Source organism: Schistocerca gregaria, chromosome 9 (assembly GCF_023897955.1).
Source record: "Schistocerca gregaria isolate iqSchGreg1 chromosome 9, iqSchGreg1.2, whole genome shotgun sequence".
Lineage (NCBI taxonomy): Eukaryota > Metazoa > Arthropoda > Insecta > Orthoptera > Acrididae > Schistocerca > Schistocerca gregaria.
Genome location: NC_064928.1, coordinates 195,844,612 through 196,132,969, shown reverse-complemented (window position 1 = coordinate 196,132,969; position 288,358 = coordinate 195,844,612). Strand labels below are relative to the sequence as shown.

The window sequence follows — 288,358 nt, the reverse complement described above, 5'->3', positions numbered from 1 at the left end:
CACTAAGCAGATTCAGAAAGATGTAGATTGCAATAGGTACTGGGAGATGAAGGAGCTTTCACAGGATAGATTAGCAAGGAGAGCTGCATCAAACCAGTCTTAGGACTGAAAACCACAACAACAACAACAACATGTTCATTTTATTTCTGTCTGACACTTTGTGAACACGTTTTCGTTTTCATGCTGTGACAGCTACATTGTGCAACCAAGTTTAATATACTTCGACGATAACTTCGTTTATAGAATTCTGATCATGCCCAATATTGTGATACTTGAAAATGGCCAAAGCTCGAAATCATGACTGTACAGTAGAATAAATGCTATAAGCTGAGAAATGGTCGAACTTTCATTCAATAGTATTACATGACTGTGGCCCGAAACCATGGTAAAATCACCAACATTTAGTTAACATTTTCTGTATTATTGAATACATCGTAAGGTTTGCACATGTACACATGTACAGCAGTTAGTAAACATTACAACAGTCGTCTCACAAAGCATCAACTGAAAAATACGAGTTTGTGATGCACTCACCTCCAGTTATTATCATACATATCACATTATAGCTAACTTCAATGCATGTGTGCAATATTGGGAGTACATGACGTGTTGTATGTTTGAGTGCCTCTGCAATTGCTCTGATCGGGCCAGCAGCGTCCTCGATGAGGCGTAGCAGTTCATCTCACGTATTCACTTTTGTATGTAAACCTCAAGCTTTGTCTAGTCCCACAGACAAGCGTCTAAACGCGTAAGGTCTGGCGATATCGACCGCTAGTTAATTGTACTTTTACAAGCGTTCCACCGATTAGGGTAAGTGCGCCTGAGACGTTCCTTCACGCGTCTGGTAAAATATGGAGGGACTCCGTCATGTTGGAGGCCCGCGCGGCCACAATAACGTCCTCGAGATGATCAGCAAACGAATTTTCCAAAAAAATGGAACCAATTCCTCATTTTTATTCTCTATGCTGAACCCTAAGAGATTTAGGTCGTATGTAAAATCAGTAAGTGGGTCAAAATCATCTATTCATTCTCTCAGCGACCACACCGACACCGAAATGGAAGGTAACAGAGAGGGGCCGAAATACTAAATTCGGTCCCCCGAAGTTGTTTCACCGCGAAAGATTGTAATCCTGTCCCTCCTTTCAATCGTCGTACGAAGGTCGAAATGGCAAACATTGAGATAACCGATCGCGGAACTGAAAAGCAGCTACAATGGCTTAGTAGTAGAAAGGCTTCACGACCAGATGAGATACCTTTAAGATTCTATAAAGATCATTCGAAAGAACTTGCTCCCCTTCTAGCAGCAATTTATCGCGGATCGCTTGAGCAACGAAAGGTACCTAACGACTGGAAAAAGCGCAGGTCGTTCCCGCCTATAAGAAAGGTCGTAAACAGATCCACACAGTTATAGACTTATATTGCTGAAGTCAGTGTGTTGTAGAATTATGGAACAGGTTTTATGCTCAAGAATTATGACGTTGTTGGAAAATAGACATCTCCTCTATAAAAAGCCAACATGGATTACGCAAATAGCTCGCTCTCTTCCTCCATGAGATCCACAGCGCAGTGGACAACAACGCTCTAATGCTGTGTTCCTTGACTTCAGTAAGGCATTTGACACCGTCCCGCATTGCCGTTTAATGAAAAAAATACGAGCTTACGGAGTGTCGGAGCAGACGTGCTATTGGATTCAAGACTTTCTTGCAGACAGAACTCAACACGTCACTCTTAACGGAACTAAATCGGCAGATGTAAGGTAGCATCAGGACTACCACAGGGAAGTGTCATAGGACTGTTGCTGTTCACAATATATATAAATGATCTAGTAGAAAGCGTCGGATGCCCTTTAACGCTATTCGCAGATGATGTTGTTTACACCAAAGTAACAACGCCAGAAGATAGTAAGAATCTGCAGAACGACCTCCAACTTTGACAGTTGACCTTGAACGTAAATAGATGTAACATATTGTGCATCCACTACTGTACAACTACGCTATTGACGATAAACAGCTGGAGGCAGCGTCTGAAGTAAAATATCTAGACGTAACTATCCAGAATGACCTTAAGTGGAATGACCACATAAAACAGATAGTGGGAAAAGTAGACACCAGATTCATCGGAAGAATCTTAAGGAAATGTAACTCATCCACGAAAGCAGTCGCTTATAAGGCGCTTGTTCGCCCGATTCTTGAGTACTGTTCATCTATCGGGGATCCCTCTCAGGTAGGACTGATAGAGGAGATAGAGAAGATTCAACGAAGAGTGGCACGTTTTGTCACGGGATCGTTTAGATGGAGAGAGAGCGTTACGGAGATGCTAAACAAACTCCACTGACAGATGATCAAGAGAGGCGTTGTGCATCACAGAGAGATTTAATATTGAAATTTCGGGACAGCACTTTTCAGGAGGAGTCAGACAACATATTACTTTCCCCCCCAAATACATCTCGCGTATTGACCACGAGGAGAAAATTTGAGAAATTAGAGCCAATATAGAGGCTTACCGACAATTATTCTTCCCACGCACTATTCGCGAGTGGGGTATGGTTGGAGGGGTCAGATAGTGGTAGCGAAAGTACCCTCCGGCACACACCATTAGGTGGCTTGCGGCCTATTCTGTAGATGTGAATGACTTGACCTCTCAATGTGTTACCGATCATGTCGCACCAAACATTGATCATCAAACGAACATGAAAATTACTTTCCTCTGTAGCGTGTGGATTTTCCTGAAACCAACGACAATTGTTGCGTGTACTGTTGATTCCATTCCTAACGAGCATGGTTTCATCAGTGAATAGTATTAGTGGAAGTAAATGGCGCTTCTCATTTAACCAGTTAGAAAATTTAAGGCGTGTGACATTGTCACTAATGTGAAGATGATGGACAGCTGCATGGCAATGGGTACAAACTTTCTGCATGTAATGTGCCTCGTACACGTGTTCGTGGGGCGTTGATAAGTGCAGAAGTCACTGGTAGTAAGACAACGCTGCAAAATTTCCACATCGTGTTGTTGTCCCTGCACAGGTTGTTGAAGTACATGTTAAGGAAAAAATGGGAACTTCGAAGAAAACCAGTTTCACACAGTATGCTGGAAAATCTGTTAAACGCTCTATGGTCAAGATTTCGACGTGTCTAAAAGACTACAACAGGAGCAGTGCCATTGCAGAAGCGGCAAACAGACGCTATGTTTGCATATTATTCATTAGTGTAGATGTGTGGCAATTTATCCAGCGTGTGTACAAATACTGTTAACCGGTATTTCTCTTTGATACACTCTCAACCTCTCTTACTACTTCACTCACAACACACCACAGATAAGTGACTAATATTTTGTTACAAAAAAAGAAACTTCCTGAAATATATAACCGCTGTTTGACTGTACAACAGGTTTTATTCACAATCTACATTTGGATGTAAGGCCATTATCAAGTTTTACAACTGACACAGATTAAACCACAACGAAAGTACAAGTAGCAGATAATGTCAAAAAATTGTATAATTTTTTTTGTATCCTTTGTCTGATACTTGTGCTTTTATTATGCTTTAATCTGTTGCAGTTGTAACACTTGGTAATGGTCTAAGGTCGAAAGCTAGATTGTGAAATAAAACTGATTGTACAGTCAAATGGAGGTTATATCTTTCAGAAAGTTTTATACAACTGGGGTTCCACACAAAAGCAAAATCATTACTTGAAAGGACATTCAATTATATAACAATGCATGGTGAAAACAGGTGTCAAAATTACAAAGCTGTAGTTGCGGCATTTCCAGAGACAAAGGCACATAAGGATAGCAAATTCGGAGTTGGTGAGGTAGGACAATTCGACTCCCATTAACTAAGCTTAGCAGAATAATAACAGATCTGAAGAGTGTTATGCTGTTAGATTCTCAACATTTTCATTTGGGTAAAAGGCGATGGTGGTGTTCACGGAGAAAATTCTTAGTAAGTCAGTGAAAGAGGCCATTACCATGAGCAATCAACAGCGCAAGATCGGAAAGTAACGCACAACAATTTTATTACCAAAAAGGTTAATAAGTAGCAGAACAAAGAAAAATCACAAATGAACTTATATCTTTTTATCAGCTTTTTTTAAACAGTCACCAGTTTTCTCAACACGTTTCTCCTCTTGTGGTACCAGTTTCAGTATGCCACGTTTATAGAAGTCCATTTTACTGAAGTAGAGCCACCTGTGGACTGCTGATTTCACTTCTGCATCTGTCATAAATCGTTGGCTAGCCAGGAATTTCTTCATGGGACCAAGCAGATGAAAGTCCGATGGTGTAAGGTTCGACTGTAGATAGGATGCACAGCCAAATTTGGCTTTTTCTCTCGAACAAGAGCAGAAACATGGGACCAGGCATTGTTGCGATGAAGTTTCACTCTGCCAACATTAATGTTGTAGTATCCGTCATGAAGGGCACGATGCAACTGAACTGAAGTTTTAATGTAGGCTGGAACTTTCACAGAGATCCTGTATTCAGCAAAGTTCGCCAATTACACGCCATGCATATCCCAGAACACAGTCACAAGCAGTTTCCTAGCAGACTGAGTCTCTCTGAATATTTATCATGCTGAGAAACCAGCATGTTTCCACTCCACAGAGGCCTGCTCAGATTTTGGGCACGTAGCGGTATGCCCATGACTCATCACCATTCCTTTCAGAAAGCCACACTTTTCTGCAGCGTAAGGCGTTAAGTGATCCAAAATAGTCATCATTTGCTCGCCCTTGTGATTATCTGTCAGTTTCTTAGGCAGCTAGCGAGTTCTTACTTTAAGAAATGTCAGTGCGCCATGAATAATGTCATACACCACACCATAGTAAGTGTTGAACAGCTGCAATGAGGTTCGCAGTTGCACACGCCAGTCGTTCAAAATTGCTGCCTGAATGATTCCGACAGCCTGTGGGGCTGCAGCTGTTACAGGCTGCACAAAGCATGGCTAATCACTGAGGTTCACACGGCCTAGTTGGAAGAGTGCACATCGTCTGGAGACATTGCCACGGTCCTTACAACTGTCCCAATATACGAGACTGATGGCCCTGTGAATTTCACTCGGTGTATGCCCTTTGGTTCATAAATATCGAACGACACTTCACGAGGTAATGGGCGACTTGTGGCGCCCTGGAAATTTTCTAAGTTCGGAGTTTGTACAGCCACACTGGCAACTCGGCAAGCTGGGGCCCAGCAGCAAACACATGGTGCCGAACGTTAGCTGGACAAGAGGGGTAGCCCCAGTGTACGGTCCAGGCCGAGTCCGTGGCTGGGAATTCCTTAGTAATGCTGTGTTGATGAAGGGGACACACTGGGAGAGCCAAAGATGGCATACTTTGTGAAACCATCATGGCAGACATTTCACAGTTCATATAGAAATTAATAGTAGCCAGAAGAATCACCATACATCAAAAAGAAACAAGAACATTACTATTCAGAATGAGATTTCCACTCTGCAGCAGAGATTGCGCTGATATAAAACCTTCTAGTAGATTAAAACTGTGTGCTGGACCAAGACTCGAACTTGGGACCTTTGCCTTTCATGGGCAAGTGCTCTACCAATGAAGCTACCCAAGCACGACTGACAGTGCGTCCTCACAGCTTTACTTCTACCAGTACCTCGCCTTCTACCTTCCAAACTTTACAGAAGCTCTCTTGCGAACATTGCAGAACTAGCGCTCCTGAAGAAAGGATATTGCAGAGACATGGCTTAGCCACAGCCTGAGGGATGTTTCGAGAATGACATTTTCATTCTGGAGCGGAGTGTGTGCTACAGGAGTGCAATTAGATCTTTTGAAACACAATAAACACAAACAAATTGAATGGAGGACTGCTCAGGATTAACAACAGTAACAAACATAGGTGATTGCTTGACACTTCATACAGCGAACAGTATTTTTCAAAATACAGGTGTTACAACCATCAAAATAAAACTGAATGAAATGTCGGTAGATATATTGTACCGGTTTTGACGCATTACGCAATTTTAAAATAAATTATGTATTTTATAAGTAAAACATATTTTTTAAGAATTCCGTATATTTAATTATCTAAACCGAGTTTATGATGTAAAATAATACCTATTTTTTACAATAATACAACTAATTACAATAACCAAGTGACATCTAACCACATTTAATCATTTACAACGTGATTGTAACACAAGAACATGTATTAAATAACAAAAATATGTTATTTTTTAAAATGTACCCTGTGAAAGTAAGTAAAGTAATTAAAATGTAATAAAGTATGTTATTTTAAAAAATCACATTGAGAACATAAGTAAAGAAATATAATTTAATAGTTCACAAAGTATAGGATTTTAAAAAATCACATTGTGAACATAGGAGAATTAATTAAAATGTATCAGTTAACAAAAATAGCTTCTTTAAAAAACTTTTCATTGTGAACATAAGTAAAAAATAATACATTGTGAATGTAAGTAAATAAATAAAATGAATTAGTTAACGAAATTATATTATTTTTAAAAAATCAACTTGTGAACATAACTAAGTTAATTAAAATGTATTAACAAGGTGCATTATTTTAAAAAATCAAATTGAGAGTTTAAGTAAATAACTGAAATGTATTAGTTAACAAAAGTAAATTATTTTAAAAAAATCAAAATGTAAAAGTAAGTAAATTAATTAAAATGTATTAGTTAACAAAAGTAAGTTATTTTTGAAAAAAAATTCATTTGAATGTAAGTAAATGAAAAAAAAAGTTAGTTAAAACAAAGGAACTTTATTTAAAAATTTGACATTGTAAATGTAAGTAAATAAATGAAAAGAATTGGTTAACAAAAGCATATTACTTAAAATATTCAGTATTTATTTTTATATCTTTTTTAAAATGTTTCAGAATTGTATATAAACATGATATAAACACTTTTATAAATTTTTTTAGTTTTTCATTCATTTATATAGAAACAAAAATAATTATTAAAAATTTTCAGCAAGTATTCTATGTTGTGCATCATATGTAAAATTCTTTATACCACACATAATTACACAAGCAAGTGGCACAAAGTTTCATAGTTTTTTTTTTTTAGGTGTATCATTCTGTCAACATGTCATATAGATTACATAAATGTGGTCATGAGTCATGAAACTAAATGAAATAATATCAGTATCTGACTTTAGTGAAGTAATTCGAAGTAATTCTTTTAAAATCAAGATATACGTCATATGCTTTTAGAAAATTATTTGGTGGATTAATATTCCACATTTCTTGAGGACAAACTTCATTTTTACCATTTTACTACATTCTGTAGTTTAACATGATCAAATAATGATAAATCAACAAATTCATTATTATTACGATTTGTCTGAAATACAACAAAAACAGAATATAGCATATCGAAATTGTTTTTACCAGATAATCTAGCAACTTCTTCTGTTTGAAGTTCATAAAAAGAAATTAAAATTGTCAGATCTTTATGAATTTTATGAATATTTTCATGTTGTTCAAGTTCGTAATTTGGTTCTTATTTAAGACCTGCTATACGTATTTCCATATATATTATACCTATTTTACCACCATTAGGAAGTGTACCTTTTATTTCAACACCAATATCGTTTTTTTTTTCAATCCAACATAGAATTCTGTCTCCAGAAAGTGAACTATTTGTAAAAAGTACAGTTAAGTTTCCTTCAACCATGATTTCTTTATAATCTTTAAAAAATCCACCAAGTCATGACAATGAATAAACTACCTCATCTGTTTTACTATTCATTTTTCCTGTATAAAGAATATGTCCTTCTAAACTTATTTTGTCAGTAACATATAAAGTTAGATGTAGTAAAGCGGCTGATGAAATAAAGGGATGTACGATTCTAGATAATATATTACTTCCTTTTTATTGTGATAAATTCAAATAATTTAGGCTGAAAATTATAAATTAATATTTTGTTTGATTTTCAATCATAAGTTGGATAATCTTACCATCATTACCAATAATACTAAAATTCATGTACAATTGTGCATTATTTTGATGAAGCCAACCACCACCAATATTTATTTCAATTTATATATCTCTGTTAGGAACGTTATAAATAATTTAATTGTAAATATAAATATTTTTTCATCAACAGGAAATGAACAAAACTGATAACTTTCAATTTTATTCACAATTGTTTAAGTAATTAGTTATTTATTAAGGAAAAAATTGTTAAAATATTCCTAAAATAACTATTACAGTAGCACCATTAACGTCAGTTAAATTTTCCTTTTAACAATTGTAGTCACTTCTAAATCTTGAATTATATTAAAAATAGGAACATTTACAGGATTATTTGTATCATAAATTATAGGTCCACCAAACTCTGCATTATGTTTAAATGAAACAATGATATTAGTTTCATTATGTAAGTCATCATTAAGTTTTACATACATTAGCAAGATTAAAATTTATATTAATTCAAATGGAATTATCCTAGGCTCATCTTAAGCTACAGCGTTTTCACCAGCTTGATCAACGTGACTACTAAAACCCAAAAACTTCCAATGAAATGAAAGTAAAAAGATAAATGAAACTAAAAAAGGAAGGAAACTAAAAACATAAATGTTAGTGAAGGAATATTAAGTATATAAATCATAGTGAAGATATAGTATTTGGTATAAAACCTGTTGGTATGTTTAAATATGTTGGTAATTTGCCTGTTGAATTTAATGGTGAAATTTTAACAATTGGTAAAGAAAACATATGAGGTATAGATGGATTAATGAGACTTAATTGGAAAACAAATTACTATAGAAGATGTAAATGAAATTTAATAGTGAAGATATACCATATACTGCAGATATATTACTAAATTCAGGAGCATTATATTCTGATAACAATCCAAATAAAATAAGGCCATGTAAAGGTAACAAATATAAATATTTAATAAAACCAATTGTTGATGGCTACTTTCCAAACTTAAGAAGAACATTTACAGATGATACACATAGTAGTTATCCTGAACAACAAAAAAGGTGCAGTTTTAGTTAATAAATAAATATAGAAATTAATTGACATATTAGCCATAATTCATCGTGAAGAAGTAGGTGGTAATAAAAATTATCATATTAAAATTGCATAAAATATTAACAAATAAATTTTATAGTTGATAATGCAAAAGAATTTCCATATGTAATTAGATTTTTGAATAATCTTTCACATACATTATGGAAAAGTGATAAATATGCAAAAGAATTAGTAAATTTTAATTAACAAATTACCATTTGAAATACATATTCCAGGTTATGATTTTTGTGGTCGAAGAACAAAATTAGAAGAAAGATTAGCTAAAGCTGATAAAGGTATATATCCATTAGATGAAGCCTGTAAAAAACATAATATTGCTTACAGTGATAATAAAGATTTAGAAAAAAGACATATAGCTAATAATGAACTTCAGTTATCTGCAAAAGAAAGAATGTATGCAAATGTTGCTTCATTTGGTGAAAAAACTGTATCAACAGCTGTTAGAAAAATAATGTAGGGAAAACGAAAATTACATATGGAAGTAAATGGTGATGAAAATGGTTGGGCATTATGAAAAATGTTTGTAAATTTTTAAAATTTTGTAACCATATAAAAACCTTTATAATTTTTAAACTATATAAAAAATCTTTTTAAATTTTATATATTCCCTTCTATATATATAAATTTGTAAATTTGTAACTATATAAAAAGTCTTTATAAATTTTTAATCTATATAAATTTCAAATCTATATAACTTTTTAATTATAAAAAAAAATCATTCATGGTTTTAACCATATAAAAAAATCTTAATAAAATTTTTTAACTATAGAAATTTTTAACTATATAGAAATCTTTATAAAATATTTAACTGTATAAAAAATCTTTATGAAATTTTTTACTATATGAAAAAATCTTTTACATTTTTAAACTATAAAATTTTTTATAACTATTAGTCTATACATAAAAAATCTTTATGTCTTCAATTATATAAAAAAAATCATGATTAATTTTTAACTACAGAAACGAACCATACAATTGATTGAACTTTGCTACCTAGTAGTAAAACCAAACCAAAGACAATTAAATTAAAGTTCTTTAATGAACAATTAAATGTAATTGAACAATTTTTAACTGAACCAGAAAAGTGTAAGAAAGAGCAAAATGTGTTGGAAATTTACTCATTATATTAGGTATTCCTGTTTTAAAAAATATTGAAAACTTAAGAAAAAAGAAAGATGGAAGAGGATTAACACAACAAGAGGTTGTTTTCTTCCATTATTATTATCTGCATTACCACAATTAGCAACAATTGGTTCATTAGCTGGAGGATCTGCAGCAACTGCAAATATAATATTAAACAAAAAGAAAAATGATAAACAACTAGAAGAACGTACACATTTGGAAATGGAGAAAAACGTTGGTAATATAATAAAGAAAAAGAAAAAAGTTTTGAAAAAGAAATTGTTAAATATCCTACTACATTAATTAATCTAGATATAGAAAAATTTACAAACAAGTAAAATTAAACAATACCTTGGTGTATAAATCATAGATGAAGTACCAAATAACCATTTGAAGTTGAATGTGGTATAGTAAATATCGATACATCTGATAAACCTGGTACTCATTGTATTTGTTACAATATAAATAATATAAAAAATCATAAAAAGTTGTTTTTTATTCATTTGATATTAATATCTCAAATCAATTAGTGACTAATTAGGAAAAATGAACATACAGAATCAATTCAAATATGTGATCATCTATGTTTATTTGTTTTAAAATTGCTATGTGAGAATTACAATTTCAGTGTTATTTTAGTATAAAAAACGGACTTTTTTCGAAAAAAGATACATCTAACTTTATACCTACATTCAGTTTAGAAGAAATTGAAAATATTATTAAACCACTTCAGTCATCAACACGTCGAAGGATAACTAATGAAATTAAACAAATTATTTTTGGTGAACAAAATAGTAAAAATAATTGGAATGCAAAGAAATATATTTAATACATTAGCAATAATTAATTCGCTAGAATGTAAGTTTAAAACAGTAGAATCACAAAATAATGAAGCCTTACAGAAGAAAGAAGGTGATGATATACATTAAATATGGCTGTTAGATTAATGTTCATTTTATTAAACTTTTTTCAATATAAACTTTTTATCTATATATGTTTTTAATCGATTTTAATTTTTTAAATTTTTTAATCTACATAAATTCTTTAATATACATTTTTTTATTGATAGATGGAAATCACACTCATAATTCACATTTACTTCTTAAGACGATGATATTTATTGTTTGATATGCAAAAATTTTTCAGAAACATTTAATCCACATAGAATAAAAACTAAAAATAGAAGACAAAGAATTGACGGTAAGTGTACAATTTGTAAAAAAAATCATTAAAAAATTGATAAGTGGTAAAGGTCAAAAATTTTCCATTAAAATATAAACAAATAGAAAACATTTTAACAGAAGAAATGTTGTTTCTTTTGGTGTAGATAATTAATTGCAAGCTGTTATATTTTAAATGGATTCAAGTAATTTAAATGGAATTTCAAATTAAATAAAGGTTATAAATATTTATAACAATTATTGATGTCATTACAAAACATGTGTTTGCTTTTCCTATTTAAGATCAAAAAGCTAAAAATACAGTTGATTCTATCCAAAAATTTAAATAGATAGAAAGCCAAATGATTTACAAACAGATAATGGTGAAGAAATCACGATCATCGAATTTAAAGAATTAATGAAGAAATATAACATTATGCATTATTGGCTTTTTCGAATTAAAGGCATCTGCAGTAGAACGATTTAACAGAACACACAAAAAAAATTGAAAAAAACTGCTTCTCGAAGAAATTATAAAAGGCTATTTTTAGAAAAAACTAAAATTAAAGAATACGTTAACAGAAACATTCTACAATAAGAATGAAATCAATCAGATCTAGTAAAAATAAATTAAAATTAGTTAAAATATATTTAATGAAAATGCCAAATTTAAGGGAGGAGATAAAGTTAGAATTAGTAAATGTAAGGTCTTTTTGAAAGAGGATGTACAGCTCATTGGTCAACAGAACTTAGATATTTTATTCATTCTAACCCAATTACATTTAAATTAATAGATGTATAAGAAAATTATTTTGAACAAGCACAACAGAAAACGAAATATCCCGTTGCATACTTATTTGAAAAAGTCTGTTGAATGGTTAGTTTATAATGTAATTTAACAATCAATTAACTTTAAAAATAATTACTTTTTAAAATAATTTGTTTACTATTGAGTTTAACAATCAATTAGTTTTTGAAGAATTCGTTTTTAAAAATTTTAATTTATGAATTGTTCAACAATCAATTACTTTTTAATCAATTAGTTTATAATAAATTAGTTTACAACTTAGCTTAACAATCATTCAGTTTTTAAACACTTAGTTTTTTAAAAGGATTTGTTTAACATTTAGTTTAGAGGCTAATTTGATCTTAAACAATTACTTTTTTAAAAGAATCAGTGTGCTATTTAGTTTAAAGATCATTTAGTACTTAAATAACTATCAAAAATTCAATCTAATTTTGAATATAAAAGTCTCTGTATTTAATTATTTAATCTTTTACTTTAGTTCTTTCATCTTTTACTATAATATTTTCAACTTACATTTAAATTCTATCATCATTTATTTTTATTTTTTATTCTTTATGTATTAAGTGTTTCTAGTTTTTTTATAGTTCATGTTATATTTTATCTTTGTAAAAAGTTTCCATTTGTAATAAGAAAAATTATATATAAATTTTTTCCTTAATTTATACAGAAATAATTTTTTATTTTATTAATTTTATATTTAAAAAATTATATTACATTTTTAGTAAATTATAAAGACCATATTGTAATAAAGGTTTTTTCCTATACATATCTTTTATTTTCAAAAGTTCTTTTTCGTTTATGTAAATTGTGTAAATTTCATGTTTTTTTCACTTTCAATTAAATTAATTGTTCTATATTGTCACCAACTTTAGAAGTATACAATTTTGCTCTTAAACCACAAAATTCTTGATTTACTTTTCTATTATATTCGTCTATCACTTTACCATCAATTTTTTGTTTACTTTTGGAACACTATGTATATTATTTATTGGTAAAGCATTTGTAACAAAGCGTTCATTTATTGATTTTTTATGTTAATGAAAATCTTCAGATATAATATTGTATATACAACTATCTGTATCTTGAAAACAAAATTAAATGTTTTCTCCATATTTAGGTTTCATAACTAACACGAATTCTTTACCGATGAATGGAAAAATGGGTAGAAGCCAACTTCGGTGAAGATCAGTTTGGTTTCCATAGAAATAGTGGAACATGTGAGGCAATACAGACCCTACGACTTAACTTAGAAAATAGATTAAGGAAAAGCAAACATACGTTTCTAGTATTTGTAGACTTAGAGTTTTTGACAATGATGACTGGAATACTCTGTTTCAAACTCTGAATGTGGCAGGGGTAAAATACAGGGAGCAAAAGGCTATTTACAATTTGTACAGAATCGAGATGGCAGTTATAAGAGTCGAGGGACACGAAAGGGAAGCAGTGGTTGGGAAGGGAGTGAGACAGGGCTGCAGCCTCTCTCCGATGTTATTCAATCTGTATATTGAGCAAGCAGTGAAGGAAACAAAAGAAAAATTCGGAGTAGGTATTAAAATCCAGGGGGGAGAAATAAAAACTTTGAGGTTTGCTGTTGACATTGTAAGTCACTGAAAGTAGTCAAGCAGTTATACTATTTGGGGAGCAAAATAACTTATGATGGTCGAAGTAGAGAGGATATGAAATGTAGACTGGCAATGGCAAGGAAAGCGTTTCTGAAGAAGAGAAATTTGTTAACGTCGAGTAAACATCTAAATGTTAGGAAGTCGTTTCTGGAAGTATTTGTATGGAGTGTAGCCATGTATGAAAGTGAAACGTGGACCATAAGTAGTTTGGTCAAGAAGAGAATAGAAGCTCTCGAAATGTGGTGCTACAGAAGAATGCTGAAGGTTAGATGGGTAGATCACATAACTAATGAGGAGGTATTGAACAGAATTGGGGAGAAGAGAAATTTGTGGCACAACTTGACTAGAAGAAGGGATCGGTTGGTTGGACATGTTCTGGCACATCAAGGGATCACCAATTTTTATACAGATGAATAAGAGCAAGATTTTCATTAAGTGTAGTTCTAGGTTTAGAGATGGGTCTAGTTACAACTTTATCACATACTTTACTTTTGGAACTAGTTTTATACCTTGTCTGTTTCTTATATTCTCCATTTTTTTACCCATTACAGAATTATTCATTAATTTATAGAAATCTTTTTCGAAATTATTTGTAGCTTTAGTTCTTAACTGTATGTCTAAATCTATAAACTTCTTTTACCAATTAGATTGTTTAAATATTAAAACTTTATCTACTTTTGTAACTGTAAAATGCATACCATGTAACAATTCCAGTTTTTAATTCAGTGATTTAGAACATTTCATAAAAAAAAACCTGGAGCTGTATAATACCAAGAAGGGTTTAGATTATATGATTATACACATGTTTTCATAATTTTTCAATATCATAACTTAACTATAGTACATCACTGTTATGATATAAATCATGATATTCACCAAGATTTTTTTAATTTGGCGTGTTTGTAATCTTCATCAGTTATGTTACAATCATTTAATTTATTGTAAAATTCTACTTTTCTTGGTAATTGTGTTTCTTCAAATTTTTCCCAAGAATTCATATGGATAAACACTTTTTATAATTACTAATTTAAAAACTTAACATATTTCGAAAGATGATTCTTTAAATTTGTTGATAGTTTATCAAGTGAAGAAGACATAAATATAACTGTATAGACATATCTCATTTTTAAATTTTTTGTACATTTTCCATTACAAATGTATATATTTTCGTTACATGGTATTAATTCTATTGCTTCTTTATCATAACCAAATTCTTTCGGAAAGAGATGTGATTCATAACCAGATAAACAATGTAATTAAAATTATTACACAATGGAGCAAGGTTTTCTCCAGTTATTTGATCATAATGATGAACCTTTTTTTTACTTTTTTATAATGATATGTACACAATCTACAAATTTTAGAATTTATTACGTATTTTTTTCTTCAAATGTAAGTGGTTTCATTTTCTCAATTTCTGAATAAAGTTTTCCAGTTTTTTCCTGTATTTAATATAGTAACAAAATCCACTTGGTTGATATTTTGGGTATTTCATTATATATGGTATTTCTGGAGTTGGTTCATAATTGTCCATACATAAAAGTAAACATTAAAAATCAGCTTAAATACTAAATGGAACCTTTTGTGTATATTGATAATTCTTGAAATATACACATTATCCTTCACTTGTCATATCAACTATTAATTGTTTTTAGTTAAACAATTTGCTGTATGCTTATCTAATTTTTACTTACTATTGAAATATCAATCACTTAAAAATTTCACATTTTCGTCTTTGGTGACTTGGCTTGATACAAGCCAAGATAAATTTTTTCATATAACTCTTGTGTGAATTATTTTACTTACTTGAAATATAGTTTATTTACATGTTTCTACTTTTTTCCTCTTTGTAATTTTTAATGGATATGTCTGATATTTTTCATCATAAAATGAATAAACATTAAGAGATACATAATTTATAATCCAATTTTTGGAATATGATCAAATACTACAGGAAAATATATACTTTCACTCATTTATAAGATCAAGACTAACATTTTTATGTTTCTTTATTCTTCCAGTATCTTTATCTACAGGAAACAAAGCTGTTTTTATACACCATAGAAAATATTCTATATAATTATTTTTAACATAAATACAGTTTTTTTACTTAAATCAAATCAATGTAAGACGATATTTTAGTGGAACATATTTATTAATTGCTAGTTGTAAGCCAATAATTCTATTTAATCTCCATCCTGATCCTTGTGCTTGAAAATTAGATATTTTAGTTAAAATCTTCCTTTTACCTTTTTTAAATTTTGTATTACAACCTTTTTCTGTAATAATAGTATAGTTTGTGTTGGTTGTCCAAATTCTTGAGTTTATTCTTTTTCTTACATATGTTTGTAGTTTATATTCAAAATATAAATACAAATTTATCTGTAAACCATGATGTACTTTCAAATGGTCTTTAACAATTTATAAAATTTTTGTTTTTATTGCAGTTAAGAACTGATTAGGTTCAACTATAGCTCCACTATTTTCAAAATTCACAGTTTGTAACATGTTTTCAAATGCTTTTTCAACTAAGTAATCATTAATTTTTTGATCTGTTGGCTTCGGTTTTACAAATATGTGTAAAAATGGAAATATCTTTTTAAATGGTTTATCATTGTTCACTAGAATAACATCATCAGTATTATAGTATGGTTACTTTTTCCAAGAATTTTCATTAACTTTATGTGTACAATTTCTAACAATATTTGTTTGATTTTCAATTACTTCAGGTATTATATTTATAACAATGTATGATTTTAACTAACTTCAGATGTATAATTTCTAGTAATATTTGTATGATTTTCACTTACTTAAGGTGAATAATTTCTAAAAATAATTGTACTATTTCCAATAATAAATTTAATAAATCAGCTATACATAAATTTCAATATTCTTGGAAATTATTTACTTTACAAAATTTACGAAGACCAACAACAGTAAATTGGTGCAGTTCAGTAGCAAAGTATGTTTCCATTTTGCTGTTTTATTTAATGATAAAAAATACATTAGAGATGATAATTTTTTTACCAATTTGATGATTATTAAATAGAAGGATAAAGATTATTATTTAATTGATGATTAATCATAAAAGAGAATTAGTTTAACAATCAATTAGTTAACAATTAGTTTTCTAAAAGAATTAGTTTACTATCTAGTTAATCATCAAATACTATACTATTAGTTTAACAATCAATTAGTTTATTATTTACTTTGACAATAAATTAGTTTTAATAATTTATATAATTAATCATAAATGATTATTATTTAATAAATAATAAATCATGAAGTTAAAGCTTTCTTATTCTGAATATAATCAAAAGAATACTTCTTACGTTTATTATTATGTTTATCTTCATGTGAAGGATTTATGTAATACCAATTTGAGTCATTAATCTCTTGACATTTTATACATTTGTTTTAGATGTAGATGTTTCTTCAGTTACATCTTCTTCATTATTCATTGTTGATGTAGATTTTTCTTGATGATTTATTGTTAATTATATTTCTGAATGTTCTTCTCTTTGATATCGATGAAAGTGTTCCTTAAAATAATGTTTAGCAACACTTTCTCCACATACAAAAGGAATTCCAATTTAATGAAATTTTTCACATGATATTTACTCATACATGGTGTATATTTAGTTCTATAACCATCATTTGTGTAGTTTTGTAAAATAAAATTATAAACCGATTTCTCTGTACTACAGTATTTACCAAATTTAGATTTCACAGGAAACTCTTGTTAAACTTGCTCCTTTTATATATAAAAAATTTATTAGATTTGTGAAAATGTAAATTTTTATAGTGTTTATAACGTATGTAATATTTATAACTTTTGCGTGCTGTTTCAACTTGAGCATCAATCAAATCATAAATATTAATTATTTTAAGTGTTTCTGGTACTTTATTTATAATCATAACTCTACAAAGTGGGCAATTTTCTTATCCTTTAATTTATTCATCAACAGATTTTTTATGAAAACTATGACTGGAATCTGAGTTAACAAATTGATTATTGTTTTCATTACTTAAACAAACTGTCAGTCAATATCTTTTACAGATTGCTTAATTAATTCTTAAGTTTCTTTTAATTTAGGTTGCATTTAAATTAGGTTCTCCATTTAGAAGAAATAATTTCTAATAGATTTATAAAAAAAGAATAATTTTCAATGTATCATTTAGCTATAAGTTCAAAATTACAATTTTTGATAAATATATTGAATACAAGCTACATATTTATTTTTCTATAACTAATATTGTTATATTGTTTCTATATAAATGGAAACTACTTTAATCAAGTAGCTCAACAATGTCAGTATTTGTAAATAAATTAAAAAAGTAAGTGAGCTAGAGATAAATGTTTTATATAATTTTACGAACAGTGAATATTTAAATACTAGATATGGAGAACAACTTTCTCTAGTACTCAATAAAGTTTTTTAAGTTATTGTAGCAAATAGGTTCTCTAAAACTATTTGTGATTTTGAAATAATTAAAAAAGGACAGGTGAAACTGAAATATAGGAATGAAGACACTTGAAAATGTAAATAATGAATTTCATTATATAGACTTTATAATATAAATTTTTTTGAATAATTTACTTTTGTTAACTAATACATTTTAATTATTTACTTACCTTCGCAATGTAAAATTTTTAAAATAAATTACTTTTATTAACTAATTTTTCATTTATTTACTTATGTTCGCAATGTGAAATTTTAAATATAGTTTACTTTAGTTAATTAAAATATTTTAATTTATCTACTTATGTCCACAATGTTATTTAAAAAAATTATGTACTTTATTAACTAATACATTTTATTTAATTTACTGACTTTCAGAGTGTAAATGTTTAAAAAATAACTTTTCAACTAATACATGTTATTTTGTTACAATCACATTGTAAATGTATTAATGAAGTTAGAAATCAGTTGGTTATTGTAATTAGTTGTATTATTGTAAAAAATAGGTACTTAGTTAATGTTATAGAATCGGTTTAGTTAACAAATATACCGAATTTAAAAAAAACTGTTGATTTACTTATAAAATACAGAATTTATTTTAAAATTGCATTCTGAGTCAAAACCGGTAAAATATATCTACTAATGTCCAATGGTCCACTGTAGATGTACTTTTTCATGTCACTATTAAACTCGTACAACTAGTTGATTTGGGTATGTGGGTGCAAATGTGAATACCTTGTAACACCTATAGAATGCCTCAGTGTAAGAACTGGTATGGCTGCGTAGCTCCTTATTAGCTAATACATTTTAATTAATATACTTTCTTTAAAAGTGTAAATGTTGAAGGATAAAAAAGAACATTATCAATTATGAAAGTCATGGCCAAATTAAGTCAAAAACTGTACATATTCCAACTAAAATATGCTCTTGATGATCTATGTCAAGCACCAAAATGCACCTCATATATGCTGGGTGGCCCTCTACTGACAAAAGCCGACATCTGCAACAAACACATGTTTGAAAGTTACATTAGTATTCATAAGAGACATAAAACGTTCTACCGACCACCCAGATTTAGGTTTGCCATGATTTCCCTTAACTGCTCCAGATAAATGCTGGGATGATTCCTTTGAAAGAGCTTTGCCCATTTCCTTCCTCACCCTTGATACAATACTTGTGCTCTATCTCTAACCATCTCAATGTCAACAGGACATTAAACCAAACCTTCCATCCTTTCTCCTTCTACTGACCTCTATGTCGACATCCTTTCTTTATTCTGGCTGAACGTCAAGTGAAAAGAGTTTCAGGCATAAAGAAGTTGATGAGAAACAGCAGAGGAAGTTTCACGAAAGAATATGATGCTTGAATTCCTGTAAAGTAGATTAGATGGTCAACAGTTTTATAACATTAGTTACTCTATTTGAAAACAGATTTAGGTGTAGTCGTAAATAGATCACAGAAGGTTGGTTAGATTTGAGCTGATTAGCTACTTTTCTCTCCAGTCTCAATGCCACACTTGCCCGAATAAGGAAAAAATTATGTGCGACATACCTGCATCTGTGCTATTCCGCAACTGAAGGGAATACATTCAAGGTTAGCATTCTTGTTCAATAACTTGAGTAAAGTAAATAGATGCCTCTCATGTAGAAAAAATAGCGAATGATTTTAGCAGGGAGGGTCACTCTGAGTGGAGTGGATTAGACCTATAAAAGTGAGTGTGATATTCAAGCCCCTGTCCAAGCAGCTCCAAACACAAAAAAGAGAAAAATGAAGACACTACCTTGGAGTCACTTTACTAGCGATTTTTCATTGATCTACATATATGACAGCTTTTGACCCAATAACTCTCATGAAGTAAATTTCAATATGTTCTGCAAATCGTGTGAAAGTTGTTAGTAAAGTAAGTAGTATTGTAAGCCAGCACACTCAATATTTCGCATCCTTACTCCAACTGTGCTGTTGATAGACATAGGCTCACCACAACATCTCCAGACATTGTAATTATTGTGAGTAATGCGAATGATTTAAATGGCATTAAGCATTTCAGTCATATTATAAACGTTTTTAAGACAGAAACATTCATTTAACGATGTATAAAGACACATCTCTTCCAAAGCTAGCCAGAAACAGCCATTGCTTGATTTCACCTGCGCATAAATGCGAATCGCAGATCCGGCTTCGGCTTGGAACACATTGTATTCCAGTAGAGGTAGCCAAAAATTCTAAATCACAGACGGCAAGGTTTGATTACCAATAAATACAAAATCAGATAGAATTCGTATCAACACAGCTAACATAACAAAGAAATAAGTTCAGTCCACATGATCGTATTTCAGACTTGTATTACTGCTATCTAGGTAGGTTACATTAAATGATACTCTAACAAGGGAAAGGCACGACCTGGGTAATCCATTGCGGTCAAGCTTAGTTAAATTAGTAGTGTAGCCGAAGGATACCCACTCATAGCAGTGTTAAAGGGCACTAGCCAACCAGTTCCAAGAAAAAATGAAGACTGTACGGATTTAATGCGATTGATATTTCAGAAACACTATTGTAAATTAAATAAATATTTATCTAGTAGTTGTGCATAAATCTGAGCAATTAACAAGTTTATGGATAATTTAAGGCGAATGAAAACACCAAATCAATTCTTGTCCATCTGTCTCACCTATTAAAAGAATTACTCGAAGCCATATTTACATTTCAATACTAACTTAGCTCCCGCCGATTCCCTCCCGTGGACTATATGCATTATGGAGTTTTTTTGTTTTTGTTTAATCGAATTTTTATGTAGTTAACAAATTGCGTACCTTCTAAGTTTTCCATGCTAGTTAAGACCATATAATCATGGTCTTTGCGACCAAAAAGCGATTCTGGCAGCTGGAGTTCAAAGTTTTTGTCACTCACACCCATTGCGTTCTTGTGGGGATATTTCCATAGCAATTTTCATCCCCTAACAAATATTTCTTTACATTTTACTGAGAAGTTAAATATCAACTTTCATCAATTTAGCTTCAAAATTTCTTTGATGTAACGAAATATTTCCTAAAAATCTTTAATTCCCTATTACACACCGTTAGGCATTGAATTTCCAGAAACACTGAAACAGGTATTTTTCTATTTCTAACTGAGAAGTGAAATACCACTCTTCATAGATGTCGCCTTAACAATACATTAGTAATTCTTCAGTAATTATTTATTTTTGAAAAAACTTTTACCCACTATTAGTGGTTGCATTTCCAGACACTGTAAAACCAAATACTTGCTTCCATAGTTCTAGCTTCAGAATTCGTTAATAGCGACATACTTTCAAAACGGCTTTCATTCCCTATTTCACCTCCTTAGGAGTGGAACTCCGGACAATCCCTTCTTAACCGATGCCTGCAGTATAAGATCCACACTCTCTCCGAACTTCAAGTTTCTGTCCTTAGAAATGTAGGCTGGGTGATAATGAGTCGGTAAATCAGTCTGACCCTATTTCACCCCCTTAGGGGCTGAATTTCCAACAACACTGAAACATGTATTTTTTCATCTGTAACAGAGAAGCTTTACATCAATTTTCAAAGAGTTAGCTTTAAAAATTCTTTGAGAGTGAAATATTTTCATAAAAGGGTCATCCCCTATCTCATCCGCTTAGGGATTGAATTTCCACAAGCAGTGACTTGCCTGTGTTTTATTTCTAACAGCGAAGCCAAATACAAACGTTCATACATTTAGCTTCAAAAATGCTTGCACAGTGAAAAATTTCCATGAAAATTTTCATCCTCCGTTTCACCCCCCTAGAGGTTGAATTTCGAGAAACAGTGAAACAGGCAATTTATTTTTTAATTGTAACTGAGAAGCGAAGTTTAAATTTTCAAAGATTTATCTTTAAAAATGCTTTCATAATAAAATATTTTCATGCAAAAGTCTCATCCTCTATTTTCCCCCTTAGGGATTCAATTTCCAAAACAACTGATACATGAATTTTTGTATTTGTAACTGAGATGCCAAACATCAATGTTCATAGATGTAGCTTTAAAAATACTTCACTAGTTCTTTAATAATGGTATACTTTCAAAAAAAATGCTCCTACTATTTCACCCCCATAGTATTAAATTTTCAAATTCGTAATTCTTTATTTTCGACTGAGAAACCAAAAAACAATTTTCTTATGTCTAGCTTCAAAATTATCTTAACAGAGACGTTTTATTATAAAAAATAGGTTCATGTCCTTCTTCAACCCATTAGAGTTGGGATTTGGAAAAATTCCCTCTTAAACGACGCCTGCAGTATAAGGTCCACACCTTCGCCAGATTTCAAGTTTCTATCCTTAGCGATTTGGGCTGGGTGGTGATGAATCAGGACATTACCTTTAACACTGGGGGAAAATAGAGTATATATTATACACTAAAGCGCAAAAGAAATTGGTATAGGCATGCGTGTTGAAATATAGAGATATGTGAACAGGCAGAATACGGCGCCACTGTCGGCAACGCCTATATAATACAAAAAGTGTCTGGGGCAGTTGTTAGATCGGGTTCTGCTGCTGCAGTGGCAGGTTATCAAGTTTTAAGTGAGTATGAATGGGGTGTTATACTCGGCGCAAGAGCGATGGGACACAGGATCTCCGAGGTATGGGTGAAGTGGGGATTTTCCCGTACGACCATTTCGCGAGTGTACCGTGAATATCAGGAATCCGATAAAACCTCAAATCTCTGACATCGCTGCGGACGGAAAAAGATAGTGCAAGAACGGGACCAACGGTGACTGAAAAGAATCGTTCACATGACAGAAGTGCAACCCCTCCGCAAAATGCTGCAGATTTCAATCCTGTGCCATCAACAAGTGTCAGCATGTGAATCATTCAACGAAACATGATCGATATGGATTTTCGGAGCTGAAGACCCACTCGTATACCCTATATGAATGCACAATGCTTTATGCCGCGCCTGGGTCTGTCAACACGGACAATGAACTGTTGAAGTCAACAGTCTGGACAAATGTTGCCTGGTCGAACGAGTCTCGTTTCAAATTGTATCGAGCGGATGGACATGTACAGGTATGGACCCGGCACGTCAGCAGGGACTGTTCAAGCTGTTGGAGGCTCTGTAATAGTGTGGGGCGCATGCAGTTGGAGGAATATAGGACCCCCGATACGTCTAGATACGACTCTGACAGGTAACACGTACGTAAGCATCCTGTCTGATCATCTGCATCCATTCGTGTCCATTGTACATTCCGACGGTCTTGGGAAATTCCAGCAGGACAATGCGACAACCCCCGCGTCCAGAGTTGCTGCAGAGTGGCTCCAGAAACACTCTTCCAAATTTAAACACTTCCGCTGGCCTCCAAAGTCTCCAGACATTAGCATTATTGAACACATGTGGGATGCCTTCCAACGTGCTGTTCAGAAGAAATCTGTACCCCATCGTACTGTTACAGATTTATGGACAGCCATGCAGGATTCGTGGTGTCAGTTCCCTTCAGTACTACTACAGACATAAGTTGCGTGTATACTACGTCGTGTTGCGGCACTTGTGCGTGATCGCGGGGGCCCTACACGATGTTAGGCACGTTTACTATTTTCTTAGGGATGCACCCGTCGTCTACGGGGAGGTTTTTTGATTAGTAATCAAGAGTCCTCGGTCCCGGTTTATTTTTAACAAAATCCTGACGTCTGCGAGAAAACTGTCTATTACGCACGATATGTAGACGATATCATACTACTGCACAAAGGTGACGAAAGTGAAATACGCGAGGTAACGGAAAGAATGGTTGAGACGCACGAGAAAATTAAATACACAGTGGAATTTGAAGAAGAAGGAAGTATAAGTTTTTTGGATCTTAGATTAACTAAAAGAGATGGAAGACATAAGATTAGCATATTTAGAAAGGCAACGGCCACAGATACTACTGTAATGGCGAAATCCTGTCATCCAAGGAAGCATAAATGGGCATACTTCAGAGCTACGATCGACAGGATGCTAAACTACCACTTGCTCCTAATGACGAGGTGGAAGAATTAAGCGGGATTAGACAAGTAGCTAAGGCAAGCGGATATAAAGATCATGACGTATTGAAACTTTATCACAAGCTTAAATCAAAAATATGTGACAGGAGGGCAAGAAGTTTGTTGCTATGATGTACAATGGTGCGTATTCCGACAGAACTACGCAAACCTTCAGAAGAACGAAAATAAAAATTGGGTTTCAAACTAAAGGTACAATTGGTTGTAAGCTACGGTATAAAGTTGGGAACGACAGCAATAAATATATGGGGTCTGGTGTTTATAATATCACTGCCAAGACTGTGACAGTTTTGATATTGGCCAGACAGGAAGGAATTTCCAGACTCGTCTTAAAGAACATACATATAATCCAAACAAGAGCGCTTTCGGTACACATTTGGACAGAGAAAGATATACAGAAGGAAGCATGGACAATAATATGAAAATGTTCCACAGGGCGCCAAAGGGACAGTTATTGAACCTACTCGAAGAAATGGAGATTTCTGTGCACAGAAAACAACCGGAGTTGCTGCCGAATGAAACAAATGAGTTCAATCTAAATGCTTACTCTGATATATTCAGAGACCTACTAGTCTGAGTCGCATTGAGCATCCCAGCGGATTATGTGCACCAGCCGCCGACGTCGAGGAGACTGGGCCTTCCTCCGTAAGCTCCACCACAGGAAAACAAGGATACCATGACATGTCGCCACTGAGACCACACGCTGGACAAAGTATCAGAAATACAAAGTTCTTAATTTACGTAAAATATTACGTTGAAACCAACAGGTCAAACACATATATAGTGGTAATTATACAATATATGTCACGATATAACAAGTCAAAATGTCATGAAACACATTACGTGTTATAAAGTTTTTTTAGGGTGCAGACAATTTTTATCGTATTTAACGATGTGATGACGCACACATCTCATTCGTCCTGTTGGGACATGTGAACACTGAGGCTTAATTACAAAAATCATCATAATTATGAAAGCACAATGTTTTAAAAACACATTGTGGATGCAGAACCGTTTAGCGCACTCGTGAGTAAAACTTAATGCTGCAAATTGCAAAGAATCAATTAATTAATTAATTATATGTTGCTAGAGACAAGTGTACGAAATACGCTAGCTTAGTAGATACCTCCACTATCACACCTATTATTAACAGAAAAATTTCTCATATGATACAAACAGAACTTGGATATAAGGAAACAATGTTCTCTTTAAAGTTTTAAAAGCTTTGGCCCAAAAAAATATATCGTACTCTAGTTATACACTTTTGCACAAGCACTGGGTCAGAACGCATCATAAATTTACAGCTGATACAAAAGAAATGAAAACTGTCAAGCAAACGGTTTTGGATACTCATGTGAAGAAGATAATTTTATTACATGTCTTATAGCAGCAGTGGAACCTCTTTTAACATAAAATCTGATTTTGAAATTACCATGTATCCAAAGTAGGCCATAACAATTAATCTAAGATGCAAGTTGTGGATAAGTAGTAATTGACATCGTACATCTTTCCTACCTTATGATTTTTTTTTCTGGATGAATCTTTTCTACCTTATGACGTTCTTTCTTCCTGTAATCTGGCACCATATAATTTTACTTAATGACTTTTATTCTTACATGTTTTTTAAGTTGCTTGAAAATAACACGCCAGTGTATGTTGGCAAGATGTGAATTTTCCCCTTTATGTTTTGATATGCGTTTTTTAACGTACAATTTTATATTTGAAAAATTCAATTAATGATTTGCAAGTGCACTTTGGTATTTGGTGGTAATCTCTTGCCAAATAAAGCATTGTTAAGTCTTCATGTGACACACGTCCCATGGAGGGTGTTCCAAGACCCTGTCACACCGAAGTCTGCTGTATAGGTGAATGTAAACAGCGGCTTCAGTTATTGTGATCGTTTCACAAGCTTTGGTTACCGATAATAACTTGACACCAGTGCCTATGAGTTTAATTTGTAAACCACAGGTATGTTCTTTCCAACAGTTGGTTTATACTCAGGGTATTTGTGGTCTTTTGTTTTTTATTCACTGATCGCTATGTGAAATTTTAAGCTTCCAGCACTGAAGATGATCACTATGCGATTGAAAATCGATTTTACTGTCAATAAACCATCAATATTACGGCCAACGCTTACTTTCTCTCTAATTTCACGTATATGGTCGTTGTGCACGCAGCACTCTATGGAGTCGCCAATTAATAAACTTTTTATACTAGCTTACACAAGTTGTATGTTTTACCTAGTCAGGCTAGTGGCTGTATTATATTAGTATTTGTACTTTTTATGGTATTTCAAGCATGAATCCAAGGTCACATCAGTTACGCTTTATTGCCAGACGCTCGTTTTGCTATGCAAAGTAATTAAAAAAAATTAACTAAGGATTGTCCATGCCGCAATTTAATCGTCACATTGGCGACACTAGTTTAATATGCGCTCTAGCTAAAACTGCCCTCTGCTGGCATTAGTCTCTTGTATAAATACCAGACGCAATCTGAGTATTACAGGGATTCGGTCTCTGACTGACGACAGGCCCAATACGACCAAGATTTTCTGCCCATTTCGTACAGTCACTAGCAATGGCCACTTCACATCCAGCCACTTTTCTCCTTGACCATAGAGTTGGCGCATTGCTGCACCCCTCCTCTGTCCTTCCACCGTCGGAGGGTGGCATGGAACTTAAAGTTCCACCGCCACTCTTTCAAAGTGCTATGCTTCGCTGTTGCTCAGCCGTTGCTTTGAATCTCCTCTCACTTATCCACCGAGACAGTTTAACGGGATCTGAACGGGTGACGCTGTGTAATAGTAACCTGCCGCAGTAAAAAAAAAAAAAAAAAAAATACCAGCACGTACCATGTACTCATATGTTTAACTTGATGATTTACATCAGAATATTTTAATCGTATGTATGACTGCTATGCGTGACTATAAACATTTTATAATTTTATGTATTACTTAGACTTGTTAGAGTTAGGGTTAACTTACTGAACCTGTCGATTACACAATATTTATCTTTGGAACAGTTCTGAGGATGACAGTATGCCGCAACCGGTAATAAAGTGTAAGAAATCTGTGTGATCAAGACGGATTTGTGTAAATAAAGTACCAAAAATGATTGCAGACTCATTTACAGACTTTAAGTCTTCAATGAAAACGAAAAAGAAATGATTGTTTGTAGGACAGACTCAGCATGCATGAAAGTCAAAAGAACCTTCTGTGACACAAAAAGTAAGTGTGGTAAAATAAGAGAGCGACGGGTATTCTACTGTTAAAAGTGGAGGAGAGAGCAGATAGGTTGAAAGAATACATTGAAAGCCTCTATGAGGGGGAAGATATGTATGATGTGATAGAAGAGGAAACAGGAGTCGATTTAGAACAGAGAGGGGACCCAGTATTAGAATAAGAATGTAAAAGAGCTTTGGAGGTCTTACGATCAAATAAGACAGAAGGGACAGATAACGTTCCATGGTTCAAATGGTTCAAATGGCTCTAAGCCCTATGGATCTTAACATCTGAGGTCATCAGTCCCCTAGAACATAGAACTACTTAAACCGAACTAACCTAAGGACAACACACACATCAGTGCCCGAGGCAGGATTCGAACCTGCCGCTGTAGCGGTCGCGCGGTTCCAGACTGAAGCGCCTAGAACCTCTCGGACACTCCGGCTGGCTAACGTTCCATCAGAAATTCTAATATCATTTGGGAAGCGGCAACAAAACGACTATTCACGTTGGTGTGTAGAATGTATGTCTGGAGACATACCATCTGACTTTCAGAAAAATATCATCCACACATTTCCGAAGACTGCAAGAGCTGACAAGTGCGAGAATTATCGCACAATCAGCTTAACAGCTCATGCATCCAAGTTGCTGACAAGAATAGTATGCAGAAGAATGGAAAAGAAAATTGAGGATGTGCTAGATGACGATCAGTTTGGGTTTAGAAAGGTAAAGGAACGAGAGAGGCAATTCTGACCTTGCGGGTTATAATGGAAGCAAGACTAAAGGAAAATCAAGAAACGTTCATAGGATTTGTCGACCTGGAAAAATCCTTAGACAATGTCAAATGGTGCAAGATGTTCGAAATTCTGAGAAAAATATGGGTAAGCTATAAGGACAGACGGGTAATATACAATATGTACAAGAGCCAAGATGGAATAATAAGAGTGGACGAGCAAGAACGAAGTGCTCGTATTAAAAAGATTGTAAGCCAGGGATGTAGTCTTTCCCTCATATTGTTCAATCTGCACACCGAAGAAGCAATGATGGAAATAAAAAAAAGGTTCAGGAGTGGAATTAAAATTCAAGGTGAAAGGATTTAATGATACGATGAGCCGATGACGTTGCTGTCCTGAGTGGAAGTGAAGAAGAATTACATGATCTATTGAATCGAACGAACAATCTAATGAGTACAGAATATGGACTGAGAGTAAATAGAAGAAAAACGAAAGTAATGAGATGCAGCAGAAATGAAAACAGAGAGAAACTTAGCATCAAGATTGATGGTCAAGAAGTAGAAGAAATTACGGAATTCTGCTACCAAGGTAGTAAAATAAACAACGACGGACGGAGCAAGTAGGGCATCAAAAGCAGACTAGCAATGGCAAAATGGGCATTCCTGGCCAAGAGAAGTCTACTAGTATTAAACACAGGTTTAATTTGAGGAAGAAATTTATAAGAACGTACTTCTGGAGTACAGCATTGTATGGTAGTGAAACATGGACTGTGGGAAAACCAGAACAGAAGATAATCGACGCATTTGAGTTGTGGTGCTACAGACGAATGTTGAAAATTAGGTGGACTGATAAGGTAAGGAATGAGGAGGTTCTACGCAGAATCGGAGATGAAAGGAATATGTGGAAAACACTGAAAAGGAGAAGATCTACATCTACATCTACATTTATACTCCGCAAGTCACCCAACGGTGCCTGGCGGAGGGCACTTTATGTGCCACTGTCATTACCTCCCTTTCCTGTTCCAGTCGCGTATGGTTCGCGGGAAGAACGATTGCCGGAAAGCCTCCGTGCGCGCTCGAATCTCTCTAATTTTACATTCGTGATCTCCTCGGGAGGTATAAGTAGGGGGAAGCAATATATTCGATATCTCATCCAGAAACGTACCCTCTCGAAAGCTGGACAGCAAGCTATATCGCGATGCAGAGCCTGTCTCTTTCAGAGTATGCCACTTGAATGAGATTTTCACTCTGCAGCGGAGTGTGCGCTGATATGAAACTTCCTGGCAGATTAAAACTGTGTGCCCGACCGAGACTCGAACTCGGGACCTTTGCCTTTCGCGGGCAAGTGCTCTACCAACTGAGCTACCGAAGCACGACTCACGTCCGGTACTCACAGCTTTACTTCTGCCAGTATCCGTCTCCTACTTTCCAAACTTTACAGAAGCTATTATGCCACTTGAGTTTGCTAAACATCTCCATAACGCTATCACGCTTACCAAATAACCCTGTGACGAAACGCGCCGCTCTTCTTTGGACTTTCTCTATCTCCTCCGTCAACTCTACCTGGTACGGATCCCACACTGATGAGCAATACTCATGTATATGTCAAACGAGTGTTTTGTAAGCCACCTCCTTTGTTGATGGACTACATTTTCTACGGACTCTGCCAATGAATCTCAGCCTGGAACCCGCATTACCAACAATTAATTTTATATGATCATTCCACTTCAAATCGTTCCGTACGCAGACTGCCAGATATTTTACAGAAGTAACAGCTACCAGTGTTTGTTCCGCTATCATATAATCATTCAATAAAGGATCCTTCTTTCTATGTATTCGCAATACATTACATTTGTCTACGTTAAGGGTCAGTTGCCACTCCCTGCACCAAGTGCCTATCCGCTGCAGATCTTCTTGCATTTCGCTGCAATTTTCTAATGCTGCAATTTCTCTGTATACTACAGAATCATTCGCGAAAAGCCGCATGGAGCTTCCGACACTATGTACTAGGTCATTTATATATATTGTGAAAAGCAGTAGTCCCATAACACTCCCCCGTGGCACGCCAGAGGTTACTTTAACGTGTGTAGACGTCTCTCCATTCATAACAACATGCTGTGTTCTGTTTGCTAAAAACTCTTCAATCCAGCCACACAGCTCGTCTGATATTCCGTACGCTCTTACTTTGATAATATTCTTCTCGGGTATGCAGCCGGATCATAACGTCGTGTCTTGAAGACGTTATGATCCGGCTGCATACCCGAGAAGAATATTATCAATTATTACGCCGGGAAAGCCTTCGTAGTCGCTCTTACTTTGTTTATCAGGCGACAATGCGGAACTGTATCGAACGCCTTCCGGAAGTCAAGAAAAATAGCATCTACCTGGGAGCCTGTATCTAACATTTTCTTGGCTTCATGAATAGATAGAGCGAGTTTGGTGTCACAGGATCGCTGTTTCCGGAATCTATGTTGATTCCAACTGACTAGATACTGGGTTTCCAGAAATGACATGATACGCGAACAAAAAACATGTTGTAAAATTCTACAACAGACCGATGTCAGAGATGCAGGCTTATAGTTTTGCTTCTCGACGACCCTTCTTGAAAACTGCCCTTTTCCAATTGTTGGGAACCTTCCGTTCCTCTAGAGACTTGCGGTACACGGCTTTTAGAAGGGGAAAAAGTTCTTTCGCGTGCTCTGGGTAGTATCGAATTGGTATCCCGTCAGGTCCAGTGGACTTTCCTCTGTTGAGTGATTCCAGTTGCTTTTCTATTCCTTGGACACTTATTTCGATTTGTTAAGATATGACGGAATGATTTCCGTGTTACTAAAGGGAACTAGTGTAGAGGAAGACAGATGTTGGAATACATGTAACAAATAATTGCGCACGTAGCTTTTGCAAGGGCTACTCTGAGATGAAGAGGTTGGCACAGGAGAGGAGTTCGTAGCGGGTCACATGAGAACATTCAGAAGAAGAAGGAAAAAAAAAAGTTGCTTTGGCTCTTGAGTGTATTACATAAGAAGGTCATGCTAGTTAAAATTAGCTTTCCGATTTGCACCCTCTGCGCACCACACCTCCCGCACCCTACCACCCTTCATGAGTATTATACCAAACGGTACTTGAAACCAGCGTCCATGAGAGGGACGTTCCCGAGAGGAAATGCGGCTACCGCAGCTCTGTCCTGGCGCAGGGCGCGGTCGGCTGGCTGCCCTGCGGTGCGTTCCCCGGGCCGGCGTTACGTGAGCGGTGACGTCACGCTTTCGTCGCCGCTCTCTCCGGAAGGCCGCTGCGGTGTCCGCGCTCCGTTGCGTCGCCGCCGACCGCCGCTCTCCGGCCGTCCGCTGCCTGAGCCACTCCAGGCGGACGAAGCTGGGTCAGGCGCCGTCCCCCCCCCCCCCCCTCCCCACCCCCCCCCCCCAAACCCGTCAGCGGCCATCTCACCGACCAATCAGTGCCGCCGACCCAGCCCATCTTCGAAAGAGCCTAGGCTACTTGACCGTAACTGTCCGGACACCGATTCCCGCTCACGCTGCGGTGAGGTACGCATAGCTGATTGTCGCTGTTGCCACTCGTGATGACGGGACGCGGAAGGGGACGCAAAGCTGCTGCCTTGGCGGAGTTGCTGCTCACGTTAGCAGGGACACCCGGCAAGAAGAAGAGGAAGACTGCAGCGCAGTGCTTTCGCTGCCAAAAGCTTGGCCACTTCGCCAAGCAGTGCAGTGGAGCAGTTGCGTGCTTGAAGTGTGCGCAAGCACACGACACACGCGACTGCAAAAAGCAGAAGGAAGCCCCCTGTACCTGCGCCAATTGCGGCGGCGCACATGCGGCCAGTGCACGCTCCTGCGGCTACAGAAGAAATTGGGCGGGCCGGGGAAGATGACGCAGAAGCAAGTGACCACCACACACGAAGAGGTGGTCACTTGCACTGAAGACGTAGTCACCAGGCGCCTTAACGACGCCGTACAAGAAGCGATGTCCGCCTTCAAATCTGCCATGGCGGAAGAGAGGGCGGCCATGCTGGCGGAACTGGGCGAGGCTCGACGTCAGATTGCTGTGCTGACGCAGGAGCTTCGCTCAGCCAAAGAAGTTCCCGCCACAACTGAAGACACCGGCACCCAGACGACTCCTTCACACGCAGACCGACGAGCCTGCCGAAGGGGAGGCGACACAGCACAAGGAGGTCACCGAAGTAGCAGCGCAAGAAGAAGAGTGGGAAGAAGATCCATTCCTCCCGCTCCCGGATATGTACAGCGCAAGCGCTGTAACAAAGAAGATCGCTGGGTCGCTTCGCGATGGCACATACCCCCACCACGACAACCCTTATCCCTTCGTTCCGCCCAACCATCCTAAACCTCCACTCCCACATCACCCACTTGGGTATCCAGAAGGCCTTATAGGTCTTACTAGGGAGGAATTCAACCTGATTGATTCCTGCCCTATATTCACAGAGCTGCAAATGCGCTGCATCGTCATCTCTCTGGTCAACGGAGAGTATGATAAACAGGGAATCCGTATGCACGGGACCCCAACCGAGGCAGAGCCCTCTGCAACCAGCAAGAAGAAGAAGAAAAGTCGTCATATCGACAAGACCAAGAAATAGCCCACCGGCACTCCTTGCCAGTCCAGATCCAATCCAACAAGTATAGACAGAAAATCCTACAATATTCCCAGGGGAGTAAAGGCCAAAAGGCCACAAACTTCCACCCGAACCTCCTCACAGTGAGGAAGTCATATTAGGAGAAGCAGCAGTCCGGACACCGCGTAAACCGCTGAGGTCTTTGTGAAGTCTACATCTATATCTACATGGTTACTCTGCAAATCACACTTAAGTGCCTGGCAGAGGGTTCATACTACTTCTCTACCATTCCACTCTCGAACGGCGCGTGGGAAAAAGGAACACCTAAACCTTTCTGTTCGAGCTCCGATTTCTCTTATTTTACACCACTGGCCATTAAAATTGCTACACCAAGAGGAAATGCAGATCATAAACGGGTATTCATTGGACAAATATATTATACTAGAACTGACATGTGATTACATTTTCGTCCGCAGCTAGTGGTCGTGCGGTAGCGTTCTCGCTTCCCACGCCCGGGTTCCCGGGTTCGATTCCCGGCTGGGTCAGGGACTTTCTCTGCCTCGTGATGACTGGGTGTTGTGTGCTGTCCTTAGGTTAGTTAGGTTTAAGTAGTTCTAAGTTCTGGGGGACTGATGACCATAGATGTTAAGTCCCATAGCGCTCAGAGCCATTTGAACCATTTGAAGGTAAGGTAGAGGGTGTGTTGTCATGCCGTACGTTGTTGCAGAGTAATTCTGAGTATTGATGAGATCCATAGAGCTTCGATGTTTGCTAAAACCCGCCTGCTCTCTCCTCAGTTGCGCTTCCACAGAATCCATAATGCGGTTTAAAATTATCGTCGAAAGTACCTTACTTGATACTGACAATAGGGTAATGCCCCGAAAGTTGATGCGGTTAGTAACATCTTTTTTCTCGGTATTTTCACGATAATACCTCGTTTCCAATCTGTTGGCAGTTTCTTCTCTCTCCATGTCTTCTCTAAGAGGATGTATAATGAAAAGCTTTATAGGGGAATGAAACTGAAATCACCAAAAAATTAATTCAAAATCACTGTGTTGTTCCTTACAAAATCTCGGTCTTCGAAGAATTGCGAAAATTTTTGTGTAACAAACGTACAAGAAACTTCTTGAGTGCGAGGTCGCAAGTTCAATCTTTAGCAAGGCTCATTTGAAAGTATTTCATCACATTAAAAATATTGTCTCAGAGGTCCTGAGAAATCACTACCCAGAACAACCACCTCTGGCCGTAATATCGGCCTTGTACGCTTGGGCATTGAGTCAAACAGAGCTTGGATCATACTGCTGCCGATGCAGCTACAACACGATACCACAGTTCATCAAGAGTAGTGACTGACGTATTGCGACGAGCCAGTTGCTCGGTCACCATTGAATAGACGTTTTCAGTTGGTGAGAGATCTGGATAATCTGCTGGCCAGGGCAGCAGTAGAACATTTTCTGTATCCAGAAAGGCCTGTACAGGACCTTCAACATGCGGTCGTGCATTATCCTGCTGAAATGTAGGGTTTCGCAGGGATCGAATGAAGGGTAGAGACGCGGGTCGTAACACATCTGAAATGCAACGTCCACTGTTCAGTGAGCAGTCAATGCGAACAAGAGGTGACCGAGACGTGTAACCAATGGTACCCAATACCATCACGCTGGGTGATACGCCAGTATGGCGATGATGAATACACGCTTCCAATGTGCGTTCACAACGATGTTGAGAAAAACGGATTCGACCTCATGATGCTGTAAACAGAACCTGGGTTCATCCGAAAAAAATGACGTTCTGCCATTCGTGCACCCATCTTCGTCCCTGAGTACACCATCGCCGGCATTCCTGTCAGTGATGCAGCGTCAACGGTAACCGCAGCCATGGTCTCCGAGCTGATAGTCAGTGCTGCTGCAAACGCCGTCGTACTCTTCGTGCAGATGGTTGTTGTCTCGCAAACGTCCCCATCTCTTGACTCAGGGATTGAGACGTGGCTGCACGATCCGTTACAGCCATGCAGATAAGATGCCTGTCATCTCGACTGCTAGTGATACGAGGCCGTTGGCATCCAGCACGGCGTCCTGTATTACCCTCCTGAACCCACCGATTCCATATTCTGCTAACAATCATTGGATCTCGACCAACGCCAGCAGCAATGTCGCGATACGGTAAACCGCAATCGCGATAGGCTACAATCTGACCTTTATCAAAGTCGGAAACGTGCTGCTGCTCATTTCTCCTCCTCACACGAGGCATCACAACAACGTTTCACCTGGCAACGTCGGTCAACTGCTGTTTGTGTATGAGAAGTCGGTTGGAAACCTTCCTCATGTCAGCACGTTGTGGGTATCGCCACCGGCGCCAACCTTGTGTGAATGCTCTGGAAAACTAATCATTTGCATATCACAGCATCTTCTCCCTGTCGGTTAAATTTCGTGTCATCGTAGTGGTTTAGCAATTTTATTGGACAATATTGTATATATACCTGTTATCACACACTGCAGGCAGAAATAAACCAAACGAATAAAACAGACTATTTTGTACTGGCAGGGGATTTAAACGTAATAGTAGGGAATATGGAAATAGAAAATGTAGCAGCAAGATACAGAGAAGGACGCCTTAACAAAAATGACACAAGACTTCAAGAATTCTGTAGCTAAAACAAATTAAAGACGATAAATATATTTTTCCAGGAAAAGAAATACATAATTACACCTGGACTGCCAGAGGACTAAGGTCAATAATAGACTATGTACCAATAAATAAATAAACCAAGAGAATGATAAAAGATACAGGAGTCTACTGGGAAGTGGCGTAACGACCGAACATTTTCTACAAGCTACTAAAATGTTCCTTTGGGCAAGGTGGAAGTGATACAGCAGAAAGGAGAAATAGGACAAAGTTAATGAGGAGAATAAAGACTGTGTGCTATAATTAGCACCGAGCACATTCACTTCCTCAGTATTTATTATACACGGAGTTCCGAAACTACTCGTTCAGATTAATGCAGGACATAGAGAACTGAAATGTATTTAGTTATGATACATATTATCCTTGACGGCAATATTTGGTTCTACGTACCGATTACACAGGAGGTAGTTTAGCATGCTAAGGCCTGCAGAGACATTCGCAGAAACTGCTCGAATTGGCGTATATGCACGCAGTACATCGTCGGACCGTTGATTGTTGTGCGTGTTCGATGATTCTTGGGTTGTCTGAAAAAAAAACTTTTCCTGATTTCCGTCCCAGCGGCTGAGGAATACGTCCAAACATAGTATGTCTGGTGTCTGACTTTTGCCTTTGCTTTTCAGCCTCTGTAACCAAGGCAACCCGCGTGTTTTCGTGCCAGTGGGGGCAAAACATTTTCCCCATATATGTGATATGTAATTTTTGAGGTCATTTTCTCCTGTGCTTTTAATATTTGGTCAGCTAAATGTGTAAAACAGTAGAGCTAGTCACAGATTTTACGTTTTTCCATCATACTCTGAATTTTCTGTTAGTCCCGTCGTAGATCCATTTCTTTCAATTAATTGTTTTCCTGCGACTAAAATTTTTCATAGCTAACAGTTTCCCCACATCGCACTTTTAAAGCTGTGTCGCAAGCTCCATCAATGATTTTCAAATCGATTTATGTGGAAACTACGTAGTACTCCTGCTCACGTGCACTCTGTAGGATAATGCGTAAAACGAATCCGTACATTTTTATGATTTTTACGTGTTTGTGTTCAATGTTCATTAATGACACAATTCATTCTTTTAAAGCTGGAAAAAAGAAGCAATCTCGCACGAGAATGTATTCGTACGTGTTGATAACAAATTGATGGTTTAACTGATTGATATCATTGCAGCGTCGCTCGTACCGGTGATACGTATGAAAACAAAAATATTGATATTCTTTGACGACATTGTACAAAAGATAACTACGTCCGTTTGTGAAATATCGATACTCATATGCCGATTTTTTAGATTCGTTTTTATAACAAAAGAAAATTATCGAAATAAGGAAAGTATTGAATTGAATTAGTCTCATGTTCCATGGATCATTTGTACGATTAATCGTAATGATGTAGAATGAGTCGTTTTACATTCACGTTACACATTCACTTGTTAAAATGCCTGCATACTGATCAGTTACGATTCTTTTGGCAACAGATATTCGCTCATTTTCGAGAACCTCAGCATGCTACCATACAGTTCAATAGCTCTAACAAAGAACCCCTTGAGTGGGACGTCGCGAAAGGCCAATGATACTTCTGGCATTCGACGCCCTACATTTTGTTTGCTACGTAGCCACAATATTGGCTGCTAATGGCAACAGGGGGCGAAACTCGAGGTATCCAACGGTGATCACAGCATGAGGCTACAGAGTGTAGTTGAACTGCTTAGTCAACGAGTAATTCAGAACAGTGCTACAGTGCTGGTGGCTAGTGCCGAAGTTGACATTTCATGAGAAAGGTACCCAAAGATTTTCGCAGGGTGAGAAAGACGTGGTAGATGAAATATTAGCGTTTCTGCAAGATGAGTCAGTGGAATGTGCGGTGTGGTAGAAGTTCGGCTGTGGCGGCAATGCACATGGCAAGTACACTGGTGACGATACGTGCTTAACAAGTGAAAGTTATACTGATACAGGTGTCTAGCTGTGTAGTCGGACAAGGAGCCACAAATAGTAAGGACAGTCGCCGTCCAAGGAGCAGGTGCTAAACATAATTGCGTACACGGGAGCTCATCCAAGCACACACAAAAAATAATAATAATAATTTCAAGGGAGGACAAGAATGACTTGTTACAGAAACTGATGTTTGCGGGTTTCAAGGACGCTGGGTAAAATTTAAAGGAAGCGTATGATAGTGACCCATTATGCCACGCACATCAAAGTGTGCGCAACATAGATTACAGAGATTTCGAGGGAAGCAGTAGATGGCTGCTTTACTTCAAACAGTCCTACAGAACTGGAAGACGTAAGATGACGAAATTTCAAACATAGCATCATAGAAGATGGCATACGTGCCATATGCCGGACCTATCTCTGCCAAAATGAGCAGGATTCTCCATAAATATGACATCAAGAGCATATTTTGCCCACCCACCAAAATTGGGGCTTTGCTGGGGGATGTAAAAGGTGACCTGGGGCTACGCAGGACAGGTATTTACAACGTACCATGCCGGTGTGGGACGTCATACGTTGGCCAGACCACCAGAACTCTGGACATCAGGTGTAAAGAACACCAGAGACATACCAGACTCAGACAGGGAACTAAATCAGCCGTGGCAGGGCATTGTCTGGAATTTGGTCATTCAATGGATTACAATAACACCAAGACTGTGACACAGACCTCAAGATTTTGGGACAGTGTCATTAAAGAAGCCATTGAGATTATGGTGACAGACAATCTAAGCAACCGTGACTCGGGATACCAAATCAGCACTGCCTGGAACCCAGCGCTTGAGCCTGTGAAATCTCAACGCAGGACACTCCGGGATTCTACAAGAAATAGAAGCGGAGACCGAGAGAACAGCCGTGAGACAAGGTGATGGACATTAGAGACCAGATCTGATACACCCCAGATCATGAACTCGAATTCAGAAGACGGCCAGGCCGGGCACGGACGGCCTTCGGAACACTGGCGAACAGAGAGGGCCAACGTAGCCGCGTCTGGCGGGCGCGGACCGCAGAGGGAACACTCGACTCGGCGAGGACCGATTGAGGGAACGTCCAGCTCCTCCCAGGCATAAATACTGGACTCTGTCGACCCAAGGACCAGTCTCAGGTAGCACCGAAGAAGACAGCGAGGCACGCTGTTGAAATATCGTGCCAGAACGACGGATTCCCGAATATCCAAGATGTCAACAGGTCGCCAGGAAAACATGAAGAATTATAGCAGCAACCTGACTAGCCACAACAAGCTGCGGAGTCGGCCCAAAAATTTTTAGATGAGATAAGCAAACTTATCCCATCGTTCAGTAAGAAATTTGTTTTCATCAGCTACCAGTCGAGGTTCAAAAAATGGTTCAAATGGTTCTGAGCACTATGGGACTCAACTGCTGTGGTCATTAGTCCCCTAGAACTTAGAACTACTTAAACCTAACTAACCTAAGGACATCACACACATCCATGCCCGAGGCAGGATTCGAACCTGCGACCAAAAAAAATGATTCAAATGGCTCTGAGCACTATGGGACTCAACTGCTGTGGTCATTAGTCCCCTAGAACTTAGAACTACTTAAACCTAACTAACCTAAGGACATCACACACATCCATGCCCGAGGCAGGATTCGAACCTGCGACCAAAAAAAATGATTCAAATGGCTCTGAGCACTATGGGACTCAACTGCTGTGGTCATTAGTCCCCTAGAACTTAGAACTACTTAAACCTAATTAACCTAGGGACATCACACACATCCATGCCCGAGGCAGGATTCGAATCTGCGACCAAAAAAATGGTTCAAATGGCTCTGAGCACTATGGGACTCAACTGCTGTGGTCATTAGTCCCCTAGAACTTAGAACTACTTAAACCTAATTAACCTAACGACATCACACACATCCATGCCCGAGGCAGGATTCGAACCTGCGACGGTAGCGGTCGCGCGGTTCCGGACTGCGCGCCTAGAACCGCGAGACCACCGCGGCCGGCTATGTTTGAGGTTTGAGGAGGAAATGCATATGAAAGGAACGATGGAAATTAGTGGTATGAAGAGAGTTGTATCGAGATGAGCTAACATCAGAGCCTGAACGCATTTGTATGCAATTATATCGAATGGTAATCTAGATGGTAAATTGACTCGAAAGTCATTTATTGTGTGCCTGATCTTGCAATGGCAGTAGGGAATGTCACAGCAAGCAAGAGTGGTCAAATGGGTCCAAGAGAACTACAATTACGGTATGAGCACTGTTTTCGGCCAACACCTGGTCAAAATATCTTGCTTTTGGTTGATCCCTGGTCTGTGTACAAAAATAATATTCCTTTAAATCAAACTATCGCTCATGAAAAGGGTGTGACGTTCCAGTTCATGCCACCTGGAAGCAGTGGACAAATTCAGCTACGCTAAAGGTCAGTTTGCAAAACAAAACTTTATTTATGAAAATATACAGTACAATCACCAACAAAGTTTACATATTCACAAACACTTTTGCCTTTCACTCAAATAAATACAGATTCGTTTACAGATATTTTCCTCCTGCTACGGGTATACAATGACAAAGAAGAAGGAGAAACATATGCTGATTTACCAAAATCCTTATTAGCCAATTCAGAAATATGATAAGTGCGAAAAGCAATAATGTCTCTTTCAAGTCCTGGCACATTTGGTACTCCTGTACAACCACGAACTATGGCTACGGTAAACCATCCGTTACCATGACCAAAGGAATCGTCTATATCTAAACTAAAATTAAGTCTGCAACTGACGAAAACAGCAGGGCCATCCATCCAGAGCTTGTGCAGCGACAGACTTAACTGGAATACGATTCTTCTTATCTCCAGCTGTTGTAGCAAATTCGATGTTCTCGATGGTCTTGTAGACTGTTTGTTTAGAACGGCGGCGATATCTTCTGTACGGCATCTTGGCAGCGTTCAATGCAGTTGCCTATCCGTGCCTATAAAACAAATTTTGTGGCACTACCTGCAGCTACGCGTTAAAGGATAGCCAATTTCACATTATGGTACGCTACAACTGTTTCGCATTCGATTGCATGCGACCACATTCCATCAGTTCCCATCACCCCATTACAGCAATATGATTCTGTTTGCGTTCTCTAAGAGTAGATACCTCGCTGAACATCCTGCACGTTTTGTAACCCCCAAGGAGTTCGCCTTCGATATTGATGGTGCGACCCATTGAAGGCTAATCTCGCACCTCCCGGACATGAATTTTGTGTCGCCCTCCTGATGCACCTGGTGAGTCAATAACAGCTAATAATGTCACGTAGAATAAGATGTAATTAGATGAATGACAAACACTAATTTCACTTAACTAAGGTTTATTCAGCACTTGCACATACAAGAGCGCCGAGCGAACTGCCTCCAGCCACAACACATACGGTATATACAGGGTGGTCCATTCATAGTGACCAGGCCAAATATATCAAGATATAAGCGTCAAACAAAGAAACTACAAAGAACGAAACTCGTCCAGCTTGAAGGGGGAAACCAGATGGCGATATGGTTGGCCCACTAGATGGCGGTGCCATAGGTCAAACGGATATCAACTACGTTATTTTTAAAAATAGGAACCCCCATCTTTTATTACATATTGGTGTAGTACGTAAAGATATATATGAATGTTTCAGTTGGACTACTTTTTTCACTTTCGCGCTGTAATAGTCACAAATATTTATGTGCGTGGTAGCACGTAACATTCCGCCAGTGCGGACGGTATTTGCTTCGTGATACATTACCCGTGTTAAAATGGACCGTTGACCAATTGCGGAAAAGGTCGATATCGTTTTAATGTATCAAAATGCTCATCGGGCGTGTGCTATGTATGCTGCTCGGTACCCTGGACGACATCATCCAAGTGTGCGGACCGTTCGCCGGATAGTTACGTTATTTAAGGAAACAGGAAGTCTTCAACCACATGTGAAACGTCAACCACGACCTGCAACAAATGATGATGTCCAAGTAGGTGTTTCGGTTGCTGTCGCGGCTAATCCGCACATCAGTAGCAGACAAACTGTGCGAGAATGGGGAATCTCAAAAACGCCAGTGTTGAGAATGCTACACCAACATCGATTGCACCCGTACCATATTTCTATGCACCAGGAATTGCATGGCGACGGCTTTGGACGTCGTGTACAGTTCTGCCAGTGGACACAAGAGAAATTACGGGACGATGACAGATTTTTTGCACGCGTTCTATTTAGCAACGAAGCGTCATTGACCAACAGCGGTAACGTAAACCAGCATAATATGCACTATTGGGCAACGGAAAATCCACAATGGCTGCGACAAGTGGAACATCAGCGACCTTGGCGGGGTAAAGTATGGTGCGACATTATGGGAGGAACGATAATTGCCCCCTCCCCCCCCCCCCTATTTTATCGATGGCAATCTAAATGGTCCAATAGATGCTAATTTCCTACGTAATGTTCTACCGATGTTACTACAAGATGTTTAACTGCATGACAGAGTGGCAATGTACTTCCAACATGATGGATGTCCGGCACATGGCTCGCGTGCGGTTGAAGTGTTGTATAGCATATTTCATGACAGGTGGATCGGTCGTCGAGGCACCGTACCATGGCCCGCACGTTCACAGGATCTGACGTCCCCGGATTGCATTCTGTGGGGAAAGTTGAAGGATATTTGCTATCGTGATCCACCGACAACGCCTCACAACATGTGTCAGCGCATTGTCAATGCATGCGCGAACATTACGGAAAGTGAACTACTCGCTGTTGAGAGGAATGTCGCTACACGTATTGCCAAATGCACTGAGGTTGACGGACATCATTTTGAGCATTTATTGCATAAATATGGTATTTATAGATAATCACGCTGTAACAGCATCCGTTCTCAGAAATGATAAGTTCACAAAGGTACATGTATCACATTCGAACAATCGAAAATAAAATGTTCAAACGTATCTACGTTCTCTATTTTAATTTAAAAAAACCTAGCTGTTACCAACTGTTCGTATAAAATTGTGAGCCATCTGTCTGTGACTATTACAGCGCCATCTATCACAAAGCGAAAAAGTGGTCCAACCACAACATTGATATTTCTTTACGTACTACACGAATACGTAATAAAAAATGGAGTTCCTATTTTTAAAAAAAAACGCTGTTGATATCCGTTTAACCTATGGCAACCCCATCTAGCGGGCTAACATCCCAGTACCTACTGCAACCTACATACTTCTGAATCTGCTTAGTGTATTCATCTCTTGGTCTCCCTCTACGATTCTTACCCTCCACGCTGCCCTCCAATACTAAATTGGTGATCCCTTGATGCCTCAGAACATGTCCTACCAACCGATCCCTTCTTCTGGTCAAGTTGTGCCACAAACGTCTCTTCTCCCCAATCCTATTCAATACTACCTCATTAGTTATGTGATCTACCCATCTAATTTTCAGCATTCTTCTGTTTCATCACATTTCGAAACCTTCTATTCTCGTCTTCTATTTATCGTCCATGTTTCACTTCCATACATGGCTACACTCCATACAAATACTTTCAGAAACAACTTCCTGACACTTAAATCTATACTCGATGTTAACAAATTTCTCTTCTTCAGAAACGCTTAACTTGCCATTGCCAGTCTACATTTTATATCCTCTCTACTTCGAACATCATTAGTTATTTTGCTCCCCAAATAGCAAAACTCCTTTACTACTTTAAGTGTCTCATTTCCTAATCTAATTCCCTCAGCATCACCTGACTTAACTCGACTACATTCCATTATCCTCGTTTTGCTTTTGTTGATGTACATCTTATATCCTCCTTTCAAGACACTGTCCATTCCATTCAACTGCTCTTCCAAGTCCTTTGATGTCTGTGACAGAATTACAATGTCATGGGCGAACCTCAAAGTTTTTATTTCTTCTGTACAAATTGTAAATAGATTTTCGCTCCCTGTATTTTACCCCTGCCACCTTTAGAATTTGAAAGAGAGTATTCCAGTCAACATTATCAAAAGCTTTCTCTACGTCTACAAATGCTAGAAACGTTGGTTTGCCTTTCCTTAATCTTTCTTCTAAGATAAGTCGTAAGGTCAGTATTGCCTCATGTGTTCCAGTATTTCTGCGGAGTCCAAACTGATCTTCCCCGAGGTCGGCTTCTACTAGTTTTTCCATTCGTCTGTAAAGAATTCGTGTTAGTATTTTGCAGCTGTGGCTTATTAAACTGATTGTTCGGTAATTTTCACATCTGTCAACACCTGTTTTCTTTGGGACTTGAATTATTATATTCTTCCTGAAGTTTGAGGGTATTTCGCCTGTCTCATACATCTTGCTCACCAGATAGTAGAGTTTTGTCAGGACTGGCTCTCCCAAAGCCGTCAGTAGTTCTAATGGAATGTTGTCTACTCCGGGGGCTTTGTTTCGCCTCAGGTCTTTCAGTGCCCTGTCAAATTCTTCACGCAGTATCGTATCTCCCATTTCATCTTCATCTACGTCCTCTTCCATTTCCATAATATTGTCCTCAAGTACATCGCCCTTGTATAAACCTTCTATATACTCCTTCCACCTTTCTGCTTTCCCTTCTTTGCTTAGAACTGGGTTTCCATCTGAGCTCTTGATGTTCATACAAGTGGTTCTCTTATCTCCAAAGGTCTCTTTAATTTTCCTGTAGGTTGTATCTATCTTACCCCTAGTGAGATAAGCCTCTACATCCTTATATTTGTCCTCTAGCCATCCCTGCTTAGCCATTTTGCATTTCCTGTCGATCTCATTTTTGAGACGTTTGTATTCCTTTTTGCCTGCTTCATTTACTGCATTTTTATGTTTTCTCTTTTCATCAATTAAATTCAATATTTCTTGTTACCCAAGGATTTCTACTAGCCCTCTTTTTTTTGCCAAATTGATCCTCTGCTGCCTTCACTGCTTGATCCCATTCTTCTTCTACTGTATTTCTTTCCCCCATTCCTGTTGAAACGTCCCCTTAGAAAAATTATACAAGACTGTGCTTAAACTGACACACAATATCTTTAGCGCAACGCAATCTGTCTTCCAAAAATCCCTACGAAAGAATGGCCCTGACTAGCATTAACCTATACGTTTCACAAATCACTTACCTCACACTGTCAATTGTTCCCTTATGCTCTCCCTGAAACTCTGTACAACCTCTGGTTTAGTCAGTTTATCCAGGTCCCATCTTCTTAAATTTCCACCTTTTTGCAGTTTCTTCAGTTTTAATCTACAGTTCATAACCAATAGATTGTGGTCAGAGTCTACATCTGCCCCTAGAAATGCCTTACAATTTAAAACCTGGTTCCTAAATCTCTGTCTTACCTTTATATAATCTGTCTGATACCTTTTAGTGTCTCCAGGGTTCTTCCATGTATACAACATTCTTTCATGATTCTTAAACCAAGTGTTAGCTATGATTAAGTTGTGCTCTGTGCAAAATTCTACCAGGCGGCTTCCTCTTTCATTTCTTAGCCCCAATTCATACTACTACGTTTCCTTCTCTGCCTTTTCCTACACTTGAATTCCAGTCACCCATGACTATTAAATTTTCGTCCCCCTTCACTATCTGAATAATTTCTTTTATTTCATCATACATTTCTTCAATTTCTTCGTCATCTGCAGAACTAGTTGGCATATAAACTTGTACTACTGCAGTAGGTGTTGGCTTCCTATCTATCTTGGCCACAATGGCGTGTTCGCTATGCTGTTTGTAGTAGCTTACCCGCATTCCTATTTTCCTATTCATTATTAAACCTACTCCTGCATTACCCCTATTTGATTTTGTGTTTGTAACCCTGCAGTCACCTGAGCAGAAGTCTTGCTCCTCCTGCCACCGAACTTCACTAATTCCCACTATATCTAACTTTAACCTATCCATTTCCCTTTTTAAATTTTCTAACCTATCTGCCCGATTAAGGGATCTGACATTCCACGCTCCGATCCGTAGAACGCCAGTTTTCTTTCTCCTGATAACGACATCCTCTTGAGTAGTCCCCGCCCGGAGTTCCAAATGGGGAACTATTTTACTTCCAGAATATTTTACCCAAGAGGATGCCACCATCATTTAGCCGTACAGTAAAGCTGCATGCCCTCGGGAAAAATTACGTCCGTAGTTTCCCCTTGCTTTCAGCCGTTCGCAGTACCAGCACAGCAAGGCCGTTTTGGTTAGCGATACAAGGCCAGATCAGTCAATCATCCAGACTGTTGTCCCTGCAACTACTGAAAAGGCTGATGCCCCTCTTCAGGAACCACACGTTTGTCTGACCTCTCAACAGATACCCCTCCGTTGTGGTTGTACCTACGGTACGGCAATCTGTATCGCTGAGGCACGCAAGCCTCCCCACCAACGGCATGGTCCATGGTTCTTGGGGGGGGGGGGGGGGGGGGGCAGGAAATGTATGAAGACTATGAATGCTAAGTATTACATAATGGAGAACTTAGAGCCTTTCGAAGTTAATTCGAGAGTACGATAAGGATGTATTCTTTCGCCAACACTATTTCTTTTGGTGTTGGACCACTTGAAGAGAATTATTGGGGGGGGGGGGGGGGGGAGAGGTGTACAATGGGGGATGCGGGATAGGCTCGAGGATCTAAATTTCGCAGACGACATTTGCTTAATGGCACAACGATATCGAGACATCGAAGAGAAACTGGCCAGGTTACAGAGAGAGGCGGAAGTTGCAGGCCTCAAGATAAATGGTCGCAAAACAAAAGAAATGCAGATTAATTCGACGATCACGAATAGGCTGGCCATTAATGGAGAGGACGTAGAACAGGTTGTAGTGTTTTGTGAGCCTCACTGCCCTTTTTTTAACTAATTTGTGTCTTATTTTATTCTGAGAGGATCAGTTGTTTATGTAAACACCGTAAATGTAAATGTGATTCAAAAAGAACTTGAAGTGCAGTAAAGCGCAGCTAGACAGTAAGAAACTCTTTTAGTTGTGAATCTTTGAGTATGGATTCTAAAAAAAAAAAGAAAAAAAAGACAAATGATTTATTAAAGGAAAAGAGAACTGTTAATCTGTAGCTTGTGGAAAGAGGACGTTTTGCTAGGTCGTCGCTCAGAACGTATTGTCACATTTAATGAAAATTAATATTTTCGTGATAAAACCTAGTAAAGTATGTGTACGCGTTGCCAAATATTTATGTAAACAAATTTTCTGGAAGTGAAGAATAGCAATATCTTGTTTTTGGAAAAGAAGGTGAACTTCATTGTCGTCGCTGTCTATCAATGGACAGAATTGTAAGTGTACAAAGTTCACTAAAATACAGTCAAAAGAAATGCATTCTCTATAGTTTTCATTCAGTACGTAACAACCTCTCATAATTTCTTAATTACAGTAGTTGGATTATGTTGTTGTACAATAGAATGGTGCTGAACTCCACTGACCAATTTTGATGTAGCAGGACGTGTAGTTTGAAGGAAGTTTGGGTGCCAAACAATCTCCTTTTGTCACGAAAAGCAGATTGCTATTTGATCTTATTTACGTACAACAGTGGTCCCTTAGGTATGAAAAGCTACGAAAACTTGGGCTCAAAGCTATCCGCAATACGGTCAAATAACTAACACAGTCGTATTTTAAACCTTAAAGAACACTATCTGCCTCCAAATTGTAATACATCACCAACTGGTGCAGAAGCTGGTCATTCAAGCAGGCAGCAAAATTCAGGTAACAGTTACGACTTAAGCAAAAATCTCAATCGAAAATCAATGTCTCTCTCTCTCTCTCTCTCTCTCTCTCTCCAGACACATATATAAATATTCATATTATTAAAAAAAATCATTTTATAAGGCCCAATCTTTCCTCTGTCTCGGAAGTACAGTCACGACTACAGGAGTCGCTGAGGAGGACGTCCGTAGTCACATCCGGAAAGCAAATGGTGTTTCTGTACAACGGTACCCTGTCTGGAGAAATAGAAACATCTCAAAGAAGACCAAACTCCGGATTTTCAATAGGAATGTGAAAGCTGTTCTGTTGTATGGTTGCGAAACTTGGAAGGTGACTAACCACATCATTAAAACCAGCTCCACGTTTTCATCAACCACTGTCTCCGGCGTATTTTAAATATGAGATGGCCAGATATAACGACAGATGAAGATCTTTGGAGGGAGAAAAATCAACAACCAATCAATATCCAAAACGAAGAAAGAAAATAGAACGGGATTGGGCATAGATTGAGGAAACCAGATGGAGCCATTGAAAGGGTGGCTTTGGATTGGAACCCTCAAGGAGTTAGAAAACGTGGTCGTCCCAAACAGACGTGGGAAAGGGCAATCGAGAGAGAAGCTGCAGAGGATGGGAAAACCTGGAGTGAAGCTGATAGAAAACTTTCAAAAATGGTTCAAATGGCTCTGTGCACTATGGGACTTAACATCTGAGGTCATCAGTCCCATAGAACAAAGAACAACGTAAACCTAACTAACCAAGGACAGCACACACATCCACGCACGAGGCAGGATACGAACCTGCGACGGTAGCGGTCGCGCGGTTCCTGACTGGAGCGCCTAGAACCGCTTGACTACAACACCCGGCTGCTAGAAATCGTACCAGAAATCGTCACGGCCCTATGTTCCAGAGGGAACGACAGGAACCAAGCAAGCAAGCAAGCTTGCTAAGAATTGAACTTGCGACCTCGCACTCAAGAGGTTTCTTGTACGTTAGTTACACAAAAATTTTCGTACTTCTTCGAAGACGAACAACATAGCGATTTTGATTTAATTACTCTTTTTGATGACATCAGATTCATTCCCCTATAAAGCTTTTCATTGTTCTACACTACTGGCCATTAAAATTACTACACCAAGAAGAAATGGAGATGATAAATGGGTATTCATCGGACAAATATATTATACTAGAACTGACATGTGATTACATTTTCACACAATTTGAGTGCATAGATCATGAGAAATCAGTACCTAGAACAACCACCTCTGGCCGTAATGACAGCCTTCATACGCCTGGGCATTGAGTCAAACAGAGCTTGGCTATTGTGTACAGGTACAGTTGCCCATGCAGCTTCAACACGATACTACAGTTCATCAAGAGTAGTGACTGACGTATTGTGACGAGCCAGTTGCTCGGCCACCATTGACCAGACGTTTTCAATTGGTCAGAGGTCTGGAGAATGTGCTGGCCAGGGCAGCAGTCGAACGTTTCCTGTATCCAGAAAGACCCGCACAGGACCTGCAACGTGCGGTCGTGCATTATCCTGCTGAAATGTAGGGCTTCGCAGGGAAAGAATGAACGTCGTTGAACTGTTCGTGCAGATGGTTGTTGTCTTGCAAACATCCCCATCTGTTGACTCAGGGATCGAGACGTGGCTGCACGATCCGTTACAGCCATGCGGATAAGATGCTTGTGATCTCGACTGTTAGTGATACGAAGCAGTTAGGATCCAGCTCGGTGTTCCGTATTACCCTCCTGAACCCACCGATTCCATATTCTGCTAACAGTCATTGGATCTCGACCAACGCGAGCAGCAATGTCGCGATACGACAAACCGCAATCCCGATAAGCTACAACCGGAACTTTATCGAAGTCGGAAACGTGATTGTAAGCATTTCTCCTCCTAACACGAGGCATCACAACAACGTTTCACCAGGCAACTCCGCTAACTGCTGTTTGTGTATGAGAAATCTGTTGGAAACTTTCCTCATGTCAGCACGTTGTAGGTGTCGCCACTGGGGCCAACCTTGTGTGAATGCTCTGAGAAGCTAATCATTTCCATATCACAGCATCTTCTTCCTGTCGGTTAAATTTCGCGTCTGTAGCACGTCATATTCGTGCTGTAGCAATTTTAATGGCCAGTAGTGTAACTCGTTTTGCAACTCTCTTTGTAGATATGTTTTATGTCAGTTGTATATGGATATTTTCAGATAATTTAAACGGTAATCATCCAGCTACTGTACGTTATAAAATTCTGGACCTTGGGATTACAAGTCCTTCCTCGTATTCGCAAACGAAATGAATACCAACCAGGGGCGGCTGTCCTCCACTGCCGCTCCCTCCCCCACCCCCCCACCCCCTTCTTCATCCATCTCATTCATCTCTGCGAGTGTGCCAGCCAGTGTGGTCGTGCGGTTCTAGGCGATTCGGTCTGGAACCGCGTGACCTCTACGGTCGCAGGTTCGAATCCTGCCTTGAGTATGGATGTGTTTGATGTCCTTAGGCTAGTTAGGTTTAAGTAGGTCTAAGTTCTAGGGGACTGATGACCACAGATATTAAGTCCCGTAGTGATCAGAGCCATTTATCTCTGCGAGTGCCCCTGTCTGTAATCGCTCTCCTCAGTGCTTCTGAAAGAGCTGTGCTCCTAACGCCCTTGACGTTGCAGTCTGCGGGACGCGTGACTGTAAACTGGCGGAAGCGAGCAGAGCGGGCGTCTCTGGAAAGCCGCGGGCCGGCTACAGAGCAGGGAGTAGCTAGGAAGCTGCCGTGAGTGTGTGAGTCAGTGAAGGCCGGCGTTTCGTTTCGCAACGAGCCCGCACGGCCGCCAGCTGAACACAGGAGTCGCGCCGATTGCCTGTGTGGCCTCAGTGCACCCGCCGAATAGTCGATGCGTTACGACAGAGCGGTTGCGGAAACTATTACCTGATTCAAATGGTTCACATGGCTCTGAGCACTGTGGGTCTTAACTGCTGTGGTCATCAGTCCTCCAGAACTTAGTACTACTTAAACCCAACTAACATAAGGATATCACACACACCCATGCACGAGGTAGGATTCGAACCTGCGACAGTAGCGGTCTCGCGGTTCCAGACTGTAGGGAAACTATTACCTGAAAACAAAAAGTATGAAGGTATAGGAAATTAAATTTTAAACGGAATTTCTTTTTCATGAAACTCGATCCAAGATGGCGACTACGGCCAAAAAAAATTTTTTTTCCCTTTATTGGATTTCCACTCTCCCTGAAAGGGGCGGGCTGGCAACAGCTGAGTACATTGCATTTCAGCGTACGGAATTTTTAAAACATAATAAGATAAGAAACAATAAAAGCACGCGATAAAAAGGTGACGTAAATTGTAAAACGGCGGAAAATTGTGGAAAGTTAAAACACAAAACAAATCGCAGGCGATGATAATAAAATACACAAGAAGCAAACAGGGAAAATAGTAGACAGACAATTAAAAAAACACGGCGACAGTCTGGTTTCTGATCGCAAGAGATATAAAAATCACACTCAGCGACAGTATGATGTCTGTTCGCAACTCTTCGGAAAAGACGCACAACACTTTACAATCACTGGAAACACCGCACTAAAAAGTCGGCATGAAGATGATACACCACAGGCAAAGGCAGATGAAGAGGGGAAAAGGGGGGAGGAGAGGAAAAACGGAAGGGGGGGAACCGACGGAAGGAGACGACTCAGAAGGGGGGAGCAGGGCAGACGCGAGAGGGAATGGGGGAAAGCAGAGGAAGGAAATGCAAAATGACTCAGGGGAAAGAAGGTAGGTAGAGAGAGGGTAGGAGGGGATAAACAGGATGGAACAGGGGGGGGGGCGAGAGGGAGACTGCGAAAAGGACAACGGAGGGGGAGGTGAGGATCAGAGTTGACAGGAGGGATAAATGGAGGGAGAGAGGGCATCATCCAGGAGGGGAGTTGATGGAAGCCACCTTTGGAAAGCAGATGAAGGGTGTAGAGATCGAGGATAGGGGGGACACAACAGTGAAGGTTCAGCAGAGGGCGGGGGTTGGAGAGGAGTGGAGCAACCAGGGGATCAAGGCAGCCAGAGGTGTAGAGTATGCGGATATGTTCGAGTAATAGGAGCAAATGGGGAAAAGGAATTAGGTCGTAGAGGTTCCGTGTGGGGGATGGAAGTCGTATACGGAAGGCGAGGTGGAGTGCATGGTGCTCTAGGATCTGGAGGGACTTATAGAATTTGGGGGGGGGGGGGGGGGCGTATATCCAGGCAGGACTAGCATAACAGAGAATGGGACGGATTAAGGATTTCTAGGTGTCGAGGATGGTACAGGGGTTCAACCACCACAAATGGCCAGAGAGGAGTTTGAGGAGTCGAAGGTGGTTGTTAACATTGGACTGGATAGAGCGGAGATGAGGGATCCAGGCGAGGTGACGAAAAATGGTGAGGCCGAGGTAGGTGAGGGTGGGGGAGAGGTGGACAGGACGGGCGCAGATGGTAAGAGAGAAATCATGGAGCCGGTGTGGCCGTGTGGTTCTAGGCGCTTCAGCCTGGAACCGCGTGACAGCTACTGTCGCAGGTTCGAATCCTGCCTCGGGCATGGATGTGTGTGATGTCCTTAGGTTAGTTAGGTTTAAGTAGTTCTAAGTTCTAGGCAACTAATGACCTCAGAAGTTAAGTCGCATAGAGCTCAAGTAATTTTTTTGCAATTTGACCTTGTTTTCATTGTAATCTATTTGTGCTGCAGGCCGTTGTTTAAGTCTGTTCGTTTCTTGGCGTCGGTGCGGTTATGGATTCTTCTCAGAACTGCTCTTTGTGATGCCGGTCGGACTATATATAAATATATACCGCCCGCTAGTGAACCTGTGCACAAACCATGGAGAGTGAATGCTCGTATTGCCTGCCGGTTGTAGCGTTATTACTTCCAAATACTGCTGTGGACCTTAACTCTGTTCTCTAAAAGTTAGTCAGGCCACTTTGTTAATATTAGCGTATCTGTAAGTTATTTTATTGGTTGTGTTATTACTAGTCATTCTTATTTAACACTTATGTTAATCATTTGTGTATCTTTAATGAATGTGCAACTTGTTATTTTCCTGTGCGCCACTTTTGCGAACTTGGTTGGCCCACTCTGTATTTTTAGTATAAGCATGTTTCACTGTGGACCTTTATGTGGGCAGTTCAGTTTCATTAAGCTTTAAGATCTTTGCTTTTTAATTAAGTTGTGATATTATATGGCTGTGTTGGCTGGGTTGGAAGTGTATAGTGTTACTAGTCTTTGGAGATATGGTTAAACAAGAACGGTTATTTGTGATTGATTATTCACAGTGTCTACTATCTATGAGTTAGGCTGCAGATGCAAATATTGTTCTTATTCGTGTTTATGTAATTCAAAAATGGTTCAAATGGCTCTGAGCACTATGGGACTTAACAGCTATGGTCAGCAGTCCCCTAGAACTTAGAACTAGTTAAACCTAACTAACCTAAGGACATCACACAACGCCCAGTCATCACGTATGTAATTCAATTAATATGAAAATTAGTATATTTAAGTGGGCAAATGTCCGAATTGAAGTTTATGATACAGTCTGTTTTGAGTAAAATTAAAATTGTAAAACAATCACAAACTTATCCGCCACCAGTGATCCCGGGCTTCCTATTTTCTTTAAATAACTGTGGTGAGATTGTAATTTTTGATTTTCTACAGAATTGAGTAGTACCACGATACACTTATCTTCGTGGTAAATTAACTGTTACTTCGTTAAAAAAAAAAAAAAAAAAAAAAAAAAAACCTGTTAACTTGACCTTTGACTTTGACACATATAAGATAGGTACTACATTTAAAACTCTCTTTTGATTTTTTGCGTAAATACATACATTTTAAAATCTCTTATCTGTCTAATAAAAACAATCTGCGAAAAAAATAGACTATAGACGAAAATGTTTTCTTCGTGGCTGCTGTAAGGAGAGAAATGGTTAGGTACAGGATGAGTTGGCGGTCGGAGGTTTCCGTTTCTTCGGTTCTCAGAGAATGCCAGACAAAGTTGGAGAAAATTGTTACAACTCTGCGATGAAGACTCCGTCTCTCTCGGCAGCTAAAGTACTCACAGTAGAAGGAAGATTTTCTGGAAACACTTTCAGAGTGAGACGGTTGAACAATAGTGGCAGTATGGTATCTTCCGATTACAAAAGTGGTCGCTTAGGTCACATCTTGAGCACACAAGCTGACGACGAAATACTGCGCGTCGTTCGGACCGTGATAGTAGCAGACCCACCAGTATTGTGAATTCGCGAAGAAATCACTATGCACTGTATTGCTAAACACGCGAATAGTTTTTATGAAGGTCCGCGGATCCAACATCGAATGAAAGTTCGTAGACGATATGTAACTTCTTTTCCATAAGAGAAATTCTTTTATTCTTGATAATTGCGATTACAAGTTGACCTCTGCGCTTCAAATAACGGCTATGTGCAGACTTATCTGACCTCAAATAAACACAATGTCCAATCGGCATTCGTTATCTCCAACAACTGCAAAACAAAGAACTAGATGCTCTTTTTTCACAGCCAAGAGCGTTGTCGTCCTTGCAAAGAGCGTTGTCATCTCAATTACGGTAGCGCATCATCGCTGGTTCTCGCAGCCGGAATATTCCAATATACTACATTATGTAGTGACATTACCTGGAGGTCGACGGATGTCGGTGCAAGTAAATAATGCAGTCACCTGCAAATGCCAGATCCCCATATCACCGCAATACGAGGAACGTCGACCTATCATTTGAGTTTCCGAATCATCTGCAGTAACGCTCACGTGTCAGTCGACCCATCATTTGAGTTTCCGAATCATCTGCAGTAACGCTTACGTGTCAGTCGACCTATCATTTGAGTTTCCGAATCATCTGCAGTAACGCTTACGTGTCAGTCGACCTATCATTTGAGTTTCCGAATCATCTGCAGTAACGCTCACGTGTCAATCAGAGCTACCGGTATTAAATCAAGCAGTTCGCCTCCGAATTGCCTCGATATCTTTCATCAATCCGACCTGGTACGGATCCCAAACACTCGACCAGTACTCAAGAATAGCTCGCACCAGCTTCCTAAATGCGGTCTCCTTTACAAGTGAACCACTCTTTCCAAAAATTCTCCTAATAAACTGAATTCAACCATTCGGCTTCCCTACCACAGTTCTCGCGTGCTCGTTCCGTCTCATACCGCTTTGCAGCATTCTATATCCGAATCCGAATCCCGCTCCAGCCACTGCTGGGTCTGGGTGCTGACGAGTCCTCTCCATTTGGCTCGGTCCTCCCACCACTTTTCTTCCTCCACTTGCTGCCAGGTCACACCTCTCCTTTCTACAGATATACTCACTCCCATTTTCCACCGTGTTCTTGGGCGCTCTCTAGGTCTTTTCCCATCCATCTTTAGACCTTCCATAATTTTGGGGAGTCTCTGCCCATGCATCCTCTTAACATGCCCATACCATCTTAATCTCTTTCTTTCAATTCCTTCTCTCATACTTTCTTGTTTGAGGTCCTTTCGAATCTCTACATTCCTTACTCTGTCCATTCTTGTTTGTCCCTTAACTGCTCTAAGAAATTTCATTTCCCCTGCTTGCAATCTGCTCCAGTCCCTTTCTGTCATTGTCCACGTTTCTCCACCATAGGTGACAATAGGGATGTAATAATTCTTATACATAAGGAGTTTTGCTCTTTCTGAAACCTCATTATTCCAAATCAGATGTTTTATTGTTTGGTAGAAATCGTCTCCCTTCTGTAACCTCCTACTAATTTCGTTAGTTATTCTTCCATCCCTAGATATTTCACTCCCTAAATAAGTGAAACTTTCTACCACTTTGAGGGGTTCTCCATTCAAGGTAATATTCCCATTGATTCCTTCCTCTCTTCTAAATACCATTACTTCACTCTTATCTTTATTTATTTTTAATCCATACCTTTTCATTATTTCCTTCCACGCATCAAGCTGTAACTGTACATCTACCTCTTTATCACCCCATATTACCATATCATCTGCAAAAATCATCTTTTTGTCTTTTTCTTTTACTATATCTTTAACTGCCCTATTCATTCCCTCCATCACAACATTAAAAAGTGCAGGAGATAGAATACTTCCTTGCTTAAGTGCTTGTCTTATATTACCATATCATCTGCAAAAATCATCTTTTTGTCTTTTTCTTTTACTATATCTTTAACTGCCCTATTCATTCCCTCCATCACAACATTAAAAAGTGCAGGAGATAGAATACTTCCTTGCTTAAGTGCTTGTCTTATTTAGAAGACTTAAGCAAGGAAGTATTCTATCTCCTGCGCTTTTTAATGTTGTGGTGGAGGGAATGAATAGGGCAGTTAAAGATATAGTAAAAGAAAAAGACAAAAAGATGATTTTTGCAGATGATATGGTAATATGGGGTGATAAAGAGGTAGCATTACGCCCAGATATTGAAACGACTTGACCGTTTCAAGCAGGACACTGGTAATGCTGTATCCCAACATAACAGGTTTGATCTTCTTCCTACTCATCCACATTAACTTACATTTTCTCACATTAAGAGTTAGCTGCCAGTCATCAGACCAACTGGAAATTCTGTCTAAGTCTTCTTGTGTGCCGGCCGCTGTGGCCCAGCGGTTCTAGGCGCTTCAGTCCGGAAGCGCGCTGCTGCTACGGTCGCAGGATCTAATCCTGCCTCGGGCATGGATGTGTGAGATGTCCTTAGGTTAGCTAGGTTTAAGTAGCTCTAAGTTCTATGGGACTGATGACCTCAGAAGTTAAGTCCCATAGTGCTCAGAGCCATTTGAACCATTTTTTCTTCTTGTGTCTTCCTACAATCACTTAACTTCGAGACCGTATACCACACATCATCAGCGAACAGCTGCAGTTTTCTGTCCACCGAATCATTTATGTATATAGAGAACAACAGCGTTCCAATCGCACAAGCCCGGGGCACCCCTGACGATACCCCTCCCTCTGATGAACACGCGCCGTCGAGGACAACATACTGGATTCTATTATTTAAGAAGTCTTCCAGCCACTCAAATATCTGCGAACTTATTCCATATGCTCGTACCTTCGTTAACAGCCTCCAATGGAACACAAATGATTTCCGGAAATCTAGAAATATGGAATCTGCCTGTTGTCCTTCATATGTAGTTCGCAGTATATCATGTGAGCAAAGGGCAAGCTCAGTTTCGCACGAGCGATGCTGATTCGTGGACAGAAACTGCTTAGTCTCAACATAGTTTATCATATTCGAACTGAGAATGTGTTCGAGGATTCTACAGTGAATAGAAGTTAGGTTCAAATGGCTTTGAGCACTATGGGACTTAACTTCTGAGGTCACCAGTCCCCTACAACTTAGAACTACTTGAACCTAACTAACCTAAGGACATCACACACATCCATGCCCGAGGCAGGATTCGAACCTGCGACCGTAGCTGTCGCGCCGTTCCAGACTGTAGCGCCTAGAACCGCTCGGCCACTCCGGCCGGCCAGAAGTTAGGGATACTGGTTTGCAATCCGCGGGTCCGTTCTTTTACCTTTCTTATATACTGGAGTCACCTCCACTTTTTTCTGTCGCTTGGGACTTTGTGGCCAACGGCCTTGCGCAGTGGTAACACCGGTTCCCGTCAGATCACCGAAGTTAAGCGCTGTCGGGCTGAGCTGGCACTTGGATGGGTGACCATCCAGTCTGCCGAGTGCTGTTTAGCAAGTGTGGTGCACTCAGCCCTTGTGAGGCAAACTGAGGAGCTACTTGACTGAGAAGTAGCGGCTCCGGTCTCGGAAACTGACATACGGCCAGGAGAGCGGTGTGCTGACCACATGACCCTCCATATCCGCATCCAAAGACGTCTGTGGGCCGAGGATGACACGGCGGCCGGTCGGTACCGTTGGGCCCTCATAGTCGGTTCGGACGGAGAGAATTTTGGGATTTTGTGCTGGGCGAGAGATTCACGATAAATACAGGGTGTTTATAATTGACTATTAGGGTTTTAACGCTTCATAATATTTATTACATTAAACTTAACAGTTGTAAATGATGTGTCAAATGAAAGAGCAACTCAGTTTTACCAAGAACCTTATAAATATTCACTAGCATTGTGAAGTACGCGATTGGTTGAACTTCACTGTACCCAAGCGTTGGACAGGCTGCAAGGGGCCCACTGACAGGGATTTCTTTGCACGGCCTCCACGTTCATCCGACCTAACGCCATGCGATTTTTTCCTTTGCGGCTTCATCATGGATCATATGTGGGTGCCTCTGCTACCAGCAGACCTCCCTGAATTAATAAACTGGATTGAAGCAGCTGTTGCTACAATCACTGAAAACAAACTTATCAACGTTTTGGGAAGAAATCGGCTATGGACTTGATGTGTGCCGTGTGACGAATGGTGCTCACGATGAACATTTATAAGGTTTTTGGTAAAACTGTTTGAGTTGCTCTTTCATTTGACGTATCATTTATAACTGTAATTTTAATATAATAAATATTATAAAGCTTTAAAACCCCGATATTCATTTATAAACACCCTGTAGAAGCTAGACAAGGGGCCAATGCCGTAGAATACTCTTTGTAAAATCGAACTGCGGCTCCACCTGGACCTGGTGATTTATTTGTTTTCAACTCCAGGTGTGCTTATTTCTATGTCTACGTACGAGAGTCTGTCCGATGGTCAAATGACGGTATGTTGGTACCGCTCTCTTGCTTCAACGATTTCTTGAACGTGAAATTTAAAACTTAATTATGTACAGAGTGTGGTTTAAAAAAAGTTCACACACTGGCATGGCATATTCGGCATATAACAAGGATCAGGAGTCACATAGGAACTGGAAGTTACAAAGCCCATCGGAGGCTGCTAAATGGTGTCGCACTCATTTGGTCACTTGCCTATGGACGCCCACTACAGGAGATGCTCAAAGTTTTGTCGAGACGCATCGACAGACGTCTGACATCGACGCTGCATTGAACGGCGCACCGTCTCAAAGATACCTGGTGTATCTCGGAATACCCTGCTGCCGCTACAATCCTGCCCACCAGGTCTTCTGTGGATGTAACAGGTGTTTCATACACAAGGCCCTTCAGATAGCCCCGCAGGAACACATTGATTGATTTACAGATCGCGTGATTGTGGTGGCCACGCGACAAGCCCACTGCGACCAATGCAGCGGCCGGGAAAGGTCGCCTGCAGATGTGCCCTCACTTGTCTGCTGAAACGCCCAGGGGTTCTGTCATTCTGAAATCGGATGTGACGACGATAGACAAGGGGCCATCATTCAGCATGTCGTGCAAAACACCTCACGCGAACACGCGATACTTGTGACCATAAAGTCGGTCCAGGAAATGTGTATGGAACACCTGTTAAACCTCTGGAGCACCTAGTGTGTAGGATTCTAGTGGTAGCAGGATATCTCGAGGTAGACCACGTATATCTTTGAGAAGCTGCGCCATTCAATGTAGTGTCGATGACAGACGTGTCTCGATGGATCTGGACAAAACTTTGACCATCTCCTGTAATGAGCATTCATTTTTTGCGTGTGACTACATAAATGCAACGCAATTTAGAAGCCCCTTTTGGCATTCCCTCCCCATGGTTCCTATGTGATTCCTGATACTTCCGAATGCCTGGTGTGTCCTGTCAGCTTGTAAACGTTTTTTCTGGATCACCCTGCATAGACAGTTCACCCGTTCTAGGAAACAAGATTCCCGACTATTTTCGCCCGTTATCGACATTGAATGACACAGTCAAGGCAGCCTGTAAAAGGAAAGGAAGGCGTATCAAAAATGGCTACATACTAGAACTCAGGTAGACAGAGAAAGTTATGTTGAAGAAAGGAACAAAGCCAAACAGATAATTGCAGCATCCAAGAAGAAATCTTCGGAAGACTTTGGAAACAGGTTGGAGACTTTGGGTCAAGCTGCTGGAAAACCATACTGGAGTGTAATTAGCAGTCTTCGAAAGGGAGGTAAGAAGGAAATTACAAGTATTTTGGACAGGTCAGGAAAACTGCTGGTAAACCCTGTTGATGCCCTGGGCAGATGGTGGGAATATTTTGAAGAGCTGCTCAATGTAGGTGAAAATACGATCAGTAATGTTTCAGATTTCGATGTAGAATGGGACAGGAGTGATGATGGAAATAGGATCACGTTTTAGGAAGTGGAGAAAATGGTCAATAGATTGCAGTGCAACAAAGCGGCTGGGGTGGACGAAATTAAATCGGAACTCATCAAATACAGTGGAATGTCAGGTCTTAAATGTCTACACAGGACAATTGAAATGGCCTGGGAGTGGGGACAGGTTCCATCACACCAATCTTTAAACATGGAAACAGAAAAGATTGTAACAATTACAGAGGTATCTCTTTAATCAGCGTTGTGGGTAAAATCTTCTCAGGCATTGTTGAAAGGAAAGTGTGAGTATTAGTTGAGGACAAATAGGATGAAAATCAATGTGGGTTTAGGCCTCTTAGAGGTTGTCAGGGTCAGATCTTTAGCTTACGGCAAATAATGGAGAAGTGTTACGAGTGGAACAGGGAATTGTATCTATGCTTTATAGATCTAGAAAAGGCATATCACCGGGTTCCTAGGAGGAAGTTATTGTCTGTTCTACGAGATTATGGAATAAGAGGCAAACGTTTGCAAGCAATTGAAGGTCTTTACATAGAAAGTCAGGCAGCAGTTAGAGTTTACGGTAAATTGAGTTCATGGTTCAGAGTAGTTTCAGGGGTAAGACAAGGCTGCAACCTGTCTCCACTGTTGTTCATATTATTTATGGATCATATGTTGAAAACAATAGACTGGCTGGGTGAGATTAAGATATGTGAACACAAAATAAGCAGTCTTGCATATGCGGATGACTTAGTTGTGATGGCAGATTCGATTGAAAGTTTGCAAAGTAATATTTCAGAGCTAGAGCACAAATGTAAGGACTGTGGTATGAAGATTAGCTTCTCCAAAACAAAAATAATGTCAGTGGGAAAGAGATATAAACGGATTGAGTGCCAAACAAGAGGAACAAAGTTAGAACAGGTGGATGATTTCAAGTATTTAGGATGCATATTCTCACAGGATGGCAACATAGTGAAAGAACTGGAAGCGAGGTGTAGCAAAGCTAATGCAATGAGCGCTCAGCTACGATCTACTCTCTTCTGCAAGAAGGAAGTCAGTACCAAGACTAAGTTATCTGTGCACCGTTCAATCTTTCGACCAACTTTGTAGTATGGGAGCGAAAGCTGGGTGGATTCAGGTTACCTTATCAACAAGGTTGAGGTTACGGATATGAAAGTAGCTAGGAGGATTGCATGTACTAGTAGATGGGAACAATGGCAGGAGGGTGTCCACAATGAGGAAGTCATAGAAAAACTGGGAATGAACTCTATAGATGTAGCAATCAGGGCGAACAGGCTTAGATGGTGGGGTCATGTTACGCGGATGGGAGAAGCAAGGTTACCCAAGAGACTCATGGGTTCAGCAGTAGAGGGTAGGAGGAGTCGGGGTAGACCAAGGAGAAGGTACCTGGATTCGGTTAAGAATGATTTTGAAGTAATAGGCTTAACATCAGAAGAGGCACCAATGTTAGCACGGTATAGGGGATCATGGAGGAATTTTATAAGGGGGACTATGCTCCAGACTGAACGCTGAAAGGCATAATTAGTCTTAAATGATGATGATGATGATGATGATGATGATGATGATGGTGATGATGATGATGATCGATATTGATACTGGCAAGAAATCGATCTCATACATTCCAAGACTTTCAAGAATGTTTTAATCTCAAGTTTGACATCGGATAACAAATGACAAAAGAAATATATTTTCCTGGATATAATTAGATGCCAGCAATTTCCTATTTTTTATTTATTTACTTGTACTGTGAAACATTACTTCGTGTCAAAGTTTATGATTCAAGGCCAACGGGAAGCGCCCTATAGGTTTTGATGAGTGTATTTCCGACTAGCAAAATATGTCAGATAAACAGCCGTATCTTTTGGTTGCAGTGACTTAGAACCTTATATTTATCACGCCGTCAAGGGACTATAAACCGTAGTATGGTACATGGATTTTAACTCGATAAATCTTCCCGTTCATGAGAAAAAGTAAACAGACGCACAGACACCGGTTTGACAACAAATGACATTCTTTTTCATGTAATATAATTATGGATTTACAATTTTCGGATATTTTTTCCTTTGTTTTTACCTTGAGACCATCCTTTCTGCCCTATATCATAATTCTAGCCCAGCAGGAGGTACCGCATAGGTTTTGATGAGTGAGTTTGCGAGTATCAAAATATGTGGCATAAATTGCCATATGGTATAATTGCTTCAATTACAAGAGACCGCAGGCCTCAGTATGTGAGACAGACTTCAGCTTGAAATGTCGACCCGTTCCTGAGAAAAAGGGTTTTCAACTGTCGGACAGATGGACAACAAAGTGATGCTATAAGGGTTCCGTTTTTACCTACTGAGATACGGAGCCCTAAAAAGTACTTGTCTCAAGAATAAAAATAAAATATTAATAATATTATGAAGGAAAGGCGCTGTCGAAAGGTGGCTACATTTCCTCAATGGATGGGCCTCCAGTAATGGTTTTAGGCGTATTTTCTTCCCAAAGATTTGTGCTACCGTGATATTAAATAACTGTAAAAATTATTATTTAATTAACTGTAAGAATCGAAAAACAACTTCGAAAAACGTAGACATTTGTCGAGAGTATTTTTTTACCAAGTGTCTCCGTTTTTATTTTATGAAAATAACTTTTAAAGAATGACCAAGTGTCTCCGTTTTTATTTTATGAAAATAACTTTTAAAGAATGAAATTTCTAACACTTTTTCAGTACTTAAAAAAACTGAAATTTTTTCTACTATCTTCTGGAGCAGGGACTTCCCTTTTTTTTCAATTTCTTGCGGACGTAATTTACATTTTACAGCGATAAACTTCTAGTTTATGTTTAGTTGATTTTTAGTATTCGTAATCCATGCAAATTATTGAAATGGGTGTAAGAACGTACAGTGATAAGCCAAAACATTATGGCCAGCACAGTGCCATCGGATAACAAATGACAAAAGAAATATATTTTGCTGGATATAATTAGATGCCCACCACGACCTTGGATATCACCCGGTGGCTTTGCGGGCACGTGACGCGGTAACAAAAGTATGTAAGCGGAAGCGGAACAGACACGGACGGGGGATCGCCGTACCGAAGATATTGGCTGCTTACTCACGTATCTCCACTAAAGTGATCACCCACCCATGTCTGCGCCGCTTACGTACTTTTGTTACCGCGTCACGTGCCCGGAAAACCACCAGGCGGTATCCAGTGGCCGTAATGTTTTCGCTTATCAGCGTAGACGTAGGCGCAGGGGAATCACGCAGTACCTAGCGCCGGACGGCCAGATGGTAGTTTGAGCCGTCCTGTGCAAGCTCTCACGGAGCGCCTGTGAGACTGACACACCTGTCGTCTTTTCCAGGCTAGGGCCGTCGTGAAGACTTCCGCTGTTGAGCAAGCGTCGACGTGCGCTCCACACCTACTGCAACAGGCAGAGGCAGGGCGGCGTAACTGGCTGGGGCCGGATACGGCAGCTGCAGTGTGCCGCGTGTGCATTTCGCCGGGACTCCTGCGTCGCGCTGCTTTCGTGTCGGCCGTGACTGTAGTGGACAGTTTGCCTAAGAAACTGCATTTGCGATACAAAATCGCGAAATAAGGTGTGAGCCCATATTGATACCTGACAGAGGTATGGGATAGCTATTATGGACGCTACGATAATAGTACACTACTGGCCATTAAAACTGCTACACCAAGAAGAAATGCAGATGATAAACGGGTATTCATTGGACAAATACACTCCTGGAAATTGAAATAAGAACACCGTGAATTCATTGTCCCAGGAAGGGGAAACTTTATCGACACATTCCTGGGGTCACATACATCACATGATCACACTGACAGAACCACAGGCACATAGACACAGGCAACAGAGCATGCACAATGTCGGCACTAGTACAGTGTATATCCACCTTTCGCAGCAATGCAGGCTGCTATTCTCCCATGGAGACGATCGTAGAGATGCTGGATGTAGTCCTGTGGAACGGCTTGCCATGCCATTTCCACCTGGCGCCTCACTTGAACCAGCGTTCGTGCTGGACGTGCAGACCGTGTGAGACGACGCTTCATCCAGTCTCAAACATGCTCAATGGGGGACAGATCCGGAGATCTTGCTGGCCAGGGTAGTAGACTTACACCTTCTAGAGCATGTTGGGTGGCACGGGATATATGCGGACGTGCATTGTCCTGTTGGAACAGCAAGTTCCCTTGCCGGTCTAGGAATGGTAGAACGATGGGTTCGATGACGGTTTGGATGTACCGTGCACTATTCAGTGTCCCCTCGACGATCACCAGAGGTGTACGGCCAGTGTAGGAAATCGGTCCCCACACCATGATGTCGGGTGTTGGCCCTGTGTGCCTCGGTCGTATGCAGTCCTGATTGTGGCGCTCACCTGCACGGCGCCAAACACGCATACGACCATCATTGGCACCAAGGCAGAAGCGACTCTCATCGCTGAAGACGACACGTCTCCATTCGTCCCTCCATTCACGCCTGTCGCGACACCACTTGAGGCGGGCTGCACGATGTTGGGGCGTGAGCGGAAGACGGCCTAACGGTGTGCGGGACCGTAGCCCAGCTTCATGGAGACGGTTGCGAATGGTCCTCGCCGATACCCCAGGAGCAACGGTGTACCTAATTTGCTGGTAAGTGGCGGTGCGGTCCCCTACGGCACTGCGTAGGATCCTACGGTCTTGGCGTGCATCCGTGCGTCGCTGCGGTCCGGTCCCAGGTCGACGGGCACGTGCACCTTCCGCCGACCACTGGCGACAACATCGATGTACTGTGGAGACCTCACGCCCCACGTGTTGAGCAATTCGGCGGGACGTCCACCCGGCCTCCCGCATGCCCACTATACGCCCTCGCTCAAAGTCCGGCAACTGCACATACGGTTCACGTCCACGCTGTCGCGGCATGCTACCAGTGTTAAAGACTGCGATGGAGCTCCGTATGCCACGGCAAACTGGCTGACACTGACGGCGGCGGTGCACAAATGCTGCGCAGCTAGCGCCATTCGACGGCCAACAGCGCGGTTGCTGGTGTGTCCGCTGTGCCGTGCGTGTGATCATTGCTTGTACAGCCCTCTCGCTGTGTCCGGAGCAAGTATGGGGGGTCTGACACACCGGTGTCAATGTGTTCTTTTTTCCATTTCCAGGAGTGTATATTATACTAGCTGTAGCATGTGATTACATTTTCACGCAATTTGGGTGCATAGATCCTGAGAAATCAGTACCCGGAACAACCACCTCTGGCTGTAATAACGGCTCGGCATTGAGTCAAACAGAGCTTGGAGTGCGTGTACAGGTACAGCTGCCCATGCAGCTTCAACACGATACCGCAGTTCACTGGCGTATTGTGACGAGCCAGTTGCTCGGCCACCATTGACGAGACGTTTTCAATTGGTGAGAGATCTGGAGAAAGTGCTGGTCAGGGCAGCAGTCGAACATTTTCTGTATCCAGAAAGGCTCGTATATGACCTGCAACATGCGGTCGTGCATTATCCTGCTGAAATGTAGGGTTTCGCAGGAATCGAATGAAAGGTAGAGCCACGGGTCGTAACACATCTGAAATGTAACGTCCACTGTTCAAAGTGTCGTCAATGCGAACAAAAGATGACCGACACGTGTAACCAATGGCACGCCATACCATCACGCCGGGAGATACGCCAGTATGGCGATGACGAATACACGCTTCCAATGCGCGTTCATCGCGATGTCGCCAAACATGATTACGACCATCATGATGCTGGCACAGCATCTTCTTCCTGGCGGTTAAATTTCGTGTCTGTACAACGCCATCTTCGTGGTGTGGCAATTTTAAAGGCCAGTAGTGTAAAATAGCACTAGTGTTTTTGTGACCACTCTTTTTAACGACGGGTCTCGAAAATATCATCAACAGATTCTGGAAAGAGATTGTTACAAAGCCAGTTACAAGTTGCGAGCACATTGTACGAATGTGGTATAGCCATATACTATACATACCAATTAAGGGAACAGACACCATACAATGTTCTGAGTCAGCTTAAAGTGTTCCATATTGAATAGGAACTGAACATCCGTGGCTGGAAACCCATGCAAGAAAATTAAAGTGACTGCAAGGTTGCAGCATATCATACACAAGTGAAGGCAACGAGTGCCAAACAACGCTTACAAAAGGGCTGTAATCATAAGTATAAATGCAAAAAAAGTCAAATACGTATAGCTTCATATCTTGTAGTAAAAATTATCGTGAACCTAATAAAGCCATAAAGTGCCTGGTTAGTGGTAATGCCTAGCAGAAAAGTTTATTTAGGACCGCCGACGAGGTCTTGGGAAGGCAGAAATATGACAGGAATATTATATGTACATATTATTATACAACCGTAAAATGACAGGAAACAATCATGCGTGTACTTTCGTATTCCTATCATTATGCAACTGTATGCAAACCATAGCAAAAATCAAGCATAAGAAACAAAGAGTACAATGCCTTTTTATTCCACTCTCTGATCACAAATGAATTCTTTAGACGATGACCGGTTTCAGTCTGTAATGACCATCCTCAGATCTAAAATATATACATCTAGCGAGCAGTGTGTCTTTTAACATAAAACAGCAATATGTATCATAATATATTGTAATACAACCAGGGAAATGTACAGATAAAATACGATATAACTACCTTTTTTTACACCATGTCCTAAAGTGACACGGCCATAATGGCATCATCAAAACATATAAATATAATCAGCATAGCATCGTCACATAGATTTAAAAAATGGTGCAGAAAAGGCCACATCGTCCACATAGTGGCAAACACTCTTACAAAATAGCAAACATTCTCAGACCACACGACATTAACATTGCCTTCACAACACACAACAAACTGCAACACACACCGAGACACAATATATACACACAGACGGATATACAATCACAATCAGGCATCTATAAAATAGTATGTAACACCTGCAGATCCATCTATATAGGCCAAACTGGGAGAGACTTCCAAACAAGATATAATGAACACATAAAAGCTTACCACACTAAGAATTACAATAGATCAGCAATAGCCATCCCACGTAAAAGACTCAGGCCACCCATTCCAGGATATTGTGAATGATCTTCATATATTACAAAAAAGAGTAAGGGACACCAAATGGACTTATATGAAGAACTGGAAATCTTCATTCATGGCACAGAACACGGAGATGTATTAGTAAATGATAAGCTTTAAAGTAATAATGTTAACTTCTTCAAAACCTTCTCCAACATTAAATGTTTATTTCATTGACAGAATAGTTTACATTAAGTATCCATGTAACATTGTCCATATTGCCAATACATCTAGATAAAAGTCCTCATCTTCACTACAGGTATATATCTCGCTGTTTTGAAATTGTAAATAGTTTAGCTTAGATTTGATAACTCTATGGAAAGATGTCAACAGTCTTTGAAATTATAAGTAGTTCACCTTAGTTTTTAAAACTCTTTGGAAAGACGTAAACAGATGTTTATGAAAACGCTAAGTTGTGATTTTTACCTGTTACTGTGCTCTGTGTGCCAGAAAATGAAGTCGCCAACAGAAATGTAAGTAAACATATTAATATATTACCTAATCATGCTATTCACATAAGGTACACACTGTAACAGATTTATCCTTACATACAGGGTTTACTTTTCGCTTCTTAACCCCACTGGCACACACAGATAAAATAGATAACCTATCAGCTGATGTATAAGTAACTGTATAATGCACTTGATGATGGCAGCATGCTGCCGAAATGCACTGTGCTGATAAAATATTAGTAAAAAGTGACTGCAGCAGTACAAATTGTTCCACATAACGTTTATTAGTAAATCTGCAGTACCAGTCGCCTATGCCAGCGGTTAATAAATACTAAAAATTCTCATCCCTCTTTTCTGTCGCATTCATTTTTAAAACTTGTGGCGAGAGATCCCTATACTCTCGCTTATTACGCAAATAGCCACTGGTTCTATGAGCGTCCTTCATACTAGGAACAAACACCAAAGAGTAAAAACAGCGCTGACACCACGATTCTGTCGTACTATGCCGACCGAAAAATACCACATCGCAGTAGTAAACGCAGTGTCGCGTTGTATTGGGTGCTGTGGGGAAGGAACGAGCAAAACCAAGACAGGCTGAGCCTCGGTCCAACGCCGCCCACACACCCATTAAGCTTGCAGTTTCACATCCTGTGGCTGGCCTTGTTTTACAAGATGACGCAGACTGCAAGTGTCTGTTTGTGTCTCACTCCGTCTTCAGGCCACGAGTGGCCTACGGGTACCATCCGACCGCCGTGTCATCCTCGGTGGAGGATGCGGATAGCAGGGGCGTGTGATCAGCACACCGCTTTCCCGCTCGTTATGATGGTATTCTTGACCGAAGCCGCTACTATTCGGTCGAGTAGCTCTTCAATTGGCATCACGAGGCTGGGTGCACCCCGAAAAAAGGCAACAGCGCATGGCGGTCTGGATGGTCACCCATCAAAGTGCCGACCACGCCCGACAGCGCTTAACTTCGGTGATCTCACGGGATCCGGTGTACCCACTGCGGCAAGGCCGTTGCCCTATGTGTGTCTCAGTTACTTTAATTCCATATGGGAATAATGGAAGTTTCATGTGGACAGTCAGTACGCTGGGGAGGGGGGTGGGGGGGGGGGGCGACTGACAGTACCTGCACCAAACGTCGATCCTTTACACGTCTCCATGCAATTTGTTGCAGTCTTCTGTCGATGCAACCACTCTGTAGAGTAGGTGTGGGCAACCTTTAGTGACCCGCACGCCAAATTCACATGCTTGTTTAAGGGACGATGTTGGTGGAGAGCACACACTGTTTAAAACATACACCATATCCACAATTTTGAAGATATGGCAGTTGCTATATCTCCCCTACGTTTCTACCATTTGTAGACTTAGAGAAAGCTTTTCACAATGTTGACTAGAATACTATCTTTCAAATTCTGAACGTGGCAGGGGTAAAATACAGGGAGCGAAAGGCTATTTACAATTTGTACAGAAAGCAGATGGCAGTCATACGAGTCGAGGGGTATGAAAGTGAAGCAGTGGTTGGAAAGGGAGTGAGACAGGGTTGTAGCCTATCCCCGATGTTATTCAATCTGTATATTGGGCAAGCAGTAAAGGAAACAAAAGAAAAGTTCGGAGTAGGTATTAAAATCCATGGAAAAGAAATAAAAACTTTGAGGTTTGCCGATGACATTGTAATTCTGTCAGAGACAGCAAAGGACTTGGAAGAGCAGTTGAACGGAATGGACAGTGTTTTGAAAGGAGGGTATAAGATGAACATCAACAAAAGCAAAACGAGGATAATGGAATGTAGTCGAATTAAGTCGGGCGATGCTGAGGGAATTAGATTAGGAAATGATACACTTAAAGTAGTAAAGGAGTTTTGCTATTTGGGGAGCAAGATAACTGATTATGGTCGAAGTAGAAAGCATATAAAATGTAGACTGGCAATGGCAAGGAAAGCGTTTCTGAAGAAGAGAAATTTGTTAACACTGAGTATAGATTTAAGTGCCAGGAAGTCGTTTCTGAAAGTTTTTGTATAGAGTGTAGCCATGTATGGAAGTGAAACGTGGACGATAAATAGTTTAGACAAGAAGAGAATAGAAGCTTTCGAAATGTGGTGCTACACAAGAATGCTGAAAATTAGATGGGTAGATCACATAACTAATGAGGAGGTATTGAATAGAATTGGGGAGAAGAGGAGCTTGTGGGATCGATTGGTAGGACATGCTCTGAGACATTGTAGGATCACCAATTTAGTATTGGAGGGCAGCGTGGAGGGTAAAAATCGTAGAGGGAGACCATGAGATGAATACACTAAGCAGATTCAGAAGGATGTAGGCTGAAGTAAGTACTGGGACATGAAGAAGCTTGCACAGGATAAAGCAGCATGGAGAGCTGCATCAAACCAGTCTCAGGACTGAAGGCCACAACAACAACATATCTCCCATGGGGAGAGGCTTGATATGCAACAGTAAACGACAGGTAAACAAAAACAAGGGTTTCTTACGACCACAGTAAAGAAAATTAATAACAGAGGAAAAACTCTTCTCAATAAAAATAATACAAGTTCTCAGACACTAATAGCGATACGTCTGTAACACATTGAATAAACGTAGTGGGAAGTGAAGACTATGTCACTGATAATCTCTAACGACGGCGGTTGAGCGTTCGGTGTAATTAGCTGACTGGTACATCTCGGGATATCGCAAGAAAGTCGTAGCTCTCGCTACGGTGGCTTCCGACCGGGCTCTGACTGATGAGCAGCGAAGAGCCGGCGCACAAATTGGCCCAGACCTCCGGTGGAGCAAACTGCCGACGTGTTGGCCTGTGTAGGAGGGGTGTGGAGGAATTCGTGCCGATCCAGTTCTACGCAGGTGACACAGTGGACAAAACTTGTGCCAAACACTGGGAATCTCTGTGGCGCTTATCTTGCCGTCTGTAGTCCTACGTTGTGATCGACATAGTTCCGGAGGCAACGCCTTATGTATATGCAACCCGGTGCCGCTTTAGTGTTTGAGGGGCTGCCGATCACTGTAGGATAGGGCCCTGAACATGCTAGCAGTAAAGTGTACAACACTTTACATGAAATTTATTTTATGTATGTACGGGGTGTAACTTTTAAGTAGACAAACCAGAATAACTCGAAAAACAAGCTTCACATCTGCTGGTGCTAAAACTAGCCTCCTGGGGGTGGGGCGGGAGACAACTTTAAAATTTCAAATGGGAATTGCAGAATCAGATTCTACATAAAAGATACGTACATTTTTGTCTTAAATACTTGTTTTGATTCTTGGTAGTTCGCTCTCTAATTCAAGAAGAAGGCTTCTAAAAACTTTTATCTGTGTAATCAGTCCGCATAATATAAGGTTATCTCACGAGTTTTTCTTAAATATATTAACTAGGAGAATTTTAATAATTTTTAATTTATAATTCCGTGAGTATAACAAAATTCACGCAAAATTCCAAGCACTTTGCTCAGTGTCTCAGCTTACACTCAGAATTTTAAGATTTACTTTTGAGACATTTGTTGCGTTTGTAGAAATAAGTATATAAAATTTCATAATTTTAGCTTTCATAGATGCTGAGAAAAAGATCCATAAACTTTAAAAAACAAATTTTTCAGAAAATGCAATTTTAAGTTTAACTTAATTTCTTTTCTTATATCACCTCTTCAGAAGGCCCATTTTTCCTCCAAGGCTTCTCTTCTGGTTTCTTGTTTTCCACCTTCTTTCCTTTAGAAGGCCTTCAACTAACTTTTCTGCTGCAGAGGGGCGCTGTAGATCTATTTTTCTCAAGATGTCTTGAGTGAAATTTATTGTCTTAAAGCCCATTCTCACTAATATCTTCATCCTTCCTACGTTCCTATAATTAAATACAATAACTGTATCATAAGTTGTAATTCTGACTCCTGTAGCAGATGAAAAGTCTTAGGGTACCGTTTCCGTGTGAGTGAATTTAGAGACACTTTTGGATTCTGGGTTTTGGCATGAACACTCATTTTTAGAAGTTACAGATGATCTATAAAACCAAACAGGATATATCACAGCCTTCTAGATGTATCCCATGCACATTTTCTTATACGTAATCCAAGTAATCGTAGTTCAGCGAGCTAGTATTGAAGTGTTGCTTCAAAAAGTGCGTTGGCAGGAAGGTCGTGTCGCGGATTTAATTACTTTTCAGGCAGCTCGGATTTGATTTTGAAACTTTCAGAATTCATTGCCCATGAGTTCTACTAATAAACAAAAATAAATGGAAAATTGACTTTTTCGTCAGTTTCATGACGTCTACCCTTAAGTTTGAGGGCCGCGTGAAAATTTGATGAGACAACATTTGTGCTAACCCATGATCGACACCATAGGGTCCTTGAAGTTGATGTTTGTGGATTAACTCTCTGATATGAATAGCATCCCTTTTCCGACAAGCCACGCCAGCAAATTATGCCTCAAAACACGCGTTTTTGGTACTACATTCGTTCTGTGTTCACCCCATCTTGCCGCCCGCTGTGACCGAGCGGTTCTAGGCTCTTCAGTCCGGAACCACGCGGCTGCTACGGTCGCTGGTTCGAATCCTGCCTCGGGCATGGATGTGTGTGATGTCATTAGGTTAGTTAGGTTTAAGTAGTTCTACGTTCTAGAGGACTGATGACCTCAAATGTTAAGTCTCATAGTGCTTCAAGTCATTTCAACCATCACCCCATCTTCAGATGTCTGCAACTTGTTTACGCGTCGTGAACATTGTAATTTTACTTACGGCGTTTTAAAACAGCTGTCTTAAAAACTTCGGAAGCAAAAATTCTGCAACACCGTTAGTAAATCAACAATCTTCGTGGCACATAGTGTAAACATCTGAAGCTGGGACGCCAGGCATCTTCAAATGCCATTATGGAAAAATGAACGCCTGTACACAGGAACTAACTGCAGCTAATATGTCCGCAACGGACTACTATTATTTACCAATGTTAATACAAAAAAGTATAGAAAAACAAATTGCGATATTGAAACAGGCAATCAAAGTCGTCAAACAATAGCAGTAACTTTGCGAATTTCTTCCGAGGACCGGATTGAGACCATTCGTGGGCCGGATACTGCCCCTGCACAGCTGGTTGCCCGCCCGCCCTTTGGAGCAGAGTTTCTCAATTTTTTTCCTTTGCCCCACCATTCTCAAACATAAATTATTTTGCCGAGCCCTCTTATTTTATTTCCTTCCTCATAACTTCTACATCTACATCTACATCCATACTCCGCAAGCCACTTGACGGTGTTCTATTCTAGTCTCGTATTGTTCGTGGAAAGAAGGAATGTCGGTATGCCTCTGTGTGGGCTCTAATCGCTCTGATTGTATCCTCATGGTCTCTTCGCGAGATATACGTAGGAGGGAGCAATATACTGCTTGATTTCTCGGTGAAGGTATGTTATCGAAACTTCAACAAAAGCCCGTTCCGAGCTACTGAGCGTCTCTTCTGCAGAGTGTTCCACTGGAGTTTATCTATTATCTCCGTAACTCTTTCGCGATTACTAAATGATCCTGTAACGAAGCGCACTGCTCTCCGTTGGATCTTCTCCATCTCTTCTATCAACCCTATCTAGTACGGATCCCACACTGCTGAGCAGTATTCAAGGAGTGGGCAAACTAGCGTACTGTAACCTACTTCCTTTGTTTTCGGATTGCATTTCCTTAGGATTCTTTCAATGAATTTCAGTCTGACATCTGCTTTACCGACGATCAACTTTATATGATCATTCCATTTTAAATCACTCCTAATGCGTACTACCACATAATTTATGGAATTAACTGCTTCCAGTTGCTGACCTGCTATTTTATAGCTAAATGATAAGGGATCTTTTTCTGTGTTTTCGCAGCACATTACACTTGTCTACATTGAGATTCAATTGCCATTCCCTGCACCATGCTTCAATTCGTTGCAGATCCTCCTGCACTTCAGTACAATTTTCCATTAATACAACCTCTCGATATACCACAGCATCATCCGCAAAAAGCTTCAGTGAACTTCCGATGTCATCCACAAGGTAATTTATGTATATTGTGAATAGCAACGGTCCTACGACACTCCCCTGCGGCTCACCTGAAATCACTCTTACTTCGGAAGACTTCTCTCCATTGAGAATGACATGCTACCTTCTGATATCTAGGAACTCTTCAATCCAATCACACAATTGGTCTGATAGTCCATATTCTCTTACTTTGTTCATTAAACGACTGTGGGGAACTGTATCGAACGCCCTGCGGAAGTCAAGAAACACGGCATCTACCTGGGAACCCGTGTCTATGGCCCTCTGAGCCTCATGGACGAATAGCGTGAGTTGGGTTTCACACAATCGTGTTTTGCGAACCCATGCTGATTCCTATAGAGTAGATTTCTAGTCTCCAGAAAAGTCATTATACACGAACATAATACGTGTTCCAAAATTCTACAACTGGTCTAGAGATATAGGTCTATAGTTCTGCACATCTGTTCGACGTCCCTCCTTGAAGACGGGGATGACCTGTACCCTTTTCGAATCCTTTGGAACGCTACGCTCTTCTAGAGACCTACGGTACACCGCTGCAAGAAGGGGGGCAAGTTCCTTCTCGTACTCTGTGTAAAATCGAACTGGTATCCCATCAGGTCCAGCGGCCTTTCCTCTTTTGATCGATTTTAATTGTTTCTCTATCCCTCTGTCGTCTATTTCGATATCTACCATTTTGTCATCTATGCGACAGTCTAAATAAGGAACTACAGTGCTGTCTTCCTCTGTGAAACAGCTTTGGAAAAAGACATTTAGTATTTCGGCCTTTAGTCTGTCATCCTCTGTTTCAGTACCACTTTGGTCACAGAGTGTCTGGACATTATCTCATACTTGACACAGAAACGGCCCACGATATGTGTTTAGTTGTGTGTAATTATTACAACTATCAGTTCCAATAATAATAATAATAATAATAATAATAATAATAATAATAATTAGAGAGTGACCTCCGAGCACATCAGAGTTAAACTTCTCATAAGATTATAACTAGTTTAAAAATGACCATGGGTGCGTGTGTAGTTACTGGAAAAGAGCAAATGCGTGTATTTCTCTACTAACTAGTTCACGAATTAGTTAGTTAAAGTTTAACTTTTTCCATGTACATTGCTTTTAGTTCATTTAGAACGTTTTAGTGTTTGAGAGGTCACAACGTACAAATGACGATACAACAAAAGTCAGCATTTATATACCGATTTAAAAATAATTATATTCACACTGGTCATCCAAAATGGAAATGAACAATAGTAAAAATCACAAGGTTCAACATTCGAAAATTTTCTGACGTTTTCTCATTTAGTTGCGATATGTGTGCTTGAATCTGTGAAGAGAACAGATCCAGTCTTGGTTTTATCTTTGAAACAGCAACTCTCAGATCCAGCTGTTGTCGAGACCATCACAGTTTGTCCAGATTGTTGTCAACATAAAAGAAATTCACATGAGCGAATATACCTTCGCCTTTAGTCCTCCCTTCCAGTGCTTTACAACATGAAGACCCGTCGTGCATTTCACTTTCATACCAGCAGCGTGCAAAAACAAGAAACTGGGAAACATTGCGCGTAAAGACCACGAAGATGAGATACGACATACGAGAAATTAGGGTTCATACGGAGGCATACAGACAGTTGTTTTTCCCTCATTCTATTTGCGAGTGTAACAGCAAAGGAAATTGCTATAGTGGTACGGGTTACCATCCGCCACGCGCCGTTAAATGGATTACCGAGTATCGATGTAGATGTACGAGGGTCACTCCAAAAGAAATGCACACTATTTTTGTAAAAATACAGTTTTCATTCTGGTGTGTAAAAGTTTTACAGTGTGTAGATAAATCCTTCCCGCTTGTTTTAAAACTTAGTTCAACCTGTTCCCGTGAGTGGCGCCGTCACACCATGTCTTCAAGATGGCTGCTACACTTGACGTTCGTCAGAAGCAACGTGCTGTCATAGAATTCCTGTGCTGTGAAAACGTGACAGTGGGAAACCTCCACAAGAAATTGAAAAAGGTGTATGGAGATGGTGCTGTCGATCGCAGTACAGTTAGTCGGTGGGCCAGCAGGTTACGTGATGAAAGCGGGCACGGCAATATTGAGGATTGTCCTCGCAGCGGCAGGCCTCGTACTGCACACACTCCAGACAATGTGCAGAGAGTTAACGAATTGGTGACTGCTGACAGACGCATCACAGTGAACGAATTTTCACGCTACGTTGGGATAGGGGAAGGAAGTGTTTGCAGAGTACTGAAAGTGTTGGCGTTAAAAAAGGTTTGTGCCAGGTGGATTCCCAGGATGTTGACAGTGGCTCGCAAAGAAACAAGAAAAACGGTATGCCGCGAACTTTTGGAACAGTACGAGAATGATGGAGATGAATTTCTTGGAAGAATTGTGACAGGTGATGAAAGATGGTTCCATCATTTTTCACCAGAGACGACATCATGCAAATTCACCCAAGAAAAAAATTCGAAACCACACCTTCTGCAGGGAAAGTTATGGCTACGGTGTTTTTCGATTCCAAAGGACTCTTGCTTCTGGACATCGAGCCAAGTGGAACCACCATAAATTCTGATGCATATGTGACGACACTGAAGAAACTTCAAGATCGACTGAGTCGTGTTCGAAAACATGGGCAAAAGCAGGATGTTTTGCTGTTGCACAACAATGCACTGCCACATGCCAGTCAAAAAACCATGGAAGCGATCACAAAACTCGGATGTACAACACTGAAACACCCGCCTTACAGTCCTGACCTGGCTCTATGTGACTATCATCTCTTTGGGAAACTGAAAGACTCTCTTCGTGGAACAAGACTCCGTTGTGCACGCTGCCAAGCAGTGGCTCCAACAGGTTGGTCCAGAATTTTACCGTCCGGGTATACAGGCGCTGGTTCCAAGATGGCTTAAGGCAGTTGAGAGGGATGGAAATTATGTGGAGAAATGAAAATATTGTTCCTAAAACTTTCAAACATGTAGAAGAAAATATGTATTTTAAAAAAGTAGTGTGCATTTCTTTTAGAGTTACCCTCATAGAAAGATTTCCGTCATGAGTACGCCTGCTGTCATCAAACTGCAGGGTGAATTTTGGGCTATCATGAAGATGTGGCAGCAACTGATTTTTCATGTGAATGACTATTTCATCAATACGACGAGCCACTGCACCATGAACTGCAGACTCGGGCTAAAATTTTCTTCGCGCGTGATTTTGCACATTCTGGACGGCTGCGGAGGAAAATAATTTCACACCAGAAGTTTGCTGATTTGAATTTTGCTGTTAAGTAAGATACTTCTGGGGATGTTCTTAGGGCCTTGAGGAATATCAGATTTCGTTTTAGTTGCTGCTTATACCGCTTAAAAATTCAGAGGTCTTGCTTACAGGGTCTGCATGTCCTGTCTGTATGAGTCTTTACTTTCATAGGCTTCAAGCTACCATTATTTAAAATCTTCAAAGACAGAATACATTGTGGTCGTCCTACATTATTCAAAAAAATCCTGGTAAAGCCTAACGTAGATAATCATAAGCAAGATGACCCGGCTTCGAGTCCCGGCCGCAGCACAAATGTTAATTCACTTCTTCAGCTTCCAACGTTATCGTATATAATCATGTTAATGTTTAGGCACTTTCGTTTTGCGTCTAGACATAACGTTGCTGATAAAAACAGAGGAAGATGAGAAAAGAGAATGTTCTTTGATTAAATTCGAATCTTCTTCCTAATTGGAACTTCATACTTCATACTTTCGAAGAAGAAGCGACACTCAGTGAATCACACCCATGGAATCTCTTGTTAGCCCTGCGAATGAGCCACTTATCGTTGGGAATGGTGGAACTTGTATCACTTTATTTAAATCCGATTAATTACTTCCCTTAACACGCACAAGACTTCATCTTCTAGCCAAGTCACTACCTTTATCCTTTAAGCTGACTCCGGAAGCCCGGTTGAAATCAAGTGGACGGTCGCAATGGCTGTGGTTTGCGATCTATTCTTGTAGTCAGTGTTGCAAACAAGTGGCGGGCACATTGTTAAGCGGCTTATTATCATTAGTGGCTGTTAAATGGTTGGAAACTAGGTAATCCGGCGGTGACAGGTGACAAAGTCTGTGTGGCGAAACTTTACTGGCGACTTTTCTCAGCATTCCTGGTGACCGCATCTACTGGGCAGTTATTATCCAATAACACAGTAACTTAACGATGGGGGAGCTCACTAACATGGTTTATGAAAATTAAAATCTGACATAAGCAATAGTTCACCGGAAATATTCTACTTAGACAATAGACAATAAAAAATACACAGAAGCGCCAAAGAAATAGCTATAGGCATGCATATTCAAGTACAGAGATATGTTTCTTATTTTCTTTCTTGGGGCCTTTTTCCCGCTTCCGCGCGGAGTCGACCGTGTTACGATTGATGTGGCAGTGTTAGCCATTCCTGCCACCATCCCGAACCCCAGGGACAGAATGCGTATACCCCAGCTGTCTGCGTCTAGTATAAGCCATGGCGTTGTGCGGACAGTTTCAAATGTCTGCGAGCCTCGTAACTGAGGCGGAACGTGGGAACCAGCACGGTATTCACATAGCAGGATGTGGAAAACCGCCTAAAAGCCACATCAAGGCTAGCCGGCATACTGGCCCTCGTAGTTAATCTACCGGCCGGTTAGATCCGGGTCCGGCGCGCCTACCTGAGTCCAGAAAGCAGCGCATTAGCTCTCGGCCACCCTGGCGGGTCTAATTCAGACATATGTAAACAGGTACAATATGGCGCTGCAGTCGGCAACGCCTATATAAGACAACAAGCGTCTCGCGCAGTTGTTGGATCGGTTACTGCTGCTAAAATGGCAAGTTATCAAGATGTAAGTGGGTTTGGATGCGGTGTTGTAGGCGGATCACGAGCGATGGGATACAGTATCTCCGAGATAGCGACGAAGTGACGAGTTTCCGTCACGAGCATTTCACGTGTGTTCCGTGAATATCAGGAAACTGGTAAAACATCAAATCTCCGACATTGCTGCAGCGGGAAAAAGATCCTGCAAGAGCGGGTCCAACAACGACTGAAGAGAATCGTTCAGTGTAACATAGGTGCAAACCTTTCGCTAATTGGCGCAGATTTCAGTGCTGGGCCATCAACAAGTGTCAGCGTGCGAACCATTTAACGAAACAACATCGACATGGATTTTCAGAGCTGAAGACCCATTCGTGTATCCTTGATGACTGCACGACACAAAGCTTTAAGCTTTACACTTCGCCTGGGCCCGTCAACATCGACATTGGGTGCTGATGACTGGAAACATGTTGCCTGATCGGATGAGTCTTGTTTCAAACTGTATCAACTGGATGGACGTGTACAGGTATGGAAACAATCTCATAAATCCATGGACCCTGCATGTCAGCAGGGCACTGTTCAAACTGGGGAAGGTTTCTGTAATTGTGTGGGGCGTGTGCAGTTGCAGTCATATGGAACCCCTGATACGTCCAGATACGACTCTGACAGGTGACACGTACTCAAGCATCCTGTCTGATCACTTGCATCCATTCATGTCCTTTGTGCATTCGGACGGGCCAGGGCAATTCCAGCAGGATAATGCGACGCCCCGCACGTCCAGAATTGCTGCAGAGTGGCTCCAGGAACACACTTCTGAGTGTAAACACTTCCGCTGGCCACCAAACTCCCCAGACATGAACGTTATTGAGCATAATAGTGGAACAAATAAGCCCTCGGTCACAAATATTAAGTCAAAATTGACCTGGTTTCGACGCTACTATAAGCGTCGTCTTCAGAATTAGACTAACTGTTCTAAAACATATTAGGTATATAGCACATTAATACGAGGGTCGGTCAAAAAGTAATGCCTCCCATTTTTTTCTACTTAAAAAAATTAAGTTAAGTGAAAAATTTGAATTTGGCGCCATTCCTCAAACCTTCTTCTGCAATCCACTGCAGTAGTAACTTTCTGTGTCAACAGGTGGCAGCACAGCAGAAGTTTGTAAGATGGCCGACATCGATGTTCGTTTGAGACAGCGTTGTGTGACTGAATTCTTGAATGCAGAAGGTGAAACGCCCATACGCATTCATGAAAGACTGAAGAAGGTGTATGGTGTTGTGACAGTGGATGTCAGCACTGTTAGACGATGGGTTCATCGTTGTAAGGAAGCTGAAGGGCAAACACCGTTGACTGACGAAAAGCGGAGCGGCAGGCCGGTGAGTGCAGTGACTCCACACAACATTCAGCAAGTTGATGACATCATTCGTGGTGACCGTCGGGTGACTGCAGATGAAGTGTGTCGCATTATTTCTCTTAGTAAAGGCAGTGTGATCACGATTATTAAACAATTGGGGTACTCAAAAGTTTGTGCACGGTGGGTTCCAAGAATGTTAACCGATCAGAATAAAGAGGCAAGGAAAACAATAGCCTCCCAACATTTGCAGCGCTTCCGTTTGGAGGGAGATGAGTTTCTGAAAAAAATTGTGACCGGGGACGAAACATGGGTGCATTTTTTTGAACCCGAATCAAAGAGGCAGTCAATGGAGTGGCGTCACACAAGCTCGCCGAGGAAGAAAAAATTCAAAACTGTGCGATCGGCAGGTAAAGTTATGGCAACAGTTTTCTGGGATACAGAGGGTGTGATTCTGGTTGATTTTTTGGAGCAGGGATGCACAATAAATTCTGTTCAATACGTCACAACCCTCAAAAAACTTAAAGCACGTCTTCAGCGAGTTCGCCCAACAAAATCAATGGCAGATGTTCTTCTTTTGCATGACAATGCAAGACCACACACCAGTCGTCACACCTCTGACGAGATTGTCAAAATTGGATGGGAAGTTTTGCCTCATCCCCCATACAGCCCTGACCTGGCACCATCAGACTTCCATCTGTTCAGGCCACTAAAAGAAGCTCATCGTGGGATTCATTTTGAAGATGAGGAGGCCGTCAAAACATCCGTGCGTCAATGGCTTAGGAAGCAGAGCTGTGATTTTTACCGTGCTGGGATACATGCCCTTGTTCAAAGATGGACCAAAACTGTAGAGATGGGCGGAGATTACATTGAAAAATGACAAAATGATCCTCAATGTTGTGGTTTTCAACCTATGTAATTGCATTTAAATTTCCTGACAATTAAACGTAGAAAAAAAATAGGAGGCATTACTTTTTGACTGACCCTCGTAAAATTAAAGTTTGTACTGGCTGGAAAGAAGCAGCCCTTAGCGGCTCGCCATCTCACAACTATTCATGAAGTCGCCTTTCCGGCTCAGATCTTTTTTTTAATATGTGACTTGTAAGTACAGCATCTTTTCCAGTCAGTACAAACTTTAATTTTATTAATGTACTGTATACCTAATATGTTTTAGAACAGTTAGTCTAATTCTGAAGCCGACCGGAGTGGCCGTGCGGTTCTAGGCGCTGCAGTCTGGAACCGAGCGACCGATGCGGTCGCAGGTTCGAATCCTGCCTGGGGCATAGATGTGTGTGCTGTCCTTAGGTTTAATTAGTTCTGCGTTCTAGGCGACTGATGACCTCAGAGCCATTTGAGCCATCTAGTTCTGAAGACGACGCTCATAGTAGCGTCGAAACCAGGTCAATTTTTACTTAATATTTGTGACAGAGGGCTTAATTTGTTCCAATATAATTCTTACACTGTCACTGAACCTTAGCAGCTATGTTCAAAGTTTTATTATTGAGCACATCTGGGTTGCCTTGCAAAGTGCTGTTCAGAAGAGATCTCCAGCCCCACGTACTCTTACGGATTTATGGACAGCCCTGCAGGATTCCTGGTGTCAATTCCGACCAGCACTACTTCAGACATTAGTCGAGACCGTCCCACGTCGTGTGCGACACTTGTGCCCGCTCGCGGGGTCCCTACATAATATTAAGCAGTGTTTGTTTGGCTCTTCAGTGTATAAGTATTTCAATGTAAGCCAGCTATCCTCTACTACTTTCCTAACAACCGCTCCCCCCACAAAAGAGGCGCCTGATCCTACTTTCAGCATGGCTGCGCTGCTATACAGGGTGTTACAAAAAGGTACGGCCAAACTTTCAGGAAACATTCCTCACACAAAAAGAAAGAAAATATGTTACATGGACATGTGTCCGGAAATGCTTACTTTCCATGATAGAGCTCATTTTATTACTCCTCTTCAAACGACATTAATCGTGGAATGGAAACACACAGCAACAGAACGTACCAGCGTGTCTTCAAACACTTTGTTACAGGAAATGTTCAAAATGTCCTCCGTTAGCGAGGATACAAGCATCCACCCCCCGTCCCATGGAATCCCTGATGCGCTGATGCAGCCCTGGAGAATGGCGTATTGTATCACAGCCGTCCACAATACGAGCACGAAGAGTCTTTTCATTTGGTACCGGGGTTGCGTAGACAAGAGCTTTCAAATGCCTCCATAAATGAAAGTCAAGAGGGTTGAGGTCAGGAGAGCGTGGAGGCCACGGAATTGGTCCGCCTCTACCAATCCATCGGTCACCGAATCTGTTGCTGAGAAGCGTACGAACACTTCGACTGAAATGTGCAGGAGATCCATCGTGCATGAACCACATGTTGTGTCGTACTTGTAAAGGCACAGGTAGAGTATCCCGTATGAAATCATGATAACGTGCTCCATTGAGCGTACGTGGAAGAACATGGGGCCCAATCACCAACAATGCTTGCCCAAACGTCACAGAAAATCTGTGTTGATGACATGATTGCACAACTGCGCAAGCACCAAAGTCAACATAACCTTCCTTCAATTGGGCGAACTGGCGGTGAATCGAGGAAGTACAGTACATACTGACGAAACTAAAATGAGCTCTAACATGGAAAGTAAGCGTTTCCGGACACATGTCCACATAACATCTTTTCATGATTTGTGTGTGAGGAATGTTTCCTGAAAGTTTGGCCGTACCTTTTTGTATCACCCTGTAGAGTGTTGACAATATCGTCCGCGAAAAGCCTGCCGGAGATCCCGACATTATCCACGATAATGTGATGCTGAGAACCACGTGTGTGCAGCTGAGGTGGAGAGGCACTCATTGCGGCTCCAGCCGGCGCGCCGCCGTGTCCTGCGTGGGAAGGCGGAGGTCGGCAAGTCGTCCATCTTTGTCGTCAGCCGGTTCTCTTCCCGCCGGCGCGAAGTGCGCTCATTGGCCGTCACCTTGACCGCCGACGGCCGCCGTACCGCCTCCTACGCCTCACTTGTTGGCAGCACGTCATTGCATGTACAACAACACAATAACTACCTCTAAGCAAAATAAATGCGACTCCTCAGAACATTATGGAACCTCGGAAGAACACGCGCGCATTTTTGCTACTGTCACATTTGTAGTTATTCGTGGCCGGGGCCTCTACAAGGGCGTAAAATCCTGTTACTGTATCAGCAATTTGGGGTGATTACGTCTTTTCTCAGACCATCAAGTAGTAGCTGTATGGGAGAGCCGTGCAGTATCGGCTGTGTTAATGTGGTGGTTAATCGGAATGTTAATACACTAATCTGTTACTTCAAGACCTGTTCTACGAATAGCACAGTGCACGTTATTTATATTTTCTGTTATCGTACTTAATAATATCGAAAGTAAAAGAACTACACTACTGACCATTAAAATTGCTGCACCACGAAGATGACGGGCTACAGACGAAATTTAACCGACAGGAAGAAGATGCTGTGATATGCAAATGATTAGCTTTTAAGAGCACTCACACAAGGCTGGCGCCGGTGGCGACACCTACAATGTGCCGACATGAGGAAAGTTTCCAACCGATTTCTCATACACAAACAACAGGTGACCCGCGTTGCCTGGTGAAACGTTGTTGTGATGCCTCGCGTAAGGAGGAGAAATGCGTACCATCACATTTCCGACTTTGATAAAGGTAGGATTGTAGCCTATCGCGACGTTGCTGCTCACGTTGCTCGAGATCCAATGACGAATGAATATGGAATCGGTGGGTTCTGGAGGGTAATGCAGAACGCCGTGCTGGATCCCAACGGCCTCGTATCACTAGCAGTCGAGATGACAGGCATCTTATCCGCATGGCTGTAACAGATCGTGGAGCCACGTTTCGATCCCCGAGTCAACAGATGCGGACGTTTGCAAGACAACAACCATCTGCACGAACAGTTCGACGACGTTTGCAGCAGCAGACAGGAGCGCCTGCGATGGTGTACTCAACGACGAACCTGGGTGCACGAATCCGGGTTTTGTTTACAGCATCATGATGGTCGCATCCGTGTTCGGCGACATCGCGGCGAACGCACATTGAAAGCGTGTATTCGTCATCGCCAAACTAGCCCATCACCCGGCGTGATGGTATGGGGAGCCGTTGGTTACACGTCTCGGTCACCTCTTGTTCGCGTTGACGGCTCTTTGAGCAGTAGACGTTACATTTCAGATTTGTTACGATCGGTCGCTCTACCCTTCATTCGATCCCTGCGAATCTCTACATTTTAGCAGGATAATGCACGACCGCATTTTGCAGGTCCTGGACGGGCCTTTCTGGATACAGAAAATGTTCGACTGCTTCCCTGGCCAGCACATTCTCCAGATCTCTCACCAACTGAAAACGTCTGGTCAATGGTGGCCGAGCAACTGGCTCGTCACAATACGCCAGTCACTACTCTTGATGAACTGTGGTATCTTGTTGAAGCTGCATGGGCAGCGAAGCGAATCAACGACGTTATTACAGCCAGAGGTGTTTCTTCTGGATACTGCTTTCTCGGGATCCATGCACCCAAATTGCGTGAAAATATAATCACATGTCAGTTCTAGTATAATGTATTTGTCCAAAGAATACCCGTTTATCATCTGCATTTCTTCTTGGTGTAGCAATTTTAATAGCCAGTAGTGTACAATTACAAGGCTTTTGGAAAGAGTTTTGCGGTACTGACCACTGACTCTTCTGTGATAATGTCGGTTGTTATTGACACGTTGCTGTAATACTTAGCTATTGAATAATAATAGAACACATAAGCTTTAGGATTTATTGTTACTGTTTCAGTCACCAATGTTCACCTCACTGTTTTACAGAGATCACAAATAAAATGCAAAATATACTCCTGATCCACACTTCCAATAAGTACCCTGCCTCTACACTTGGTACAGAACATCCAGTCGTCTTCAAATTACTCCAAAAACATAATCCCCTTTACGGTCTTTTCTGCTGACCCACTGAACCAGTAAATTTCAGCTTTCTTCGCCACTTTCTAATTGGGTTTCAGTGGCCGCCCTTTGCCGTTTATTTTCTTTTGGAACATCCGACTCAAGTCTAGCTTTCAACTCTCTTGCAGACTTTATTTTTTTCTGCTTTTAATCTCTTCTCTTCTGAGACGATCTTTTTCTTCTCTAATTGTTGAAAACACTTCAGCTGCCTCCCTCGCGGTCATTTTATTAACCGTAACCTCTCTCTCATTCATTTTCATGCATTCTTCATTCCATTTTCTTGTTATTTTTCTCTAGTTTTTGGGCATTTCTACCTGAAAAGAAGTAAGAAGAAGAAAATATAATTTACAAATTGAAATTAATTCTGGCTGATGCTGAAAGAGCCAACGGCCATGCCGCAGTGGTAACACTGGTTCCCGTCAGATCAGCGAAGCTAAACGCTCTCAGACTGGGCTACAATGTGTGACGATCCTGTCTGTCGAGCGCTATTGGCAAGAAGGGTCCACTCAGCCCTTGTGAGGCAAATTGAGGAGCTACTTGATTGAGAAGTAGCGTTCCGGTCTCGTAAACTGACATACGGCCGGGAGAGCGGTGTGCTGACCACATACCCCTCCGTATCCGCATCCAGTGACGCCTGTGGGCCGAGGATGACACGGCGGCTGGTCGGTACCGTTGGGCCTTCCAAGGCCTGTTCGGACGGAGTTTAGTTTAGATTACTTTGATGCTGAAAGACAGTCGTGTGGCCGGTACTTTCTTTGATATTTGCATTGTATAAATTATATTCTCATGAACTTGGTAGTAACAAATTATAGGGAACCGTTTTAAAAATTGATAAGCATTCAATTCGCTGTAACCTCAGAGAAGTCTTTATATATTATGTTTTTTATATTATTTAAAAAAAACATTAACAACTGTATACCAATAAGACTGTAACAATGAGAAGTCTTTGCTATTAGACTCAGAACCATCCGACCCACCTTACATTTCAAGGCGGTGGGTTACTCTATACTGTTAATGAAATAAATAAATAAATGGTACTGCACAATAAACCCGCAGTAGAATCAAGTCATATTGTACGTTCTTTCGCAGAAATTATCATGAAACATATGTTAGATATCACCTTTTACTAAACGTAGATACTCGAAATATAGCAACGAAATTAATCGCTTACCTTAAAAGCGGTACCACAGGCTACAAATTATCTTCCAAGCGCTAAGAGCTACAGCAAGACTATCAAGCACTCAGAGCAGACAAAGCACTGAAGAGAGAAACAAGATATCCGACTGCAGTTCTGTCATTTGGAGATGGAAAGGGAAAATACAGCAGCGGCTATAGAGACACAGTTAGGCGTCCAGTACTGCACAACCCTCCCCACTGCGTTGTCATATATTTGATTACGTATATATTTAATGAAGAGTAAGGGGTCTGTAGAATGACTTCAAAGAGATAACAAGTTTAAGCGTTACTTCTTTTCCTGTTTCCTGATAAATGGTAATTTACCTGAAGATCTGTCTCCTTGACCGAGGCGGTATCGAAGATCGAACCTAGAATAGGTGTTTCTGAGAGATAAAGTTGTAGAATAAAGGACAAGATGAAGGCCACAAACATGTAGCAGAAATGCAGAAGAATTTATACACACACACACACACTCTGCTAGGGAAAAAGAAACATTCTCAGGAACTGTGATCAGTGGAATCAGGGTATAACATGTGCATACTGACGGGTTGCAGTATTAATAATTCGTCTGTCACGGCCACCTGAGCTCAGTAGGATTGTCTGTGCACCGTTTCGCCAATGCAGGCAGTAGCTGTGCTGAGTTTTGAAGTCAACGGCGTTTGCAGCATTCACTCTAGGGTACAATCATAAGCCACCGACGAGTACGCACTCCTGTTGAATTGCTTCAGCCATTTGAACAGGGTCGCATTGTCGGCCTGTGGGAAGCTGGGTGGACCTATCGACGGATTGTTGTACATGTTGGACACAATGTATGATGAGTGTTGGTGCTTTTAATAGTGGTCTCTGGAACATTTCCACACCAGTAGACCAGGTTTTGGACGTCCAAGTAATACAGACACACGCCTCAATCAACGCATTGTGAGAGAAGTGGCGGCCGATCGAATACCATCCAGGGACGCAATCCAGGCACATGCTGTGTCATCAGGAACCATTGGGGGCCGTCTGGTTGCATCTCGCTACCCTTGACACCACGACACTGCCAAGCAAGGCTACTCTGGAGTCGTAAAAGAGCTGACTGGAGAGTAGAATGCAGAGAGGTTCCTGAAAACCAGTTATAACATTGCGGGCTGCATAAAACGACATCGGTAGGGACAACTGAATCACCCCAGACAGGGTGTCACAAGAGCGATGGTCGGTATTCAGGGATGTGACAGAACCGATCATTCGAACCTAAAGAGTCTAGCAAACATGGGCATACCTTAGGAGCTGTGGGCACCTATTCATCTTTGCTACTGTGAAACACTCTGTTTTACTGGACAATTGTTTGAAGCTCTTAAGGTATGCATTTTAGAGCCCTTGTGTACTAGACTAGTTTACTTCGAACGACCGTTTCAGTCATATTCCTGAATATTGACCATTTCTCCTTGGACAACCTGTATAAAGGAACCAAACTTGAGAACAATATTGAGAAGGGAAAACTGGTGAAGATGAGCTGCCCTATCACCAATCGTTTCTTTTAGTCAAGCTGTACCATAATACAATATTTTCGCCACTTCGATTCGCTATCTCCTCAATTGTTATTCGATCTGTCCATGTACTCTTCAGCATTCTTCTTTAGCACAACATTTCAAAAGCTTGTATACTGTACTCGCTGAAACTGTTTATTGTCCATTTGTCACATCTGTAGGAGGCTACACTCCAGATACATTCAGGAAATACTTTCTAACAAATTTACATCAGTTATTAACAAATTCCTCTTTTTCAGAAATGCTTTTCTTACTTTTGACGTTCTATAATTTGTATCCTCTCTACTACAACCATCAACAATTATCTTCCTGTCCAAATAGCAAAACACGTCTATTACTTTTAGCGTCTCATTTCCTTTTCTAAATCTATCAGCAGCATCTGATTTTAATGGATTACCACCTCTATCCAGAACGCTAACCATTTCGTTCAACTGCTCTTCCAAGTCCTTTGCAATCTCTGATAACATTACTACAACAATAAACTTCAGTTTTTTTTATCTTCTCTATGGATAATTTCTTCTTGGTTTTGTTTACTGCTTGCTCAATGTTCAGATCGAATAACATGGGATGTAGGCTACAACCTTTCTCACTCCATTCTGAACTTCTGCTTCACTTTCATTCCTCCAACTTTTATCACTGCATCCTAGTTTCTGTACAAGACGTACATAACCTGCGGCAGCGTGTATTTTATCCCTGCTAGTTTCAGAATTTCAAAGCGTGTGTAACAGTCAACAGTGTCAACATTTTCTCCAAATCTAGGAAAACTTCAAAAGCAAGTTTTCCTCACCTTAATCCATCTTCTACATATACCATGTCTGTATACATTCAGTATCCATTGTTAGTTCTATTTCGTATGGATCCCACTTATTTTAGGATGTTCGCACAAATGATTTGTAAGCAATCTCGTTTGTAGACTTCTCAACCGAGTGGCCTTGAGTGGCTCTCGGCATGGCTCCACATCCATGTGGGTACCTTCCAGAGCCTCTTTGACTCTTCCTGTACGTTTCGCAGTAGGTGCATTGCCGCCATTTTAATTTATACATAAGCAATGTGTAGATCCTGTATTTTATTCTTCTACCCTATTTTATCTTTGAGAGAACTAATTTGTATAATACACCTAAGCTCGTATTAACGATAACGAGTCGTGAATAAGTCAGCTCATCGATTACAGAACTTTCGTATTGTTGTTGGTTGAAAGTTAATATATATCCGCGAACCGGCACGTATCGCCTGCGCGAGCGAAATCTTTATTGCTTATGTTAACAGAATCTTATGTCGGCTCTTGGTAGAACAACATTATAATAAATGGAAAACACCAGTTTGCTTTTGTTCTGCAATTTTACTCAGTAAATCTTACTCAGTAAATATCTAAAGATGGCCTTGTAAGCAGAAAACCAAGTAATATTGTAGAACAAAAGCAAACTGGTGCTTTTCATTTATTATTTATTGCTTAACTTAGCGTTGCTCGATGGCGAGCGAAGAAATGTAAGAAAATTGGTATGTGATCGAACTTTGTGGCGAGACAGGATAACGAGAGGAAGTGTATAAAGTGTGTGCAATGCAACAGTCATTATTACACGCCATATTGTGTAATTGTGTTTTTTCAGGTTCACAAGCGATATGTAACGTTACTATGGAGTTTAGTAACTGCCGTGATACAGTCTGGTGCATTCCAAAGGTAAGTTCGCGTATTTAGTTTTGATCAAAAGATTCTGTGATGAACTGTCAAGTACGACAAGCTTGTATAGGACTTCGCACATTTGGTGGTCGATGTTTTTGCTGTGGAACCTGCTTCAATGGTCAAAAGTATAGAGAAAGTTTTCTCTGCTAAAGCGAACTTATTTCACTCGCAGACAATCATAGAATGACCAAAAGCGAATGGCAGTACCCCAATTCGAGAAGATGCTATAGAAGTTTTCTTTCTCTTACATTTCAAGAATTTTGGCGGCCGGAGTGGCTGAGCGGTTCTAGGCGCTACAGTCTGGAACCGTGCCACCGCTACGGTCGCAGGTTCGAATCCTGCCTCGGGCATGGATGTGTGTGATGTCCTTAGGTTAGGTTAGGTTTAAGTAGTTCTAAGTTCTAGGGGACTGATGACCTCAGTCCCATAGTGCTCACAGCCATTTGAACCATTTCAAGAATTTTACAGGCGACCGTCGGAGTCGGCAGCTGCTTCTACACCACGAGAGTAACTTGTTTACATGTACGAAATTACGTACGCTGTGGGGTAGTTGACGCCGCTCTGGAAGTTGATATTGTCCTTCACAGACATATAAACACAGACACTATACATACTAGATCTATAACAATGAGTTTAACATTACCAGCCAGCTTAAAAACATTAATTTCTTCTTTTGAGCCATAATATTGTATTTCACATATAAATATGGCTTTCACAAGATCGCGATGAAAGAGTTGGCTGCTGTTTATGAACAGCTGCAAATCCTACAGTTACAGATCCTACAATTTCGGAACACCTTCTGATGCGACGCCAGTTGACAGCCGATCAGAATTATCGTTACCGTCAGTCGACATTCGGCCATTTTCGAAACGCTTACACCACTCGTAAGTGTGTATCTGACCTAAAGCATTGTCTCAAAGAGCTTGTTTCGTCATTTGGTGCATTTCTGCGGTGATTTTCGTACATTTAGAACAAACCTTTGTATAGATCAGTTGTTTTTTCAAGTTGTCCATAAGAAAACCACAAACGCACGCAACACCAGAAAGGAAATACGCTCACTAACTACCAAACCACACAGCTGGCAGCCATTTGCTGCACTTATTCAAAAAGGATGTTGGGGAGAAAATGGTTCAAATGGCTCTAAGCACTATGGGACTTACCTGCTGTGGTCATCAGTCCCCTAGAACTTAGAACTACTTAAACCTAACTAACCTAAGGACATCACACACATCCATGCCCGAGGCAGATTCGAACCTGCGATTGTAGCGGTCACGCGGTTCCAGACTGTAGCGCCTAGAACCGCACGGCCACTCAGGCCGGCTGTTGGGGAGACACACAGTGGTATTTCAATGCACTTCTAGACATTTGAGCACAAAATTCATATGTTGAGGGAGTTTTTAACACCACGACGTAACCTAACAAAGGAAAAATTCAGCCACTTTCTCACGCACAGAAGAATCGTTCAGTCACGTGCTCAGCTGCACGCGCGCTGCCTCCACGTGAGCATAAGCAAGTAGCGATCAGTGATGTATTAATGTTTCAAGTGGACATTGTACGTAAATATGGCAAATGTGTGGGCATGACAGAGTGGCGAAAAGAGGCAATCGTGTTTGCCCATGCCCATGTCCATACCGTGTGTGAAGTTGCTGGATTTGTTGGTGTTTCGCGGCGAACTGTTCAGCGTGACTTCAAGCCGTGGTGTAACACACATGTCACGGAACACTAGCCGGCCGATGTGACCGAGCAGTTCTAGGCACTTCAGTCCTGAACCGCGCTGCTGCTACGGTCGCAGGTTCGAATCCTGCCTCGGGAATGGGTGTGTGTGATGTCCCTAGGTTAGTTAGGTTTACTTAGTTCTAAGTCTAGGGGACTGATGCCTTCACATGTTAAGTCCTTTAGTGCTTAGAGCCAGCTGAACCATTTTGAACGGAACACGACGTCAGAATCGTGATCGGGAAAAGATTCTGACTGAGAGGGACCGGAGAGGTGTTTCACGGCTTGTGAATCATAATCGCTTCCTAACCCAACAGGAAGCGAATGAAAGTTCATCCCAACCCGTTAGCGAGAGAAGATTACGAAGGGAACGGCACGCAGTGAACATTTGCGGTCGGTCATCTCGAAAGAATCCATTTCTCACACAGGTACATAAAGAACGCAACAGCAAAGTCCATCGGACTTGAAGAATACGTGACTGGTTTTCTGTACACCCCCGCCCCCCCCCCCCACCCTATTATATCTCGAGTGGCCTGCGAAATCACCTGGCTTGAACCCCACAGAAGAATCTGTGGGACATGATGGAGCAACGGGTAAAACACCAAAATCAGCATCCCCGCAGATTGGTGACATCAAATCCTCAGTAAGTGGCTTAAGCTGACCGGCACAACCATGTGGACTCACTTCGTAATCGTAACCCGGCGGTTATCAAGTCCAGGGTCGGAATTACGTCAAATGACGTGAGCAATGGTTTCTCTAGGGGTGATTACTTTTTTGGTCCGGTGGGCTTATTTAAACCAAAATTATGGCCGTACTTGTGTTACAAAATTGTTAAGGATTTCGTGGCCCCTTGTTGACAAACTGCCCATTGGGTTCTGTCTCGGGTTCTTCGGCCGATGTTCATCTAATAATTTTACTGGCGTTTCGCCAGCACGTGTGTCTGGCATTGTCCAAGCTTTGCCGGTGGTGAACTGGAGCCGAGCTCGCGACCGCAGACTATATGTACCTGGCGCGTCAACGTCAGAGGGCTTCTCCGCCATCATTTCCAGTGCGGTTCTCCTCTTACTACGTGCGACGGTCGTTCGCTGCAGTACGGGAAACCAGGATCCGTTTACCTTAAGGCTTTCCTCTTTATCGCTAAAGCTGTTCGCGTGATTTTGTATTTCTACAGTTTCTCTGAACAAGCGCGTGTGATAGTGCTTCTCTACAGCCAGAACTTCCACGTCGCCGAATTTTAATACGTTGTCAGTCTCACTCAGTGCGTGCTCTGCCACGGCCGATTTCTCCCCCTGCCACAGACTGCAATGTCGCTTATGTTCTTTGATCCTGGTGTTGATTGATCATCCAGTCATTCGAGCACAAACTTTTCCGCATGTACATGGTGTACGGTATATTCCCGACTTTGCAAGTGGGTCCCTTTTCTCTTTTGCCGATCTAAGACGATCTTTGATCTTCCTTGTCGGTTTGAAAATCATCTTTACGCCACGTCTGCGCAATATACGGCCGATTCTGTCCGTCACTCTGGGAATGTATGGCAGAAAGGCCGTACCCGACATTTCTTTTTCTGATTCCTTACTTCGCCGAGTGTTTGTTACACTTCTAATATAATTTGTGGAGTAGCCATTGTTCCTCAGAACACTTCCCAGGTGTTGCATTTCGCGTCTGAGGTGCTGCGGCTCACATATTCGTCCTGCTCGAATTAATCATGCCTCTTTTCTGGCTCGGGTGGTGGTTTGATAGTTTGTGCAGGTATCGGTCCGTGCGCGTCTATTTTCTATACACGCTGTGTTTCAGGTTTTCGCCATCCCTTGTGACCAGCACATCTAGAAATAGCAGTTTTTTGTCCTTTTTAACTTGTGTTACATTACTCCACTTGGTAACACATGTGCCATTTGGGGTGAAGTGTGGTTTTAATAGGCTGCCAGATTAATAAGGTAAAGGAATATATAATCTGAGATGAAGAAATGTGATTTATTTTCAGTGCCTTTCCTTGTAGTTTCTTCATTGCTTCGTAACTCCCGCCAAATTGCGACGCGGGCTGGAGATCCGGCTGGAACTGGAGTGGCCCACGCGGCTGGAGAATTCCAGGCCAGCTGGCTGGAGAATTCCCGCGTCCGCCGAGGCGTAGGTGTCGGCGAGAAGTGAACTTCCTTGGCTCATAAAGAGCATTCGACGCAGAACCACAGCAACGCTTATTAATGAGAGTGCTGTCATGTAGTGTAAAACAAAATTTGTGACTAGACTGAAGATATCTTGGTAGGGTTAGAAGCAGCGTGTTAACTTGGAGTGTCATCGACGTAAGTAGAAGTAACTTTAGGGAGACGTGTTGAGACCCTTGGTGTTCGTGTTGTATATTAATGACCTGACAGTATCAATCGCTCCTTTATAGTTTTTATATATGACGTAGTTATATGAGACAGCTGCAGTAATATCTAGTCACATCTTGATGAGGTTTCATAGTGGTGCAGAGAAAATGCCTATAACGAAGTGTCGTATAACTGCAATATCAATGAGTCCCACTTGAAATGACTCACGAATACAATCATGTGGATGAAACAGTTTGTAGGGATATAAAATGGAGTGATAACGTAGGCTTAGTTGTATCCAAACCGGATCATCTGCCTTGGATAGGAAGCTCATATTGTCTTGTTTTTCCGTGTCTGCAAATTAAATCTGAGTTGTTTTTTTTTTTAAACTTCGCCTTATGCAAATATGAAAACAATACATACAAAAAGTAGTAATGCAAAGAAAGCAAGTCTTGGATAGGAAAAAAAGAATTCTCTGTGGAACAGAACTCTGTAACAACATTAAATGAATCATACAAAAACACTTCCCCATATAAAACACAGTAATCAATCATCGTCAAATATCCAAAAACAACTACTTCTCGTTCCTTCTTCCCTCCTTTTTTCTTCTAACGCTCTCTCTTTCTCTCTCTCTCTCTCTCTCTCTCTCTCTCTCTCTCTCTCTGTCACACACACACACACACACACACACACACACACACACACACTCACTCACACACACACCACGGAAGGTATCACCAAAACATTAAAAATCAGCGCCACGCAGAATGGCAGGATGGAAGCAAAAAGACGAACAAGTGACCTATACCAATAGAGCAGCGCCGGCCGGTGACTATGGAGACATAAGTAAAAAAAAAAAAAGTGTGTGAAATCTTATGGGACTTAACTGCTAAGGTCATCAGTCCCTAAGCTTGCAGACTTCTTAACCTAAATTATCCTAAGGACAAACAGAAACACCCATGCCCGAGGGAGGACTCGAACCTCCGACGGGGTGACCCGCCCCGACCGTGACAAGACGCCCCAGACAGCGCGGCTGAGGCTTAAGTGTTTGCTAAAACAACGTATTGTGAAAATACATGTGAGGAAAAAAGGTGAGAGTGAAATATATGAAAAGGTATGGAACATAATCCACACAATAGCAGTAGAGAGAGAAACACACCAGGCCGGAAAATGTAAGTACAGTGACATACACAATCGTTACTCACGAAAAGTAAGAAGGTAATCCCAAAAGTAAGGTCTCCTATTTTTTTATAAGTTCATAGACCTGTTTATTTAGACAAAGGTTTACATCAGTTTACAGCTTGAACATTTAGCAATCTTTCGACATAATCACCATTTCTGTCGATGCACTTTTGCAGACGCTGTGGCAGTTTTTGTATGCCCATGTCATACCAGCTCGCCGCCATGCTGTTCAGGAAGTTCTGAACCTCTCCTTTCACTTCGTCATCGGAGCTGAATCGCTTTCCGGCCAAATGTTCTTTTAACCTAGGGAACAGGTGATAGTCGCTGGGCGCCAAGTCAGGACTATAGGGTGAGTGGGTGATTGTGTTCCGCTGAAACTGTTGCAGGAGAGCAACGGTTCGCCCAGCGATGTGTGGGCGAGCGTTGTCAGGAGAATGTTTACGCCCTTGCTCAAAATTCCTCTTCTCCGGTTCTGAATTGCCCGTTTGAGTTTTTTCAGTGTGTCACAGTACCTTTCAGCGTTAATTGTGGTTACAGCGATTCAGCTCCGACGACGAGGTGAAAGAGGTGAAAGAGGAAGCGTGGCGGCGAGCTGGTATGACATGGGCATACAAAAACTGCCACAGCGTCTGCAAAAGTGCATCGACAGAAATGGTGATTATGTCGAAAGATTGCTAAATGTTCAAGCTGTAAACTGATGTAAGTCTTTTCTAAATAAACAGGTCTACGAACTTATAAAAAAATAGGAGACCTTACTTTTGGGATTACCTTCTTACTTTTCGTGAATAACGATTGTGTATGTCACTGTACTTACATTTTCCGGCCTGGTGGGTTTCTCTCTCTATTGCTAATGTGTGGATTATGCAACAAAAACGCATAGACAGAAATGGTGATTATGTCGAAAAATAGCTAAATGTTCAAAAGTAAGATCTCCTATTTTTTATAAGTACATAGATCTGTTTATTTCTACAATGGTTTACATCAATACTTTCACAAATAAGCTGATTTCTTCAAGATTGCTTTCCACATGAGATGATGTAAAAATGATAAACACGTCTACATCTGGACATCTACGTCTGGAAACCATTGTGAAATGCATAGCATTGCACCAGTTGTTATGTTTCCTTTCCCTCCCATTTACATATGGAGCTCTGGAAGAATGAATGCTTAAATCCTCTGTGTGTGCTGTAATTAATCTAATCTTGTCCTTACGAGCTCTACATAGGGGAGTTGTTGTATATTCGTAGAGTCATTATTTAAGACTGGTTCCTGAAACTTCGTAAGTAGGTTTCCTCGGGAATGTTTACGTCTATCTTCAAAAGTCTGCCAGTTATGTCTTCAGCACCTCTGTGACACTTTCCCACGAGTCAAACAAAACTGACCATTCGTGCCTGCGCTCCCTTGTATACGTTTAGTATCCGCTGCTACTCCTGTTCGATATGGGTCCCACACACTTCAGCAGTACTCTACAATGGGTCGCATAGGTGATTTGTGAGCAATCTCCTATGCAGACTGATTGCATTTCCCCAGTATTCTACCAACAAACAGAAGCCTGCCACCTGCTTTACCCACGACTAAGCCTACGCTATCATTCCATTTACATCCCTTCAAAGTGTTACATCCAGGTATGACTCGGGTGATTCCGACTGCGACTCGTTGACATCATAGGATACTACGTTTTTTCGTTTTGTGAAGTGCACAGTTCGACATTTCTGAACATTTAAAGGAAATTACCACTCTTTGCACCACTTTCAGATCAAGACCTGACTTAATATTTATGTAGCTTGTTTCATTATACAAAGGGCGTGTGAAAAGTCCCTGCAAAGTCCGAGAGATGGCACCACCAGCGCGTATCGAGGTCATGTTTAGTTAGTAGCATCTTTACAAAGAACACACACCAAGTTTCAGCCATATTGGTATATTTCTTTGTGTTTGGGATTCGTGTGAATCAAGAAAGTCGAGTGATTGTCAAAAAATGGACGAAAAAGAATTTCGTGTGGTGATTAAACTTCACTAAATGAAAGGCAAAACGTATCAGGAGGCTAAAGAGAAGCTTGATAAACATTACGGTGACTCTGCATCTTCGATTAGAACAGTTTATAAGAGATTTCAAAATTTTTGGGGTGGCCATATGGGCACAAGCGATGCTGAACGTTCTGGACGCCCTGTGGAGGTTACGACTCCAGAAATCATTGATAAAATTCATGATATGGTGACGGATGACAGAAGAGTAAAGGTGTGTGAAACTGCTGGTGCTGTGGGCATCTCCAATGAACAGGTACATAATATTTTGTATAAACATTTGGACATGAGAAAGCTATCCGCAAGACGGGTTTCGCGATTGCTCACACTTGACCAAAAACGGAATCGTGTGGAGTGTTGCAAGGATTGTTTGCAGCAGTTCAGGAAGAGTCCGCAGGACTTTAAGCGTCATTTTGTCATTGTGGATGAAACATTGATACATTACTATCCTCCTGAGAGCAAATACCAATCTAAACAATGGGTTACCAAGGGAGAATCTGCACCAAAAAAGGCGAAGACCAGTCCGTTGGCTGGAAAGGTTATGGCGTCTGTCTTTTGGCACTCGCAAGGGATAATCCTCATCGACTATCTGGAAAAGGGTAAAACCGAACTGGAAGAAAAACGCCGGCGATTGGACTACAAAAAAGTCCTTTTCCATCACGCCAATACACCAGGACACACCTCAGCAGTTTTGGTCGCAAAGTTAATGGAAACTCGTTTCATATCCCCCCTATTCTTCAGACTTGGCTTCCTCAGACTACTATTTGTTCCCCAATTTGAAGAAATGGCTGGCGGCATAAAGATTTTATTGAAACGGGGAGGTGATTGCAGCAACTAATAGTTATTTTGCAGACTTGGACAATTCCAATTATTCGGAAGCGATCAACAAATTAGAACAGCGTTGGACTAAGTATATAAGTCTAAAAGGAGACTAAGGTTTACCGCAAACACGTAAGCAGTTTTTATTTTTGCAAGGATTTTTCAACGCCCCTCGTAGATAATTGCATCACCTACAAAAAAGTCTGACATTACTATTAACGTTGCCCACTTTGTCGGTAATATTTTTGTACACAGAGTTAAAGGATTATTTTTTTCGAAACCCCGAAATCCACAACCATCATGGCGCTTACGTTTGACATTTACCCAATACCACCGTGGAAGTGTCACGCAATGGGACGATCTTCACACCCCCTCTTACCCATATTTCACCCCTCCTTTTGACGCCTCTGCGGCTGAGTTCAGAACCGCGACACACAGTGCTGAAATCTCGCGATTTTCTTAGGAGTGGCCGAGGAAAACATTTCAGACGCAGAATCGATACGAGAAGGCTTCTGGGGGTAGCATAAAGGGCGCCAATGAAACCATCCCTTTCCCTGGGGCGTTGATTCCCACATATTTCGCTGTCGAAAGCAGCAGTTGACAGTGCGATGAGAGACTGGAAGACGTACTTCACAATTTGTGACATTGCTGACATCCTCCAGCGTTTCAACCGTTTTCTAACATTGCGGGGCCCGCATCCCCCACCGAAAGTGATTACAACCGTTTGGAGTGCAGCACGACCGGAATTTTTGCTCCCGTGCACGGCTTGGAACCATCAGGGACCGTTCAAAACCATGCGACGAAATTTGAACGCGGCCAAGCAGCAAAGGGTGCTTATGCTTTGCCAGCACTCCTATTTCATATCCTCGTATGGCGTGATCTGAGAAGATGCGACATTGGCTGATACGTGAATAAAACGGCAAAGGGCCGCTCTAAGACCGCCAGTTTGGCAAAACCATCGGTGGCGCCTGCACACCTTTATTGAGAATTTAAAAAATGTTGCTGTACAGAAATGAAATGAAATGATCGTATGGGCATTGTTGGCCGGGAGGCCCCATTCGGGGGAGTTCGGCCGCTGTCTTGCAAGTCCTTTTCAGGTGACGCCACATCGGCGACTTGCGAGTCAATGATGATGGACACACAACATCCAATCCCCTAGCGGGAATCGAACCCAGACCCCCTGCGTGGTACGCGGTAATGCTGCTGCTACACTACGGAGGCGGACTTCCTGTACAGACAGAAGCCACGATGAAATCCTAGGAGTTTGCAGACCACACAACCCTTCGACAGGCACAGCGTTTACTTCTCTCGTCACATGTTCTGTGCGTACGGGCATATTTTTAAAATTCTCAGTAAAAGTGGGCAGGTGCTGCCGAGGTTTTGTCGAACCAGGAGGGGGGGAAGGGGGGGGGGGAGGGAGAGGTGGTTATAGAGTGACTCTTTGCCGTATTATTCACACATCTCTCAATGTCGCATTCCTACTGATCACGCCATAGGAGTATACAAAACAAGAGGGCAGTAAAAGTATTGGCACCCTTTGCTGCTACAGGTCACGTTTAAATTTCGTCGAATGGTTTTGAATGGTTCCTAATGGCTCCAACCTGTGTGAGGTGGTACCCAAAAAGAAACGGCATTACTTTTTAAAAGCTATATGAAATTGTTTACAAAAAACCTTATCTCCTCAAAATACTCTTCATTAACATCTAATGCATTTGTCCCACTGGTGCTTCCACTTTTCGGAGCATTTTTTGCAGTCATCTCTGGAAATGGCTGACAGCTTATCCGTAATTTTTTTTCCTTGACTTCTTCAATCTTGTCAAATCGTTGTCCTTTCATGTGTGGAAATAAGAAAAAGTCGTACGAAGCCAGTTCAGGCGAGTAAGGTGCGTGGGGCAGCGGAACCGTGCCATTTTTAGCAAAAAACTGTCTAACAGAGACGACTCTGTGTGCGGGTGCATTGTTGTGCTGGAAGAACCAGTCTCCTGTCTGTCACAAACTCGCTGAACCGACCTCCAATATAACCCACTAATCTCCAAAATTTGATCAATTGCCTGTCGACGGTCTGTGAAGTACAAGCTCTCGAATTTTTTTAAATATTTTCGTCGATTCAGGCAGTTGATGGACGTCCAGAACGCGGTTTATCATCAATCGAAATTTTTAAATCGAACAAACCACTCGTACACTTGAGTTTTTCTCGTAGTGTCATCTTGGTAAGCTGTTTTCAACATTACAACAGTTTCAGTAACATTTTAGAAAACAGACTTTCACAGTTGCACATTGCTCACTTAGACTTGCCATCATAAAAACCAAACAAGAACAAAACAGAGCCAGCAAAAAAAAAAAAAAAAAAAAAAAAAAAGAAAGAAAGAAAGAAAAAAGAAAGAAAGAAAGAAAGAAAAACAATCACTGCAGATGAACAGAACAAGCCAGGTCGATAACACAAGCGGCACTGAACTGGTAATGAGTAGAGAGCCTGTATAGGGGGAGGGTGGCCAACCGGACAATATGGCGACCATTTTTCTGCCAAACTGCGGGCGGGACTTTTGAATGGCCAGTAGTGGAGTAGTGGAGTACACTGACAAAGTGTTGCGCCATCTGCTGCTTCTTCATGATGAGAAAGTGGACATTCTAGTCTTACAAGATAACAACTGTGATTAACAGAGTTGTATGCATACATTCCTGCTTTGATGAACACTCAGGCCACCTATTGCACTTCAACTAGCAGAATAAATCACTCAACTATAATCACATACAAAATTTTTGGGTCTGTGTGGAACAGTGGATTAACTGTAGCAATCAACACCCCCACAATATGGTAGCTCTACAGAATACAATCCTCAACGTGTGGCTTCTGCCAGATATTGCACATCTGGAGAAACCTGTGGTCTCTCTTCCTTGCTGACATAGCATTATCATGGCTACAAGCTATGTTACATAGTATTAGCATCATCTACATGTAAATCTACATCTATACTCTGTGAACCACTGTGAAGTGCATCAATGTACTTGTTATTAAGGCATTTTCTTGTTCCATTCACATATGGAGTGCAGGAATAATGAGCGTTTAAATGTCTCCAAACATGCTGAAATTAATCTAATCTTGCCCTCACAATTCCTATGTTAATGATATGTAGAAGGTTGTTGTGTATTTCTAAAGTCATAACTTAAACACAGTTCTTGAAACTTTGTTAGCAGACTTCCTTGGGAACCTTTCCATCTATCTTCAAGAGTCTGCTATTACATTTCTTTCATCAACTCCGTTACACTCTCCCACAGATCAAACAAACCTGTGAACTTTCTTGCTGTCCTTTTCATGTATACTTTCTATATCCCCAGCTAGTCCTATTTGGCATCAGCTCCACATACTTGAGCAATGCCCTAGGATGGGTTGCATGAGTGATTTGTAAGCAATCTCCTTTGCAGACTGGTTGTATTTCCTTTAGTGTTCTACCAACAAACCAAAGTGTGCTACCTGTTTTACCCACAACTGAGCCTAAGTAGTCATTCCATTTCATATCCCTACTAGGAGCTACACTCTGGTACCTGTATGAGTTTACAGATTCCAACTTTGTTATAGGATTCATAGAATGCTATGATATTCTGCTTTGTGAAGTGCACAGTTTTACATTTCTGAACATTTAAAGCAAGCTACCAATCTTTGCACCACTTTGAAATTTTATCAGGCTCTGACAGAATAATTGTACAGTTTTGTCCAGCTGTAGATAGCTGCACCATCTGCAGAAAATCTGAGGTTATCATTAATATCATCTACAAGATCATTAATATACAATGTTAATAGCAAGGGACTCAACATACTTCCATGGAGTATGCACGAAGTCATGTTTGCTTGGGGTATCTAATTTTTTGTCCGTTGTTCAAGCTCACTTTATGTGCATGTAGGTAGAGAAGACTACCAACAGACATATTGATGATGAGATATATTCATCTACCTCAGAAACTGACAATATTATGAAGCAAGTAAGCAAAGAAATTACTACAAAGCTATGCTGATTTCACGATATACACATCTGTCTGCTATAAATGGTGTAAATACAACTGGACTCTCAAGAATTCCATTTTGAAAAATGAATAAAAAAGGTGGAACATTATGCTTAGAACTATTTTCAGCTTACCAAAAGTGCTACAGACCATGTTTACTCTTCTCTTTTGCAGCCAATCTAATTATTGGATTTACCACTTTTGGGGCTAGAGTAGATGATATTGGGTGATAACATGGGGTGAAAATGATTGTTGGGGCAGGAATATTGATTTGTAGAGGACCTCTTGCCTTATATTGTGTTTCTACAAAGATATGGGAGTGGTGGCATCAAAATAGGAAAATGTTTCATATCACCATAGGAAAACAAAAATTTAAAAGTAGTTTCTAGATACATATCTTATGTAACTTCATTTGACATTAATAAAATTAAGCAGAAACACCTAGAGGGATACAATTTAGTAGAACATTGATGTAATAATAATATAAAGAAAGAGGAAGTTGCTTCACACAAAATGTGGAAGAAATTCCTAGGCTACAAATTTACAAGAGTACTGAATTGCCCATTATTGCTGTAAATGCCCAATCTTTATGATTTTTTACTTCTTATTTAACATTTATTTATTTAATTTAAAAAATAAATAAATGTTAAATAAGTTGTAAAAATCATAGATTGGGCATTTGCATCAATAATCTACAATTCAGTACTCATTTCAATTTGTAGCCTAGGACTCTCTTCCACAATTTGTGTGAAGTGGCTTCCAGTTTCTTTATACTGTTATTACACTAATGTTCTACCAAACTGTATCCCTCTAGGTATCACTGCTTAATTTTATCAACTTCAAATGATGTTATGTGATATGAAACATTCATCTATGTTATTTAACAGTATTATTATGTTTTTATGAAGTCCAAAATTAGTTTAATTTTTATGCTATCTAATATTAGCAACAATTATTTCCCTCAGTAATTGCTACATATGTCTACAATTATTTCTGAGCTCCTTTTTGATGTATTTATCCTACAAAAGATGTAGTGAGAAAGTTGGAAATTATGGGGATTGGATAGATAGAGCTCTGGTTATACTGTAAGCTCTGGAAAATGGTTATGCATGTAACTTCTTAAAAGAAAAATCCAGATATTAACCATGCTACATGTTATCCAAACAATTGAGACGTGTACAGCACTCACACACATATGTCATCACCATATCTGGTGAGCCATCCCTGAAGATCTGCATTTACATATTAAATAGATTATTTAATCTAAGTTTACCATGTTGCTCAGAGTTAAATGATCTTTATGTTAATGTGACAAAAATTTATCATGATCTACACATATAAAGTACTTAGAAAATAAATTAAACAACCTGACCTTTGAAATGAAGTTTCTGTCATATTCATCTAGCATGTAGATGAGAAAAGTAGTTTACCACATTTGTGTGTGTGTGTGTGTGTGTGTGTGTGTGTGTGTGTGTGTGTGTGTGTGTGTGTTGTCTATTTCTGATGAGGCCTTCTTGGCTAAAAGCTTACTTCTTTGACAGTAGTCTTGTTATGCCTATTTGCAACTCAGCATCTCTGCTATATGGTGGGCAGCAAGGATCCTGTTCATAATATTGTCACACTACCATTAAATTTCCATGTTATGGGACAATAAAAATTCTGATTCTAGCATTCTCAGTAAGGTACTTAATGTTTTACTTTATTGTGTAGCTGAGGATATGCATCAAACTGTACCCACTATTCTGAATAATCATCTTCATGACCTTGTTTACAAATATTTTTTCTCACAGATCATAAACCACAGATGACAGCCCTCAGTACTGCACTTTGCTTAATAATACTAGTTACCTAGCATCGACTAACCAGAGAGGTTTGCACTGTTTCTGATATATGCTCTTCATGCCTGCTTCCCTGCCTGAAGGCCCTTCTTTTACTTTTTAATTCTCTGACTACTATTACAATAAAGTGCTCTATTTTCCTTCCCATGCCACACTGTTCCTCAGCTCCTCTGGTTCCTGGACCAAAGAAAGCAGATTTGCAGCACTAGTTAAATTTTTGGCTAACTAGTAAGCTTCAGCTACAATCCAGTTGTCTACACTATTTAGAGCTGTACAGTTGCAAACTGCAACTCTCGATTATTCTATTTGTGCCTGTGGTACTGCCATAGCTGTGACTTTAAAGACCTCCTGCTCTTAATGATGCAGGGTTAAATCTGACTTTGGCACAGAAGGGGGTAAATTATGCTGCCAGAAAAGTCTTTGGTCACCTACCAAACAGCATCAAAAGCCTGACAGATAGTCAACCAACATTTAAAAATAAATTAAAAGAATTTCTAGATGACAACTCCTTCTACTCATTGACTGAATTTTTAGATATAAATCAAGGGAGGGAAAAAAACTAACTTAAGCATTAGTGTCATGCAATATTTTGTGTAATGTAATATCTTGTACAGACATCTTTCATTAACCTGACACGTTCCACATCATTACGAAGTGTCGTATTCATGATCTATGGAACAAGTATTAATCTAATCTAATCTAATCTACAGGTACAACTTCAACTGTGCCAAAGGCCACTCATGTTTCCCTCCAGGTAGATTACTTCACAGCATCCTACTCTAAGAAAAAAAATAGACAATCTTCACACAGTTCACCATATCTCACTTCTCAGTGCCAGTTCACTTGTCCATTACGAAAATATTTATTTTGGCTCGATTGGCCAACATGTATATGGAGAAGGCAAGAAATCAGACTGATGTCGTTGTGGTTGGCAGGAGAACCAACACCGTGTTACTAGAGGAGGCCGAAAGGGACACGTTTTAGCTCATGCAGGCTGGTGTGAGGTCTGGAACAGGACAAGGAAATAAGAATTTAGGAACAACGGATGTAGCTGGTGGAATACTTAACTTCAATCCATTAATGACGAATGTCGCTCTTGCGAATATGTGATTGACAATATCAATAGTAACTGATAATGGCGTCTTGCTAGGTCGTAGCAAATAACGTAGCTGAAGGCTATGCTAACTATTGTATCGGCAAATGAGAGTGTAGAAGTCAGTGAACCATCGCTAGCAAAGTCGGCTGTACAACTGGGGCGAGTGCTAGGAAGTCTCTCTAGACCTGCCGTGTGGCGGCGCTCAGTCTGCAATCACTGATAGTGCCGACACGCGGGTCCGACTTATACTACTGGACTGCGGCCAATTTAAAGGCTACCACCTAGCAAGTGCGGTGCCTGGCGGTGACACCACAGATGTACTGCAGCTTGTTATTGGAGAACAAAAATAGGCTGAAGTTATCTTCTGCTTGTCATGGAAAAAGTAGTAAGAGAAACCAAACAAGCAAGAAATGGTGGCATATGAGTCTCAACTTTATCCTCAATAAAGACAGAAGCTAAGGTAATGAATTAAAATTTGTGCCATGGTCATACAACAGTGGTGTACATATAAATGACAGCACGTCAGCAATTTGAAGTTGCAAGAAGTTATTGCCACAATTACACCACACCAATGTTTTCATTATAAAAATGCCTGTGTGATTTGATTTTCCACAGTCGTCTTATGTTAATAAGAAGATAGAGACTAACAATTCAACAATTAAGAAAAGGATAGCTTGTCACTCATAGTAAAGACAATATTATGCACATTGAAAAGGCTGTTGCACACTGAGCTTTTAGCCAAAGCCTTCTTCAGAAAAGAAAGAAGAACCCACACATTCATTCAAGCAAGTATCCCTCACGCACACATGACCACTATCTCTAGCCACTCAGGCCAGACTGACTGGTAAAATTAAAGTGCAAATAAATATGTAAAAGATGCACAATAATATGAGAAAAAAGAATGAAATGAATGATGTATGGGAATGTGCATGTGTTAGGATAATAAAAGAGAGAGTGGGAAAGGGGGCTGATTCGGATGAAGTCCCTGTGGCATTCATACTTGTGGAAAATGAATAACACATGAGAATACATGAGGATGATGGAGGAAATAGGATCAACAGGAATCATTATAATTGTCAGTGGGAAAAATATGGGGCATGAGAAGCTGCATAAACAATCCTTCGATCAGGTAGCCGTGTGTTTTGCATGGGTGAGACCATCGATACAGTGTGGCTCAGATGTCAGAGCATGTGCAGTTTAGAAGGTTATGAAAAAATGTAGGAAAGAAGAGAAAGAATGGGCAATGAGTAGAGTAATGCTTTAGGTAGTAGTAACTAAGGAAAACATTGCAGGGTTGTGGGATGGAAGGAAAGCTGTTAGGCAAATTCAGACAGTATAAAGTCCAGTTTGGAATATAAACATTCATAAAAAGGATACATTGATATGCATAAAGATGACAGTTGGAGCTGCAAACAGGCACAACAAAAGACTGAGCTTTAGCCAAAGCCTTTCTCAGAAAGGAATTTCAGCCAAAGCCTTTCTCAGAAAGGAAAGGAAAACATACATACACATTCATTCAAGCAGGCACCCTCATGCACACATGGCAGCTATCTCTGGCTACTCAGCCTTTGCATTGTTAGACTCTCAATTCTATGCTAGAGAAGCTATGTGAAAAATTCAGCAACATCAGCTTAATAGATGTTAGCAAAATGAACAGGGATGAACACACCCATCATGGGCTACAAATAAACAGGAAGTGCAAATTATTATTAGGGAATGAAATAAAAGGTCTATTCACCCACAGGAAGAAATCAGTAACTCTATGTTATGCTCATGAAGATTGTGTAGAGGAAAGAAACATTACAGCAGGGATCGATAAGACAAAGTAGATGTGCATGAACTCACTGTACTTAATGTGGACACCAGGGTCTCAGCTTGTAGTTCTAACAGAATATATTTTACAATAATTAATAAAATTCCTGAAGACTCTATTATTTATAGTAACATAGACTTTCATAACTCAGACAACTATGCACAACAGATAGCATATAGAAAATCAGCTCCTAAATATATTTTGGAGACAAACAAGCTTTGAAAAAAGTAGCACCAACTGTTAAAATTAAACTAGCTGAAGAGAGATGGGATACAATTTACCACGTGAAAGGATCAGATAACAAATGTGCTGAGTTTTACACTATCTATGACACACTTAAATTCCTGCTGCCCTGTCAACAAAATGCAGACTGGGGCAACACAGATTCAGAGTGGAAGAAATAACAAACTTGGGACTTCAGCCAACCTTGTTAAACTTAGGCAGAATATTCATGATCTAGATGTGCTGTACAAGACTGAGTTTTCAAAAAAAATATAATACAGCTAGAAAGCCTTTACAACAGCTTTCATACCTTAGGAAACAGATACTTCGTAATGAAATACCATAGTCTACTATCGTAGGCAAAGCATGCTGGAAACTGGCCAGTAAGTACTGAATAACCTCCGCAACTATGGACAGCAAACATTTGTGCATTAGAGGGGATGGTAATATTATAAAAGACCCAGAAGCATTATGTAACCTTTTTAGTATGCATTTCATATCACCAACAGGAAATCCAACACACTAAAGACATGCACAAAGAGATACCGAACTGAATCACTCAAACAGTGGATAATCCTCACATTAAAGAATAAATGCTGAGGTTGCTGGGATGGTACATTGAGCACATAGTTAAAAATAAATCAAAGAAATAGTTAGATCACCAACCTACCTCATAAGCTGTTTTATTATGAAAAACACATCATATTAGTCTAAAAACAAACATTGTTAACGCAAAGCATAATAATGGAACAACAAAAGAGGCTTCAAACTCCTGTCCAATACATTGATCTCTACCTTTAATAAGGTTTTTGAAAGGTTAGCCTTTCTCAGCTCTCTACTTATTTTAGAAAAAATAAATTGTTAACAGAAAGTCAGCATAGTTCTAGGAAAGACTTGCTGCATAACAACTGCAGTTACTCAATTTCTCCATAAAGTGTACACCTTCCTAGACAAAGAAATATAGACAACAGGCACATTCTTAAATATTTCCACAGCATTCCATCAACCCTGGCTGCTCATTAAGGAACTGAAGGCATACAGCATTGAAGACTCATCTGGCCAGTTACAGTCCACATACTTAACAAACAGTAAGCAGCATACTGAACTGCATGCAAAGTGGAAAATAATGTCAAGGAGTTTCAGTCTTCCAAAGAAACATTGCAGCAGAGTTGAATCCTTGGCCCCTTTCTCTTCTTGGCTTATGTCAACAACATGACACAACGCTTCAGTTCAAATTTAGTAAGCTATGCTTGTGATAAATACTTCACGGCATTACAGTCAGTTGCAACTAAGGACATAAAGGAAGTAACCACTTGTTTTCTACACCAGGGTCTGAGCACTAACATCAGGTAACCTAAGCTACTGAAATTTAAAGCAAATGTGTATTGTGAGGTTTAAGCAAACAACACATCTGATATTACATCAGTATAAACATGTAACACTGAATTTCTTGGTGTCCATCTGGGCAAAAATGTTCATTGGACAACCACTTTCATTTGGTATGTGATAAAATCAGTAGTAGCTTGTATCTGATAGCTCCAATTCAAACCTTAAAAATTGTATATTATGGAACAACTTATCAATATCAAGAACTGTGGGACAGTATGGCAGATCTACACCAGAATACAATATTAGTATTACAGAAGAAAGCAATCACGGCAATGAATGGACAAAGATCCAGAGAGTCATGTTGTGAAATCTATGTCAAACATAAATATTTAGCAATATATTTCTTATATTTGTTTGTAGTTACTATATTTTTGTGAATAGTTAAAACAAAGTAAATAAGTGCAGTGATACACATAATTACGATACAGTGGAGACTTGATTATTCAAACCTCAGTTATATGGATTCACAATTATCTGGAGTGTCAGTAGTGAGCAAACGTCTTTCTAGTCTAGTCCAAATCTGCACAGAAATCTGGTGCTGGCACTATCCACCCACACTTCATGCAACCTCTGCCCCTTGTGTTTGCATTAGACAGCAAATCTTCCATCATTTTTTGAGTTAGACAGTTGCCAGTTGCTACGCCTCTGCACCATGACATTTATGAGCTTAAAAATGTCAAAGCATCAGCTTAAAGATAAAATTATATGAAAGAGTGATCCAGTTGTGACAGTAATGATCAAGATTTTCATATCACAGAATTGTTGTAAACATATTGCAGGGAAATAAACATCAGGAAATGCAAGAAGATGACACAGAAGAAAATGCAGTTGCAGAAAATGAAAAGGATCATCTTATGTGGAAGCATTTCAAGTTCTGGAAAGAGCTATCAGATGGTTCAAAGACAAACAGAGTAGCTGTTTACTGTAATTAAAATGATTTCGTGATGTAGCAGTAATGAAGAGAAAAAATTGTTAATATCTAATAACTATTATCAAATATTCTAAACAAAATTAAACTGCAGTGACTGCCTATATGATTTTTATTAGGTATTTCTTGATTAGGGTTGTAGCAAGCCAGTAATTTTTTAAAAAAATATTTAAGTACAGACAAAATGTGTCTCTACTTTCTGAATAAACATAATTTTTTTTATTTCAAATACATGCCTAATATCATGTATTAGGTCTACAAAGATAACTGTATTGTAATGAAGCAAGCTGGGATCTTTTTATTTCCTCTCTTGTTTCATTATCGAACTGCATGGTTAGCTTCATACTGCGCATAGATGTGCAACGGTAAACTAATGTAGCAGCATGCTGATATTTTCCTGCAAACTGTGAATGAGACTTATCAAAAGTTAACCAATAGTGAACTGGCCAAATAACTGTGTAATATTAGGGGCTGTGAGCAGTGAAAGTAAAGAACTGTGAAACGCAACTGTGCAACTGTCGGCTAATCATTTACAGTAGTCAGTGTTGAACTTTCACCCCCCATTTTTCAGCCAGAATAACATTGCAGTATGTCAACAACAAGGACTAACAATGAAAAAACAGAGCAGGTAAACTTCACATAAAGTGCCCTTCTGGGTGAAGACTATTGTATTTGGTAACAATAAACTAGGACCTGCAGACTTTGAACAGTGAACTCAAGAACAGTTTACAGTACAGTGATTTTAACGAAGGAGGTGCAACAGCCAATTAGCACATGGGTTTCATGGCCACAGTATGACAGCAGCCAATCAGCGAATGGGTTGTATGGAAGAAACCATTGAGTACAGGAGCATCCATTCAGCATGCAGGTGGATGCAGCCGACCGGGTTAAACAATATGCACCAGTGAGAAAATTACAAATTGCAGTAGCTGTGTAGATGACAAACACAGCAGTACCAGCAGCAGATGGAGAAGAATGAATAAAAATAAGGTAATTCATAGCAAAAGCTATTTTGTATTAACTGATACATAATGAGTGGCCTTAACGAACAAGACGGTGTGGTGGGAGAGAATGGACAACAGGGGAGTGCTGTGATTGATAATGTGGCATAGAGTGCCATAAATATCGATATTTGTTCAGTGAGTAAGTGTGCTATCTTTGAGGAGAGGGCTTTGGGCAGGATGTTGGATGCTAACTGCAGTTAGCCTCCGGACTTGTATCTGAGAGAATTCTAGTTGTTTACGTACAACTAACCCATATTCCCTCACTGTCACTATTGCTCACCCACGTGTGGACGCCACATTGTTTATCACTACTGACGCTAGTGACAATGCTATCGGCACAGTACTGAGTCAGACATACAACGATGTTACGACCCCCGTGCAGTTTTTCTCATAAAAGCTAAACAACGCGCAGGAGAAATACTCAGCATTTGACAGAGAATTACTTGCAGTTTACGAGGCCATAAGACACTTCAGAACTGATGTTGAGGGACGAGATTTCTTTGTGCTCGCTGATCACAAGCTGTTGGTTCCTGCCATAAAAAATCCTGCGGCTGATCCGCCCCCACGATGCTTTCGTCACATCGATTACATCTTGCAATTTACAAATGACATTTACTACATCTGAGGAGCGGACAATGTGGTTGTTGATTTTCTCTCACGTGTTCATGCTGTCACAACCTTAATTGACTTGACGAACCTACCTCGATTGCAATCGGCAGACCCCGATACCATGCAGTTAATTTCGGACCACAGCTGCTCTCTCCAACCGGTACGCTCTACTTTCCCTGGTATATCTGACTTAGTGTGGTGTGATTAATCGACTGGTATGTTGTGGCCATTCATTCCTAAGCCCCTTCAATGCCAGGTCTTTGACAAACTACACACATTAGCACACCCCGGTGTCAAAGCTTCCACCCGTCTGGCAGCTGAACAGTTGGTCTGGAGAGACATGCGCTGCGGCTGTCAGTCTTGGGCAAGGGCATGCATGTTGTGTCAACAGAACAAAGTTTCCAGGCACACTTCCCACCCCTTGGCTGTTTTGCCCAACTGTGAGGCCGGATTCACCACGTTCGTGTCGACCTCGTAGGCCCTTTGCCCCCCTCTGAGGGTTTCCGTTGCTTGTTTACAGCTATTGACAGATGACTCGGTGGGCTGAGGCTGTGCCTATTCTGAACATTACCTCTGAGACAGTAAGTCGAGCATTCTTAGATTTGTGGATCTCTAGATTTGGCTCACCTGTTTACCTCACCACTGGCTAGGGGCGACAATTCGAGTCTTCAGTTTTCTCTGACTTATGTAAAATGTGTGGTATTGTCAAAATTCATACTTCTGCATACCGCCCCCAAAGCAATGGGCTTGTTGAGCGATGGCATCGCACCTTTAAGTCTGCCCTGCGTTGCCATGACTCACTATGGACAGAGGCACTGCCCTTCGTGGTTCTTGTCCTTATTGTGACTATCGAGGAAGACCTCAAGGGTTCCATAGCCGAGTTTGTGTATGGCCAACCTCTGGTTTTGCCTGGACAATTAGTCACTCCCACCCCACTTCCATGGCCCTCTGAACTCCCTTCACTTCTCGAGTGGGTGCGCTTGCACTACAGCAAAATTCAGCCCCCACCTCCGACTGCTCATACACCTCCGTGCGTGTACGTACCACGCACGCTAGACTCTTGTGAGTATGTGTTTCTCAGAGATGACTCAATCAAAGGCCCGCTTCAGTCGCCCTACACTGGTCCTTACAAGGTCATCAAACGCTCTGAGAATAACATGGATCTCCTCATAAAAGACTTTGTAACCACGGTCTCACTCAACCGAGTGAAACCAGCTTTCATTGAGCCTCTGGTGAACCTCCCTGGTTCTGCCCCTATTTCTCCCACTCCTGCTTCGAGTGGCCATCCATCTTCCCATACCATGCATTCTGGTATCAATTCTCCACAGCGTGCTTCTCTGCTGAGCACTGCTCCTTCTCCGCGTTCATCTAATTCGAGTGGCCAATCTTTTTGGGGCTTCACTCCTCACAGCCCTCACAGTCGAACTGCCAACCACTCGGATTCAACCATTGTGTTACCATCTTTGTGTGACAGCTCTTTGTCATGCCGTTCAGTCCACGCTGGCTCCTTGTTGCCTTCGGTCACACTCCCTTGTCTGTCAGCTGATCACCCGAGGTTGTCTCCTGTGCAGTCCAGTGCACCTGCCACCCCCCACTTAGCAGATGCTTCCCCCTGCCATGGCTTTTCCACACCTCCCTACCTCCCTACCATTGCTCGTACAGGTGCCACCCGAGAATTCACAACACATGTACACCCTGATGACATACATAAATTATCTGATGTTGTAGATGGCAATACTGTGTGTGTGGTAATTGCGTGTGACAATGTTGAGGGAGGAAGTGCAGAATGTCATGTGGTGCGCCGATTTAAATTGAGCAGAAGTGCTGTGTGTGGCAATTTGTGTGCCTTTGTTAGGCCTTCTGGCAAGGTGATTCTCTGCCTGCTGGCTGACGAAGTGCTAAGGGGGAGAGATCTAGTAGTCAAAGCCAGCAAGGGCAACAGTTTGTGGCAGACCGAAAACTGGAAGAAATGTTAAGGCAAATTATGAGTTTTATGTATATGAAAGAAGACATTTATAGGGTCGAAAAGAAAACTTATAGCATTTGAACTGACATGGTTAGCTTAAGGGATGAACTTAAGAAAGAAATTAGAAAGGAGATTAACGTGGTCAGCTCTAATGTTTCGGAATTGCGAGGGTAATCCCAAAAGTAAGGTCTCCTATAAGTACAGAACTCTGTTTGTGTGGCAGTTGGTCACACTGTTATGAAGAGTGCTTCAAGCACTGTGTGTAAACATGCCCATACCGTGCTGAGGTGCTCAGTCTTGGCTTGGCAGCGGTTGAGAATGTTACCACCAAGTACGAATTGTGTGCAATTATTCGGTTTTTGAACGCAAAGGGCACTGCGTTGATTGAAATCCATTGCCAATTGATGGAAGTGTATGGTGAGTCATGCATGGATGTCAAAAATGTTTGTAAGTGGTGAAGAGTGTTTGCAGCTGGTCGGACCGAAATTCACGACGAACAAAGGAGCGGGAGACCATCAATTTCTGAGGAGACAGTGTTGAAGGTTGAGCAAAGCATGTTTTAAGACTGGCGAATCACCCTGGATGAAATCTGCATGTTGGTTCCTGATGTTTCCTGAAGCACTGCTCACAGAATTTTAATAGAAACATTGATCTACCGGAAGGTGTGCGCAAGATGGGTGCCACGCATGCTGACTGAGAACCACATGCGGCAACAAGTTGATGTTTCCTGTGCAGTTCTTCACCACCTTGCAGCAGAACAGGTCAATTTTCTGCACTCAGTTATCATGGGTGACAAAAAATGTGCATACCACTTTACACCTGAGACCAAGCAACAACCACGCCAGTGGCGGCATCCTTCTCCGCAGCATGGCGGCGAGCTGGTATGACATGGGCATACAAAAACTGCCACAGCGTCTACAAAAATGCATTGACAGAAATGGTGATTAAGTCGAAAAATATCTAAATGTTCAAGCTGTAAACTGATGTAAACCATTGTAGAAATAAACAGGTCTATGTACTTATAAAAAAATACGAGACCTTCCTAATGGGATTACCCTCATAAATAAGAAGATTGAGGTGGCAGTTAAAAATTGTGATGAGAAGATAAAGAAAGTAGTACATAATACTAATGAGAAAGTAACATTAATGAGTAGTAAATGTGTAGAAGAGAGATAGAAACTTTGTGATGACTATAGTAGGAGGGTGGAGGCTTCTGAGAAACAGTGTAAAGATGAAGTCAAAGCAACCAGGAAATTTTCTGCTGAAAATAGTATTAAACTTGAGAACCAAATCAATCAGATTAAAATGATTTAGAAACAGAGGTAGACACCAAGTGTGCAGTAGTGGTAGAAGAAAAACTGGTAAAAGTAAATAAAAAAGTAGATTCAAAATTGGCTGAAATGGAGCAAAAGGTGGATGAAGTACAAGATCTAAAGCATAGAGTATGTAGTGTTCCAAATAGTCCTTCATTTGTTAGTTGTAAGAAATTTAATAATTTTGAACCATATGGGAAAGTACATCCACTGGATTTCATTAGGGCATTTAATGATTTGCCTGAAGCACGGAATGACGAAGAGAAAATGTCATTTGTCAGAGGTTTTTTGAAAGGAGATGCTTATGGATGGGCATCATAGGTAGCTGATAGTTTAACTTCATGGCAAAGCCTTAAGAAAGCATTTTCAATGAATATTGGTCCAAAGAAAAGCAGCAGAGAATTTTGAGTGAATTTTGGGAAGGAGCGAGATTTGACTCCAGGAAGGGTACTGTGAAAGGTTTCTGTCAGCTCTGGATAAACAAACTGAAATATTAGGACAAAGAGTTAGGTAGGGAATCAATAATTATGGTTTAAGAAACTAAGTTGCCTCCAAAAGTTAGATAATTGCTTGTACCTGCCCCTAGGGGTAATATAAGTGATTTTTTGAATTATGTGGATAAAGTGGAGAGGGTGAAGCCCACAGTGAAGATCGTAGGAGGAATTTTGATGACAATAATAAATCAAAGAGGTAAATAGAAAGAACAGAACTACTTATAGTATAAATTCAAGGAATGGTTGGGCAAAGGATAGCCAGAATGGAAACGGAAATGGTAGGAGAAATTCCAGTAACAGAAATGGAGGAGATGATTTTAATTCTAGATCAAACCATTTAAACTACATAATCCTCCAGTTTCAGCTTGCACTAGAGCAGGTAGTGATGAAGAGTCACATCTATATAAATGTGCTGTAATCACAGGCAAAGATAATGGAAATGATAGTAGTAAGATAAGTGTAAATTCTAAATCTAGTGAGATGGTGAATGATGGTGTGTGTATCAATGTTTATCCTGTAAAAAGAGAGGAGGGATTTACTATAATAGAAATATATGATGAAACCGTATGTGTTGCTGTTGCTCAGGATGTCCAAAGTGGCATAATGGATGGTAAATTTTTAAGATAACGTAAGTACTTGAGGACAAAGAATGTGACAGTGGGTCTGATTCTGACAGTAGTTGTGACAAATCCAGTAGTGATGAGGATCAGGTATTTGAATTTATAGTTGATAATGATGGCAATGTGTTAAGCAAAGAAAGAATAAAGGAGTATAATATTAGGCCTACTGAAGAGTTAGAGTTTGAGTTTGAGAGTGGTAATGAGGAAGAGAACTATGCTATCTGTCATTTGACTGTGTCTGATAATTATTTTGGTAATCAGGATGATGGTTTTTACAGGGAAAGAATTGATGATGAATTTTTGCATGAAGATCACATGGTAAGTAAAACGGAAGTGTTGCACCCTGTGATAACAGCAAATGTTCAAGGTATGCATGTTAAGTGTTTACTGGACAGTGGTAGAGATTTTAATGGTGTTTCATAGGCATTTTTAAATCTGTTAAAAACATAGAGCGAATAGCAGTGATGCATGTTTCTGGAATAAAAGTTATTGGTGCTACTGGTAAGCTAGAAAAGAGCGTGAAACAAGAGGTACTGTTAACTGTGGGATTGGCAGGACAGCTGTTGGAGTACAATTTCTTGGAGATTCATAATCTCAGCACTGATGTAATATTTGCAACTAATTTCTTGTGCAAATTGCAAGCAGGCTGTTCAACAAACTGTGTTGGATTCATTATGTTGCGATAATGCTTACCTCAGCTATCTGTCTCATTTTTCATGTTTCCTGAGGCAGTCAAACTCTTTTCCTACCCTATTTGCAGTTCATAAGTGAATGAGAGATTCTATCTTCGACTTCCATGAGATTTTGCACAGTAGGAATACTTTAGTATAGGAATATTTTAGAAAAGGTTTCTCCAGTGTTAGCTATATGTATTACGTTGTGTTAGTGGTAAGTAATGGAATGATAAGAGGATAAAGAAACAGCAATAGTATTTGGCAAAAATCTATGAGATACTGTGTTTTGGTTTTATATGATGAAAGTAAACTGATGTCATGGTTAAAAAATTTCTGTCAAAGAGGTAAGGTAAACAGAAAATGAAATGTGTCAGCATATGTGCAGGAGAAGATGCAGACTATCTGAAAACTGTAACATCTGAATTAATCAGCTCATGTCTGAAATTAGTATAATTTGGTGCAGTAGCAGATGCAACATACTGTAAAAACCATCTTGAATACTAGTCTTATTATTAATTGTGGTATAATAGAAGTGTTTGTGTTCAGTGCAGTCAGTGTATTGAGGTAACTATCTACCTATAGAAGTGTGTCATGGTACAGTCTCTTCTGACATTAAGGAAATAAAACATTAAAAATAGTTGCATGGAGTGTGGAAAGAATAAGGAAGATTTGTGTGTACATCACTCTTTAGGCTAGAATCTCAAACAATTTGATGGAATACAGTGAAATAATAGTTTTTGTAAGTGATAATTTTGTCTGGTCAGTAATGAGAGTAAAGTTTGTCTTAACATGATGATCTGCTACTGTAGAGTGTTTTTCAGTAGAATCAGTGTTGCATTGGATAGCAGAATAGGTGATTATTTATTAGATAATGAAGCAATAATGAAATAATAAAGTAATGAATAATGTTAGGGTCTTAGTGGTTAGGGAGGTCATCTCTGCAGTAGAGATATTTTTTGAGAATTCACTCCACTAGCTTACAAGGTAAGGAATGTAAGTAAAATAATGGAGCTGACAGACATGATTAACGAAAAACATAACTGTATACAAAGAAATGTGGTGTTACTATATTGAGGGTCTATTTGTGAACTAGGTAACATTAGGTACTGTGTAATTGAGCAATTCATGACACTGTAGCTGGGAATGAGAGCTTAGCAGAAAAAGCAAGACTTTAGTGGGATACAAGTCATGTAACACTGCATCATTGGATCTACAGGTTATCTGAAAACTTCTGTTTGTGTTCTGAAGAATTATGAACTTAGAGTGGTAAAATGTAACAAAGAAAAGTAATTTTGCTGATTAACTGGTAACAGTGGTAATAGAGCGATGTGAAATTTCTTGCAGGTCAACTACCTGATAACATTTTGTGATTATTTATGTTTCTGGTTGAATGAGAGTTGAACTCAGAGTTGAGTGGAGAAGTAGGAGAATAGTTTGGTACAGCTTCCACCCCCTTAATTTTGATTTGAGCAGTAATTAAGTTATGTGATGGTGGCTCTATTCTTTTTTTCATAATGTAGTGATCCGTAAATTTATGCCACTGCACACCTTAAGTTTTTGCTATTTTGCAAATGGAAAGGAAAGCCTAATCTTTCAAGTTTAACTAGTCTGAGACAGAGTTGTAACCTAGAGTAATGTTTGGTAGTGTAATGTGCACCTGATTTTAAATTTTTTACTAGTCTCCTCCTTTCATACTACAGTCAATTTTAGTGTTAATTATTGTGATGTTATGAGAACTATATAATGTCTTCATTTATAAAGTAATGACTATTATTTGTCAAGAGTGTGAGACATTTTTTCTGTATACTTAGTTGGAAGCAAAAGTGAGTGTAGTAAGGTAGGGTATTTTGTCTAATTTTCTCATGTATTGTGGTGGAGGAGAACCACCTCCAAGGGAACTGATGGCAGTGCATTTCCTTACTAACTGCCACTTGGACCTGTTGAAAGCATAGATGTCTTGCTGCGAAAATGTGTTAAAACTCACTAAAAGAGTGAAAGTGCTTGTGTGCAATACTAAACATTGAACAAGTGAAATTTTCTGTCTGAAAATGAGCTGCAAGGTGCAGTGTAATTTAACTTTTTACAACTCATGATGATTTTTTAAGCAAGACAGGACTTGTATAAAGTGATATGTATCTTATAATGTAATCTTCGTTTATCCTAAAAGGACAGCACTTATGACAAACATGCCTTATCTTTATTAAAAATATAACTTGTGGATATTTCGTGGCATTGTACTATACACTTTGCTGCATGTACTTATTTGGTGGACTTGTGGATATTTTGTGCCATTGTACAATACACTATGGAGTAGGTACTTACTTGTATGGAAATTTTCATATGGCCAGTTCATATAAGCATAAATTTGAAGAAACATGTGTACTGTAGTTTTGATAAGATTTCTTATGTAATATTATTTTGGGTGTAGAATGTTAAATCCACTTTTTGGGGTCCCTTGTGCTCATTTAATTGCCAATTTGCAATTCTATCTAATCAATCCAATGAGGAGGTAATGTGACAAAGCAAACTGGGATGTTTTTACTTCCTCTATTGTTTTGCTATCAACCTCCTTATATTAATTTTTTTCATTTATGACTAATTACTATTAACATACGTGAGTATTATCTGCATTTTCATGAAAGAGAAAGGTCGGCCCTCAGTCTTAAGGAACACACCACCATATCTAATTTTGTGCTTAGTTTTGTGTATGTAATTATTTTCCTAATTCATTTTGACCATTCCTAGCTAATACTTTTGATGTAGGGTGACATCAGTGATTGTTTTGTATCTTAGATTCTATTGCTGACTTCAAACAAATATAAATTCTGTAACAATTAAAAACATTTGGAAGAACTACTACTAGGATTCTTAACATTCTTATTTGGCTCTATTTGAAAACATATTAGAAAAGCTAGCCCTTAATTAATTCCAAAATGATTACCAGGTTTGTCAAAAGTATTGTTTGTATAATTATATCTGTTCATTTCATCATTTAAACAAATAATTTGGTCTAACCCTTGTAGTAGAAGAAAGTGCTAAGAAGAAGGATTTTTTCTAAATGTTCAGTTAATTGAAGGAGTTATGTTTTCATTGTAATTTCTGTAACTTAAACATCAAACAATGTATAGTTTCAGTGCCTACTATTGTGAGGATATATGAAGGCACAATTTTCGGTCCCAATAGAGTCAGTCCATGACTGATTTTCAGATGAGGAACCTGTATTGGTTAGGACAATCACAATACATCAACTTAATCATGATAAGTGAAACATAAATAGGCCGTGTGTTAAAATCACGACAGTGTCTGTTAATAGTGCCACACATACAATATTATTCTGCAAGAACTGTATGGTTAGATGTACAATGGTAATCTATTGTAGCAGTATGCTGACGTTTGCATGCAAACTATTAATGAGGCATATCAAAAGTTAACCAGTAGTGAACTGGCCATACAACTGTGTAATATGGGGGGTTGTGAACAGTGAAAGTAAAGAACTGTGAAATGCAACTGTGCAACCGTCAGCTTATCATTTATGGTAGTCAGTGTTAAGCTTACACCCAAACCCCCTTCATCCCCCATCCCCCTCCCCAATTTTTCAGCCAGTATAACATTGCAGTACGTCATGACTGAGGACTATCAATGAAAAAATAAAGCAGGTGAACATCACAGCATGACAGCATACTTAAAAGCTTACCACATGCAAGTACCATAGGTCATTTTTCTAGGGTTAATAATGAAACATTGGTTTTGTTTGCACATTCAGCTATCCAGATTTTCAGTTATCTGAATGACTTATGATAACAGTTTGTGCAGTTATTGAGTCTCCACTGTTCTCGAATAAGGGTAGCTACTTCAGCCAGAGGACAAAACTAAAAACAACTGACAATAGTCCCTATATTAATGGAAACATGTGGAATAGAATAGAATAGAATCTTTACTGTCACATGACGTGTTTATACAATCATTTGATTGAAAAATTCCTGACTTGTCAATGAATAATTCTGTGTCTACTGACATATATCTTAGAACAAGATATCTTAAAATAAATCATATGGATGCTCCCAGAAGCACATTACAACATAAAAAGATAATTATATGTTAGATTTCTTTCAGTTTCTTAAAATTTCCACAGTGTTGAAAATAATTCTTTCTAAGTATTTTCCACGTTTTTTCTCTAGTTTATAGATATCGACATCCTTCGAAGTGCACATACTTTCATAAAAGTATTATATATGTATACATCTAGATATATAGCTACATAGTTTACACAATACATAGTTTGTAAGTATGGACACATATAAAAAGAACATATACCCTCCATTATAATGGAACATAAGCATACACATAAAACATAATGCAGAAAAGACAGGAAAACAAAACAAATATGTTATCTCCTATTTTCGTCCTCATTTATAAAATCATCCACACTGTAGTAGCATTTGCTTTTTAAATATTTTTCAATGTTTGCACCTGTGGGTTCTAGCTTGCAGTCCTTCAAATTTGAACACATTTTACTGCTAAGCTTCAAAGCCATGTAGTATGGAACATGTTCAGATAATGTTAGTCTGTGGCAAGATAACATGTTATCTTGTTTGTGTCTTGTTTTATAATCATGTGTAAATGAATTTCCCTCAAAAAGATGTGGGTTTTTTAACTCAAAGAGAAGTGTTTCATATACAAACAAGGAAGGAATTGTCAGTAAGTCAAGGCTTGCAAATGAAGGTTTGCATGATTGTGTATTGTCTGCTCCAGTCATAGCTCTGATAATTTTTTCCTGTAGCTAGAACACTCTGAGGAGGCTTCCTTTTTCAACTCCCCAAAAACTTATGCCATATCTTACAACTGATATTAAATATGCATGTTACACAATTTTCCTAACAGCTAAGTCAATTACTTTATTTAGAACCTTCACTGCATCAACAAAACTATTTAAACACTTCAGTAAGCAATCCACATGAGCAGTCCATGACAAGTTTTTGTTTATGGTCGCTCCCAAGAATTTAACAGATTCTGCAGTTATCAGTTCTTTGCCTTCATAGCTTAACTGTGTTATATGTTCAACAGTTTGTTTGGTCCTGAAGTGCACAATTTGTGTTTTTGTGTGTCCCCAGAACTGAATGTGGCCCCTTAGTTCTGAGTGGAGTGGAAGGACTGAGTCAGTGACTTCAAAGGCTCAATGAAAAGCTAGGCTGTAAATTATTGGACGCCATAGGATTGAGAACTCTAGTGTCCCATCACATGGATCAGGCGTGCACTACACATCAGTACCTGCTACCCAGGTAGTGACAGTGTGGGGTGCACACAATGGTTCCTTAGATTAGGTGACTCTCTATCCAGTCCAGTTGATGATAGCTGCAGGAAACCCAAAAGTTTCTGTGTAAGATTGAAAGAAATGCCTCCCACAGATGAGAGTATTAAAATCCTAGTGGTTAACTGCTGAAGCATTCATCACAACAAAGTGCCAGAATTGTAAATGCACCTGAAAAGCTCTGGAGCTCACATAATACTAGGGGCAGAAAGCTGCCTGAAGCTGGTAGTAGTGAAATCTTTGGAGGAAACTGAAGCATATACAAAAAGGATAAGGAAATGAAGATGCTACATTTGTTGCAGTAAACAGGAAGCGCCAATCCACCAAGACCGAAGTTGAAACTGCGTGTGAGATTGCTCAGGCAAGGCTCAGTATCAAGTGTGGTCATAAAATTACAATAGGATCCTTCTATTGACAACCAGACTCACCTGTTTATGTAACAAAAAACATTAGAGAAAACTGTAGTTCCCACATATGAAAGTTTCCTAATCATTTTGCAATCACTGAAGAACACTTTAATCATCCAACAGTCAATTGGGATAATTACAGTTCTGTTAATGCTTGGAATAACAAGAATTAGTGTGAAACATTAGTAAATGTCTTCTCTGAAAACTATCTGGAGCAGACAGTTCAGAACCCCACTCATGATTGAAATATGTCAGATCTATTAGCAACAAACAGATCTGACATCTTTGAGGATTTCCACATCAAAACTGGTATCAGTGACAATGAGACAATTACAGCAACAACATATACCAAAGTACAATTGGCCATGCACTGAATAGGTAGAATAGTTCATGGTAAGAGAGATCCTCTGTGGTATGCAGTCATTGTAAAGGAGCATCTAAAGAAACAGAGACTACTGCATAATAAGTATAAAACAAAGCAAAGTGTTGCAGATAAAGAGATGCTAATGAATGATGTTTTTAATGACTGTCATAGTAGAATTTGAAAGATCGGTCATATGTAAAGGCTGTTAGTGGCACAATAGCTAGACTCCAGCCACTCATGGACAAGACAGGATGTGAAACTGAGAATAGTAAAGCAAAAGCAGAAATGCTTAACTCTGTTAGCAAATGTTCATATACAAAGGAAAACCCAGGAGTGTCACACAAGTTTATTCCTCTTAACACTGAAAAGATGAGTGAAATAGATATTAGTGCCAGTGGCATCAAGAAACAGCAGAAATCATGAAACTGAGTGAAGCCCCAGGTCCTGATGGGATCCCTATCAGATTCTATACTGAATTTCTAGCTGAGGTAGGTAGATAGGTAGGTTGGTTTAAAGGCGGGAAAAGGTGCCAAACTACGAGGTCATTGGTCCCGAGCTGAGGTAGGCCCTCTGTTAACTGTAATCTATTGTAGATTCCTCAAACAAAAAATGGTGCTCAGTTGTTGGAAGAAAGGGCAGGTCAGACCTGTCTACAAGAAGGGTAGCAGAAGTGATCCACATCCAATATCTTAGATATCCATTTGTTACACAATCTTAGAAGGAAATCATGATTCTGAGCTCTAATAAAATGAGGCATCTTGGACAGAATGACCTCTACGTCAACCAGCATGGATTCCAAAAACATAGATCATGCAAAACCCAACTTGCACTTTTCTTACATGACATACTGAAAGGTTTGGTTCAAGGCTACTGCGAAAGCGCACAGAGAGAATGTGCCAGCCAAAATAACGATGTGTAGTTATACACTCCTGGAAATTGAAATAAGAATACCGTGAATTCATTGTCCCAGGAAGGGGAAACTTTATTGACACATTCCTGGGGTCAGATACATCACATGATCACACTGACAGAACCACAGGCACATAGACACAGGCAACAGAGCATGCACAATGTCGGCACTAGTACAGTGTATATCCACCTTTCGCAGCAATGCAGGCTGCTATTCTCCCATGGAGACGATCGTAGAGATGCTCGATGTAGTCCTGTGGAACGGCTTGCCATGCCATTTCCACCTGGCGCCTCAGTTGGACCAGCGTTCGTGCTGGACGTGCAAACTGTGTGAGACGACGCTACATCCAGTCCCAAACATGCTCAATGGGGAACAGATCCGGAGATCTTGCTGGCCCGGGTAGTTGACTTACACCATCTAGAGCACGTTGGGTGGCACGGGATACATGCGGACGTGCATTGTCCTGTTGGAACAGCAAGTTCCGTTGCCGGTCTAGGAATGGTAGAACGATGGGTTCGATGACGGTTTGGATGTACCGTGCACTATTCAGTGTCCCCTCGACGATCACCAGTGGTGTACGGCCAGTGTAGGAGATCGCTCCCCACACCATGATGCCAGGTGTTGGCCCTGTGTGCCTCGGTCGTATGCAGTCCTGATTGTGGCACTCACCTGCACGGCGCCAAACACGCATACGACCATCATTGGCACCAAGACAGAAGCGACTCTCATCGCTGAAGACGACACGTCTCCATTCGTCCTTCCATTCACGCCTGTCGCGACACCACTGGAGGCGGGCTGCACGATGTTGGGGCGTGAGTGGAAGACGGCCTAACGGTGTGCGGGACTGTAGCCCAGCTTCATGGAGACGGTTGCGAATGGTCCTCGCCGATACCCCAGGAGCAACAGTGTCCCTAATTTGCTGGGAAGTGGCGGTTCGGTCCCCTACGGCACTGCGTAGGATCCTACGGTCTTGGCGTGCATCCGTGCGTCGCTGCGGTCCGGTCCCAGGTCGACGGGCACGTGCACCTTCCGCCGACCACTGGCGACAACATCGATGTACTGTGGAGACCTCACGCCCCACATGTTGAGCAATTCGGCGGTACGTCCACCCGGCCTCCCGCATGCCCACTATATGCCCTCGCTCTAAGTCCGTCAACTGCACATACGGTTCACGTCCACGCTGTCGCGGCATGCTACCAGTGTTAAAGACTGCGATGGAGCTCAGTATGCCACGGCAAACTGGCTGATACCGACGGCGGCGGTGCACAAATGCTGAACAGCTAGCGCCATTCTACGGCCAACACCGCGGTTCCTGGTGTGTCCGCTGTGCCGTGCGTGTGATCATTGCTTGTACAGCCCTCTCGCAGTGTCCGGAGCAAGTATGGTGGGTCTGACACACCGGTGTCAATGTGTTCTTTTTTCCATTTCCAGGAGTGTATCTCTGAAAGAATGGATCATTTCTTATACCAGGTTCGATTCTAACCAGTCTAAATGATACCTCCTACGAAACAGAGCAGAAACCAACTGCAGCTGATGAAGCTTGTTATTTTAAAGCCTCCTGACTAGAACCACAAAATTAATCATCAATAAAGCACTGGTAAAACCAGTGCTTACACACGCCTCTGGGACGTGGGATCTGGCAGCGAAGGATGCTGAATCGCTGGATGCATTCGAGAGAAGGCCGCTCAGGAGAATCATCGGCGCCACCTGCGAAAGGAGAAGATAGAGTAGGAGATGCAACAGTGAGTTGTACGTCATCTACAAAGATCAGCCTGTTAGAAGAATTCTGAAGTGACCTAGGCTGAGGTGGGCTGGACACGTGGTACAGTTGTAATACTCCTTTGTGATACTAACAAGTGGTAAATTGAGTCAATAATTAAATCACTGAAGACTAAGGACTCTCATGGTTATGATGGAGTGTCTAGCAGAATATTAAAATACTTTTCTGCACTTGTTAAACCTGTACTTAGCCGTATTTGGAAATTTTCCTTTAGGAATGCTCTGTTTTCTGAGCGATTAAAGTACTCAGTAGTAAAGCCGCTTCATAAAAAGGGAGACAGAGATAATGTAGATAATTTTACACCTATTTCTATGCCATCAGTGTTTGCAAAAGTTATTGAAAAGGGTGTGAATGTAAGGATAATTGATTATTTTACATCACACTATTTGCTATCAAATCTACAGTTCGGCTTTAGAAGTCGTTTAACAACTGAAAATGCTATATTCTCTTTTCTCTGTGAGGTACTGGGTGAGCTAAACAAAAGGTATCGAACGCTTGGCATATTTTTTGATTTGACTAAGGCATTTGATTATGTTGATCACAAAACATTGCTCCAGAAGTTGTACCATTACGGAATACGGGGACTAGCAATGTTGATAATGACTGTGATGTGGGGTCTGAGTGGGGTACTGTCAGGTGGGGGGTGCCCCAGGGATCAGTGTTGGGGCCACTCCTGTTCCTTATTTGTATCAATGATAGGCCCTCTGGTATTACGGGTAACTCCAAAATATTTCTGTTTGCTGCTGACAGTAGCTTGGTAGTAAAGGATGTTGTGTACAACATTGGCTCGGTTTCAGATAGTGCAGTACATGACGTAAGTTGATGGCTTGTATAAAATAAACCAACGCTAAATCACAGTAAGACTCAGTTTTTGCAGTTTCTAACATACAATTCAACAAAACTTGACATTTTAATTTCACAGGACGGGCATATGATTAGTGAAACTGAACAGTTAAAATTTCTAGGTATTCAGATAGATAGTAAGCTGTCGTGGAAAGCCCACGTTCAGGATCTTGTTCAAAGAGTTAATGCTGCCATTTTTACTATTCGAATGGTAGAAGAATTGAGTGATGGTTCGACACGAAAATTAGTCTACTTTGCCTATTTTTATTCGCTTATGTCGTAAGGTATTATCTTTTGGGGTAACTCTTCCCATTCTTAAGGGATATTTTTGGCTCAGAAAACGGGCAGTTCAGGCAATAATTGGTGTGAGTTCACGAACCTCTTGTCAATCTCTGTTCACGAACCTGGGTATTTTGAAATTGGCCTCTCAATATGTATATTCCCTATTGTCGTTCCTTGTTACCAGTATTAGTTTATTACAAAGAATAAGCAACTTTCACTCGGTTAATACTCGGCAGAAACCAAACCTGCATTTGGATCGGACTTCCCTAAATCTTGTGCAAAAAGGTGTGCAGTATTCTGCTGCACCCATTTTCAATAAGCTGCCACTCGAATTCAAAAATCTCAGCAATAATCCACGCGGTTTCAATCGAAACTGAAGTTTTTCCTCATGGGTCACTCCTTCTATTCTCTCGAGGAGTTCCTTGAAAAATTAAGCTAATTCTTATTGTATTGCTGCTTTACTCAAACTTATTGACTGACTTTTATCAGGTTCATGAACATTTATTTTTGTCTGTTATTACCTCTATGTTTTAATTTCATGTATTGACACGTTCCATGACCCTGGAGATTTGCTCCTCAATTTTGTCCTGCGGCACTTGGCGGGTAAATAAATAAATCCAGAAATACCATTAAAGATTATACAAGGAAAACCAGGTGTTCAGGAGAACGTGGTCAACCGAAAACTGGACGGCAAGACGGAATGATTGAAGACCTTCGGATGATGGGCTAGAGGAACTGTGAAATGCTAGCAAGGGACCAGGATAAACGGAAGGAGATTGCTGAATAGGTTAAGACTCCTCATGTGTTGTAGACCCCCACAAGAAGAAGAAAAAACACGCGTTCATAAATTTTAGTGTGTTAAATCATCCGTCACTTTTCTCGACTTTCGAAATGAAGTTGTTTCCAATTGTTAGGGAAACTGAATCCCCCCCAACGCGGTATTTTCTGTAAAGGCCGGACGATGTGGCCGAGCTGTTCTAGGCGCTTCAGCCCGGAACCGCACTGCTGCTGTGGTCGCAGGTTCAAGTCCAGCCTCGGCCAAGGATGTGTGTGATTTCCTTAGGTTAGTTAGGTTTAATTAGCTCTAGGGGACTGATGACCTCCGATGTTGAGTCCCATAGTGCTTAGAGCCATTGAACCATTTTTCTGTAGATATGTCCCTTGTAAGTATGGACAGAGCATCGAGAGATTATACTGAGTGCACTATCCGAAACTTACCTCGAGCAATTAAACAGAGAACCGACTCGTGGAGATAACATCTTGGACCTACTGATAACAAACAGACCCGAACTTTTCGACTCTGTAAGCGCAGAACAGGGAATCAGTGATCGTAAGGCCGTTGCAGCATCCCTGAATATGGAAGTAAATAGGAATATAAAAAAAGGGAGGAAGGTTTATCTGTTAAAGCAAGAGTAATAGAAAGCAGATTTCAGACTACCAACAGATCAAAACGAAAATTTCTGTTCCAACACTGACAATATTGAGTGCTTATGGAAAAAGTTCAAGGCGATCGTAAAATGCGTTTTAGACAGGAACGTCCCGAGTAAAATTGTGAGGGACGGGAAAAACTCACCGTGGTTCAACCACAAAGTTAGGAAACTACTGCGAAAGCAAAGAGAGCTTCACTGCAAGTTTAAATGCAGCCAAAACCTCTCAGACAAACAGAAACTAAACGATGTCAAAGTAAGCGTAAGGAGGGCTATGCGTGAAGCGTTCAATGACTTCGAAAGTAAAATTCTATGTATCGACTTGACAAAAAATCCTAGGAAGTTATGGTCCTACGTTAAATCAGTAAGTGGCTCGAAACAGCATATCCAGACACTCCGGGATGATGATGGCATTGAAATAGAGGACGACACGCGTAAAGCTGAAATACTAAACACCTTTTTTCAAAGCTGTTTCACAGAGGAAGAGGGCACTGCAGTCCCTTCTCTAAATCCACACACAAACGAAAAAATTTCTGACATCGAAATAAGTGTCCAAGGAATAGAAAAGCAACTGAAATCACTCAACAGAGGAAAGACCACTGGACCTAACGGGATACCAATTCGAAACTACACAGAGTCCGCGAAAGAACTTCCCCCCCCCCCCCCCCCTTCTAACAGGCGTGTGCCGCAAGTCTCTAGAGGAACGGAAGGTTCCAAGTGATTCGAAAAGAGCACAGGTAGTTCTAGTTTTCAAGAAAGGTCGTCGAGCAGATGCGCAAAACTATAGGCTTATATCTCTGACATCGATCTGTCGTAGAATTTTAGAACATGTTTTTTGCTCGCGTATCATGTCGTTTCTGGAAACGCAGACTCTACTCTGTAGGAATCAACATGGATTCCCGAAACAGCGATCTTGTGAGACCCAACTCGCTTTATTTGTTCATGAGACCCAGAAAATATTAGATACAGGTTCCCAGGTAGATGCCATTTTCCTTGACTTCCGGTAGGCATTCGATACAGTTCCGCACTGTCGCCTGATAAACAAAGTAAGAACCTACGTAATATCAGACCAGCTGTGTGGCTGGATTGAAGAGTTTTTAGCAAACAGAACACAGCATGTTGTTCTCAATGGAGAGACGTCTACAGACGTAAAAGTAACCTCTGGCGTGCCATAGGGGAGTGTTATGGGACCACTGCTTTTCACAATATATATAAATGACCTAGTAGATCGTGTCGGAAGTTCCATGCGGCTTTTCGCGGATGATGCTGTAGTATACAGAGAAGTTGCAGCTTTAGAAAATTGCAGCGAAATGCAGGACGATCTGTAGCGGATAGGCACTTGGTGCACGGAGTGGCAACTGACCCTTAACATAGACAAATGTAATGTATTGCGAATACATACAAAGACGGATCCTTTATTGTATGATTATATGATAGCGGAACAAACACTGGTAACAGTTACTCCTGTCAAATATCTGGGAGTATGCTTGCGGAACGATATGAAGCGGAATGACCATATAAAATTAATTGTTGGTAATGCGAGTGCCAGGTTGAAATTCATTGGGAGAGTCCTTAGAAAATGTACTCCATCAACAGAGGAGGTGGCTCACAGAACACTTGTTCGACCTATACTTGAGTATTGCTCATCAGTGTGGGATCCGTACCAGGTCGGGTTCACGGAGGAGATAAAGAAGATCCAAAGAAGGGCGGCGCGTTTCGTCACAGGGTTATTTGGTAAGCGAATAGCGTTACGGAGATGTTTAACAAACTCAAGTGGCAGACTCTGCAAGAGAGGCGCTCTGCATCGCGGTGTAGCTTGCTGTCCAGGTTTCGAGAGGGTGCGGTTCACGATGAGGTATCGAATATATTGCTTCCCCCTACTTATACCTCCGAGGAGATGACGAATGTAAAATCAGAGAGATTCGAGCGCACGCGGAGGCTTTCCGGCAGTCGTTCTTCCCGCGAACCATACGCGACCGGAACAGAAAAGGGAGATAATGACAGTGGCATGTAAAGTGGCCTCCGCCACACGCCTTTGGGTGGCTTGCGGAGTATAAATGTAGATGTAGATGAAGATGTAGTACCTCTTTGAGGGAGTCTACCATTCCTAAGAGTGCTATCAGGCCTATGGATTCTTTGGAACCTGAACCCAGGTGCTTTGAAGAACCGACCGCGCGTACAAAATTTAAGATGAAACAGAATTATATTTTGGAACTTTAAACGTCAATTCTCTGTAGAAAGTTAAAAAACACAAAGAGTAGACGATGATGATGAACAAACATGACATAACCATCTTGGCCAATCAAGAAATCAGAAACCTAGATGAAGACACAATGGACATTGAAAGTTGCAGGATTTATAATGCAAAAGGGCATTCAAAATAGGTAAGAACATGCTTGTACTTGGCACAGCTTTTGTTGTTCATAAGAAGGTTGTCGGTTCAATCGTGGAATTCTCCAGCCCTTCTGAGAGACTTTCTATACTAACTCTTAGCTGTGGAAAAAAGGATACACAACGATCAATCGACATGCAGCAGCCAATGAAGACAACAGAGGTAATCCCGAGAAAGTTTAACAGTTCTAGGACCTTCTTGAAGAACAGTTAGTGATAATACCATCTAAGAACATAAAGATCCTACTAGGTGACTTTATCGTTCAGCTGTGAATGGAACCGCAATTCAGATCAACTATTGGAAAGTATTCTGCTCACAAGATGACTAACAGAAATGGTATAAGACCCGTCAATCTGTGTCGATCCTTCAATCTTCAGACAATGCCAACATTTTACAAACCCAAGCCAAGTAAACAGAAGACTTGGCGATCACCAGGCAATGTGTGTGGAGAGGAACAGATTGATCATGTAGCAATCTCTAGGAGAGCAATTAAGGAAATAGTGAATGTTTAAGTACAGAGAGGATCATTACCTCTCCAAGATCAAAATGAATTCGTCCCTCTCAATAAGGCCGTGAAAATCGGAAATAAAATTCAGAAATATGCATTGCGAAACTCAAAATTAATCAAAACGTATTGGAACAGTACCACCAGCAACTGACATTTGAATCTCATAAATGGACGGACATTGCCTCCGAGATCCAACAAGCAGCTAATATTGCAATCCTGACAGGTAAAAAGAGAAAGTATAGATGGTGGAATGAGGTTTGTGATGAGGTGGTGGCCCAAAGAACAAATGCCTGGAAAAATTGGAACTCGACCAGGAGACCTGAAGATTTTGATGTATTCCGTGAAGTTCGAAAATATGTAGCCAGAACTCTACGAAGGGCTAAGCGATTGTATGAGAAACAGCAGTTAGAACAGATCGATCAGGATTTCCGGAGAAACAATGCCAGAGACATCTATCAGACGTTCAAGTTGAATTTGAAAGGATACCAAGCCCCTAGTCTTTGTTTTAGAGACGAAAATGGAAAGCTCGGACTGACCAAGAAAAGAAAAACTGCACGACCGTGTCTCGTTATTTTGAAAACCTACTTCATTGTGATGAGCCTAAAGAAAGATTCCCTGTACGTGCCCCGATCCACAAACTACCCAACTCATCTCAACCTAGTAAAAATATCAAAGAGATCATAATTAACCTTAAGAATAATAAGGCATCTGGAGAGAATTCAATAGTGGCGGAACTACTTAAGCTCGCAAATAATGAAACTTTAGATGTATTAGTCCAACTTTTTGAGGAGATCTGGAGAACTGGGATGATACCAACTGAATGGCGGTCAGCATTAATCCATCCTCTTCAGAAAAAAGGCGATAAAAAGAATGTCAATAACTACAGGGGCATCTCATTAGTATCTGTTCCATATAAGATTCTCTCCAAAGCAATACAGAACAGAATAGAAGGTCATCTTGACCAACTGATTGGGGAATATCAAGCTTGTTTCCTAAAGGGCTGTTCATGCCCAGAATAGATCTTTAACCTGAAGAACATCATCAGGTTCAAAACAAAGTGGAAGAAATAACTATGTGGTCATGCTTGTTGATTTTTAGAATGCATATGACTCCATCGACCGAGAGGCATTAATGAATATTTCGGAAGAGTTTGGGGTGGATAATACATCAAGAAAGCTGATCAAACAAACTCTCACTAACACAGCATCAAAAATAAAATTTATGTGTGAGATCTCAGAACCCTTTACAATCAGAACGGACGTAAGACAAGGAGATGGACTATCTCCACTCCTTTTCAATTGCGTCATCGAAAAGGTCATTCGAAGGTGGAGAAGGTTGTTATCCCAAGAAGAAACAGACTTGGTTCTAAGCGCAAAGAGGTGTACATTGATTGCTTGGCCTTTGCGAATGACCTAGCCATTTTTGCTAGCAACATAGAATCAGGAATCAACAAGATCAATAGGTTGTGGGAAATTGCTGAAAAAATTTGACTCCAAATCTCTATTCAAAAGACAAAATATATGACAAACATCTGTGATGGACCTGAATGATGATCACCAATCTGGCAAAAATCGGACGAGTTAAGAATTTCAGTTATCTCGGCGAAGTCATCCAGGAGAATGGATTAGAAGAAGAAGCAATTAATGTCAGGTTGAGGTAGTTAGACTAGGCATATCAGCTGACAAATAATACCTATAACAAGAAGTCTATGAGTATAGGGGCCAAGTTCCAACATTATAATACAGTTGTAAAACCTGAGGGCTTATATGCGTCAGAAACTTTGACCATGAATAGACAGCATCAAGATGAGCGGCCGGAAAAGACAGAGTGTAGGATATTAAGGAAAATCGTAGGTAATGGACAATGGCGAATGAGAGAAAATGGTAACTTGTACGGCAAGACAGAACCTTAATGCAATTTTGTCATATGATGACATGATGGAGACCGTGGCTGTTGTTTGAAGACATATGTTGATGGTGTTAGGACAGCAACCAGACACAAATTTACTTTCAGTTCCTTTATTCAAAGGCTAACTTACCGGTTTCGAATCGTTGTGATTCATCCTCAGATGCTTTACATGCTTTCTTTATGACATGTGGTGTGTTTTTATATAGTTATAAACACGCCACACACAGATGGTTGCCGTTGCATGTGACTTACGTGAAACGTCGGTTTCGAGTGTTTGTTTTCATAAAATTCGTCGAGCAGATGTAAATGCATTCGCACTGCATTCTTATTGTTGCACACGCAAATTGTTCTCACTGAACACTCCAGATTTGTCACTGAGATGATTTCTACCACGCAACAACAAAAAGTAATCCATGATGAAAATACCTCGAAGAGTCCCTACCTTAAATCAGGAATATACTAACTCAAATGTGATACATGCCCAAAATTCTACATTGGACGGACATATTGCTGAAGAAAACCATTCAGTGGGAAACATTGAGGAAAACATAAAAATTTTGCATCTAGCAGAAAAAGGAGCCACTATGAATATATTAGAAGAATTAGAAACACACACACAAAAACAGCACGCCAGACGATATCCTTAACGAACAAACAGTTAGCTAACACTCCTTTCCTGAAAAATTTCCAAAAATTACTTTCCAGCCTCCAAAGCAAATAATATTAGTACACCTATCTGCAGATCAAGTAGCAAATTTATATGTTACTATAATTCTCATGATGCTAAATATAATTAAATAATATACTATTTTACCTATATATATATATATATATATATATATATATATATATATATATATATATATATATATATATATATATATTAGCAATATCAACTCAAAAAAATTCAATGTCTCTGTACTAGTGTAGAAGGCATTACAGTTGTGTAAATGAATATATGATTCTTTCCAAACATAGGACATCATCGTCAAATGCTACGATATATCATAGCACCTGTGATACCTCATATGTCTTTAAGCTCTTTTTATGTATCAAAACAGCGTTATTTGTGGCGTGTTTATAATTATCTATTATTTATATTTTAGGACAATTAGTCTGTAAAAAACACACCACATGCCACAAAAGAAGCATGTAAACCGGCTGAGGATGAATCACAACGATTCGAAACCGGTAACGGCAGCCTTTGAATAAAGGAACTGAAAGTAAATTTGTGTCTGGTTGCTGTCCTAACACCATCAACAAGACATAACCTGTCACAGCATCCATTAAGAAGAGACGATTGTCACTTTACAGTAATCTCATGAGGATGGACGGTGACCGACTAACAAAAAGAATACGGAGTTTCATCTAATCTAAGAAAACAAGGCCGAGATAGTTCGAAGAATGTGAGAAAGATCTTAGGCGGATTGGTATCTCAGAGAGAGAAATTCCTGACAGGAACAAATTTAGAAGATTATTGAACAACTACCATTGTTTCAAAATGGCATCAACGTCCAAAAGAGGGAGAGGACCTTTATCCGAAGAGCATAGGCAGGCACTTCTTGGTGGGCTCAGAAGATATTGGCAGGAAGTAAAAGCTGGACCTAGACACTAAAATAAAAATGGTTGTTACCACGCAGTCCGTAGAGGTTCAACTCGTAGTTTGATGGAAATTCCTGCAAGCCGTTCAGCTTTTATACTTCGCAATCAGACCCTCATGCCTCTACTGCTGAAATCTAGCCACCATGCTGTGCAATTAACTATTTTGATCGATTACTATTTGAGTTTACCAGTGGAATTTTGTGTCTTGTGGCAGTTAGTGTTCTGATTATGTGGCCTGGCCACTAACGTAATTTCAGGCAGCGTCCTTTCCTCACCTGTTGTCGCTCTCCAACGTGGTTTGACAGCTAATACATACTCCATTGTGGATTGTCACGTTTGTAACATTTCCGGTTTCAGTTCTCATGTACTGATTGACGGCAAGCAACTCGTTGTGTCGGTCGGTCCATCCACCTTCACTTTGGGGAATAAATGGCATTTGGACTGTCATCAGTCAACTCAGATACCCTAAAAACTACAAATTCCGTACTAATACTCGTAGTTTGGGACTATTTTTAGAGCTTATCATCTTCTACACTTGCGCCTGGCCTCTAAGGATGGGGGGAATCTTACCCCACCGTTATTTGTTTCAACATAGCACGTCACACTCGCGTCAAGATTGGCTGAAATTGGAACAGACACTCCAGAGTAATACTTCGATATAACCGCATTCCAACCAACACTAAACTTATGTGCTGGGAGGAGGAGGAGAATATTGTTTAACGTCCCGTCGACAACGAGGTCATTAGAGACGGAGCGCAAGCTCGGGTGAGGGAAGGATGGGGAAGGAAATCGGCCGTGCCCTTTCAAAGGAACCACCCCGGCATTTGCCTGAAGCGATTTAGGGAAATCACGGAAAGCCTAAATCAGGATGGCCGGAGACGGGATTGAACCGTCGTCCTCCCGAATGCGAGTCCAGTGTTTATGTGCTGGGGCTACATTGTCCACGCTGTAACTTCCTCCTGGTGGTATGGTAAGTGTGTGGGAAATTCGATTGAAATCGCTCTGAACAGATCAAAATTTAATATACGAACATACAGATTTTATTGGTACTATGCATGAATGCTCTTGTTTTCTGCATTTTAGATAATTGATTGTACAATAACTTATTACATCAACGATGGCTAGATACATAAAGTATTCAGAGTACCGATTTCGGAAAATAGTTACCTTTTTTGGATGTGCTTAATCCACAGAAACCTTCGTACAGACAAATAAATTGAGCGCTTTGAATATCATAAACTTGTTTAACATTCCAATGAATGCACATATCGTTCTACTGCGTTAAATATGGATATGGAAGAGAAAGGGGGGGGGGGCGAGTGGGAAAAGGGAAAGACGTGTTCGAAGTGGGGGAACACGATCACAACCTGAAACCAATTACAGGACGTACATACAGCCACTTCGATTGCACAAAATTTTGTCAGTTGTCATCACAGTAAAAAGTTACATGGAGTACCTAAAAATATAATGACACGGATAGAAATGTCGTGTGACTAGGGCCTGGTAGACCGTTCGCCGGGTGCAAGCCTTTCGATTTGACGCCACTTTGGCGACTTGCGTGTCGATGGGGATGAAATGATGATGATTAGGACAACACAACACCCAGTCCCTGAGCGGAGAAAATCTCCAACCCAGCCGGTAATCGAACCCGGTCCCTAGGGTGGACATTCTGTTGCGCTGTCCGCTCAGCTACCGGGGGAGGACATGGATAGAAATAATATACACAATAAGATTATTTCCATAAATTACATCAAACAGATTGTACTTACATGTAATCACACCATGGTTTAAAACGTCTGAGCAAAAGTGCTCTCGTCAAACAGAAATGTCATAGGAATAAAAATTATAATGTAAAAGTATAGTAAGATCGTCAACCAGATAAAATACTCCGTCAAATACACTATTGGCCATTAAAATTACTACACCACGAACATGTGCTAAAGACACGAAACTTAACCGACAGCCGGCCGCGGTGGTCTCGCGGTTCTAGGCGTGCAGTCCGGAACCGTGCGACTGCTACGGTCGCAGGTTCGAATCCTGCCTCGGGCATGGATGTGTGTGATGTCCTTAGGTTAGTTAGGTTTAAGTAGTTCTAAGTTCTAGGGGACTGATGACCGCAGCAGTTGAGTCCCATAGTGCTCAAAGCCAGTTTTGAACTTAACCGACAGGAAGAAGATGCTGTGATATGCAAATGATTAGCTTTTCAAATCATTCACACAAGGTTGGCGCCGGTGGCGACACCTACAACGCGCTGACACGAGGAACGTTTCCAACAGATTTTTCATACAAAAACAGCAGTTGACCGGCGTTGCCTGGTGAAAAGTTGTTGTGATGCCTCGCGTAAGGAGGAGAAATGCGTACCATCACGTTTCCGACTTTGATAAAGGTCGGATTGTAGCCTATCGCGATTGCGGTTTATCGTATCGCGACATTGCTGCTCGTGTTGGACGAGATCCAATGACTGTTAGCAGAATATGGAATCGGTGGGTTCAGGAGGGTAATACGGAATGCAGTGCTGGATCCCAACGGGCTCGTATCACTAGCAGTCGAAATGACAGGCATCTTATCCGCATGGCTGTAACGGATCGTGCAGCCATGTCTCTATCCCTGAGTCAACAGATGGGGACGTTTCGAAGACAACAACCATCTGCACGAACAGTTCGACGACGTTTGCAGCAGCATGGACTATCAGCTCGGAGACTGTGGCTGCGGTTACCCTTGACGCTGCATCACAGACACGAGCACCTGCGATGATGTACTCAACGACGAACCTGGGTGCACGAATGGCACAACGTCATTTTTTCGTATGAATCCAGGTTCTGTTTACAGCATCAGGATAGTCGCATCCGTGTATGGCGACGTCGCGGTGGACGCACTTTGGAAACGTGTATTCGTCATCGTCACCCGGCGTGATGGTATGGGGTGCCATTGGTTACACGTCTCGGTCACCTCTTGTTCGCATTGACGGCACTTTGAACAGTGGACGTTACATTTCAGATGTGTTACGACCCGTGGCTCTACCCTTCATTCGATCGCTGCGAAACCCTACATTTCAGCAGAATAATGCACGACCGCATGTTGCAGGTCCTGTGCGGACCTTTCTGGCTACAGAACATTTTCGACTGCTGCCCTGGCCAGCATATTGTCCAGATCTCTCACCAACTGAAAATGTCTGGTCAATGGTGGGCGAGCAACTGGCTCGTCACAATACGTCAGTCACTGTGGTATCGTGTTGGAGCTGCATGGGCAGCTGTACCTGTGCACACCATCCAAGCTCTGTTCGGCTGAATGCCCAGGCGTATTAAGGCCGTTATTACGGACAGAGGAGGTTGTTCTGGATACTGATTTCTCAGGATCTATGCATCCAAATTGCGTGAAAATGTAATCACATGTCAGTTCTAGTATAATGTATTTGTCCAATGAATACCCGTTTATCCTCTGCATTTATTCTTGGTGTAGCAATTTTAATGGCCAGTAGTGTATAATGACAACCGCAAGATCAATTAGGACCAAGAGCGGCATAATAGAGCCGCTACCGTCAGAAACAGATTCGCGGCGTCTAACAGGTAGTAATCGAAATACAGTCACTTTAAAGAAAATGAGGCATTTGTCGGACAATTGTAAACATTACTGGTAACAAACAGGAAAGAGTGTATGAAAATTACAACATAACGTAACGTCTTTTTTTTTTTTCAAAAGGAAATGCAGTTCATGTAATATACAGAGAAAACATAAGATTGGAAAGAAAAACGATGTTTAGGAGACTACATTGATGAGAGTATCGCCATTCAGACAGCTTTACTTAGCGGCTCTATAGCTTGAAAAAAGCCTTTGTCGCGTAACTGCAACTGTTCTTTAAGAATGAGACAGTCCTTCAGAGAAAGGTATTTAAAAACTTCTAGCTCTTCTAAGATTTAAGTTCAAAGTCGTTTCCTGTCTGAGTGCAAGGTCTGGATGTCTTTTACATCTTTAGGATTATGCGAAAGACGAATTATGCCCTTTTTCCGTAGAAGGTGTTCCTTGACTTTTATCGAAATAGCTCGGCCTGTTTGTCCTAAGTAAGAGGCGGGACAACTGTCGCAAATAATTTTATAAACACCAGAATTTTGCAAAGGAGAAAGCATAGGTTTCAAACCCGCCAGGATAGCCGAGAGCGCTAACGCGCTGCTTCCTGGACTCGGGTAGGCGCGCCGGCCCCAGATCGAATCCGCCCGGCGGATTAACGACGTCGGCCCGTGTGCCGGCCAGCCTGGATGTGGTTTTTAGGCGGTTTTCCACATCCCCCTAGGTGAATAGCGGGCTGGTCCCTACATCACGGCTCGCAGACATATGAAGACTTTCGTACTGTTCCATGGATTACGCTAGTCGCAGACAGTTGGGGTACACTAATTCCGTCCCAGGGGTATGGGGTGGCAGCAAGAAGGGTATCCGGACACTCCTACCACTAAGATTGCCAAATCCGGTTAACCATGCCGAACCTGCCTAAGAAAGAAAGAAAGCATAGGTTTCAAGTCATGTGTGACGTTAGTTTTTAAAGAATTATTAGTTGAAAAGACTACTGTATAGCTATATTTATTTGAAGCATTTCGTAAGAAGAAACTGGTCCCAGAAATGGTACAGAGAATTTGTATTCTTTTCATTAGGTTCATTATTAGAAATTACTGGGATGGTGATTCTCTTTTCTGTTATCCTACTAAAAATGTTATCTACTATGGAAGGGTCATAGCCATTATTGACTGCAATAGTTTTAATCTGGCGGATTTCAGATTTGAGATTTTCACTAAAAATGGGGATGGAGGTGGCTTTTTGAATAGACTTTTTTATGAGAATGTGGGTGTGATTTTCTTGTCATACCAGGAATGCCACTGAAATCACACATGAATGATGTGTTTCATACAATTGTAAGATACACACTTTATGTTGTGAGGCAACAACCTTGATCACATCTTATATCAATTGGTGAATACATACTCCACACAATATTACAGCAGTGTTTTGTTTCTAGCTAACATAATCTGCGATTGCTTTCCTTCTGAAGTGCTCCACTGTGTATTGTGACTTGACTTTTACTATAGTTTCTGATTTATTGCACAGTATCAAAACTTTGTTATGACCCCACTGAGATCAACAACTTCCAAACCTGAGACAACTAATTTTTGTCATTCTAATATTCAGCACACTAAAATCCATGTAAATCAACAATTCTGGCCTTTGTAAAAAGAAAGTTAATATTTATTGTCTAGTGTAATTTGTGAACATGGTATAGAGTGGGATAACGAAGCACTATATGAAGAGAGAAGACAGAAAAGAGTTAACTGAAGAGTGAGACAATGAAAGAGAAGTATAGAGAGAAGAAGAGCTTAGTTCAACTTGCAAAATCGAAACACCTGTACGAAAGTGAATATCACTGAGGTAGTGGAGCCACTGGAGAGAAGTATCTGATTGCACTGAATGGTGAAGCCAGCAGCCGTATTCCTTCTGACATGCTACAGCCACCCGGCAAGTTTGCAACAGCTAGGGGCTAAAAAACTGTAATACTGAAATTTGGAATCAATTGCATTTTAAGAGTTGAACATTACAGGGTTTTGGAAAAGTTAAATGTTTGTTTGATAGGGGAGAATGAGGGCTATCAAATAAGCCGTGTCACTCTTGAAACAGTTATTAATCACTTCATTTGTGTGGCCATATTGTCCATAGATGCTTTACATTCTAGAGGGTATTTTCATTCTGTCATTTCAACTACAAGAAAATGCGTGTTTTTTTCACCTGACGTGTTTCACTTTATTAAAGTAAACCATCACCAGTAATTTATAATTTGATTTGTTTTCAAGATCGAAAAACAGGTCATTTGCAATGTGTTGCTTTTTACTTGTGATTTCCGCTTGTAGACAAGAAATCAAGCAGGAAGCACAATAAGTAAAATGCAACATACTTTTAATGAATTGTTTTTCGGTCTTACGCATAAAACAGGCATGCAGCCTATAGAATGCCGTTACTTGTCTCTCGCAATGCCAGCATCGTAGGTGTCACCATAGCCCTGCTCGGCCAGCAGAGACAGCAGTGTCAGCTTGTTGCTGTCTCGAATGAGGCCGGGGCACAGCAGCTTGTCAGGTTCCTGCAGCCCATCTCTCATGGGGAGCACCGACACTTTACTTCACTAAAAATGGGGATCGAGGTGGCTTTATGAGTAGACTTTTTTATGAGATTGTGGGTGTACTGTGGTGAAAGGTATAATTTGATCAGAACTGGTTTCTTTACGGAAGATATTGCAGCTAATTGGACCATTGAAATAACTCAAGTTTACAGAATCACAGAATTTATTGATTATATCACATAGTACCGCATAGTAAATAAATTTGATTGTACAGTTGTCCAAGTACCACCATTTTAACCTTCACATGTCTGCTGATTGACGTGGCCGGGAACACTGCACACCGGAGATGGTCCAGACTGGTGACCAGAACTGGTTTCTTTACGGAAGATATTGGAGCTAATTGGACCATTGAAATAACTCAAGTTTATAGAATCACAGAATTTATTTATTATATCACATAGTACCGTATATTAAATAAATTGGATTGTCCAGTTGTCCAAGTACCACCATTATAACCTTCTCACGTCTGCTGATTGACGTGGCCGGGAACACTGGACACCGGAGATGGTCCAGACTGGTGATCAGAACAGTTTTTTTATGGAAGATATTGGAGCTAAGTGGACCATTGAAATAACTCAAGTTTATAGAATCACAGAATTTATTGATTATATCATATAGTACCATATACTAAATAAATTTGATTGTCCAGTTGACCAAGTACCACGGTTTTAACCTTCTCGTGTCTGCTGACTGACGTGGCCGGGAACACTGGACACCGGAGATGGTCCAGACTGGTGACGACGCATGGCTGATGCTGACAGAGCAGGTGACGCAGACTGCAGATCCAATTGGTGCAGGCCACAGGCGATGCCGGCTGTAGACGTGGACGTTGAAGATTTGATGCCGCATGTAGGCTGGAGGTTTACCAGGCTGTCGGTTGTGACGTAATTAGATGGCGAGGCCAGCGCCGTCTCTGGCTGTAGAATGTGCTGGCCGTACGCTGATCCTATACGAGATGTTACCATACGTCCAAGCGTAGAATTTGCTCCATTGACAGCCATATCCAGTTAATTGTATTTGCGAAGTGCAGAATTCACCAGTGCAGCGTCACACCGTCGTTCTGGAGGTGGAATGAAAAAGTTCTTGAAATTTGAATAAAGCAACTTGACGACTGGAACTTTGGGCGGATCGGCAGCTGGAGCGTTCGATGGAGCGTACGGTATTAAATATCTGTCGCTCTTTTCTGCAGTGCCTGTATATTTCGTAGCGGCGGATGTTAAAAACCTGATCTGGTGCTTACTAGGTTGAGCCTCGAACAGGTCGTAGATTACTAACCACTCCGTAAATTCGGTCATTTTGAGCACTGGTGATCGACTATAGGGAGGTTGCCGCAGCAACGCCTACCGCTGCCAACAATCTAAGACTGAACTCTGATTCTTCTGTTTATTCCGTTGTTCCGAATTCTGTTATTTTTCTCCGAGTCTCCAGTAGTCCACCTGATAGCACGAAACAGCGCCGTTCAGTCTAACCGCGACGAAATAACCTGTTCAAGCTAGCAGTGGTAACACCGAATTCAGCGCTGTTTTCGAAATGTCTCCGTACAGCACAACATTTCTTATCAAATGGCTCTGAGCACTATGGGACTTAACTTCTGAGGTCTTCAGTCACCTGGAACTTAGAACTAATTAAACCTAACTAACCTAAGGACATCACACACATCCATGTCCGAGGCAGGATTCGAACCTGCGACCGTAGCGGTCGCTCGGCTCCAGACTGTAGCGCCTAGAACCGCACGGCCACTCGGGCCGGCCATTTATTATCATCGCCATGTGATGTAACAACATACAGGGTAGTCCATTAATCGTGACCGGGTCACATATCTCACGAAATAAGCGTCAAACGAAAAAACTACTAAGAACGAAACTTGTCTAACTTGAAGAGGGAAACCAGATGGCGCTGTGGTTGGCCCGCTATATGGCGCTGCCGTAGGTCAAACGGATGTCAAGTGCGCCCTTTTAAATAGGAACCACCATTTTTTATTACATATTCGTGTAGTACGTAAAGAAAGATGAATTTTTAGTAGGACTACTTTTTTCGCTTTGTGATAGATGGCGCGCTGTAATAGTCACAAATATATGGCTCACAATTTAAGCGAACAGTTGATAACAGGTAGGTTTTTTAAATTAAAATACAGAACGTAGGTATGTTTGAACACTTTATTTCGGTTGTTCCAATGTGATACATGTACCTTTGCGAACTTATCGTTTCTCAGAACGCATGCTGTTACAGAGGGATTACCTGTAAATACCACATTAATGAAATAAATGCTCAAAATGAAGTCCGTCAACCTCTATGTATTTGGCAATACGTGTAACGACATTCCTCTGAACAGCGAGTAGTTCGCCTTCCGTAATGTTCGCACATGCATTGACAATGCGCTGACGCGTGTTGTCAGCCGTTGTCGGTGGATCACAACAGCAAATATCCTTCAGTTTTCCCCATAGAAAGAAATCCGGGGACGTCACATCCGGTGAACGTGCGGGTCACGGTATGGTGCTTCGACGACCAATCCACTTGTCACGAAATACGCTACTCAACACAGCTTCAGCTATGTGCAGAACATCCATCATGTTGGAAGTACATCGCCATTTTGTCATGCAGTGAAACTTCTTGTAGTAACATCGGTAGAACATTACGTAGGAAATCAGCATACATTGCACCATTTAGATTGCCATCGATAAAATTGGGGCCAATTATCCTTCCTCCCATAACGCCGCACCATATGTTAACCCGCCAAGGTCGCAGCTATCGTGGATTTTCCGTTACCCAATGGTGTATATTATGCCGGTTTACGTCACCGCTGTTGATGAATGACGCTTCGTCGCTAAATAGAACGCGCGCAAAAATCTGTCATCGTCCCGTAATTTCTCTTGTGCCCAGTGGCAGAACTGTACACGACGTTCAAAGTCGTCGCCATGCAATTCCTGGTGCACAGAAATATGGTACGGGGCAATCGATGTTGATGTAGCATTCTCAACACCGACGTTTTTTGAGATTCCCGATTTTCGCGCGATTTGTCTGCTACCTATGTGCGGATTAGCCGCGACAGCAGCTAAAATACCTACTTGGGCATCATCATTTGTTGCAGATCGTATTTGACGTTTCACGTGTGGCTGAACCCTTCCTGTTTCTTTAAATAACGGCGAACCGTCTGGAAACTTGGATGATGTCGTCCAGGATACCGAGCAGCATACATAGCACACGCCCGTTGGGCATTTTGATCACAATAGCCATACATCAACACGATATCGACCTTTTATGCAATTGGTAAACTGTCCATTTTAACACGGGTGTTGTATCACGAAGGAAATACCATCCGCACTGGCGTAAAGTTACGTGATACCACATACTTATACGTTTGTGACTATTACAGCGCATTCTGTCACAAAGCGAAAGAAGTGGTCCAACTAAAACATTCATATTTCTTTACGTACTTCACGAATATGTAATAAAAAATTGGGGTTCCTATTTGAAAAAAAAAAACGCAGTTGATATCCGTTTGACCTATGGCAGCGACATCCAGCGAGACAACCATAGCGGTATCTGGTTTCCCCCTTCAACCTAGAAGAGTTTTGTTCTTAGTAGTTTTTTTCGTTTGATGCTTATTTCGTGAGATATTTGGCCCGGCCACTATCAATGGACCACCCTGTATATCATTATTGGGTCTAATGCAATGAGCCTTACGCAAGAGATGGGACCCCTCCACGCCCGCACCAACGTGGTGACCAAACCATAAGTTCTACTGTCACCTCCGCAAACATGTTAGTTATCTAGTAAATGGATCACAGGATGCTGGGCCGTGATGTTATCCGTGCGTTTGGGTAAGACTAGGCATTAACACGGTCCATCAGGTGATAGATAGTGGACGAAACGTGAGTGAGGGTAGCGATTTGAAGAGCAGAGGGAAAAAAGTGCCAAGGCTCGTGCCGTGGGAAAAAAACCTCTGCGACAGTGGGATGGGTAGTAAGAGCAGTTATCTGGTTACTAGCTGCGATAGTTCATGCAAGGTTGGATTTGTTAGTATAGGTATCTTGCATCATTACCGGGGCAAGCGATGGCGATGTATCCCAGTTGCTGCAGCTGCTACATTCCTGGAACAATCGAGATCGTTATACAGTAGTGGGAGATCGGCCATAGATGATCTCACTGTGTAGGGGATGTGTGGAGCTTCTCTGAATGCAGTGTACGGTACGGCTTCCCTGCGTGGTACCAGTTATGCGGCAGTGTGTTCCAGCTGGATATCCAGTAATGGCGTATGATTAACAGGGACTCACCTGTGCCGTTGTGTCTGCGTGTGCTTGGCCATAGATGTTACGTCCTCACAAGTATGTCTTCTGGTCTTTTATGTTTCCATCTACGGTTGTGGTCGCAGTTCCCCAGATTCAGAATAAACGGGTTCTGCGAGTGTCTGGAGTTTCTGTATAGTCTTGTGGTGAGTTTGTGGATTACCTCCGTGAGAGTCTCAAGTCGGTATTCCCGGTGAAGGTCCGCGATGCATGTGTATCGTGGAGCATTGCTTATGATTTTGAGTACTTTGTTTTGTATGAGCTGCAGACGGCGCAGGCGTGTAGGCGCAGCGTATCCCCACACAGGAGCTGCGTACGTCATCAGGGGTCGAATAAGTGTCATGTACATGGACCTAGACACCCTCCTGTTCAGTGTGCTACGCCTGTTGAGCATAGGGTAGAGCTGTTCGAGCCTCGCGCTAGCTCGGTTGGTCATGTGTTGTATGTGGTCCCCCCAGAGTAGTTTCCGGTCCAGCCAGACACCGAAGTATTTGACTTTCTCGCGGAAACGTATTGGGCGTGCACGTAGAGTTATCGGTCTGCAGTAGCGGTGTTTGCGCAGTTGCTTCGGTCTTCTAGTGAACAGAACGGCTTCGCACTTGTCGACGTTTACTCTAACACGCCATTTCTCCAACCAAGGCTCAGCCACTCTGAGTGCAGTCTGTAGGCGTGACGTAATGTTTGATGGTCTCCAATCTTGCGCAAGGATGGCTGTGTCATCTACGTAGATTGCCATCGTTGTGTTGTGTGTGGTTGGGAGATCGTTTATGTAGAGGTTAAAGAGTAGGGACCCTAGGATGGTTCCCTGGGGTATTCCCGCGTGTATACCGTGTCGTGTTGATTGTTTTCCCTGCACGTCAGTGTTGAAACTCCTGTCTGTGAGGTATGAGTGTATCAGACGCACCAGCCCGTCGCGGAATTCCGCGTCGCGGAGTTTGCGGATGAGGCCGTTGTGCCATAGACGGTCGAAAGCCTTCTCGATGTCAAGGAACACCGCCCCTGTAGCTTTGTTTATGTTGAAGCCATATGTTATGTGTTCAACGACCCGTAGGAGTTGTTGTGTTGTGGAGTGGTGATTCCTGAAGCCGAATTGCTCCGGTCTCAGGATGTCATTTGTTATGCAGTGCCTAGTGATGCGTTTGAGAATCACCTTCTCAACAATCTTACTGAGAGAGCTCAGAAGGCTGATGGGTCTGCAATGAGCGTTCCATAGTCGGAAGACATAGGCGGTTTAATCTGATTTACCATTTCGCTTATGCACATTCGGGATTTCTTATCTGATAGAACCCAACAGGTTGCTCTTAACGGGACGAAATCCACAGATGTAAAGGTGCTTTCTGGAGCACTCCTATTGTGTATTAAAGGGCGCATACTACACGGTGATAAGATAAGGAATGAGGAGGTTCTACGCAGAATCGGAGAGGAAAGGAATATGTGGAAAACACTGATAAGGAGAAGGGACAGGATGATAGGACATCTGCTAAGACATGAGGGAATGACTTCCATGGTACTAGAGGGAGCTGTAGAGGGCAAAAACTGTAGAGGAAGACAGAGATTGGAATACGTCAAGCAAATAATTGAGGACGTAGGTTGCAAGTGCTACTCTGAGATGAAGAGGTTAGCACAGGAAAGAAATTCGTGGCGGGCTGCATCAAACCAGTCAGTTGACTGATGACCAAAAAAAAAAAAAAAACTACATGGTCCAGTCACATTAATATGACCACCGCCTACATTTGACGTCAACGTCCAGTACCTACTCACAGACAGCAGATGGCAGCACTGGCAGTGAACGGTATGTCGAGCATGTCTGGGAGAAGCGGGAACAGAATAGACTTTCTCGCCGGCCGCGGTGGTCTCGCGGTTAAGGCGTTCAGTCCGGAACCGCGTGACTGCTACGGTCGCAAGTTCGAATCCTGCCTCGGGCATGGATGTGTGTGATGTCCTTAGGTTAGTTAGGTTTAAGTAGTTCTAAGTTCTGGGGGACTGATGACCGCTGATGTTAAGTCCCATAGTGCTCAGAGCCAATAGACTTTCTCGTAATGCGGAAATGAAGTGACTTATCTGACGTCCAAACGGGCATGATCATTGGTTTCTCGAGCCAAGGATGGAAGCATTTTCAAAACAGCCAACATTATAAACTGTTAGATTATCGCCACGGTTAAAGCATATCGTGCAAGGGAAAATAACACTTTCCAAGAGAGCCAATGAGGGGGCTCAGGTGCATCACAGACCATAGATGACATGGGTGAAACACAGCTGTGGAGAAGTGTATGCGCGAATAGACGTGCAGCTGTTGATCGAATGACTGTCAGATGAACCAAGGGGCTACCAACAGTGTCTTCCCAATGACCGTTGACAGGCTTGGGCCTCCGTAGCAGATACCTGGATCATGCACCCACTGTATAGTATTCTATGTTAACCGGGAACCTAGAAACGGCGGAGAGGCTCCGTCCCCGCCGCAGCCGCAGTGACCCACAACCTCACGACGATTACCACAGTCCATCCACTTCACCCTTCCGCCGCCTGTGACGTCACTTGTGATAAGTTATCCGTTATATTCAAAGAACGTCCGTTGGGATTCGTTACGTCACATACATAGGAAATTTTATATATATATATATATATATATATATATATATATATATATATATATATATACCTTTTTGTAACACCCCATATATATATATATATATATATATATATATATATATATATATATATATATATAGGGTGTTACAAAAAGAAAGAAAATATGTTATGTGAACATGTGTCCGGAAACGCTTACTTTCCATGTTAGAGCTCATTTTATTAATTCTCTTCAAATCACATTAATCATGGAATGGAAACACACAGCAACAGAACGTACCAGCGTGACTTCAAACACTTTGTTCAAAATGTCCTCCGTCAGCGAGGATACACGCATCCACCCTCCGTCGCACGGAATCCCTGATGCGCTGATGCAGCCCTGGAGAATGGCGTATTGTATCACAGCCGTCCACAATGCGAGCACGAAGAGTCTCTACATCTAGTACCGGGGTTGCGTAGACAAGAGCTTTCAAATGCCTCCATAAATGAAAGTCAAGATGGTTGAGATCAGGAGAGCGTGGAGGCCATGGAATTAGTCCGCCTCCACCAATCCATCGGTCACCGAATCTGTTGTTGAGAAGCGTACGAACACTTCGACTGAAATGTGCAGGAGCTCCATCGTGCATGAACCACATGTTGTGTCGTACTTGTAAAGGCACATGTTCTAGCAGCACAGGTAGAGTATCCTGTATGAAATCATGGCAGTGAATCGAGGAAGTACAGTACATACTGACGAAACTAAAATGAACTCTAACATGGAAATTAATCGTTTCCGGACACATGTCCACATAACATCTTTTCTTTATTTGTGTGTGAGGAATGTTTCCTGAAAGTCTGGCCGCAAATTTTTTGTAACACCATATATATATGATTTTTAATTTATCGGCATGATTCGTTCTCTCAGGGATATTGTCTTGTCTTATCACTTTTACTTACGTACATAAGTAAATATGAAACGGGTTCTTGAAGGGCCTCAGTTGTTCATGTACCAACTTTAGATTTTGAACGTGATGACTAAAATATAGTTGCCGTTAACCGAATTGAATGTAATTTTGTTAATTTCTATTTATTGAATGCAAAGCAAGGCTTGAGAGAATTTCGATTGTTGCCGTGGAGCGGCCAAGATAAAAGTTACTGAACTCATGGAATCTCTATAGTTTAAAAACATGAACTTTAACGTAAATTAATTATCCGTTGTCCGCCCCCGGTAGCTGAGTGGTCAGCGCGACAGACTATCAATCGAAAGGGCCCGGGTTCGATTCCCGGCTGGGTCGGATATTTTCTCCGCTGAGAGACTGGGTGTTGTGTTGTCCTAATCATCATCATTTCATCCCCATCGACGCGCAAGTCGCCGAAGTGGCGTCAAATAGAAAGACCCGAACCCGGCGAACGGTCAACCCGACGGGAGGTCCTCGTCACACGACATTTCATTTCAATTATCCGTTGCAATTTAAAAAGGTTCTTATAACGAAATCTCTCGCATTTACATTTACTGTTAACACTGAAAAATAAATTAATTCTGCGGCGCGTAATGGCCGACCAGATGCTGCATAGGAAGATGAGCTTCTCGCAGCGCAAAATTACTGAAAAAATGCATATTAAAAATAGTTAGCCACTGCGAGCATTTGAGGTGACAACTATTACAAAGAAATTCATTTTGTAATAATAATAGTAATAATTTTATTTTAGCAACAAATATAAATAACTTACATAAAATACGTGTAGCCGCTCAATGGCTGCCTTCCGTATAGCGAAACAAAACAGTGTGTGTACCATAAAGTACGTCCTTCCTCCTCGGCCGTACAATCGCGTCTCTTTCGATCCTTTTTTATTTTCATAGACATCAAGTAAAGATACTATCGCTGCATATCGGTTGTTTCAAGAAAATTAACTATATCTTTTACACTAATTATATTCATAAAACACGTAAACTACGATTTACAACCGCTAAAAATGTCAATATTTATGTGACGTGCCGTCACACGCCCCACACCGAAACCAGGGTTATTGTGCGGTTCGGCCCCCGGTGGACCCCCCAGGGAACGTCTCACACCAGACGTGGTAGAGTAACGGTTGTGTACGCGTACGTGGAGAACTTGTTTGCGCAGCAATCGCCGGCATAGCGTAACTGATGCGGAATAAGGGGAACCAGCCCTCATTCGCCGAGGCGGATGGAAAAACGCCTAAAAACCATCCACAGTCTGGTCGGCTCACCAGACCTCGACACAAATCCGCCGGGCGGATTCATGCCGGGGACCAGGCGCTCCTTCCCGCCCGGAATCATGCACCCATACTGACTGTTGTTCATCAGTGATGAAGGCTAGAATTTGCACGCCAGGCTCGCAACTGTACATCCAATGAAAGGCGAAAGACGGCCTTTTAGATGAATGACGTTTCATGCACAATCGCACAGTTGGCTTGCATGTTGTGAAACGTCTGGAGGCGAACATCCTGCGACAATGGTCGGGATGTTCCAGGCTGGAGAGTATTCCCTGGTTGATCTCGTCATTCTGCACCAGCCAGGGTAGCCGAGAGTGCCAATGCGCTGCTTCCTGGACTCGGGCAGGCGCGCCGGCCCTGGATCGAATCCACCTGACAGATTAAGGACGAGTGCTGATGTGCCGGCCAGCCTGGATGTGGTTTTTAGGCGGTTTTCCACATCCAGCTAGGTGAATACTGGGCTGGTCCCCAAGTTCCGCCTCAGTTCCATGGCTCGCAGACATCTGAACACATTCGCACTATTCCATGGATTACACTAGATGCAGACAGTTGTGCCGGTCGGGTGGCCAAGCGGTTCTAGGCGCTTCAGTCCGGAACCGCGTGACCGCTACTGTCGCAGGTTCGAATCCCGCCTCGGGCATGGATGTGTGTGATGTCCTTAGGTTAGCTAGGTTTAAGTAGTTCCTCAGTGGTGAGTGTTCATCGGAGGTGAGGGTATCATCTGGAGTGCCCCAGGGAAGTGTTGTAGGTCCGCTGTTGTTTTCTATCTACATAAATTATCTTTTGGATAGGGTGGATATCAATGTGCGGCTGTTTGCTGATGGTGCTGTGGTGTACGGGAAGGTGTTGAGTGACTGCAGGAGGATACAAGATGGCTTGGACAGGATTTGTGATTGGTGTAAGGAATGGCAGCTAACTCTAAATATAGATAAATGTAAATTAATGCAGATGAATACGAAAAAGAATCCCGTAATGTTTGAATACTCCATTAGTAGTGTAGCGCTTGACACAGTCACGTCTATTAAATATTTGGGCGTAACATTGCACAGCGATATGGAATGGGACAAGCATGTAATGGCAGTTGTGGGGAAGGCGGATAGTCGTCTTCGGTTCATTGGTAGAATTTTGGGAAGATGTGGTTCATCAAGAGAGTACTGCTCGAGCGTTTGGGATCCCTACCAGGTCGGATTGAGGGAGGACATAGAAGCAATTCAGAGTCGGGCTGCTAGATTTGTATCTGGTAGGTTTGATCATGACGCGAGTGTTACGGAAATGCTTCAGGAACTCGGGTGGGAGTCTCTAGAGGAAAGGAGGCGTTCTTTTCGTGAATCGCTACTGAGGAAATTTAGAGCACCAGCATTTGAGGCTGACTGCAGTACAATTCTACTCCCGCCAGCTCTTATTTCGCGGAAAGACTACAAAGATAAGATAAGAGAGATTAGGATTCGTACAGAGGCATATAGGCAGTAATTTTTCCCTAGTTCTGTTTGGGAGTGGAACAGGGAGAGAAGATGCTAGTTGTGGTACGAGGTACCCTCCGCCACGCGCCGTATGGTGGATTGCGGAGTATGTATGTAGCTGTAGATGTAGTTCTAAGTTCTAGGGGACTGATGACCTCAGATGTTAAGTCCCATAGTGCTCAGAGCCAGTTTGAGCGGACAGTTGTGGTACACTATTTCCTTCTCGGGGGGTACGGGGTGGCGGCAGGAAGGGCATCCAGCCACCCCTTCAAATTAATATTCCACGTCCGGTTAGCCAGCAGACCCCGCAAGTCGGGATTAATGCATGGAGGAGAGAGAGAGAGATCTCGTCTTTCTGGAAGGCGCGTTATGTCGCCATAAGAATGTCTCTCTCCTTGAGGACCATGTCCAACCCTTTTCTTAGGTATTAAATCTTGGGCTGTGTAGACATTATTGCAGATTATGTTCATCCCTTCATGCATGATATCTCCCATGATGCCAATGGGTGCTCCGACCAGGGTACAAAGCCAGACTAGAGCTACAGTGGTTTAAGGAACGTGATAAAGAAATTACATTGACTTATTGGCCTCCAAATTCACCTGATCTAAACCTGATGTACCACATTTGGTGGCTCGAAGAGCATCAGGTTGAGCTAACGTATTTCGCTGGTCATCACAGTCCACTGATTAAAACGCAGTCGACAGTCTGTGGAAGCACCTTGACTAGGCTGTCCGTGGCATGGATTCTCAACCGAGAAACCTCGAACAGATAGTCACCACAACACTGGAATCAGCATGAGTCCATATCCCTGTGGGTCCCATCCAGAACCTCACTGATTCACTTTCCGCGCGTCTCATACTGAAAAAGATGGTTATTCTGGCTTTTGACAGGTGGTCGCATTATCGGTTCAGGACAGTATATTGGCAACATTACGCAGTACATTGGAGAGCCAAAACATTGTGCACACTTGCTTAATAGCGTGTTGCTCTACCCTTCGAAGCAGTAGAGCAATGTAGCATTGGCCCAGCAAATCCTTTTTAGGTTTCCAGAATTATTTGTCTACAGCCATGTTACTCAACTCCTCTAAATAATGGGTTGGTGTTTTGTGGATTCTGAACGACCCCCCCCCCCCCTCATGCCCCCAAAGGCGTGCGCCTGTGGTGTAATGCTTATTTCACGCATTACATCTACATCTACATGACTACTCTGCAATTCACATTTAAGTGCTTGGCAGAGGGTTCATCGAACCACAATCATACTATCTCTCTACTATTCCACTCTCGAACAGCGAGCGGGAAAAACGAACACCTAAACCTTTCTGTTCGAGCTCTGATTTCTCTTATTTTATTTTGATGATCATTCCTACCTATGTAGGTTGGGCTCAACAAAATATTTTCGCATTCGGAAGAGAAAGTTGGTGACTGAAATTTCGTAAAAAGGTCTCGCCGCGACGAAAAACGTCTATGCTGTAATGACTTCCATCCCAACTCGTGTATCATATCTGCCACACTCTCTCCCCTATAACGTGATAATACAAAACGAGCTGCCCTTTTTTGCACCCTTTCGATGTCCTCCGTCAATACCACCTGGTAAGGATCCCACACCGCGCAGCAATATTCTAACAGAGGACGAACGAGTGTAGTGTAAGCTGTCTCTTTAGTGGACTTGTTGCATCTTCTAAGTGTCCTGCCAATGAAACGCAACCTTTGGCTCGCCTTCCCGACAATATTATCTATGTGGTCCTTCCAACTGAAGTTGTTCGTAATTTTAACACCCAGGTACTTAGTTGAATTGACAGCCTTGAGAATTGTACTATTTATCGAGTAATCGAATTCCAACGGATTTCTTTTGGAACTCATGTGGATCATCTCACACTTTTCGTTATTTAGCGTCAACTGCCACCTGACACACCATACAGCAATCTTTTCTAAATCGCTTTGCAACTGATACTGGTCTTCGGATGACCTTACTAGACGGTAAATTACAGCATCATCTGCGAACAGTCTAAGAGAACTGCTCAGATTGTCACCCAGGTCATTTATATAGATCAGGAACAGCAGAGGTCCCAGGACGCTTCCCTGGGGAACACCTGATATCACTTCAGTTTTACTCGATGATTTGCCGTCTATTACTACGAACTGCGACCTTCCTGATAGGAAATCACGAATCCAGTCGCACAACTGAGACGATACCCCATAGCTCCGCAGCTTGATTTGAAGTCGCTTATGAGGAACGGTGTCAAAAGCTTTCCGGAAATCTAGAAATACGGAATCAACTTGAGATCCCCTGTCGATAGCGGCCATTACTTCGTGCGAATAAAGAGCTAGCTGCGTTGCACAAGAGCGATGTTTTCTGAAGCCATGCTGATTACGTGTCAATAGATCGTTCCCTTCGAGGTGATTCATAATGTTTGAATACAGTATATGCTCCAAAACCCTACTGCAAACCGACGTCAATGATATAGGTCTGTAGTTAAATGGATTACTCCTACTACCCTTCTTGAACACTGGTGCGACCTGCGCAATTTTCCAATCTGTAGGTACAGATCTATCGGTGAGCGAGCGGTTGTATATGAGTGCTAAGTAGGGAGCTATAGTATCAGCGTAATCTGAAAGGAACCTAATCGGTATACAATCTGGACCTGAAGACTTGCCCGTATCAAGCGATTTAAGTTGCTTTGCAACCCCTAAGGTATCTACTTCTAAGAAACTCATGCTAGCAGATGTTCATGTTTCAAATTCTGGAATATTCCATTCGTCTTCCCTGGTGAAGGAATTTCGGAAAACTGCATTCAATAACTCCACTTTAGTGGCACAGTCATCGATAACAGTACCATCGGCACTGCGCAGCGAAGGTATTGACTGCGTCTTGCCGCTTGTGTATTTTACATACGACCAGAATTTCTTCGGATTTTCTACCAAATTTCGAGACAATGTTTCGTTGTGGAACCTATTAAAGGCATCTCGCATCGAAGTACGTGCCAAATTTCGCGCGTCTGTAAATTTTAGCCCATCTTCGGGATTTCGCGTTCTTCTGAACATCGCATGCTTTTTCCGTTGCCTCTGCAACAGCGTTCGGACCTTTTTTGTGTACCACGATTACGAAATAGTTTCGCATTCTGTAGCTATGCATTAATGTCAGCTGTTGCCTACACATGAAAATTTGTGACAGAGTGGGATTCGAACCCGATTTTCCTGCTTATCGCGAGTTGTCGCAGTAACCACTTCGACTATCCGTGCACTCCTCCAGGACCGATTCCAACTTCCATATACCACATAGTGACATCTACATCTACAGCTACATCATACTCCGCAAGCCAGCTAATGGTGTGTAGCGCAGGGTACTTTTGGTACCACTATCTGATACCTCCAACTCTGTTGCACTCGCGAATAGTGCGATTGTCGGTAACAGCCCTTATACTTACACAATTCGTGATTTCCGCACAGGACGACAAATATTATATCTTCATTTTAACCCAGTGAGGCATGGATACGTCATCGATGGCTACAATGTCTGTCTTTATACAGTGTCTTTATGTCCACAATACAGTGCCCTTCGTATAGGCATGCTTGTGTATAACAACAGAAATTGTAACCCTCATGCCCTCCCAAATTAAATATAGCAACTGGAGCATTTCGCCACTCTGCATATTTCTATCTAAGAGCGAGTGTGTTCGTTTCGCACAGATTTTATCTGCCCACAACAATTTCAAGTAGACTTGCCACATAGCTGACGTAGTACAGGGAGACAGTTTCTGGCCAGGTAAGTGAACCGCTAGTAGCATGCGCCGCAGGTATTGATCAGCAACGTTTGGAGAAATTTAATATCAACCGTTAGGTAGATATACGCGTACGTAGAGTAATAAGATACTCACAGCACCATTAGGAGTCTCGCATTCGGAAGGACGACGGTTCAATCCCGTCTCCAGCCATCATGATTTAGGTTTTCCGTGATTTCCCTAAATCGTTTCAGGCAAATGCCGGGATGGTTCCTTTGAAAGGGCACGGCCGATTTCCTTCACAATCCTTCCCTAACCCGAGCTTGCGCTCCGTCTCTAATGACCTCGTTGTCGACGGGACGTTAAACGCTAATCACCACCACCATTAGGAGTCGGGGTATGCATGGAGGGCGGTTATCGTAAATTAGTCCAAAACTAACTACATTACTATCGAAAAAATGCCGTTTGGGGTGGCTAGGGTGACTGGTGACAGCTCTGGTATCACTTAACCCGTAGATGTAGTGGTTGACCTATGAAGTTCGTATTAGAAAAGCAAAGCATTTTGATTCCGCTCGATGCAATTTGTAGCAAAGTAGGTAAACATGACGTTAACATCGGGATTAGTTAGAAGATGATTAGCTAGGAGCTGATCCTCATTGGTACACAAAACGGGTCAGAACAAACATGCCAAATGAAACAGACTCAAAATCCAAAAGATTGGCAATCTTTTACAGAAGCTCGAAATTAGCGCGAGATGCTTATAACAGTTTCCACTACGAGACTTTGTCTCGAAACCTGCCAGAAAATCCAAAGAGATTCTGCTCGTATGTGAAGTATGTTAGCGGCAAGAAACAGTGCATGACTTCTCTGCACGATAACAATCGAGATACTATCGAAGACAGTATTGCCAAAGCACCGCCACTAAACACAGCCGTCCGAAATGCCTTCACAAAAGAAGACGAAGTAAATGTTCCAGAATTCGAATCAAGAACAGCTGCCAACGTGAGTAACGTAGAAGTAAATATCCCCGGAGTAGTGAAGCAACTTAAATCCCTTAATAGAAACAAGTCTTCTGGTCCAGACTGTACACCAGTTAGGTTCATTTCAGAGTATTCTGATGCATTAGGTTCCTACTTGACAATCATATACAACAGTTCGCTCTTCGCAAGATCCGTACCCAAAGACCGTAAAGTTCCACTGGTCACACCAATATTCAAGAAAGGTAGGAGGAGTAATCCACTTAATTACAGGCCCATATCATTAACGTCGATATGCAGCAGGATTCTGGGACATATATTGTGTTCGAACATTAACAATTACCTCGAAGAAAACGGTCTATTGACACACAGTCAACATGGGTTTAGAAAACATCGTTCTTATGAAACACAGCTAGCTCTATATTCGCATGAAGTGTTGAGTGCTATTGACAAGGGATTTCAGATCGATTCAGTATTCCTTGATTTCCAGAAGACTTTCGACACTGTACCACACAAGCAGCTTATAGTGAAATTGCGATCTTATGGAATATCGTCTCAGTTATGTGACTGGATCTGTCGTTTCCTCTCAGAGAGGTCACAGTTCATAGTAAGTGACGGAAAGTCACCGAGTAAAACACAAGTGATTTCTGGCGTTCCCCAAGGTAGTGTTATAGGCCCTTTGCTGTTTCTTATCTATATAAACGATTTGGGAGACAATCTGAGCAGCCGTCTTCGTTGCAGATGACGCTGTCGTTTATCGACTAATAAGTGTCATCAGAAGATAAAAGAAATTGCAAAACGATTTAGAAAAGATATCTGAGCGGTGCGAAAATTGGCAGTTGACCTTAAATACCGAAAAGTGTGAGCTCATCCACATGAGTGCTAAAAGCAATTCGTTAAACTTCGGTTACATGATAAATCAGTGAAATTACGAGCAACTGAAATTGGAAGGAACACATAGAAAATGTTGTGGGGAAGGCTAACCAAAGACTTCGTTTTATTAGCAGGACACTTAGAAAATGTAACAGACCTACTAAGGAGACTGCCTACACTAAGCTTGTCCGTCTTCTTTTAGATCAGTGCGCGGTGTGGGGTCCTTACCAGATAGGTCTGACGGAGTACATCGAAAAAGTTCAAAGAAGGGCAGCAAGTTTTGTACTATCGAGAAATATGGGAGAGAGTGTCAGAGAAATGATACAGGATTTGGGGTGGACATCATTAAAAGAAAGGCGTTTTTCGTTACGATGGAATTTTCTCACGAAATTCCCATCACCAACTTTCTCCTCCCAATGCGAAAATATTTTGTTGATCCATACCTACATAGGGAGAAACTAATCACCAAGATAAAATAAGGGAAATCAGAGCTATTACGGAAAGATATAGGTGTTCGTTCTTTCCGCGCGCTATACGAGATTGGAATAATAGAGAAATGTGAAGGTGGTTCGATGAAGCCTCTGACAGACACTTAAATGTGATTTGCAGAGTATCCATGTAGACGTAGAAACTCGACAACGCTGGTTAATCTGATGGTATGATGTCTACGAGGAGACCGTGAAATGTCTCCGAATTTTTTACATGAAAACTGTTAAAGCTTTTTAAATAAAACAAACGTTATTAACACTCTACTTGTTTATTCTTCATGTCGACATATTTGCAGCCCTCTGCCTCTAGAGGGCCCAGAATCGTACCGTGTTACGCGGTGGCGTGTACCGTAATTATGCCTGTGCAAGAGAAACGGCGTGCTGTAATAGAGTTCCGAATGCGAAGAACTCGTCTCCTCACATGGAGCACCCTCTTCTCCAGTATGGCAGTACCTGGCCACACACGAATGACGAGACATCTGCAACAATCCGTCGCCTTAGGTTCCCTTGTCATCGATCATCCTCTACACAGTCCCGAGTTGGCGCTATCCGATTTTCGTCAGTTTCCAAAACTTAAATCAGACCTCCGAGGCCTTCACTTTGATAGCGATGAAGCGGTGTAAGCAGAAGCGAGGTTGTGCCTCCGTCAGGAAAGTCAAACATTCTGCAGTGGCGGTATCAAGAAATGATTGATGAAATCCATGATATGGTGATGGATGACAAAAGAGTTAAGGTGCGTGAAATTGCTAGTACTGTGGGCATCTCGAATGAATGGGTACGTAATATTTTGCATATACATTTGGACATGAGAAAACTCTCCGCAAGATGGGTTCCGCGATTGCTCGCGCTTGACCAAAAACGGAATGGTGTTAAGTGTTGCAAGGATGGTTTGCAGCTGTTCAGGAAGAATCTGCAGGATTTTAAGCGTCGTCTCGTCACGCCTGAGACCAAACAACAATCTAAACAATGGGTTACCAAGGGAGAATCAGCACCAAAAACGGCGAAGACCATTCCTTCGGCGGGAAAGATTATGGCGACTATCTTTTGGTATTCGCAAGGGATAATCGTCATCGAGTATCTGAAAAAGGGTAAAACTATAACAGGTGTACATGATTCATCGTTATTGGACCGTTTGAAAACCGAGCAGCAAGAAAAACGCTGGCGATTGGACCCCAAAAAAGTGCTTTTCCATTACGGCAGTGCACCAGCACACACTTCAGCAGTTGTGGTCGCAAAATTAATGGAAGTAGGATTCCAACTCGTTTCACATCCCCCCCCCCCCCCCCTATTCTCCAGTCTTGGCTCCCTCGGACTACTGTTTTTCCCCAATTAGAAGGACTAGCTGGCGGACAAAGATTTTGTTCAGACGAGAAGGTGGTTGCAGCAACTAATAACTATTTTGAAGATTTGGACAATTCCTATTATTCGGAAGAGATCAACAAATTAGAACTGCGTTGGACGAAGTTTATAAGGAGACTATGTCGAAATATAAGAAAAGGTTTACCCCAAACACGTAAGTAGCTTTTCTTTTTGCACGGACTTTTCAAACGCCCCTCGTGAATATGTAGCCATGAAGAATAAAGATGTAAAATGTTAATAAATTTAATTTTATTCAGGAAGTTTTAAGAGTTTTCACATAAAAATGCTGAGGCATTGCTTTTCGGCACGCCATCGTACTTAAATAGATGCTCTGCAAGGCGGATTAGAGTGCGTGGCAAAGGGTACTTTGTACTGATCGCGAGAGATAGACGCTGGAGGTATCATACATTAATTGTTGCGTAGTATGTCGGCAATGAAAATATTTCTTCCAGCCTCGTATTTCTACGAAAGCGCACGAAGAATTAGCTAGGTCAGAACACAAGTCACGAAGACAAAATGGTAGATATCGAAATAGATGACAGAGGAATAGAAAAACAATTAAAATCTCTCAAAAGAGGAAAGGCCGCAGGAACTGATGAGATACCAGTTCGATTTTAATCAGAGTACGCCAAGGAACTTGCACCCCTTCTTGCAGCGGCGTACCGTAGGTCTCTAGAAGAGCGTACGTTCCAAAGGATTGGAAAAGGTCATCCCCGTTTTCAAGAAGGGACGTCGAACACACGTGCAAAACTATAGACCTATATCTCTAACGTCGATCAGTTGTAGAATTTTGGAACACGTACTATATTCAAGTATAATGACTTTTCTGGAGACTAGAAATCTACTCTGTAGGACTCAGCATGGGTTTCGAAAAAGACGATCGTGTGAAACCCAGCTCGCGCTATATATATATATATACTCCTGGAAATTGAAATAAGAACACCGTGAATTCATTGTCCCAGGAAGGGGAAACTTTATTGACACATTCCTGGGGTCACATACATCACATGATCACACTGACAGAACCACAGGCACATAGACACAGGCAACAGAGCATGCACAATGTCGGCACTAGTACAGTATATATCCACCTTTCGCAGCAATGCAGGCTGCTATTCTCCCATGGAGACGATCGTAGAGATGCTGGATGTAGTCCTGTGGAACGGCTTGCCATGCCATTTCCACCTGGCGCCTCAGTTGGACCAGCGTTCGTGCTGGACGTGCAGACCGCGTGAGATGACGCTTCGTCCAGTCCCAAAAATGCTCAATGGGGGACAGATCCGGAGATCTTGCTGGCCAGGGTAGTTGACTTACACCTTCTAGAGCACGTTGGGTGGCACGGGATACATGCGGACGTGCATTCTCCTGTTGGAACAGCAAGTTCCCTTGCCGGTCTAGGAATGGTAGAACGATGGGTTCGATGACGGTTTGGATGTACCGTGCACTATTCAGTGTCCCCTCGACGATCACCAGAGGTGTACGGCCAGTGAGTGTAGGAGATCGCTCCCCACACCATGATGCCGGGTGTTGGCCCTGTGTGCCTCGGTCGTATACAGTCCTGATTGTGGCGCTCACCTGCACGGCGCCAAACACGCATACGACCATCATTGGCAACAAGGCAGAAGCGACTCGCATCGCTGAAGACGACACGTCTCCATTCGTCCCTCCATTCACGCCTGTCGCGACACCACTGGAGGCGGGCTGCACGATGTTGGAGCGTGAGCGGAAGACGGCCTAACGGTGTGCGGGACCGTAGCCCAGCTTCATGGAGACGGTTGCGAATGGTCCTCGCCGATACCCCAGGAGCAACGGTGTCCCTAATTTGCTGGGAAGTGGCGGTGCGGTCCCCTACGGCACTGCGTAGGATCCTACGGTCTTGGCGTGCATCCGTGCGTCGCTGCGGTCCGGTCCCAGGTCGACGGGCACGTGCGCCTTCCGCCGACCACTGGCGACAACATCGATGTACTGTGGAGACCTCATGCCCCACGTGTTGAGCAATTCGGCGATACGTCCACCCGGCCTCCCGCATGCCCACTATACGCCCTCGCTCAAAATCAGTCAACTGCACATACGGTTCACGTCCACGCTGTCGCGGCATGCTACCAGTGTTAAAGATTGCGATGGAGCTCCGTATGCCACGGCAAACTGGCTGACACTGACGGCGGCGGTGCACAAATGCTGCGCAGCTAGCGCCATTCGACGGCCAACACCGCGGTTCTTGGTGTGTCCGCTGTGCCGTGCGTGTGATCATTGCTTGTACAGCCCTCTCGCAGTGTCCGGAGCAAGTATGGTGGGTCTGACACACCGGTGTCAATGTGTTCTTTTTTCCATTTCCAGGAGTGTATATATGACCTTGTGGATAACATCGGAAGTTCACTGAGGCTTTTTGCGGATGATGCTGTAGTATATCGAGAGGTTGTAACAATGGAAAATTGTACTGAAATGTAGGAGGACCTGAAAAGAATTGACGCATGGTGCAGGGAATGGCAATTTAATCAGAATGTAGACAAGTGCAACGTGCTGCGAATACATAGAAAGAAAGATCCTTTATCATTTAGCTGTAATATAGCAAGTCAGCAACTGGAAGCAGTTAATTCCATAAATTATCTGGGAGTAGGCATTAGGAGTGATATAAAATGGAATGACCATATAAAATTCAAAAAAAGGGTTCAAATGGCTCTGAGCACTATGGGACTTAACATTTATGGTCATCAGTCCCCTAGAACGTAGGACTACTTAAACCTAACCAACCTAAAGGACATCACACAACACCCATTCATCACGAGGCAGAGAAAATCCCTGACCCCGCCGGGAATCGAACCCGGGAACCCGAGCGCGGGCAGCGAGAACGTTACCGCACGATCACGAGCTGCTGACATATAAAATTAATCGTCGGTAAAGCAGATACCAGACTGAGATTCATTGGAAGAATCCTAAGGAAATGCAATCCGAAAACAAAGGAAGTAGGTTACAGTACACTTGTTCGCCCACTGCTTGAATACTGCACAGCAGTGTGGGATCCGTACCAAATAGGGTTGATAGAAGAGATAGAGAAGCTCCAACGGAGAGCAGCGCGCTTGGTTACAGGATCATTTAGTAATCGCGAAAGCGTTACGAAGATGATAGATAAACTCTAATGGAAGATTCTGCGAGCGGGTTTTTGTTGAAGTTCCGAGAATATATCTTCACCGAGGAGTCAACAGTATATTGCTGCCTCCTACGTATATCTCGCGAAGAGACCATGAGGATAAAATCAGAGGGATAAGAGTCCACACAGAGGCATACCGACAATCTATCTTTCCACGAACATTACGAGACTGGAATAGAAGGGAGAACTGATAGAGGTACTCGAAGTACCCTCCACCACAAACCGCCAGGTGGCTTGCGGAGTATGGATGTAGATGTAGATGTAGAAGAACCGCAATACAAAACACCACATACACTGAAACAAAAACCTGGTGTCCAAACGCATGGAAACAAATGCTATACAAAAGTCCAGACTAGAGAGATATGAATTTACAGATCGTAACACATGAAAATGATACGGCAAAAACAGTAGTAATTCAGCTTCTCCAAGAAAATGCATATTCTATTAGGTACCATACAGAAAAATTCGACATCCTGCAACTGAGTCAGGAAATCTGTTTCGGCGTAAAAGACAAGCGCCGGCACGACGTACAGGAACGGCAGAGCCGAAAATGCTGTGAAGAAGACGTTGACCAAATAGTACGCTGAGCGACCCCTGTCCGCCCCCGGCAGCTGATTGGTCAGCGCGACAGGATGTCAACCCTAAGGGCTCGGGTTCGATTCCCGCCTGGGTCGGAGATTTCCTTCGCTCAGTGGAGAAGCAGTAATGGCAGAATGGGCCGGTCAGGAGAACTAAAAACAATGGTTCAAATGGCTGTGAGCACTATGTGGCTTAACCTCTGTGGTCATCTTTCCCCTAGAACTTAGAACTACTTAAACCTAACTAACCTAAGGACATCACACACATCCATGCCCGAGGCAGGATTCGAACCTGCGACCGTAGCGGTCTCGCGGTTCCGGACTGAGCGCCTAGAACCGCTAGACCACCGCGGCCGGCGACTGAGTGTTGTGTTGTCCCAAACATCATCATTTCATCCCAATCGACGAGCAAGTCGCGGAAGTGGCATCAGTTCGAAAGACTTGCACCCGTCGTACGGTCTACCCAACGGGAGGCCCTAGTCACACGACCGACCCCTGCCTAGCACGACACGGAGACAGCTGCGGCCTCTAGCCGAAGACAACATAAGCCGCGCCCCCTGGTACCGGCCATGTTGAAATCTAAGCCGTTCTCTGAGCTCTAAGGCAGCGACTTAGGAATTGTATAATTTCACTTGTATTAGACACCGTATACATTGGTGAGACTCCATATTTGTCTGTCGCCATTTGCTTACGATACAACACAAAATTTTCAAAGTTAAGTATTGTCATTTATCTTACTGTAATAAAAATTCACTAATACGATTTGTTTGAAAGGTTGTCTGGCGACGCGAGAAAGCAGGTTTTCTAGGCACCCCATATTCGGCAAGAGACAACAAAATCAATCCTGAAGTCTGCATGAACTGTGCAATAGCACATCAAATGGCTCTGAGCACCATGGGACTTGTGAAGTCATCAGTCAGCTAGAACTTAGAACTACTTAAACCTAACTAACCTAAGGACACCACACACATCCATGGCCGATGCAGGATTCGAACCTGCGACAGCAGCAGCAGCGCGGTTCCAGACTGTAGCGCCTAGAACCGCTCGGCCACCCCGGCCGGCGCAGTAGCATATCATGAAGTAACCATACTACCGTGTATGTGTGTCACAATTAACTAGATAGCTCGGTATTTACCAGAATTTCCCTCCGTTACGTTTTCCAGCTGAACTGCATAAGGAACATTCTGATCGCTGGAATTCTGGAGCGAGTGGTTGAGTTGTTGGAAGCGCAAAACGATGGAGAAGACAAGACAGAACGCTCATGGCAAATGAATCACAAAGTGAAGAACCGAAACAAAGTCTTCATATTAGAAAATCGCTATATGTCATACAACTGTTTTCCTGCAATAGTGTCTGTTTTATGAAAGTCTTCTCGTTGGTTTGATCTTCAGTCCAGAGACTGGTTTGATGCAGCTCTCCATGCTACTCTATGCTGTGCAAGCTTCTTCATCTCCCAGTATCTACTGCAACGTATATCCTTCTTAATCCGTTTAGTGTATTCATCTCTTAGTTTCCCTCTACGATTTTTACCCTCCACACTGCCCTCCAATATTAAATTGGTGATCCCTTGATGCCTCAGAACATGTCCTAACAATCGAACCCTTCTTCTAGTCGAGTTCAGCCACAGAGTTCTCTTCTCCCCAATTTTATCCAATACCTCCTCATTAGTTATGTGTTCTACCCATCAAATCTTCAGCGTTCTTCTGTAGCACCACATTTTGCAAGCTTCTATTCTCTTCTTGTCCAAACTAGTTATCGGCCACGTTTCTATTCCATACATACACTGCATACAAATACTTTCAGAAACAACTTCCTTACACTTAAATCTATACTCGATGTTAACAAATTTCTCTTCTTCAGAAACGCTTTCCTTTCCATTGCCAGTCAACATTTTATATCCTCTCTACTTCGACCATTGTCAGTTATTTTCCTCCCCAAATAGCAAAATTCCTTTACTACTTTAAGTGTCTCATTTCCTAATCTAATTCCCTCAGCATCACCCAAGTTATCTCGACTACATTCCATTATCCTCGGTTTGCTTTTGTTGATGTTCATCTTATATCCTCCTTTCGAGACGCTGTCCATTCCATTCAACTGCTCTTCCAGGTCCTTTGCTGTCTCTGACAGAATTACAGTGTAGTCGGCAGGCCTCATAGTTTTCTCTTTTCTCCATGGATTTTAATACCTACTCCAAATTTTTCTTTTGTTTTCTTTACTGATTGCTCAACATACAGATTCAGTAACATAGGGGATATACTACAACCCTGTCTCACCCCCTTCTCAACCACTGCTTCTCTTTCGTACCCTTCGGCCCTTATAACTGCCATCTGGTTTCTGTACTAATTGTAAATAGCCTTTCGCTCCCTGTATTTTACCCCTGCCACCTCTAAAATATGTCAACATTGTCACAAGTTTTTCTAAGTCTACAAATGCTAGAAACTTAACCTATCTTCTAAGATTCGTCGTAGGGTCAGTATTACCTTACCTGTTCCAGTATTTCTACGGAATACAAACTGATCTTCCCTATTAGTTTTTCCATTAGTCTGTGAAGTATTAGTATTAGTATTTTGCAGCCGTGACTTATTAAACTGACAGTTCGGTAATTTTCGCACCTGTTAGCACTTGCTTTATTTAGGATTGGAATTATTACATTCTTCTTGATGTGTGAGGGTATTTCGCCTCTCTCATACATCTTCCTCACCAGATGGTAGAGTTTTGTCAGAACTGGCTCTCTCAAGGCTATCAGTAGTTCTAATGGAATGTTGTCTACTCCCGGGGCCTTGTTTCGACTCAGGTCTTTCAGTGCTCTGCCAAACAATTCACGCAGTATCATATCTCCCATTTCATCTTCATCTACATCCTCTTCCATTTCCATAATATTACCCTCAAGTACATCGCCCTTATATTGACCCTCTATATTCTCCTTCCACCTTTCTGCTTTCCCTTCTTTGCTTAGAACTGGGTTACCATCTGAGCTCTTGATATTCATATATGTGGTTCTCTTTTCTCCAAAGGTCTCTTTAATTTTCCTGTAATGACCAAAAAAGAGAAAGCAATTAAACAAAAATGTTTCACTTCACAACCGAATAAAACACGACGTAGCATGGGCCCAGAACACAGAAAAAAATGTAAAAACTGCGCTCGCAAACAACTCAAAAAGTCAGTGAAATGAAGGTTTTAAGAACACTCAAGAAACGATGAAAGGAGGAAAACGCAAATATCTCAAGTAAATAAAGGATTTCGTCATCTGCAAGTGTTTAAGGAAAGTGGTATTTTCGTCCTGTTGGAAATCGAAACCAAAATTTTGTTTTCCTATGGGAGATCTTCGTGACATTGAGGATGATACTGAACCACTTGGAAAATGTGACACAGGAGAAGAGAAAAAATGGCACCAATGGGACAGCAAGGAAAAAGCGTATATTCTGTAATGAGAACAATCAACTAAAAGGTAAAAAGCACGTGTGTTGCGTTGTGAATCTTCCGAGACTATACGAGAAACATAACAGTGATGTACGGAAGAGACGCTTGTTATACTGTAAAAGAATATGTATCACAGATGTAGATTATTAGCAATATATGACATTATCACCAAAATATTATGTAATTATAAATGTGTGTATGAGTAGTTATAAAAACTACACAAAATATGAGAAACCTGTTTCATTGTAAATGTAAATGTGTGCTCATGTGTTGTAAACTGACGACATCCATACAATATTTATTGTTCCACGGATGAATAAATAAATAAATAAATAAATGAAATAAAAACCTCAGCAGTTACTTCTGACGTCACTTCATCTATGTGTGCTAATACCTAACGTCACTTCATCTATCTCTTCTAATACCTTTTTGGGTATGACCAAATTCCAGTACTCATCGTCTACCCTAAGTTATTTAAATTTAGTGTAATATGTCGCTAATGCCGGAACTATAAACGTTCTCAACAGCATTTCGCGAAAAGACGTTTTCTTCCAGCCACGGATTACTGAGAAAGCACTCGGAAAATTAGCTAATGAGGAAGGCATAGCTGAATTAATTTGCACTTAGCCTTTTGATGGTGAAGTGCTGGTGATGTCTGCCAGGGTGCTGTTGCTGCTTCTTGTGCAAGTTTATAAAAATAGGTTGTAGAAAGAGGTCTGACGTTTGTCTTTAAATAAAAAGTCTTGGCCATTATGTCATTTTCCACCATACGGTTTACTTCCAAGTTCTCATACACTTTTCCCACTGGTTACAATATTCACATGTATTGGAATGACAACAGTTTTTAGAGCGACCTTCAAAACACGTCCACTTCCTACCATCCTACAATCCCTGACAACCATGTGCGTCGTCTGCATCGAGACGTCATGGACTTCGTGAAGTCTCCAGACTCAGGTTGAAGTTGTTATTTTGATTTTTGTTTAGAAGCTTTTGAGACAGGTTAATATTCTTACAAAAACTAGAAAAATGTGAAACTTTTAGGTTGAGAATAATGCTTACAGTAACTATTGACAATTATTTATGGAGAATATAATGTTTATATTATGTTGACAGTGGTAGACTTAACTTGACTTCGGCGTGTTTTTCTAAAAATGGGTTACGTATGTTTTATGTTCCATACCAGGCTACAAATAATAAAAGTAATTTTGTTGTGAGCACTTTTGTGAATCAATGATGCTTTTTAATTCAAAATTACGACACAATTTTGTGATTTAGCTATTTTCTATTTGGGATAGAACTGACAGACACTAGGTAGCACTTCAGTGCCTTTGTCTCCTAAGCTTTCAGATGAGAAAAAGTTTCAAAAGATGATTTAATTAATAATTTAGTAATATTGCACAATTTGTAATTTTCCTATTTTGGCTCGTTATTGAAATTATCATGGTTTTTTCTAAAATGTCAGTGCTCAGAGGTTTGTTTTCATGTAATATGCGTTTCGTTGATTCAAAAATTTATGTTTTCTTGATAACTGTGTGGTTGCAAGTTTGCTTGAAGATAATGTTAGAAAAACTGTAACATCCATCATATATTTCTTGTATATAGAACTTTTATAGGGTGTCTACAAATGTTATCTGTCGAAATAGTTAGTGAACACGTTGAACAGATCCTGAAGATAAACTAGAAAGTTTTACTGAATCTGCCGATACCATCTTCATAATGTTACATAGTTCAAGATTTTTATAGTTTCAAATACAATAGAACTAGAGCCTTAGCAACTAAAGCAATTACTCTATAGAACATAGCATTTGAATTAAATCAGTTCCAATCAGAAAATATGACAGATTCTGTTTTCCAGACGAATTCAAAAAATTTCTCAGGTATAGGATTCATTATCCGATAGAGAGAAGTCTACCGCAAATCTAAATGCAAGGCTCGTAAGAGAAGGCTAACGACCGAATCGTAATTGTCAAGGAGGTAGTCTTGCCTTTGAAGTATGTTTTAACAAAAATAAAAGAAAAGATCCGTGAGTGATGGATTTGCACATTTTGTAGTAGAATGTACTAAGCCTAACAAAAGAAGAAGTTGCTGTATTTGTAAGAAACATAATCACAGAGAAGAGAAATGCTACTTCAAAAACAAAAAATCAGAGCAAGAAACAAATATGAGACCTTTCATTCACTCTCCTCACAAGAAGACAAACAACCATCGTTTTGTTAAGAACAGAGACAACTTCACAAAACCAGCATTTTTAGGCTTTGCGGTAATCAGAGATCAAGCTATTGAAGAGAAACAGGAAATAAGACATCACTGAAGAAGAGAAAAGTCATCACTGAAGTGACAAAGGAAGAAGACATGAATAAAGGAAAACAGCAAAAGAGACAGCAAAGAGACTCTGCATTTCATGCATATGAGTGCAACAAAGAAAAGACTTCCGGAGAAGCTAACAAGAAAGAAGAAATGGTCATGGTCGGTGATAGTGCTCCTGCAGGAGATACGTGTTATGAAGTGGGCTAGTTAAAAGTGTGAAAGACTATGACAGAGTTGTAAAAGCTGCCAAAGAAGGTGGATCAATTAAGATAATAGCACCAGGGAACTTTGTGGGTGAAACCTGTATCCTCAAGGACGTTGTATACGTTCTTTGACTGTACATAAGTAATCTGATATCTGTGAATGCCGGGCTTATAACTGAAAATGATTTCAGATGATATGGCATTAGTTACTGAGTCACTTGATAGTGTCAAAGAATAAATCACAGAACTACAGAAACAAGGAGACAAAAAAGGATTAAAAATATCATTTGAAAAAATTTGTGACAAATATCAGTGATGCTGTTGCAGATCTAAAAAAAATTGATATTCATACCAACACAATATCTAAAACAGTTTTAAATAAGTAGGTAAATGGATAACAAGCAAAGCAAGGGGAAAGATAGCCATGTAAAATAGAGTATGTAAAAGGGAAATGGCACTCCAAATGACAAAAGACATATATAAATTTGTTCTGGAACACAAAATTAAGACATTATCAAACAATGGTAAGGCCTGGAACACCGTATACAGAAGAAACATTTAAACTAACAAGATTTTTGGATCTCGAAAAACTGGAAAAAGTTGAAAGAATTCTAAGGAAAATACTGAGACCTAGAAGTAATACTAATATTGGATACAAATTAAGATGAGAGAGCTCTATTTGAAAATGGAAAGTCGAATTGATATGATGAGGAAAAGAAGATTACAGTTTTATAGCCACATACACCAAATGGATAGTAACAGACTGACCAAGCAGATCTTCAAATTACTAAACAGATCCAAACCCACATGGTTCACCGATATTGACAAAGACATGAAAAACACAGGAAGTGGAATGGACATAGTAGGTAACATGAAACTTATTAGAGAAAGAAACACAAAATGTAGGATATCAGGAAAGAAAGAGGTCTGAAAAAGGAAGAAAGTGGACCCAGGAAGAAAAGGGACGACAGTTTCAAAAGATGAAGGAAGTGTGGGAGCAGAGCAACTAAAATTAAATACAAAGAAGCAAAATCAAAATCGATTTCTCGTACCCTCCAAAAGAGTTGTTCGAATAAATAAAAAAAAAAATTTCAGTTATGTTTGGCAAACATTTAGTTGGAATTTATAAAGAGAATATGCACATTTTAGAAGCGCCAAAACCAACGAATCGATTTATGAAATATCAATTAAACCAGAAATGCAGCCATTTCTTGCAGAAGGATGGCAGCACTAATGGCGCAAGAAGCTAGGTCATTCAGGCACAATTCGCACTTCAAAGACTGAGAAAATGTCTGATGGGGTTCCAAATAGTTCATGCTCAGCACATTGTGTGAAGCTTGTGTGAGAGCTGAGCTAACAAGAAAGCCATTTTATATTGTAAGAGAAAAAGTGACAATACCACCTGAAACAATACATACTGTGTTTGTGTAGATAGATACATCCCCTGTATTTAATGGATACAGATACTACATGATAATGTTAGATGATTTCATTCTGTTTCTGTAACTTCTTTGTTAAAATATAAGCGAGTGGCTGTAAGATTCATAAGAAAGTATATGCCGGACAGAGAAAATGAGTACAAGAATAATATGTGATAAAGAAGGTGAGTACACTAGTTGTTATTTTAAGAATTGATGTGAAGGAAAACGAATTGTGCTGGACTGTAGTAGTCATTATAGTCCTCCATGAGAAATCAGTGAGACTTTATCTGAATAAGAAATGAGCAAGAAAAGAGCTATGGTCTTTGACTTCTAACTGAAGAATGGGAGAAGCAGTGATCTCAGAGACACATTTCTACATCTACATGATTACTCTGCTATTCACAATAAAGTGCCTGGCAGAGGGTTCAATGAACCATCTTCTAGCTGTCTCTCTACTGTTCCACTCTCGACCAGCACGCGGGAAAAACGAGCACTTAGATTTTCTATCGAGCCCTGACTTCTCTTATTTTACTGTGATGATCATTTCTCCCTATGAAGGTTGGTGCCAACAGAATGTTTTCGCAATTGGAGGAGAAAACTGGTGATCGAAATTTCATGAGAACGAAAAACGCCTTTCTTTTAATGATTGCCACTCCAATTCACATGTCATATCTGTGACACTATCTCCCCTATTTCGCGATAATACAAAACGAGCTGCCCTTCTTTTTACTTTATTGATGTTATCCGACAGTCCCATCTGATACGGATCCCACACCCCACAGCAGTACTCCAGAATAGGGCGGACAAGCGTGGTGTAAGCAGTCTCTTTAGTAGACCTGTTGCACCTTCTAAGTGTTCTGCCAATGAATCGCAGTCTTTGGTTTGCTCTACCCTCAATATTATCTACGTGATCGTTCCAATTGAGGTTATTTTTAATTGTAATCCCTTAGTATATAGTTGAATTTATAGCCTTCAGATTTGTGAGACTTATCGCGTAATCGAAATTTAGCTGATTTCTTTTAGTACTCATGTGAATAACTTCACACTATTCCTTATTCAGGGTCAATTGCCACTTTTCACACTTTAATCAATAGAAGTTCAACTATTAATCCAAGTGTTACAACTGCAGAAAAGTCTTTTGGGAGACCAGATCTATCACGACTTTAAACTTTTGGATCAAGATTTTTTACGAAAACATTAAGGCCACTTGAAGAAACTAGATGAAAGACGTAATCCTTAATTCCAATTGCATATGCTTCAAATAGCTGCAGATGGTTCGATGTAGAAGGAAGAAATATTGCTGTGTTAAGAAATCTAGAGCCTGTAAACGACAAAAGAAACCACAGAGAAATGTTGTTACGGTATTGGTTGTCAGCGGGTTTTAACGAGAAAAGGATGCAGACTTAAATATATAATTCAGCTCAGTAGTAGATGTCTATTCACTAAGATACGTACTTGTTTGTTACCGCAGTAGAGAAAACTTTTGACATGAGAGTGTATGATGGAAAAGGAAACTTGATGAGGACATTTTCATGAAGATACTCGCAGAATGTCCGCTTCCGTAGCTGAGTGGTCAGTGCCGTAGCTGAGTGGTCGGTGCACCTGACTGCCATGTAGGGGATTGAGGTTCGACTCCTAGTATTGCGAGGGACTTTCCCTTGCTGAGAGGGCTAGAATGGGACGCTGATTGCGAATTCTTTGACATCAGCCGTATTAGGTATAGATATACCGCCTATTAGTAAGACATAAAAATTTCTGGCGAAACGTATCTCGGAAACCAGATTACCCGCTTTTCAAGAGCAGTTTCCTTAAAAACTTCGACTATCCGTGCACGTTCCCCAGGTCGATCCAAAGCTCCATTCGCCACACCATCTATACCTCCATAAAAAAAATGAAAAAAAATCCATACTCCAGTCCAGTGAAGTAACCACCACTTTATGGACTCAACACTGAATTTATTGTGTACATCACATAACATCACATTTTAAAAAAGTAGGCAGCGTTAAGTACATGGACACCAGATGACATGCAGTCTGGGCTGCGGTTTACTGCTGATGTTGGCAGAAGCAGAGCAGGCGACGCAGAGAGCAGCTGCAGACCTGATGCTGACTGGAGATGTTTAACATCACTGTGGCCACTTCCTGGCTTACTGGGCACATTTTTGCATAGTTGGTTTCTTCTCCAGCACCGCATTCAAATTTTCCGTGCTGATAGTAGCGAAGACGTCATCGCATGTAGGCAAATGGAATTGTCTTGTGTGACGATTATACGTCCGTCGTGCGTAATCCGCTTGGTATCCGACCCCCTCATGTTCTGGCGGGAGGATCAGAAAATATTTTAAACCTGAGTGAAACTTGACAAATGGAAATTTAGACAAAGGAGTCGGCCGAGCTTCCGGTGTTAACCATTGAACACTCTTTTGCCGAGTAGTTTTAGATTTTCTAACAGGCGATATAAAAGCGTCGATTTTGTCCTTATTTGATACAGATTCGAAGAATTTAGAATAAACTGTAGACTGCATGACTCGCCCTGGAAATTCTGCCATTTTGTAGATCAACTGCCTATTGGTTACTGTAGTAACACACTCATTGTCAACAATAGCAGCCTGTTTGCTGGTCCAGTGGCCATTCCGTTATTGCTGCAACCTCGGATAAATTCTAGTGACCGATACCACCCGTCGGCTTTGACCAATCTCGTCACACGTAAGGCAAAGATGCTGCAATGGACAATCTATGAATGTAACGGATAATACTCGTAAACAAACGAATGGAGCATGTCGTAAAATAATACATTTAACGCGACTATTATTTAAGCGCGAATTTCATTTAAACGAGTTGAAAATGACTGAAATAAATAAGAACACGAGAGCAATTACGAGTGCATATATTATATTACATTTTTTACACGTACTGCGTAAACGGTGTAAATAATGAACCGTCAAATAGCTGGAATCGGTAACTAGAAGCAACCTATGTAGGAGGTCATTTCTAGTTACGGATTCCAGTATTACTGTTTGTTGCGCAAAAATCTTATAACATATCAGAAACTTGCTTAAAATATGGAAATTTTTACACACATTACTGCACACGCAAAGAAATAAAACGCAAAAATGACCAAAACCTGGAAGCGACAACTATACTACACGAATGTCACACCAGGTACAGTAATTGCAAAACAACACTCAGTAACACTGATACATGAGGAATGAAAGTAAAATCAAGAGCAGTATGCCAAAAATACGGAAAAGGAAAACATAAAAGTGGCTACATAAAAAAGCGCATATGAATTTCCAAAGTAGTCAGATTGAAACTGACAAGAAAGTAATAAGGACAAAAGACAGAAGAACTAATGAAAAAATAATAAGAAAGAGAAACTGCCAGGCACGAATAAGGTACAGCCCAAATCAGTTCCTCCATACCACCCGCCCTCAATCAGACCCAAAATTTTAAAATAAAAAGAAGAAAATGAAACCACGAGTGAATCATTTAAACACTCCGGCAGAGACACAGCGATACCCCTTGGCGCACCATTGTAAAATATTAAAACGACAGAAAATCCTCCCTACAGAGAAACCAAAAAAGTAGCACTCGCACAATACAGAAACATAAAAAAACGCAACGTAAAACAAGAAAAAAGTATCAGACCCATCAACAAGTAACTAACAAAACGAGGCTTGTACATTCTGCTGACTACTTTCATAAAGGCAAGAAGTAAACAGTAGCCTTTAGAAATACTCTTCCTCCAACAGTAGTAATCTAAATGGCCTTGCAACACTGAAATCTCTCTCTGTCCACGTCCGGCAACAGATTTTACAGCCCTCCAATACCCCTCGATAATGTTAGTACATGCATCTGTCTTATAATCTTTAAACTGAATATTTTGGTTCACGACTAAATGAGGATAACCCCTTTCACCCAACCCCGTGTACGAAGCAAACCTTCTTCAACATATTCTTCTGTTAAAGATGTCAAGACTTCCTTTGTCCGATTTGGTACAACCCTAAATACAACATCAGCACAATCTTTCAGAAACGACTACTCCAAAAACCCAAAGCCCAACAACCTCGTGCCCCCTTTCGTACTTTCTCTTTCCAAAATGTGACTCATCTATTTCAACTATAACCCTCGCCCCCTCCCCTCCCCCAGTGACCCCCTATACTTTATAAAATCCCCGCAGACTTCTCTACAAAACGAGAACCTGTCGACTACAGTGCCACACGAAACCCCTGCTTCGTGCATGACAGATTTGCAAGAATATCGATCTTTCGAAGCACATTCTCCTGCGTATGGATCTCCATAAGTTATTTTTCTGCTCCTCCACATGTATTCATCGGAAGTTCGCGATGGCCCAACCTTCGCTAAAACCATATAATTTCCACAGACACTGCACTTGCAAAATTCAGCAATGACGCCCAATGATTGCAAAAATTTTATTTTTGATTTACTGTCACTCATTTTCTGCAGCAGAATTTTCGCAGTAAAAACAACTGACTCATCCATAACGAACAGCGTGAGAAATCAAGACCTTATAAATCACGACTACTTTCAGTAACAAAAGATGTCGAAAACAAATTACTAGATGAAAACAAAACAATCTACATAGAATTTTTAAAATACTCGCGTAACGAGGAAATCATTTAACGTTCATCGACAGCAATCTGCGGCACATACAAAATAACATCACACATTACGTCATTGGTCAAAGCCGACGGGTGGTATCGGACGCTAGAATTGACCCGCTACCTCTGTTAGTCACTATAGCTGCAGCAACCCGCTCTTTAGGAGTAACTAATACCGAGTTATCTTCGGACATGAAATAAATTAGTTCACCGACCAGTGCTGAAACTGAACTGTCAGGAAGCTTTCTGATCATTGTAGACAGAGCAGCCAAAATTTCCCTGACTACAAGACGCCTCTGCATTGTGATGCCACGTGACGGAAGAAAGCGCTGTTGGTTGTGATTTCCCTAGCAGACTGAGTCGCAGGTGAGCGGACATGCAACTGCCGTGTGGTATAAGCTGGTGGATTCACTTCACGACATCCCTTTCACACATTCATTGGACTGACCATTACGTTAGTTGAAATAAGTATTGATATCTTCTTGTACGAAAATTTCGTTTACCATTCTTTTTGTTGGGTTAACAGGACTGGAATGACGTGTACTGTAATTCATTTAAACCATTCGAGGTTATGACAAACTTACGTCACTTATAAACCCACACAACCGGTTCCGCAACTTTGAAGTTGCTTCTTCTGGTGCACATATCTTGAAACGGCCCATTAGAAAAATTATAAATGACTGCTTAAACTGACGCACAATATTTTTAGCGCAACGCAGTCTGACTTTCAATAATACCTACAAAAGAATGGCCCTGACTAACAATAACCTATACCTTTCATGAATCACTTACCTCACAAAAATCTTCGTTACTCAAACTACTGCAATACAGCGAGCGCCACTACTGCCAGCTAAATAAAAGATTCAAACTACGGAAGGCACTAACTACTGATAGGCATAGTTAGCAAATGAGAGATTTTGATAGAGAACAAGCAATGTATTTACCTTAATAGTGTTCAAAAGTCATGATATATATATCACTCCATGATATCCAATATTACAAATTTACTCTTTCTGATGGACACACGTCCAGATCCTCCGCTCCCAAAATTCCACCATCTCTCTCCCCACATCCACCACTGCTCGCGGCTCACCTCCAACTGTGCAGCGTTATGCGCTGTTCACATCCAACTGCCCAACACTACAATGGCGAATATTACAACAACAATGCCAACCAGTCACGGACTGCACACAGCACAGCCAGTGATTTTCATACAGAGCGCTACGTGGCTTTACCAATATAAAACCTAAACAGCCTACTTACAATCTGTACAAAATAATGTTTTTTTAAATTAATGCATTTGTAAGTGACCTGAAGAAATACAGCTACAGCGGAGCATCGCGTATTTCATTCAGTGTCATTTTAATAGTTTTAACAAATGTATTTAAAAAAACTGTTCGCTGTATGAATTGACAAGCAATCGGGTATAACAGAGGAATGATTTAGAATATGACACGGCAAAGGAATTTGTTCGTGATTCTGTACAAGTTATTAGTGGCTAAGATTCAGGGATCGTCGATGTTCATGAAAATTTTAGCTGAATGCTGAAGGAGAAAAAAATACACTTCAGTAAAATAATGTGGAGTGTAGTCGTGGATCAACATCTACATCAACATCCATACTCCGCAAGCCACCTGATGGTGTGTGGCGGAGGGTACCCTGAGTACCTCTATCGGTTCTCCCTTCTGTTCCAGTCTCGTATTGTTCGTGGAAAGAAGGATTGTCAGTATGCTTCTGTGTGGGCTCTAATCTCTCTGATTTTATCCTCATGGTCTCTTCGCGAGATATACGTAGGAGGGAGCAATATACTGCTTGACTCTTCGGTGAAGATACACTCCTGGAAATTGAAATAAGAACACCGTGAATTCATTGTCCCAGGAAGGGGAAACTTTATTGACACATTCCTGGGGTCAGATACATCACATGATCACACTGACAGAACCACAGGCACATAGACACAGGCAACAGAGCATGCACAATGTCGGCACTAGTACAGTGTATATCCACCTTTCGCAGCAATGCAGGCTGCTATTCTCCCATGGAGACGATCGTAGAGATGCTGGATGTAGTCCTGTGGAACGGCTTGACATGCCATTTCCACCTGGCGCCTCAGTTGGACCAGCGTTCGTGCTGGACGTGCAGACCGCGTGAGACGACGCTTCATCCAGTCCCAAACATGCTCAATGGGGGACACATCCGGAGATCTTGCTGGCCAGGGTAGTTGACTTACACCTTCTAGAGCACGTTGGGTGGCACGGGATACATGCGGACGTGCATTGTCCTGTTGGAACAGCAAGTTCCCTTGCCGGTCTAGGAATGGTAGAACGATGGGTTCGATGACGGTTTGGATGTACCGTGCACTATTCAGTGTCCCCTCGACGATCACCAGAGGTGTACGGCCAGTGTAGGAGATCGCTCCCCACACCATGATGCCGGGTGTTGGCCATGTGTGCCTCGGTCGTATGCAATCCTGATTGTGGCGCTCACCTGCACGGCGCCAAACACGCATACGACCATCATTGGCACCAAGGCAGAAGCGACTCTCATCGCTGAAGACGACACGTCTCCATTCGTCCCTCCATTCACGCCTGTCACGACACCACTGGAGGCGGGCTGCACGATGTTGGGGCGTGAGCGGAAGACGGCCTAACGGTGTGCGGGACCGTAGCCCAGCTTCATGGAGACGGTTGCGAATGGTCCTCGCCGATACCCCAGGAGCAACAGTGTCCCTAATTTGCTGGGAAGTGGCGGTGCGGTCCCCTGCGGCACTGCGTAGGATCCTACGGTCTTGGCGTGCATCCGTGCGTCACTGCGGTCCGGTCCCAGGGTGCACCTTCCGCCGACCACTGGCGACAACATAGATGTACTGTGGAGACCTCACGCCCCACGTGTTAAGCAATTCGGCGGTACGTCCACCCGGCCTCCCGCATACCCACTATACGCCCTCGCTCAAAGTCCGTCAACTGCACATACGGTTCACGTCCACGCTGTCGCGGCATGCTACCAGTGTTAAAGACTGCGATGGAGCTCCGTATGCCACGGCAAACTGGCTGACACTGACGGCGGCGGGGCACAAATGCTGCGCAGCTAGCGCCATTCGACGGCCAACACCGCGGTTCCTGGTGTGTCCGCTGTGCCGTGCGTGTGATCATTGCTTGTACAGCCCTCTCGCAGTGTCCGGAGCAAGTATGGTGGGTCTGACACACCTGTGTCAATGTGTTCTTTTTTCGATTTCCAGGAGTGTATGTTCTCGAAACTTCAACAAAAGCCCGTACCGAGCTACTGAGCGTCTCTCCTGCAGAGTCTTCCACTGGAGTTTATCTATCATCTCCGTAACGCTTTTGCGATTACTAAATGATCCTGTAACGAAGTGCGCTGCTCTCCTTCGGGTCTTCTCTATCTCTTCTATCAACCTTATCTGGTGCGTATCCCACACTGCTGTGCAGTATTCAAGCAGTGGCAAACAAGCGTACTGTAGCCTACTTCCTTTGTTTTCGGATTTTATTTCCTTAGGATTCTTCCAATGAATCTCAGTCTGGCATCTGCTTTACCGACGATCAACTTTATATGATCATTCCATTTTAAATCACTCCTAATGCCTACTACCAGATAATTTATGGAATTAGCTGCTTCGAGTTGCTGACCTGCTATTTTGTAGCTAAATGATAAGGGATATATCTTTCTATGTGTTCGCAGCACATTACACTTGTCTACATTGAGATTCAATTGCCATTCCCTGCACCATGCGTCAATTCGCTGCAGATCCTCCTCCATTTCAGTACAATTTTTCATTGTTGCAACCTCTCGATACACTACACCATCATTTGCAAAAAGCCTTAGTGAACTTCCGATGTCATCCACCAGGTCATTTATGTATATTGTGAATAGCAACGGTCCTATTACACTCCCCTGCGGCACACCTGAAATCACTCTTACTTCGGAAGACTTCCCTCCATTGAGAATGACATGCTGCGTTCTGTTATCTAGGAACTCCTCAATCCAATCACACAATTGGTCTGATAGTCCATATGCTCTTACTTTGTTCATTAAACGACTGTGGGGAACTGTATCGAATGCCTTGCGGAAGTCACGAAACACGGCATCTACCTATGAACACGTGTCTATGGGCCTCTGAGTCTCGTGGACGAATAGCGCTAGCTGGGTTTCACACGACCGTCTTTATAGAAACCCATGCTGATTCCTACAGAGTAGATTTCTAGTCTCCAGAAAAGACATTATACTCGAACACAATACGTGTTCCAAAATTCTACAACTAAGAATGAGTTAGAGACAATAAAGTGAAGAGAGATTTTAGGGTGATAGTGATTGCAACATGAACACTTCATTTTGTTTCTCAAAGTTAGTAATACAAAAAGTCTTACATAAGTTTATTCAACAGCTCTCCCAATATTTCAGATTCAAAAAAGTTATCCTCTCGGAAGCGTTTTATAAAGAATGTCTGCTTTTTCCAAGCACCATCAAAGTAAACGTTGTCCTTCACAGTTTGTGAAGATTATTCGACTTTTTTAGTTTGTTGTTAAGGGGTTTATGATTATTTCGTACGATTGTTTCGTATGATGAATGAAGAAGCAGCGCACTTCTTATGGAACAGGGCACCAGCATATACAAGCAGTGCGTCCGGAGCACGGCAGCTACACCAGGCGCGGGAAGTCCACCTGACGAACGACTCCTTCGTTGGCCAACCACACTGAGCCAGAGCGACCCTCCCGGATGACTCGAGTCAGCGCTTCCGCGATGAACTCAGGCCTGCAAACAAACGGCACACACCATCAAAGTCTCATATGTATGCCGCTACAGTCTACAACCTACTACCTACATCCATGTACACTGGTTTCCAAAATTAAAGCAACAAACGGATGGCAGTTATAAAAGTCGAGGGACATGAAAGGGAAGGGGTGGTTTGGAAGGGAGTGAGACAGGGTTGTAGCCTCTCCACGATGTTGTTCAATCTGTATATTGAGCAAGCAGTAAAGCAAACAAAAGAAAAGTTCGGAGTAGGTATTAAAAGCCATGGAGAAGAAATAAAAACTTTGAGGTTCGATGACACTGTAATTCTGTCACAGACAGCAATGGAGTTGGAAGAGCAGTTGAACGGAATGGACAGTGTCTTGAAAGGAGGATATTTTGAGGGTATAAGATGAACATCAACAAAAGCCAAACGAGGATAATGGCATGTCGTCGAATTAAGTCTGGTGATGCTGAGGGAATTAGATTAGGAAATGAGACACTTAAAGCAGTAAAGGAGTTTTGTTATTTGGGGAGCAAAATAACTGATGATGGTCGAAGTAGAGAGGATATAAAATGTAGACTGGCAATGGCAAGGAAAGCGTTTCTGAAGAAGAGAAATTTGTTAACATCGAGCATTGATTTAAGTGTCAGGAAGTCGTTTCTGAAAGTATTTGTATGGAGTGTAGCCATGTATGGAAGTGAAACAGGGACGACAAATGGTTTAGACAAGAAGAGAATAGGAGGTTTCGAAATGTGGTGCTACAGAAGAATGCTGAAGATTAGATGGGTAGATCACATAGCTAATGAGGAGGTATTGAATACAATTGGGGAGAAGTTTGTGGCACAACTTGACTAGAAGAAGGGATCGGTTGGTAGGACATGTTCTGAGGCATCAAGGAACCACCAATTTAGTACTGGAGGGCATCAGGGAGGGTAAAAATCGTAGAGGGAAACCAAGAGATGAATACATTAAGCAGATTCAGAAGGATGTAGGCTGCAGTAAGTACTAGGAGATGAAGAGGCTTGCACAGGATAGAGTAGCATGGAGAGCTGCATCAAACCAGGCCACACCAACGACCACAATAACTGCTTTGTGCACAACGGTAGACAAAAATGTTCTGCATTTTCTCCAACTTAACGGATTTTAACACACTTTCCGACAACTCGTTAATGCGCTCAGTATGGAGTGTGACCACCTCTGACAGCAATACAATCCCGACAGCGACTCGACCTGCTGTGAATGATGTCATCAAACTTATGTTGAGGCAATAACGCCCATTATTCTTGCAGAGCTGCTCGCAAGCTTTGGAGAGTGGGTAGTGGATGCTGATGTGATGCAGCCTCTCTCCCTAGTGCATTCCAGACATACTGTGTGGGATGCGTGCAACATTTTCCTTTTCCGAAAAAACATCAACCACCCGTTCTCTAAGAGGTCACCGAGCGAGGTGACGCAGTGGCTAGCGCACTGGATTCGCATTCGGGAGGACGACGGTTCAAACCTGCGTCCGGCCATCCTGATTTAGGTTTTCCGTGACTTCCCTAAATCGCTCCAGGCAAATGCCGGGATGGTTCCTTTGAAATGGCACGGCCGACGTCCTTCCCAGTCCTTCCCTAATCCGATTAAACCGATGACCTCGCTGTCAGGTCTACTTCCCCGAACAACCCAACCCTCTAAGAGGTCGAGCATTATCATTCATCAATATCTACATCTACATACATACTCCGCAATTCACCATACGGTGCGTGGCGGAGGGTACCTCGTACCACAACTAGCATCTTCTCTCTTTGTTCCACTCCCAAACAGAACGAGGGAAAAATGACTGTCTATATGAACCTGTACGAGCCCTAAACTCTCTTATCTTATCTTTGTGGTCTTTCCGAGAAATACAAGTTGGCGGCAGTAAAATTGTACTGCAGTCAGCCTCAAATGCTGGTTCTCTAAATTTCCTCAGTAGCGATTCACGAAAAGAACGCCTCCTTTCCTCTATAGACTCCCACCCGAATTCCTGAAACATTTCCATAATACTCGTGTGATGATCAAACCTACCAGTAACAAATCTAGCAGCCCGCCTCTGAATTGCTTCTATGTCTTCCCTCAATCCGACCTGATAAGGATCCCAAACGCTGGAGCAATACTCAAGAATAGGTCGTATTAGTGTTTTATAATCGCTCTCCTTTACAGATGAACCACATCTTCCCAAAATTCTACCAATGAACCGAAGACGACTATCCGCCTTCCCCACAACTGCCGTTACATGCTTGTCCATATTCATATCGCTCTGCCACGTTACGCCCAAATATTTAATCGACGTGACTGTGTCAAGCGCTACACTACTAATGGAGTATTCAAACATTACGGGATTCTTTTTCCTATTCATTTGCATTAATTTACATTTATCTATATTGAGAGTTAGCTGCCATTCTGTACACCAATCACAAATCCTGTCCATCTCATCTTGTACCCTCCTACAGTCACTCAACGACGACACCTTCCCATACACCACAGCATCATCAGCAAACAGCCGGACATTGATATCCACCCTATCCAAAACATCATTTATGTAGATAGAAAACAACAGAGGACCTACCACACTTCCCTGGGGCACTCCAGATGATACCTCCGATCAACACTCACCATCGAGGACAACGTACTGGGTTCTGTTACTTAAGAAGTCTTCGAGCCACTCACATACTTGGGAACCAATCCCATATGCTCGAACCTTAGTTAGGAGTCTGCAGTGGGACACAGAGTCAAACGCTTTCCGGAAGTTAAGGAATATGGCATCCACCTGATACTCTTCATCCATGGTTCGCAAGATAGCTTGTGAAAAAAGGGGGAGTTGCGTTTCGCAGGAGCGATGCTTTCTAAAGCCGTGCTGATGCATGGACAGCAACTTCTCTGTCTCAAGGAAATTCATTATATTCGAACTGAGAACATGTTCGAGAATCCTACAACAAACCGATGTTAAGGATATTGGTCTGTAATTTTGAGTATCCGTCCTTCTACCCTTCTTATATACAGGCGTCACCTGCGCTTTTTTCCAGTCTCTCGGGACTTTACATTGGGCGAGAGATTCGTGGTAAATGCAAGCTAAATAAGGAGCCAATGCAGTAGAATACTCTCTCTAAAACCGAACTGGAATCCTATCAGGAGCTGGCGATTTACTTATTTCAACCCATTCAGCTGCTTCACAACCCCAGGGTGCCTATCACTATGTCCTCCATACGGGAATCTGTACGACACTCAAACGGCGGTATGTTTGTACGATCCTCCTGCGTGACAGATTTCTCAAATGCTAAATTTAAAATTTCAGCGTTCGTTTTGCTGTCTTCTGTTGCCAGGCCAGACTGATCAGTGAGTGGATGGAAGCCTTCGACCCGCTTACCGATTTTACGTAAGACCAGAATTTCCTTGGGTTTTCAGCAAGATCTTTTGCTAAGGTATGACGGTGGTAGTGGTTGAACGCTTAATGAAGTCTGGGTCCACACCACCTCGCAACAACCGCACGTGAGGTCCCAAGATTTCGTCGCGATACCTGACAACAGTTAAACCTTGCCGATTCACCTGTACAATTTTATTAAAAGTGGTTTGAGTGGTCAACATAATCCCTGCCCACACCATTAGGGACCTCCTCGGTACCAGTGTCTTTCCACAGCGTTTGGGTCCCGAAATCGTGTTCCACATTCCTTCCAGATACAAATGCTTCGAGAATAATTCTCCAGACCAAATCAGGACTCATCTTCGAAAAGAACATTTGCCCACTGTTTCACCATCCAGTTGGCATGTTGACGACTCCACTCTAGACGTTCCCTTGTGTGAAGACGCGTCACAGGTAGACATACAGCAGGTCGCCAACAATAAAGGCCAGTGTGCCAAAGCCTTCTGTACACCGTTTGCCTCGCTACCACACGTCTAGTGGAAAAATGTTCAAATGTGTGTGAAATCTTATGGGACTTAACTGCTAAGGTCATCAGTCCCTACGTCCAGCGGATGCTGCGAGGACAGATGGCAGTTGCCATACAGTACTACGGCGGTACCTTCGTGCCCTTACAACCAAATAACAGTCCTCTCTTTCTGATATCAAACAAGGACGGACCTGCACTGGTCTCCAGGGCACTCTTCCAGTCTCTATAAATTGGCGCCAAATCAGAAAAACAAGAGAACGATTTACATTAAGCCATCAGGCCACATTAGTTTGCAACTGTCCTGCTTCCATTCTTCTTATTACCCTCCACCGCAGAAAGTTTGCCAGGAGTCTTCTTTGTGCCACATCGCCCTGTCTGTGGCAGAATACACAGCGATTGTGGATGTGGGGCTACCCAGCACACACTACCCCGTTTGATAGGTGCCCTAACGTCATCGCTGGTCGTGGTTGTCCGTTAACGGGAATGCCACTTTCCTTGCTTAACAAGATTGTATAGACATCTCATGACGCTCTGATGATTATACCCTTAATTAGACATAAGACGACCAAATAGCGGTTTGTTGCTTTAATTTTGGACACCAGTGTATATAACATAGGGATTACCAGCACTGTTACAGTAAAATGTACGTGTTACAGTACTGTTGAAGTGGACAAATGTTTCAATTACGCTGAAGTCCTAAATCTGTCTTATTGAAAAAAGATCAAAACAAACGGAGGAAGTTCTGCCACTGGATCTTATCAGCAAATGGTCGGGGAGCCTACTGTATGATTACTTGCACTTATTTGGTTGTTGAGCTTCACAGGTGGTCTGTACCTTCAGCAAGAGAATTCATCATCCCATTGCCTACTTGCACAGAATCTGCTGAGATCTGACACCGAGAAATTTTGCTGTATGGTCACCATCACTGTCGATGTTCCATCGCCACATTATCATCATCACCATCACCGTATCATCTCGTGTCATATTAAATAATGTTCTGCGGTAATTCATCTTTACGAAAGAAAGTCTTCATTGTACAAAAAGGTGCTGGGAGAATAATGTGTGATGCTCACCCACGATCATCTTGTAGTCATCTGTTTAAGGAGCTGGGCATTCTGACTACTACTTCACAGTACGGTTATTCCTCCATGTAGTTTGTTGTAAGTAGTCCATTACAGTTCAAGAGGAGCGATGAGGTACACAATTACAATATCAGAAGGAGAAATGACATTCATTACTCTACATTAAGGTTGTCTTCAGCAGAAAAATGGGTCCACAATGCAGCAACAAAAATTTTTCATCACTTACCAAGTATATATTAAAAAAACTTCTAAATTTTCAGAATGTAATGATATGTACAAATTAATTTGTATAGTGACTTGTTACATGTCATTATGGTCTATTGTGCTAAATGATCTATGGAACATGTTACTCACTAATTAACTCTCCATCAACATCACCATGCCATAACTGTCACAATCATTGTCACCATACTGTGACGATACTGTCACCATCACTGTCACTATTGCCATCACCTTGGCATGAGCATGCTATAACTATGTCCATGATCGTCAGATTGTCACTATCTCCATCACCCTACCATCAGTGTACCACCACTACAGTCAGAATCATTGTCACTGTCAGCACACTTTTGTCATTATCACCATCAATGTCACTGTCACCACTACACTGTATCATCAGTATCAACATCATCATCACTATCATCTTCTTCATCACTGCCACCACCATGATCACTGTCATCATGTGTCACCATACCATCACTGTCACCATCACCATAATGTGACCATATTGTTACTGTCACCATCACCATGCCATCACTGTATCATCATCAACATGATCATTGTCACTGTACCATCATCAATCACTGTGACTGCTGTCATGGAATAACTATAACATCACCACCTACATGACCTTCACTGTCAACATCTTTGTCACCATCATTATCACTCTCATTGTCACCATCACCATCGCTGCATCATCACAGTACCATCACTGTCACCATCACCAACACCGTCACTGTCACCTTCACTATGACCACCACCTACCATCAGTGTACTGTCCTCATCAACATCGCCATCACCATCATTGTCACTGACACTGCACCATCATCATCACTCTCATTGTCATTGTTACTATCACCACACAATCACAATACCACCATCACCACCACTGGCAATGTCACCTTCATCTTCATCATTACTTTCATCATCATTACTGTCACCAGCACCAATAGTATACCAGCACCTTTGTCACTATCATCAACACTTTGACTGTCACTGTCACCATAACTGTCACCATCACCATCACCCTAACATCAGGGTACTGTCACTGTCAGCATCACCATTACTGGCATTGTTACTGCACCACCATCATCAGTCTCACTACACCATCATTTTACTGTCACCATCACTATTAATGTCACCTTCACCATCACTATCACCACCACAAACACTCTCACTGTCACAATCACCATTGCCATTCCATCACCGTACCATTACCATAATCATACCATGACCACACTACCACTATCATTGTCGCCATCAGTGCCATCACCACCATATGGTTACTGTACTCTGACCATCACCATCATTGTTGTCATCCAAATTACCAAAGGAAATAATTTTTATTGTATTTTATGCTGTTATTTTTATCTTTAAACCGTAAAAACACAATCAAAATTTATTTTTTCTATTTGTCTCAAAACAAAATGGCCTTGCTGTTGTGGTACTGCAAACGGCTGAAAGCAAGGGGAAACCCACAGCTGTAATTTTTCCCGAAGGCATGCAGCTTTACTGTATGATTAAATGATGATGGCATCCACTTGGGTAAAATATTCCAGAGGTAAAATAGTCCCCCCTTCGGATCTCCGCGCGGGGACTACTCAAGAGGATGCTGTTATCAGGAGAAAGAAAACTGGCGTTCTACGGATCGGAGCGTGGAATGTCAGATCCCTTAACCGGGCAGGTAGGTTAGAAAATTTAAAAAGTGAAATGGATAGGTTAATGTTAGATTTAGTGGGAATTAGTGAAGTTCGGTGGCAGGAGGAACAAGACTTCTGGTCAGGTGACTACAGAGTTATAAACACAAAATCAAATAGGGGTAATGAAGGAATCGGTTTAATAATGGATAGGAAAATAGGAATGCGGGTAAGCTACTACAAACAGCATAGTGAACGCATTATTGTGGCCAAGATAGATACGAAGCCCACACCTACTACAGCAGTACAAGTTTATATGCCAACTAGCTCTGCAGATGACGAATAAATCGATGAAATGTATGATGAGATTAAAGAAGTTATTCAGGTAGTGAAGGGAGACGAAAATTTAATAGTCATGGGTGACTGGAATTCAACAGTAGGAAAAGGGAGAGAAGAAAACATAGTAGGCGAATATGGATTGGGGCTAAGAAATGAAACAGGAAGCCACCTGGTAGAATTTTGCGCACAGCATAATTTAATGATAGCTAAAACTTGGTTTAAGAATCATCAAAGAACGCTGCATACATGGGAGAACCCTGGAGATACTAAAAGGTATCAGACAGATTATATAATGCTAAGACAGAGATTTAGCAACCAGGTTTTAAATTGTAAGACATTTCCCAGGGCAGATGTGGACTCTGACCACAATCTATTGGTTATGAACTGTAGATTTAAACTGAAGAAACTGCAAAAAGGTGGGAATTTAAGGACATGGGACCTGGATAAACTGAAAGAACCAGAGGTTGTACAGAGTTTCATGGAGGGAACAATTGTCAGGATGGGGGAAACGAAGACAGTAGAAGAAGAATGGGTAGCTTTGATGGATGAAATAGTGAAGGCAGCAATCGAGTAGGTAAAAAGATGAGGGCTAGTATATACCCTTGGGTAACAGAAGAAATATTGAATTTAATTGATGAAAGGAGAAAATTTAAAAATGCACTAAATGGAGCAGGCAAAAAGGAATAGAAACATCTTATAAATGAGATCGACAAGAAGTGCAAAATGGCTAAGCAGGGATGGCTAGAGGACAAATGTAAGGATGTAGAGACCTTTGGAGAAAAGAGAACCACTTCTATTAAAATATCAAGAGCTGAGATGGAAACCCAGTTCTAAGCAACACACGTGGTTTTACCTTTTAGTTGATTGTTCTCGTTACAGAATATACGCTTTTTCCTTGCTGTCCCATTGGTGCCATTTTTTCTCTTTTCCTGTGTGACGTTTTCCAGGTGGTTCAGTATCATCCTCAATGTCTCGAAGATCTCCCGTAGGAAAACAAAATTTTGGTTTCGATTTCCAATAGGACGAAAATACCACTTTCCTTAAACACTTGCAGATGACGAAATCCTTTATTTACTCGAGATATTTGCGTTTTCCTCCTTTCATCGTTTCGTGAGTGTTCTTAAAACCTTCATTTCACTGACTTTTTGCGTTGTTTGCGAGCGCCGTTTTTACATTCTTTCTGTGTTCTGGGCCCATGCAAAGTCGTGTTTTATTCGGTTGTGAAGTGAAACATTTTTGTTTAATTGCTTTCTCTTTTTTGGTCATTACAGGAAAATTAAAGAGACCTTTGGAGAAAAGAGAACCACATATATGAATATCAAGAGCTCAAATGGAAACCCAGTTCTAAGCAAAGAAGGGAAACCAGAAAGGTGGAAGGAGTATATAGAGGGTCTACACAGGGGCGATGTACTTGACGACAATATTATGGAAATGGAAGAGGATGTAGATGAAGATGAAATGGGAGATATAATACTGTGTGAAGAGTTTGACAGAGCACTGAAAGACCGGAGTCGAAACATTGCCCCCGGAGTAGACAACATTCCATTAGAACTACTGACATCCTTGGGAGAGCCAGACCTGACAAAACCCTTCCATCTGGTGAGCAGGATGTATGAGACAGGCAAAATACCCTCAGACTTCAAGAACAATATAATAATTCCAATCCCAAAGAAGGCAGGTGTTGACAAATGTGAAATTATCGAACTATCAGTTTAATAAGTCACAGTTGTATAACACTAACGCGAATTCTTTACAGACGAATGGAAAAACTGATAGGAGCCGACCTCGGGGAAGATAAGTTTGGATTCCGTAGAAATGTTGGAACACATGAGGCAATACTTATCTTAGACGAAAGATTAAGGAAAGGCAAACCTACGTTTCTAGCATCTGTAGACTTATGGAAAGCTTTTCACAATGCTGATTGTAATACTCTCTTTCAAATTTTGGAGGTGGGAGGGGTAAAATACAGAGAGCGAAAGGCCATTTACAATTTGTACAGAAAGCAGATGGCAGTTATAAGAGTCGAGGGGTATGAAAGGGAAGCGGTGAGACAGGGTTGTAGGCGCTCCACCATGTTATTCAAACTGTATAATGAGCAAGCAATAAAGGAAACAACAGAAAAGTTCGGAATAGGTATTATAATCCATGGAGAAGAAATAAAAACGTTGAGGTTCGGCGATGACATTGTAATTCTGTCAGAGACAGCAAAGGACTTGGAGGAGAGGTTGAATGGAAAGAAGGGTATAAGACGAACATCAAGAAAAGCAAAACGAGGATAATGAAATGCAATCGAATTAAGTCGGGTGATGTTGCGGGAATTAGATTAGGAAATGAGACACTGAAAGCGGTAAAGGAGTTTTGCTATTTGGGGAGCAAAATAACTGACGATGGTCGAAGTAGTGAGGATATAAAATGTAGACTGGCAATGGCAAGGAAAGCGTTTCTGAAAAAGAAAAATTTGTTAACATCGAGTGTAGATTTAAAGGTCAGGAAGTCGTTTCTGAAAGTATTTGTATGGAGTGTAGCCATATATGGAAGTGAAACGTGGACGATAAATAATTTAGACAAGAAGAGAATAGAAGCTTTCGAAATGTGGTGCTGCAGAAGAATGCTGAAGATTAGATGGGTAGATCAGATGACTAATGAGGAGGTATTGAATAGGATTGGGTAAAAGAGAAGTTTGTGGCACAACTTGACCAGAGGAAGGGAACGGTTGGTAGGACATGTTCTGAGGCATCAAGGGATCACCGATTTAGTGTTGGAGGGCAGCGTGGAGGATAAAAATCATAGAGGGAGACCAAGAGATGAATACACTAAGCAGATTCAGAAGGATATAGGGTGCAGTAGGTTGTGAGAGATGAAGAAGATTGCAAAGGATAGAGTAGCATGGAGAGCTGCATCAAACCAGTCTCTGGACTGAAGACGACAACAACAACAACAACAATTTGCCTCAAAAGCAGCAACTTGGATGCAGTTAATCTGCTTACCCAACATGCAGGAGCATGGGTGGATGTGTGTGTAGGGATGGGGGGGGGGGGAGGATACCACGACACCCATACACATTCTATCAGTTGCAACAGACGGTTTTAACTTCAAATTATGAAGATATTGTTAACAGTAGCTGAGGACTGACAGATAAAAACACTAAAAATGCTGTCAATGTCACCTACCCATAGTCAATACTCTACTTCATCACGGACTTCTGCTTTGCATTGCAATGTGAACTTGTTTTGCCACCCATTGAGAACCTTGTTTATTACCATGCATTCATTCACTCTCATAGTGGGACTAATGGGTCTTCAGTATTGGTCAATTCTGCCCGTGTGTTTCGAGATTGGGCAGTGCTAATGCATACCATACAGCCTGGCTGTAAGGCTGCCTTTGCAACAGCTGTTTGCCCACCCCTTTCCGCCTGCGCTAACAAGTGTCCAGCTGCACACAGGCAGATCATCTTTGTCTCAGCCACCGTTGTATCCTCTTGACACATGTCTCTGAGTTTCCATGGTGTTTCGAACCTTTGACTGGGAAACTTTAACATACTTCTATAGGGTATGAGGGACAGTAGACATTTTTTTTTTAAGTTTTAAAGTTGGCCAGTCTGGGGAGGGAGGGGCGGGGTGGCCAGACACCCCAAGCTTATGTATAGTCTCCATTATTCTCTCTTTTTCATTTCCACTGTCTCCTTTTTTGCTCCCACTGCCATAATCTCCAGCCATATCTCTTTCTCTTCTACTGCCACTGGCTCTCACTGACCATCACTATCTCCTCTCTCTTTGACTCCCACTGTTATTATCTGCATCGAACTCTCCTTCTCTTTCACTTCCACTATCTTTCTCACCATCAATCCTTTTTTTTTCTCTTCCACTGCCACTGTCTCTCTTCCAACATCACTGTGTCTCTGCTACTCTCATTTAGCACCTAAAAGCGATTGAGTCATCTGGTTCCTCACTTTTGTGCCAGAGTCTTCTAAAAAGAAACATATCCGTCTTTCTTGTTCTCCAACAGTAGTATTTTTAATTGGTTCCCTCTTTTACCTCTTAAAGCAGGGTGTGCTGTTTATATAAAACGGTCTGTAGGTCAGTAAAGTTTTGAAAGTTTCAACAAAGATGAAGAGTCATTCGTCAGCTGCAGGTAATATTGCAGGCCTTGTATCTCGAAAACCTTTTGTTGCATTAAGTAGATCTTTCACTGGGTGAACGACATGAGGCGCTGCCCATCTTGCATGAAAACAGTGGTTGTAAGTTTTTGGGTGTACACACAGATGAGAATCTTAATTGGAAAATTCATGTCTTGGATCTTCCAAAGAGACTAGGTTCAGCAACTTTTGCAATCAGAATAATTACCAATTTTGAGGATATAGAAATTAGCAAGCTAACATACTTTGCATGCTTTCAATCTCTGATGTCATACAGAATAATATTTTGGGGGTAACTCAACATGCAGAAAAGAAAGTGGTTAGAATAATGTATGGGGTTCATAGTCGCACATCTTGTAGGCATCTTTTTAAAAGATTGAGAATTCTTACCAGCCTCACAGTACATTTACTCACTAATGAAATTTGTTCTCAACAACATGGACCAGTTTAAAAACAACAGTCACATTCATGATTATAATGCCAGAAAAAAGAAAGACATGCTGCTATAAAAATTTTCGACAAATTACCAGATGAAATAAAATGTCTGATAGACAGCACTAACAGCTTCAAAAATAAATTGAAATCATATCTCCTTGACAACTCCTTCTACACCATAGAGGAATTCTTGAATAGGAATAAATAAATCTATAAATATAGTATATGCATTTTGTGCCATTTGAGGGAATGGGGTAAATAATAGAAATATTAATCTTTAACTCTGTATTGTAATATTAATAAATCTAGTTCCATATGTGCATTTCTTGTGCACTTGACACGTTCCACATCATAACGGCTACCGTTCCGTGCGATTGGTCAATGTAACACGTAACCAACTAACTAACTAGCCGCTTAGCTGTGCTCTTCCATGCAGGAGTCACAAGCTGTACAAGGAGCTCTCGATGATGTGTCATGACATGTCCTCTGGGCGATTTTCTTCAAAGAAGAGCTGGCTGAGGATGAAGGAGTCTGTGAATCGACACCATACAATCACATACGACGAGTGCAATGGCTCTTCATGCACGACACGCAGTTGGACAGTGTCCCAAATTCGGCAGTTCTGTGTATTCATCACCCCCTGTGGATCATGAGGTTTCAGTTGCTGTACCATATGGTTCTTGTATGGGTACTAGTGTAAAATAGAGCACAAAAATTCCCGTGCTGTTGACCAGGAGACATAGAATTCTTGTGGCACTGCACGGGCACTTGCATTACCCAGGGCACATGCCGCATGGTCAGTTACAGCATCAGTAGACTCATCAAAAACTTTCACTGAGACAGAACGTCTTCCTCTTCCAGGTGCCACACCAAGCTCACCATGACTTCGGTTTCCATTGTCATCTTCTTTAAACCATTTAATGATATCAACCCTGTTCTCAGACATTTCAGCCAGCGATACTCTCCCAATGCAGCACAGTAATTGCTCCTGTTCACATAAAACGCAGCACAGGTGCACAGCTTCTCTTCTCGACAGTTACAGCTTATCATATGACAGCGTGGGTGTCATACAGTCATACAAACTGTCTACAGCGCCAGATCTGCACCTCGTGTCCAAAATTGGAACTAATTTTTCCAGTGTAAATCGATTCCGCATTCTCGTATTAGCATATCTGCCCCGTTTTGCAGTCTTACCATAATTACAGCCCACACTGGACCTGTGTGAGTAGCTGCACTTTGATTATATCCACCCGGTACGAATGGAGCTTGCGACAAAGTGACTTCATTTCGCACTGAATGAAATGGAAGTAGGTTAGGCGCAAGCAGGAATAATGGAAGAAACGTGTGCATTCGGAGCAACAGAGGTACAATGCCACACAGTACCTGTTGATGTGAGTGGCAGACAGGAGTTGGGCCAGAGGTTGCTTGATGTACTCGTGCATCAGGTGCTCTGGAGAGTCCAGCAGCAATGGTGACTCAGAAGGGCCCGGACACAGCGCCACCACAGACACGCCCGTCTTATCCGCGTACGTGGCATCCTGTAACAGGGCGACTTTAACGTTCTATGCACAGTGCAGAACGGACGTCTGAGGTCGTTTCTGCTATACGCTCCCAGTAGAAGGCAGAGCTGCCATAGCTGTGTCATTCTCCCCCCCCCCCCCCCCCCTCCCTACCCGTTCATCCCTTCCATGAAATAATCTTTCTGGAATTTTTTACCCCACAGCCCCACAGATTTAGCGGATTTTATAATTTATGTAAGTTGGTTTGACAGAAGTCAAGCATTATTGAAACTTGTGTGAGGTATAACAAATATTATTACGAAGTGCATTTGAAAGTGAATACAGATGTATAGAAAAGGAGAGTGACAAGAGCTGCAGAATGGCTGAACAAAAATGGCTAGTGGACAAATTGAAGGCTGTCTGTAAATGTGTGCTTGACTTGGGTAAAGATCTATGCTGCCTATGGGAAAATTAAAGAGACTTTCGGGGAAAAAAGAGAGGCAGCTTTATCAATATCGAGGGCTCAGACAGAAAACTAGCCCTTAACAAAGGAAGGAAGGCTGAAAGATGAAAGAAATATACATAGTGTAAGGGGTATAAGTGCAGATATTTATCTTGGTGACTGAGAACAGTGTACCGAACAACAGTACATCAATATTCACTTAATTCACAGAGTAATACTTGTAATTATTAGGAGTACTGTGTTGTTAGGTTGGTTAGTACCTCCAGGTGCATGTGGCAAGACCAAGTGATAAGTGGTTGTTTTTCCCCTAGTAACAGGTCAGGTGCTGAACTGTGGAAGCGTGGATGTAAAATGGTTAGACTATACTGACAGGCGTAGTCCACCTGGTGGTGCAGTGACAACCATACAGAAAACATCAGGTAGTAAATTATGTGTCGTGTCTGTGGAAAAACAGCTAGACACAGAGGAAAAACAACTATCACCCTGAAGTGGGTATATATCAAAGTACCAGTGATCATAATATTAGTACTTATATCCCCAATATGTTGTATAAAGGGGATATACAATGGTAAACTTGAGAGCAATATTATAGAAGGAGAAGAGGAAGCACGTGAAGGTGTGATGGGAGATAAGATACTATGATAAGAATATGACTGAGCATTGATGGACCTAAGTCGAAATAAGTCCCGTGGCGTACATTACATTCCACTAGAATTATTGAGATCCATGTGAGAGCCAAAAAAAATCTATTCCACCTCTTACATAAGATACGCTATGTGATCAAAAGAATCCAGACACCTGTCTCAAAATGATTTACAAGTTCGTGGTACCCTCCATCGGTAATGCTGGAATTCAGTATGGTGTTGGCCCGCACTTAGCCCTGATGGAGCTTCCACTCTCGCAGATCAACCAGGTCCTGGACGGTTTCTTGGGGAATGGCAGCCCATACTTCACGGAATGTGCACTGAGGAGGGTATCGCTGTCAATCAGAGAGGTCTGGTATGAACTCGGCGTTCCAACACATCCCAAAGGTGTTCTGTAGGATTCAGGTCAGGATTCTGTGTAGACCAGTCCATTACAGGAATGTTATTTCGTGTAACCACTCCGCCACAGGCCGTGCATCATGAACAGGAGCTCGATCGTGTTGAAAGATGCAATGGTCATCCCCAAATTGCTCTTCAACAGTGGGAAGCAAGAACGTGCTTAAAACATCAATGTAGGCCTGTGCTGTGATAGTGCAACGCAAAACAACAAGGGGTGCAAGTCCCCTCCACGAAGAACATGACCAGACCATAAAGACACCGCCTCTGGATTTTACTGTTGGCAGTACACACGCTAACAGATTATGTTAACCGGGCATTCGCCATACCCACACGCTGCCATCCGATCGCTACATTGTGTACCGTGATTCGTCACTCCACAAAACGTTTCTCCACTGTTCAATCGTCCAATGTTTACGCTCCTTATTCCAAGCCAGGCGTCGTTTGGCATTTATCGGCGTCATGTGTGGCTTATGAGCAGCCGCTCGAACATGAAATCCAAGTTTTCTCACCTCCCGCCTAACTGACATAGTGCTTCCAGTGGATCCTGATGCAGTTTGGAATTACTGTGTGATGATCTGGATAGATGTCTGTCTATTACACATTATGACCCTCTTCAACTGTCGGCGGTCTCTGTCAGTCAACAGACGAGGTCGGCCTCTACGCTTTTGTGCTGTACATGTCTTTTCACGTTTTCACTTCACTATCACATCAGAAACAGTGGAGCTAGGGATGTTTAGGAGTGTGGAGATCCCGCATACAGACGTATGACACAAGTGACACTCAATCACCTGACCACGTTCGAAGTCCGTGAGTTCCGCGGAGCGCCCCATTCTGCTCTCTCACGATGTATAATTGACTACTGAGGTCGCTGATATGGAGTACCTAGCAGCAGCTGGCAGCTCAATGCACCTAGTATGAAAAACGTATGTTTTTGGGGGTATCCGGATACTTTTGATCACATAGTATATATGAGACGGGAAAGATACTCTCAGGAAGAATGTGATGATTCCAGTTTTAAAGGAGGCAGATGCTCACAGGTTTGAACACTGTCAAACCATCAGTTAAATACATTATCGTTACAAAATACTGCCACGAATTATTCACTAAAGAATAAAAAAACTGACAGAAACCAACCTCGGGGAAGGTCACTTTGTGTTTTAGGGAAATTTAGGAACACATGAGGCAGTACTCAACCAAAGATTTGTCCTGTAAGATAGATTGAAGAGAGGCTGTTCTATGTTTATAACATTTCTAGAGTAACAGAAAGCTTTTCACAATGATGACTGGACTACACTCTTTGAAATTCTAAAGATAGCAGAGTTAAAACACAGGGAGAGAAATGTTATTCACAAGTTGTACAGAAACCATACTACTGTTGTACGAGACGAAGGGCATGAAGGATAGGGCATAGTTGGGAAGCGAAAAAGACAGGTTTGTAGCCTATCTCAATGTTACCAACATGTATTTTGAGCAGGCAATGAAGGAAACGAAGAACACACTGTGAAAGGGAGGCAAAGCACAGGGAGATGAAATAAAATTGTGAGGTCTGTCAGTGTCAATGTAATTCTGTCAGAGGCAACAAAGGACTTGGAAGAGCAGGTGAATGAAATGGATAATGGCTTGAAGAGAGGTAAGACGAACATCAACAGAAGTAAAACAAGGGTAATGGCTGGCTCAAATGGTTCTGAGCACTAAGCGACTTAACTTCTGAGGTCATCAGTCGCCTAGAACTTTGAACTAATTAAACCTAACTAACCTAAGGACATCACACACATCCATGCCCGAGGCAGGATTCGAACCTGCGACCGTAGCGGTCGCTCAGCTCCAGACTGTAGCGCCCAGAACCGCACGGCCACTCCGGCCGGCACAAAGGTAATAAAACGTAACTGAATTACATCAGGTGATACTGAGAGAATTAGATTAGGGAATGAGAAACTAAAAGAAACAGATGTGTTTTGTTACTTGGGTAGCAGAATAACTGACAACGAGGGAAGTAGAGAGGATAGAAAATGAAGACTGACAACAGCACGAAAAGCATGTCTCAAAAACAGAAGTTTATTAAAATCTAATATGAATGTGTTAGGAAATCTTTTATGAAGCCTTGTATGTCGGTGAGACGTGACTATAAGGAGAGGGAAGAAAAACAGACTAGAAGCTTGTAAAACAATTAACTGGTAGCCAAGATCGCAGGAATTCTTTTTATTCCATGATTACCGGTTTCGGCGAAACTAAAGCCGCCATCATCGGATCTTAGGACACATACAGGTTATAACATCAAGGCAAACAATGGTCATGTTGTAATCTGTATGTGTCCTAGAACAAATGCTAGAAACATAGGTTTGTCTTTCCTTAACCTATCTTCTAAGGAAAGGCATAGGGACAGTATTGCCTCACGTTTCCAACATTTCTACGGAATCCGAACTGATATTCCCCAAGGTCGGCTTCTACCAGTTTTTCCATTCGTCTGTAAAGAATTAGTGTCAGTATTTTACAGCTGTGACTTATTAAGCAGATAGTTCGGTAATTTTCACACCTGCCAACACCCGATCTCTTCGGGATTGGAATTATTATACTCTTCTTGAAATCTGAGGTGCCTATTACAATAACAACTATCTTTGATACAAAAATTTGACATACCAACTTTGACAAAGAAATGTTATAGTGTAATACCGGCCTAACAGTTTTGGATGGACCTTCATTCACTGCCTACAGCAGTTCCTGTCTTGTTTGGAAGCTATTTCGATTTAAAAGCCTTTCACGGCCAGACACGATCGCCCATTTTTGCCACTCTGTTAAACCCTTACATTTACGTATTTTTACATACAATATCCGCTTTGAATTTAATTGATGAAAGGAGAAAATATAAAAATACAATAAATGAAACAGGCAAAAATGAACACAAACGTCTCAAAAATGAGATCGACAGGAAGTGCAAAATGGCTAGAGGACAAATGGAAGGATGTAGAGGCATATCTCACCATGGGTATAATAGATACTGCCTACAGGAAAATTAAAGGGACTTTTTGAGAAAAGAGAACCACTTGTATGAATATGAAGAACTCAGATGGAAACCTAATTCTAAGCAAAGAAGAGGAAGCAGAAAGTGGGAAGGAGTATATAGAGGATCTCTACAAGGGTGATGTACTTGAGGACAATATTCTGGAAATGGAAGAGGATGTACATGAAGATGAAATGGGAGATACGATACTGCGTGAAGAGTTTGACAGAGCACTGAAAGACCTAAGCCGCAACAAGGCCTCGGGAGTAGCCAACATTCCATTAGAACTACTGATAGCCTTGGGAGAGCCGGCCCTGACAAAACTCTACCATCTGGTGAGCAAGAAGTATGAGACAGGCGAAACACCCTCAGACTTCAAGAAGAATATAATAATTCCAAGTCCAAAGAAAGCCGGTGTTGACAGATGTGAAAATTATCGAACTATCAGTTTACTAAGCCACGGCAGCAAAATACTAACACGAATTCTTTACAGACGAATGGAAAAACTGTTAGAAGTCGACCTAGGGAAAGATCAGTTTTGATTCCGTAGAAATGTTGGAACACGTGACGCAGTACTGACCCTACGACTTATCTTAGAAAATAGATTAAGGAAGGTAAAACCTACGTTTCTAGGATTTGTAGACTTAGAGAAAGCTTTTCACAGTGTTGACTGGAATACTCTCTTTCAAATTCTGAAGATGGCAGGGGTAAATTATAGGGAGCGAAAGGCTATTTACAATTTGTACAGAAAACAGATGGCAGTTATAAGAGTCGAGGGGCATGAAAGGGAAGCAGTGTTTGGGAAGGGAGTGAGACAGGGTTGTAGCCTCTCCGCAATGTTATTCAATCTGTATATTGAGCAAGCAGTAAAGGAAACAAAAGAAAAATTCGGAGTAGGTATTAAAATTCATGGAGAAGAAGTAAAAACTTTGAGGTTCGCCGATGACATTGTAATTCTGTCAGAGACGGCAAACGACTTGGAAGAGCAGTTGAACGGCATGGACAGTGTCTTGAAAGGAGGATATAAGATGAACATCAACAAAAGCAAAACGAGGATAATGGAATGTAGTCAAATTAAATCGGGTGATGCTGAGGGAATTAGATTAAGAAATGAGACACTTAAAGTAGTAAAGGAGTTTTGCTATTTAGGTAGTAAACTAACTGATGATGGTCGAAGTAGAGAGGATATAAAATGTACACTGGCAATGGCAAGGAAAGCGTTTCTGAAGAAGAGAAATTTGTTAACATCGAATATAGATTTATGTATCAGGAAGTCGTTTCTGAAAGTATTTGTTTGGTGTGTAGCCATGTATGGAAGTGAAACATGGACGATAAGTAGTTTGGACAAGAAGAGAATAGAAGCTTTCGAAATGTGGTGCTACAGAAGAATGCTGAAGATAAGGTGGATAGATCACGTAACTAATGAGGAGGTATTGAATAGGATTGGGGAGAAGAGAAGTTTGTGGCACAACTTGACTAGAAGAAGGGATCTGTTGGTAGGGCTTTTTTTTTAGGAATGAAGGGATCACAAATTTAGCACTGGCTGGCAGCGTTGAGGGTAAAAATCGTAGAGGGAGACCAAGAGATGAATACACTAAGCAGATTCGGAAGGATGTAGGTTGCAGTAGGTACTGGGAGACGAAGAAGCTTCCACAGGATAGAGTTGCATGGAGAGCTGCATCAAACCAGTCTCAAGACTGAAGACCACAACAACAACAACATTTAGGGGGTGGCGTTGCAGCATGTCGTGATATAGGCGTCGAGTTGTGGCCATTCGCGGTGTCGTGAGCGCTACGCTGCAATAACTTTGTTCTAAATATAAACGTCCTATATAAAAGAGGGGCCCTGGGATGTCCTGTAATGGCACGGGCGCTCTTAGTGAAGCAGGTCGTAGAGCCGTCAGAAGCAGACTCGTGAGGCTCGCAGGACAACGGCGCAGCAGACATAAATGTGAGCTAACATAGAGGGCAATGGCCCTATCATGGACGTTAACTAGGCCGAGACCACCTTTTTCCTTGGGGAGGGTAAGAGATACGTATCTGATCTTCAGTAACATACCAGCGGTGACGAAGTATCCCAGCGCTGCCATAATGCTACGAGCCAAGGCGACATGCGGTATGCGGGACGCAAGGTATACATTGGCATAATACGCCCGCTGAACGATGTTGAGGGATCGCAAGCTCTGATTTGCAATTCCGGTCCTAATTTGGTGAAGAAGGCGTCGATAATTGAGCGTCGTCGCGCGTCGCACGTCGTCCATGAAATCTAAGCCGAAGCAGCGAGCTGAGCTACCCAAGCACGCCTCACGCCCCGTCCTCACAGCTTTACTTCTGCCAGAAGAGGCAAAGGTCCCGAGTTCGAGTCTCGGTCCGGCACACACTTTTAATCTGCCAGGAAGTTTCATATCAGCGCACACTCCGCTGCAAAGTGAAAATCTCATTTTGATTGGAAAAAGCTGGTTAGGATCACTTCAACCGTACGTTAGTGTACTACTGTGTCGAAGCGAGAATCATTTTTAATGATTTTTAATCTTATATTTTGTGGAAGTTGCTTTTGTCTTTGTGTGTCGATTTTGTGCCATGTGTTTGGTAATTAATGACCCTTCTGGTCCATCACGGCACAGCAATGGGCTTTATTTTAACAGTTTGCTTGTTTAATGACTTATAACTTCGGCAAGAATATCTGTTCTTTCGTGCACTTTCTACAAAGCAGCACAACAATTTGATTCGGAATGCACCAAGTGCTCTAGTTCCTCCGTTTGCAAGCAGCAGACGCACTTAGTATGTCCAATAATAATCGCACAACCTCGTGCATTGGTTAAACCTCTGTTCAGAATAGCGCATGCGTAGAATCGTAATATTTTTATCGTATGAATATTTTTATCGTATGAATGCAAAGGCGATGATAGTATTATTGTCTCCCACCCCCGTTTTCTGTGTTTCTTCTTGCTGTAGTTAAATTGTGCTCTGTTACACTCTCACGTAATTCATACTTAAATATTTCTAGTCAGGCATCAGTTATGTGTAGTTAGGTTGTGCAACCACTTACATACTTACATACAATAAATAATCTACGTGAAAGATAAATACTGTGGTGTTGATCTTACCCACTTACTCCGGTTTCCAATCCTGAATTAAACAAGTTGCATCATGCACGACATGGAGTGCTGTTTATCTGGCTACTTAAAGAAATTTGCATACTTATAACTAAATTATTTAAGTAATTAAGCTAATAATTTTCCAGCACCGTTTTTTTCTAAATGGTTAGGAAGGGCTTGGGCTGGTGGCGACCCTGAAGTTCTGAATTTTCATCATTATTTGTGTGAGAGAAGCAGCGAGAAATGCGAGATAACTTATATGGCTCGATGAGAAACTTCGTAAAGATAGTAATACGGTAGAAATGTTAAAGAACTGTAAAAACTTTAGCAGACTTCTCATAAAAAATTAGGAGACATTACTTTTTAGCTAGCTCTCCTAGCCTTTTTTTTATCAACTTCATCGTACTACAACCGCATTGTCAAAATTTTGCAGCGATTGGCTTTGCCATAGATACCCTCTAAGCTATTCCGATATTTCGATAAGCAACTCTTAACCCACAGTTTGAAAAAAAAACTTTGAAAATAGGAAAACGAGAAGTTCTGTCTGCGCTTTTCACTAACTCTTTCACGTTGAACTTGAAAGCAACTATTTCGTTATCTGACTCCACCGTGTCAACATCTGTGCTATATTTGGCATGAGAAGAAGCTGCGAAGATTTCAAGATAAGATACACAGCTTTCAGTTAAGGCAGTGCTCGTCAAACTTTTCTGCGGAGGAGGAAAGAGTTAATAGTTAATATGACACCTCGAGCCACATGGAAATGTTCGTGGAGGGGGGGGGGGGGGGGGGGGGTAGGAGGAAGAGGCTGAATTGACCACTCAAAGAATAATCCAATTCTTATCAAAGCCTGGTTACTGACAGAAGCCACTTTAACATTTTGAAAGTTCATATTATAGGGTGTCACACGAGACGTTTTCAACTGAAAAGAAAAATAACATATTGGAACTATATGTACTTTTATGGAGGCTGACATAGTGAGCAATTTTCCGTACCTAAGCGGGTACTGTGGCAATTGCCATCACTACAGGATCCATGTTTCTTTTTCTTATTTCCGGGCACATTTTCTACGCATATTCACGGTATATGAAAGCATGTCAATAGGCTGTAGGAGACTGTTCTCCACCGGAATTTTGTATTAGGCCATATATAATTACAGAGAAGGTTTTAAGTAATGTAACTTATTTAACTCAAAATTATCACAAAGAGATTGAATGACTGATGATGGCTTTGTATGGGACCAAACTACTGAGGTCATCGGTCCCTAAGCTTACACACTACTTTATCTAACTTAAAGTGACTTACGCTAAGGACGGCACTCACACCCGTGCTCGAGGGAGGATTCGAACCTCCGACGGGGGGAGCCGCACGAACCGTGACAAGACGCATAGTAACCGCGCGGCTACCCCGCTCGGCCACTGATGTTTTCAGCACCTTCTTGCTTCCCACTGTTGATGAGCAATTCGGGGATGGCGATTGCATCTTTCAACACGATCGAGCACCTACTCATAATGCACGGCTTGTGGTGGAGTGGTTACACGGAAATAACATCCCTGTAATGGACTGGCGTGCACAAAGTCCTGACCTGAATCCTATAGAACACCTTTGGCATGTTTTGGAACGCCGAGTTCGTGCCAGACCTCACCGACCGACGTCGATACCTCACCTCAGTGAAACACTCCGTGGAGAATGGGCTGCCATTGCCCAAGAAACCTTTCAGCACCTGATTGAACGTATGCCTGCGAGAGTGAAAGCTGTCATCAAGGCTAAGGGTGGGCCAACACCATTTGAATTCCAGCATTACCGATGGAGCGCGCCACGAAGTTGTAAGTCATTTTCAGCCAGGTGTCCGCATACGTTTGATCACATAGTGTATGTTGATAAAGAGGTGTGGCAGATTTCCTGTTCCGTGCTGTTGAATCTGTTGAAAGTTGCCGTGTTTATTTGCAGGGTCGTCCGCTAATCTCCACAGTATCTCTCCAACTCCATGTCGACGTAGTATAGCTGAAACTTTCTGTAGTAAATAAAATTACTAGAAAGAGTAATATTTACGTTCGAGTCTCATCTAGTTATGCCGGGTGATCAAAAAGTCAGTATAAATTTGAAAACTGAATAAATCACAGAATAATGTAGATAGAGAGGTACAAATTGACACTCATGCTTGGAATGAGATGGGGTTTTATTAGAACAAAAAAAAAATGCAAAAGTTCAAAAAATGTCCGACAGATGGCGCTTCATCTGATCAGAATATCAATAATTAGCATAACAAAGTAAGACAAAGCAAAGATGATGTTCTTTACAGGAAACGCTCTTTATGTCCACCATCATTCCTCAACAATAGCTGTAGTCGAGGAATAATGTTGTGACCAGCACTGTAAAGCATGTCCGGAGTTATGGTGAGGCATTGGCGTCGGATGTTGTCTTTCAGCATCCCTAGAGATGTCAGTCGATCGCGATACACATGCAACTTCAGATAACCCCAAAGCCAATAATCGCACCGACTGAGGTCTGGGGACCTGGGAGGCCAAGCATGACGAAAGTGGCGGCTGAGCACACGATCATCACCAAACGACGCGCGCAAGAGTTCTTTCACGCGTCTAGCGATACTTTTTTTATTCTAACAAAACCACATGTCATTCAAAGCCTGTGGGTCAATTTTTACCCCTCTATCTACATTATTCCGTGGTTTATTTAGTTTTCGAATTTATACTGACTTTTTGATCACCCGGTACATCAGAGATGAGCACTCTATTTCTTCCTTGAATACAACTTTTACTTTTACTATCGAGTTGTAATATGTAATATTCACAATTATAAGTCCCCTTCGTCTTTATCGGAACAAGAACAAAATCGGGGTCATTAACATTACATTCAACAAAAGAGATAATAAAAATCAGAGATAATGAAATGATAGTGTTCGCTTTTCTAATGCAAATTGTAACGTTTTAGGTTCCTAAACACAGCGCAGTATACGGCACCGTTATTTCCGTAATAAAAAGTGATATTACACAACGCACGATATCTTCGCAGTGGTAGAACCTGTTCTTGAACGACCTCTCCTACTGTACAGACATGCTGCACTGTTATTCTTAATACAACGCCAACACAAAACACTTGTCCACAACATCTGATTACTGCAGCACACTTCAACGCCAAATAATACCTCTTCACAACAAGACACAAAAAAAAAAAAAGATGCATCTAATGCGGGACACCATCTTGTACGTTTGTCCACCGTGTAGCAACAGGGGCGCTTTACCACCTGAACAGCTGGTGGCGCGGTAGGGGAAGCCGGCTCGCCATTGGCGTTACCTGGCTATGGTGTCACGTCTATCCAGTGAGCTAAACGTCTCAAGTCGTAACTAATTTTAAACACACGACAGCTTTTGTTGTGGTTTATGAGTCTACGCAGCCATGAATGGGCCTGTGCGCCATAGAAATGTTCACTGGAAGGTTTTCAAACTTGTTTCGCCCGTTCTGCATAACTTCTGCTTGAATTTTGCTACACAACAAAATTGCAAGACATGTATTATTGTGTTCGTGTAAGGACTCCTTAACAATACTGATCCATGACACTGTAAGCTGGTGATCTCTTTAGTCCAGAGATTACCAAAGTGGGTGTATCAACACCCTGGGGTATCGAGTAGTGACATCAAGGGTATCACAAAACTAGTGAACTCTAAATGTAATACAAAAGAAAAGCTTGTGATAAAATTTAAAAGTATATCCGTCTCTTCCTTCAGTGTAACCGTAGATCGCGTATTAAATGACTTATTGATATACTGAAGTGCACTATTTTGTGTATACAACTTCGAATTGTGGCACTACATATCTCCCTCCTGCTGTCTATTGGCACTCTCTATCGGCCCATGTCTTAATAAGCTCTTCAAGCGGCGACACTGGGAGATTATACACTTATCCTTCAGTCTGTTTCTTTTTCCATCTACGACATGTATCTGTCTATTCAGAAGTAGAATACTTAGTCGCATGTATGAATTTAAGGATGCAATGATACAGTTATCTGAGCAAGAAAACAAAACTAAGCCTGTGGATGGATTGAAAAATGAGGTTTGGACCACAAAAGTAGCTCTGCTTTCTGATTTACGTGAAACTAGCCTTGCGTTCGTCATATATATCGAACACACCTCCCCCCCCCCCCCCTCTGTTTGTCCACCTCATCCTTCCACCTATATTCGTTACCTCCCCCCTCTCTCTTTCTCGCTCTCTCTCTCTCTCTGTCTCTTTGTCCATCTTCTTTGACCCCTCTCTCTCACCATATCTTCCTCCCCTCACCCTCTCACTATATACTCCTCCATACCTGTCTTCCGCTCTTCCTTTTCCACTGCCCACCACCCCTCTACACCTTCCACCTGCTTCATGTATCAGTCTTGTTTCTGTCCATTCCCTCCTACCCCTCACTCCATCCATATTCAGCATTACAACCTGCCCCAGCCATGGTCAATGGCACATGTAGCCCATGCTAACCATTCAGGAAAGCAGGCCAACATTTTTCCTACATTACATCTATTATACAGGACAGGCTCCACATCAGTGGCTTGAAAATCATTTTTGCTACAAATGTATGGATCGCAATGCAAAGAAGGGCGATAAAGCAGGGCAATACTACTCCAACATAATAGAGCTGCCATGCAGGGCAACCTACTGTTCGTGTCCTGGAAAACTGTTTCTTGCCTCTGCCCTGCAAATCAGACTGATTTGGTAGGCCGATATAGTTCTCGCAAAACATGGCTGTTGTGAAAGCAGTCTATATTCCAGGGACTGGAAAAAGCACATTTTTGCTGATACCTCCATTCCTACTGGTGCTAGGAAGTTATAAAACCTGCAGTACTGGTATTTGTGAGTCCTGCTGTTTCTGTAACAAATATAATTAAAATCCATCTAGGGGTTTGGGAGGTGATCTCATATATACTGTAAGTAGGCTGTTTAGGTTTTCTTATTGGTAACGCCTTGTAGCGCTCTGTATAAAAATCACTGGCTGTGCCGTGTGCAGTCTGTGGCTGGTTTGCATTGTTGTCTGCCATTGTAGTGTTGGGCAGCGGCAACTGGATGCTAACAGCGCGTAGCGTTGCGCAGTTGGAGGTGAGCCGCCAGCAATGGTGGATGTGGGGAGAGAGATGGCGGAGTTTTGAAATTTGTAAGAATGGATGTCATGAACTGCTATATATATATATATATATATATATATATATATATATATATATATATATATATATATATATTATGACTACTAAGGTAAATACATTGTTTGTTCTCTATTAAAACCTTTCATTTGCTAACTGTGCCTATCAGTAGTTAGTGCCTTCCGTAGTTTGAATCTTTTAGTTAGCTGGCAGTAGTGGCGCTCGCTGTACTGTAGTAGTTCGAGTAACGAAGATTTTTGTGAGGTAAGTAATTTGTGAAACGTATAGGTTAATGTTAGTCAGGGCCATTCTCTTGTAGGGATTACTGAAAGTCAGATTGCGTTGCGCTAAAAAAATATTGTGAGTCAGTTTAAGCACAGTCTTGTATAATTGTTCAAAGGGGACGTTTCATATGGCGACCCTTATCCGAGGATACCTCACTGGAATCTCCTGATTTTTTTCTTGTAGTTTGTGTAATTACTGTAGATTTTGTTTATTGCTAGCGCGTAATTGTAGAGAGAATCTCCTTTGTAGTTGTAGTCTTTCGTTGTTGTACAGTAAAAAAGATGTGGCACACATGTAAATTTGCACCAAGTATTTCGCAGCTGCGCTTGCAGTTAACTAGATATTATTTTCAGTGCTATGTTAATGTTTTCTCTTATTTTTGCTCTTCAGATTGTGTTTTTCTGTGTTGTCGTGTGAAATATTGTGACAATAATGGCGTGTGAAAAACGTAATACTAGGCTCCAAAGTAAACTGACAAATGACAGTGAAGATGAAAGCAGTGTGTTAGCGCCACCATGTAATGAATTAACTAATGTTCAAAGTAGTAATTTGGTAATAGTGCATAGGGAAATGGAGCGGGCTGCAAATAATGGTGTAGGCAGTGAAACAATTAGTGAACAGGGAAGCATTATCGATCGATCGGTCGGCCGCAGCTCGCGTCAGGAATCCGAAATGACAGGACACAATCTAGGAAATACTGTACATTCAGGTTTTGCGACCTCACCGCTTTCTCAAATAAGTCAAGACACATTTTCTGCTTGTCAAAATGTGAATGTTGCCGGTGCAAATGCACTGCCGAAAAGCATAGAGGAACAGATTCCAGACACTAATACATTATTATTGCAATTAATGCAACAATTGAATCAAAATCAGAGGTAAACACAGCAAAAGCTTCAAAAGTTAGACACAATGGAACAACACCAGAGACAAACACAGCAACAGTTGGACACAATGGAACAAAATCTTCAAACGTTAGACACAATGGAACAAAATCTTCAAACGTTAGACACAATGAAACAAAGTCAGAGACAAACACAGCAAAAGCTTCAAAAGTTAGATACAATGGAACAACACCAGAGACAAACACAGCAACAGTTGGACACAATGGAACAAAATCTTCAAACGTTAGACACAATGGAACAAAATCTTCAAACGTTAGACACAATGAAACAAAGTCAGAGACAAACACAGCAAAAGCTTCAAAAGTTAGATACAATGGGACAAAATATTCGGAAGTTAGACACCACACTTGAACAAACACGTGATGATTTAACTACTGAGTTACATAACATTGAATCGAAATGTCAAAAAATCTGTAATGACGTAAAAACACAAATTTGTGAGCTTTGTCAACCTATTTATTCACGGGACGAAACTGCATTACAGAATCACGAAGCAGCCATAAAAGAACTGCAAACTATTGTTCGTGAAAATCAAGACACCTTGCAAGCTAAAATGGACTCAATTGCATCCACCGATTCAGTTACGAAACTTGCAAGAACTCAGGAAAACTTAAAGTACACAGTAGATTCGATTTCAACACAAATGGACACTCTGAAACTTGGTTCAGAAAAACAAACTGAGGAAATATGTTCACTATTGGAGAAAGTAACCGAACTTTCGGATCAGTTCACTAATTTATCTCCAAAGGTAGATGATGATCTGAATGACACAAGACCTGTAGCCATCACTGACACAGAAGAGTATGAACAAATTAAGAAATTCAAACAAAATCAGAATCAAATTAATACGCAATACAAAAGTGAAATCCAGGAAGTACAAGATCAGTTGACGCAGGTAATACAAAAATTACATATTTCAGAGGACACTTGCGCTCCAACACGGGAAGAGGAACTTAAAAATACGGAAAAGCCACAAAATAATAACACAAGGCATTTCGGAAATTATGAAAGAAATTGGCAAGGTGCACCGAATTTTGAGATGGAACCGCAGACACGACGTAACAATGACCGATATGCTACTCGCCGACACGATAATTTTGACTATAAGCTGTTCATTACTACTACACGTAAATTCAAAACGTTTAAGAATTCTGGCAACGACAATCATCCACAAGCGTGGCTCCATCAATTCTCTCATTGTTTTCCTCCCAACTGGTCATTACAGCACAGATTAGAATTTATGTGTGGCTGCTTGGCGAATGAACCAGCTGTAAGAATGCGATCGGTCATTCACGATTGTCACAGTGAAGGAGAATTTTATCATGCCTTCCTCTCAGCACATTGGTCTCAAGCTACACAAGACCGAGTAAAACATAGCATCATAATGAAGAAACATTTCGAACAATCTGAATTTTCCAGTCTTGTGAAATATTTCGAAGACATGTTGCACAAGAATCTGTACCTGTCAAACCCACACAGCCCCTCAGAACTCATCCGCATTTGCTTAATCAATCTGCCTGAACATTTCCGAAATATTATTTTAGCAGGACGTTGCAAAGACGACATTGAAGCTTTCCAGGGACTGTTACAAGAACTGGAAATTGACACTGACAATCGCGGAACGCGAAAACAGGAGCACAACAATTTTAGGTCACATCTGTCACAATTCCGCGATGACAGAAATAATACAAGACAAGGCTATTCTAACAACGTAAATCGTGACCAAAACAGACACCAACCGTATGACAACCGTTGGCAGAGTAGTAATAATTACAGGGAAAGATCACCTCTCCGCGGTAATGACTATCACAGAGACAATCAGAGACACAGACAGTATGGAAACCAAAATAATTATTATCAAGGGAGACAGAATAACTTGAGGCGCAACGGTACAGCGCGCAGTTACGATTCAGGGAGAAATTCTCCACCACGTGGCCGACAAGAAATTAATTACAGAAATTACCGACATGACGACAGACGATATGATCGTAAAGACAGACCTGAATTGCATCAGAACTGGCGGGATTCAAACAGAGCAGGGCCCTCTCGACAAGATGAATTTGTAGAAGTTAGGTCTCTTAATCCCAATAACGACGCGCGCCAACAAAGAGACAGACAATGACTCGCACAGCAGGTAGCCACGTGCGCCGGCTGGCTCAGGGAAAAATAACATAGACGCTAACCTTGAGAAAATTTGTTGCATTCTTTACCAACGTATACCTCTTTATAATGGCATTCAAGTTGGGGGAAGAGTAAAGGCTTACACCACACTTCACATGTAAAACCGTTTATTGAAAGATAATCTGCTTTTTAACTTTGTCTTTGCCATAAAACTTTTCACTTTACATTAGTAGTATGCTTTGTCAGACTCATAATCTGTTAACATGCAACAATGTTTGAAGTTAAATATCCAATCAAGAACCAAGAGAACTTATTTAAACAGAAATTACGAATGCATTGTTATAGTGAACAGACGACACAGTGTTATTGTGTGTGTACATTTTTGCTTGTTAGTGGCACAATTACGTAACGACTATAAGGCTCACATACTTAGAACATTTACCAGTACTGCTAATGAGATTTTAATGCAACATTTTGGTTTACTTGAAAATACATTCTGGATTTGAAGTACTTTCTGTGAGATACCAGATGACACGGTGGTTAGTTTATGTGACAACTACACGACTTTATCACGACGCTACTAATGAGTGACAATTTACAATGTTGCTTTTGCGGTGTATCTGTTTTATATCTGCACAGTTTTTCTGAATTATTCTGGAAAGTAAAGCATGTTTTAGCAGTAACCTTTGTGGGATAGCTACAATGAGACAGCCTCTTCTGCAGCACAACAATACGTTACAGTACAGCACTTCCTTCATCATGGCAATAAGCGTAGTAACTAAGATATCTATACGCAAAGCAATTCACTTCGTTTATTACAAGGTAAGTACATTGACTTCAACAGAACTTTGCTTACAGAGGACGATAACTACGACACTACCACAGAGATTATCTTACAACAAGACGCACATTTAGCGCTACAGGAGACGTATTTGAGTGACTAATTTTGTACTTCCAACATTTATTTTTAAAGATTTTTGAATTACAATGATACAAAGGTTTTCCGTGATACATTTCATTCCATTCTGTAATCTGTAACACCTGAGGGTATAATTACATTAATCCTCAGGGGGGGGTACACGCTTACTTTGTGTACCACGTGTTTGGCAAGCACAAGGAGCCGTAGCTAGTATGGTATTTGCTTATACAACTTTACACATCGGTACCATATTTCTCCAACACATAATTACACAGCTATCTGATCATTTAACTGAGAGACAAACATTTTTTTATTACGTCAGTGACATATGTTTACGCAATTACACAGCTGGATAATTTCACACTTATGAAATTTCAATTTTGTCTGTACTTTGTAAAATGTTCACATTTCTTTCGGAACCATTGTGATACTACGAGGGCTTTGAATGATGTATTTGGTATGGGATCATGATTTTTAAGGTACGTTTGAGGCAGATGACACTTTTGACATCAGCAGAGAATTTTTTTTAGGTTTTGAAATTATTGGAGGAAGCTACGACGATTTTGAGATTTGGCTGAGGTTTTATGATGTTATGATGACGATGTGTATTACGCTGTTGCGGTATGTTTATGATCAATAAGCTGATGCTATATGAGTTATTTGATTATGCTACGTATATGTTGTTGTTGTTGTTGTTGTCTTCAGTCCTGAGACTGGTTTGATGCAGCTCTCCATGCTACTCTATCCTGTGCAAGCTTCTTCATCTCCCAGCACCTACTGCAACCTACATCCTTCTGAATCTGCTTAGTGTACTCATCTCTCGGTCTCCCTCTACGATTTTTACCCTCCACGCTGCCCTCCAATGCTAAATTTGTGATCCCTTGATGCCTCAAAACATGTCCTACCAACCGATCCCTTCTTCTAGTCAAGTTGTGCCACAAACTTCTCTTCTCCCCAATCTTATTCAATACCTCCTCATTAGTTACGTGATCTATCCACCTTATCTTCAGTATTCTTCTGTAGCACCACATTTCGAAAGCTTCTATTCTCTTCTTGTCCAAACTAGTAATCGTCCATGTTTCACTTCCATACATGGCTACACTCCATACAAATACTTTCAGAAACGACTTCCTGATACATAAATCTATATTCGATGTTAACAAATTTCTCTTCTTCAGAAACGCTTTCCTTGCCATTGCCAGTCTACATTTTATATCCTCTCTACTTCGACCATCATCAGTTATTTTACTTCCTAAATAGCAAAACTCCTTTACTACTTTAAGTGTCTCATTTCCTAATCTAATTCCCTCAGCATCACCCGATTTAATTTGACTACATTCCATTATCCTCGTTTTGCTTTTGTTGATGTTCATCTTATATCCTCCTTTCAAGACACTGTCCATGCCGTTCAACTGCTCTTCCAAGTCCTTTGCCGTCTCTGACAGAATTACAATGTCATCGGCGAACCTCAAAGTTTTTACTTCGTCTCCATGAATTTTAATACCTACTCCAAATTTTTCTTTTGTTTCCTTTACTGCTTGCTCAATATACAGATTGAATAACATCAGGGAGAGGCTACAACCCTGTCTCACTCCTTTCCCAACCACTGCTTCCCTTTCATGCCCCTCGACTCTTATTACTGCCATCTGGTTTCTGTACAAATTATAAATAGCCTTTCGCTCCCTGTATTTTACCCCTGCCACCTTTAGAATTTGAAAAAGAGTATTCCAGTCAACATTGTCAAAAGCTTTCTCTAAGTCTACAAATGCTAGAAACGTAGGTTTGCCTTTTCTTAATCTTTCTTCTAAGATAAGTCGTAAGGTCAGTATTGCCTCACGTGTTCCAACATTTCGACGGAATCCAAACTGATCCTCCCCGAGGTCTGCATCTACCAGTTTTTCCATTCGTCTGTAAAGAATTTGCGTTAGTATTTTGCAGCCGTGGCTTATTAAACTGATAGTTCGGTAATTTTCACATCTGTCAGCACCTGCTTTCTTTGGGATTGGAATAATTATATTCTTCTTGAAGTCTGAGGGTATTTCGCCTGTCTCATACATCTTGCTCACCAGCTGGTAGAGTTTTGTCATGACTGGCTCTCCCAAGGCCGTCAGTAGTTCTAATGGAATGTTGTCTACTCCGGGGGCCTTGTTTCGACTCAGGTCTTTCAGTGCTCTGTCAAACTCTTCACGCAGTATCGTATCTCCCATTTCGTCTTCATCTACATCCTCTTCTATTTCCATAATATTGTCCTCAAGTACATCGCCCTTGTATAAACCTTCTATATGATGAAATATTGAAGAAGTGTCGACGAATAAGGTAAGGAATAATGAGTAGCGGTTAGGGACTCTGGTTTGTGAAAAAGGTTGTTGGAAACCAAGAATCGTACTTTAAGAGTTATGAAATGTATGTAAATGCTTGAATGTATTACAATGCCGACTAACATTTTTTGGACACTGTTATATCAATAGGATTTGGTTTCTACAGATGAATAACGCAAATTCTTGACCTGTGAAATTTTTTATATGAGACTGCCACTGTAGCAGAAACTGCTGTCATAAATATTTCAGTAAGAAATACGTTGTGGGCACCCAGCTACGCGACAGACGCCTTGAAAAAGGCCATTAGTGTGTGCCTGTCAGAGGCACAGGTGGAGAACAAAAGGAGGGCCTTATCCTCGCTATTGACATTCCTTTGTAGAAAGCATCGCAAAAACGACACGCTCATTACTTGGAAAGATACTTACTTACATCTGCACACCTGATAATGACAAGTGTCATTCTATGAGAGTTGAGAGAATTTGTGCTAACTTATGAAATGTCACATGACTATTAAATGATATTTTTATGCTTTGCCTTTCATAGTTGCTTATTTCATTTGATATCTAGTTTCCAGCTGTGTTGCAGCATTGGTTTTATAAAATAAAATTAAATGCATTTGCTAATGTGAACACATTCTGTCAAAAGATCTATTAAATAATCATTTTATGATCCACGTTCTTGGAAAAAGGAGCACTTGGAAAGGAAAGAACAATAAGAAGGGATTAATAACAGTTACTGCATACTTAATTTTCTTTCCAAGTACTTGGTAATATCTTTTGTAGAATTATTTTTGTGGTGCACCACTTTAATGACATAGATATTAATATGTGAACAGACATTTCCCTTTTCTGCATTGCTCTCCTTACTGTAATATTTTTTCTGCTTGAGCTTTGTCATGTTTAGATATAAGTTATTGCATTTGCTACTGCTGTTTGCCAGGCATAGTGTTACTGAATTTCACTTTGTATTACTCTGTTAAGCCAGTTTTACTACTGATTTATTTTTCTTGTTGCTGTTCATTGCTTCATATTAGTTGTAATGTAGCATTTGCTTTGCTAAGTCCTATATTGCTGCATATTTTTGCCAATTTGCATTTTTTTGTCATTGCTGTTTGCGTTAATTGCTTTGTGCTGCTGCATTGCCTCGTCTCGTAGTTTAGCATCTGCGCTCAGTAGATTTAAGTTCTCTTAAGAGGGGTAGCCTATATAAGAGAATGAGTTGCGATGAATTGGAAGAAATGCACTGAGAGGTTATACGAGAAAAGTACAGAAAGCCGGTATAGATAGGACTTTTTGGAAATAATAAAGAATGAAGGGAGATCTTCGAGAAGTAAAGAAAGTTTTGTTTGCAAAATACTGCAGTAAAACAAACCCTGTCCTTTCCTTGTATTATCCCACTATGTGTTTGTGTACCCTTGTGTATTTATCTTCTTCCTGTCTTTATATGTTTATCTGATAAGACTTATGTTGTAGAATTTTTCTAATACTCAGCTACATGAACTAATATGAGGAATACTGTTATCCTCAAATATAATTTGCATTAATAATATGTTATTTACTTTGTAAAGATGTTAGACATTATTAATCCCGTTCTGTTTCAATGCTCATGTGTGAAATTAATGTTCTGAAAACTATTCTCATTATTTTATGTTTTTACTTATGTCATAATTTCTGTAACACTGATGTATATGTTTATTTCTATTCTTTTGTAAAGCCTGTATTACTCCAAATGTTGTCTGTACTATTATGTTCTTTAATGATATATTTTTTACCTTTGTAATTGTATTCTTGTGTTGTAAATTTATTACTGTATAGACACCAGCTCTTCAAATTAAGTTTCATTTCACTGCACACATTTCTGTTGGTCATAGTATATGGACAATATGTGAGAAGTAGGGACTGACAGTGTTAGCACGTGCGTTAATAATTCAGCAAGGGACTGGATAACAGCATTTCTGGTTCTAGAGACAATCCAACAAAAAATTTGTGAGTGCACAAGTGGTGGTTCATGGACTTGCTATATTCTCCGCAAGACTCTTCGATGGTGATTGTGCACCTGCACAGTTGCAACGGATGGCTGCTGGCCGTCTCTACAAGAACTACAGTGGGTCTGCAGCTTTGATGGCCCTCAATACCATTATTTCTACAAGTACTACAGTGGGTCTGCACGTTTGATGGCCCACCAATACCATTATCTCTACAAGGAGTATAGTGGGTCTGCATCTTTGATGGCCCACCAACACCATACTCTCTACCAGGACTACAGTGGGTCTGCTCTGTGATGACCTACCTACCAATATTCTTCAAAACTTCGACTGACTCTGCTGTGGGTTTGCTCTGTTGTGGCCCATTACCTGTCTGCATGTCAAGAGTCAGCACTGTCTTTCCGTTGGAAGGACAACACTACTTCAAGACTGCATGGAAATCCACTATTTCCATGTGCATTTTCTTTTACTGCTCAGACTTTGAGAAAAACACTGCTATTTTACTGTGATGAATGATCAGGACTGTCTTTATGGACTGTGAGAAAATTTTAGCTTTTGACTAACATTGTATCAATAAGTGTGTGCATTTCATATCTTTGTTACTGTAACTATGAAAAATTTTGTCAAATCATTATTGGACACTGCCCAAAACAATTTGGAAAATTTTTTGTGGGGCGCATGGGGGCTATGTAAGTAGGCTGTTTAGGTTTTCTTGTTGGTAACGCCATGTAGCGCTCTGTATAAAAATCACTGGCTGTGCCGTGTGCAGTCTGTGGTTGGTTTGCATTGTTGTCTGCCATTGTAGTGTTGGGCAGCGGCAGCTGGATGCTAACAGCGCGTAGTGTTGCGCAGTTGGAGGTGAGCCGCCAGCAGTGGTGGATGTGGGGAGAGAGATGGCGGAGTTTTGAAATTTGTAAGAATAGATGTCATGAACTGCTATATATATATATATATATATATATATATATATATATATATATATATATATATATATATATATATATTATGACTACTAAGGTAAATAATTTTTTTTCCTCTATTAAAATCTTTCATTTGCTAACTATGCCTATCAGTAGTTTTTGCCTTCCGTAGTTTGAATCTTTTAGTTAGCTGGCAGTAGTGGCGCTCGCTGTACTGTAGTAGTTCGAGTAACGAAGATTTTTGTGAGGTAAGTGATTTGTGAAACGTATAGGTTAATGTTAGTCTGGGCCATTCTCTTGTAGGGATTACTGAAAGTCAGATTGCGTTGCGCTAAAAAAATATTGTGTGTCAGTTTAAGCACAGTCTTGTACAATTGTTCAAAGGGGACGTTTCAATACACACATACACTCTGCTTCACATAACAAACAACAGATATTCAATAAGAGAAATGCTGGTCTACAAGGTAAGGAAGCAAATCAATTTACTGGCACAGACAAAACTGCAACCTTAAGAAACAAAGTGGAGACACAGTAGAAAAAAACTAAATAAACTAATTTTGAAACGAACTTAGTAACAACATACAACCACTTATTCATGACCATTCAGTGGAATTGAAAGAAAGATTGAATGGATATTTCCAAACACTAGATATAAATCACAATGACTGGAAAAGAAATCATTTCTCATATTTCATTACTCTGAATTCATTGAGGAGGAGTAACTGACATACCTGAAGACAAACTGCACTTTAAAACTTGTAGACTGGCATTTGGCTTGTTGAGTATTTTAAATAAACCAGAATGGAAAGCTAGTTTGGTACTCCAGAATCATATCTGTGCTACTTCTCGATTTCTATTCAGCAAGAATACCCTCGCATATGTACCGTTTTGCTACAGTTTTCCACAACAAGTTCGTGTGAAAGCTCTTTTTCTATAATGGCTAATATAGAAACTATTAAACATGAGTTTGAGAAAGATAAGGAATTGCATGTGAATTTGTTCTAGATTCGAGCTGAAATGCCTTGCAATGGTCATCAGGCCCATATGAGTCATTTAATTCATGATAAAACTACAAAATCTGTATCTGTGGGAAGGAGCGTAATTTATATGGTCGAGTCACATTAATGTGGTTAAATATCAAAAACGTGTATAACCACCCTTTGCAGCGTGCACATGCAGGATGAGAGTCAATGAGGTTCTTGAAGATACAAACACAGATGTGGCCCCTTGACGACTCCATCGCTCTGGCCACCTGTGCTAGCTTTCTCAGTTTAGGATTCATGGTGCAAACAATCCGATCGAGGTGGTCGCGTATATTCACGATTCAATTTCAACCAAGAGAGTTTGGGGGCCAGGGGAGTACGATAACCTCATTCTGGTGACTTTCAAACCATGCGTATATCCTGGGAGCTGCGTGACACGTTGCACTGTGTGGCTGATAGGTGTCATCATGCTGAGGAAAAACAGACTGCCTGTAAGGGTGGATATGGTTCTGAACGAGATATGTATATTTATATTGTTCAACTATGCCTTCCAGAATGACGAGATCACCCAGAGAATGCCATAAAAAACATTCCCCAGACCACAAAGCTCCCTCCTCCCACCTAGAACCTTCTGACAATTGTTGCAGTGTCTTTGCTTTCAGATGTTTCACGCCATACACGCCAATGGCCATCTGTCCAATGGAGCATGAGACACAGTGGATGTCCAGCTGTGGTGCTGGCGTGCAAATTAAAGCCTTTGACGTCGAAGAACAACAGTCAGCACGGGTGCATGAATCAGGCACGTGTTTTGAGGAGCAAATGCAGAAAAATGTTGTTGATTCTTGTGGGCCACACGGAGTGGCCACGTGGTTGCAGGCGCAATGTGACTGGCTGTGCGGCCCCTCCTGCCAGAGGTTTGAGTCCTCCCTCGGATATGGATGTGTGTATTGTTCTTAGCATAGGTTAGTTTAAGTTGTGTGTAAGTCTAGGAATTGATGACCTCTGCAGTTTTGTCCCTTAAGAACTCACAAAAATTTGAACATTTTGAATTTGATTCATTTGGGCCGTCAGTTGGTCAACACTTGCAGCTCTCTTCACCCATACACATCTCTGCAGCTTTCGTTCACACCTATCATCTATGTCTTGTCGCTCACCACAGCTGCCTTAGTGCTGGTTTTGGATAGCACCATTTTGCCAAGCACAGAATACTTTAACCACAAGAGTACCCGAACAGTTAACCAACTTAGCCTTTTCGGAAATGCCTCCACCCTGGACTCAAAGTCAAGGACCATGCCTTTTGGATGTCTGATACATTGATCCGTTTCCACTTTACCTCAATGACTCCACTGTTTTCTGTGTCTGCCCCTCTTCCCCCTGACACGCTTTACGTGCTCTCCACTGCTGCTACTGCCATGTGCCATCTGTGACTGGTTATTGTACGTTGGCATCGAACATAGGTGGTGGACACCTTAATGTGACTGGACGATGTATAATTACACTGTACTTCAAAATAAAATATTAAAATTAATTTCTTTAAAATACCGTTTTTCACAATAAAATCTCTTTTATTAATAAACTGTCGGAAAAAATACTACTTCTGGGAAGACAATATCGACATTAATTCGGTGATGGCATACCAGGTGCGACAATAAAGTAATGAGACCGAGGTGAAAAAATATGTTGCTTACCGTTTTAAAGTCTCCTTCAAAGTAGTTCCCTTCTGATTGCACACACGTTTTCCAGCGCTTCTGCCATTGGTGGTAACATTTCTGGAACTCATCTTCTGTAATATCTTCCAAGACCCTCGTCACAGCTTTTTGGAAATCTTGTGTTGTTTGAAAATTGTGTCCCTTGACCGCAAGTATTGACTATTGGATATAAGTCGCTCGGAGCGATATCTGGTGAATAACGTGGCTGTGGTAGTATTGAAATTTGTTTTGACGTTAAAAATTGCTGTACGGACAGAGCAGTATGGGATGGCGCATTATCGTGATGCAGAACCCAATTATCAGCAATGTTGCCACAGACACGAAGAACTCTTTTACGAAGTGTTTCAAAAATTTCTTTGTAATAATATTCGTTAACTGTTTGTCCAGGAGCACCCACTCTTTATGAACAATTCCCTTGGAATTAAAGAAGCACACAAGCATTCATTTTAGTTTTGACTTTGACATGCGAGCTTTTTTTGGTCTGGGTGATCCCTTTGAGCACCATTGCGAACTTTAGCGTTTTGTCTCTGGATCGCATGTAAAAACCAACTTTCGTTATCAGTTATAACACGGCTCAGCAATTCTGGATTGATTTCCGTTTACTTTAACAGATCTGCTGACACATTTTTCCGTGTTTCTCGCTGTTGTGGTGTGAGATTTTTGAAGATCATTTTTGCACAAATCTTTCTCATACCAAGATCTTCAGTTATTAATAGACGAACCGTTTCTCGACTGATGTTCAGGTCTTCATGGATAATCTTCGATCAGATCATACGAGTTCACGCACCCTGGCATAGTTTGCATCCGTCCGTGAGGTTGATGGTCATCCACTGCAGTCTTCATAACATTCGTTCTGCCTTCACTCAACATTTTATGCCAACGAAAAACTTGAGCTCTTGACATAACCTCCTCTCCAAAAGCCTTCTCAAGCTTACCGTAAGTTGTCTTAGCGTTTTCACCCAATATAATGCAAAAAAAGAATGGCATACCGCTGCACAATATAATGCGGTTCCATTTCCGTGACAAGAGAAACAAACACGTGTTAACGTATTACAGCACAACTCACGACAGAGCAGTTGCATTGATGTCCCGCTTGTACTAGAAGCAGCTTATAGACCAAGGTGAAAAGATATTGTGCCTATACAAGCCTGCTGGGTTGCCACATCTTGCAAAGAAAATCAGTCATTACTTTATTGTCGCACCTCGTGTGCTACCTCAGGGTGGTAGATGTACAGATAATGGTTTCAGCACCATGCGCAAACAGAGAGCATAGTGGCATAGCTATCAGAGCGCCATCTGTGTCTACCTTTTAATTGGAAATACTCACAGCCAGAAGGCTCAGTGTGATGCAAATGTATGAAGCAAGCAGCCAGCTATGAGATGCAACCTGCAGCCAACTGAGCGCTTGGCGCCCACACAGCACAGATGCCCGCCAGAATCGTCATATTGTAAGGGTAGCAGGGGCAGATTGTACAGCTAGCACAACGCAGATATGAGGGTTCGTGAGTCCCGACGTGTCAACACGAACTGTTGTGAACCGGTTATTGGCAGTGGGATTATAGACGTACACACCTCTAGCCTGTCTACCACTCGCTCCATGCCACGGTATGAGGAGTGCTTGGAGGATGGAATGGCGCGCCATGGTTTTCAGTGTTGAAAGTAGATTCTGCCTGCATGGAAGTGACGGTCATTTGCGCGTACGACGTAGGCCTGGTCAGCGTTGTATCGTAGAGTGCATTCGTGCAAGACTCATTGGGTGAACCCTAGGCCTTTGGTATTTCTGAAGGGCACGCTAACCAGTACACGATAGGACCAAAATATTGTTAGATCCGTTCCTTTGCCGTTTTCGCAACACGAAGGTGATGTGTTTTTCCAGCAGGATGATGCTCGCCCATACATTGCCGTGGAACTCAACGAGCTCTGCTGGCCAGGGAGGTCTGGACAGCCAGTACTCGCCCCACCGCTGGGAACACACATCCACTGTCCGACGGAAGAAGACTTGAGCGTGGACGACCGTTGGTTGGTCGTTCCGTCAGCCATCTCATTGCGCGACGTGTATTTGGTCTTCCGATCGATTCTGGGCCTCTTCAATTGATCATCTTGCGGGACTTTGCTCGATACCTTCCTTGTGCAGAGATGCTGGGTGGCCAATGGGCCGGTTTTCCCTCTGCATGACTGGGTCGGAGCCAGTGTCTCTGGGACGTCGTCCATTCAAACGGAGTTGGGATGGAGCTTCAGTGAGGCCTGCACAGCCAGTACTCGCCCGACCGCTGGCGACACACATGTACTGTCCGACAGTTGGTCGTTGGTCGTTCACTCGGCCGCCTCATTGGGCGACGTATATCTGTTCTTTTGGCCGTTTCTGCGCTTCGTCAGTTGGTCATCTTGCCGGACGTGGGTCAGTTTCTTCCTTGTGCAGAAATGTCGGGTCGCCAAGGGCCAAGTGTTACCTCTGCATGGTTGGGTCCGAACTAGCGCGCCCGGGTCGTCGTGTCTCCGAGTTCTGAATGGACATCGAGTTGAGTCGGGATCGAGCTGCAGTGAGCTCCGGACAGCCAAGACTCGCCCGACTGTTGCCAACATACATCTACATCTACATCTACATGATTACTCTGCAATTCACATTTAAGTGCTTAGCAGAGGGTTCATCAAACCACAACCATATTATCTCTCTACTATTCCACTCCCGAACAGCGCGTGGGGAAAAACGAACGCCTAAACCTTTCTGTTCGAGCTCTGATTTCTCTTATTTTATTCTGATGATCATTCCTACCTATGTAGAATGGGCTTAACAAAATATTTTCGCATTCGGAAGAGAAAGTTGGTGACTGAAATTTCGTAAATAGATCTCGTCGCGACGAAAAACGTCTTTGCTTTAATGACTTCCATTCCAACTCGCGTATCATATCTGCCACACTCTCTCCCCTATTACGTGATAATACAAAACGAGCTGCCCTTTTTTGCCCCCTTTCGATGTCCTCCATCAATCCCATCTGGTAAGGATCCCACACCGCGCACCAATATTCTAACAGAGGACGAACGAGTGTAGTGTAAGCTGTCTCTTTAGTGGACTTGTTGCATCTTCTAAGTGTCCTGCCAATGAAACGCAACCTTTGGCTCGCCTTTCCCACAATATTTTCTATGTGGTCTTTCCAACTGAGCCGGCTGGGGTGGTCGAGTGGTTCTAGGCACTACAATCTGGAACTGCGCGACTGCTACAGTCGCAGGTTCGAATCCTGCCTGGGGCATGGATGTGTGTGATGTCCTTAGGTTAGTTAGGTTTAAGTCGTTCTAAGTTCTAGGGGACTGATGACCTCAGCTGACAAGTCCCATAGTGATCAGAGCCATTTGAACCATCTGAATCAGAAATGTAATGATTTCATATACTCCATGTGCACTGTTGCAACAGTATATCACGAGTTAATTGGAAACCACTAAAACCGGGTGCTACACAAAAGAGCCAAAGAAACAAGTACACCTGCATAAGGTCGTGTAGGGGCCCCCCGGGAGCATGCAGAAGTGAGGCAAAATGAAGTGACATGGACTCGACCAATGCCTGAAGTAGTGCTGGAGAGAATTGACACTATGAATCCTGCAGGGACGTTCATCAATACGTAAGAGTACGAGGATGTGGAGGTCTGAATAGCACGTTGCAAGGCATTCCAGATATGGTCAATAATGTTCTTTTCTCGGGACTTTGGTGGCCATCGGAAGTGTTTAAAGTCAGAAGAGTGTCCCCGGAGCCACCCTGTAGCAATTCTGGACGTGTGGGGTGTCGCATTGTCCTTCTGGAACTGCCCACGTCGTCGGATTGCACAATGGGCATGAATGGACGCAGGTGATCAGACAGGAGGCCACCTAGACTATCAAGGATCCCATATCACTCCAACTGCACAGGCCCCACACCATTACAGGGCCTCCAAAAGCTTGAACAGTCCCTTGCTGACATGCAGGGTTCATTAATTCATGAGATTGTCTCCATACCCGTACAAGCCCATCCGCTCGATACAATTTGAAAAGAAACTCGTACGACCATGCAACATGTTTCCAGTCATCAACAGTCCAATGTTGGTGTTGAAGGGACCAGGCGATGCCTAAAGCTTTGTGTCATGCAGCCATCAAGATACACGGGTGGGCCTTTGGCTCCGAAAGCCCATATCGATGATGTTTCGATGAATGTTTCGCACTCTGACACTTGTTGATGGCCGGGTATTGAAATCTGCAGGAATATGCGGAGGCGTTGCACTTCTGTCACGTTGAATGATTCTCTTCAGTCGTCGTTGGTTGCGTTCTTGCAGGATCTTTCTCCGCCCGCAGCGATGTCGGAGATTTGATGTTTTACGGGATTCTTGATATTCACAGTACGAGGATTGTCCGGAAAATACGTATAAAAGTTGAATAATAACTTTATTTTACAATTATCATGTATTACAACATGGTCTCCTTTAAAGTACTCGCCCTGAGACGCGATACACTTCTGCCAACGCCGTTTCCACTGTTGATAACATTGCTGAAAGTCTTCAGTTGTGATGTTGTTCAGTTGCCATGTAGTTTCCGCCTCGATGGCTTCCACATCTCCCAAGTGCCACCTCCGAAGCACCGTTTCGCATTTCGGAAACATGAAGAAGTCACACGTGGCTAAATCGGGTGCATAAAGCGGGTGGTCCGTCACGGTGATTGAGCTTCGGGCCAAAAAGTCGCGCACAACGAGCGACGTGTGAGCGGGCGCATTGTCGTGATGAAGGATCCACCTGCCCCGTTTTGCCAACTTCGGTCGAACTCGGCACACAAGAGCTCTGAGACGTGTCAGAACTTCAACGTAAAAATTTCCGTTCACTCTCTGGCCGGGAGGGACAAATTCCTTGTGAACAATGCCCTTAGAATCAAAGAAAACAATCAACATTGGCGTCACATTGGACCTTGATTTTCACGACTTTTTTGTTCTCGGTTCTCCTACTAGTTTCCATTCCTTGCTTTGAGATTTGAGCTCCCCATCTAATTCGTAAAACCAGGACTCGTCTCCAGTGATGACTCGATTGAGAAAGTCCCCTCTTTCCTCTGCTTCCAACCAATCCTCACAGCACTCAACTCTCTTTGCTTTCTGTTCTGGCGTCGAAAGCTTCGGTACGATTTTCTCTCACAAAATCTTCATTTCAAGTTTTTGTGTCAGGATTTCGTGAACGATTGTTTTGGGGATTGACAGCTCGTCAGCAATCATTCTGACTGTCAATCTACTGTCTTTAAGAACACAAGCCCGAGTTCGTTCGACATTTGCATCGGAACTCGATGTCGACGGCCGTCCTGGGCGAGGGTCATCGTTCACTTCTTCTCGGCCACCCCTGAAGCGTTTTAACCACTTGTTCACGGTTGGTTCCTTGAGAGAATTGTCTCCGTAACCCTGTTTCAAACTCTCAAAAATCACACGGCTATTCTTGCCTAGCTTTGCAAGAAACTTGATGTTGACGCGCTGTTCCTCAATCAGAGAGAGAGCTCCATGCCGACGGCAGGTGGAAAAGGGTAACTGTCAACAAGCTGCCGCACACTCCCACCTTCACGCAGAGTGCTCTGACTCGAACTGAGAGTTGATGCGATTGATTACAGCAGTAGTCCCACCTGGCGGTGACTGCAACTAGTAACATAAAGACATTTTCAACTTTTATACGTATTTTCCGGACAAACCTCATACAGTCGTGAAATGGTCGTACAGAAAAATACCCACTTCATCGCTACCTCGGAGATGTTGTGTCCCATCGCTCGTGGACCGATTATAACACCACGTTCAAACTCACTTAAATCTTGATAACCTGCCATCGTAGCAGCAGTAACCGATCTAACAACTGCTCCAGACACTTGTGACGCAGCGTCATGTTGGGCCTGTTTACATATCTCTGTATTTGAATACACATGCCTATGCCAGTTTCTTTGGCGCTTCAGTGTATTTTGTTTGTGGCAGTGTATAAGTGGAAAATTGTCTCTTGAAACTGTGTGTATTGTGAGAGTGTCTGCCATAAAGATAAGTTTGGAAAGCTCTGCTCCAGAAGTACGATTTTGCGACTGGCGGTTACTTACTCCGTAGGCGCGGGTGAGGGCGGCGACGGCGGCCTTGGTGGAGCTGTAGACTGGCGCCAGGAAACTCGGCTCCAGGCCTGCGGTCGAGGAGACGTTTACCACCAGCCCTCCCCTGCCGCCGCTGTCTCTGCCCATGTACTGGAAGGCCAGCAGCACGCTGCCGATGGTGCCCTTCTGCAAACGACAGAACCGCTGATGACAATTCTTGAATGATGAAATACTCTTCTCAACCAAAACATTTTGACTACAACCCACCTTGAGATTGGATGCCACCTGGTGGCAATGTGGACACAAAACAAGGGCAGAAAAGTGACAGGTGCCAAAGTGAAACAGGTGATTTTAAACCTCCAACAGCGATACAGATTTATTTACAGCCATATAGCAGAAAATACAACATGAATTTCCAACGCTTGCAATTTTTAATGCCCATCATTCGAGGGAGAAGTGTTATGAGTGGAACAGAGAATAGTATCTATCTAGAAAAGGCATATGACCGGGTTCCTAGTAGGAAGTTATTGTCTGTTCTACAAGATTATGGAATAGGAGGCATACTTTTGCAAGCAATTAAAGGTCTTTGCATGGGTAGTCAGGCAGCAGTTAGAGTTGGCGGTTCAGAGTAGTCTCAGGGGCAAGACAAGGCTGCAACCTGTCTCCACTGTTTTTCACATTATTTATGGATCATATGTTGAAAACAATAGACTGGCTGGGTGAGATTAAGATATGTGAACACAAAATAAGCAGTCTTGCATATGCGGATGACTTAGCTGTGATGGCAGATTCGATTGAAAGTTTGCAAAGTAATATTTCAGAGCTAGATCAGAAATGTAAGGACTATGGTATGAAGATTAGCATCTCCAAAACGAAAGTAATGTCAGTGGGAAAGAAATATAAACGGATTGAGTGCCAAATAGGAGGAACAAAGTTAGAACAGGTGGACGGTTTCAAGTACTTAGGATGCATATTCTCACAGGATGGCAACATAGTGAAAGAACTGGAAGCGAGGTGTAGCAAAGATAATGCAGTGAGCGCTCAGCTACGATCTACTCTCTTCTGCAAGAAGGAAGTCAGTACCAAGACAAAGTTATCTGTGCACCGTTCAATCTTTCGACCAACTTTGTTGTATGGGAGCGAAAGAGGGGGGGATTCAGGTTACCTTATCAACAAGGTTGAGGCTACGGATATGAAAGTAGCTAGGATGATTGTAGGTACTAGTAGATGGGAACAATGGCAGGAGGGTGTCCACAATGAGGAAATCAAAGAAAAACTGGGAATGAACTCTATAGATGTAGCAGTGAGGGCGAACAGGCTTAGATGGGGGGGGGGGGGGGGGGGTCATGTTACACGCATGGGAGAAGCAAGGTTACCCAAGAGCTTCATGGGTTCAGCAGTAGAGGGTAGGAGGAGTCGGGGCAGACCAAGGAGAAGGTACCTGGATTCGGTTAAGAATGATTTTGAAGTAATAGGTTTAACATCAGAAGAGGCACCAATGGTAGCACTGAATAGGGGATCATGGAGGAATTTTATAAGGGGGCTATGCTCCAGACTGAACGCTGAAAGGCACAATCAGTCTTAAATGATGATGATGATGATCATTCGAGGTACGCCCAAAGTTACTTTTACGTCTGAAGATTTGTCTCCGTTAAGAATGAGATGCCGTGTTCTTTTTGCTGAACACTCTTCCATCCAATAATAAAATTGGTGTGTAATTGCGTATCATCGTGTTTTGTTCGTGAGGCGGCAGTGGGGAACTGTACCGAACGTCATCTGGAAGTGAAGGACCACTTTCGACCTTTCATTTATGTTCTCTAGCAAGTCGAGTTACACCTCTTATTACAATTTTTTAGTGATTATACATGTACTATGCTAACCAATGGGTCGTTAGTGTCTAACTGTCTTACTAATGTGTACGAAAAATATAACTACGTCTAATGTTTAATGTAGCTTTATGTAATATATTTCCAGTTAATTGTATTTAATGTAAATTGTGCAAAAGTAGAAAACTATATTAATCGTGTAAACGCTGATTCAAATACCAGCGAAACGCTAATTTTATTCTTTGAATCATACCTCCATTTATATCCTACACCTTCTTTAAACTATATAAACGAGAATCTGGTTGACAAAATAATATGAATAATATAACGTTTCTGTGTACTCTTTTTCGTACTGCCATTCCATACATGAGGCCGACTAATTCACATTACACCGACAGAAGTCCTAATTTCTGTGAAAAGTTTAACGTATTGCGTTGGCCAATAAGCCCCGGCATTTTTCTTCATCAAAAATTTAGCGTAAAAAAAAACATTCTGGCAATGTATTTTATGTTATTCGATAGAGAATCATATGTCTACAAAACTGTGTAGTTTTTTATGCTGGTATGCGTTTGTCTTTTTAAGATTATTAAAATGGAGCATCAGTGGATACAAAAGAGCATTTTCAACGCCTTCTGCTTTTTGCATTCAATCGAGGTGCCAAAGCCACAGAAGGTCTTGATGGATTTCTGAAGTGTCTGACGAAGAAGCAATGCCTACTAGGACGGCTCAAAATTGGTTTAAGCAATTCAGAGACGGCAGTTTCAACCTCTACGACATGCACGATCCACCACGAATTGCTTGATCAGTGCCAAACAGTGAATGCGGAAGTTTACGTCCAACAACTGCAACGACTCAACAATGCTGTCCAGCTAAAACGACCTGATCGGCAACATGGCGCTCTTCTGCAACAAGGCAAAGCCATTCAGACGTTTGGCTGGGATGTGCTACAACATCCGCCGTATTCTTCCGACTTGACGCTTTCCGATTTACATTTGCTCGGATTCTTTTCTAATGGACGTTTTGCCCAATAACAGTGACGTGGAACTGAGGCTTGGCTGGACGATTTGTTCGAGTGGAAACAAGATAATTTCTATCGTCCAGGCAGTGAACAGTTTGTTGCATATCGGGAGCCAGGGTGTGAATCGGACATTCAAGAAAGCTGTGATCCCCCCTGAAAATGTTCTCCGCGGGTGGGTACGAAACGTCGGGCTTTAACGTGAAATCCATTCGACCACGGCACATTGATTGTGTACGAGATCTGTTCAAAAAATTCCGTAACATTTGTAATTTCGCGCCATTGGTTTGGTGGAGCGAAATGCGCTATGCGGGCACACCGCTGTGTTTATGTGTAACTGCCGGAAGTTTCGTTATTGTATGTAAGTTATTGTACAACGCTGTATTGAGTAGGATGTTGTGTCGCACCGTCGCATGGTCGAAACAGAGAGGATATAAATTATGGACTGGCAATGCGTTTCTGAAGAAGAGAAATTTGTTAACATCGAGTATAGATTTAAGTGTCAGGAAGTCGTTTCTGAAAGTATTTGTATGGAGTGTAGCCATGTACGGAAGTGAAACATGGACGATAACTAGTTTGGACAAGAAGAGAATAGAAGCTTTCGAAATGTGGTGCTACAGAAGAACGCTGAAGATTAGATGGGTAGATCATATAATTAATGAGGAGGTATTGAATAGGATTGGGGAGAAGAAAAGTTTGTGGCACAACTTGACTAGAAGAAGGGATCGGTTGGTAGGACATGTTCTGAGGCATCAAGGGATCACCAATTTAGTATTGGAGGGCAGCGTGGAGGGTAAAAATTATAGAGGGAGACCAAGAGATGAATACACTAAGCAGATTTAGATGGATGTAGGTTGCAGTAGGCACTGGGAGATGAAGAAGCTTGTACAGGACAGGGTAGCATGGAAAGCTGCAAGAAACCAGTCTCAGAACTGAAGACCACAACAAAAACATACGAGATGAAAGAAAATTCACAGACTGCACTCCGTGGTATCCATGAAGAGGCGTACAAAGACTGCTTCCGAAGTAGAAACGGTCTTGGGAGCGTAGTATCAATTGTGGAGGAGAGTACTTCGAAAGAGACAGTGCACAATAAGTAAAAGGCAAGAGTAGAAAAATTGTGTGGACAAACTTCCGGATTTTTTTGAACAGACCTCGCACTTTTTCCTCATGTACGCCATTACAGCAGTAAACTAGGCCCTGACATCACTTTTGTGAATATAGTACGTGACGTCAGGCAGAGTATGAAAGCTGTGTACGGTGATCACTGCATCGACATCAGTAATGTATGAGACTGGGTTGTTCGTACTCGTAATGATAAGTGGTGGGGCAACCCTCAACGTGTGTGACAGAGCTCGGAGTGAACAACAGCGTCCGACGACCGATGACACTCATCAGAATCGGGTTGACGAACTCATGAGAGAACATCGTCGGATAACACAGACACAGCGCTAGGTAAGTGTGGCATATGGCGAGAGCGTGTACAGGCCACCAGTACAGAAATCTGTGTGCACAGTGGGTGCCTCCAGTATTCATTACTGGAGTGCAACAGAGGAGACTGTACATCTGTCAACAGTTTCTTTTGGGTTTTGGGCGTGAGGGTGATAGGTTCCTTATCAACATTGTGACGAAACCAACAGAGCATCAGTTGAGTTCCGCCACAGTTGATTGCCAATGCCAAAAAAGATGAAGGCCATGCCATCAACAGGCAAAGCTGTGCTCACAGTGTTCTGGGATCTTGAAGGTGAGGTGCATTTGGAATTCATGCCTGAAGGCAGCACCGAAAACTCTACAAGATATACAATTTGAAAGGTTCGTCCACATCTGGAGCATCTTGTCCATCAGCATTACAATGACAGATCCACAGGTTAAATTACTGGGCAGCACGACTCAGAAGACAGGATAAAGACCACAAGGGGGTCCAAACGGGACATTCTCTTGAAAATACGTGGGCTATCCACAAAGTACATTACGTTTTCGTTTGTGTCCGTTAGGGGCGGGGCTAGCGCGGCCATCTTGGTGTCATGGCATTCCGCCGCTCAGTCGGCGTCCGGCCGTGCTAGTGAGAGGTTCGCGCTATACTCCGTTGAGTTACTGTGACAATTTGAAATGTCAGCGTTAATTGAAAATGCCGCGAAGTGTGAAGTGCGTGTTGTAATAAGGATTCTGACAGCAAAAAACTGTACACCGATAGAAATCTTTCGGCAGCTTTGTGAAGTGTATGAGGACAACATAATCACTGAAGGTGGAGTGCGTCAGTGGGTCATAAAATTTCAAGTGGAAGACCAAGCACAGTGACTGCCGAACTTGTCGAAAAAGTCAATGCCGCGGTCCGTGAAGACCGTAATTTCACAATAACGGAACTCTCTATGAGTTTTCCATAAATTTCACGAAGTTTGTTGCACGAAATCATTACCGAACATCTTGGTTACCACAAGTTGATACTTGGATACCAAAAATCTTGACAGAGATTCACCAAAATCAGCGAATGGCTGCAGCGTTAACGTTTTTGGACGCTTACGAGAAAGATGGCGACTCATTATTCGATCGCATCGTTACTGGTGACGAAACATGGGTTAAGCACGTGAACTGCGAGACAAAATTGCAGTCAATGCAGTGGGGGCTGGGTGCCCCCAAAAACCCAAGAAATGCATGCAGACAATGCCGGCAAGGAAGGTGATGGCGACTGTCTTTTGGGACAGAAAAGGCGTGATTTTTGTGGATTTCTTGGAAAGAGGCACTACAATAAACTGTGCACAACCTCAGAAGAGCAATACAAAACAAGCGCAGGGGAAAGTTGGGCTCAAAGATCTTGCTGATTCACGACAACGGCCGGGCCCACACGGCAAATGCCACTCGTGAAGTTCTCGAATCTTTTAAGTGGCAGTTGTTTCCTCAACCGCCGTACAGTCCCGACCTGACACCGAGCGACTCCCACTTATTCCCAGCAATGAAGAAGTGGTTGGCTATGCAGCGTTTTGATGACGACACACGGATTCAAGAAGAGGTAACCACGTGGTTGAAGGCGCAGGCGGCCGAATTTTACGACGAAGGAATTTCCAAGCTCGTCCTTCGCTACGATAAGTGCCTTAATTTAAATGGCAACTACGGAGAATAGTAGTATTTAAGTGTGTCTTTCATCTGCATATAATAAAAAAATTTCCATATTTTATTTATTTTTAATTCCAAAACGTAATGTACTTTGTGGATATCCCTCGTAGTTTGAAAAAATTAGAACCTAAACTAGTTTTTGGAACATTCTGGATTCCTCAGACACCACACACTTTGAGGCACTTAAAACTACTACAACGTAACAATGTAAGACAGAATTAAACGTGTTTCGCAATTGCCGAGTTAATAAAGTTATATAATGTTAACATTTAAATTTATCAACAATGTAAGAGTCTGTGTTGGATTATCATGTATTGTGTTCTAAACCTTTATGTAGTGAAGAAAAAAGGAAAAAGAATATGTATAGAATATAATACGCTGTACATGACAATCAGTTTAAAAACCAACTGATAAATTCCTATAACCTAGGTGTTACTACATTGTAGTAGTAAAGTTGAGTAAACTGGAATTAATTTGGTAATAAACATTTACTTACCATCATTCCTATGACCTTTCATAAACAAGACTATTGATAAATTGCCTTAAACTCTCCTTATATCAATTCCTCTTGAGTCAAGAGGGTTACCAGATTTCGGAATGCCAAAAAGAGGACATTTTCCATATTTTAGGATGAAAAGGAGGACACTTTCTATTTCTTAAATTTATTACATAAGAAAAAAAATAAAAAACATTACACACATCTCACACACCTACTTTTTTTTAATTAGACTGAATCTTTTTTAAAATTTCCTTTTCTTGACACAAATATTTAAAAAAGTTCTTGCCATTCAAATTTCTAAAATTAAATTTCACCATTGCAATTCCCTTTACAGTGTCAATAGTGAGTCTATTTTTCTCCTTTGTCCACTGTGCCTCTATTAAGGAGAACAACCTCTCCACAGAAAAATTATGGGCTGGCAATGCGAAGAAGAATTGTGCAATTTTAATTAACTCACTAAACTGTTCCTCACTGCTACACGACTCAACATACTTGCAACACTTCTTATGGGCCAGTTCTGATTTTCCAACCTATGTGGCTATGAATTTTTTAAACTGGAAAACTGATCAGAGCACTTTTCATCGTCAGTTTTAATATATTTATTCAACAAATATTTGACTGATTTTTCCACGTAAGACCACGATATATCTGAAAAATCGAGCCTCTTAAAACAAGAAAATTCACAAAATGGTTCCATCCACATATTCAGGTACTCCTAACATCCTTCATAGAGGGTATCAATATGGCACTTAAAATCCTTCACCTTCAAAGCATAACCATCATTTTCCATTTGAAACAATCTTTCTTTGACACTCAAAGATATAACATTTTCATCTTTTCTGTGCTGAAGAACACCACGAAGGGAATACAGTACATCGATATGGGAGTTTTCTTCCTTTTCTAAGATACTAATATACTTATGAAAAATGCCAACTAAAAATTAGATTTGCCATAGATATAGCTCATTGATAGCGTCCATAAAAACATTCTTTAGGACTGTTGGAGGTTTGTTTTGTGACAGAAAGAAGGATTTCAGAGCGGGAAACATATCTGTAAGTCTCTGATGGCTGGAAATAGTGACAGCTATCGAGTCTTGCTATGGCTGAGAAGTTGTTGGTACTCTATTTCGACAAAATCACAAAATTTCTTTAGTGACTCTACACGGACAGAGTATATCGAAAAATGATTATATATTTTCATTATTAATCCTTGTAAGTCAATTTCAAGGAGGTCAGTTGCGTGCTGAATGCAGTTATTAAGAACATGAGCAGGACATCCCAGTCCAACCAAAACCTTGTTAAGTACCCTCTTTAGATTAGCAAATACATTATTTCCATCACCTCTTTTAATACCACCAAACATTGTGTTGCAATTATTAACACCAAACGTCCCACATTTGTCCTTCATTTTAAACTTGTTAAGGGTATCAGTGATATATGTTGAAATAGTTTCTGCCGTTTCATTTGGTCTACTTTCTATATTTCGAAGTTTAATTTGTAGTCCTCCATACCTGTGATCAAAGTACAGAACTATAATGGGGATCTTTTAGTATTCCCATAGTTGTTAGCATCTGTCGAGACACCAACAAAAGGAATGCACTCCAGATCGTTCATGATGCATTCTAGTGAATGAGGTGCTAGAACTGAATTGACTATGGTTTCAGTTTTGGTACGTCCACACGAGATTTTTGATGATATGGACGAGTCGTCGAAAATTTCTCTCAACAGTCCGCTGGTACAGTCCATAGATTTGTGGTGAAACACAGTATGGTGAGCAAGGGTTCCTTCAGCAGCACTTACTTTGGTGTTCAGTTCAGCACAGGGTTTTGTAAAAAAAAATTACTGATTTTACCTGATGAACCTGTACCTCTAAGACACTTCATATGTTTTTCTGTTTTCATATCAATTCCAGATCGCTGGTACCGTGATTTGCTATAGATACATAAGTCCCTGGGCAACAAACCACACATTCTGCTTCCCATTGAACTCTTTCAGAACGAAAGCTCGGATATTTTTCTCGGAGTTTATCCGTAAATGCACACTTCCTCTGTGGCATGATGAGAAATTATCTTAAACAATAGTTAAACAAAAAATTATCAAAACGTATTGTTCAGCTAAACCATGAAAAAGTCTTCACTTACAAAACTTAACTATAATTCTGTGCCATAAGCTACATTTTGAAATTCACGAAACTTACCCAATAAGATGAATACGGATAGTAAAGATGCAGCTGAATGATCAACAAGTTCGCTAAAAACACGCGTGTCACACAAAAACAAACAGCACGTAGACAATCACAGATATGCTTTGACCATAGATACTACATATGGTCGATGCAGCTACCTTGAAGGTAAAAGATACATAATTTGTATGCAATACAAATCGATATTTTCGATTTTGTGAGTGTAACAGATCGAATTTAAGCTAATAACAAATGATGCAATTCCATGACCGAAGTAAAAAGTACATAAATTGTTGACGATACGACATGAAAAGAAAAATCAAAAGATCTTCATTCCCAAAACCAATGCGGACGTTAACAGAAATCGCAAAAATGTGAACGTTACATTTCACGTCGAAAATGATGACATGTCTGCGTAAGTGCGGACGTGTGGTAACCCTACTCTTGACACGTACACTGATTATAACTTTATTATTACACCAACACCGGACTGTAAGTGATTGTCGCGTGGCGTTAGATTGTTAGCAGTATGCCTCTTGGCTCTCAGCCACCCCTCCTACAAACCAGATTCATGCTTATCTACCCCGCTCCTTCATCACACGTAATCGTACCAACAAATTCATTAAAACTTTGAATATTGTCTTTTTAGTGAAAATATAAGTGGATTTGATTTACTGACACGTTAGTAAACCCAGCAAAAAAAATATTAGCGGGGCGGGACGTTCCTCCTCTCACTCTGTGTGCCGCACCGAGACTCGAACTCGGGACCTTTATCTTTCGCGGAAAAGTACTCTACAAACTGAGCTACCCAAGTGCGACTCACGCCCAGTCCTCACAGATTCACTTCTGCCAGTACCTCGTCTCCTACTTTCCAAACTTTACAGAATTTCTCCTGCGAACCTTACAGAACTAGCACTCCTGGAAGAAAGGATATTGCGGAGACATGGCTTACCCACAGACTGGGGGATATTTCCAAAGTGAGATTTTCACTCTGCAGCAGAGGTCGCGCTGATGTGAAACTTCTTGGCAGATTAAAACTGTGTGCCGGACAGAGACTCAAACTCGGGACCTTTGCCTTACGCTGCAGACTGAAAATCTCATTCTGGAAACTTACCCCAGGCTGTGGCTAAGCCACGTCTCCGCAATATCCTTTCTTTCAGGAGTGCTAGTTCTGCAAGGTTCGCAGGACAGCTTCTGTAAAGTTTGGAAGATAGGAGACGAGGTACTGGCAGAAGTGAAGCTGTACTTCGGTAGCTCAATTGGTAGGGCACGTACCCGCGGAAGGCAAAGGTGCCGAGTTCGAGTCTCGGTTTGGCACACAGTTTTAATCTGCCAGGGAGTTTGAAGAAGGCACGTGTTCGTGCAGCAACATGTCGTCGAGCATTGTCTTGCTGAGAAATGGAGAGTGGTGTGTTGTGCAGAAAGGGTACGGCTACAGGTCGCAGGATGTCATTCATGTAGTTCACACTGGTCACAGTGTCCTGGACACACACCAACTGTTATTTGTTGTTGTACCCAACAGCATCCCACACTGTAAGGCCTTGAGTTGGCAGCATACGTCATGTGCGAATGTAGTCACTGTCTGCAGCGAACCAAAATTCGGCCATCATTTTCAAACAAACAGAATCTGGATTGATACGAAAACGCCGTCTGATGCCATTCCTGTCCCCAGCGACGTTGTTCCAGACACCATTGCCCTCTAGCATGTTTCTGCACATTCGTCAAAGGTAGGCGGAGAAGTGGACGTAAGCCGTGCTGTAATAAACAGCGACGGATGTCACCGCCGATAGTGTACAGTGTGTTCCACTGTTGTGCCAGAGACGAATAGGACGCAGATCTGTGCTGTAGTGCCATTCGGATGACGTGTCGATCTTCTCGATGGAGGGGGGAGTGATGAGGGGGATCTAGTGTTCTAAGGCCTTCCGTGAACCATTCCGCGCACACCGATGCACTGCCAAAACACTTTGTCGCACACGAGCAGCAACTTCCCGGGCGGATGCGTCACATTCTCTCATGCCAATAACGCGTCCTCTTTCAATCTCAGTGATTAGAAGGCGCGCTTCGCGTAAAAATCTGAAGTGCATCCTGCACATCTACTCAAGTCACACTGTTCCATTATTTTCAGTTAATAGCGACAACGACAGCAGCAGGCACATTTCACCGTTAGGTGGTGTTGCTCCGCGATATCGATGTTGACCTTGTACCCGCGAGCCGACATTATTCAAATGTTAATCATTTCTGCAGAACATGCTAATGTAAACGTCCTGCAAAATATAAAAGGCCTATCGCTAGTCGTTAAAGGCGTTCCGTTTCCCTGAATATGAGTGTAGTATGCACAGCCTTTTTCAGAAACGTTTTTCTTGCTGTTGCTATCTCTCTTACTCTGGCTTTAGTCAGTTACCTTGCTGTCTACACAGTACAATTGTTCTACAACATTAAGTGTCTTCGGGACAAATACGAGGGCAATCCACAAAGTACATTACGTTTTGGAATTAAAAATAAATAAAATATTGGATTTTTTTTAATTAAATACAGATGAAAGCCACACCTATTTTACTTTTCTACATAGTTGCCATTTAAATTAAGGCACTTATCGTAGCGATGGACGAGCTTGGAAATTCCTTCGTGATAAAATTCGGCTGCCTGCGCCTTCAACCACGTGGTTACCTCCCCTTGAAGCTGTGCGTCGTCATCAAAACGCTGCACAGCCAACCACTTCTTCATTGCTGCGAATAAGTGCCAGGTCGGGACTGTACGGCGGATGAGGAAACAACTCCCACTTGAAAGATTCGAGAACTTCACGACTGGCATTTGCCGTGTGGGCCCGGGCGTTGTCGTGAATGAGCAAGATCTTTGAGCCCAACTTTCCACTGCGCTTGTTTTGTATTGCTCTTCTGAGGTTGTGCAAAGTTTGGCAATACCTCTGAGAGTTTATTGAAGTGCCTCTTTCCAGGAAATCCACAAAAATCACACCTTTTCTGTCCCAAAAGGCAGTCGCCATGACTTACCTTGCCGACATTGTCTGCATGCATTTCTTGGGTTTTTGGGGGCACACAGCCCCCACTGCATTGACTGCAATTTTGTCTCGCAGTTCACGTGCTTAACGCATGTTTCGTCACCAGTAAAGATGCGATCGAGTAATGAGTCGCCATCGTTTTCGTAAGCGTCGAAAAACGTTAACGCTGCAGCCATTCGCTGATTTTTGTGAATCCCTGTCAAGATTTTTGGTATCCATCTTGCACAAAACTTGTGGTAACCAAGCTTTTCGGTAACGATTTCGTGCAACAAACTTCGTGAAATTTGTGTAAAACTCATAGAGAGGTTCGTTATTTTGAAATTACGGTTTTCACGGACCGCGGCATCGACTTTTTCGACAAGTTCGGCAGTCACTGTGCTGGGTCTTCCACTTCGCTATTCGTCGTGAACGTTAGTTCGGCCATTTTGAAATTTTATTACCCATTGACGTACTCCACCTTCAGTGATTATGTTGACCCCATACACTTCACAAAGCTGCCGACAGATTTCTATCGGTGTACAGTTTTTTGCAGCCAGAAATCTTATTACAACACGCACTTCACACTTCGCGGCATTTTCGATTAACGCTGACATTTGAAATTGTCACAGTAACTCAACGGAGTACAGCACGAACCCCTCACTAGCACGGCACGATGCCGACTGAGCGGCGGAATGCCATGACACCAAGATGGCCGCTCTAGCCCCGCCCCTCACGGACACAAACGAAAACGTAATGTACTTTCTGGATAGCCCTCGTATATGAGGCAAACAATGGTGTCAGACTTTAGTACGAGGAAGGCCTGCCGACTGGCCGGGGTAGCCGAGCGGTTCTAGGCACTACAGTCTGGAACCGCGAGACCGCTACGCTCGCAGGTTCGAATCCTGCCACAGGCATTGCTGTGTGTGATGTCCTTAGGTTGGTTAGGTTTAAGTAGTTGTACGTTCTAGGGGACTGATGACCTCAGAAGTTAAGTCCCACAGCGCTCAGAGCCACTTGAACCATTTGAAGGCCCGCCAAACAGTTCTGGAGACTTACCAGGTTGATGTCGACCTCCTGCCGCCACACGCTCTCCCGCAGGATGCCCGCGCTGTTCACGACTATGTCCACCCGGCCGAACGTGGACACCGCAGTCCGGAAGACCTCTGCAACAGGGAGGCAGGCTCAACGCTACAAAGAAGCTCCGAAAGACACACAATCGTTACAGTTGCAGCGAGAAATTAGATACATCCTGGCTGGATGCCATTTCTGTAGTGATGAGCTTGTTAAGGTTTAACGTTTCAGATTCATGAATGTTGATTATATTGAGCCTTGTAGCTGTGCCTAAATATTGATGAAACTACACTACTGGCCATTAAAACTGCTACACCAAGAAGAAATGCAGATGATAAACGGGTATTCAATGGACAAATATATTATACTGGAACTGACATGAGATTATATTTTCACGCAATTTGGATGCATAGATCATGAGAAATCAGTACCCAGAACAACCACCTCTGGCCGTAATAACGCCCTTGTTACGCCTGGGCATTGAGTCAAACAGAGCTTGGATGCCGTGTACAGGTACAGCCGCCCATGCAGCTTCAATACCATGCCACAGTTCATCAAGAGAAGTGACTGGCGTATTGTGACGAGCGAGTTGCTCTGCCACCATTGACCAGATGTTTTCAATTGGTGAGAGATCTGGGGAATATACTGGCCAGGGCAGCAGTCGAACATTTCCTGTATCCAGAAAGGCCCGTACAAGACCTGTAACATGCGGTCGTGCATTATCCTGCTGAAAAGTAGGGTTTCGTAGGGATCGAATGAAGGGTAGAGCCACGGGTCGTAACACATCTTAAATGTAAAGTCCACTGTTCAAAGTGCCGTCAATGTGAAGAAGAAGTGACCGAGACGTGTAACCAATGGCACCCTATAGCATCACGCTGGGCGATACGCCAGTATGGCGATGACAAATACACGCTTCCAATGTGCGTCCACCGCGATATCGCCAAACACGGATGCGACCATCATGATGCTGTAAACACAACCTGGATTCATCCGAAAAAATGACGGTATGCCACTCGTGCACCGATGTTCGTCGTTGAGTACACCATTACAGGCGCTCCTGTGTGTGATGCAGCGTCAAGGGAAACCGCAGCCATGGTCTCCGAGCTGACAGACCATACTGCTGCAAACATTGTCGAACTGTTCGTGCAGATGGTTGTTGTCTTGCAAACGTCCCCGACTCAGGGATCGAGACGTGGCTGCATGATCCGTTACTGCCATGCGGATAAGATGCCTGTCATCTCGACTGTTAGTGAAACGAGACCGTTGGGATCCAGAACGGCGTTCCGTATTACTCTCCCGACCCACCGATTCCATATTCTGCCATCAGTCCATGGATCTCGACCAACGGGAGCAGCAATGTCGCGATACGATAAACCGCAGTGGCGATAGGCTACAATCCGACCTTTATCCAAGTCTTAAACGTGATGGTACGCATTTCTCCTCCTTACACGAGGCATCACAACAACGTTTCGCCAGGCAACGCCGGTCAACTGCTGTTTGTGTATGAAAAATCGGTTTGGAAACTTTCCTCATGTCAGCACGTTGTAGGTGTCGCCACCGGCGCCAACCTTATGTGAATGCTCTGAAAAGCTAATCATTTGCATATCACAGCATCTTCTTCCTGTCGGTTAAATTTCGCGTCTGTAGCACGTCATCTTCGTGATGTAGCAATTTTAATGGTCAGTAGTGTATTAAGTCTACCTGGGTAAGATTATGCAAAATGTTGTGGTCAACGTTTCAGGTGTGAAAATGACACATACACTTTCCGCTCGAAGGCATACAGTCCAGAATCGGTATGATAGGCAGGCAAAATCACCGTGAGCTTTGAGACAATCATTGCACTGACGCACCAGTTTGAAGACACCCGTTTAGTAAAGCACCGTGTCCTCATGCGTGAAGAAGTCCGTAACAGCCTGCTGCACATCCTCATCACACAGGAATCCTAGGCCACTTCAAGGCCCTTTTCTAAGGGACTGAATGCGTCATACTCGAATTTTGGGAGGGGGGGAGGGGGGGGAGGAAGATCAGGACTATAGGGTGGATGCTCGAGTGTCTCCCACTTTGAGAGGTTCCATGCCCTCTTTTACATGTCACTTCTCATTTTCATCAATTTTATGCACGTCCTATGTCATTGAACGTTGGTAACGGACCAGATAAGGTTATTGTAATGAGAGTATTTTTTTCTGAGAGCTTAAAAAAACTTTTCACTCGATTCCTATGCACGTTAGGCTACTTTCTTGTGTGGCCTGTGCGAGGCGAGCATCGGAGGACGCGGCATACTGCATTTCTGGTTGGGGGCTGCAGTTCCCCGAATTCTGACGGGTTCGTACAATAGGCTTAAGTGCCTGGTGGAACGGTTGACGGCGGTCGAGTTTCGCCTACTGTATGTAGGGCGAAACGACGTGCTAGACGTCTGAGTGTCGCCGCAGTTTTTGTGATTACCGTTCCGGCGCACCTGGAATGAAGACTTCTGGCACCGACTGACTGCATCGTCCTCTTGATTCTGATACTACTTGGGGACTGTGCCCTGCTGGGTACGACTTTCTGGCGCCGGATGGCCGGTGGTCTAGGCAGGTTGTTTTCATAGCCGGTCAAACGGCAAGTTCAGTGCCCTCAGCTGAATAGCAGAGCCATGATGGGTCAAATTAAACTATGGCTAGTTGGCGTCATAATGCCCTGCTCGAAATTGGAAGGAACGGTTGCTATTGGTGTGAATGATGTTCTGAGAGAGTGTGGGGGAATTTTGGAATCAGCACTGAATGCTGGTTCGCAGTTTTCGAGGGAGTTCGGCAATGTTGGCTTCGCTCTTGCGTCGCGCGGCTTCTGGGACTCGGGATCTGGTCTTCGTGGGACTCGAATGGTCTTGCGACTTAGTCGCACTTTTTCGGCAGAATTCTCTGACAGCGTTCGAGGCCAGGGGTTGAAACATAGTTGCTGCACAGCAGAAGCCGGTGCCTACATCATCAGAACACTGCCTACCGACGACCTGCGACACATTTCAGGATTGGTAAGGTATTTTGCGGCTCCAGCACTGTAGGACCTATCATTTGTATACTGAAGCCCTCAGCAGCACGCGCGCTCGCTTTGCTACAACTCCGCCCTGCTTGTTTCTCCATGTGATCCCATTTGAGCTCTCACTACTAATCAGGATACTGCAATATTGTCAGGTGGGTAATATTTGACTAATTAGGACCTCCAGTCATTATCGTCAAGCTATTGCACCACAGAGAGTAGGAGCCCCTTGTTCTCGAGCCAACTCATATTCTCAGTTCAGTACACCCTAACCTTTAACCCACGGTTTGTGTCGATAATCATGTGCCTTTATGTTCCGATGTATAATAAATCTCATTGTAATATTTAATCCGCCTACCATTTCGTATAAATATGCAGAATCCCATTTCCTGTTATTTATTATGATAAAGTTCTCTTTTTTTATCTGAGTAGATTACGATTTTTATTAAATTATTGTGAGTGAGCACTCCTTATTTTACCAACTAGCAGGGGCCACCATCATTTCCTTCCGTTACCATTGTGCACATAATTAATTAGGTGGTAGGTAAGGAGGGACTCGAGTACATGTCTCATTCTCATGGAAAATTCGTCAGAATTAAAGAGGTTCAAAAACTCTTCTCCAACCCGGCATCTCGCAACTCGAGTTATCGTAACTTTCGCGTTGCAATATTTTCGATATTGGAACATCGACCAGCGTATTCTGACGAATAGCACCATTGCAAAACAGTGGGTTTTGGCAGACCTGCTGTCCCATACACATCCTTCATTCACCGATGGATGTCTACTGGTGTTTGTCCTTCGGTAGCCAAGAAAAGAATAACAACTCTGCTGTGTCCTATCTTGCATTCCTTCCCCACCTCCCACCCCCTCACGTCTCCTCAACCCAGTCCCTAGGGGTGGAATGTCATCTACCATCTATGAGCCTAGCAGCCACGAAAACTATCGATTCGATGGTAACATCGATCGTTATCGAATAGCTCCCCACGTAACCACCACCCCTAGCGATGGTACGAGGACAATATGGTAAGGGTGCGGTTTGTTTTTGCTTATTCTACAATTGAGAACAACTGTGTAAGGTGAAATGACAAGTTTAATGTCGCAATTTTTCTCACAAAATTACACGCTTTTACACAGTTTTCAACCCGACAACATAAAAACAGCGCAATGGATAACGCATCTTGCCAACATCAAAAAGTGTAATAATTTTATACACAACGATGTTAAATTTTAACTCTGAAAAAACATTAATCCTAAGCACAATAGCATGAAAGTTTAATTGAAAGTTTCTTTACATTAATGCTAATCACAATAACATGACAGTTTAATTGGACGTTTCTTTACAAAATTACTCCTACACATACGTTATGATGTTGGTCAGTACTACGAAAATCGTCCAGTTCCGGTTCAAAGTTCGGTACTATTTAGGATGACAATTAAGTCTACGTTGGACGGTTAGTCAAGTGACAAATTTGAGCGCAAGATTACCCAAGGCTGCTCGAGTTTACAGTGGATGCAAGCTGGTGAACCAACAATGTTTATGCCTCTGCACGCGGTATTTACCTTAAGCTGTGACGTGCTGCTGTCTGCAAGGTCACTCTCTCCCACTGGAATTCCTACAAAACTAATCTGGCCTTTGCTGAACTTTCCAGCAGAAACTTTCCCTGTTTCCCGTTATGCAAGAAAACATGTACTCAGCCCTAGTCATATTATGTGGCGATATAAATTCGAATGGTTGGAGCAGCGTGCATATTATAGTGCCCTCTCAGTTCTCGCAAGAACAATTAAATGATATGGCTGACTCGTTTCTCCACAGTTGGAGCTAAACATTGCTACTGATAATTCTTTAGCTGAAGTGCAGCCACTGTGATCGCAGTGTCCACACAAATGCATCACTCTTTTGTTCGTATCCCGCTGGAATTCCGAAACGTAGTTTTCTAAAGCTTCTTCTCTGCCCTTGAGCAGATGCCCTCGCCACAGGTGGCCCTCCAGCTTGAATCACATGGCCCGGGGTCGCTGTCCTCCTTCCTGCCAGCCCTTCAAGTGGTTTCTGGCACAACGCCCGCAACATGGCTTTGCTACACTGTTGTCGAGCTGGCTTTTCAAAACTAAAAGCGACTCGACTCGCGTTAGCTGTTCTACCTTCCGCTCAAAGACATGCATTGTATAGGAATGGTGTGTTAATTACCGTCGATTGACTGTCATCCGTTTTTGCATTACATATTGATAATCAAATGTTCTCATAACTGTCGATTTGTGTTAGGTGTCATCTTCACCTTCTCATTGTGGTTTGTAAAGGTTTCATGTAAGGTGTGAATCTGATCATTTATTCTGCCACCTTACAATATTTTCTGGCAAACTACTAATATACCGGCATGACACAAGTGCAAATGAAATAGTTTTTTGATAATTGATTAAGGTGTAAATAGAGATCCACATATGTAGGCTTAAAATCTCACTTATCATGGAAAAGTATTAGTCTTTCCTTTGTATTTTCTTTCCATTTTCTTCAACAAAAACATTTTATTCAGGAATATATATATATATATATATATATATATATATATATATATATATATATATATATATATATATATATATTGAAACGGTAAACTTTATACGCTAATACACACAGAAAACAAGATACTTAAAGTTCAAAATTTTTAAATAAATGATTTTCAATACAGGTTTTTGTTGATATTTAAAGACTCCATAAATGCAAGGAAACAATAATCATAGATTAATTTTTGCGAAGTAATAATTTTAGTGCCAGTAAATAAGCCCTTACGTTCTATAACAATCTTCAAGACTATTATTTTTCACAATACATAAATACATTCCGCTTTTGATGGACATGTCTCTTATCTTGGCATTGCAGACAGATTTCCTGCATTTTGAGGTATTCCTGACTCAATAAATTTTGGTAATTGGGTTACATTGCAAAACCTAACTTCTAAAACTAGTTGCAACACAGCTCTTCTTGGCTTCTTTATCGTATTTCACACATAATTTACATCTCCACTGTCAGAGGAATTCACTGTATGAGGACGTCCGCTTCTCTTATCTACTGACCCACCATCTCAGCATTGTCATTAATTACCAGTCAGTTTCACCAAACTCAGCAGGACAGCCTTCAGTCACAAATGAGAATTCATCTTCTCAGTCAGATAAATCCGGATTGCTGTCATTAAGGAAAACTTCTAATTGCTCACCAATTAACATTTCATGCACTGCTATAGAGCGTAGAAATATCGGGTATTTCAGTATTTCATTATCGAAGACGAAATTGAAATGAGCAGGTATGCATTATCACCCAAGGTCCACATGTGAGGACATTCAGAAATTGTGTTATTTCAAAGTAAAAAAACAAAATTAATGCAAATTGAATCCAGAATAGTTGGCCAAAGATGGGTAGAAACAGGGATTTTCGGTCGGTTTAGGCATAATAGTTATTTTCAAACATTTTTGATTTGTACATGTAACCGTTTCCTGTGTAACATTGTTGCATTAATTTGATGTGTAAGCGGTGCTGATAGACAATAAAAGCGGGTTAAAAACTGTGAGCTGTCTGGGGTTAGTTAACCTTGCATTACTGCGCAACTGTTTCACCAGGTATCCGGTCTAGCTTACCAAATTCTCAACCAGATTAACATTAATTATAATCTTTTAATAGTCATACGACAACCGGTAATATATATATATATATATATATATATATATATATATATATATATATATATATAAGAGAATTTAAATAAAAAGAAATAAATCAGTTTACGTTTGGAAATTTATTTTAACATTGATCATTGAAATTTCAGCATATTAAACTTGATTGATAACTAAACTGGTGCCTTATTTAGAATTGTGAAAATGTGAGATTGTAATCTTACGGAACACATCAAATATGGAGCCAAGATTAGGAGACTGCATACAACACTGCAACACATGAAGAACGTTGAAACATATGCAAGAGGAAATTAACCACAACCGAACGATTCAATTTTCACCCAAAGAAGTTACGTTCGTAGCGCAATCCTGTCCGTCATGTAATTACCACATACTGGTATACTAAATTCATACTAACTCTCTGTGAAATCTTCCCGAAAAGAATAGCTGAGAGATACTTTGATGATTACATCAAATGCTTCACGTGGTCAACTTGGCTTACACAAAAAATTTAACTCTACAATAATTCTGATAATTAAAATAAATTAGATCGAAAAGCAATTTACAAAAGAAAAATCTCGAACAGGTTACTATCGTCTTACTATTAACCTGATGGATCAAACAATTGTATAAGCACGTGGTACTGGTCTCACAAAGCACATCCCACGTGGCTTGAACATAAAGAAAAGTTGCTATATTGAAAAATATTCTCAAGACGAGACGTTATAATCTCACGCACATTCGCATTTAAGATTGATGATCTTAGTTAGAGTTACTGATCAACACGTGGTTCCACTTTACTCACAAAGTAGTGACAAAGCAACTACCGGAATATATTCCGAACTTCACAATCGAATTACACTGCGTTGCAATTTAAGATAACATTGGATATTTTAGAGCTAAACCTGAAATAAAGGTGATTAAATTTTCAGTTAGGCTGATCTTAAGAAATGCATTGTCCTACGGACTTAGCAGACACGCGCTTAGCCGGAGATCTTACCACTTCAGACGCTCGCCGCGGACAAACTGCCCTGCGCTCCTACCGAGCATGCTTCCCAAATACAAACGGAAGTGACCAGAGAGGCAGCTCCCTATACCAACATGACAAGGGACGGACAGGACCATAATAAGGATAGAAACCTCTTTGCTTTTAGAAAGCGTAGCTACCTGTTTCGACGTTGGTCCTACTGTTCTCTAGCAGACAGGCTTGTCTGCTACCCTCAAGCATGCAACTAGAAATACATTTGCTCATTCATCCTCTCACACAGAAGAGAAGGGGGATGATAGTATCTTATCATATACAGTATATAAAAGAAAGCGGATGTAGGTTCTGTATAAGACTGTGTGACACGAATTACACATAAACTGTGTTTTAAAGTGTAGTAGTGTGACAGATAGTTCTTGTTTATGTGTAAAAGTAACACGTTTCACTGCTCAGTCTCCTCCCAGATAGTCAGAAACACCAAAGTAAATTTAGAAGAGGAATTTATGCTGTAAATGACAACATATTTAAGAAATTAACATGAAAGGAATCCAACAGAGACCTTTCACCTGAATGCCCCTAAGTGCAAACTAACATATGAATCGTTCCTTGCAACATGCTGCGCCCTGGTTTTAAACCTAAGAACTGAAAGGTGTATACTCGCAGATCATCGGTCTATTAGTGGAAAGGACCCCTATTTATGAACAAAAGAAAATAATGAGCAAAGGTTCACATGTGTGGACTGAGGGAACGAAGAGGATGGGAATGGAATATCTTGTAAGCCTGTATGACATGTAAGCAGAGGAGTCACATACTTGAGCTTTGCAATTTCACAGCTGCTCACCTTCCAGTGACTCGGAGTCCGCCACGTCGGCTTTGACGAAGATGGCGCTTCCCCTCCCGAACTGCTCCTGCAGCCCTTCAGCGGCCTTCGTACCGGCCGCCTCGTTGATATCCGTAAGCACCACCTGCAAGACAGGACAAAGCAAGGCAAGAGAGCAAGTCAGTGGAGTTGCACTCCGATTAAAATCACTTTTGGAGTGGCGTTTCAGCGTGTCGGGTGGTAGGGGGCAGTCGTCAGCCAATCCTAGTTCCTCCTCGAGCGCCAGATGCTTGCTGTGCTGCCGTTTCCTAGGTACGTCCAGCGCCTCGCCACACACTGGCAACACTGCCATCCCCCTCCTCACTGCAACCTGCCACTCACAAGGTAATTGTCTGCCCCTGGTAGCTGAGTGGCCAGCACTACAGAATGTCATACCCAACGGCCCGGATTCGATTCCCGGCTGGGTAAGAGATTTTCTCCGCTCAGGGATTGGGTGTTGTTTTTAGTTCTAGCTGTGTCATGTTCAGTAGATGATTTTTCCCATTTTTCCGATTATTTTATCGATATGATGTGGAACAAGTCAGATTACAAAATATATATACACAAACATGAATAGTGCTAATATTAATATTAATGAAATTTTTAGTTCTAGACCTGCAACTACATTTAGAGGTACTATTTTGTTTTTTGTACTATTTCTGAAACAGAAACTCATTCCTGGAATAGAAGGAGTTGTCCAAAAGAAGTGATTTTAAGCTATATTTAAAACTTGCTTTGCTATCTGCCAGACACTTATGTTGTTCGGCAAATGATCAAAGATTTTTGTTGCTGAAGAATTTACTCCTTTTTGAGCAACTGACAGCTTCAATAATGGATAGGAAAAGTAATTATTCTCTCTAGTGTTGTACGTATGAACATCACTGTCCATCGCAAACTGAGATTGATTATTTATAACGAATTTCATTAGTGAATATATGTACTCTGATGGTGCAGTTAAAATACCTAGCTCCTTGAAAAGGTGCCGACATGATGTCCTCGGGTGAACACCACTAATTATTCTCACTTCTCTCCTTTGTGCAATCAATGCTTTATCTCTAAGTGGTGAGCTACCCCAGAAAACTATTCCATAAGACATTATTGAGAGGAAATATGTAAAGTGCGTTAGGAGCCTGATCTGTTTATTACCAAGACTAGCGATTATACAAAAAGTGAAAAAAGCTGTACTTAACTGTTTGAAAAGCTCAGTAATATGCTTCATCCAGTTTAAGTTGTCGTCAATGTGAACACCCAAAAATTTCGAGAACTCTTCCCTGTTAACTGAGCCCTGTTCATATGCTACATCAGTTGCCAGTATTACTCTATTTGGTGTACAGAACTGCATATAGTGAGTTTTTTCGAAATTAAGGAAGAGTCCACTTTCTGAGAACCACTTAATAATTCTTTGAAAGACATCCTTAACAATATCTTCAGCTGCTTTTTCTGGAATATGATTTATTATAACACTCGTTCATCTGCAAAAAGTACTAGTTCTGCTTGCTGAACGTGAAGTGAGATGTCATTCAAATGAATAAAGAACAGCAGAGGATCCAAAATTGAACCCTAAGGGTCTCCCTTTAAGGTAATTCCCCATTCACTAGAATTTACCACCCTCCCAACATTATTTCTCTTATTCAGCAAACCTTTTCGCTTTCTGTTCATTAAGTGTGATTCAGACCAGTTGTGCGTATAGCCGTCAGTTCCATAAAACTTGAGTTTTTCTGAGAGTGCGACATGATCCACACAGTCAAATGCCTTGGAGAGATCACAAAAAATACCAACTGACGATAATTTGTTATTTAGGGCTTGTACTATTTGATGGATAAATGTGTAGATAGCATTCTCAGTCTAGTAACCCTTCCAGAATCCGAACAGTGACATGCTGAGTAACTTATTTTCACTTAAATGTGAGACTACTCTTGAATACATAACTTTTTCGAATATTTTAGAAAAAGAAGTCAGCAATGACATTGGTCTATAATTATTTAAGCCACTCTTGTCCCCTTTATTATGAAGAGGTTCGACAATTGCGTTTTTCAATCAATCTAGAAAAATTCCCTGTCCCAGCGAAGCATATCATATATTGATAAGGACTCGACTTATTAAATTGTCCTTATCATCATCATTTCATCCCCATCCACATGCAAGTCGCTGAAGTGGCGTCAACTCGAAAGACTTGCACCAGGTGAACGGTCTACCCGCCGGGAGCCCTAGTCACACGGCATTGCCGTTTTTTTACAAAGTGATTTTAATCACATTATAGGTCACAATGTCCTACACCCCAGTTGTGCTCCAGATTGTTTGTTCTCATCCACATGAAGCGTTCAGGATCCAATTTGCACAGTACACGAGCTACTAAAACACTTGTGGGCACACAGGTATGTGAGCGTTACCAAAAGCTGTCAGCACACAGGCTATGCTGTCGCACATCAACGTTGAACGTGCTGAGTTCAACATGTTGCTCAACGTTCAGGAACGATGAGACTTGTGTGTGTGGTACGTGTACCAAAACGTGGTACACGCAATCGCAACACACTCCAGCGGCAGTTGTGGGATGTTTCTAGTTCGTAAATCATACTGTCTACGAATCGGCCGCGTGTAACATTCCCACGTTAGCTCTATTAAAACCCCCATTAACCATGGACCTTGCCATTGGTGGGGAGGCTTGCGTGCCGTATGTGCAACCACAACGGAGGGGTATCTGTTGAGAGGCCAGACAAACGTGTGGTTCCTGAAGAGAGGCAGCAGCCTTTTCAGTAGTTGCAGGGGCAACAGTCTGGATGATTGACTGATCTGGCCTTGCAACACTAATCAAAACGGCCTTGCTCTGCTGGTACTGCGAACAGCTGAAAGTAAGGGGAAACTACAGCCGTAATTTTTGCCGAGGGCATGCAGCTTTACTGTATGGTTAAATGATGATGGAGTCCTCTTGGGTAAAATATTCCGGAGGTAAAATAGTCCCCCATTCGGATCTCCGGGTGGGGACTACTCAAGAGGATGTCGTTATCTGGAGAAAGAAAACTAGCGTTCTACGGATCGGAGCGTGGAATGTCAGACCCCTTAATCGGGCAGGTAGGTTAGAAAATTTAAAAAGGGAAATTTATAGGTTGAAATTAGATATAGTGGGAATTAGTAATGTTCGGTGGCAGGAGGATCAAGACTTTTGGTCAGGTAATTACAGGGTTATAAATACAAAATCAAACAGGGGTAATGCAGGAGTAGGTTTAATAATGAATAAAAAATAGGAGTCCGGGTAAGCTACTACCAACAGCATAGTGAACGCATTATTGTGGCCAAGATAGACATGAAGCCCATGTCTACTACAGTAGTACAAGTTTATATGCCAACTAGCTCTGCAGATGATGAAGAAATTGATGAAATGTATGATGAGTTAAAAGAAATTATTCAGGTAGTGAAGGGAGACGAAAATTTAATAGTCATGGGTGACTGGAATTCGAGAGTAGGAAAAGGGAGAGAAGCAAACATAGTGGGTGAATATGTATTGGGGGAGAGAAATGAAAGAGGAAGCCATCTGGTAGAATTTTGCACAGAGCATAACTTAATCATAGCTAACACTTGGTTCAAGAATCATAAAAGAAGGTTGTATACATGGAAGAATCCTGGAAATACTAGAAGGTATCAGATAGATTATATAATGGTAAGACAGAGATTTAGGAATCAGGTTTTAAATTGTAAGACATTTCCCAGGGCAGATGTGGACTCTGACCACAATCTATTGGTTATGAACTGTAGATTAAAACTGAAGAAACTACAAAAAGGGGGGAATTTAAGGAGATGATACCTGGATAAACTGACTAAACCAGAGGTTGTACAGAGTTTCAGGGAGAGCATAAGCCAACAATTGACAGGGATGGGGGAAAGAAATACAGTAGAAGAAGAATGGGTAACTTTTAGGAATGAAATAGTGAAGGCAGCAGAGGATCAAGTAGGAAAAGACAAGGGCTAGTAGAAATCTTTGAGTAATAGAAGAAATATTGAATTTAATTGATGAAAGGAGAAAGTATAAAAACGCAATAAATGAATCAGTCAAAAGGGAATACAAATGTCTCAAAAATGAGATCGACAGGAAGTGCAAAATTGCTAAGCAGAGATGGCTATAGGACAAATGTAAGAATGTAGAGGCTTATCTCACTAGGGGTAAGATAGATATTGCCTACAGGAAAATTAAAGAGACTTTTGGAGAAAAGAGCACCACATGTATGAATATCACAAGCTCAGATGAAAGCCCAGTTCTAAGCAAAGAAGAGAAAGCAGAAAGGTGGAAGGGGTATATAGAGTATCTGTACAATGATGATGTACTTGAGGACAATATTATGGAAATGGAAGAGGATGTAGATGAAGATGAAATAGGAGATACGATGCTGTGTGAAGAGTTTGACAGAGCACTGAAAGACCTGAGTCGAAACAAGGCCCTGGGAGTAGACAACATTCCAGTGGAACTACTGACGGCCTTGGGAGAGGAGTCCTGACAAAACACTACCATCTGCTGAGCAAGATGTATGAGACAGGCGAAATACCCTCACTTCAAGGAGAATATAATAATTCCAATCCCAAATAAAGGAGGTGTTGACAGGTGTGAAAATTACCGAACTATCAGTTTAATAAGTCACAGCTGCAAAATACTAACATGAATTCTTTACAGACGAATGGAAAAACTGGTAGAAGCCGACCTCGGGGAAGATCAGTTTGGATTTCGTAGAAATGTTAGAACACGTGAGGCAATACTGACCCTACGACTTATCTTAGAAAATAGATTAAGGAAAGCCAAACCTACATTTCTAGCATTTTACAGCTTAGAGAAAGCTTTTGACAATGTTGGCTGGAATACTCTCTTTCAAATTCTGAAAGTGGCAGGGGTGAAATACAGGGAGCGAAAGGCTATTTATTATTTGTACAGAAACCAGATGGCAGTTATAAGAGTCGAGGGGTATGAAAGGGAAGCATCGGTTAAGAAGGGAGTGAGACAGAGTTGTAGCCTGTTCCCAATGTTATTCAATCTGTATATTGAGCAAGCAGTAAAGGAAACAAAAGGCAAATTCGGTGTAGGTATTAAAGTAAATGGAGAAGAAATAAAAACGTTGAGGTTCGCCGATGGGATTGTAATTCTGTCAGAGACAGCAAAGGACTTGGAAGAGCAGTTGAACGGAATGAACAGTGTCTTGAAAGGAGGATTTAAGATGAACATCAACAAAAGCAAAACGAGGATAATGGAATATAGTCGAATTAAGTCGGGTGATGCTGAGGGAATTAGATTAGGAAATGAGACACTTAAAGTAGTAAAGGAGTTTTGCTGTTTGGGGAGCAAAATAACTGATGATGGTCGAAGTAGACAGGATATAAAATGTAGACTGACAATGGCAAGGAAAGCGTTTCTGAAGAAGAGAAATTTGTTAACATTAGTATAGATTTAATTGTCAGGAAGTCGTTTCTGAAAGTATTTGTATGGAGTGTAGGCATGTATAGAAGTGGAACATGGACGATAAATAGTTTGGACAAGAGGAGAGTAGCAGCTTTCGAAATGTGGTGCTACAGAAGAATGATGAAGATTAGATGGGTAGATCACGTAACTAACGAGGAGGTACTGAATAGAACTGGGGAGAAGAGGAGTTTGTGCACAACTTGACAAGAAGAAGGGACCAGTTGGTAGGACATGTCTGAGCCATCAAGGGATCACAAATTTAGCATTGGAGGGCAGCGTGGAGGGTAAGAATCGTAGAGGGAGACCAAGAGAGGAATACACTAATCAGATTCAGAAGGGTGTAGAGAGCAGTAAGTACTGGGAGATGAAGAAGCTTGCACAGGATAGAGTAGCATGGAGAGCTGCATCAAACCAGTCTCAGACTGAAGACAACAACAACATTTTTCCAGTGACTATATGCTAGTCACTTTGTTCTATCTGCAGTATACAAGAATAAGAACTTCAATATCAGAGTACATGTTTTAAAGGAAAAAGAAAAGTACCATGTGCAATCCATAATGACATAGGCTTATAAAATTTCCATTACAAATATTGCGATACAAATTTGCAATAGTTCTCCACATAAGATAAATATTTTTTTATCATTCCCACATTTTAGTGAAACCCTAATGTCATTCTTACTTGACCACTGTTGCTATCCAGTAGCAGAATCTTTACAATATGTGAATTACGAAATTTAAAAGAAAAATGGGCAAAATATCTCACTACAAGTAGTGCAAGTAGATTAAGCCAATCGGACAAACTCACTTCTCAAAAAAGGGTGCACATACATTTACATAACATCGAATATTACAGTATATACTTATATTAAACTAATAAGAAAGTATCAGATCCCATTAAAACGCGAACGCCAGAAAAAAAAGTGAGATGATGGGACGAGAACCATCACATCACTACCTTCGTTATTTACCGCTAACGCTAACGTTAGGGCTAGCGCTACTCTGGGCACTAAATGAACAACAACTGTTTGCTGGACAATCCCAGAATGTTGCCATTTGCTAGAAGCTTTAGTCTTAGTTTTGTTACTAGCTGAAATTTAATTATAACAAATTGTACCAAGAGTAGTGCATTTTTGAGGGCTCCTCAATGTGTCATTGCCTGCAAATAGCATACTCTTCTAATATGTAAATCTTGGAACCTAACTGTTGCCTTTGTGAGTTGCTTGCAGTTGCATCTGAATCTTCGGAGGTTGCTTAGAATAACACAGTGTGGCAGGAGAGTGATGATTTGCATACTATCGTGCTGAAATAAATGTTTTGGCCACACACACAGACTGATAACCATTGGTCTGGTTCGATGGCTAACATGGGTGCGGTTTTTAGGTGCTTTTCCATGTTCATTTAAGCAAATGATAGGCTCGTCACCTATATCCGCCAAAGAAAATATGATACACGAATATCTAAAGTACAATAACACAAAGAACTAAGTTTACAAAATTTGCAGAGTGTGGCAAGCATGACTTCCCTCTCTTGGGTTAAATGGCGATTGTGGATACAGGAATGGCATCCGGTGACACATTTAAGTAAAATAAATTTGACTAGCATGAAAAACAGTGGACCCTGCACAGTGGAACTAAAGGTGTTACCACTGGTCTCTGTTATGAAGACCACTAGCCACGAGTTTTAGGGAAACAAATGTGCTTGAGAGAGAGGTACAAAAACTTCTGGGCGAGGCAAAAGTGTGGATACACACCTACAAAAGCCGAAATGTGTGAGGAATCCTAATGGCTTCTGGTATGGTGCATCTGTAAGTGGGGGCGTAACGTATAGAATCTACGGCGACAGAGGCGGCCATCTTGAAATCCGCCATCATGGATTTGGATTACATGTTTCAAATGGGAAGCGCGTCTTGTGGCACATTACTTTGAATTGTCTGTTTATCAGGAATACACATGTGAAATCAGTTTTCAGATATCATTATTTGCGTAGTAGTTAAGGCTTGTTAAAGTTTAGGACGTTTGTCAGAGTCGGCATTATAACATATCCTCAGTATGGCGTCCCTTGCATGGAGAGACCATCAGAGTCTTTTTTACCAGCCCTACTGAACACGTTGCAGGATCTGTCGGTCAACAGATGCACACGTTTCTGTAATACACTGGAAAAGGTGGGCTACATCGTTAATTTTTACCTCATAGATAATTTATTTCAAATGTCCCAACAAGATAAAAGTAAGGATGTGTTAGATCAGGTGACCATGGTGGCCATTCGATAGGATCCCTCCTACCTATCAGGTGACCTCCATAAACAGTCTGAATACAATCATGAGGGGTTTGCATCTGACTAGTAACGATTATTGTATTTGTTTACTTCTCCTTGCACAAAAAAATTTGCTTTGTCAATAAACAACACCTGTAGTATGAAGTATGGATTCATGTCACACTGATGTAGAGCCCATTCTGCAAATTCCACCCGTCAACCAGGGTCATCCTGTGAGAGGTAATCTTGCAATTGTAACTTGTACACGTACCACTGGTGTATGTGCAACACACGCAGGATTGAACGCTAACTGACGCCAGGTGTTGCTCATAACTGGCGCGTACTGCGTTGTGGACTTTTGACAACACATGGTCAGGTTTACACAGGTATGCATGCACAACAGTCAGAAGACATTACAACATGCGTTTTACAGAGTAAAAATTCATAATACGCACTTTTCGCACATTCGCCTCTAAGCATTACCGTTGGTGACACACTACAGTTGTTGTACAGTCCTCAATAATGTTCGAATATCCCACAGTCAGCTTCAGTGTACCTGTGCGCCCTTTGGAGAACATGTATTGTTTGAACGCCTCTGCACATTCCCTAATGAGGACAGCAGCGTCCATGATGCGACCAAGCAGTTCAACTCACTTATTCACCTTTCGTTTGTATACCTCAGCCTTCATCCAAACCTATAAATAAACATGTAGTCGCCTAATGTCTCCCGATCTTGGTGGACAACTAATAGTACTGCCACGACCAGGCTAGCGATTAGGATAAGCGCGGCTGAGACGTTCCCTTACATGTCTGGTAAAATATAGAGAGCCTCTGCCGTGCTGGAAGTATACTGTGGTCCACATGGCCAAAGGAACATCCTCAAGGTGTTCAACAAAAGAATTTTTCAAAAAATTTAACTAAATTTGCACTGTCGTTCACTCTTCTAAAATGACTGGATCTACACTATGTGATCGAAAGTATCCGGACACCCACAAAAACATACGTTTTTCATATGAGATGCATAGTGCTGCCACCTACTGCCAGGTACTCCATGTCAGCGACCTCAGTAGTAATTAGACATCGTGAGAGAGCAGAATGGGGCGCACCGCGGAACTCACGGATTTCGAACGTGGTCAGGTGATTGGGTGTCACTAGTGTCATACGTCTCTACGCGAGATTTCCACACTACTGAACATCCCTAGGTCCACTGTTTCCGGTGTGATTGTGAAGTTGAAAAGTGAAGGGACACGTACAGCACAAAAGTGTACAGGCCTTCTTCGTTTGTTGATTGACAGAGAGCGCACACAGTTGAAGAGGGTCGTAATGTGTAACAGGCAGACATCTATCCATCATACAGAAATTCCAAACTGCATCAGGATCCACTGCAAATACAATGACAGTTAGGCGGGATTTGAAAGAACTTGGATTTCATGTTCGAGCGGCTGCTCGTAAGCCACACATCACGCCGATAAATGCCAAACGACGCTTCGCTTGGTGTAAGAAGCGATTGGACGATTTGTAAGTAGGCTGTTTACATTGTCAGCATGTCAAGAGTCAGCACTGTCTTAACGTTGGAAGGACAACTCTATTTCATCAAGACTGCATGGAAATCCACTACTTTCATGTGCATTTTCTTTTACTGCTCAGACATTGAGCAAACACACTGTTATTTTACTGTGATGAACGATCAGGACTGTCTTTATGGACTGTGAGAAAATTTTAGCTTTTGACCAACATTGTATCAATAAGTGTGTGCATATGATATCTTTGTTATAGTAATTATGAAAAATTTTATCAAATCATTATTGGCCACTGCCCAAAACAATTTGTAAAAATTTTTTGTGGGGAGCATGGAGGCTATGTAAGTAGGCTGTTTACATTTTCTTTTTGGTAACGCCACGTAGCACTCTGTTTGAAAAATCACTGGCTGTGCCGTGTGCAGTCTGTGGCTGGTTTGCATTGTTGTCTGCCATTGTAGCGTTGGGCAGCTGGATGCTAACAGCGCGTAGCATTGCGCAGTTGGAGGTGAGCCGCCAGCAGTGGTGGACGTGGGGAGAGAGATGGTGGAGTTTTGAAATTTGTAAGAATGGGTGTCATGAACTGATCTATATATATTATGACTATTAAGGTAAATACATTGTTTGTTCTCTATTAAAATCTTTCATTTGCTAACTGTGCCTCAGTAGTTAGTGCCTTCAGTAGCTTGAATCTTTTATTTAGCTGGCAGTAGTGGCGCTCGCTGTATTGCAGTAGCTTGAGTAATGAAGATTTTTGTGAGGTAAGTGATTTGTGAAACGTATAGGTTAATGTTAGTCAGGGCCATTCTTTCGTAGGGATTTTGGAAGTCAGATTGCGTTGCGCTAAAAATATTGTGTGTCAGTTTAAGCACAGTCTTGTATAAATTTTTCTAAGGGGACGTTTCATATGGCGACCCTGCCAGGGTACCTCACTGGAATCTTCTGATTTTTTCTTGTAGTTTGTGTAATTATTGTAGCTTTTGTTTATTGCTAGGGCGTAATCGTAGAGAGAATTTCCTTTGTAGTTGCAGTCTTTCATTTTTGTACAGTAAAACAGTTTTGGCATACATGTAGTTTTGCACGAAGTATTTCACAGCTGCGCTTGCAATTAACTAGTTATTATTTTGAATGCTATGTTAATGTGTTTTCTTATTTTGCTCTTCAAATTGTGCTTTTCTGTGTTGTCATGTGAAATATTGTGACTATAATGGCGTGTGAAAAACGTAATACTAGGCTCCAAAGTAAACTAAGAAATGACAGTGAAGACGAAAGCAGTGTGTTAGCGCCACCATGTAATGAATTAACTAATGTTCAAAGTAGTAATTTGGTAATTGTACATAGGGAAATGGAGCGAGCTGCAAACAATGGTGTAGACAGTGAAACAAGTAGTGAACAGGGAACAATTATCGATCGATCAGTCGGCAACAGCTCGCCTCAGGATTCCGAAATGACAGGACACATTCTTGCAAATACTGTAGATTCAGGTTTTGCGTCCTCACCACTTTCTCAAATAAGTCAAGACACATTTTCTGTTTTTCAAACTGCGAATATTGCCGGTTCAAATGCATTGCTGAATAGCACTAAGGAACATGTTTCAGACACCAGTGCACTGTTATTACAATTAATGCAACAAATGGGACAAAAGCTTCAAAAGTTAGACACAATGGAACAAAATCAGAGACAAACACAGCAACAGTTGGACACAATGGAACATAATCTTCGAAAGTTAGACACAATGGAACAAAATCTTCGGAAATTAGACACCACACTTGATCAAACACGTGAAGATTTAACTACTGAGTTACATAACATTGAATCGAAATGTCAAAAAATCTGTAATGACGTAAAAACACAAATTTGTGAGCATTTTCAACCTATTTTTTCGCAGCATGAAAACGCATTACAGAATCACGAAGCAGCCATAAAAGAATTGCAAACTGTTGTTCGTGAAAATCACGACACCTTGCAAGCTAAAATGGACTCAGTTGCATCCACCGATTCAGTTACGAAACTTGCAAGAACTCAGGAAAACTTAAAGTACACAGTAGATTCGATTTCAACACAAATGGACACTCTGAAACTTGGTTCAGAAAAACACACTGAGGAAATATGTTCACTATTGGAGAAAGTAACCGAACTTTCGGATCAGTTCACTAATTTATATCCAAAGGTAGATGATGATCTGAATGACACAAGACCTGTAGCCATCACTGACACGGAAGAGTATGGACAAATTAAGAAATTCAAACAAAATCAGAATCAAATTAATACGCAATACAAAAGTGAAATCCGGGAAGTACAAGATCAGTTGACGCAGGTAATTCAAAAATTACATATTTCAGAGGACACTCGCGCTCCAACACGGGAAGACGAACTTAGAAATACGGAAAAGCCACAAAATAATAACACAGGGCATTTCGGAAATCATGAAAGAAATTGGCAAGGTGCGCCGAATTTTGAGATGGAACCACCGACGCGACGTAACAAAGACCGATATGCTACTCGCCGACACGATGATTTTGACTATAAGCTGTTCATTGCTGCACGTAAATTCAAAACATTTAAGTATTCTGGCAACGACATTCATCCACAAGCGTGGCTTCATCAATTCTCTCATTGTTTCCCCCCCAACTGGTCATTAGAGCACAGATTAGAATTTATGTGTGGCTACTTAGAGAATGAACCAGCTGTAAGAATGCGATCGGTCATTCACGATTGCCACAGTGAAGGAGAATTTTACCATGTCTTCCTCTCAGCATATTGGTCCCAAGCCACACAAGACCGAGTAAAACGTGGCATCATGATGATGAAACATTTCGAACAATCTGAATTTTCCAGTCTTGTGAAATATTTTGAAGACATGTTGCACAAGAATCAGTACCTGTCAAACCCATACAGCCCGTCAGAACTCATCCGCATTTGCTTAATCAAATTGCCTGAACATTTACGGCATATTATTTTGGCAGACCGTTGCAAAGACGACATTGAAGCTTTTCAGGGACTCTTAGAAGAATTAGAAATTGACACTGACAATCGCGGAACGCGAAAACAGGAACACAACAATTACAAGTCACACCTGTCACAATTTCGCGATGACAGAAATAATACACGACAAGGCTATTCGTACAACGTAAATCGTGACCAAAACAGACACCAGCCGTGTGACAACCGTTAGCAGAGTAGTAATAGTTACAGAGAAAGATCGCATTTCCGTAGTGATGAATATAACAGAGACAATCATAGAAACAGACAATATAGCAACCAGAACTATTATTATCACGGGAGACAGAATAATTTCAGACGCAAGGGTCCACCGCGCAGTGATAATTCAGGGAGAAATTCTCCACCACTTAACCGACAAGAAAGAAACTACAGGAACTACCGACATGACGATGGACGATATAATCATAGCGACAGACCGGAATTCCATCAGAACTGGCGAGCTTCAAACAGGGCAGGGCCTTCTCGTCAAGGTTAATTTATAGAAGTTAGGTCCCCTAATCCCAATATGACGTGCGCCAACAAAGAGACAGGCAATGATTCGCACCGCAGGCAGCCGCGTGCACCGGCTGACTCAGAGAAAAATAACATAGACGCTAACCTTGAGAAAAATTCCAGTATTCTTTACGGACGTATACCACATGATAATTGCGTTGAAGTTGAAACTCTGCGTACTAGGAAGAGTAAAGGTTTACATCACATTTCACATGTAAAACCGTTTATTGAAAGATAATCTGCTTTTTAACTTTGTCTTTGCCATAAAGCTGTTGACATCACGTCACTAGTATACTTTGTCAGACTAAGAATCTGTTAACATGCAACAATGTTTTGAAGTTAACTATCCAGTCTAGAACTTAGAGAACTTATTTAGGCAGTATTTACGAGTGCATTGTTATAGTGAACAGACGTCACAGTGTTATTGTTTGTGTACATTCTTACTTGTTAGATGCACGATTACGTAACAACTATAAGGCTTCCATACTTAGAACATTTACCAGTACTGCTAATGAAATTTTTATGCAACGTTTTGGTTTACTTGAAAATACATTCTTTATTTGAAGTACATTCGGTGAGATTGAAGATGACTTAGCATTTGGTTTCTCTGATAGCTACAAGATTATATCACGACGCTACTAATATGTGACACCATTTACATTGTTGCTTTTGCGGTGTATCTGTTTTATATCTGCACAGTTTTTCTGTATTATTCTGGAAAGTAAAACATGTTTTAGTAGTAACTTTTGTGGTATAGCTACAATGAGACAGCCTTTATCGTAGCACAACAATACGTTACATTATAGTACTTTCTTGATCACGGTAAGGTACGTAATAACTACAATATCTATACGGAAAGCATTTCACTTTTGTTTATCATGAGGTCAGTACATTGACTTCTGCAGAACTTAGCTTTCAGAGGACGATAACTACGACACTTCCACAGAGATTATCTTACAACAAGACGCACAGTTTAGTGCTACAGTACGCGTATTTGAGTGACTAATTTTGTACTTAAAACATTTATTTTTAAAGATATTTGAAGTTCAATGATACAAAGGTTTTCCGCGATACATTTCATTCCATTGCTGTAATCTGTAACACCTGAGGATATAATTACAATAATCCTCAGGGGGTACACGCTTACTTTGTGTACCATGTGTATGGCAAGCTCAAGGAGCCCTAGCTAATATGGTATTTGCTTATACAACTTTACACATCGGTACCATATTTCTCTAACACATTAATTACACAGCTATCTGATCATTTGACAGAGAAACCAACATCTTTTTACTACGTCAGTGACACATGTTTACGCAATTACGCAGGTGGATAACTTCACACTTACGAAATTGTATTTTGTCTGTACTTTGTGAACTGGTCATACATTTTCGGTACCATTGTGATACTATGAGAGCTTTGAATGACATAATTGGGTATGAGATCATGATTTTTAAAGTACGGTTGAGGTAGATGACACTTTTGACGTGAGCAGAGAATTTTTTTTAGGTTTTGCAATTATTGGATGAAGCTACGACGATTTTGAGATTTGGCTGAGGTTTTATGATGTTATGATGACGATGTGTATTACGCTGTTGCGGTATGTTTATGATCAATAAGCTGATGCTATATGAGTTATTTGATTATGCTACTTATCTGTTATGATGGAATATTGAAGAAGTGTCGACGAATAAGGTAAGAAATAATGAGTAGAGATTAGGGACTCTGGTTTGTGAAAAAGGTTGTTGGAAACCAAGAATCGTACGTTAAGAGTTATGAAATATATGTAAATGCGTGATTGTATTACAATGCCGACGAAAATTTTTGGACACTGTTATATCAATAGGATTTTGTTCTACTGATGTGTAACGCAAATTCTTGAACTGTGATTTTTTTTATATGAGACTGCCACTGTAGCGGAAACTGGTGTCGTAAATATTTCGATAAGACAGTTAAGTGACCACCTGCACATAATGCGTCGTGGGCACCCAGCTGCGCGACAGCCACCTGACAAAAAGAAAGCCATTAGTGTGTGCCTTTCAGAGACACAGGTAAAAAAAAAGAGGCCATTATCCTCGCTATTTACATTCATTCCTTTGTAGAAAGCCTAATGAAACGATGATAAACATTACAAAGCTATTGTCTTGCTAGTTGAGAGAAATGCCATATGGACTGCTTTATATATTTATTTTCTCATTTTGTTTAATATCTAGTTTCTATCTGCACTGCAGCATTGGTTAAAATACAATTTAATAGATGTACTAATGTAGTTATTTTATGCCTACAGATGCAGTAAATAATAACTTTACGATGTACTTAAAAAAACGAAGGAGCACAAAAAGACTTCCCTTCACAGGAACTGCATACATAATTTTCTTTTCAAGTACTTGGTAATTCTTATGGTAGAATAAGTTGTGGTGCACCACTTTAATTATATAGACATTAAGATGTGAATCGACATCTCCCTTTTCTGCATTGTTGTCTTTACTGTAATATTTTTTCTGCTTGAGCTTTGTCATGTTTAGTTATAAGCTGTTGCATTTGCTTCTACTGTGTGCCATGCATAGTGCTACTGAATTTCCCTTTGTATTACTCTGTTAAGCCAGTTTTACTACGGATTTATTTTTCTTGTTTGCTGTGCATTGCCTTATATTAGTTTTAATATTGCTGCTTCTTTGACAACTTCCATTTTATTTCATTGTTGTTTGTATACATTGTTTTGCGCTGCTGCATTGCCTCGTCCCTTAGTTTAGCATCTGAGGTCAGTAGCTTTAAGTTAGCTTAAGAGGGGGTAGCCTATATAAGAAACTAACTATGATGAATTGAAAGAAAAGCATTGAGAAGCTATAAGAAAATGTTTTGGCCAAAAAAGTAGTGTACAGTGGAGGAAAACTATTTTTGAAAGAGGATGTGAACAGAATACAGAAAGCAGGTTTAGATAGGACTTTTTGGGAATAATGATGAACTAAGGGAGATATCTATGCTAAATACTGCAGTAAAACAAACCCTGTCCTTTCCTTTCGTATTATCCCTCTATGTGTTTATGTACCCTTGTGTATTTGTCCTTTTTCCTGTCTTTATGTGTTTAGCTAATAAGATTTATGTTGTAGAATTTTTCAAATACTATGTTATTTTCCTTGTAAATATGTTCAGACATTATTTATTGTGTTTTGTTTTAATGCTCATTTGTGAAGTTGATGTTTCAAAAGTTATTCTGATCTTTTATGTATGTACTTATGTTGTAATTTTTGTAACGCTGATGTATTTGCTATTTCGATTCTTTTGTAAAGCCTGTACTACTGCAAATGTTTTCTGTATTGTTATGTTCTTTAAAGATGTATTTTGTACCTTTGTTATTGTATTCTTATGTTATAAAATTGTAATTGACACCAGTTGATCAAATTAAGTAATTTGTAAGTTACATTTCACTGCACACGTTTCTGTTGGTCATAGTATATGGACAATATGTGAGAAGTAGGACTGTTAGTGTTTGCATGTGTGTTAATAATTCAGTAAGGGACTGGATAACAGCACTGATAGTTCTATGGACAAATAAATAAAACAAAACTTTGTGAGTACACAAGTGGTGGTTTATGGACTTGCTATATTCTCGGCAAGACTCTTCGATGGTGATTGTGCACCTGCACAGTCGCAACAGATGGCTACTGGCCATCTCTACAAGGACTTCAGTAGGTCTGCATCTTTGATGGCCCACGAATACCATTACTTCTACAAGGACTACAGTGGGTCTACACCTTTGATGACCCACCAATACCATTATTTCTACAAGGTCTACAGTGAGTCTGCATCTCTGGTGGTCCACCAATACCGTAATCTCTACCTGGACTACAGTGGGTCTGCTCTGTGATGACCTACCTACCAATAGTCTTCAACTTCGACTGACTCTTCTGTGGGTTTGCTCTGTTGTGGCCCATTACCTGTCAGCATGTCAAGAGTCAGCACTGTCTTAACGTTGGAAGGACAACACTATTTCATCAAGACTGCATGGAAATCCACTACTTTCATGTGCATCTTCTTTTACTGCTCAGACATTGAGCAAACACACTGCTATTTTACTGTGATAAACGATCAGGACTGTCTTTATGGACTGTGAGAAAATTTTAGCTTTTGACCAACATTGTATCAATAAGTGTGTGCATTTGATATCTTTGTTATAGTAATTATGAAAAATTTTATCAAATCATTATTGGCCACTGCCCAAAACAATTTGTAAAAATTTTTTGTGGGGAGCATGGGGGCTATGTAAGTAGGCTGTTTACATTTTCTTATTGGTAACGCCACGTAGCACTCTGTTTGAAAAATCACTGGCTGTGCCGTGTGCAGTCTGTGGCTGGTTTGCATTGTTGTCTGCCATTGTAGCGTTGGGCAGCTGGATGTGAACAGTGTGTAGCGTTGCGCAGTTGGAGGTGAGCAGCCAGCAGTGGTGGACGTGGGGAGAGAGATGGCGGTGTTTTGAAATTTGTAAGAATTGGTGTCACGAACTGATATATATATTATGACTATTAAGGTAATACATTGTTTGTTCTCTATTAAAATCTTTCATTTGCCAACTATGCCTATCAGTAGTTAGTGCCTTCAGTAGTTTGAATCTTTTATTAAGCTGGCAGTAGTGGCGCTCGCTGTATTGCAGTAGCTTGAGTAACGAAGATTTTTGTGAGGTAAGTGATTTGTGAAACGTATAGGTTAATGTTAGTCAGGGCCATTCTTTCGTAGGGATTTTGGAAGTCAGATTGCGTTGCGCTAAAAATATTGTGTGTCAGTTTAAGCACAGTCTTGTATAAATTTTTCTAAGGGGACGTTTCAGATTTAACAGTGGAATAACGTTGTGTGGAGTGACGAATCACGATATACAATGTGGCGACCCGATGGCAGGGTGTGCGTATGGCGAATGCCGGGTGAACGTCATCTGTCAGCGTGTGTAGTGCCAACAGTAAGATTCGGAGGCGGTGGTGTTATGGTGTGGTCGTGTTTTTCATGGAGGGGTCTTGCACGCCTTGTTATTTCGCATGGCACTATCACAGCACATGCCTACACTGATGTTTTAGGAACCTTCTTGCTTCACTGTTGAAGAGCAATTCGGGGATGGTGATTGCATCTTTCAAAATGATCGAGCACCTGTCCATAATGCACGGCTTATGGCGGAGTGGTTACACGACAATGTTCGCCCCTGTTAGCTGAGTGGCCAATGGGTACGGGTGCGATTCCTGGCTGGGGCAGGAGATTTTCTCTTCTTAGGGACTGGGTGTCGTGTTGTCCTCTTCATCATTTCATCCCCATCTCCGATGGACAAGTCGCCCTCAGTGACCGAACTTCCCCAAATGGGAGAGTCCCGGCCCACAATTCCGTACACTCATTTCCATTTTTACAGCCGGCCATGGTGATCTAGCGGTTCTCGGCGCTCAGTTCGGAGCCGCGCGACTGCTACGGTCGCAGGTTCGAACCCTGCCTCGGGCATGGATGTGTGTGATCTCCTTAGGTTAGTTAGGTTTACGTAGTTCTAAGTTCTAGGGGACTGATGACCATTGATGTTAAGTCCCATAGTGCTCAGAGCCATTTTTCCATTTTTACACATCAATAACATCCCTGCACAGCATTTTAGCCAGTGGCTATGTAAACACAGATGACCGATACTTCTCTTTAAAACAACCTCAGACCCTCACACCACTTCACACACAACACACAATGGACAACTGCACTTTCATCAAGCTAGTTTAATGGCAGGGAGACATCCTGACCAAAAGGTTGAAAGCAACGAGGTCAGTTGAGCTAGAATGAAACATAAAAGAGGTTGGTGGGCAAGATACATATGTGCGTGCTACTAGCCCCAAGACAAGTGTACTTCAAAGGTGTTCTACGTTGGAACTCATTCAGAATATGACTACGTCCGTCCATATGAAGTTTTTGACTTCAAAGAGCTTTCCTGTCATATCCCTGAACAATAACCACACCTCCTGGGACATTCTTTATTCTAGTGTTTATTCACATTGCAGAGAAACATTTCTCCTCTCTGATGCCATTAGCTGCATGTGTCTTATGAGAATCAGCAATCATATCCTTCATAGCTCACCAACAGTAATTGACTCCGTGTACTAGGCGAACCAGTTTTTTTCTATGTCCTAGTGGAATTGCCATAATGGCAGGAATCCCTGTTGTTGTTCGTAATGTGGCGCAGACATTAGGTGAAACACAGTAACTACGAACAATTGAGAAGTGACTCATTGAATTCAGAGATCTTGCAGACTGAAAGCAGCCACCTTAGAGACGCTGGCGACACTGACCTTGGCTCCTGCGCCGAGCAGCACTCTGCAGAAGGCTCCCCCAAGCACTCCTCCAGCTCCAGTCACCAGGGCCACTTTTCCTGTGGGATCCATCCTGAAATGCAAACACAACTCTTCAGAAGCCCCTCTGTTTGCAGCTAGTGTGTAGATTTAATTATCAATTCATTCTAGAGAAGCTGCACGTTCAACAATGGTATCTGTTCTTTTGGGAACAGATATTACCGTCATATATAGTTAAAATATGGCTACCCGGCCATTGACCTTCTTCTGCGAACACACACACTATGCCCCAGCTCGTACGGGATTTGGTAGATTAATCTGCGACGAGTAATGAGTGCGATGGGCAAACGTGTATTAGGAGCATTATGAATGTAGTGGTGTGGACACGTTGGGAATGTGGGTCTCACGGGGAGCGTGCAAGGGATAAGTCACTGCAGGCGCACTATCCTCTGTGCCTTCAGTGGCTCAGTCGGATAGAGCATCTGCCATGTAAGCAGGAGATCCCAGGGTCGAGTCCTGGTCGGGCACACATTTTCAACATGTCCCCAATGATGTATATCAAAGCGTGTGTGCACCTAGGGTGTCGATTTAATTATCATTCCATCTGTTCATAGTCTGGAATTCATGTGGATGCCAGAATATCAGCAGGCTGGTCTCGTTACTGTCTTAGAAAAACTCAAGTTTTATGAAATTGATGACTTTACACACAAATGGTTTGAATCGTATTTAACAAAACAGAATGCAAAAAGTCATACTAAATAAAGTTGGAAGGTTAGAAAATTTCAGTGACTGAGGAGGAATCACAAAGGGAGCCACAAGGTTCAATTTTGGGTCCACTCCTATTCCTTATATACTGATGAGTCAAAACATTGTGACCACTGATCACCACGAGGTTGAATGCCTCCTGGTGGTGTTGCAGGAACATATTGAAGTAAGGAAAGAATGTAAGTGGAAGAGAGACGAATGGGCAGCCACTATAGAGAAGATAAGGGCCAGAAACGTTGAGGAAACCCATTGATATAAGCAGTTTTGACAAAGGGCACATTGTTGTGGCGCTGTGGCTGGAAACAAGAGTCAATGAAACGGCAAAGCTGGTCACCTGTTGGCATACTACTGATGTGAGTATCTATGGAAACTGGTTGAAGGATGGTGAAATAACGAGTAGCCTGTATGGTATTGGACGACCATGTCTCATCACGAAAGCCAGATGTCGGAGGATCCCCCACTGTGTAATCCAGGATAGGCAGCGATCTGTGGCAGATATGACGACAGAATGCAATGCTGGTGCAGGCACAAGTGTTTCGGAGCACGGCGTTCAAACGCCATTGTTGGACATGGAGCTTCACATCAAATGACACACGCGTGTTCCTGTGTTAACCCAACGACATGGCCAGTTATGATTGCCCACTGCAGTCAGTTATGATTGCGGTGGGCAGAGCATCTCTGAGTTTTTACTCTGGATTAATAGAAACGTTCTGCCTATCGAATGAATCGCATTTCTTGTTACACCAAGTCGATCGTCGGCTCATTACACGCCAGCATGAAGGCAAATAGCTGCTCGAAACATGCATCACCTCACAGATGCGGGATGGTTGGGCAGAATTATGCTATGGGCTACACTGAGTTGGGCTTCCGTGTGATCTGAGATGGTAATCAAATGCATCATGACAGCAATGAATTACGTGGACACTATTGTAGGCCACCTGCATTGCTTCATGTTTGAAGTCTTCCCCTACGGCAATGGCATCCACCAGCAGGATGTCCATGTTGCAAGGTCAGAATCATACTACAGTGGCTTGAGGAGCAATATAGCGAACTTACATCGATGTCTTGGCCAGCAAATGTCCCTGATCTGTTCCTATTGGAACACATATCTGGCACAAGCTGTGTGCCCATAAACTACCATCCTGTAATTTGCGTGAGTTACTTGAGCTGTGCAGAGACATCTGGTCCCACATACTTCTGGGACCCAGTCGTGGACTGGTAGAATGTATTCCAAGCAGAATATCTGTTGTACTGTGTTTGAAAAGTGGAACATGCTATTAAACAGGTGGTCATAATATTCTGGCACATTAGTGTAGATGTGAATGACGTACTAGTTAATATTCAACAAGCAGAATTAATAGATTTTGCAGACAGTATTAGTGTTATAACAAATCCCATTACTAAGAAAGTAGTAGAATAAAATGTCAGTGATTTTTTTCATAGGATTATTAACTGATTCCGTAATTCTGAGAAAAAACATTATATCCGGTTCTGTACAACAAATTGAGTCATACAAACAGCTGATGTAGCACATGAACACAGGTCAGTAAATATGACAGAAATTTTTGCGTGTATGTATTGATAAAAATTTGAACAGAATCAAACATATTAGTGAGTTCCTCAAACAATTAAGTTAGCTACTTTTGCCTGTCATATAATTGCTTGCCTTGGATTCAAATCAACCTCCAGACATATAGTGGTTATTTCCACTTATAAACGTCGCATGGCATAACTTTCTGGGGTAACTTGTAAGGTGTTCGGATTTTATGGACCTTACATGAGCTTGATCCATAATGACAGGACGATACAGTATGAGATCCTCAGAAAATAATAATTATATTATATCAGCAAAAGGCAATTGCAGTTAATCTCATGTACCGAAAAGTAACAGAACAGTCTCTACCAATATGGACAATGGCATGGAACAAACAAGTTAAAGCGAAACGCGTGGTGGTTAATGATATCGTAAAACTCCCATTTAGCAAGATAACGGTGAGCTTCAGCGCAGAAAGGGATAAGGCCAGAACAATACATTATTCCTTTTAACGCAAATAAAGCCGGACCGAGTGTAAGTGGCTGCACGTCATTAACAGGGCTAGGCTGCGACCCAGCAAGAAAAATAAAAATGTATTCACATCCAGCGAAACGGCGATTGGCCGAAGCCATACTGCGCGAGGCAGACGCGACACGGTGGGATCCCCATTATATAAAAGTATTTTGTGACCGTAAGGATCTATCTCTCTCTCTCGTCTTACGCCGGACCACACAAGTGTGTTGAAATAAGTGAGGGCGTTGAGAGCTTTGCTTTCTGCAAAGTGAGGACAATATGCTTCACGTATCGTGGCGACAGATAGAAAAGTGGTAGTTAATTATTCCTTCGGGAATTTTTGTGGACAAAGAAATTGTGCACATCACTCCAACCCATAGCGAGTGTGCAATAGCCATTATTTCGACTAGGAAAAGATTAACCTTCTACGGAACGCAGACTCAGTGAATTCAGTCAAGGCCAGAGTAGGGAATTAGCGTTTCAGATCCAGCGCAGAGACAACGCATTTGCAGATGCCGCTTGGTAAAGTACCATCGCGCATTAGGCCATGGTAAATGTTGAGTCTAGATTTTGCTCACTCCAGCTTGTGTACGCTTTGACCACTGAATAACAAAAACTATGATACTAACCTACCCTCACATTGAGTACATGAGAGGTCTTTCATTGGTTCAAAAAGTAAATTTATTTTCCACCAACTCAGTGCATTGACCAGTTATGACAGCACAGATTTCAATGAGCTGATGAGGATTTTTAATAATCGTTCTTTCCTGTGATAAAAATTTTTCATGTGTAGAGATAACGATTTTAATAATCGTCATTTCAATATGCCCAAGAATTAAATATTTTGTTATTGAGTGTCAAAAGTAATTGTACATGATTGTTGTGTATCACTTGACCCTTAAAAGCAACAGTTGATAAATTAAATGTAGAATCAAAAAAGAAATTTACCACTCAGAAAGTATTGATTACACAAATGCGAGCAGTAAATGGTGTTCAGCTGTCGTCGTGAAGTAGGTACCTTTTCAAGCAGCTGGGCATTTTAAATGCTCTGTCCCAAAACATATTTTCACATTTTCACTTGTGAAATGCGTCATAGTTTATTCATCATAATTTGAGAACAGAGACCTCAAATTACTATTGTACAGGGATAAATTACCTTTATTACCTATTATTAAAACTTTCAGTAACTAGGAAAGAGGTTCAGTTTGCAGCAACAAAAAATGTATGACCATGTGCCTATTAAGATGTAATGTCTCACAGGCAGTAAAGCAAGTTTTATATCTAAGCTAAAATCATTTTCCCTGGACAATTCCTTCTATTCCATGGAAGAATTTCTATTTGCGAGGGTGAATCAAATGAAAACCTTAAATATTCTTTTTAAATATTATTTATTGTGCAGAAGTGGTACAAAGCTGTATCACTTTTCAACATAATCTTTCCCACGCTCAATGCAAGTCCTCCAGCGCTTACAAAGTGAAGAAATTCCTTTAGAAAAAAATTCTTTTGGTAGTCCGTGCAACCACTCATGCACCACGTAGCGTACCTCTTCATCAGAATGGAACTTATTTCCTCACATTGCATCTTTGAGTGGTCCAAACATATGGAAATCAGTTGGGGCGAGGTCTGGTGAGTAAAGTGGATGAGGAAGACACTCGTTTCCGGTTAGTGGAAGTGAACCCAGGTTTCGTCCCCAGTAACGATTCTTACAAGGAAGCCATCACCTTCCCGTTCGAAGCGCCGAAGACGTTCTTCACAAGCATCAATACGTCGTTCTCTCATTTCAGGAGTCAGCTGCCATGGCACCCATCTTGCAGACACTTTGTGAAACTGGAATGCATCATGCACAGTGTGGTGTGCTGGCCCATGACTAATCTGTAAACATGCTGCAATGTCATTCAGTGTCGCTACATGGGTTTCCTTCACTATGGCTTCAACAGCTGCAATGCTCTGTGGAGTCACAACTCGTTGTGCCTGACCTGGACGAGGAAAACCTTCCACTGAAGTCACACCATTTGCGAACTTCCTACTCCATTCGTAGACTTTCTGCTGTGACAAACATGCATCACCGTACTGAACCTTCATTCGTTGTCGAATTTCAATAGGTTTCACACCTTCACTACGCAAAAACCGAATAACAGAACGCTGTTCTTCCCTGCTGCAAGACGCAAGTGGGGCGGCCATCTTTATATTGATACTGCGACGGTATGTGTGTGTCTGCACTGTGCTGCCACCTACAGGTCATTCTGCACCAATTTGTAGCGCAACGGCGCGAAATTTCGATTTGTTATTAGAAATTTAAGGTTTTCATTTGACTCACCCTCTTAAAAACTGGAAGCCTCAAAAAAATAGATCTCGGTTTTAAGTGTAGTCGTGTGTGTAGGACCACAAGGTAATGCCAGGTAGTAAAGGGTACAGCAATCACTTGCAGTGATGTTTATTGCGTTTCTAGATTTCGATCACTGAGTGGCCATCATCAGGGCTGAAAAACATGTCAAGAAATCGTTACAATAAGGTAACATGCATGCCTTACTAAATCAGCAGTTGCATAAGTTTTAAATGTAAGTCAGTCATAAAATACATATGAGTAAATGAAAGGTTAAACGTTAAAACCACTTGTGTATACACATAGTCCCAACTGGACATTAATGTCAAAGGTTGCGTTCACACTGAAGCCTCTATTTACAGTTACAGCAAGCTGGGTTCAGTGCACATCATACCACTTTACAGCGCCGTCCTTTCATATAAGATACGTTGACGGCATGTATTAACTTTATTTTTCCTTCATAATACGTATGTTTTATCATTTTATTTATTTTATGCTTTTTAAAAACTTGTGTACTTAAAACAAATACGGTGGTTGCAACTAAAAACAGAAACTAACGTTTTACAGTTATACTAGTGTTAACTGTGTGAACTAGAAGTTGGTTTCAGTTACTGCTGCATATTTTACAATGGAACATAATTTACAAATAAAAAACATTGCTCTCAGTGTGAACTGAACCTCTGATATGAACAGTGCAGCTGGGGCTACATGCATATACCAGTGGTTTTAATGGTTTAACTTACTTTTACTGGCATTTATTATATGACTGACTTACATTTAAAGCTTATGCAGCTGTACATTTAATAAGGCATGCCACGTTATCTTATTGTAACTGGCTCTTCATATGCTTTTTAGTACTGAAGATGGCAACATAGTGACAGAAATGTAGACATCCAATATGCATCATTGCGAATGACTGCTGTACCCTTACTAGTTTAAATGAATATAGTAGCTGTGCAGATCGTTTCCCAGCGGAATCAAACCTGATAAAAGATTGTTGTTGTTGTTGTGGTCTTCAGTCCTGAGACTGGTTTGATGCAGCTCTCCATGCTACCCTATCCTGTGCAAGCCTCTTCATCTCGCAGTACCTACTGCAACCCACATCCTTCTGAATTTGCTTAGTGTATTCATCTCTTGGCCTCCCTCTACGATTTTTACCTTCCAATGCTACATTTGTGATCCCTTGATGGCTCAGAACATGTCCTACTAACCGGTCCCTTCTTTTTGTCAAGTTGTGCTATATACTCTTCTCCCCAATTCTATTCAATACTTCATAATAAGTTATGTGATCTACCCATCTAAACTTCAGCGTTCTTCTGTCGCACCACATTTCGAAAGCTTCTATTCTCTTCTTGCCCAAACTATTTATCGTCCATGTTTCACTTCCATACATGGCTACACTCCATACAAATACTTTCAGAAACGACTTCCTGACACTTTAATCTATACTCGATGTTAACAAATTTCTCTTCTTCAGAAACGCTTTCCTTGCCATTGCCAGTCTACATTTTATATCTTCTCTACTTCGATCATCATCATTTACTTTGCTCCCTCAACGTTTTTATTTCTTCTCCATTAACTTTAATACCTACACCGAATTTGCCTTTTGTTTCCTTTACTGCTTGCTCAATATACAGATTGAATAACATTGGGGACAGGCTACAACCCTTTGTCACTCCCTTCTCAACCGCTGCTTCCCTTTCATATCCCTAGACTCTTATAACTGCCATCTGGTTTCAGTACAAATAATAAATAGCCTTTCGCTCCCTGTATTTTACCCCTGCCACTTTCAGAATTTGAAAGAGAGTATTCCAGTCAACATTGTCAAAAGCTTTCTCTAAGTCGTAAAATGCTAGAAATGTAGGTTTGGCTTTCCGTAATCTATTTTCTAAGATAAGTCGTAGGGTCAGTATTGCCTCACGTGTTCCAACATTTCTACAGAATCCAAACTTATCTTCCCCGAGGCCGGCTTCTACCAGTTGTTCCATTTGTCTGTAAAAAATTCGTTAGTATTTTGCAGCTGTGAATTACTAAACTGATAGTTCTGTAATTTTCACATCTGTCAACGCCTGCTTTCTTTGGGATTGGAATTATTATATTCTTCTTGAAGTCTGAGGCTATTTCACCTGTCTCATACATCTTGCTCACCAGATGGTAGAGTTTTGTGAGGACTGGCCCTCCCAAGGCCATCAGTAGTTCTAATGGAATGTTGTCTATTCCCGAGGCCTTGTTTCGGCTCAGGTCTTTCAGTGCTCTGTCAAACTCTTCATGCAGTATCGTATAAAAGATAATGTGTTCATTATTGGTAACACCAGCTGATTTGTTCCATGTCACTTCGATGAAAGAACCGTTCAAATTGTCTACGGAACAAGTATCTGACTAACCAGTCAGCGAGAAGGACAGGGTGACTTCCATCAATACAGGGGCACCCAAGATCTCACCTTCGCTCTTTGAATGTGGCCACTCGGAAATGTCTACAGGAAAACGAAACCTTCCGTGCTCTGTCTATACCTACATTGTTACTCCGCAAGCACCTTACGGCACGTGGTGGAGGGTACACTGTACCACTACAACTCATTTCCTTTCCTGTTGCAAATACAACGAGGGAAAAACAACTGTCTGTATGCCTAGGCATGAGCCCTAATTTCTCGTATCTGATGTTCGTGGGCCTTACGCGCAATGTATGTTGGTCGCAACAGAACCGTTCTGCGGTCAGCTTCAAATGCCGGTTGTCTAAATCTTCTCAATAGCTTTCTTTGAGAAGAATGTCGCCTTCCCCTCCAGGAATTCCCGTTTGAATTCCTGAAGTATCTCCGCAACACTTACATGCTGTTCGATCTTATCAGTAACAAATCTAGCAGCCCACGTCTGAATTGCTTCGATGTCTTCCTTTAATCTGACCTGGTACGGATCCCAAACACTCGAACAGTACTCATGATCGCACTAGTGTCCTACATGCGGTCTCCTTTACAGATGAACCACACTTTCCTAGACTTCTCCCAGCAAACCGAAGTCGACCATTCGCCTTGTGAGCGTGTGGGGTTGATCTGTTATTCTGTTATTCTGGGCAACGGATTAATCTGAGATGTACCCTTTGCCCTGAGGCTCCTGCAAGATGCAATTTCCACCCCCACACTACTACAGAAGTCAGACAGACGCTCCTAACGCTCTAAAGAGAAATGCCTGAAAAACTTTCAGCAATGAATATCTTTTGGAGTCGTCCACTGTAAGAAAATGACATAAAATTTATTACGTAACTAGTGGGATGCTTGGGTACTGGAATAGTGCTACTTAGTGTAAAAAAAACACGTAACTAACGAAAATTATTATTTATTTTGCAAAAATTCTGAGAAATCACAATGGCACTTTTACTTATGAATTGAACAAGTTATATCCTGGTTCTTTTCGGAAGTTACCTCTCAAGGATAGGATTCGCTAATGAAATTTCTATACAAAGTTTAAGATGGTTGTTGACTTGACAGAATGGCTGAGAGCTGCGCCTACTCAACTTGAATAGTTATCCTTTAGAATGTTGCTAGGTACGGTCGAGGCTGTTGTGTGTGAAATGAGTGAAGTGTACTGTTGTGGAGGAAATATGGGGCTCGCAATAGCTGTAGCACACAATACTGTAAGCTGTGATGACTGCTGTCTGCGCCACTCGCTTCTGACAAATTTTCTCTCGTTCTATCTGGATTGACCTTCGCCAATCAAACTTTCCCTATGCTTTAATGAAGTCAAGGTTCCTATTTGCCCCTAGTCTAACTATTAGTGTGGTACACCGGTCAAATAACCAGTCCACCGCGATGCCACTGAAAATTCGCTCACAGGTGATTAACTATAGCTCTGTCCGTTCACACCGCACAATAACTGTGTCGGCCACCAACGCTTAATCGCAAGGACTCAATATAGAGTAGCACTTCGATTCGCTCTCGAGAGAGGTGCTCTCCCAGTGAAGTACTGAGGAGAGACTTGTTCTTCGCTCCAAGAGCGACAACAGAACGGTGCCTCTCCACGCCAGACGTGAAGGGGTATATCTTTCGGTCTCTTCCATTATTCCTTCAGCTCAAGGCTTCAGAAATATCGTCTGCCAATCAGCATTGGCATAGTCTAACTATTAGCGTGGTACACCGGTCAAATAACCAGTCCACCGTGATGCCACTCAAAATTCGCTCACAGGTGATTAACTATAGCTCTGTCCGTTCACACCGCACAATAACTGTGTCGGCCACCAACGCTTAATCGCAAGGACTCAATATAGAGTAGCACTTCGATTCGCTCTCGAGAGAGGTGCTCTCCCAGTGAAGTACTGAGGAGAGACTTGTTCCTTGCTCCAAGAGCGACAACAGAACGGTGCCTCTCCACGCCAGACGTGAAGGGGTATATCTTTCGGTCTCTTCCATTATTCCTTCAGCTCAAGGCTTCAGAAGTATCGTCTGCCAATCAGCATTGCTCTTCTAAAACGGAAGAATAACGTTTCGTTTAAGGCGACCAATCCAGAAACCTGTAGCTTTGGCGTTTGCTGTCTCCCTGTGAAAATCTCTGAAACTGCATGCTATGTGTAAAGAATGCATAGGCTGGCCGCTTCCACACAATGTAGCGGAATTTGCTTTTAAGCCGAACACAGGGTTGTTCCCCCCCTTTCACTCTGGCCCACACTGTCCGCTATACAGGCGGTCACCGGCCGACATAGGCTGGCTCGTCCTCTGAAGGGTACGGCGTCCCGTTGTGTGGTTTCTCTCCCAAACTAAAAGCTACTGTGACCGTCATGTCTGGAATGTACGTGTGTACGCCAGCCTCGAGTATTTCAACCACAGTGCGCTTACTTGTTAATTACATATCGTTTACATGAATTCATACAACACTGACTTTATCTTATCGAGTGTGGGTTCGAATGAAGCGTCTTGACGTGCGGAATGTGATTGTGAAGGCGGAATATGTAACCAATGAAGGTCAGGAGACCACGACGTCTTACAGCCTTTCCTGTTAAATCCCCATATGCTCGTCTCAATTCACATCGCTTTGAAACGTTACATCCAGGTATTCAAATGATGTGACTGTGTCAAGCAGGACTAATGCGTTATCCGAACATTATGGGTTTGTTTTTCCTGCTCATTCCCATTAACCTACATTTTCCCACATTTAGAGCTAGCTGCCATTTATTACATCACCTAGAAATTTTGTCTACATCGTCTTGTATCCTCTTACAGTCACTCAACTTCGACACCTTACTGCATACCACAACATGATCAGCAAAAAACCGCAGATTGGTGCCCACCCTGCCCGCCAAATCATTTATGTGTACAGAGAACAACAGCGATCCCTGTCACACTTTCCTGGGGCACTCCTGACGATACCCTTGTCTCACGTGAACATTCGCCATCGAAGACATACTGTGTTCTATAAATGAAGAAGTCTTCGAGCCACTCACATACTTGTGAACTTCTTTGATATGCTCGTACTTTCTTTAACAGTCTGCAATGGGCACCGTATCAAACTCTTCTCGGAAATCTAGAGATATGGAATCTGCCTGTTGTCCTTTGTGAGGTAACGGACGAGTTGTGGCACTCTTAAAATATTCAAAGATCGGAGTTGGCGTAGCCGCGACAGTGGGAAAACGTTGTGTGGAGTGATAAATCACGGTACACAAAGTGGCGATCCGATGGCAGGGTGTGGGCATGGGGCATGCCCAGTGAACGCCATCTGCCAGCGTGTGTAGTGCCAACAGTAAAATTTGGAGGTGGTGGTGTTATGATTTGGCCGTGTTTTTCATGGAGGGGGCTTGCACCCCTTGTTGTTTTGCGTGGCACTATCAGAGCACAGGCCTACATTGATGTTTTAAGCACCTTCTTGCTTTCCACAGTTGAAGAGCAATTGGGGAATGCCGATTGCATCTTTCAACACGATCGAGCAGCTGTTCATAATTCACAGCCTGTGGCGGAGTGGTTACGCGACAGTAACATCCCTGTAATGGTCTGGCCTGCACAGAGTCCTGACCTGAAGCCTACAGAACACCTTTGGGATGTTTTGGAACGTCAACTTAGTGCCAGGCCTCACCGACCAACATCGATATCTCTCCTCAATGCAGTACTCTGTGAAGAATGGGCTGCCATCCCCCAAGAAACCTTCCAGCACCTGACTAAATGTATGCCTGAGACTGTGGAAGCTGCCATCAAGGCTACGGGTGGGCCAACACCATACTGAATTCCAGCATTACCTATGGAGGACGCCACGAACTTTTTCAGCCAGGTGTCCTGATACTTCTGATCACACAATGTAATATCGATAGATGTTACCAATTTTTATTTCAGATTACTCCTGAGGGGCTACACTGCATATTTCAAACTCGCAGGCCAATGACCAAACCATAATAACGGGCGCCATTTTGTTCTGTTTTTGGTATTCAGATGTAAAATAAAGTTCAAAGTATTATCAATCACAATCCCCAAACAGATCCTTCGTGTGTCTTTTAATTGTCTCAAAAAATTCGAATCTATGCCTATTATTTGTTCATTTGAATGAGAATCTGATCTTAAGCAGAATGACCACATAAAACAAATAGTAGCAAAAGAAGATGCCAGACTGAGATTCAGAGGAAGAATTTGAAGGAAATATAACTCATCCACGAAGGAAGTAGCTTAAAAGGCCCTTGTCCGACCGTTTCTTGAGTACTGTCCGTCAATCGGCGGTACTTACCAGGTAGGATTCCCGCGTGGAGTGGCCGTGCGGTTTGAGGCGCCATGTCACGGATTGCGCTTCCCCTCCCAACGGAAGGTTTAAGTCCTCCCTCGGGCATAGGTGTGTGTGTTGTTCTTAGCATAAGTTAGGTTAGTTTAAATAAGTTTAAGTAGTGTGTAAGTCTAGGCACCGATGACCTCAGCAGTTGGGTTCCTTAGGAATTCACGCACACACCAGGTAGGATTGATGGAGAAATTCCAACGAAGAGCAGTGTGTTTCGCCATAGGGTCACTTAGATGGCGCAATAGCGTTACCAAATGCTCAACAAACTCCAGTGGCAGAAGCTACAAGATAGGCATTGTGCATCTCGGAGAGGTTGAGTATCAAAATTTCGACAGAGCGCTTTCCGGGCAATAGTCGGACAACATATACTACTGGCCATTACAATTGCTACACCACGAAGATGACGTGCTACAGAAGCAAAATTTAACCGACAGGAAGAAGAAGCTGTGACATGCAAATGATTAGCTTTTCAGAGCATTCACACAAGGTTGGCGCCGGTGGACACCTACAACGTGCTGACATGAGGAAAGTTTCCAACCGATTTCTCATACACAAACACCAGTTGACCGGAGTTGCCTGGTAAAACGTTTTGTGATGCCTCGTGTAAGGAGGAGAAATGCGTACCATCACGTTTCCGACTTTGATAAAGGTCGGATTGTAGCCTATCGCGATTGCGGTTTATCGTATCGCGACATTGCTGCTCGGGTTGGTCGAGATCCACTGACTGTTAGCAGAATATGGAATCGGTGGGTCAGGAGGGTAATTCGGAACGCCGTGCTGGATCCCAACGGCCTGGTATCACTACCAGTTGAAACGACTGGCATCTTATCCGCATGGCTGTAACGGATCGTCCAGCCACGTCTCGATCCCATAGTCAACAGATGGGGACGTTTGCAGGACAACAACCATCTGCACGAACAGTTCGACGACGTTTGCAGCAGCATGGACTATCAACTCGGAGACCATGGCTGCGGTTACCCTTGACGCTGCATCACAGACAGGAGCGCCTGCGATGATGTACTCAACGACGAACCTGCGTGCAGGAATCGCAAAACGTCATTTTTTCGGATGAATCCAGGTTCTGTTTACAGCGTCATGATGGTCGCATCCGTGTTTGGCGACATCGCGGTGAACGCACATTGGAATCGTGTATTCGTCATCGCGATACTGGCGTATCACCCGGCGTGATGGTATTGGTTACACTTCTCGGTCACCTCTTGTTCGCACTGGCGGCACTTTGAGCAGTGGACGTTATATTTCAGATGTGTTACGACGCGTGGCTCTACCCTTCATTCGATCCCTGCGAAACCCTACATTTCAGCAGGATAATGCACGATCGCATGTTGCAGGTCCTGTACGGGCCCTGGCCAGCACATTCTCCAGTTCTCTCATCAATTGAAAACATGCGTTCAATGGTGGCCGAGCAACTGGCTCGTCACAATACGCCATTCACTACTCTCGATGAACGCCATCCAAGCTCTGTTTGACTCAATGCCCAGGAGTATCAAGGCCGTTATTACGGCGAGAGGTGGTTGTTCTGGGTACTGATTTCTCAAGACCTATGCACCCAAATTGCATGAAAATGTAATCTCATGTCAGTTGCATTATAATATATTTGTCCAATGAATACCTGCTCATCACCTGCATTTCATCTTGGTGTAGCAATTGTGTTGACCAGTAGTGTAATACTTCCTCACCGCATACACGTCGCGAAGTGATAACGAGGAGAAAATTCGGGATAGTAGAGCTAATACAGAGGCTTACCGACAGCCATTATATCCACGCGACGTTCGCGAGTGGGACCACGAGCACCCCCCACCACACACCATCAGGTGGCGTACGGAGTATTGATGCAGATGTATCACTAGCAGCAGCCACACGGTACCAACACCACCTCAGCATCAGGATACCGTCCACAGTCGCCGTTAAGAAAAACCAAATTGGACATTCGACAAGACATCGTACAGTTATTGAAATATACAAAATTAAATCATCATGACTTCTGAACGGTTTGCGTTAGGATGTTCAAACTGTCTGGTTCAAATGGAGCAAATGGCCCTGAGCACTATGGGACTTAGCAGCTATGGTCATCAGTCCCCTAGAACTTAGAACTACTTAAACCTAACTAACCTAAGGACATCACACAACAGCCAGTCATCACGAGGGAGAGGAAAATCCCTGACCCCGCCGGGAATCGAACCCGGGAACCCGGGCGCGGGACTGCCTGGTTCGCCACGGGCATCGTAGGAATTAGTATGGTTTGGTTTGGCGACGAAGCCCACTTTCAATGGATGGGTTAGTCAATAGGCAAAATTGGCGCATTTGGGGCACTGAGAAACCGCATTTAGCGATCGAGAAGTCTCTTCACCCTCAACGGGTGACTGTGTAGTGCGCAATGTCCAGTCAGGAAGTGCCTCCTCAACTCTGGTGCTCCCACTCATTTCTGTACTGCTTCCGGATCGTCATCGGCTATTGACCTTTCCTTTTGCTCTCCAGCACTCGCGGATTCTGCTCTGTGGGAGGCTGCAGCTGACCTCCATTCTAGTGACCACTTCCCCCTCTGGATTCGCCTCCTGGATGAGGCTGTGGCATTACCAGTGCCGCCCCGGTGGCACCTTTGCAGAGCTGACTGGACACTTTTCAGCCAACTGGCTGTTTTGGAACACTGTGCCAGCGTCCACGAATGGGTAGACCATGTTGCAGCCGTGATCTCTCATGCTGCTGAATTGTCAATCCCACGATCATCCGGTCATCCCAAGAGGCGTCCTGCCCCTTGGTGGACCACTGAGTGCCACTCAGCAATCCGCGCCCGCCGTGCAGCACTGCGCTGCTTCAAGTGCCGTCCCTCAGCTGACAATCTTGCGGCCTTTCGGGTGGCAAGGGCCAGAGCGCGGCGAGTGATTAAAGAGAGCAAACGACGGTCATGGCAATCGTTCTTGAATTCCATCTCTCGCTCCACTAGTTCTACGAAAGTATGGGAAGCCATCAGGAGGATTTCCGGAAAACTCAGCCAGCTACCTGTCACGGCATTGCTGCATCAGGGATGTAGGGATGTCTCCTCACGGCGCCGAGAGACATTGCCCAGACACTGGCCATGCATTTTGCGGAATCTACCGCCACTATTAACTGTGATCCAGATTTCTGCCGCTACCGCACTGCCGTCGAAAGGGGTCACTTGGACTTCCGGTCTCTAAATTCTGAACCCTATAACTGCCCCTTCACAATGTGGGAACTGGATTCTGCGCTGTCTGTGGCTCATGATACTGCGCCTGGTCATGATCAAATCCGGTACAGCATGCTGCGGCACCTGTCGCTGCCATCCAAGGAAGTTCTCCTGAACTGTTTCAATATGATATGGTTATCTGGCACGTACCCTGACTCGTGGAGGGAGGCAATTTTGATTCCCCTCCTCAAACCAGGGAAGGACCGAACGCATCCCAGTAGTTATCGGAGTATTGCCTTGACGAGCTGTGTTGGGAAGACGTTGGAACGCATGGTCAACCGCCGCCTGGTTTGGCTGCTCGAGACCAGGCAGCTCCTTAGCCCCTCTCAGTGTGGCTTTCGGAGATGTCGTTCCACTATAGACAACTTGACCCTGCTTGAGGCCGCCATCCAGCAGGCCTTTCTACGTAACCAGCATTGTCTAGGGGTCTTCTTCGACATTAATAAGGCGTATGACACTACTTGGCGCCGCCTTATCCTCAATCAACTCCATGAGTGGGGCTTTCGTGGCCGTCTCCCCATCTTCATTCGGTCCTTTCTTTCTCACCGCCTCTTTCGGTATCGGGTTGGTAATGTGCTATCGGATTTGTACGTGCAGGAGAATGGTGTTCCTCAGGGCAGCGTTTTAAGTGTCACCCTCTTTGCCGTTGCTATTAACAGTATCACGTCCACTATCCGGAGTCCTGCCCAATGCTCCTTGTTTGTGGACGATTTTGCTGTTTTCTGTTCTTCCTCCAGTCTTGTCAGTGCTAATCGGCAGTTACAGCTTACGATAAAGCGCTTAGAGGCATGGACTGCAAAGACGGGTTTTACCTTTTCTGCAGACAAATCTGTGTGTGTTCATTTTAATCGTTCTCGGCGTCTTTTTACCTCCCCTGAATTGCGTCTGAGGGACACCGTTCTTCCTTTTAGAGACACTGTGAGGTTCCTGGGCCTCACTTTTGATTCCAAGTTGTCGTGGTTGCCTCACCTTAAAGACCTCAAGGTGCGGGCCCTGAAGGCACTGAATATTTTGAAGTGTCTGAGCCATCGGTCCTGGGGAGCAGATCGGGCGCGTCTGCTGCAGTTTTATAGGGCTTTCGTCCGATCGCGTCTTGACTATGCTTGCACCGTGTATGGGTCAGCAAGGCCTTCGTATCTGAAGATCCTTGACGCAGTACACCATGAGGGTATCAGGCTGGCCACTGGTGCCTTCCGTACGTCCCATCCCCAGCCTGTGTGCTGAGGCAGGGGAACCGCCGCTCGCCATCCGGCGGAAACTCCTCATGGTGCGACGGGTGTGTCATTTCCTTGCCTGTCCTACCTCCCCTGCGTACCCTACCGTTGCCCGACCGCCTATGGAACGTCTCTTTTCCAGTCGTCCCAGGGCAACAAAACCATTTGGGATTCGTGCCAAGCATTTGCTTGAGTCCCTTGGTGTGGAGCGTGTGGCCCCCCAACGACAAGGTTTTACTCGCCTGCCTCCCTGGTTGCTCCAGAGGCCCAGCATCCTTTTAGACTTGTCGGAGAACCGGAGGAACTGCACTCCGGCGTTTGTTTTTACCTCCTTATTTTACGATATTTTAAACCAGCATCCGGACCATGTACCTGTATTCACAGATGGCTCTAAACAGGGGGACACTGTTGGTTGTGCTGTTGTTTTCCCTGATCGAGTCGTCAAGTTACGGCTTCCTGCGGTGTTTACCATCCTCGATGCCGAATTGTTTGCAATATTGCGGGCATTGGAGCAGATGAGATGTGTTCCCAGTATTAAGTTCCTCATCTGTTCTGACTCCCTGAGTGCCCTTCAGACCATTCAACACTTGTACCCAGCGGATACGGTCGTCCAGAACATCCATGATGCCCTACTCCACCTGCAACGGCAGGGGAAGGAGGTTTCTTTCTGCTGGGTGCCGGGGCACGTGGGTATTAGGGGAAACGAACTGGCGGATGTGGCTGCCAAAGATACATGTTCCCTCCCTCACGTTGTTGAATGTGCCGTCCCCCTCCATGCTGTAACCTCCCTTTTGCGTTTTCGTGTTATGCATCAATGGGAAGAGGAGTGGTTGGCAGTTTCTGACAATAAGCTGCGTCTGGTAAAGGCCACTACGCGACCATGGCGTACGTCCTACCAGTCATACAGGCGGGATGAGGTTCTCCTCACTCGCCTCCGCATTGGACACAGTCCCTTCACGCATGGTTTTTTACTCCGGCGGGAGGACCCCCCAATCTGCAGTGCTTGTGGCGTCCAGATTACTGTCCGCCACATTTTACATGACTGTCTTTTATTCTCTGACCAGAGGGCGGTGGTTTCCTTGCCACCGGATTTGCCCTCTATTTTGCAAGACGACGCAGCGACTGTGGTTAAGGTTTTACGGTTTTGTGTCCTGTCCAATCTGTTGCCTCGGATTTTAGGGAGAAGGTTTTAATGTGCTGCTGGGTGACTGGCTCACCCAGTTTTTAGGTAAGAGGTCCGCCAGTCACGATTACCTCCTTGTTTCACTTCGGTATCTGTTCTCTTTTCCTTGTGTTTCCTTTCCTTTTTTAGTGTGTTTCTTCTCCTCTTGTTTTGCCTCTGTATGTGCGCATTTGGAACTGCGTCAGGCCTGTGTCTTTTAGCCGTTCTCCTTGTTCGGCGTCCGTCTTCGTCCCTTCACCGCCTGTGTTCCTGTTTCTATGCGCTTGGGCGCTGATGACCACGCTGTTTAGCGCCCGTAAACCTCAAACACACACATACACACACACGAAGTAACCAGTGCGACATTCCTTGATAGCATGGTGATTGCCGAACGGTACGTGAAGGTTTTGGTAGATGAGTTCATGCTCATTATCCAGAGTGCGCCTGATTTCGACAATATTTGGTTCATGCTAGGCGGAGCTCGACCCGATAGAAGTAGATGAGTGTTTGATATCCCGGAGGTTCACTGTGGGGATCGCAGTCTAGCTCTGGGGTACCCAAGAGGCCACAGGCATGGGCCTCGATTGACCGCCACATTCTCCAGATCTGAACACATGCGACTCATTTTTGTGGTGCTATATTATAGACAAGGTATACAGCAATAACCCCAAAACCACTACTGAACTGAAAACAGCCATACGGGAGATCAAGCACAGCATCGATGTTCTGACACCTCAGCGGCTCATGCAGAATTTCGCTATTCGTCTGCGCCACATCATCGCCAATGATGCATCAATATCGAACATGTCATAACCTAAATCCGAATATCTGTAGTGACGTTTACATGTTGAATAAAGTGTGTGCACGCCGTAGTTTGTAACTCTATCATAATTTACGTTTTTTTTCATATACTTCATTAATTTCACCCTGTAGTTGCTGTCCACTGAATTCTGGACTAGACCAGAGTTGATGACAGATCAGTGCAACTGAACACTGATTTATTGTAACGCACCTTCTTCATGCTGCAGCTGAGTAATAGGAAGTTTCAATAAACAAATTGTTGCTACTTTGTGTCGCCATCGTTTTGCCGTAAGTGTCGCCTAGTCCTGTTTAGGCTGTAGTGAGGCTGTATAGTTGCAAGGTGCAAGCGGTCTATCTCATAAAAGCTACTACTGTTGATTGTAGGAGGATCTGTATCTTCCGCATTTATTGTTCTGGCACAGAAACCGCCGTTCCTTATCTTCTTCAAGGACGTGGTTTTTTTTATTCAAAAAGAATAATGATGGACAAACATTTTTAATGGAATGCACAGAGCAAGAACGACGTTTTGTGTATAATGCACTTGCTGGGTCCTGAGTCGTGCTCGGTAGCTCAGGATCCCGTTATATATATATATATATATATATATATATATATATATATATATATATATATAACTCCTGGAAATGGAAAAAAAGAACACATTGACACCGGTGTGTCAGACCCACCATACTTGCTCCGGACACTGCGAGAGGGCTGTACAAGCAATGATCACACGCACGGCACAGCGGACACACCAGGAACCGCGGTGTTGGCCGTCGAATGGCGCTAGCTGCGCAGCATTTGTGCACCGCCGCCGTCAGTGTCAGCCAGTTTGCCGTGGCATACGGAGCTCCATCGCAGTCTTTTAACACTGGTAGCATGCCGCGACAGCGTGGACGTGAACCGTATGTGCAGTTGACGGACTTTGAGCGAGGGCGTATAGTGGGCATGCGGGAGGCCGGGTGGACGTACCGCCGAATTGCTCAACACGTGGGGCGTGAGGTCTCCACAGTACATCGCTGTTGTCGCCAGTGGTCGGCGGAAGGTGCACGTACCCGTCGACCTGGGACCGGACCGCAGCGACGCACGGATGCACGCCAAGACCGTAGGATCCTACGCAGTGCCGTAGGAGACCGCACCGCCACTTCCCAGCAAATTAGGGACACTGTTGCTCCTGGGGTATCGGCGAGGACCATTCGCAACCGTCTCCAAGAAGCTGGGCTACGGTCCCGCACACCGTTAGGCCGTCTTCCGCTCACGCCCCAACATCGTGCAGCCCGCCTCCAGTGGTGTCGCGACAGGCGTGAAGGGAGCGACGAATGAAGACGTGTCGTCTTCAGCGATGAGAGTCGCTTCTGCCTTGGTGCCAATGATGGTCGTATGCGTGTTTGGCACCGTGCAGGTGAGCGCCACAATCAGGACTGCATACGACCGAGGCACACAGGGCCAACACCCGACATCATGGTGTGGGGAGCGATCTCCTACACTGGCCGTACACCTCTGGTGATCGTCGAGGGGACACTGAATAGTGCACTGTACATCCAAACCGTCATCGAACCCATCGTTCTACCATTCCTAGACCGGCAAGGGAACTTGCTGTTCCAAGAGGACAATGCACGTCCGCATGTATCCCGTGCCACCCAACGTGCTGTAGAAGGTGTAAGTCAACTACCCTGGCCAGCAAGATCTCCGGATCTGTCCCCCATTGAGCAGGTTTGGGACTGGATGAAGTGTCGTCTCACGCGGTCTGCACGTCCAGCACGAACGCTGGTCCAACTGAGGCGCCAGGTGGAAATGGCATGGCAAGCCGTTCCACAGGACTACATCCAGCATCTCTACGATCGTCTCCATGGGAGAATAGCAGCCTGCATTGCTGCGAAAGGTGGATATACACTGTACTAGTGCCGACATTGTGCATGCTCTGTTGCCTGTGTCTATGTTCCTGTGGTTCTGTCAGTGTGATCATGTGATGTATCTGACCCCAGGAATGTGTCAATAAAGTTTCCCCTTCCTGGGACAATGAATTCACCGTGTTCTTATTTCAATATATATATATATATATATATATATATATATATAAAGATGGTTCAAATGGCTCTGAGCACTATGGGACTTAATAGCTATGGTCATCAGTCCCCTAGAACTACTTAAACCTAACTAACCTAAGGACATCACACAACACCCAGTCTTCACGAGGCAGAGAAAATCCCTGACCCTGCCTGGAATCGAACCTGGGAACCCGGGGGAGAGAAGCGAGAACGCTACCGCACGACCACGAGCTGCGGAAAAAATAATAGTATTTGATCCAGTAAAGTTCTCTTGCTCCTATCCTTCCATGGCTCTGAGAGGACGGAAATGGGACATCGAGCCAGGCCTCGGAAGATGACCCCTGCCCTCTTTGCCCCCGACTCTTCTCTCAGGCCCTTAATGGAAAAAAATGGTCGGTAGAGCAGTTGCTCGCGAAAGGCAAAGAGTCCGGGTTCGTATTCCGGTCCGACACACATTTTTAATAGGGAAGGAAGTTTCTTATGTAAATCTTGTTTTATTATTGAAATGCCGATGTATGACTTTCTTCATCTTCCTAGAATGGTATGTTTCAACTTAATACGACACCTTGTACTTATGATAGAGATGTAATTTTTTGTAATTTAATATTTCCTTTAGATCATGCATTGTGTACAGATAAGCACACGATGATATAGGACAAGTCAAAAATGAAGACGAGGTGATAAGTGGTCAAAATGGCTGTGATCCTGATATTATAGCGATATAAATGTTCATATAATATATATTTAATGCCAAGAAACAGGAAAGCAAATAGGTGGCTATCTTGTGAAAAATTCAGAATTGCACAATATTCTTAAATAAGTTCACATTATTAAGGGAAGAAACCTGTAAGCAAAGGACATGGAAATTCAAAAGTACCACATGCATTTAAAAATTCATTGCAAAAGTAAGACAGTAAAAGTGACGCACTTCTCTATTAAGGTGTCTGGGTTTACATAAAAATTACATAGCCAGAAAAAATAACACGGAAATTCAAAAGTATGCTTTAAAAATACTTTACAAAGGGGAAAACTCACTTCGGTATTACAAAGTGTGCTCTTGTATACAAACGCATAGAGCGTGGACAGAAAAAGTAACAATTTAAACAGAGTTACATTCTACATTAGAAGATGTAATGGGTTGCAAATTTTTATGCCCATATATTTAACACCATAGAACGTAATTTGGTGCTGTGTGCTTCAGTTTTTAACTGAGATTTGCGTCTAGAGTCGTATGTGTAGCAATCTGGATTTCTGTGTAAGGTTCGTAAATGCTGAGTTACAAAACAAACGAGTTCCATTATATAAAGACATGGCATTAGCAGGATTTTTAATGTTTTAAGCAATGGTTTACTGTGTTCAGTTCTGTTTTTTGATGTACTGAGGTGTATCTGCATAAGATCCGATGATGGCCACTTAGATTTTCCGAAACCGGTCGTCAAAAATTAAATTATATTGACGTTTTTGTTTCTATTACCCTGTATTTTTCTAGCCGTCGGTCTCATCTACGTCTACATCTATATCTACATGGATATTCCACAAATCACACTTCAGGGCCTGGCTGATTTTCTATTATTCCACTCTCGCTCAGCGTGAGAAAAAACGAACACCTATATCTTTCCGTGCGAGCTCTGATTTCCCTTATTTTATTTTGGTCATCCTTTCTCCCTATGCAGGTCGGCGTCAACAAAACATTTTCCCATTCGGAGGAGAAAGTTGCTGACTGAAATTTCGTGAGAAGATCCCGTGAAGCATCCCAAATCCTGTATCATGTCCGTAACACTCTCCGGTCTATTTCTCGATAATGCAAAACGTGCTCCCTTTATTTGAAATTTCTCGATGTACTTCGTTAGTCCTATGTGGTAAGGATCCCACACCGCGCAGCGGTACACTAAAAAGAGGACGGACAAGCGTAGTGTAGGCAGTCTCTTTAGTAGAGCTAGTTTAGCCAATAAAACGTAGTTTTTGGTTCGCCTTCCCCACAACATTTTCTATGTGTTCTTTCCAATTTAACTTGTTCGTAATTGTAATTCCTAGGTATTTAGTTGAAATTACAGCTTTCAGATTTGATTGATATATCGGATAACCGAAGTTTAACGTGTTGCTTTTAGCACTCATGTGGATGACCTCACACGGTTCATTATTTAGGGTCAATTTCCAATTTTCGAATCACACAGGTATCTTTTCTAAATGGTTTTGCCAGTTGTTTTGAGATTCTGACGACTTTACTAGGCGGTAAACGGCAGCGTCATATGCACACACCTATGATGGCTGCGCAGATTGCCTCTTACATCGTTTATATAGGTAAGGAACAGCACTGGGCCTATAACACTACCTTGAGGATCGGCAGAAAGCACTTCTGTTTTACTCGATGATTTTCCGTCAGTTACTACGAACTGTGGTCTCTCTGACAGGAGATCATGAATCCAGTCGCGTAACTGAGACGATATTCCGCAAGCACTCAATTTGATTACAAGCCGCTTGTGACGTACGGTATCTTCTGGAAATCTAGAAATACGGAATCAATTTGATATCCCTTATCGATAGCACTCAGCAATCCGTGCGGGTAAAGAGGTACTTGGGTTTCACAAGAACGAAGTTTTCTAAATCTGTGTTGACTGTGTGTCAACAGACTGTTATCTTCGACGTGATTCATAATGTCTCTTCTGCCGTAGTAACGATGCACAGCTCTAACTTTTTGTTCAAATCGTCAAAACCCCTACAATTTCCTTTTTCATGTACAGGGTGTTTCAAAAATGACCGGTATATTTGAAACGGCAATACAAACTAAACGAGCAGCGATAGAAATACACCGTTTGTTGCAATATGCTTGGGACAACAGTATATTTTCAGGCAGACAAACTTTCGAAATTGCAGTAGTTACAATTGTCAACAACAGATGGCGCTGCGGTCTGGGAAACTCTATAGTACGATATTTTCCACATATCCAACATGCATAGCAATAATATGGCGTAGTCTCTGAATGAAATTACCCGAAACCTTTGACAACGTGTCTGGCGGAATGGCTTCACATGCAGATGAGATGTACTGCTTCAGCTGTTCAATTGTTTCTGGATTCTGGCGGTACACCTGGTCTTTCAAGTGTCCCCACAGAAAGAAGTCACAGGGCTTCATGTCTGGCGAATAGGGAGACCAATCCACACCGCCTCCTGTATGTTTCGGATAGCCCAAAGCAATCACACGATCATCGAAATATTCATTCAGGAAATTAAAGACGTCGGCTGTGCGATGTGGCCGGGCACCATCTTGCATAAACCACGAGGTGTTCGCAGTGTCGTCTAAGGCAGTTTGTACCGCCACAAATTCACGAAGAATGTCCAGATCGCGTGATGCAGTAATGGTTTCGGATCTGAAAAATGGGCCAATGATTCCTTTGGAAGAAATGGCGGCCCAGACCAGTACTTTTTGAGGATGCAGGGACGATGGGACTGCAACATGGGGCTTTTCGGTTCCCCATATGCGCCAGTTCTGTTTATTGACGAAGCCGTCCAGGTAAAAATAAGCTTCGTCAGTAAACCAAATGCTGCCCACATGCATATCGCCGTCATCAATCCTGTGCACTATATCGTTAGCAAATGTCTCTCGTGCAGCAATGGTAGCAGCGCTGAGGGGTTGCCGCATTTGAATTTTGTATGGATAGAGGTGTAAACTCTGGCACATGAGACGATACGTGGACGTTGGCGTCATTTGGACCGCAGCTGCAACACGGCGAACGGAAACCTGAGGCCGCTGTTGGATCACCTGCTGCACTAGCTGCGCGTTGCCCTCTGTGGTTGCCGTACGCGGTCGCCCTACCTTTCCAGCACGTTCATCCGTCACGTTCCCAGTCCGTTGAAGTTTTTCAAACAGATCCTTTATTGTATCGCTTTTCAGTGATTTGGTTACATTAAACCTCCGTTGAAAACTTCGTCTTGTTGCAACAACACTGTGTTCTAGACGGTGGAATTCCAACACCAGAAAAATCCTCTGTTCTAAGGAATAAACCATGTTGTCCACAGCACACTTGCACGTTGTGAACAGCACACGCTTACAGCAGAAAGACGACGTACAGAATGGCGCACCCACAGACTGCGTTGTCTTCTACATCTTTCACATCACTTGCAGCGCCATCTGTTGTTGAAAATTGTAACTACTGTAATTTCGAAAGTTTGTCCGCCTGAAAATGTACTTTTGTACCAAGCATATGTGCAACAAACGGTGTATTTCTATCGCTGCTCGTTTTGTTTGTATTGCCGTTTCAAGTATACCGGTCATTTTTGAAACACCCTGTATATCCATTTCATGTGCTCACATCTAGAGAGTCTACCGATATTACGATCTACCGATATTACGAAACACATCGATTCGGAAATACCACGAGGTTTTGTTGCTATTTTATGAATCTGCGCAAAATTTATGGAGTTATGGCACCTTCGCTGTTGACAACATCAGCAAAAAATTTTCAGTGTGTACGATACGACAATTTTAGATCATTTTCAAATCTCTTTTCGCCCTTTTCGCACATCGACAGGCGCTTGCTTCTGCAATCCGCTCGCTGACAAGCACACGTTAATGTACTGTTCAAAGAAGGACTGAAACCACACGTGAACTCACGATAATGCCAGACGGAGACATAAAACATTCAGCTGGCGCTAACCTGCTGCAGTGTTACTACAATCCGTTCATCATAAGAATAAACCTGATGTAAACAAACACAAACGCGATGATTGGTCAGAAGCCGTAGCACACGTACGCTGATGTTGTTACGCTCTTGGAAGTAGGTCCTACTTATGTATTAGATATACTATTACTAAGTTACGTTAAATGAAACTTTAAGATATTCAAGTTTATTAACAGCCATCAAAGTTTTTCTTAATCACGCTTTAGCTACGTAGTTTTTATTTCAAAAATCGTGTACAGTGGCAGTCTCTGCAGCGTTTTGCTCTGATTGTCACGCTGTTAGTGTGCAGTATAAAAAGAGTTCAGGCTGCTTTCTGTTCCGTAGTGAAACACGCGAGTGAAACACAGTTTAAAAGTGCCGAGAAATAGGCTGTTCTTAACGTTTTTCATAAATTTACAGAGATAATCGGCTTTGAAATGTTCCCAGCGTTGTACATAATGCAGTTGACAATCAAACCCACATGAAAGGTGTAGTGCAGTTGGCAGCGGAATGGAATGTGAATCAACTGCTGTTATTCGTGCGTTGGTACCAGTTCTCCCCTGCAGTAGTTTTTTTTTTTCCTCGTTCAATTTGAAATACCTACATCTCCTAATTATGAAACTCATCATCATTTTTTTATGAATAATGCACGTCTTTTTGTTTCTAATTGCATAAAGAAAACGAAATGGCCGAGCGGCTCTAGGCGCTACAGTCTGGAAGCGCGCGACCGCTACGGTAGCAGGTTCGAATCCTACCTTGGGCATGGATGTGTGTGCTGTCCTTAGGTAAGTTAGGTTTAAGTAGTTCTAAGTTCTAGGGGTCTGATGACCTCAGAAGTTAGATCCCATAGTGTTCAGAGCCACTTGAACCAAGGAAACGAAATTCCTGTTTCCATTTCAAATACAAATTCTTAATTATCGATGTTTTATGAAAGACTGTTCATAAAAGTTGTTTAAATTAAGGAAACATAAGAATTAAATTTTTAAGACAAAAATGAAAAACCAAATCCTCTTCATTTGGACAGTGTCCATAGTTTTATGTCTCAGAGCTAGATAAGTATCGTAGAAACACGAAAAACAATATTTTTACAGCATCGAGCACATCATACAAATGGTGCATTTTTACATTTGCTACTGTACTATTACAATATGAACACAACAGAACCGATCTGGAGCCAAGCTGCGGGATTTAACCTGAGAAGTATCGCACAACACAAACCTACCCTTATTGTCGTACTTGACAGTACTCTAGAGAGCTTGGCTGCAGTCCCACGTGAAACGGAAACCCAATGAGGTTCCAGCAAACGCGGAAGAATACACAGTGCAATGTTTACATAAGGTTTATTCTTATGATGAACGGATGATAGTATACGTGCGGCAACAAAGCTATGAGGCGAGCGATTCACAGCGCTTTAGCACCGGCGGACTGCGGGATGCTTGTATGACCTTGAGGAACCTTAATTTCGTGATTGCTACTCTAGTGGAAACACGCCTTAACGAATAAGAAGAATGTAGACTATCATGTTCATCGCACGACTTACGTGGTTCGTCTGAAACGCTACGACTTGCGGAGTGTTTTAAAAGTCCGTCTCCCTTCCGTGTGCCCGTATCAGCGCGCGCTCGCTGCAGCTGTTGTTGACACACTGTGGGTCGTTCAGCGGGCTACAAAGGCCGTCCTATCACTGCCTGAAGGAGGCGCCCTGTGCAGAGTTCAAGGTGCTGGAGACGTCGAGAGGCGCAGGAACTAGTCCACCTTAGTTTCTCGCGTTCGTATCGAGTATCTCCATTATGGTGACACGGTTAGGCACGGTACAGGTCAGCAAATGTATGCGTTTGAGGTAAGCAACACACCGGTAAGGGGAGGCCATGACGCTGGGATCACAGACTTGGATCATTGGAACAGCGGAAAGCTCCACGGGACGAAGAAGGCCCAGGTCATAGCAATCTACAAAAAGGGTAGAAAACCGGATGCACATAATTACCGGCGAATTTCACTGACGTCGATTTGTTGTCGAATCATGGAACATATTGAAATGAAACTCATTATGGAACATATTTTCTGTTCAGACATAATGACCTTTCTAGACTCTGAGAAGCTCATCTGCAGAAACCAGCACGGTAGGAAACAGCGGTCATGCGATACACAACTGGCCCTCATTGTGCATGATATACAGCAGGCTCTAGATACCGGCTCCCAGGTTGATGCCTTATTTCTCGACTTTCAAAACGCGTTGGACCCAGTTCCGCACTGTCGCTTTTCCAAAAATTGCGCGCTTACGGCCTACCCGATGACATATGCGGTTGCATAGATAGTTTTCTAACAGACAGGGAGCAGTATGCCGTCCTGAAATGTGTAACTTCAACACAAACAAGAGTTACTTCAGATGTGTCCCAGGGCAGCGTAATAAGTCCTCTGCTTTTTACGATTTACATAAACGATCTGGTTGATGGTATTGAAAGCGGCATTAGACTGTTTGCCGATGATGCTGTAGTCTA

The 288,358-nt window shown here is 41.7% G+C and overlaps 1 protein-coding gene across 1 annotated transcript; it reads right to left on the bottom strand.

The window, feature by feature from the left end:
- Positions 1–176,047: 176,047 nt before the first annotated feature.
- LOC126291803 (15-hydroxyprostaglandin dehydrogenase [NAD(+)]-like) lies at positions 176,048–287,505 on the bottom strand. The gene is made up of 7 exons (XM_049985499.1): positions 287,404–287,505; positions 260,886–260,979; positions 241,865–241,988; positions 233,349–233,455; positions 220,678–220,851; positions 189,613–189,767; positions 176,048–176,494 (listed from the first exon to the last, which is right to left on the bottom strand). The coding sequence occupies exons 2-7, from the start codon at positions 260,976–260,978 to the stop codon at positions 176,380–176,382; spliced, it is 768 nt and encodes a 255-aa protein (XP_049841456.1). The 5' UTR covers position 260,979; positions 287,404–287,505; the 3' UTR covers positions 176,048–176,379.
- Positions 287,506–288,358: the final 853 nt, after the last annotated feature.

Bases quoted from the DNA above. Each gene is read 5' to 3' on its own strand.
- LOC126291803 (XM_049985499.1), bottom strand. From the start codon at position 260,978: ATGGATCCCACAGGAAAAGTGGCCCTGGTGACTGGAGCTGGAGGAGTG. The intron at 220,852-233,348 runs GTAAGTCTCCAG...TGTCGTTTGCAG, and splicing joins AGGAGGTCGACATCAACCTG to AAGGGCACCATCGGCAGCGT. The intron at 189,768-220,677 runs GTAAGTAACCGC...GCCCTGTTACAG, and splicing joins CCCTCACCCGCGCCTACGGA to GATGCCACGTACGCGGATAA.